General features: G+C 39.0%; 10 protein-coding genes across 17 annotated transcripts; 2 read left to right on the top strand and 8 right to left on the bottom strand.

The window, feature by feature from the left end:
- Positions 1-53,778: 53,778 nt before the first annotated feature.
- On the top strand, positions 53,779-60,490 carry LOC149924968 (snake venom 5'-nucleotidase-like). 2 transcript variants are annotated; one of them, XM_090161327.1, is made up of 9 exons: positions 53,779-54,192; positions 56,310-56,447; positions 56,566-56,788; positions 57,395-57,583; positions 58,065-58,262; positions 58,319-58,585; positions 58,647-58,808; positions 59,242-59,445; positions 59,513-60,490. In XM_090161327.1, the coding sequence occupies exons 1-9, from the start codon at positions 53,995-53,997 to the stop codon at positions 59,695-59,697; spliced, it is 1,764 nt and encodes a 587-aa protein (XP_090017453.1). In that variant the 5' UTR covers positions 53,779-53,994; the 3' UTR covers positions 59,698-60,490. The 2 variants fall into 2 exon arrangements, with proteins under 2 accessions (XP_090017453.1, XP_090017454.1); XM_090161328.1 differs by lacking the exon at positions 53,779-54,192 and adding an exon at positions 56,107-56,126 and having other exon boundaries at positions 59,513-60,483.
- A 238-nt stretch (positions 60,491-60,728) lies between these two features.
- LOC149924967 (beta-hexosaminidase subunit beta-like) lies at positions 60,729-69,698 on the bottom strand. Of its 4 annotated transcripts, none has more exons than XM_090161326.1 (14): positions 69,608-69,698; positions 66,269-66,559; positions 65,879-66,179; positions 65,741-65,812; positions 65,621-65,670; positions 65,449-65,559; positions 65,288-65,389; positions 65,069-65,207; positions 64,814-65,006; positions 64,598-64,754; positions 64,113-64,287; positions 63,955-64,045; positions 63,788-63,892; positions 60,729-61,058 (listed from the first exon to the last, which is right to left on the bottom strand). In XM_090161326.1, exons 2-14 carry the CDS (start codon positions 66,371-66,373, stop codon positions 60,788-60,790), a joined length of 1,872 nt encoding a protein of 623 aa, XP_090017452.1. In that variant the 5' UTR covers positions 66,374-66,559; positions 69,608-69,698; the 3' UTR covers positions 60,729-60,787. The 4 variants fall into 4 exon arrangements, with proteins under 4 accessions (XP_090017452.1, XP_090017451.1, XP_090017449.1 ...); XM_090161325.1 differs by lacking the exon at positions 69,608-69,698 and adding an exon at positions 66,864-66,995; XM_090161323.1 differs by lacking the exon at positions 69,608-69,698 and having other exon boundaries at positions 66,269-66,995.
- A 26,262-nt stretch (positions 69,699-95,960) lies between these two features.
- Positions 95,961-110,286, bottom strand: LOC149924966 (neprilysin-1-like). Its single transcript, XM_090160358.1, has 24 exons — positions 110,227-110,286; positions 109,157-109,219; positions 108,951-109,096; positions 108,748-108,882; positions 108,555-108,605; positions 108,332-108,493; positions 108,166-108,252; positions 107,175-107,354; positions 106,260-106,327; positions 105,986-106,195; positions 102,996-103,082; positions 102,803-102,933; positions 101,966-102,191; positions 101,799-101,897; positions 101,655-101,729; positions 101,476-101,585; positions 101,346-101,404; positions 99,536-99,587; positions 99,434-99,468; positions 98,228-98,391; positions 96,577-96,642; positions 96,412-96,501; positions 96,267-96,343; positions 95,961-96,192 (listed from the first exon to the last, which is right to left on the bottom strand). Exons 2-24 carry the CDS (start codon positions 109,201-109,203, stop codon positions 96,093-96,095), a joined length of 2,457 nt encoding a protein of 818 aa, XP_090016484.1. The 5' UTR covers positions 109,204-109,219; positions 110,227-110,286; the 3' UTR covers positions 95,961-96,092.
- Positions 110,287-114,796: 4,510 nt separating this feature from the next.
- On the bottom strand, positions 114,797-123,530 carry IntS11 (integrator complex subunit 11). The gene is made up of 14 exons (XM_090160494.1): positions 123,424-123,530; positions 123,333-123,344; positions 123,177-123,262; positions 123,037-123,110; positions 122,856-122,967; positions 122,582-122,797; positions 122,339-122,512; positions 122,157-122,276; positions 118,045-118,140; positions 117,858-117,980; positions 117,359-117,778; positions 115,172-115,317; positions 114,970-115,093; positions 114,797-114,889 (listed from the first exon to the last, which is right to left on the bottom strand). The coding sequence occupies exons 1-14, from the start codon at positions 123,449-123,451 to the stop codon at positions 114,827-114,829; spliced, it is 1,794 nt and encodes a 597-aa protein (XP_090016620.1). The 5' UTR covers positions 123,452-123,530; the 3' UTR covers positions 114,797-114,826.
- A 1,508-nt stretch (positions 123,531-125,038) lies between these two features.
- On the bottom strand, positions 125,039-126,703 carry LOC149924964 (zinc finger MYM-type protein 1-like). Its single transcript, XM_090161682.1, has one exon. The coding sequence runs from the start codon at positions 126,701-126,703 to the stop codon at positions 125,039-125,041; it is 1,665 nt and encodes a 554-aa protein (XP_090017808.1).
- A 15,333-nt stretch (positions 126,704-142,036) lies between these two features.
- LOC149924963 (uncharacterized) lies at positions 142,037-143,324 on the bottom strand. The gene is made up of 2 exons (XM_090161009.1): positions 143,272-143,324; positions 142,037-143,209 (listed from the first exon to the last, which is right to left on the bottom strand). The coding sequence occupies exons 1-2, from the start codon at positions 143,312-143,314 to the stop codon at positions 142,326-142,328; spliced, it is 927 nt and encodes a 308-aa protein (XP_090017135.1). The 5' UTR covers positions 143,315-143,324; the 3' UTR covers positions 142,037-142,325.
- Positions 143,325-150,091: 6,767 nt separating this feature from the next.
- LOC149924962 (uncharacterized) lies at positions 150,092-153,138 on the bottom strand. Its single transcript, XM_090161681.1, has 6 exons — positions 152,987-153,138; positions 150,759-150,826; positions 150,590-150,700; positions 150,299-150,340; positions 150,191-150,229; positions 150,092-150,109 (listed from the first exon to the last, which is right to left on the bottom strand). The coding sequence occupies exons 1-6, from the start codon at positions 153,096-153,098 to the stop codon at positions 150,092-150,094; spliced, it is 390 nt and encodes a 129-aa protein (XP_090017807.1). The 5' UTR covers positions 153,099-153,138.
- Positions 153,139-157,059: 3,921 nt separating this feature from the next.
- Positions 157,060-188,235, bottom strand: LOC149924961 (centrosomal protein of 104 kDa). The gene is made up of 21 exons (XM_090161680.1): positions 188,182-188,235; positions 185,929-186,010; positions 179,200-179,338; positions 177,374-177,433; positions 177,282-177,301; positions 174,350-174,459; positions 174,189-174,244; positions 172,060-172,215; positions 167,669-167,702; positions 167,442-167,607; positions 166,277-166,511; positions 165,809-165,976; positions 165,335-165,396; positions 164,686-164,758; positions 164,139-164,204; positions 163,687-163,811; positions 163,421-163,622; positions 162,112-162,194; positions 160,423-160,670; positions 159,282-159,413; positions 157,060-157,148 (listed from the first exon to the last, which is right to left on the bottom strand). The coding sequence occupies exons 2-21, from the start codon at positions 185,988-185,990 to the stop codon at positions 157,060-157,062; spliced, it is 2,286 nt and encodes a 761-aa protein (XP_090017806.1). The 5' UTR covers positions 185,991-186,010; positions 188,182-188,235.
- Positions 188,236-198,833: 10,598 nt separating this feature from the next.
- Positions 198,834-241,244, top strand: Hsepi (D-glucuronyl C5-epimerase). Of its 4 annotated transcripts, none has more exons than XM_090161254.1 (6): positions 198,834-198,987; positions 217,844-217,920; positions 217,990-218,218; positions 218,906-219,343; positions 236,683-236,937; positions 240,108-241,244. In XM_090161254.1, exons 3-6 carry the CDS (start codon positions 217,993-217,995, stop codon positions 241,136-241,138), a joined length of 1,950 nt encoding a protein of 649 aa, XP_090017380.1. In that variant the 5' UTR covers positions 198,834-198,987; positions 217,844-217,920; positions 217,990-217,992; the 3' UTR covers positions 241,139-241,244. The 4 variants fall into 4 exon arrangements, with proteins under 4 accessions (XP_090017380.1, XP_090017377.1, XP_090017381.1 ...); XM_090161251.1 differs by having other exon boundaries at positions 218,903-219,343; XM_090161252.1 differs by lacking the exon at positions 198,834-198,987 and adding an exon at positions 208,971-209,041 and having other exon boundaries at positions 218,903-219,343.
- Positions 207,678-208,971, bottom strand: LOC149924960 (uncharacterized). Its single transcript, XM_090161679.1, has 2 exons — positions 208,797-208,971; positions 207,678-208,204 (listed from the first exon to the last, which is right to left on the bottom strand). Exons 1-2 carry the CDS (start codon positions 208,969-208,971, stop codon positions 207,678-207,680), a joined length of 702 nt encoding a protein of 233 aa, XP_090017805.1.
- Positions 241,245-244,841: the final 3,597 nt, after the last annotated feature.

The raw sequence follows: 244,841 nt of genomic DNA, 5'->3' as shown, positions 1-244,841 counted from the left end.
TATATTTTAGTTATGTTAAAATAATCAGCTAGTCTAATACCAAGACATCACCTTAGACCCGAGTCATCGAGCGACATTTATTGCCTTTAATTTAGGTGGTCTGGTTACAATTTCGTAGCCAACAGCTCCCAACACTTACAAGGAAACTACCCGAGGTGTAACACACCGATTTTGTTCAAACTCGGGGGTTAAGTAGGCCTTAATTAATCATGAAAATGCCTAAAAGGAAAAGTTTCAACGGGCATTAGTTTTGCCATGGCAACCGAAAATGTTTTTGACAACACAAAATGGAAAATTACTTACCGAAAATAACAAGGGATTCTATTTTGCTAATGACGGTTTAAATTTTAATCGATTCATCTAAATTATCTAATATTATTATTTAAAACATTTTGTAAAAGAAAGGTGCAAGTTCATTAGCTGTCTGCAGTATTTGGAAGGAATAAATTTTTCTGTACCGTCGCACGGCCAACTATGAGCACAAGTTACCGAATCGAAGTTGGCTGTGAAATGGTAGTCACGTGATTTTGTTTACCTATTTTAACAAGTTTGGTTAAGACCATATTTACTTTATAGTTTCGCCCTAAAAAGTCAGGGAAAGGTGTTGCACTCGTACTATTGAAACCAGTAGCGTAGCCAGGATTTTGTTTCGGGGGGGGGGGGGGGGGGGGGCACACCATTGAAAAAAAAAGTAAAAAAATAAAAATATTTGTACGTACGACCATACGTTTCGGGGAGGGCTTGTGCCCCCTGTGCCCCCCCCTGGATACACCACTGATTGGAACATAATAACGAAGTTTATTTAAAGGGAGTATTAGGGTCTACCAAGCTTTAAAAAAAATCCACCCAAGGCGCTGCAGTCCAAGAGTAGAATGATTTCCTAATAAAACCGCGACTTTCGCCCCTATTGGGGTCGTATTTTTGGGGACACAGTTGGGATTCGACCGCCCGGCTGCAAGATTTTAAAATGGCGTCTCAGTGTAACGGCGTTCCTGATCGGAAACGGCGATCGGAAAATACTAATCTTACGCAATACCAAGCTGAGAAACTAAAGCGCGATGACCGCTTTGGATGAATTTGACTCTCAGAAAAAGGTTTGGATTAGAGAAGAGATGGTTAGGCCTTATCGTTCCATGAATTTGCAAGCCAAAAATTTACCCGTGAACTCTTTATTTATTGAACACCTTTTATACTTCCACCAAGGTTGTCAATTACGTTTTAAAGGAGAGAGTGACCTCTCTTCAGAGTCTCAGTCCAAACTTGACCCAAGCCTCGAGAAAGGTTCCCTAAACTTCCCTTTTTAGAGGCCCGGGTAAAAACTACAACAATTTCCAAAACTGGGTTTTACCGAGCAAAGAGTGGTTTTCCCCGGCTACAGGTATACAACAATTTGCAGTGGGGCTTGACAGCTCTGGGGTAAAACGATTATCTCCATTGAAGGGCGTGAAGAGTTAGGAGTTCCTCGAGTTAGTGGGGGTCAGTAGGCGGAACCGCTATGGTCCGGAGTTGCTCATCACAAAGGTCAAGGAATTTTAAAAATTTGTAAAAGGTCAGGGAAATGTCAGGGTCTCAGGGAATTAGATTCTTTTATTATCATTTATTTCCTTGGAAGTTTTGCTAATATATTCAACATTGCAATAACCATTTTACTGAAATATAAGTCCATTTAAATTAATTAATTTCTGATAAAAGTGAAATATAAAATAAATATTTTGACCTCAAAAAGTCAGGGAAAATCTCTTAAAATGGTCAGGGAAAACAGGGAATTTTAATCTGAAAATTTTGTGGCAAGGTGAAGTTATTTTAAACCAAAAAATCTTTGATTAAGACTGCAATAAAGAATAAAAAATGAAAAAATGATGTTACATAAAGAAACCTCTTTCCAACGCAAAAACCATTTGGCCGAAGCTTTGTCGTAAGGGTTACTTCCGTCACGTCACCTATTTTCCATCCATCTCTCCCGATCTTCGCGTCTACTTCCGTTTTGTTCGAGAGATTATGGAAATGTCTCTACAATGATAATGCGTGTTTCTTTCCATACGTCGACGTAATCAGAAAAAAAAACTTACCAATACCATTTCCGTGTAGATTCCTTCGCAAAACAAACAGAAGCAAATCGGAACTTAAAGGTAGTCGTCGGAGCATCCGGCGGAAGGCGGCGTATCCCCCTGACGTCTAGGAGTTGAACTACATTAAGGGTAAGGGCAAATAAATATAAATATGAATGGTTTGTTCCACTATAAAACGGCGCGAGAGAGTGGCTTCGTGTTACTAGGGAACTAGGGCAATATTGTAAATGGTTCTTAGTGGTCTTGTAGATCGATTTGACTACAGCAGGCAGACTAACTCTTACGCGTGTCTTGGCAAAGAGGAGAGTCGTCTACGGAGTATCGGGAATATACTAAACTTTATAAAATACACGACAAATAATATAGAATAAACTAATGTTTCCGTTCTATCGATTTTTTCCTCGTATTGTCGTAGAAAAGTAGAAGAAATATCGACAATAGCTGAACCTGGAAACTTTTCCACTAGTAGTGGGACAAACTAGATCATACGTCGAACAACAGAAATATGTATGAAGTCTATAGCTGCTGCAAAATAGATCCACACACATTTATAGAGGGAAAAGATAATTTCGCGGCCGTAACGCCATTATGGGTCGATTTTTAAATACCCGAATTCTAAACAGATGGCGCCAGCAGGATGAAACTTAGGAATTTTAAATTAGTTTAAAACTGTTAAAAATGTTTCTTTTAATGGCGCATTTTTCCTGATTTGAACTTTTGGTTAAATCTTTTTACGTAAAAAATCACGTAATAAATCGGTAAAAATCGTAAATTTGCGCCCTCTAGTTATGAATAAAAGCGTGAAAATCGAACCTCTAATGGCTTCGCTATAAATGTATGTTTTCCTGTAGGCAAATTGTGAACCGGTGTCTATAGAAATAGAAGTGGATTTCGTGTTACTGGGAACTAGGTGAAAAGGAGGTCCCTTCTGTTTACTTGTTTGTGGCCATAGAAATCGCCAGGTGGCGGAGTGGTTATTTTGCTATTCCCTTAGTTTCCAAAGGGAGTGGCCACCCAAAATTACTATGTGGAACGCGAAATCAGATACACGAGGGATTCGGAAACAAAATAACAGTCCGGAGACCATAGTTACGCTAATGCTCAAAATACAAACTTTTAAAAAATATATTTATTCATTTTGATTTTAATAGAAGGTTAAGCAGAGCACTCTAGAAGTTTGAACAACAACGTCGGAATTCACGTGAACATTTTAGACGTTTTACTTTTCCCGTTTGTACTTCGGGAGTTGAATATTTAACAACTGCAAGATGACGCCATTTTTCTGTCGAGCTTACGTGACACGTCGTCATATATTTATAACTTTTAAATAAAAATACTGTGAATTATAATTTTCCAACTCAACAAATCGAGACAGAGTTATGACAACTTATAATTTATCTAGCAGCGTACTTGTTAAAAAGCGTAAATACTTGTTTCAACTTAAAAACGCCTAGGCCTTGTACAATTAAGACGAATTTGGCGAAATACATACTAGTATACTAGTACACCCGGGCACCACAATCATACCCTTACATACCTCCTGTTTTAGTATTGCTCAAACGACGTTTTAAATTTGTGAAAATTCGATTGCAAACGTACTTGATCGCGAGCTGAAAGCGCGCCTAATCGATTTAAAAGAATGTTTATCCTCAAACGTCGAAGTACTCCCGACGTTGTTGTTAAAACTTCTAGAGCGCTTTGCTTAACCTCTCTAATATCATAAAAATACCGGCATAAAAGGCAAAATATTTTGGCTCGGGGAAATAAAATTTGCATATAAATTATTCTCAATTTTATTAGCAAGTGAAAAACTTTTTAATCTTTCATTTTCGAAACTAGATAGAAAACTTGAAAAGGAGTGCGAGATAATTCAATTTTCATGTATAGAGAATAAAATTGGTCTAAAATGGGACCATGGTAAATTTTGTTTCCACGGCATGAGCTTCAATCGCATCGGCAGACCATGAGCTGGATTATAAGTAGAACCAAAAGTAGCATAAGACCCAAAAGTGTGTCAGCTGTACCTTCGCGCCTATTACAATTTCTAGTGAGACCTAGTCACACTAAGGACTACATAACCTGCTAGTTGGAATAGTACTAGCAACTTTATATTTAGTCTATAGTCTGGCGCGTTTTTCTCTTTTCGATTTACTCGCCCGGAGACATACGTTCTAAAACGCCTCACTCGGCGGCGCTGGAGTAACTCGATTTTGATGACGTATTTTCCGACCCCCCTCGTTTCCCCTTTTTACTTTGCGACAAACTCTCAGAGTGCCAGCAGCTTGAAACCCTACGACGTTTTCAATGTTAAACGTCTATTGAGAAAAAACGCGAGTTTTCATGACAACCACTACGGAAGCTACGGCTGTGACGTCACTAACGTTTAAAAACGCATCAACTGCTAGCACTCTATACCGTTCTGACACACTTTTGTGTCTTATGCTACTTTTGGTAGAACCAAGAACCGATCGACGCGACTGAGAACGACCAAACGGGTATTTTACGTTTCCAAGACGTACTCTTTCTCAAATTTTGTAGGCGGAGCTAATTTTATAGAGAATTCTTAGTCGCCATCTGTGGGTCATTAACGTAATGATTTTTAAAAAAAGTCATAGGTCGTTTCGTGCGCTGCCTTTCTATGAGTCGGGAAAATATCGACTGGGGAAAAAACTACTAAATCACCAGATAAAATAAAGTTAAATGTGAAATATTTGAACGGAATTAGTAAAGATGTCGTAATTAGTCGTGTAACTGAAATTTTAGACGATAAAATATATTTAATGAACGGATTGAATAGTGTTTTACTGAAATCCTGGAAAGAAACGACAAGGCTTAATGACTCATCTGCTAAAACCGGTAGTTGTTCCTATTTTGAAAACCTGGGTTATTGAATTTTTCTCAACTCCAAATATTTAAAAACTAGCCCCGAGACATGACCCTAGAATGACAATTCGAAATGGGTCAAAGGTCACATTCAGTTCCAATATTTCTGTGGTAGCTTGGTCCTTTTCGGTATCGAAAGTGTAGCAATGATCATGCCCAATTGTATATCCTTTAAATATAAATACTTAGCAATTAGTGTGCTATGATAATGCGTATTTTAGAATTATTTACCCGCAGAATCAGTTGACAACTTCTTCGGTGATGCTGCCCTTGTAATTATTAATGAATAACTACCAGTTTTTCTCGCGTTATGCACTAACTTTACATTCAGATCTGTTAATCCTGCATTAATAATTGCGCTCCTAATAATCATTTCTACTAAACTTGGAGCCAAGCTGAAGTTTGAAAAATCTGTACTTCCTTCTACACCCGCCATTTTGATGTAAAAACCACGTGAAAATTAGTCCCGATATCAGTCAATAGAGGTCGACACAAAAGTTGAAGTAGGCGAGGTTTTCAAAATAAGTAGTCGATCTCGACACTAAGGCCCAAAGCTATGTTTGGTCGTTCTCAGATCGGTTCTTGGTAGAACAGATAAATTAACGACCAAAATTTCGATTATTTATAAAAATTTCGGTTAACAGTTTATTTATGGATATTATTAATAAATATGCAAAAAAATAAGTTTTAATTCGAATAATTTTTGTTTATGGATAAAAACAAATAAAACTCCGAGCTCTAATTGGAAGAAACGCTAAAGATCCTTTCTCCAAAAGTATCAGACTATAAATAATTAAATTCTTGGAAAGCTAGAGTGCTGCAGTTTATGGAGTGATTAGGATTAAATTATTTTAAATAATTAAAATCCTCCCAGCGGCCATATAGACACGATCCGGTATTTTAAACTCACGCAGTCATTATAGAGAAATTTCGACAGTATATTTTCCTTTGAAAGGGAGTATAAACTTTTCAGGAACTTGGGGCAATAATAATAATTCTCTTCCCTCATTTTTCTAACCACATGTTATACATAGTGTGAAATACAGTGGTTTTTGAGGAATCATCCCACTAAAAGTATACCCGCTTTGGTAGCGCTTTAATGTCTCATGTCTACTAGAACCCATTTCGTGAATCTAAAACCACGTACCTCATTATTAAGAAATTATATTTGAATAAATATCCAAACTATAATGAAAATAATTAATTTATAGCTCGGATATTGTTGTTTATATGTTAAATAAGGGTGCATTTAAAAAATAAACACTAAATATGAAACAATAAAGGTTGCAAGTGAGAAAACCTCTTCAGGGCGGGCACGCTTCCTCTAATATAAGAATTGGGTGTTTCTGCTATCGTTCTAGACTAGCGCCATGAGCGAGAAAAGAGAGAAGCTATGTCGCACCCTACCAAACAAGGAGGGTTTTACTCCCTTTAAAGAAACACCAGTTTCGGACGTTAATGTAGACGAATCACAAAGGAGGATTAAAGAAAGGGGGCTGGGAAAAAGGGGCTGGGAAAAGGATACGTCAATAAAATGCAGACTTCCCAGTTAAACTCCGCTTAACTCTTTATACCCTAATGGTTCTTCAATTTAAATAAAAGGCGAATTTATGATGCCCCTACAACGCGAAAGGCAAAAAAGCGCACCGAAAATAACGGCTGTCCGAAAGAAATCAATTGACAATATATCTAAGAGCCCTTACACTTACCAGAAAATCCAGATTCCTAACACGTGAAAGTGTTATATCGTAGACTAATCGATAGATCAATGTTAACAACAACCAAAGTAACTCTCTTTTACAAGCTATCGGCTTTTTTTCCCCGACCAAACTAATAATTATTTTTTTATTTTATCTATTGTTCCGAACTTAACCTATATATTTACCATTTCGCTTACGAATTTAACTATAGTTCGTAACGCCAATAATACCTCTTCAAAATTGAGTACAGCTAATCAATACACGGATTTACAAATTGCTTACAAGGAAACAAACATTTTGAGTGAAGCCACTAGAGGTTCGATTTTATTGCTAGAATTTAATACTAGATGGCGGCAGTTTGCACTTTATTCGGGAAGGCAATAAATTTTCATTGATTTATTACGAAAAAAAAAACACTTTCGACACCATTTTGAGCGATGATTCGTTTAAAGGGAATATCACCTGTAAAGCAATCTTTATCGAAGACCCCTTCAATTTTTAAAATTTATCTGTACAGTGGCGCCAAACATTTTTAAGCCAAAGGCAAAAGCGGCCACAGCTGCAAACGTTGGTGTTCCACACCAAATACCTGAGGTTATATTCCCTTTAAATACTATAAAAGAAACAAATCGGTGAAAATATTTCTATTCTTAGGGGTTTTTAGCTAATTTGCGACCGAAACGAGTCTAGATGGCGCTGACACGCCTCGCTCTTTCGAAGTAGCGTCTGTTATTAACAAATTAGAGAAAAATGCTAAAATTATAGCTCCCTGTTACTATGGAGGAAATACAAAACAGTTTAAAAATATAATAAAATAATTAATTAATAGTAATTCCGTTAAAGACTTAATACGCTACCTTCTATTGTAACCGAAAGAGGGCGTAACGATAGCTTTCGGTCGCTAATTTCAAATTTCCACGTTTCAGACTTCTGGCGCCATCTGGTAAGACTTCGGGTATTTAAAAAAGGAGTTACTCAGGACTGTTAAATGATCTTTTCCCTTGTCCAACTAGTTGAGTGTACGAGATTCGAAAACGTTCGAAAAGAATATATTTTACGCGAACGAACTGGAGAAGTCGGAAAGATTGCGCGGAGTATCTTTTGGGGAGTGCGAAATTAATTCTGGGGCGTTGGGGAAAATTAATAATTAAACCTTTTTCTAGTTAGTGCCCAATTTCAAAATTTATTCCCTCTTGCAAATGCATTCGTATTTGAGCTGTACACATTGTAAATAACTTTATTATTAATCCTACTCATCTTTTTGTTTTATTTTTCTAAATTTCTTTTGCCAAACTTATTTCATCGAAATTATTGTACATAAAATGTTTTTGACGATGGCAAATATATGTTAGAGTATGTAACTCGTGAATAGATATTTATGGTTTCCTCCTTGTTATAAAAGGGATTTGTTAGGGCTGTGCGGGTAGTGCTTTTTCGGGTTCGGGTCGGGTACGGGTAAATCAGAAATATTTCTTTAGGGTATCGGGTCGGGTAGCCAATTTTTATCGGGTATTCGGGTATTTAAGCCTAAGCAAAATAACTATTCGGATACTAAAAATAACGGGTAATTATCGGGTAGTTACATTATTTAAGGGAATTAAATAATTACACTTTTATTTATCCAAAATTCAAAAACAATCCTTTTATTTTAGTATTTTAGTACAGTTTCATTAGAGACATATGTTGCAATATGGACAGAAAGGTGCGGGATTCGCGTTATGCGCATACTTTTGGTTTCAGTTTCAGTTTCAGTTTGCTTATACCTCACAGTAATTGGCGCAAAAATTTGAATACCCGAATATTTGGCGGGAAATTTGAATACCTGAATATTTGGCGGGAAAATTTTAATACCCGAATATTTGGCGGTAAAAAATTTAATACCCGATCACTTTCGGGTATTTAAAAATTTAAATTTCGGGTATCGGGTCGCACAGCCCTAGATTTGTTCTTTTACAAAGAGTAAATAAATATCCATTCATCCATTCAACCGATTATTGTAAAAGGGATTTGTACATTTTTCAAAATATTCATTAATTTATCGGTATCTATTAGATCTACGCCTGTAAAAGTGTTTCAACAACAACGTTCCAGTGTATTTAGGCGAAATGAGAAGCTAGCCGTTAAGGGGGCAATGGGCGAACGTAGAACCAATTTGATTTTTTGGAAGCGAGGAGCACTCCAAGGTCTGGTTTTCGGGCCTAATAAAATGGGAGCTTTATATTCTCTAATGAAAACTGACGACGTCCGCTTCTTCACGAGTCCTTGCGTTTAAACAAAGCGACGCGATTGAAAAATGGTCCTCCACTTTGTTTTCACGAGAAATTAATACGCGCCACCAAATAATACGAGACAGGAAGCTGCAGACTCGACGGGTTCGCAACTTCCGGTTTTATTTGCCGAATAAATCCCATTAAAAGTCCTTCAAACGTAAAAAGTGTGTTGAAAACCACTTGATTCAAGGATAATGTACGCGTTTACCCAAGTCAAATACTAACTCAATATAAGCCTAGGTCATATGTAACATAATTACTCATAAGTATGCCTCTGTATAATATTTCCATTGAAAAAAATTCAATGAGACCTTGTTTCACGCGGAACATACATTGAGCGGACCCAAAATTGCAAAAATGCTTATAATCCTTGCCCTATTGAAAAGGTTACCATGGAAATGAAATCATGTGATCGCGAGGCACGAGCTAAACTTGACATGGACAAAGCCAGAAATGCGCGAGGAATTCTCACTAACTTCCGTTTCCCATCAGTAAAGTTGATGACGCGTATTTCGTCACGGAGTTGTAAGTGACGTAATTTACGTCATATCCCGTGAACAAGGTGTCATTAATGAAAATGCTTTTATGGCATACTTATGAGTGATTATGTTACATATGCCTAGGTTTATAATTATATTTAGCCGAAGTGTGTCACCTTCCCTATCTTCCTTGTGTAATGTAATATTTAACGGAGAGGGGTTAAGGGTTATGGATCAAGGGGAGGAGGTCCACAGTTTACCACTCATTTTTTGGCGAACTTTATACGAAGTCATTATACCTTGTAACACCCAATTTTATTTTAATATTAATTTAGTAGAATATTTTTACTTTCCTATATTTCGAACATCACATTTAATTTTTATTATAAGCCCCTAAAACTGCCGCTCGGGTGTCCAAGCCTAAATGTTTTTCATTAGTTTGATATATTTTGGTGGTTTGCGGAAACGTTTAATTACCGTACCACGTGGGGAAAAAGCCTCGTCTAGGGCTGTGCGAGTACTGGTTTTAGGCAATCGAGTCGGTTATCGAGTATCAATTTTTTTGTCATCAAGTATTCGAGTCGCTTATCGAGTGTCAATTTTTTGTCATCCAGTATTCGAGTCTCTTATCGAGTATCAATTTTTTGTCATCCAGTATTCGAGTCGCTTATCGAGTATCATTTTTTTTGTCATCAAGTATTCGAGTCGCTTATCGAGTATCATTTTTTTTGTCATCAAGTATTCGAGTCGCTTATCGAGTATCAATTTTTTGTCATCAAGTATTCGAGTCGCTTATCGAGTATCAATTTTTTGTTATCAAGTATTCGAGTCGCTTATCGAGTATCAATTTTTTGTCATCAAGTATTCGAGTCGCTTATCGAGTATCATTTTTTTGTCATCAAGTATTCGAGTCGCTTATCGAGTATCATTTTTTTGTCATCAAGTATTCGAGTCGCTTATCGAGTATCAATTTTTTTGTCATCAAGTATTCGAGTCGCTTATCGAGTATCAATTTTTTGTCATCAAGTATTCGAGTCGCTTATCGAGTATCAATTTTTTTGTCATCAAGTATTCGAGTCGCTTATCGAGTATCAATTTTTTGTCATCAAGTATTCGAGTCGCTTATCGAGTATCAATTTTTTGTCATCAAGTATTCGAGTCGCTTATCGAGTATCAATTTTTTGTCATCAAGTATTCGAGTCGCTTATCGAGTATCATTTTTTTCATCGAATATTCGAGTCGCTTATCGAGTATCAATTTTTTGTCACAAGTATTTGAGTCGCTTATCGAGTATCAATTTTTTGTCATCAAGTATTCGAGTCGCTTATCGAGTATCAATTTTTTGTAATCAAGTATTCGAGTCGCTTATCGAGTATCAATTTTTGTCATCAAGTATTCGAGTCGCTTATCAAGTATCATTTTTTTTGTCATCAAGTATTCGAGTCGCTTATCGAGTATCATTTTTTTGTCATCAAGTATTCTAGTCGCTTATCGAGTATCAATTTTTTGTCATCAAGTATTCGAGTCGCTTATCGAATATCAATTTTTTGTCATCAAGTATTCGAGTCGCTTATCGAGTATCAATTTTTTTGGTCATCAAGTATTCGAGTCGCTTATCGAGTGTCAATTATTTGTCATCCAGTATTCGAGTCGATTATCGAGTATCAATTTTTTGTCATCAAGTATTCAAGTCGCTTATCGAGTATCAAATTTTTTGTCATAAAGTATTCGAGTCGCTTATCGAGTATCAATTTTTTGTCATCAAGTATTCGAGTCGCTTATCGAGTATCAATTTTTTGTCATCAAGTATTCGAGTCGCTTATCGAGTATCAATTTTTGTAATCAAGTATTCGAGTCGCTTATCGAGTATCAATTTTTTTTTCATCGAATATTTGAGTTGGGTAATATTGAAGTCGAGTCGAGTAATCGAGTACTGGATTAAGGGGAAAATTTTTCTTATTCGAGTCGAGTAACTAAACAAACCTCGAGTAATATTTTTAACGAATCGGGTTATCGAGTACTTTATTAGGAGCTGGTTTTGTTCAATTAATTATGAAATTAAGTTTAAAAGGAGTAATATACATTCAGAGTGCCCTATATTTACTAATATATATTAGTTTTACTGATATCGGCAGATTTCTGAGGATAGCCAGAGTTCCTACACAGTACTGATGAGTCCCAACAGGGCGAAACCGGTCTACTGTTGGAATCTCTGGCCTAAATTTTGACTTTTGATTTAAAAGGAGTATTAAGTAACTTTAAATGCTGAAAAATATTGCTATAATTTAAATTAACCACAGTTTCCACAACTTTGCAGGTACCGTTTATTGCCCCCCAACTCGACAGGTTTAGAGAGCAGCTTATTCGAGTAATTGGGTACCCGAATATGCAATTTTTTGGTACTCGGTAATCGACGAGTATTCTCCAATTACTTAGGTGGAGTTCGAGTACTTGACCTCAAAAAAGGCTGAGTACTCGTTGATGTTTTTCGAGTACTCGCACTAGCCAGTGTTTTGTGCGCGGTACAAATCTTGACTCCATTGTGCGTGCTAGAAACCCTCTCTCCAGTACCGGATTTACTGAAGGTGGGGCCCTAGGCAGATTTTGGTGGGGGCCTATGTAAGGAAAGTATAAAAACGAAAAACCAGCGTGTCCCGAAGCTGAGCTTATGCCACGAGCATAATGATTTTTCAAATAATAAAGCCCGATTGGTTTTCTCTTAAACCGTATCAGTGAAAAATCCATTGATTTCATCAGTGATGGGGCCTTCGGTTGGTGGGGGCCCATAGGCCAATGTCTAGTAGGCCTAGTCCTTAATATGGCACTGCCTATCTCTCTCCATTCTTCGGAACTCGACTTTACAAAAGAAAATTATTAAAGGCGTTTGACAAGTGCTTCCACGCGCGGACATGTTGCAATGTCATGGTTCTTTCACGTCCCTCAACAACCAATAATTATTAATCGATACGCCCAAGAAGTGAACCTGAGCTAGGGTGAGTAAAGACCCCAAGAGGTGAACCCGAGCTAGGGTGAGTAAAGACCCCAAGAAGTGAACCCGAGCTAGGGTGAGTAGAGAACCCAAGAAGTGAACCCAATCTAGGGTGAGTAGAGAACCCAAGAAGTGAACCCGAGCTAGGGTGAGTAGAGAACCCAAGAAGTGAACCCGAGCTAGGGTGAGTAGAGAACCCAAGAAGTGAACCCGAGCTAGGGTGAGTAGAGAACCCAAGAAGTGAACCCGAGCTAGGGTGAGTAGAGAACCCAAGAAGTGAACCCGAGCTAGGGTGAGTAGAGAACCCAAGAAGTGAACCCAATCTAGGGTGAGTAGAGAACCCAAGAAGTGAACCCGAGCTAGGGTGAGTAGAGAACCCAAGAAGTGAACCCAATCTAGGGTGAGTAGAGAACCCAAGAAGTGAACCCGAGCTAGGGTGAGTAGAGAACCCAAGAAGTGAACCCGAGCTAGGGTGAGTAGAGAACCCAAGAAGTGAACCCAATCTAGGGTGAGTAGAGAACCCAAGAAGTGAACCCGAGCTAGGGTGAGTAGAGAACCCAAGAAGTGAACCCAATCTAGGGTGAGTAGAGAACCCAAGAAGTGAACCCGAGCTAGGGTGAGTAGAGAACCCAAGAAGTGAACCCAATCTAGGGTGAGTAGAGAACCCAAGAAGTGAACCCGAGCTAGGGTGAGTAGAGAACCCAAGAAGTGAACCCGAGCTAGGGTGAGTAGAGAACCCAAGAAGTGAACCCGAGCTAGGGTGAGTAGAAAACCCAAGAAGTGAACCCAATCTAGGGTGAGTAGAGAACCCAAGAAGTGAACCCGAGCTAGGGTGAGTAGAGAACCCAAGAAGTGAACCCAATCTAGGGTGAGTAGAGAACCCAAGAAGTGAACCCAATCTAGGGTGAGTAGAGAACCCAAGAAGTGAACCCGAGCTAGGGTGAGTAGAGAACCCAAGAAGTGAACCCAATCTAGGGTGAGTAGAGAACCCAAGAAGTGAACCCGAGCTAGGGTGAGTAGAGAACCCAAGAAGTGAACCCAATCTAGGGTGAGTAGAGAACCCAAGAAGTGAACCCGAGCTAGGGTGAGTAGAGAACCCAAGAAGTGAACCCGAGCTAGGGTGAGTAGAGAACCCAAGAAGTGAACCCGAGCTAGGGTGAGTAGAGAACCCAAGAAGTGAACCCAATCTAGGGTGAGTAGAGAACCCAAGAAGTGAACCCGAGCTAGGGTGAGTAGAGAACCCAAGAAGTGAACCCAATCTAGGGTGAGTAGAGAACCCAAGAAGTGAACCCGAGCTAGGGTGAGTAGAGAACCCAAGAAGTGAACCCAATCTAGGGTGAGTAGAGAACCCAAGAAGTGAACCCGAGCTAGGGTGAGTAGAGAACCCAAGAAGTGAACCCAATCTAGGGTGAGTAGAGAACCCAAGAAGTGAACCCGAGCTAGGGTGAGTAGAGAACCCAAGAAGTGAACCCGAGCTAGGGTGAGTAGAGAACCCAAGAAGTGAACCAAATCTAGGGTGAGTAGAGAACCCAAGAAGTGAACCCGAGCTAGGGTGAGTAGAGAACCCAAGAAGTGAACCCGAGCTAGGGTGAGTAGAGAACCCAAGAAGTGAACCCGAGCTAGGGTGAGTAGAGAACCCAAGAAGTGAACCCAATCTAGGGTGAGTAGAGAACCCAAGAAGTGAACCCGAGCTAGGGTGAGTAGAGAACCCAAGAAGTGAACGCAATCTAGGGTGAGTAGAGAACCCAAGAAGTGAACCCAATCTAGGGTGAGTAGAGAACCCAAGAAGTGAACCCGAGCTAGGGTGAGTAGAGAACCCAAGAAGTGAACCCGAGCTAGGGTGAGTAGAGAACCCAAGAAGTGAACGCAATCTAGGGTGAGTAGAGAACCCAAGAAGTGAACCCGAGCTAGGGTGAGTAGAGAACCCAAGAAGTGAACCCGAGCTAGGGTGAGTAGAGGACCCAAGAAGTGAACCCAATCTAGGGTGAGTAGAGAACCCAAGAAGTGAACCCGAGCTAAGGTGAGTAGAGAACCCAAGAAGTGAACCCAATCTAGGGTGAGTAGAGAACCCAAGAAGTGAACCCGAGCTAGGGTGAGTAGAGAACCCAAGAAGTGAACCCAATCTAGGGTGAGTAGAGAACCCAAGAAGTGAACCCGAGCTAGGGTGAGTAGAGAACCCAAGAAGTGAACCCGAGCTAGGGTGAGTAGAGAACCCAAGAAGTGAACCCGAGCTAGGGTGAGTAGAGAACCCAAGAAGTGAACCCAATCTAGGGTGAGTAGAGAACCCAAGAAGTGAACCCGAGCTAGGGTGAGTAGAGAACCCAAGAAGTGAACCCAATCTAGGGTGAGTAGAGAACCCAAGAAGTGAACCCGAGCTAGGGTGAGTAGAGAACCCAAGAAGTGAACCCAATCTAGGGTGAGTAGAGAACCCAAGAAGTGAACCCGAGCTAGGGTGAGTAGAGAACCCAAGAAGTGAACCCGAGCTAGGGTGAGTAGAGAACCCAAGAAGTGAACCCAATCTAGGGTGAGTAGAGAACCCAAGAAGTGAACCCAAGCTAGGGTGAGTAGAGAACCCAAGAAGTGAACCCAATCTAGGGTGAGTAGAGAACCCAAGAAGTGAACCCGAGCTAGGGTGAGTAGAGAACCCAAGAAGTGAACCCGAGCTAGGGTGAGTAGAGAACCCAAGAAGTGAACCCAATCTAGGGTGAGTAGAGAACCCAAGAAGTGAACCCGAGCTAGGGTGAGTAGAGAACCCAAGAAGTGAACCCGAGCTAGGGTGAGTAGAGAACCCAAGAAGTGAACCCGAGCTAGGGTGAGTAGAAAACCCAAGAAGTGAACCCAATCTAGGGTGAGTAGAGAACCCAAGAAGTGAACCCGAGCTAGGGTGAGTAGAGAACCCAAGAAGTGAACCCGAGCTAGGGTGAGTAAAGAACCCCAGAAGTGAACCAGAGCTAGGGTGAGTAAAGAACCCAAGAAGTGAACCCGAGCTAGGGTGAGTAAAGAACCCAAGAAGTGAACCCGAGCTAGGGTGAGTAAAGACCCCAAGAAGTGAACCCGAGCTAGGGTGAGTAGAGAACCCAAGAAGTGAACCCAATCTAGGGTGAGTAGAGAACCCAAGAAGTGAACCCGAGCTAGGGTGAGTAGAGAACCCAAGCAGTGAACCCGAGCTAGGGTGAGTAGAGAACCCAAGAAGTGAACGCAATCTAGGGTGAGTAGAGAACCCAAGAAGTGAACCCGAGCTAGGGTGAGTAGAGAACCCAAGAAGTGAACCCAATCTAGGGTGAGTAGAGAACCAAAGAAGTGAACCCGAGCTAGGGTGAGTAGAGAACCCAAGAAGTGAACCCAATCTAGGGTGAGTAGAGAACCCAAGAAGTGAACCCGAGCTAGGGTGAGTAGAGAACCCAAGAAGTGAACCCGAGCTAGGGTGAGTAGAGAACCCAAGAAGTGAACCCAATCTAGGGTGAGTAGAGAACCCAAGAAGTGAACCCGAGCTAGGGTGAGTAGAGAACCCAAGAAGTGAACCCAATCTAGGGTGAGTAGAGAACCCAAGAAGTGAACCCGAGCTAGGGTGAGTAGAGAACCCAAGAAATGAACCCAATCTAGGGTGAGTAGAGAACCCAAGAAGTGAACCCGAGCTAGGGTGAGTAGAGAACCCAAGAAGTGAACCCGAGCTAGGGTGAGTAGAGAACCCAAGAAGTGAACCCAATCTAGGGTGAGTAGAGAACCCAAGAAGTGAACCCGAGCTAGGGTGAGTAGAGAACCAGAGAAGTGAACCCGAGCTAGGGTGAGTAGAGAACCCAAGAAGTGAACCCGAGCTAGGGTGAGTAGAGAACCCAAGAAGTGAACCTGAGCTAGGGTGAGTAGAGAACCCAAGAAGTGAACCCAATCTAGGGTGAGTAGAGAACCCAAGAAGTGAACCCGAGCTAGGGTGAGTAGAGAACCCAAGAAGTGAACCCGAGCTAGGGTGAGTAAAGAACCCAGGAAGTGAACCCGAGCTAGGGTGAGTAAAGAACCCCAGAAGTGAACCCGAGCTAGGGTGAGTAAAGAACCCAAGAAGTGAACCCGAGCTAGGGTGAGTAAAGACCCCAAGAAGTGAACCCGAGCTAGGGTGAGTAAAGACCCCAAGAAGTGAACCCGAGCTAGGGTGAGTAAAGAACCCAAGAAGTGAACCCAATCTAGGGTGAGTAGAGAACCCAAGAAGTGAACCCGAGCTAGGGTGAGTAGAGAACCCAAGAAGTGAACCCGAGCTAGGGTGAGTAAAGAACCCAAGAAGTGAACCCAATCTAGGGTGAGTAGAGAACCCAAGAAGTGAACCCGAGCTAGGGTGAGTAGAGAACCCAAGAAGTGAACCCGAGCTAGGGTGAGTAGAGAACCCAAGAAGTGAACCCAATCTAGGGTGAGTAGAGAACCCAAGAAGTGAACCCGAGCTAGGGTGAGTAGAGAACCCAAGAAGTGAACCCAATCTATGGTGAGTAGAGAACCCAAGAAGTGAACCCGAGCTAGGGTGAGTAGAGAACCCAAGAAGTGAACCCAATCTAGGGTGAGTAGAGAACCCAAGACGTGAACCCGAGCTAGGGTGAGTAGAGAACCCAAGAAGTGAACCCGAGCTAGGGTGAGTAGAGAACCCAAGAAGTGAACCCAATCTAGGGTGAGTAGAGAACCCAAGAAGTGAACCCGAGCTAGGGTGAGTAGAGAACCCAAGAAGTGAACCCGAGCTAGGGTGAGTAGAGAACCCAAGAAGTGAACCCGAGCTAGGGTGAGTAGAGAACCCAAGAAGTGAACCCGAGCTAGGGTGAGTAGAGAACCCAAGAAGTGAACCCAATCTAGGGTGAGTAAAGAACCCAAGAAGTGAACCCGAGCTAGGGTGAGTAGAGAACCCAAGAAGTGAACCCGAGCTAGGGTGAGTAGAGAACCCAAGAAGTGAACCCGAGCTAGGGTGAGTAGAGAACCCAAGAAGTGAACCCAATCTAGGGTGAGTAGAGAACCCAAGAAGTGAACCCGAGCTAGGGTGAGTAGAGAACCCAAGAAGTGAACCCGAGCTAGGGTGAGTAGAGAACCCAAGAAGTGAACCCAATCTAGGGTGAGTAGAGAACCCAAGAAGTGAACCCGAGCTAGGGTGAGTAGAGAACCCAAGAAGTGAACCCGAGCTAGGGTGAGTAGAGAACCCAAGAAGTGAACCCGAGCTAGGGTGAGTTGAGAACCCAAGAAGTGAACCCGAGCTAGGGTGAGTAGAGAACCCAAGAAGTGAACCCAATCTAGGGTGAGTAGAGAACCCAAGAAGTGAACCCGAGCTAGGGTGAGTAGAGAACCCAAGAAGTGAACCCGAGCTAGGGTGAGTAGAGAACCCAAGAAGTGAACCCAATCTAGGGTGAGTAGAGAACCCAAGAAGTGAACCCGAGCTAGGGTGAGTAGAGAACCCAAGAAGTGAACCCGAGCTAGGGTGAGTAGAGAACCCAAGAAGTGAACCCGAGCTAGGGTGAGTAGAGAACCCAAGAAGTGAACCCGAGCTAGGGTGAGTAGAGAACCCAAGAAGTGAACCCAATCTAGGGTGAGTAAAGAACCCAAGAAGTGAACCCGAGCTAGGGTGAGTAGAGAACCCAAGAAGTGAACCCGAGCTAGGGTGAGTAGAGAACCCAAGAAGTGAACCCGAGCTAGGGTGAGTAGAGAACCCAAGAAGTGAACCCGAGCTAGGGTGAGTAGAGAACCCAAGAAGTGAACCCAATCTAGGGTGAGTAAAGAACCCAAGAAGTGAACCCGAGCTAGGGTGAGTAGAGAACCCAAGAAGTGAACCCGAGCTAGGGTGAGTAGAGAACCCAAGAAGTGAACCCGAGCTAGGGTGAGTAGAGAACCCAAGAAGTGAACCCAATCTAGGGTGAGTAGAGAACCCAAGAAGTGAACCCGAGCTAGGGTGAGTAGAGAACCCAAGAAGTGAACCCGAGCTTGGGTGAGTAGAGAACCCAAGAAGTGAACCCAATCTAGGGTGAGTAGAGAACCCAAGAAGTGAACCCGAGCTAGGGTGAGTAGAGAACCCAAGAAGTGAACCCGAGCTAGGGTGAGTAGAGAACCCAAGAAGTGAACCCGAGCTAGGGTGAGTAGAGAACCCAAGAAGTGAACCCGAGCTAGGGTGAGTAGATAACCCAAGAAGTGAACCCAATCTAGGGTGAGTAGAGAACCCAAGAAGTGAACCCGAGCTAGGGTGAGTAGAGAACCCAAGAAGTGAACCCGAGCTAGGGTGAGTAGAGAACCCAAGAAGTGAACCCAATCTAGGGTGAGTAGAGAACCCAAGAAGTGAACCCGAGCTAGGGTGAGTAGAGAACCCAAGAAGTGAACCCGAGCTAGGGTGAGTAGAGAACCCAAGAAGTGAACCCGAGCTAGGGTGAGTAGAGAACCCAAGAAGTGAACCCGAGCTAGGGTGAGTAGAGAACCCAAGAAGTGAACCCAATCTAGGGTGAGTAGAGAACCCAAGAAGTGAACCCGAGCTAGGGTGAGTAGAGAACCCAAGAAGTGAACCCAATCTAGGGTGAGTAGAGAACCCAAGAAGTGAACCCGAGCTAGGGTGAGTAGAGAACCCAAGAAGTGAACCCGAGCTAGGGTGAGTAGAGAACCCAAAGAAGTGAACCCGAGCTAGGGTGAGTAGAGAACCCAAGAAGTGAACCCGAGCTAGGGTGAGTAGAGAACCCAAGAAGTGAACCCAATCTAGGGTGAGTAGAGAACCCAAGAAGTGAACCCGAGCTAGGGTGAGTAGAGAACCCAAGAAGTGAACCCAATCTAGGGTGAGTAGAGAACCCAAGAAGTGAACCCGAGCTAGGGTGAGTAAAGAACCCCAGAAGTGAACCCGAGCTAGGGTGAGTAAAGAACCCAAGAAGTGAACCCGAGCTAGGGTGAGTAAAGACCCCAAGAAGTGAACCCGAGCTAGGGTGAGTAAAGACCCCAAGAAGTGAACCCGAGCTAGGGTGAGTAAAGAACCCAGGAAGTGAACCCGAGCTAGGGTGAGTAAAGAACCCCAGAAGTGAACCCGAGCTAGGGTGAGTAAAGAACCCAAGAAGTGAACCCGAGCTAGGGTGAGTAAAGACCCCAAGAAGTGAACCCGAGCTAGGGTGAGTAGAGAACCCAAGAAGTGAACCCAATCTAGGGTGAGTAGAGAACCCAAGAAGTGAACCCGAGCTAGGGTGAGTAAAGAACCCAGGAAGTGAACCCGAGCTAGGGTGAGTAAAGACCCCAAGAAGTGAACCCGAGCTAGGGTGAGTAAAGAACCCAAGAAGTGAACCCGAGCTAGGGTGAGTAAAGAACCCAGGAAGTGAACCCGAGCTAGGGTGAGTAGAGAACCCAAGAAGTGAACCCAATCTAGGGTGAGTAGAGAACCCAAGAAGTGAACCCGAGCTAGGGTGAGTAGAGAACCCAAGAAGTGAACCCGAGCTAGGGTGAGTAGAGAACCCAAGAAGTGAACCCGAGCTAGGGTGAGTAGAGAACCCAAGAAGTGAACCCGAGCTAGGGTGAGTAGAGAACCCAAGAAGTGAACCCAATCTAGGGTGAGTAGAGAACCCAAGAAGTGAACCCGAGCTAGGGTGAGTAGAGAACCCAAGAAGTGAACCCGAGCTAGGGTGAGTAGAGAACCCAAGAAGTGAACCCGAGCTAGGGTGAGTAGAGAACCCAAGAAGTGAACCCGAGCTAGGGTGAGTAGAGAACCCAAGAAGTGAACCCAATCTAGGGTGAGTAGAGAACCCAAGAAGTGAACCCGAGCTAGGGTGAGTAGAGAACCCAAGAAGTGAACCCGAGCTAGGGTGAGTAGAGAACCCAAGAAGTGAACCAAATCTAGGGTGAGTAGAGAACCCAAGAAGTGAACCCGAGCTAGGGTGAGTAGAGAACCCAAGAAGTGAACCCGAGCTAGGGTGAGTAGAGAACCCAAGAAGTGAACCCGAGCTAGGGTGAGTAGAGAACCCAAGAAGTGAACCCAATCTAGGGTGAGTAGAGAACCCAAGAAGTGAACCCGAGCTAGGGTGAGTAGAGAACCCAAGAAGTGAACGCAATCTAGGGTGAGTAGAGAACCCAAGAAGTGAACCCAATCTAGGGTGAGTAGAGAACCCAAGAAGTGAACCCGAGCTAGGGTGAGTAGAGAACCCAAGAAGTGAACCCGAGCTAGGGTGAGTAGAGAACCCAAGAAGTGAACGCAATCTAGGGTGAGTAGAGAACCCAAGAAGTGAACCCGAGCTAGGGTGAGTAGAGAACCCAAGAAGTGAACCCGAGCTAGGGTGAGTAGAGGACCCAAGAAGTGAACCCAATCTAGGGTGAGTAGAGAACCCAAGAAGTGAACCCGAGCTAAGGTGAGTAGAGAACCCAAGAAGTGAACCCAATCTAGGGTGAGTAGAGAACCCAAGAAGTGAACCCGAGCTAGGGTGAGTAGAGAACCCAAGAAGTGAACCCAATCTAGGGTGAGTAGAGAACCCAAGAAGTGAACCCGAGCTAGGGTGAGTAGAGAACCCAAGAAGTGAACCCGAGCTAGGGTGAGTAGAGAACCCAAGAAGTGAACCCGAGCTAGGGTGAGTAGAGAACCCAAGAAGTGAACCCAATCTAGGGTGAGTAGAGAACCCAAGAAGTGAACCCGAGCTAGGGTGAGTAGAGAACCCAAGAAGTGAACCCAATCTAGGGTGAGTAGAGAACCCAAGAAGTGAACCCGAGCTAGGGTGAGTAGAGAACCCAAGAAGTGAACCCAATCTAGGGTGAGTAGAGAACCCAAGAAGTGAACCCGAGCTAGGGTGAGTAGAGAACCCAAGAAGTGAACCCGAGCTAGGGTGAGTAGAGAACCCAAGAAGTGAACCCAATCTAGGGTGAGTAGAGAACCCAAGAAGTGAACCCAAGCTAGGGTGAGTAGAGAACCCAAGAAGTGAACCCAATCTAGGGTGAGTAGAGAACCCAAGAAGTGAACCCGAGCTAGGGTGAGTAGAGAACCCAAGAAGTGAACCCGAGCTAGGGTGAGTAGAGAACCCAAGAAGTGAACCCAATCTAGGGTGAGTAGAGAACCCAAGAAGTGAACCCGAGCTAGGGTGAGTAGAGAACCCAAGAAGTGAACCCGAGCTAGGGTGAGTAGAGAACCCAAGAAGTGAACCCGAGCTAGGGTGAGTAGAAAACCCAAGAAGTGAACCCAATCTAGGGTGAGTAGAGAACCCAAGAAGTGAACCCGAGCTAGGGTGAGTAGAGAACCCAAGAAGTGAACCCGAGCTAGGGTGAGTAAAGAACCCCAGAAGTGAACCAGAGCTAGGGTGAGTAAAGAACCCAAGAAGTGAACCCGAGCTAGGGTGAGTAAAGAACCCAAGAAGTGAACCCGAGCTAGGGTGAGTAAAGACCCCAAGAAGTGAACCCGAGCTAGGGTGAGTAGAGAACCCAAGAAGTGAACCCAATCTAGGGTGAGTAGAGAACCCAAGAAGTGAACCCGAGCTAGGGTGAGTAGAGAACCCAAGCAGTGAACCCGAGCTAGGGTGAGTAGAGAACCCAAGAAGTGAACGCAATCTAGGGTGAGTAGAGAACCCAAGAAGTGAACCCGAGCTAGGGTGAGTAGAGAACCCAAGAAGTGAACCCAATCTAGGGTGAGTAGAGAACCAAAGAAGTGAACCCGAGCTAGGGTGAGTAGAGAACCCAAGAAGTGAACCCAATCTAGGGTGAGTAGAGAACCCAAGAAGTGAACCCGAGCTAGGGTGAGTAGAGAACCCAAGAAGTGAACCCGAGCTAGGGTGAGTAGAGAACCCAAGAAGTGAACCCAATCTAGGGTGAGTAGAGAACCCAAGAAGTGAACCCGAGCTAGGGTGAGTAGAGAACCCAAGAAGTGAACCCAATCTAGGGTGAGTAGAGAACCCAAGAAGTGAACCCGAGCTAGGGTGAGTAGAGAACCCAAGAAATGAACCCAATCTAGGGTGAGTAGAGAACCCAAGAAGTGAACCCGAGCTAGGGTGAGTAGAGAACCCAAGAAGTGAACCCGAGCTAGGGTGAGTAGAGAACCCAAGAAGTGAACCCAATCTAGGGTGAGTAGAGAACCCAAGAAGTGAACCCGAGCTAGGGTGAGTAGAGAACCAGAGAAGTGAACCCGAGCTAGGGTGAGTAGAGAACCCAAGAAGTGAACCCGAGCTAGGGTGAGTAGAGAACCCAAGAAGTGAACCTGAGCTAGGGTGAGTAGAGAACCCAAGAAGTGAACCCAATCTAGGGTGAGTAGAGAACCCAAGAAGTGAACCCGAGCTAGGGTGAGTAGAGAACCCAAGAAGTGAACCCGAGCTAGGGTGAGTAAAGAACCCAGGAAGTGAACCCGAGCTAGGGTGAGTAAAGAACCCCAGAAGTGAACCCGAGCTAGGGTGAGTAAAGAACCCAAGAAGTGAACCCGAGCTAGGGTGAGTAAAGACCCCAAGAAGTGAACCCGAGCTAGGGTGAGTAAAGACCCCAAGAAGTGAACCCGAGCTAGGGTGAGTAAAGAACCCAAGAAGTGAACCCAATCTAGGGTGAGTAGAGAACCCAAGAAGTGAACCCGAGCTAGGGTGAGTAGAGAACCCAAGAAGTGAACCCGAGCTAGGGTGAGTAAAGAACCCAAGAAGTGAACCCAATCTAGGGTGAGTAGAGAACCCAAGAAGTGAACCCGAGCTAGGGTGAGTAGAGAACCCAAGAAGTGAACCCGAGCTAGGGTGAGTAGAGAACCCAAGAAGTGAACCCAATCTAGGGTGAGTAGAGAACCCAAGAAGTGAACCCGAGCTAGGGTGAGTAGAGAACCCAAGAAGTGAACCCAATCTATGGTGAGTAGAGAACCCAAGAAGTGAACCCGAGCTAGGGTGAGTAGAGAACCCAAGAAGTGAACCCAATCTAGGGTGAGTAGAGAACCCAAGACGTGAACCCGAGCTAGGGTGAGTAGAGAACCCAAGAAGTGAACCCGAGCTAGGGTGAGTAGAGAACCCAAGAAGTGAACCCAATCTAGGGTGAGTAGAGAACCCAAGAAGTGAACCCGAGCTAGGGTGAGTAGAGAACCCAAGAAGTGAACCCGAGCTAGGGTGAGTAGAGAACCCAAGAAGTGAACCCGAGCTAGGGTGAGTAGAGAACCCAAGAAGTGAACCCGAGCTAGGGTGAGTAGAGAACCCAAGAAGTGAACCCAATCTAGGGTGAGTAAAGAACCCAAGAAGTGAACCCGAGCTAGGGTGAGTAGAGAACCCAAGAAGTGAACCCGAGCTAGGGTGAGTAGAGAACCCAAGAAGTGAACCCGAGCTAGGGTGAGTAGAGAACCCAAGAAGTGAACCCAATCTAGGGTGAGTAGAGAACCCAAGAAGTGAACCCGAGCTAGGGTGAGTAGAGAACCCAAGAAGTGAACCCGAGCTAGGGTGAGTAGAGAACCCAAGAAGTGAACCCAATCTAGGGTGAGTAGAGAACCCAAGAAGTGAACCCGAGCTAGGGTGAGTAGAGAACCCAAGAAGTGAACCCGAGCTAGGGTGAGTAGAGAACCCAAGAAGTGAACCCGAGCTAGGGTGAGTTGAGAACCCAAGAAGTGAACCCGAGCTAGGGTGAGTAGAGAACCCAAGAAGTGAACCCAATCTAGGGTGAGTAGAGAACCCAAGAAGTGAACCCGAGCTAGGGTGAGTAGAGAACCCAAGAAGTGAACCCGAGCTAGGGTGAGTAGAGAACCCAAGAAGTGAACCCAATCTAGGGTGAGTAGAGAACCCAAGAAGTGAACCCGAGCTAGGGTGAGTAGAGAACCCAAGAAGTGAACCCGAGCTAGGGTGAGTAGAGAACCCAAGAAGTGAACCCGAGCTAGGGTGAGTAGAGAACCCAAGAAGTGAACCCGAGCTAGGGTGAGTAGAGAACCCAAGAAGTGAACCCAATCTAGGGTGAGTAAAGAACCCAAGAAGTGAACCCGAGCTAGGGTGAGTAGAGAACCCAAGAAGTGAACCCGAGCTAGGGTGAGTAGAGAACCCAAGAAGTGAACCCGAGCTAGGGTGAGTAGAGAACCCAAGAAGTGAACCCGAGCTAGGGTGAGTAGAGAACCCAAGAAGTGAACCCAATCTAGGGTGAGTAAAGAACCCAAGAAGTGAACCCGAGCTAGGGTGAGTAGAGAACCCAAGAAGTGAACCCGAGCTAGGGTGAGTAGAGAACCCAAGAAGTGAACCCGAGCTAGGGTGAGTAGAGAACCCAAGAAGTGAACCCAATCTAGGGTGAGTAGAGAACCCAAGAAGTGAACCCGAGCTAGGGTGAGTAGAGAACCCAAGAAGTGAACCCGAGCTTGGGTGAGTAGAGAACCCAAGAAGTGAACCCAATCTAGGGTGAGTAGAGAACCCAAGAAGTGAACCCGAGCTAGGGTGAGTAGAGAACCCAAGAAGTGAACCCGAGCTAGGGTGAGTAGAGAACCCAAGAAGTGAACCCGAGCTAGGGTGAGTAGAGAACCCAAGAAGTGAACCCGAGCTAGGGTGAGTAGATAACCCAAGAAGTGAACCCAATCTAGGGTGAGTAGAGAACCCAAGAAGTGAACCCGAGCTAGGGTGAGTAGAGAACCCAAGAAGTGAACCCGAGCTAGGGTGAGTAGAGAACCCAAGAAGTGAACCCAATCTAGGGTGAGTAGAGAACCCAAGAAGTGAACCCGAGCTAGGGTGAGTAGAGAACCCAAGAAGTGAACCCGAGCTAGGGTGAGTAGAGAACCCAAGAAGTGAACCCGAGCTAGGGTGAGTAGAGAACCCAAGAAGTGAACCCGAGCTAGGGTGAGTAGAGAACCCAAGAAGTGAACCCAATCTAGGGTGAGTAGAGAACCCAAGAAGTGAACCCGAGCTAGGGTGAGTAGAGAACCCAAGAAGTGAACCCAATCTAGGGTGAGTAGAGAACCCAAGAAGTGAACCCGAGCTAGGGTGAGTAGAGAACCCAAGAAGTGAACCCGAGCTAGGGTGAGTAGAGAACCCAAAGAAGTGAACCCGAGCTAGGGTGAGTAGAGAACCCAAGAAGTGAACCCGAGCTAGGGTGAGTAGAGAACCCAAGAAGTGAACCCAATCTAGGGTGAGTAGAGAACCCAAGAAGTGAACCCGAGCTAGGGTGAGTAGAGAACCCAAGAAGTGAACCCAATCTAGGGTGAGTAGAGAACCCAAGAAGTGAACCCGAGCTAGGGTGAGTAAAGAACCCCAGAAGTGAACCCGAGCTAGGGTGAGTAAAGAACCCAAGAAGTGAACCCGAGCTAGGGTGAGTAAAGACCCCAAGAAGTGAACCCGAGCTAGGGTGAGTAAAGACCCCAAGAAGTGAACCCGAGCTAGGGTGAGTAAAGAACCCAGGAAGTGAACCCGAGCTAGGGTGAGTAAAGAACCCCAGAAGTGAACCCGAGCTAGGGTGAGTAAAGAACCCAAGAAGTGAACCCGAGCTAGGGTGAGTAAAGACCCCAAGAAGTGAACCCGAGCTAGGGTGAGTAGAGAACCCAAGAAGTGAACCCAATCTAGGGTGAGTAGAGAACCCAAGAAGTGAACCCGAGCTAGGGTGAGTAAAGAACCCAGGAAGTGAACCCGAGCTAGGGTGAGTAAAGACCCCAAGAAGTGAACCCGAGCTAGGGTGAGTAAAGAACCCAAGAAGTGAACCCGAGCTAGGGTGAGTAAAGAACCCAGGAAGTGAACCCGAGCTAGGGTGAGTAGAGAACCCAAGAAGTGAACCCAATCTAGGGTGAGTAGAGAACCCAAGAAGTGAACCCGAGCTAGGGTGAGTAGAGAACCCAAGAAGTGAACCCGAGCTAGGGTGAGTAGAGAACCCAAGAAGTGAACCCGAGCTAGGGTGAGTAGAGAACCCAAGAAGTGAACCCGAGCTAGGGTGAGTAGAGAACCCAAGAAGTGAACCCAATCTAGGGTGAGTAGAGAACCCAAGAAGTGAACCCGAGCTAGGGTGAGTAGAGAACCCAAGAAGTGAACCCGAGCTAGGGTGAGTAGAGAACCCAAGAAGTGAACCCGAGCTAGGGTGAGTAGAGAACCCAAGAAGTGAACCCGAGCTAGGGTGAGTAGAGAACCCAAGAAGTGAACCCAATCTAGGGTGAGTAGAGAACCCAAGAAGTGAACCCGAGCTAGGGTGAGTAGAGAACCCAAGAAGTGAACCCAATCTAGGGTGAGTAGAGAACCCAAGAAGTGAACCCGAGCTAGGGTGAGTAGAGAACCCAAGAAGTGAACCCGAGCTAGGGTGAGTAGAGAACCCAAGAAGTGAACCCGAGCTAGGGTGAGTAGAGAACCCAAGAAGTGAACCCGAGCTAGGGTGAGTAGAGAACCCAAGAAGTGAACCCAATCTAGGGTGAGTAGAGAACCCAAGAAGTGAACCCGAGCTAGGGTGAGTAGAGAACCCAAGAAGTGAACCCAATCTAGGGTGAGTAGAGAACCCAAGAAGTGAACCCGAGCTAGGGTGAGTAAAGAACCCAGGAAGTGAACCCGAGCTAGGGTGAGTAAAGAACCCCAGAAGTGAACCCGAGCTAGGGTGAGTAAAGAACCCAAGAAGTGAACCCGAGCTAGGGTGAGTAAAGAACCCAAGAAGTGAACCCGAGCTAGGGTGAGTAAAGACCCCAAGAAGTGAACCCGAGCTAGGGTGAGTAAAGAACCCAGGAAGTGAACCCGAGCTAGGGTGAGTAAAGAACCCCAGAAGTGAACCCGAGCTAGGGTGAGTAAAGAACCCAAGAAGTGAACCCGAGCTAGGGTGAGTAAAGACCCCAAGAAGTGAACCCGAGCTAGGGTGAGTAAAGAACCCAAGAAGTGAACCCGAGCTAGGGTGAGTAGAGAACCCAAGAAGTGAACCCGAGCTAGGGTGAGTAGAGAACCCAAGAAGTGAACCCAATCTAGGGTGAGTAGAGAACCCAAGAAGTGAACCCGAGCTAGGGTGAGTAGAGAACCCAAGAAGTGAACCCGAGCTAGGGTGAGTAGAGAACCCAAGAAGTGAACCCGAGCTAGGGTGAGTAGAGAACCCAAGAAGTGAACCCGAGCTAGGGTGAGTAGAGAACCCAAGAAGTGAACCCAATCTAGGGTGAGTAGAGAACCCAAGAAGTGAACCCTAGCTAGGGTGAGTAGAGAACCCAAGAAGTGAACCCGAGCTAGGGTGAGTAAAGAACCCAGGAAGTGAACCCGAGCTAGGGTGAGTAAAGAACCCCAGAAGTGAACCCGAGCTAGGGTGAGTAAAGAACCCAAGAAGTGAACCCGAGCTAGGGTGAGTAAAGACCCCAAGAAGTGAACCCGAGCTAGGGTGAGTAAAGACCCCAAGAAGTGAACCCGAGCTAGGGTGAGTAAAGAACCCAGGAAGTGAACCCGAGCTAGGGTGAGTAAAGAACCCCAGAAGTGAACCCGAGCTAGGGTGAGTAAAGAACCCAAGAAGTGAACCCGAGCTAGGGTGAGTAAAGACCCCAAGAAGTGAACCCGAGCTAGGGTGAGTAGAGAACCCAAGAAGTGAACCCAATCTAGGGTGAGTAGAGAACCCAAGAAGTGAACCCGAGCTAGGGTGAGTAGAGAACCCAAGAAGTGAACCCGAGCTAGGGTGAGTAAAGAACCCAGGAAGTGAACCCGAGCTAGGGTGAGTAAAGAACCCCAGAAGTGAACCCGAGCTAGGGTGAGTAAAGAACCCAAGAAGTGAACCCGAGCTAGGGTGAGTAAAGACCCCAAGAAGTGAACCCGAGCTAGGGTGAGTAAAGACCCCAAGAAGTGAACCCGAGCTAGGGTGAGTAAAGAACCCAGGAATTGAACCCGAGCTAGGGTGAGTAAAGAACCCCAGAAGTGAACCCGAGATAGGGTGAGTAAAGAACCCAAGAAGTGAACCCGAGCTAGGGTGAGTAAAGACCCCAAGAAGTGAACCCGAGCTAGGGTGAGTAAAGACCCCAAGAAGTGAACCCGAGCTAGGGTGAGTAAAGACCCCAAGAAGTGAACCCGAGCTAGGGTGAGTAAAGACCCCAAGAAGTGAACCCGAGCTAGGGTGAGTAAAGAACCCAGGAAGTGAACCCGAGCTAGGGTGAGTAAAGAACCCCAGAAGTGAACCCGAGCTAGGGTGAGTAAAGAACCCAAGAAGTGAACCCGAGCTAGGGTGAGTAAAGACCCCAAGAAGTGAACCCGAGCTAGGGTGAGTAAAGAACCCAAGAAGTGAACCCGAGCTAGGGTGAGTAGAGAACCCAAGAAGTGAACCCGAGCTAGGGTGAGTAGAGAACCCAAGAAGTGAACCCAATCTAGGGTGAGTAGAGAACCCAAGAAGTGAACCCGAGCTAGGGTGAGTAGAGAACCCAAGAAGTGAACCCGAGCTAGGGTGAGTAGAGAACCCAAGAAGTGAACCCGAGCTAGGGTGAGTAGAGAACCCAAGAAGTGAACCCGAGCTAGGGTGAGTAGAGAACCCAAGAAGTGAACCCAATCTAGGGTGAGTAGAGAACCCAAGAAGTGAACCCTAGCTAGGGTGAGTAGAGAACCCAAGAAGTGAACCCGAGCTAGGGTGAGTAAAGAACCCAGGAAGTGAACCCGAGCTAGGGTGAGTAAAGAACCCCAGAAGTGAACCCGAGCTAGGGTGAGTAAAGAACCCAAGAAGTGAACCCGAGCTAGGGTGAGTAAAGACCCCAAGAAGTGAACCCGAGCTAGGGTGAGTAAAGACCCCAAGAAGTGAACCCGAGCTAGGGTGAGTAAAGAACCCAGGAAGTGAACCCAATCTAGGGTGAGTAGAGAACCCAAGAAGTGAACCCGAGCTAGGGTGAGTAGAGAACCCAAGAAGTGAACCCGAGCTAGGGTGAGTAGAGAACCCAAGAAGTGAACCCGAGCTAGGGTGAGTTGAGAACCCAAGAAGTGAACCCGAGCTAGGGTGAGTAGAGAACCCAAGAAGTGAACCCAATCTAGGGTGAGTAGAGAACCCAAGAAGTGAACCCGAGCTAGGGTGAGTAGAGAACCCAAGAAGTGAACCCGAGCTAGGGTGAGTAGAGAACCCAAGAAGTGAACCCAATCTAGGGTGAGTAGAGAACCCAAGAAGTGAACCCGAGCTAGGGTGAGTAGAGAACCCAAGAAGTGAACCCGAGCTAGGGTGAGTAGAGAACCCAAGAAGTGAACCCGAGCTAGGGTGAGTAGAGAACCCAAGAAGTGAACCCGAGCTAGGGTGAGTAGAGAACCCAAGAAGTGAACCCAATCTAGGGTGAGTAAAGAACCCAAGAAGTGAACCCGAGCTAGGGTGAGTAGAGAACCCAAGAAGTGAACCCGAGCTAGGGTGAGTAGAGAACCCAAGAAGTGAACCCGAGCTAGGGTGAGTAGAGAACCCAAGAAGTGAACCCGAGCTAGGGTGAGTAGAGAACCCAAGAAGTGAACCCAATCTAGGGTGAGTAAAGAACCCAAGAAGTGAACCCGAGCTAGGGTGAGTAGAGAACCCAAGAAGTGAACCCGAGCTAGGGTGAGTAGAGAACCCAAGAAGTGAACCCGAGCTAGGGTGAGTAGAGAACCCAAGAAGTGAACCCAATCTAGGGTGAGTAGAGAACCCAAGAAGTGAACCCGAGCTAGGGTGAGTAGAGAACCCAAGAAGTGAACCCGAGCTTGGGTGAGTAGAGAACCCAAGAAGTGAACCCAATCTAGGGTGAGTAGAGAACCCAAGAAGTGAACCCGAGCTAGGGTGAGTAGAGAACCCAAGAAGTGAACCCGAGCTAGGGTGAGTAGAGAACCCAAGAAGTGAACCCGAGCTAGGGTGAGTAGAGAACCCAAGAAGTTAACCCGAGCTAGGGTGAGTAGAGAACCCAAGAAGTGAACCCAATCTAGGGTGAGTAGAGAACCCAAGAAGTGAACCCGAGCTAGGGTGAGTAGAGAACCCAAGAAGTGAACCCGAGCTAGGGTGAGTAGAGAACCCAAGAACTGAACCCAATCTAGGGTGAGTAGAGAACCCAAGAAGTGAACCCGAGCTAGGGTGAGTAGAGAACCCAAGAAGTGAACCCGAGCTAGGGTGAGTAGAGAACCCAAGAAGTGAACCCGAGCTAGGGTGAGTAGAGAACCCAAGAAGTGAACCCGAGCTAGGGTGAGTAGAGAACCCAAGAAGTGAACCCAATCTAGGGTGAGTAGAGAACCCAAGAAGTGAACCCGAGCTAGGGTGAGTAGAGAACCCAAGAAGTGAACCCAATCTAGGGTGAGTAGAGAACCCAAGAAGTGAACCCGAGCTAGGGTGAGTAGAGAACCCAAGAAGTGAACCCGAGCTAGGGTGAGTAGAGAACCCAAAGAAGTGAACCCGAGCTAGGGTGAGTAGAGAACCCAAGAAGTGAACCCGAGCTAGGGTGAGTAGAGAACCCAAGAAGTGAACCCAATCTAGGGTGAGTAGAGAACCCAAGAAGTGAACCCGAGCTAGGGTGATTAGAGAACCCAAGAAGTGAACCCAATCTAGGGTGAGTAGAGAACCCAAGAAGTGAACCCGAGCTAGGGTGAGTAAAGAACCCAGGAAGTGAACCCGAGCTAGGGTGAGTAAAGAACCCCAGAAGTGAACCCGAGCTAGGGTGAGTAAAGAACCCAAGAAGTGAACCCGAGCTAGGGTGAGTAAAGACCCCAAGAAGTGAACCCGAGCTAGGGTGAGTAAAGACCCCAAGAAGTGAACCCGAGCTAGGGTGAGTAAAGAACCCAGGAAGTGAACCCGAGCTAGGGTGAGTAAAGAACCCCAGAAGTGAACCCGAGCTAGGGTGAGTAAAGAACCCAAGAAGTGAACCCGAGCTAGGGTGAGTAAAGACCCCAAGAAGTGAACCCGAGCTAGGGTGAGTAGAGAACCCAAGAAGTGAACCCAATCTAGGGTGAGTAGAGAACCCAAGAAGTGAACCCGAGCTAGGGTGAGTAAAGAACCCAGGAAGTGAACCCGAGCTAGGGTGAGTAAAGACCCCAAGAAGTGAACCCGAGCTAGGGTGAGTAAAGAACCCAAGAAGTGAACCCGAGCTAGGGTGAGTAAAGAACCCAGGAAGTGAACCCGAGCTAGGGTGAGTAGAGAACCCAAGAAGTGAACCCAATCTAGGGTGAGTAGAGAACCCAAGAAGTGAACCCGAGCTAGGGTGAGTAGAGAACCCAAGAAGTGAACCCGAGCTAGGGTGAGTAGAGAACCCAAGAAGTGAACCCGAGCTAGGGTGAGTAGAGAACCCAAGAAGTGAACCCGAGCTAGGGTGAGTAGAGAACCCAAGAAGTGAACACAATCTAGGGTGAGTAGAGAACCCAAGAAGTGAACCCGAGCTAGGGTGAGTAGAGAACCCAAGAAGTGAACCCGAGCTAGGGTTAGTAGAGAACCCAAGAAGTGAACCCGAGCTAGGGTGAGTAGAGAACCCAAGAAGTGAACCCGAGCTAGGGTGAGTAGAGAACCCAAGAAGTGAACCCAATCTAGGGTGAGTAGAGAACCCAAGAAGTGAACCCGAGCTAGGGTGAGTAGAGAACCCAAGAAGTGAACCCAATCTAGGGTGAGTAGAGAACCCAAGAAGTGAACCCGAGCTAGGGTGAGTAGAGAACCCAAGAAGTGAACCCGAGCTAGGGTGAGTAGAGAACCCAAGAAGTGAACCCGAGCTAGGGTGAGTAGAGAACCCAAGAAGTGAACCCGAGCTAGGGTGAGTAGAGAACCCAAGAAGTGAACCCAATCTAGGGTGAGTAGAGAACCCAAGAAGTGAACCCGAGCTAGGGTGAGTAGAGAACCCAAGAAGTGAACCCAATCTAGGGTGAGTAGAGAACCCAAGAAGTGAACCCGAGCTAGGGTGAGTAAAGAACCCCAGAAGTGAACCCGAGCTAGGGTGAGTAAAGAACCCAAGAAGTGAACCCAATCTAGGGTGAGTAGAGAACCCAAGAAGTGAACCCGAGCTAGGGTGAGTAAAGAACCCAGGAAGTGAACCCGAGCTAGGGTGAGTAAAGAACCCCAGAAGTGAACCCGAGCTAGGGTGAGTAAAGAACCCAAGAAGTGAACCCGAGCTAGGGTGAGTAAAGAACCCAAGAAGTGAACCCGAGCTAGGGTGAGTAAAGACCCCAAGAAGTGAACCCGAGCTAGGGTGAGTAAAGAACCCAGGAAGTGAACCCGAGCTAGGGTGAGTAAAGAACCCCAGAAGTGAACCCGAGCTAGGGTGAGTAAAGAACCCAAGAAGTGAACCCGAGCTAGGGTGAGTAGAGAACCCAAGAAGTGAACCCGAGCTAGGGTGAGTAGAGAACCCAAGAAGTGAACCCAATCTAGGGTGAGTAGAGAACCCAAGAAGTGAACCCGAGCTAGGGTGAGTAGAGAACCCAAGAAGTGAACCCAATCTAGGGTGAGTAGAGAACCCAAGAAGTGAACCCGAGCTAGGGTGAGTAGAGAACCCAAGAAGTGAACCCAATCTAGGGTGAGTAGAGAACCCAAGAAGTGAACCCGAGCTAGGGTGAGTAGAGAACCCAAGAAGTGAACCCAATCTAGGGTGAGTAGAGAACCCAAGAAGTGAACCCGAGCTAGGGTGAGTAGAGAACCCAAGAAGTGAACCCGAGCTAGGGTGAGTAGAGAACCCAAGAAGTGAACCCGAGCTAGGGTGAGTAGAGAACCCAAGAAGTGAACCCAATCTAGGGTGAGTAGAGAACCCAAGAAGTGAACCCGAGCTAGGGTGAGTAGAGAACCCAAGAAGTGAACCCAATCTAGGGTGAGTAGAGAACCCAAGAAGTGAACCCGAGCTAGGGTGAGTAGAGAACCCAAGAAGTGAACCCAATCTAGGGTGAGTAGAGAACCCAAGAAGTGAACCCGAGCTAGGGTGAGTAGAGAACCCAAGAAGTGAACCCAATCTAGGGTGAGTAGAGAACCCAAGAAGTGAACCCGAGCTAGGGTGAGTAGAGAACCCAAGAAGTGAACCCGAGCTAGGGTGAGTAGAGAACCCAAGAAGTGAACCAAATCTAGGGTGAGTAGAGAACCCAAGAAGTGAACCCGAGCTAGGGTGAGTAGAGAACCCAAGAAGTGAACCCGAGCTAGGGTGAGTAGAGAACCCAAGAAGTGAACCCGAGCTAGGGTGAGTAGAGAACCCAAGAAGTGAACCCAATCTAGGGTGAGTAGAGAACCCAAGAAGTGAACCCGAGCTAGGGTGAGTAGAGAACCCAAGAAGTGAACGCAATCTAGGGTGAGTAGAGAACCCAAGAAGTGAACCCAATCTAGGGTGAGTAGAGAACCCAAGAAGTGAACCCGAGCTAGGGTGAGTAGAGAACCCAAGAAGTGAACCCGAGCTAGGGTGAGTAGAGAACCCAAGAAGTGAACGCAATCTAGGGTGAGTAGAGAACCCAAGAAGTGAACCCGAGCTAGGGTGAGTAGAGAACCCAAGAAGTGAACCCGAGCTAGGGTGAGTAGAGGACCCAAGAAGTGAACCCAATCTAGGGTGAGTAGAGAACCCAAGAAGTGAACCCGAGCTAAGGTGAGTAGAGAACCCAAGAAGTGAACCCAATCTAGGGTGAGTAGAGAACCCAAGAAGTGAACCCGAGCTAGGGTGAGTAGAGAACCCAAGAAGTGAACCCAATCTAGGGTGAGTAGAGAACCCAAGAAGTGAACCCGAGCTAGGGTGAGTAGAGAACCCAAGAAGTGAACCCGAGCTAGGGTGAGTAGAGAACCCAAGAAGTGAACCCGAGCTAGGGTGAGTAGAGAACCCAAGAAGTGAACCCAATCTAGGGTGAGTAGAGAACCCAAGAAGTGAACCCGAGCTAGGGTGAGTAGAGAACCCAAGAAGTGAACCCAATCTAGGGTGAGTAGAGAACCCAAGAAGTGAACCCGAGCTAGGGTGAGTAGAGAACCCAAGAAGTGAACCCAATCTAGGGTGAGTAGAGAACCCAAGAAGTGAACCCGAGCTAGGGTGAGTAGAGAACCCAAGAAGTGAACCCGAGCTAGGGTGAGTAGAGAACCCAAGAAGTGAACCCAATCTAGGGTGAGTAGAGAACCCAAGAAGTGAACCCAAGCTAGGGTGAGTAGAGAACCCAAGAAGTGAACCCAATCTAGGGTGAGTAGAGAACCCAAGAAGTGAACCCGAGCTAGGGTGAGTAGAGAACCCAAGAAGTGAACCCGAGCTAGGGTGAGTAGAGAACCCAAGAAGTGAACCCAATCTAGGGTGAGTAGAGAACCCAAGAAGTGAACCCGAGCTAGGGTGAGTAGAGAACCCAAGAAGTGAACCCGAGCTAGGGTGAGTAGAGAACCCAAGAAGTGAACCCGAGCTAGGGTGAGTAGAAAACCCAAGAAGTGAACCCAATCTAGGGTGAGTAGAGAACCCAAGAAGTGAACCCGAGCTAGGGTGAGTAGAGAACCCAAGAAGTGAACCCGAGCTAGGGTGAGTAAAGAACCCCAGAAGTGAACCAGAGCTAGGGTGAGTAAAGAACCCAAGAAGTGAACCCGAGCTAGGGTGAGTAAAGAACCCAAGAAGTGAACCCGAGCTAGGGTGAGTAAAGACCCCAAGAAGTGAACCCGAGCTAGGGTGAGTAGAGAACCCAAGAAGTGAACCCAATCTAGGGTGAGTAGAGAACCCAAGAAGTGAACCCGAGCTAGGGTGAGTAGAGAACCCAAGCAGTGAACCCGAGCTAGGGTGAGTAGAGAACCCAAGAAGTGAACGCAATCTAGGGTGAGTAGAGAACCCAAGAAGTGAACCCGAGCTAGGGTGAGTAGAGAACCCAAGAAGTGAACCCAATCTAGGGTGAGTAGAGAACCAAAGAAGTGAACCCGAGCTAGGGTGAGTAGAGAACCCAAGAAGTGAACCCAATCTAGGGTGAGTAGAGAACCCAAGAAGTGAACCCGAGCTAGGGTGAGTAGAGAACCCAAGAAGTGAACCCGAGCTAGGGTGAGTAGAGAACCCAAGAAGTGAACCCAATCTAGGGTGAGTAGAGAACCCAAGAAGTGAACCCGAGCTAGGGTGAGTAGAGAACCCAAGAAGTGAACCCAATCTAGGGTGAGTAGAGAACCCAAGAAGTGAACCCGAGCTAGGGTGAGTAGAGAACCCAAGAAGTGAACCCAATCTAGGGTGAGTAGAGAACCCAAGAAGTGAACCCGAGCTAGGGTGAGTAGAGAACCCAAGAAGTGAACCCGAGCTAGGGTGAGTAGAGAACCCAAGAAGTGAACCCAATCTAGGGTGAGTAGAGAACCCAAGAAGTGAACCCGAGCTAGGGTGAGTAGAGAACCAGAGAAGTGAACCCGAGCTAGGGTGAGTAGAGAACCCAAGAAGTGAACCCGAGCTAGGGTGAGTAGAGAACCCAAGAAGTGAACCTGAGCTAGGGTGAGTAGAGAACCCAAGAAGTGAACCCAATCTAGGGTGAGTAGAGAACCCAAGAAGTGAACCCGAGCTAGGGTGAGTAGAGAACCCAAGAAGTGAACCCGAGCTAGGGTGAGTAAAGAACCCAGGAAGTGAACCCGAGCTAGGGTGAGTAAAGAACCCCAGAAGTGAACCCGAGCTAGGGTGAGTAAAGAACCCAAGAAGTGAACCCGAGCTAGGGTGAGTAAAGACCCCAAGAAGTGAACCCGAGCTAGGGTGAGTAAAGACCCCAAGAAGTGAACCCGAGCTAGGGTGAGTAAAGAACCCAAGAAGTGAACCCAATCTAGGGTGAGTAGAGAACCCAAGAAGTGAACCCGAGCTAGGGTGAGTAGAGAACCCAAGAAGTGAACCCGAGCTAGGGTGAGTAAAGAACCCAAGAAGTGAACCCAATCTAGGGTGAGTAGAGAACCCAAGAAGTGAACCCGAGCTAGGGTGAGTAGAGAACCCAAGAAGTGAACCCGAGCTAGGGTGAGTAGAGAACCCAAGAAGTGAACCCAATCTAGGGTGAGTAGAGAACCCAAGAAGTGAACCCGAGCTAGGGTGAGTAGAGAACCCAAGAAGTGAACCCAATCTATGGTGAGTAGAGAACCCAAGAAGTGAACCCGAGCTAGGGTGAGTAGAGAACCCAAGAAGTGAACCCAATCTAGGGTGAGTAGAGAACCCAAGACGTGAACCCGAGCTAGGGTGAGTAGAGAACCCAAGAAGTGAACCCGAGCTAGGGTGAGTAGAGAACCCAAGAAGTGAACCCAATCTAGGGTGAGTAGAGAACCCAAGAAGTGAACCCGAGCTAGGGTGAGTAGAGAACCCAAGAAGTGAACCCGAGCTAGGGTGAGTAGAGAACCCAAGAAGTGAACCCGAGCTAGGGTGAGTAGAGAACCCAAGAAGTGAACCCGAGCTAGGGTGAGTAGAGAACCCAAGAAGTGAACCCAATCTAGGGTGAGTAAAGAACCCAAGAAGTGAACCCGAGCTAGGGTGAGTAGAGAACCCAAGAAGTGAACCCGAGCTAGGGTGAGTAGAGAACCCAAGAAGTGAACCCGAGCTAGGGTGAGTAGAGAACCCAAGAAGTGAACCCAATCTAGGGTGAGTAGAGAACCCAAGAAGTGAACCCGAGCTAGGGTGAGTAGAGAACCCAAGAAGTGAACCCGAGCTAGGGTGAGTAGAGAACCCAAGAAGTGAACCCAATCTAGGGTGAGTAGAGAACCCAAGAAGTGAACCCGAGCTAGGGTGAGTAGAGAACCCAAGAAGTGAACCCGAGCTAGGGTGAGTAGAGAACCCAAGAAGTGAACCCGAGCTAGGGTGAGTTGAGAACCCAAGAAGTGAACCCGAGCTAGGGTGAGTAGAGAACCCAAGAAGTGAACCCAATCTAGGGTGAGTAGAGAACCCAAGAAGTGAACCCGAGCTAGGGTGAGTAGAGAACCCAAGAAGTGAACCCGAGCTAGGGTGAGTAGAGAACCCAAGAAGTGAACCCAATCTAGGGTGAGTAGAGAACCCAAGAAGTGAACCCGAGCTAGGGTGAGTAGAGAACCCAAGAAGTGAACCCGAGCTAGGGTGAGTAGAGAACCCAAGAAGTGAACCCGAGCTAGGGTGAGTAGAGAACCCAAGAAGTGAACCCGAGCTAGGGTGAGTAGAGAACCCAAGAAGTGAACCCAATCTAGGGTGAGTAAAGAACCCAAGAAGTGAACCCGAGCTAGGGTGAGTAGAGAACCCAAGAAGTGAACCCGAGCTAGGGTGAGTAGAGAACCCAAGAAGTGAACCCGAGCTAGGGTGAGTAGAGAACCCAAGAAGTGAACCCGAGCTAGGGTGAGTAGAGAACCCAAGAAGTGAACCCAATCTAGGGTGAGTAAAGAACCCAAGAAGTGAACCCGAGCTAGGGTGAGTAGAGAACCCAAGAAGTGAACCCGAGCTAGGGTGAGTAGAGAACCCAAGAAGTGAACCCGAGCTAGGGTGAGTAGAGAACCCAAGAAGTGAACCCAATCTAGGGTGAGTAGAGAACCCAAGAAGTGAACCCGAGCTAGGGTGAGTAGAGAACCCAAGAAGTGAACCCGAGCTTGGGTGAGTAGAGAACCCAAGAAGTGAACCCAATCTAGGGTGAGTAGAGAACCCAAGAAGTGAACCCGAGCTAGGGTGAGTAGAGAACCCAAGAAGTGAACCCGAGCTAGGGTGAGTAGAGAACCCAAGAAGTGAACCCGAGCTAGGGTGAGTAGAGAACCCAAGAAGTGAACCCGAGCTAGGGTGAGTAGATAACCCAAGAAGTGAACCCAATCTAGGGTGAGTAGAGAACCCAAGAAGTGAACCCGAGCTAGGGTGAGTAGAGAACCCAAGAAGTGAACCCGAGCTAGGGTGAGTAGAGAACCCAAGAAGTGAACCCAATCTAGGGTGAGTAGAGAACCCAAGAAGTGAACCCGAGCTAGGGTGAGTAGAGAACCCAAGAAGTGAACCCGAGCTAGGGTGAGTAGAGAACCCAAGAAGTGAACCCGAGCTAGGGTGAGTAGAGAACCCAAGAAGTGAACCCGAGCTAGGGTGAGTAGAGAACCCAAGAAGTGAACCCAATCTAGGGTGAGTAGAGAACCCAAGAAGTGAACCCGAGCTAGGGTGAGTAGAGAACCCAAGAAGTGAACCCAATCTAGGGTGAGTAGAGAACCCAAGAAGTGAACCCGAGCTAGGGTGAGTAGAGAACCCAAGAAGTGAACCCGAGCTAGGGTGAGTAGAGAACCCAAAGAAGTGAACCCGAGCTAGGGTGAGTAGAGAACCCAAGAAGTGAACCCGAGCTAGGGTGAGTAGAGAACCCAAGAAGTGAACCCAATCTAGGGTGAGTAGAGAACCCAAGAAGTGAACCCGAGCTAGGGTGAGTAGAGAACCCAAGAAGTGAACCCAATCTAGGGTGAGTAGAGAACCCAAGAAGTGAACCCGAGCTAGGGTGAGTAAAGAACCCAGGAAGTGAACCCGAGCTAGGGTGAGTAAAGAACCCCAGAAGTGAACCCGAGCTAGGGTGAGTAAAGAACCCAAGAAGTGAACCCGAGCTAGGGTGAGTAAAGACCCCAAGAAGTGAACCCGAGCTAGGGTGAGTAAAGACCCCAAGAAGTGAACCCGAGCTAGGGTGAGTAAAGAACCCAGGAAGTGAACCCGAGCTAGGGTGAGTAAAGAACCCCAGAAGTGAACCCGAGCTAGGGTGAGTAAAGAACCCAAGAAGTGAACCCGAGCTAGGGTGAGTAAAGACCCCAAGAAGTGAACCCGAGCTAGGGTGAGTAGAGAACCCAAGAAGTGAACCCAATCTAGGGTGAGTAGAGAACCCAAGAAGTGAACCCGAGCTAGGGTGAGTAAAGAACCCAGGAAGTGAACCCGAGCTAGGGTGAGTAAAGACCCCAAGAAGTGAACCCGAGCTAGGGTGAGTAAAGAACCCAAGAAGTGAACCCGAGCTAGGGTGAGTAAAGAACCCAGGAAGTGAACCCGAGCTAGGGTGAGTAGAGAACCCAAGAAGTGAACCCAATCTAGGGTGAGTAGAGAACCCAAGAAGTGAACCCGAGCTAGGGTGAGTAGAGAACCCAAGAAGTGAACCCGAGCTAGGGTGAGTAGAGAACCCAAGAAGTGAACCCGAGCTAGGGTGAGTAGAGAACCCAAGAAGTGAACCCGAGCTAGGGTGAGTAGAGAACCCAAGAAGTGAACCCAATCTAGGGTGAGTAGAGAACCCAAGAAGTGAACCCGAGCTAGGGTGAGTAGAGAACCCAAGAAGTGAACCCGAGCTAGGGTGAGTAGAGAACCCAAGAAGTGAACCCGAGCTAGGGTGAGTAGAGAACCCAAGAAGTGAACCCGAGCTAGGGTGAGTAGAGAACCCAAGAAGTGAACCCAATCTAGGGTGAGTAGAGAACCCAAGAAGTGAACCCGAGCTAGGGTGAGTAGAGAACCCAAGAAGTGAACCCAATCTAGGGTGAGTAGAGAACCCAAGAAGTGAACCCGAGCTAGGGTGAGTAGAGAACCCAAGAAGTGAACCCGAGCTAGGGTGAGTAGAGAACCCAAGAAGTGAACCCGAGCTAGGGTGAGTAGAGAACCCAAGAAGTGAACCCGAGCTAGGGTGAGTAGAGAACCCAAGAAGTGAACCCAATCTAGGGTGAGTAGAGAACCCAAGAAGTGAACCCGAGCTAGGGTGAGTAGAGAACCCAAGAAGTGAACCCAATCTAGGGTGAGTAGAGAACCCAAGAAGTGAACCCGAGCTAGGGTGAGTAAAGAACCCAGGAAGTGAACCCGAGCTAGGGTGAGTAAAGAACCCCAGAAGTGAACCCGAGCTAGGGTGAGTAAAGAACCCAAGAAGTGAACCCGAGCTAGGGTGAGTAAAGAACCCAAGAAGTGAACCCGAGCTAGGGTGAGTAAAGACCCCAAGAAGTGAACCCGAGCTAGGGTGAGTAAAGAACCCAGGAAGTGAACCCGAGCTAGGGTGAGTAAAGAACCCCAGAAGTGAACCCGAGCTAGGGTGAGTAAAGAACCCAAGAAGTGAACCCGAGCTAGGGTGAGTAAAGACCCCAAGAAGTGAACCCGAGCTAGGGTGAGTAAAGAACCCAAGAAGTGAACCCGAGCTAGGGTGAGTAGAGAACCCAAGAAGTGAACCCGAGCTAGGGTGAGTAGAGAACCCAAGAAGTGAACCCAATCTAGGGTGAGTAGAGAACCCAAGAAGTGAACCCGAGCTAGGGTGAGTAGAGAACCCAAGAAGTGAACCCGAGCTAGGGTGAGTAGAGAACCCAAGAAGTGAACCCGAGCTAGGGTGAGTAGAGAACCCAAGAAGTGAACCCGAGCTAGGGTGAGTAGAGAACCCAAGAAGTGAACCCAATCTAGGGTGAGTAGAGAACCCAAGAAGTGAACCCTAGCTAGGGTGAGTAGAGAACCCAAGAAGTGAACCCGAGCTAGGGTGAGTAAAGAACCCAGGAAGTGAACCCGAGCTAGGGTGAGTAAAGAACCCCAGAAGTGAACCCGAGCTAGGGTGAGTAAAGAACCCAAGAAGTGAACCCGAGCTAGGGTGAGTAAAGACCCCAAGAAGTGAACCCGAGCTAGGGTGAGTAAAGACCCCAAGAAGTGAACCCGAGCTAGGGTGAGTAAAGAACCCAGGAAGTGAACCCGAGCTAGGGTGAGTAAAGAACCCCAGAAGTGAACCCGAGCTAGGGTGAGTAAAGAACCCAAGAAGTGAACCCGAGCTAGGGTGAGTAAAGACCCCAAGAAGTGAACCCGAGCTAGGGTGAGTAGAGAACCCAAGAAGTGAACCCAATCTAGGGTGAGTAGAGAACCCAAGAAGTGAACCCGAGCTAGGGTGAGTAGAGAACCCAAGAAGTGAACCCGAGCTAGGGTGAGTAAAGAACCCAGGAAGTGAACCCGAGCTAGGGTGAGTAAAGAACCCCAGAAGTGAACCCGAGCTAGGGTGAGTAAAGAACCCAAGAAGTGAACCCGAGCTAGGGTGAGTAAAGACCCCAAGAAGTGAACCCAAGCTAGGGTGAGTAAAGACCCCAAGAAGTGAACCCGAGCTAGGGTGAGTAAAGAACCCAGGAATTGAACCCGAGCTAGGGTGAGTAAAGAACCCCAGAAGTGAACCCGAGATAGGGTGAGTAAAGAACCCAAGAAGTGAACCCGAGCTAGGGTGAGTAAAGACCCCAAGAAGTGAACCCGAGCTAGGGTGAGTAAAGACCCCAAGAAGTGAACCCGAGCTAGGGTGAGTAAAGACCCCAAGAAGTGAACCCGAGCTAGGGTGAGTAAAGACCCCAAGAAGTGAACCCGAGCTAGGGTGAGTAAAGAACCCAGGAAGTGAACCCGAGCTAGGGTGAGTAAAGAACCCCAGAAGTGAACCCGAGCTAGGGTGAGTAAAGAACCCAAGAAGTGAACCCGAGCTAGGGTGAGTAAAGACCCCAAGAAGTGAACCCGAGCTAGGGTGAGTAAAGAACCCAAGAAGTGAACCCGAGCTAGGGTGAGTAGAGAACCCAAGAAGTGAACCCGAGCTAGGGTGAGTAGAGAACCCAAGAAGTGAACCCAATCTAGGGTGAGTAGAGAACCCAAGAAGTGAACCCGAGCTAGGGTGAGTAGAGAACCCAAGAAGTGAACCCGAGCTAGGGTGAGTAGAGAACCCAAGAAGTGAACCCGAGCTAGGGTGAGTAGAGAACCCAAGAAGTGAACCCGAGCTAGGGTGAGTAGAGAACCCAAGAAGTGAACCCAATCTAGGGTGAGTAGAGAACCCAAGAAGTGAACCCTAGCTAGGGTGAGTAGAGAACCCAAGAAGTGAACCCGAGCTAGGGTGAGTAAAGAACCCAGGAAGTGAACCCGAGCTAGGGTGAGTAAAGAACCCCAGAAGTGAACCCGAGCTAGGGTGAGTAAAGAACCCAAGAAGTGAACCCGAGCTAGGGTGAGTAAAGACCCCAAGAAGTGAACCCGAGCTAGGGTGAGTAAAGACCCCAAGAAGTGAACCCGAGCTAGGGTGAGTAAAGAACCCAGGAAGTGAACCCAATCTAGGGTGAGTAGAGAACCCAAGAAGTGAACCCGAGCTAGGGTGAGTAGAGAACCCAAGAAGTGAACCCGAGCTAGGGTGAGTAGAGAACCCAAGAAGTGAACCCGAGCTAGGGTGAGTTGAGAACCCAAGAAGTGAACCCGAGCTAGGGTGAGTAGAGAACCCAAGAAGTGAACCCAATCTAGGGTGAGTAGAGAACCCAAGAAGTGAACCCGAGCTAGGGTGAGTAGAGAACCCAAGAAGTGAACCCGAGCTAGGGTGAGTAGAGAACCCAAGAAGTGAACCCAATCTAGGGTGAGTAGAGAACCCAAGAAGTGAACCCGAGCTAGGGTGAGTAGAGAACCCAAGAAGTGAACCCGAGCTAGGGTGAGTAGAGAACCCAAGAAGTGAACCCGAGCTAGGGTGAGTAGAGAACCCAAGAAGTGAACCCGAGCTAGGGTGAGTAGAGAACCCAAGAAGTGAACCCAATCTAGGGTGAGTAAAGAACCCAAGAAGTGAACCCGAGCTAGGGTGAGTAGAGAACCCAAGAAGTGAACCCGAGCTAGGGTGAGTAGAGAACCCAAGAAGTGAACCCGAGCTAGGGTGAGTAGAGAACCCAAGAAGTGAACCCGAGCTAGGGTGAGTAGAGAACCCAAGAAGTGAACCCAATCTAGGGTGAGTAAAGAACCCAAGAAGTGAACCCGAGCTAGGGTGAGTAGAGAACCCAAGAAGTGAACCCGAGCTAGGGTGAGTAGAGAACCCAAGAAGTGAACCCGAGCTAGGGTGAGTAGAGAACCCAAGAAGTGAACCCAATCTAGGGTGAGTAGAGAACCCAAGAAGTGAACCCGAGCTAGGGTGAGTAGAGAACCCAAGAAGTGAACCCGAGCTTGGGTGAGTAGAGAACCCAAGAAGTGAACCCAATCTAGGGTGAGTAGAGAACCCAAGAAGTGAACCCGAGCTAGGGTGAGTAGAGAACCCAAGAAGTGAACCCGAGCTAGGGTGAGTAGAGAACCCAAGAAGTGAACCCGAGCTAGGGTGAGTAGAGAACCCAAGAAGTTAACCCGAGCTAGGGTGAGTAGAGAACCCAAGAAGTGAACCCAATCTAGGGTGAGTAGAGAACCCAAGAAGTGAACCCGAGCTAGGGTGAGTAGAGAACCCAAGAAGTGAACCCGAGCTAGGGTGAGTAGAGAACCCAAGAACTGAACCCAATCTAGGGTGAGTAGAGAACCCAAGAAGTGAACCCGAGCTAGGGTGAGTAGAGAACCCAAGAAGTGAACCCGAGCTAGGGTGAGTAGAGAACCCAAGAAGTGAACCCGAGCTAGGGTGAGTAGAGAACCCAAGAAGTGAACCCGAGCTAGGGTGAGTAGAGAACCCAAGAAGTGAACCCAATCTAGGGTGAGTAGAGAACCCAAGAAGTGAACCCGAGCTAGGGTGAGTAGAGAACCCAAGAAGTGAACCCAATCTAGGGTGAGTAGAGAACCCAAGAAGTGAACCCGAGCTAGGGTGAGTAGAGAACCCAAGAAGTGAACCCGAGCTAGGGTGAGTAGAGAACCCAAAGAAGTGAACCCGAGCTAGGGTGAGTAGAGAACCCAAGAAGTGAACCCGAGCTAGGGTGAGTAGAGAACCCAAGAAGTGAACCCAATCTAGGGTGAGTAGAGAACCCAAGAAGTGAACCCGAGCTAGGGTGAGTAGAGAACCCAAGAAGTGAACCCAATCTAGGGTGAGTAGAGAACCCAAGAAGTGAACCCGAGCTAGGGTGAGTAAAGAACCCAGGAAGTGAACCCGAGCTAGGGTGAGTAAAGAACCCCAGAAGTGAACCCGAGCTAGGGTGAGTAAAGAACCCAAGAAGTGAACCCGAGCTAGGGTGAGTAAAGACCCCAAGAAGTGAACCCGAGCTAGGGTGAGTAAAGACCCCAAGAAGTGAACCCGAGCTAGGGTGAGTAAAGAACCCCAGAAGTGAACCCGAGCTAGGGTGAGTAAAGAACCCAAGAAGTGAACCCGAGCTAGGGTGAGTAAAGACCCCAAGAAGTGAACCCGAGCTAGGGTGAGTAGAGAACCCAAGAAGTGAACCCAATCTAGGGTGAGTAGAGAACCCAAGAAGTGAACCCGAGCTAGGGTGAGTAAAGAACCCAGGAAGTGAACCCGAGCTAGGGTGAGTAAAGACCCCAAGAAGTGAACCCGAGCTAGGGTGAGTAAAGAACCCAAGAAGTGAACCCGAGCTAGGGTGAGTAAAGAACCCAGGAAGTGAACCCGAGCTAGGGTGAGTAGAGAACCCAAGAAGTGAACCCAATCTAGGGTGAGTAGAGAACCCAAGAAGTGAACCCGAGCTAGGGTGAGTAGAGAACCCAAGAAGTGAACCCGAGCTAGGGTGAGTAGAGAACCCAAGAAGTGAACCCGAGCTAGGGTGAGTAGAGAACCCAAGAAGTGAACCCGAGCTAGGGTGAGTAGAGAACCCAAGAAGTGAACCCAATCTAGGGTGAGTAGAGAACCCAAGAAGTGAACCCGAGCTAGGGTGAGTAGAGAACCCAAGAAGTGAACCCGAGCTAGGGTGAGTAGAGAACCCAAGAAGTGAACCCGAGCTAGGGTGAGTAGAGAACCCAAGAAGTGAACCCGAGCTAGGGTGAGTAGAGAACCCAAGAAGTGAACCCAATCTAGGGTGAGTAGAGAACCCAAGAAGTGAACCCGAGCTAGGGTGAGTAGAGAACCCAAGAAGTGAACCCAATCTAGGGTGAGTAGAGAACCCAAGAAGTGAACCCGAGCTAGGGTGAGTAGAGAACCCAAGAAGTGAACCCGAGCTAGGGTGAGTAGAGAACCCAAGAAGTGAACCCGAGCTAGGGTGAGTAGAGAACCCAAGAAGTGAACCCGAGCTAGGGTGAGTAGAGAACCCAAGAAGTGAACCCAATCTAGGGTGAGTAGAGAACCCAAGAAGTGAACCCGAGCTAGGGTGAGTAGAGAACCCAAGAAGTGAACCCAATCTAGGGTGAGTAGAGAACCCAAGAAGTGAACCCGAGCTAGGGTGAGTAAAGAACCCAGGAAGTGAACCCGAGCTAGGGTGAGTAAAGAACCCCAGAAGTGAACCCGAGCTAGGGTGAGTAAAGAACCCAAGAAGTGAACCCGAGCTAGGGTGAGTAAAGAACCCAAGAAGTGAACCCGAGCTAGGGTGAGTAAAGACCCCAAGAAGTGAACCCGAGCTAGGGTGAGTAAAGAACCCAGGAAGTGAACCCGAGCTAGGGTGAGTAAAGAACCCCAGAAGTGAACCCGAGCTAGGGTGAGTAAAGAACCCAAGAAGTGAACCCGAGCTAGGGTGAGTAAAGACCCCAAGAAGTGAACCCGAGCTAGGGTGAGTAAAGAACCCAAGAAGTGAACCCGAGCTAGGGTGAGTAGAGAACCCAAGAAGTGAACCCGAGCTAGGGTGAGTAGAGAACCCAAGAAGTGAACCCAATCTAGGGTGAGTAGAGAACCCAAGAAGTGAACCCGAGCTAGGGTGAGTAGAGAACCCAAGAAGTGAACCCGAGCTAGGGTGAGTAGAGAACCCAAGAAGTGAACCCGAGCTAGGGTGAGTAGAGAACCCAAGAAGTGAACCCGAGCTAGGGTGAGTAGAGAACCCAAGAAGTGAACCCAATCTAGGGTGAGTAGAGAACCCAAGAAGTGAACCCTAGCTAGGGTGAGTAGAGAACCCAAGAAGTGAACCCGAGCTAGGGTGAGTAAAGAACCCAGGAAGTGAACCCGAGCTAGGGTGAGTAAAGAACCCCAGAAGTGAACCCGAGCTAGGGTGAGTAAAGAACCCAAGAAGTGAACCCGAGCTAGGGTGAGTAAAGACCCCAAGAAGTGAACCCGAGCTAGGGTGAGTAAAGACCCCAAGAAGTGAACCCGAGCTAGGGTGAGTAAAGAACCCAGGAAGTGAACCCGAGCTAGGGTGAGTAAAGAACCCCAGAAGTGAACCCGAGCTAGGGTGAGTAAAGAACCCAAGAAGTGAACCCGAGCTAGGGTGAGTAAAGACCCCAAGAAGTGAACCCGAGCTAGGGTGAGTAGAGAACCCAAGAAGTGAACCCAATCTAGGGTGAGTAGAGAACCCAAGAAGTGAACCCGAGCTAGGGTGAGTAGAGAACCCAAGAAGTGAACCCGAGCTAGGGTGAGTAAAGAACCCAGGAAGTGAACCCGAGCTAGGGTGAGTAAAGAACCCCAGAAGTGAACCCGAGCTAGGGTGAGTAAAGAACCCAAGAAGTGAACCCGAGCTAGGGTGAGTAAAGACCCCAAGAAGTGAACCCGAGCTAGGGTGAGTAAAGACCCCAAGAAGTGAACCCGAGCTAGGGTGAGTAAAGAACCCAGGAATTGAACCCGAGCTAGGGTGAGTAAAGAACCCCAGAAGTGAACCCGAGATAGGGTGAGTAAAGAACCCAAGAAGTGAACCCGAGCTAGGGTGAGTAAAGACCCCAAGAAGTGAACCCGAGCTAGGGTGAGTAAAGACCCCAAGAAGTGAACCCGAGCTAGGGTGAGTAAAGACCCCAAGAAGTGAACCCGAGCTAGGGTGAGTAAAGACCCCAAGAAGTGAACCCGAGCTAGGGTGAGTAAAGAACCCAGGAAGTGAACCCGAGCTAGGGTGAGTAAAGAACCCCAGAAGTGAACCCGAGCTAGGGTGAGTAAAGAACCCAAGAAGTGAACCCGAGCTAGGGTGAGTAAAGACCCCAAGAAGTGAACCCGAGCTAGGGTGAGTAAAGAACCCAAGAAGTGAACCCGAGCTAGGGTGAGTAGAGAACCCAAGAAGTGAACCCGAGCTAGGGTGAGTAGAGAACCCAAGAAGTGAACCCAATCTAGGGTGAGTAGAGAACCCAAGAAGTGAACCCGAGCTAGGGTGAGTAGAGAACCCAAGAAGTGAACCCGAGCTAGGGTGAGTAGAGAACCCAAGAAGTGAACCCGAGCTAGGGTGAGTAGAGAACCCAAGAAGTGAACCCGAGCTAGGGTGAGTAGAGAACCCAAGAAGTGAACCCAATCTAGGGTGAGTAGAGAACCCAAGAAGTGAACCCTAGCTAGGGTGAGTAGAGAACCCAAGAAGTGAACCCGAGCTAGGGTGAGTAAAGAACCCAGGAAGTGAACCCGAGCTAGGGTGAGTAAAGAACCCCAGAAGTGAACCCGAGCTAGGGTGAGTAAAGAACCCAAGAAGTGAACCCGAGCTAGGGTGAGTAAAGACCCCAAGAAGTGAACCCGAGCTAGGGTGAGTAAAGACCCCAAGAAGTGAACCCGAGCTAGGGTGAGTAAAGAACCCAGGAAGTGAACCCGAGCTAGGGTGAGTAAAGAACCCCAGAAGTGAACCCGAGCTAGGGTGAGTAAAGAACCCAAGAAGTGAACCCGAGCTAGGGTGAGTAAAGACCCCAAGAAGTGAACCCGAGCTAGGGTGAGTAGAGAACCCAAGAAGTGAACCCAATCTAGGGTGAGTAGAGAACCCAAGAAGTGAACCCGAGCTAGGGTGAGTAGAGAACCCAAGAAGTGAACCCGAGCTAGGGTGAGTAAAGAACCCAGGAAGTGAACCCGAGCTAGGGTGAGTAAAGAACCCCAGAAGTGAACCCGAGCTAGGGTGAGTAAAGAACCCAAGAAGTGAACCCGAGCTAGGGTGAGTAAAGACCCCAAGAAGTGAACCCGAGCTAGGGTGAGTAAAGACCCCAAGAAGTGAACCCGAGCTAGGGTGAGTAAAGAACCCAGGAAGTGAACCCGAGCTAGGGTGAGTAAAGAACACCAGAAGTGAACCCGCGCTAGGGTGAGTAAAGAACCCAAGAAGTGAACCCGAGCTAGGGTGAGTAAAGACCCCAAGAAGTGAACCCGAGCTAGGGTGAGTAAAGACCCCAAGAAGTGAACCCGAGCTAGGGTGAGTAAAGACCCCAAGAAGTGAACCCGAGCTAGGGTGAGTAAAGACCCCAAGAAGTGAACCCGAGCTAGGGTGATGAGAGTCAGAGGAGCCAAGACAGAGTCTGGAGACGATATAGCTCCGGGGTTTTGTAGGCGATTCCAGCCAAGTCTAGAAACGAGCGATTTCTCCGAGACTGCCTTAGTCAATTGGACCAGCAACCGTGTCAGGCGTTTTAGAGGTCACCCTCAACTTTGGTGAGCGGAAGCCAAATTGACTACAAGTTATTTAGTGGGGAGAGAGAATCCCCCCTTATTATTATTTTTTTTAAAGTTTGCATGCCTATTTTAGTATTTTGTATTTTTCAGCAAAACAAGAAGGTTATAAACAAAAATAAACATTTATTTAAATTAAGCCTAAATTAGGTCGGTGGAAATCAATTACGATCTAAAAAGTGACGGCGCACACTTTTCGAATTGGAACCGACCGTCCAAACCTAACGGTTTTTGAGATACATTTTGTATGACCTTGAAGACATTGTTCAAGGTCAACCGAATTTTAATAGCCTATGATAACGTACCCGAGTGAGTTTGTCCTGAAAATGTCGACCCGTAGCACAAGTACTTTCTAAATTATTAACACCTAAGTATGATCTCTTGGACATTTTTATTTATGACCTCCGGTTATTGGTGTTTAAATTCTTGGCTTCCTATTGGCCAATTTACATCGGTTCAGAGTCTCTAAGCCCAACGGTTCTCGAGATAATGTTTAATGACCTTGAGGACATTTTTCAAGATCATTGAGTTTCGTATCAATCATGGACCTCCTGCGCGTGCTATGCGATCTGAAAATATCCAATACTTAGGAAAAATAGCTTTTCGATTATTAATGCTCTGAATTGTTTTTTAGTGGACACCCTGTATATATAACTTGAACACCCGACATTTGCGTAATTAATTAAAAATCTTGTTTCCTTATATTTTCACGTAAAGCGATTAATATATGCATATTCATATGTTAACTCATCCGTAAAAATAAAGTTAATGGATATTAAAATATACGCCAGCAGATGGCGACATTAAACTATAAACATATTTATATGTTATCTAACGAATTAATTAAACTTTGTCTAATTAAAAAATTCTAAGGATAGTAATTGTAATCACTCACTAGTAAATTCAAATTAATGATTTAGTGGAAATTTATTAAAATATTCCCGTTAATAGGGTAGATGGCGCGAAAAACGGTTCTCGGTTTTTGCCTTCGATTTCCTTTTTGGAGCGCATTTTAAATTGGGTAAATATGTTTCGTTACGACAGACCATTTCAAAATGATACTTAAAAGTGTTTAAATTGTTAAAATTATTATAATGCTAATCCATTAAACATTTATATTTTTGAAATGGTATCAAGAATGTATTTATTTCTACCATAAGTGACATAATAACCATAAGTATGACAATTGCTATTGTTTCAATGCTAATTGTCTAACGGAACCTATTTTCAACCCTGACCCAGCTCCGATTTGGATTTAAAACTGAGCTAACAATTGTAAGTAGTATATTATCGTCCTTGGAATTAGTATATTTGTATTTGGGCATATTTTAGACATTAGGGGGCTTTGTGCTAAACGAAACCTGACTTGCGCATTAACTGTTCGGTGTTAATCTAGGCTATTTGTCATACCATAAGTAACATAATACCTCTAAGTATGACACTTGTAGCCTTGTTCGTGCATTTTGTTTTACCACATCCTTTCCTCACCAAAGATAAATCAGTAAAACGACTAGCAACTCTGTAACCCGGAAGTTTAACCCTCTTTTTGATTTGAATTTTTCTATTGCTCATCCAAAAGGAGTCAGCATTCAAATACAGCCAATCATATAGTACTCCAAAAAATTTCGACTGTTGCATAACCGTAGTGCGGCTAAATACGCATTAAGCCTAAAAATGGTGGTATTCAAAATCGCGCCAAATTCTCGTAATATCACGTTACCGGAAGTTGGGTTAGACTAGTTCATGGTGCCGCTACCGAGTGGTACTATTAAAAATTATAGCGTCACTGTGAAGAAAGTATGTAATAAAAAATATTCCCATGGATATTAAGTTACTTATGGTCATACCTATAGTTACCATGTTACTTATGGTCATACCTATAGTTATTATGTTACTTATGGTCATACTTATAGTTATTATGTTACTTATGGTCATACCTATAGTTATTATGTTACTTATGGTCATACTTATAGTTATTTTGTTACTTAAGGTCATACTTATAGTTATTATGTTACTTAAGGTCATACTTATAGTTATTATGTTACTTATGGTCATACTTATAGTTATTATGTTACTTATGGTCATACTTATAGTTATTATGTTACTTATGGTCATACTTAATGTGTTACGTTACTTATGGTCATACTTATAGTGGTATGTTACTTATGGTCATACTTATAGTGGTTTGTTACTTATGGTCATACTTATATTGGTATGTTACTTGTGGTCATACTTATTGTGGTATGTTACTTATGGTCATACTTATAGTGGTTTGTTACTTATGGTCATACTTATATTGGTATGTTACTTGTGGTCATACTTATTGTGGTATGTTACTTATGGTCATACTTATAGTGGTATGCTACTTATGGTCATACTTATAGTGGTATGTTACTTATGGTCATACTTATAGTGGTATGTTACTTATGGTCATACTTATAGTGGTATGTTACTTATGGTCATATTTATAGTGGTATGTTACTTGTGGTCATACTTATTGTGGTATGTTACTTATGGTCATACTTATAGTGGTTTGTTACTTATGGTCATACTTATATTGGTATGTTACTTGTGGTCATACTTATTGTGGTATGTTACTTATGGTCATACTTATAGTGGTATGTTACTTATGGTCATACTTATAGTGGTTTGTTACTTATGGTCATACTTATATTGGTATGTTACTTGTGGTCATACTTATTGTGGTATGTTACTTATGGTCATACTTATAGTGGTATGTTACTTATGGTCATACTTATAGTGGTATGTTACTTGTGGTCATACTTATTGTGGTATGTTACTTATGGTCATACTTATAGTGGTATGTTACGTACGGTCATACTTATAGTGTTATGTTAGTTATGTTTCTACTTCTGGTGGATGATTATGTGGAGAAGATTTTTAGCATAGCTTCTAATCCAGAATCATGCTCTGGTCAACAGTAAGGTCCTCCCCCCTAAACAAAACAAACAAATCATTGTTTCCCTAGAACGGCCGTCATCCGATTGAAGTACACTTCGGTGACGTTTTTCTCCCCTGCCCCCCCCCCCCCCCCCCCCCCCCCCACCAAACTCATCCAGGGAAAACTCAACCATGATTTCCGCGGGATGTCCCAACACAATTATTTTCCCGAAGGTATAACCAAAAACAAACAAACTTGATAATATTAAATTTGAAAAATAATTCTTGCCTGTCCAAACAATGAACTCTCCCAAAATGGGAAGCTGAAAATGAAATGACGCGGAGGGGGTAGATAATCCCGAGAGTCTTGTTCTTATAAATCCGTTGATATGTCAACCGTTAAATTTTTTTATTACCCATTCAAAGTACATAAAGAGAAACGATAAGGAGAAATATTAGTTAAATATTTTATGACATTCTCATAAAAAGGACCTTGAGTGGTACAAATCCAAAAGTCGTACTATTTTGCGACGTCAGTAACAATTTACAAAACACCGACAAGGTGTTTTTGTATCGATAGAACCCTATACATTTTAGTGTTGTGTTCAAAATACTTAGTAAAAACACGTGTTCCTGAAAATGATTGAATCTAACGAAATGAAATAAGGGAATTATCGCTGTGATATTAAAATATAGTTGTATTGTTTTCCAGGGTTGTTCCAAATGCTTTTTTTCTTAAAAATGCAAAATTCAAAAAGCAAAATACTTTCTCCATAACTCAAAACGAAAAATGTAAAATGCAAAATACTTTCTCCTTAACTCAAAATGCAAAATACGAAAAAAAAATTAATTTTGAAAATTAGTTATTCTAAATGCAAAATGTAAAATGGTTTTTGCAGGCCAAAATAAAAATACAAAATGCATTTTGAAAGATGTTTTACAAATATACTCTGTTTATTTTTACTACTAACTGTGGTAACTAATTATTCATTAGATACCACAGTTAGTTTGTAATGTTTAATAATTAATTACTAATTAATTATTATGAATAATTAGTAATTAATAATAATTACATAGAGATTTCAAAATCATCCTCGTAGCCAGCGTGATAAATAAAGCGGTGGCATTGTACTGTACGAATGTTCGTCTGCTTCTGAGTAAGTGAGTAACTAGTATCGCCATCTATGGTAGTAAATAGCAGACGAACTTTCTCTACAAGAGCTGCGATGCTGTTACCAGAGTAAAAACATTTTGAAAAGGTTTTTCAATATATCAAACCCACAAAATGCAAAACTTTAAATGCGAAATACTTTAACAACACTGATGTTTTCTAACTCTTGAACAATTTAGAGCTAAAATTATTTTGAAGTCACTTTTCTTTTTACCCCTCCAAAATTAGTTAGCCGTAAAATATTGGACACTCTAGCCTCGAGAGTACAAATGGTATTCCAATATAGCCTCGAGAGTACAAAGTCTAATCCAATCTAGCCTCGGCAGTACAAAGGTTATTCCAATATAATCAACAAGTACATTTTTACAAGTATTTAAAATTTATCGAAATAAAATTAAAAAAATTCGATGTAAATAGACTTATAAGAGTGTAGGCTTAGCTTTTTTTGGGTACAACCAGAAGTAAATGAACCGAAGGTATCGAAATAGCGCTCAGAATCGGAGGGCGTTTTCTTTATGAAAATAATGAGAAATAAAAGTTAATGTCCATCCCCGTCTTTTGACGCGATAAATTGCACTTGGGAATTGTGGGTATAGTTATTTCTATGTATAAAAAATTGTTTCATAAAAACAAAAACGTTAGGAGCGCTCAAAATTTTAAATTCGAGGTCAAAATGTAACTTCAACAGGAAAACGCCTCCAACATGGGGAATATAGCAATCTGATAACTTTGGTTCATTTACTTTTGGTACAACCTAATCTCTTTAATCTGTCAATTTAATAAAACATAGTATCGCAACATTTGAAATTCTCAAAACGGACCACAGTGTCGAATTATTAGTAAAAATGGGTTATCTATTCTCAGTGAAAGCTATGAGCAACAAACACAGGAACCAACACAAGGAGAACGCAACCCGTCAAAAGTCATGCATTTTCTTGCGTACATTTTTCATTGGCTAGACGCTTTAGCGCCTGCTGCCGTCGGAAGGGGAAAATTCGGAAATTGTCTTCCCCCCGCCCGTAAAACGCTCAGCGTAAACGTTCGTCCAATGAAATTTGTACTCAACACTACGTTAGCGTATTTAAAAGCTAGCTGCGTTCTCCTTGCGTTTGTTGCTCCTAGGTGAAAGGTCATAGATGACCCAATTATCATCCACGCTCCCTAGCAATAATTCTAGTAGAGAAATTGGACGAGGTTGACGGTTCTACTTATTATTAGAATGGAAAACATAAAGGGGGTTATTAAGAGCCCCCAAACGACTCAGTCGGATTATAACGTAACGGCGGAGAAACGTGCCAAATCTGTCACCGCGACCTCACCCTTAAAACCCCGAAAGAACTGAAATTCATTGTGATGAATATACTTCAAAACGGAACTAATTAACAGCTCGATCGAAGGCGGCAGTAACGTGAAGTCTACGTCGCCCACGCTATAACGGCAAACCTAACCGTACTTTACTCTCGAAATTCGCGAAAAGCGGGATTTCGAAAAAGTGGATCAGCATTTCGTCCATACCCTCGCCGCATCTTCCGTAATTTATCTCGTTTTCTAGTTTGGTTTGTCCCTCGGCGAAAGTACGCGAAAATACTTCCAATATTATTTTCGTTAAATTAGGAGAATATTTTCCTATCGGCACGCGCGCGAAACTCTCACTCTCAGTCAGATCTAGGTTAGAGCAGACGCGGATGATCATGCGACCGCCTTTGACTTAAATTTAACGCAATTTAGTCGCCGGCCGTTTAAACTATTGATTCGATTCGGCTGATTTAAGAGATGGTTTGTACAGGTTTTTTACTATCAGTATTGTTGAGCGCGGTAGCAACGCGATGTTCCGGTTTCGAATTGACTTTAATTCATACCAACGACGTTCACGCGCATTACGAACAATCAAACAAATACGGGGGCAGATGCCCACCCAGCGAAGCGCAGAAAGGAGCTTGCTTCGGAGGTACTGCCCGATTGCAAACTGAGGTAAAGTTATTTCTTTAAATACATGGATGGATAAAGTAAAGTTAGGGCTGTGCGGGTACTCGAACATCATCGAGTACTCCGTCTTTTTTAAGGTCGAGTACTCGAACTCGACCTCGAATAAGTAATTGGAGAATACTCGTCTATAGTCTTAGTCGATAATTAAAAAAAACGGTCAAAAACGCCGTCGATCAGTTTAGTAAAATATTTTCGGCGGCGTAGTCGTAGGCCATTTTCGGTATGGAGATACAGGCCGGAAGGCAGGCAAGGCTGCAAGATTTCGATAGACCGAAAACAGCCAACTCTCTCAAATTTATGTTTTCGTTTTCAAAACGAAAATTTTGCGGCGTAGCTATAGAGTAGTATCGCTCTGTAGCTTTGGACTATGGCCGCCATTTTGAGGGCAGTTTTTTATCTATAGGAAAAAGCATGGCTGACGTTGACATACGTCACGCCGATATTACTCTATCGACTAAGACTATTATAGAGTACCAAAAAATTACATATTCGTGAACCCGATTACTCGAAAACGCTGCTCTCTAAACTCGTCGAGTATTTGTTTTTTTTCTATCCTCGTTGCTTCAAAGTTCAAAGAGGGGTTTTTACAACTTTTTGGGGGCAATAAACGGTACCTACAAAGTTGGGGAAACTGTGGTTCATTTAAATTAAAGGAATAGTTTTCAGCATTGAAATTTACTTTATACTCCTTTTAAATTTAATTTCATCATTACTTAAATAAAACCAGCTCCTAATCAAGTACTCGATAACCAAATTCGTTAATAATATTACTCGAGGTTTTATTTTAGTTACTGGACTCGAATAAGAGAAAGTTTCCCTTAATCAAGTACTAGATTACTCGACTCGACTTCAATATTACTAGACTCGAATACTCGATGGAAACAAATTGGTACTCGATACTCGACTCGATTGCCTAAAACCACTACTCGCACAGCCCTAATAAATTTCATTATCGCAAACCAGAGTTATTGCTTACATTATTTTAAAATATACAAGGATTTATCTGGGTAGCCCAACCTTCTACCGGGTCCCCTAGCTAGCTGAGTTGATAGTGTAATTCTACCCGAGTTACGTTGTAAGACACAAATCAAAGTCGCGAGACAGTTGAGTTACAGTTTTAAAAAGCAATAAAATTCCCCAAGATTAAGACAATACAAATTCAAAGTAAGGGGAGTTAAAAGTTTAATAGTGGGGGGGGGGGGGGGGTTAAAAGGAACCACCTATGGACTGCATTTTATTAAATTTAGTTTTTCACTCGAAGATCTATTTGGTCCGAGTTTCGCGTCTTTTGTTCGCTCGAAAACCTATCGGTACGAGCTATTAGTAAGTTTTTTAATTTCTTCAAATTTGTTTAGGGTTTAGCTTTATTATCCCTTTTCATAATGGACTCATCCTTTTAAACGTTTAATACACTAATACACAATTCGCATTTTTAAACAATTAAAATCCAATTTAACTCGTTTAATTTTGTATTTTATATTGCCTATTCACGAAAAACACGAAAATATATAAAAGGACCTCAGGTTGGGGACGTTGTCATAAATATCGCGATTGAGAATAATTACGCGCTTTAAGGAAAATGGTACGGGCGCTTATAGCGAACAAAGAGACAGGCATATTTGTATTACAGTTGTAAAAAAGTACGGGAAATTCGACGCTAGCTGAATACAGGTGTTAGATTAAACAGCTTCGAAGTCATACTTCTACTTTAAATAAGTTTCGACTTGGCTTAAAAACTGGGTTCAGAGCTAGACTAAAAATTATACTGAAATATAAAAAATAAACTTTGCCACATTGAACCCGATTTAACAACTTTCGTCTCGAAAATGAACAAAAAACACGTACAAACGTTAAAAAGCGGTTCAAATTAAAGATTAAACCGTTTAGAAATTCGAATTTAACAAATATTCGCGACAATCGTAAAGTCAATAACATATAATAGACGAGTTAAGTTATCCCCCGAAAACGTGAACGGCAGAGCTTGTAGCCGAGTGTAAACTGCTTCTACAATATCCTACCAGTTTCCCCGTTCACGTTTTTGAGGGGGGCTTACCTCGTCTAATGACGAAATCGACGGTCCTTATCGTTTACAATATTTCCAGGTGGATCGTATCAGGAAGAAAGAAAAAAATGTCCTGTTCTTGAACGCGGGAGATTATTACCAAGGGACTTTATATTTTAATCTACAAACGTGGAATATAACGTCGGTGTTCATGAACCTACTCGGCTACCAGGCTATGGTAATATGATACTACCATTGCAGATAATAAGTTATCGTTTCCAAATTAAAAATGCCCGTAATCGGAACTCGTAAAAGAGTTTAATCTAAATTGAAACTCAAATGGTTTTTGATAACAGTGTTTAGGCAACCACGAATTCGACGACGGGGTAGAGGAACTAGCTCCGTTGTTGGACCTCGTTCGCTTTCCCGTCTTGGCTTGTAATTTGAACGTCACCAACGAGCCGAGATTGTCCAAAGTCAAATGCGTTCACACTTTCAACTATACCGATAGGGGGAAAACGGAACGCATCGCCGTTGTTGGATATGTCACTCCCGAAACTGAAACTTTAGCCAGACCCGGTAATAAATTTTAGGCTGAACTACCACATAGGAGCAACAGACACAAGGAGAACGCAACTAGCCTTTAAACACGCTAACGCGGTGTTGCGTACAAATTTCATTGGACGAGCCTTCACGCTGAACGTTTTACGGAAAGGGGGAAGACAATTTCTTAATTTTCCCCTTCCGACGGCAGCAGGAACATACATTAAGCGGACCCTAAAATGCAAAAATGCTTATAATCCTTACCCTATTGACAAGGTTACCATGGAAATGAAATCATGTGATCGCGAGGCACGATCTAAACTTGACATGGACAAAGCCAGAAACGCGCGAGGAATTCTCACTAACTTCCGTTTCCCATCAGTAAAGTTGATGACGCGTATTTCGTCACGGAGTTGTAAGTGACGTAATTTACGTCATATCCCGTGAACAAGGTGTCATTAACGAAAATGCTTTTATGGCATACTTATGAGTGATTATGTTACATATGGTCTAACCACTGAAAATTGTACGCATGGAAATGCACGACTATTGGCGGGTTGCGTACTCCTTGTGTGGGCAGTGCTGTGTTTGTTGCTTCTAATTGCCACCTAATGGTGAAACTTAATTAATACGATTTCCAAGGGCTATCTGTTAAATTCTTGGACGAAATTGAAAGTCTAACACCAGTTGTGAAGAAGCTAAAAGACTCTGGTTTCAATAAGATAATCGCTCTGGGACATTCGGGAGTACTTAGAGATCAAGAAATCGCAGCGAAGGTTCCCGGTATCGACATCATTGTCGGCGGACATTCTCACACTTTCCTTTACTCTGGTAGGCAATTACTAAGGGTTCGAAAACTAAAAAAAAACGACCCTAAAACCCCCGTGCGTTTTTTTGGACCCACCCAACACAAAAAACCCACTTAAAAACGCACTTTCAAATCTCACATTTTAAATGAAAAACCAACTTGTTCAATGGGCAATGACCACTTTAATATATATCTTAAGCTGAATTGTAATGTGAATGTGATACAAACTTTACAAAGTTAACTGGCTTGTTAACTTCTACCAGTCCTTTGGTTCAGCTTTGCAGTATCTGTATACTTTTACATATCGTATAATAATACTTGCAGGGGCTAGTAGGCCACACTTTGAAGCTCTCTGGCGCTCTTTTAACTCATCGTAGAAAAATGAGAAAAAAACAGGCATACTTCTCAACCCATCCCCTACAACTCCTTCAAATTTTTGCGTAACCTTTTGAAACACCCGGTATAATTAATGATGATATTTATAACGAATTAACAATTTCAAAGGGGTTCCACCTTCGACTGAAGTGCCATTGGGGCCATACCCCATAGTCGTCAACCGGTCTGATGGCTCAAAAGCTCTAGTGGTCCAAGCGTACGCGTTTGGCAAATACTTGGGTTATATCAAGTTGAACTTCAGCGACAATGGAGACATTGAAAGCTGGAGTGGTCAACCCATCCTTTTGGACAGTAGTATTCCGGAAGGTAAGACTCCAACTCAAAGTGGATATTATCAATTCTTAAAACATCGTAATTCGTAGATGTGAAAGCGCTAGAAATCCTGAAACCCTACAAAGAGCAAGTAGACGAACAAGCGTCCGTGGTGGTGGGCACAACTGGAGTTCTTCTTAAGGGAGATAGACTGGCTTGCCGCATGTACGAATGCAATTTAGGCAATCTACTCGCGGACGCCATGGTCTCGTACTACCGCTTGAAGAACTTCGGCGAAACCAAGAAGAAACAATTGAGTATAGCTATTTGGAACTCGGGGGGTATACGCGCTTCCATTGACGAACAAATAAACAAAGGTAGCTAAGAAAGTCTACTACGAAGAATGAAATCTTTGACCTTGAACCTGATTTTCCTTAGGAAATATAACTTTGGAGGACGTCAACACCGTAGCTCCTTTCGGTAACACAATAGACGTGGTGGACATAATGGGAAATGGTGTCTGGAACATCATGGAGCATTCGGTTGAAAAATACGATGTTTCGGGAATGGATCCACCTGGAGCATTCCTACAAGTCTCTGGTACGATATTTCGTACTAGAACCAGAAGTTTATATATCTCTAACGAGAGAAGCATCTATCTAAACCATTAAAATGAAACGTGTACCTCCGCCGGCTCAACGCGGATTCCGTTGGGAGCTAATTTCCGGCATCATGCTTTAAAATATACCGCGTCTGTTACTTTGCTTAAAAGTGTTAAATGTAAAATTACACTGCTAATTAACAAACTATATTTTCCCGATGAAATAGTATAAGAAAATCAATATATGACTATCTTCACAGCGCACTATTTTATCTTCCCAAACGTGTTTTAAAAAATTCAACGGAGCTTGCGAAGGTACACGTTTCAAGTGAATCACATTAGCCTATTAGATATATATAATATATATTTCTGGCTCGAACTAAATTTTGGTGACCGAGGTTGAAAACATTTATTAATTATTTTAACGCGTAGGAATACACGTTGTGTATGACGTCAGCCGTCCGCCCAAACAAAGAGTCGTCAACCTGAAACTTCTGTGCAACGAATGCAGAGTTCCCAAATATATTCCCGTCAACGATTCCCAAGTGTACACCTTGGCCATTCCCACGTACTTAGTCGGAGGAGGTGACGGCTTCAGTAGTATCGGGGTGGACAAAGTGGCCATCCACCAAACAGGTTTGCGTGACCTTTCAATCATTACTGTACCCGAAACTAAATACGACCTCTGTTTTGACCTTGGCAGGAGATTTGGACACGGACATTATAGTAGCGTACTTAGCCCGCAACCAGCCAGTCTTCACTGCGGTCGAAGAACGAGTGACTTTCGTGACTAATAGCGGAGTCAAAATGGCGTCAATTAATTTGCGTCAAATTATAATCTCAATTTTAAATATTTTAATTTTTAAAAGTTTTTATTCGTATTGGTAAGAGAGAACGGTGTTAAACGTTGCTCGTTAAATATTTCGATATGGTCCTCTTGGGTATACGGAACATTTTTGGACATGGAAACAGTCCTAACTTTCCTACTAATATTTAAATAAAATATTAAGGTCATTTTTAGCCACATCCACAAAAATTGGAACTCATTCTCTTTAATATTTTACAAAACAGAGTTATTAAACAATAAAGATTAATAAATTCCTGCTTTCGGGCAATGTACCAAAACAAGAAAGTGAGTGCTGCAATTTGGGCCAGTGACGTAGTGAGGGTGTTTGGGGCCCAGGGAAAAACATCCAAATTTGCGCCCCCCCAATTAAAATAATTCTTATATATCTGGAAAACAACATGGTTTGTTTGGTTTAAAATATGTGTACTTTTCACGTTTCAAACAATAATGAGTTTACTATACAGGGTGTTTCAAAAGGTTATACATAAATTTTAAGGAGTTGGATACTAGGGGGTGAGTTTAGAAGTGTGCTTGTTTTTTTTCCTATTTTCCTACGATGAGTTAAAAGAGCGCCAGAGAGTGTCAAAGTGTGGCCTACTAGCCCTTGGAAGTGGGCTGTAATCAGCGCAAAACCAAGCAGCAAGGACTTTATATACTGTTTAATAATAACCGGAATTTGAAGATTCCCTGTTTAATAATAACCGGAACTTGAAGATTCCCTGTTTAATAATAACCGGAACTTGAAGATTCCCTGTTTAATAATAACCGGAATTTGAAGATTCCCTGTTTAATAATAACCGGAATTTGAAGATTCCCTGTTTAATAATAACCGGAATTTGAAGATTCCCTGTTTAATAATAACCGGAATTTGAAGATTCCATGACTAATAATAATATAAATTTGAATCTGTTTAATAATAACCGGAATATGAAGATTCCCTGTTTAATAACGATCTTTAAACCCAAAAGTCTGTACAAAATATTCCAAAGACTTACCATAAACGGGGAACTATAGATTTGATTTTGAAACTCTGCGCTCCTAATGTATTATGTTTTTCTATTTATAAATAAAATTTTTAAAAGATAAAATTTGTTTTATTTACAAGAAGTGGTAAGACGAAGTGGGGCGACATTAGACGGTAGAGCGCTGACTGCGCCTCCATTTTGGTAGAGCTGAAAAAACCTTAGTGCGGAATGTCCTCGACATAAATTTAAAAATTAAAAACACAACTAAAAAGATTCCCAAAAAGGAAATGATGTAGTGTTGGTACAAATTTGGTGTTTTCGCCACTAATGTTTCCCGATTTAGGAATTCAACGTTTTGGTTCTCTGAAAAATCGTCTTTTTCTACTTCGAACTCGCCGCAAAACCCGTTGAGAAGTGGCTTGGTCGGAATTCCCCGCCTGGAAACGGAAATCACGGGTTAGAATCGCCACTTTCATCAAACCAAACATGGGTCGCTTACCAGATTTAATAGCAACAGCAGTGGCGTAGGATAAACTAAGTGGCAGAACCTGGTTCAGCTGCACCGTGACACTGAAGCTAGTATTTTTAGTTATTATTATTATTATTATTATTATTATTTTGAGCAGATTCTGCCACTTAGTTTTCCACACGCCAATTTTGCTGCTTTTAATCTGGCTAATCAAAGAATCCAACTACGATTTACGTAACTGTGAAGTAGCGCCACTAAGCGATATCTACGTAACCGTGAAGTAGCGCCACTGAGCGGGATCTACGTAACCGTGAAGTAGCGCCACTGAGCGAGATCTACGTAACCGTGAAGTAGCGCCACTGAGCGAGATCTACGTAACCGTGAAGTAGCGCCACTGAGCGAGATCTACGTAACCGTGAAGTAGTGCCACTGAGCGGGATCTACGTAACTGTGAAGTAGCGCCACTGAGCGGGATCTACGTAACTGTGAAGTAGCGCCACTGAGCGGGATCTACGTAACTGTGAAGTAGCGCCACTATGCGGTATTTAATTAATTGTTAAAAAGCGCCGCCAAGCGGTATTTAACTGTGAAAAAGGACCTTCAAGAGGTATATACCTAACTGTGAAATAGGGCCACTAAGCGGGATATACATAAATGAGAAGTTATAACAATAATAATCAGCTAGACTAATACCAAAGGAACCACCTTAGGTCCAAGTCATCTAGCTACTTTTAATTCCTTTAAATAGGTGGCCGGTTTACAATGCGTAGGAGGGTGGTGGGGGTATAAACGTAACTGCGCAGTAGCGCCACCAAGCGATATATACTTCAGTGGCGTAGCTAGCATGGGTGACACCCGGGGCGGAGATCATGGTGTGCTACTTACTAGTCTTTAGTTCGTGTAAGTTTAAATTTTTGTTTACGGTCGGGTGTCACCTCCAAATCACGCCCAAACGGGTGGCACTCAGGGCGGACCCCCCCCCCCCCCCCGGTTACGTCACTGATGTAGGTAACTGTGAAGTAGGGCTAACGGGCGATATTAAGTAACTGTGCAGTAGCTCACCGGTAGAAAAAACCTATATAATTGGCACCTAAAGGGGCTCGCTTCGCTCTCGTGTTGGGGGGGGCTTAAATAAGCAATTTAACAAAACATTAAGAATCAAAAAATAGATGGCACCACGCTCTCCAGTAAAGTCGTTTTTTAGAAGAACCGTCTCGAGGGGTAAGTGACAGTCACTCTTGGATGCCCTGTACACCGTGTTCGCGTACTTATTACTGTTAAAGGTACGGATTTAAAGAGTTCACGAACTCTTATTAGTACAGTCAGAGGTACGACAGTGTACACCGAGTTCCCGGAGTAACCTACCGCTCGAATCGTCTATATTCATGGCCATCTCTAATTACAAGGGCCTTATCATTATACAGGTGGCAATGATAGAGCCGACAGTTGCTTTAACGTCTTGTTGAACGCTTTTTACGATTGCTATAAATTTAGTAAAATATCATCTGCCACGTCGTCCGCAGCTAGCCTTCCCGAAAGCTGTGACATCAATAAACCGTTGATCAACAAAAGTTACTTCGTTGACTCTCCGTTTGAAAACGTGGCGGCAAAACTGGAAATGACAAAAGTCGTACAGTAGCGAATGCGCATTCAACGGCCCAACCGTTTATCGTTACTGAACGCAGCCTGGGACTCTTTTCGAGCGGGTATTGAGTGAGGAGCTTTTTAACTTTCAAACTCAGGGGTAGTTAAGATACACTATTTTGTAAACAAGACCTAAATTTCCCAAGTCTGAGCAGCTTGGGAAGGAGGGGGTGCGGTGTTGTGCGGACTTCACCAGGCCCGGACAGGCCCGGGCGGCTAATTCAAATTGGGGGCCAAAGAGGAAATATTTTGCATTTATGGGAAATGGGGCCCTTACGATTGCATAGCCGGTGGGGCCAACTACTAGCCAGTCCAGCCCTGGACTTCACAGCTCAAAGGTAAGTTACACTTCAGAGGGGGGGGGGGTCATTGTGTGTGTGTGGGAGAGGTACTTTGCACTCCAAAGCTTTTTTTAAATAATCAGCTCGATAATCAGCTAGGCTAATACCGTTGGCACCACCCTAAGCCCAAGACATCGAGCGACTTTTAATGCCATTAAACAGTTGGTCGGGTTGTTTGTTAAGTTAACATTGTGAAGTCAAAAAAACCGTCAGCCACATCGAATCGAGACGAAAATCTGCCGCGATAAGCATTCCAAGTAGAGGTATAATGAATTTTTTCGAATCGGTTGCATAAATGTTTCCCTCGTTTTGACATTGGAAGTTATTAAATCGTTCTTCTCAGTTCATTTTCAATAACATATCATTTCCAAGACAAATTCATTAAATTTTAAGATTTTGTTACGCTAATTATGTTACACTAATTATTAGCTGGGGCTCGGTGGGTATATATAGAAATCTCACCTACTGAAATCATACCTACTGACAGTCTTAACAAACATCAACGTCTTAATCAAATCTACTACACTTCATTTATATATTTTTATATTCACTGAAGTCCAATTAACTGAATCCTATTCCATGAGTACCACTGTAGTGAGGACCTATAGTCTAAATGATCGCTTTCTTGGTAATCACGAGACCGGAAAAATTGCGAGTGTATTATTTTTACGTGTTCCATTCTGAATTTTCATAAATTGTGATAGCAACGAACCTCAACATCCGGCATCTGTGTCTATCCAATCGAAGTACTACTTCGGCGGGGGATAAAGTAGTCGTGTTGTACCACAACCTTTCGGCGACAGCGGATGCTCTGGGCCTGTTTGCCAGGAAAAATGAATGAAATACGAATGAAACTAGTAGACGGTTGTAGATATTTACCACAGCGTCGAAAGCAAGTTATTTTGATCGATGAATTCGGCCCACATACAAGCTTCCCCTCCGATAACCATCTCCTTCAATTTAGGGTCGTCTGTAAAGGATATCAAACCTTGAATCGCTCCTTCTCGAATTTCAAAATAAAACAATTATTTTTTTACTGGTAAAACTTCTCGGGTCGCAATTGTAGTAATTATACCAATCGGATCCGTACGAAATTAGATTTAGATACCAGCAAGCCGACAAAATTATTTTATGTCCATTCCTGACGACTTCCAACGCCCTGTATTCCCAACCTCCCATTTTCCATACTTCGATTACCGTCTCGTCCTCAACCTAAATATCACATTTTAGGTGCTTGAGTTACTCTTGACTTTCAGAATATCGTTAGGCCTAAGAACTGCTTTTCACTTGAACAAAACGACGAACACTGAGAGCGTCGGCAACTAAACGTAAAAAATCTATGTTATCCCTAATAATTACTCTGCATCGACACTCGCCATCGTGGCGTACTGGCGTTCTGGCTTTAGTGAAGACCAGCCCTTAGGCCTAATACACCATCTTTGCATCGGCACTCGTCGTCGTGGTATTTTTGTCAGAGTGAAAACCAGATTTAAGTATAAGCTAAAATTACAACGAGTATTACCTTCACACCCCATTCCAGAGGGTCTTCCCAGATGATGTATTTGTAGCCAATAGATTTGGTTATGTCGATGACTTTCTGCGAATAGTACTCCAACAATTGGGTGGGTGAATTCATCTGGTTACTAGCCATAAAAGCATTAATCTCCGGATTGGATTTCCTAGTAGGGGTAAAATTGATTAGCAACAAGTTCAGTTGCCTTTGGCCACTGATACTTGCCAGCATTCCACGTTCGTCTCGTCCATTCCCAAGTGCACGTACTCATCTTTGAATATTCCTTTTAATTCTGTTAAAATGGACCTCATGAATTGATACGTTTCGTCCAGAATAGGATTCAGCACTTCGTCCTCGGAGTAGTCAGTACCGTAAGAACTGTGCGCCTCACCATTAGAGTAACAGGGGGTTATAATATCTAAACAAATACCCCCTATTAGCTATAATACAAGTCAAATTAAATTATTTACAGTATCTTACGGGGAAAAGCGTTGCCAATACTATGAGTATGGCTTGGACTGTCAAATTCGGGAATAACTCGAATGCCTCTCAACCTGGCGTAATCGATCAAGTCTCTAATGTTGTCGTGGGTGTAAATATGGCGTTGGGTATATGCTCCCTGCCAAACCGTCAAAACAACAAAGTTACATACCATTCCAACAGATTCAAAAGATAATTTAAAATATCCGTTGCTCTCACCAAAAGACTTAGATTTGGGAAAGTTCGACTTTGAAATGGAAACGACTGATCGTCAACGATGTGCCAGTGAAAGACGTTCAATTTGTTGTACGCCATAGCGTCCTGCGCGGGGAAAGGAGTTAGTTCTCCAAATACCCCTCGGTTAGACTTACAATACTTACTAAGTTAGCTTTAAGTACTCGCAAAGGGATGTAATGTCGACTAGTGTCCAAAAGCATTCCTCGGTGAGAGTAAGCCGGACGATCCGTGATGGACGTATCGTTTAAGTAGAACTAACGCAAATTCTTATTAAAGCAAGTACTCGTCAACCTTGTTTAAAACTTATTCATTTACCAATTGCGCTTCCGCATCGTAGTAGACGAGCTGCGAAAAGGTTTCGATTCCTGGAAAGACATAACCCGTAGTTGACGCTTTTCCAAAAAATAGAACATGAACGTAACACGAACGACATACCTCTCAAAGCCCCCCACACAGTATGACACGTCAACGTAGCGACGTTAAAACCAGGCAATACATGGAGACTATCTGAATAGGGCTAACAAATGTTAGTATTGTCGAGAGGAAATTGTCGAAATATTATTTTGAACTTACAGCTTTCATCGTCGCCGAGTTTAGGATAGCCACACGTCTTTTGTTCGACTAGAATCCTCAAGCCTTGAAGACGTTCAGGGTAGTTGCTTTGAGGAGAGACAACAGGCGCGTGGTCTGGTCCGTCGAGGAATACGTACTTCAAGTACCGTTGAGCGGCCTCGGATACAATGTCGCACTCCGGAAAATCACTAGTAATCGTGAAATTTCCGGGCTTCAAGTACTTCTGGGTCCAGAAGGTCGTCCCTTGGTTGGCTAACGGCCATATTGACCCGGGATGGTCTGGGCTAACGTCGTAATTCTCCTATCGAGAAAACGTTAGCCAATTGCGACCTTGACTTAACCTTGAACCAGTCAAGGTTCTCTACGGAATTGTAATCTATAGTTTCTTACCACAATGGAAAAACGAGGCTCGATGGGAAAAAGTTTGGCCAACGTTAAAGTTCGCAACCACAGAAGGCCAAATACCGCGCACAAGCATCCGGTACTCTTAACCATTCCGGTAACGTTTAATCGAAACGAAATAGAAGTGTTGATTTTCACAGCGAAAGTTCAAATACCGGTATCACTGGCGTCGTTGTATATAACAAGCGGCAAAACACCCGCGCAGAAGCGCGAGGAAAAACGTTTTTAAAACATGTACTTCTGCCTCGCGTGGACGGAAAATCGTACCATCTGTGTCACCTGCTCAGCAATACGAAAATACATAAAAAGTTTTACTCTACTTTACATTTGTTTAATGAAATAACTGCCAAGCAACTAAAACAAATCATTTCAAACCGCGAAAACAGAAGAGTACGTATCGCACATACAAATCATTTTTTATCAAGGTCAAACCCGAAAACAAAAACCGCGATTACAGGCGGGAAATTAAGTGACGAATTCCGACGGGACCCCGAAAGGGATGAAACAAAATGACGCGAGAGGTCAAAAAGGTCACATTCCCGTTTCCTCCCCAACCCGAAGATCTAAATCAATTGGAACCTACCTGTAAACGCGCCAGAAAAGGTCTCCAATTTTTCATCTCAGTAAACTTTGTCTGCACGCGAAACAATCATAAAATACAATTTACGGCCGGTTTTAAATTTCTTTTTCAACAATTGTTTGTTAAAAGCGTATGTGCAAATAGAAACCAAAATACGTAGAAAGAGTTGAGAAATACAGAATCTCCGATAATATCACTTACGCGTAAAAAACCTTAATTTGTATAAATTATTTAAAAGTAGTCACCCGGTAAAACTCGCAAACATACGATTGACGTTCGCCGCGTTGTGTTAGATCAAGGTTACTAGAGACTTTCACAAGCTCAGGAAGAAAATCCTGGTCTCGGTTCTTGTAACGTTTCAAACTTGGCAATCTTTCATCGTCGTTAAGTCGAGACACCGCTTATCTCCCCCCCGCTGCCGCCGCCGCCATAAACCTACGCTAAAAGTTCGTTCAATTAGGTAGTCAGAACTGTTATTTAAGCAAAATAGTTTCCCGAGTTCTATTCGAAAACTAAATAGAGTATAGCGCTTGTGAAAAATTCAATGGATGCAAGAAATTCACGTTAAAGCAAGTGTCAGTTCAACTTGAAGTAGCTCTTTTTTTCAACAGATGTCGCTATCGTCGTAATCAAAACAAGAGAGTCTTACAGTACTTATAGGTACCCCTCGCGTTGATTGGATTGTTTGTAAATTGGCCAACAACATAAATTAAAGAAATTTTAAACAAAATTTTATCATGGGATATATCATTTAGGTTAAAGCCCACTAAATAGAGTATCAGTTATCTAAATATAATACTCTACAGTGGCTCTCTGAGACTCTGACGACGTTATCATTTGAAAATTTTGAATTGTAGGGTCCTCTGCCACACTCTCCACTAAAGTCGCTTTTTTTCGAATAATCGAATAGATTCATGGCCATCTCTAATAGTCTTAGTCTGGGGCCTTTTCATAGTACAGGTGGCAATGATATAGCCGACAGTTGCTTTAAGCCGAGAGGCAGGTTACTTCCTTGATTAACGACGCACACCTCAAAAGATTAAATCCGATTTAATCGTGATTATTTTGATTAAATTCATCACGTTTAATCATGATTAGAATGTTCAAATCTGATTAAATCTGATTAAAATGATTAAATCGTGATTAAAAAAATTATATCGTGATTAGTATGATTAAATCGTACTTTAGTTTTGATTTTAATAATAAATTCTCGATTCGACCGATTATATTGATTAAATCGTGATTAAAATGATTAAATCGTGATTAAAATGATTAAATCGTGATTAAAATGATTAAATCTAATTAAAATGATTAAATCTAATTAAAAGGATTAAATCTAATTAAAATGATTAAATCTAATTAAAATGATTAAATCGTGATTAAAATGATTAAATCGTGATTAAAATGATTAAATCGTGATTAAAATGATTAAATCGTGATTAAAATGATTAAATCTAATTAAAATGATTAAACCTAATTAAAATGATTAAACCTAATTAAAATGATTAAACCTAATTAAAAGGATTAAACCTAATTAAAAGGATTAAACCTAATTAAAAGGATTAAACCTAATTAAAAGGATTAAACCTAATTAAAATGATTAAACCTAATTAAAATGATTAAATCTAATTAAAATGATTAAATATAATGAAAAATATTAGATTATGATTAGAATTATTAAATATCGTTTAAATGATTAAATCTAATGAAAAATATTAGATTATGATTAGAATTATTAAATATCGTTTAAATGATTAAATCCTGATTAAAATGATTAAATCTCGTTTAAAGCCATCACCTTAACTTTAGAATCTCCAAATACCTTGGTTGAGAACTAAACAGTTAAAAGGGCAGTGCAGTTTCGTGATTCTTGGGAGGCGACATAAAATGCTTCCCATGGATACCGAAATGGCGCTGCGGTAGTTTCTTTGAGAGTTGATTATTGAATAGGTGTTTTTATATAATAACGTGGCCTTATTGTTTGAATATAGCTACTACGTCACAACTTTAACTTTACTACAATTACGGGCGCGCGAGAAACCTCGGATTTTCACGTGCACGTGCAAACCGCGCGTGTCAAAACTAGTGTTGTAAGTATTGACGGATTTTGAAATGACGTTTTAGCGCGCGACACTACAGGTACATGTCTTGGGCACACAGCCTTCTTTGCGTGCTTTTTTGACCATAACACGTAGAGCTATTTTCACGCGCAAAATGAATTTTCCGCCAAAAATGACCGAGGCCTTTTTTTTCTAAAAAATTTCGGTATTTTTCCGAAAACAATTTTCATTCCATGATTAGTCTAATATATTGTTTGCAAAATTAAATAAAGCGGCATTTTCGCCTCATTTTTTCGAATCTAAAAGTAAAACTAAACCTCTAGACTAGTTTAAACTGATTAACAATGTAACACTATTAATGTTTTGTAGTATGTTTACTGATATTAGACATTTTATATCGATAAAAAGATAAAAACATTAAAGACCCTTAAAAAGTAATTTATGTTTCGATTTTTCATTTTCAGGAAATTTTTACGCATTTTATTTTTCCGGAAAATTAACAACTCTAGTCAAAAATATTCTAATAAAGCTATGACATCGTGACGTAAGAGTAACATAAAAACAAGTAACAACTCTAGTCAAAACTATTCTAATACAGCTATGACGTATATCGTGACGTAAGAGCAACATAAAAACAAGTTCGGCAACCGTAGCTGTATTTATAAAAAGAACTATTGATTTACTCACCCGCGAAGACAAAATTCAAACTATAAGCAAATTGTTTATATAAACTCGAGCCAAGTTCGGGTATATTATAGGCTTTGACGTAGGAGTCGGGTAGTCGTTCGAGCTTAGATACTTTAAAAAAATTCCCGCTACGCAATTACATCTTGATAAAAATATACATTTACGAGTCGAATCCGCTCAAAGTGTCGTTGACGATTCAACTGTTAAGCGAAACAAAGTTTTCGATACGAAGTTAAGCAACGATTCCTACTTTTCCCTGAAACGACTCTCAAGTTTATGGAATTTGTGCCCAGACCATCTGTCGAAACTTTTACCTGAGTGTCGATTCTGTACTATGAACTTTATACGATTATTAACGCGATAGTGTTATCAATATCGTTTTTTATATGAACCCCTGTTGTCGAATGGTTCCTTATCTGGCGGCCTAACAGAAATAGTTCTTTTTATAAACTAACGTGGCCTTCTTGTTGAAACGTTGCTCTTACGTCACAGTCTCTTACTTTGACAAGCCTACGAGCGCGCGCTACAGTCGCGAGGAATATAGCTTTTTCAAGAGCGCGTGCAAATCGCTCGTGCGAGGAATACACTAATAAAGCTGGGTCTTGTGACGTAAGAGCAACATTTTAACAAGCTGGGCAAGACCACTTTTTATTTTATAAAATCAACTATTCCAAGCTCAAATTAATATGAATAAAAAAGTAGATGTAAACGATGCTCCTACGTCACAAGCCAGAGCTTCATTATTATTGCGCTCGTGAACTGAATAATACGAAGCATCTCGGGATTTCTAGCACGCCCTCGTAGATTTGTGAGAGACAGTGACGTAATAGATACGTAACAAACAACAAGGCCACGTTACTTTAATACAGAAAAACCCATTCCGAAAGTAAATAGCGTATTTTGCCTTTATAAATTACACGGGCTTATGAAGGATAACTCGCAGTCCGTCCGTCAAGTTCCTGCGTCTGTTATTGGAAAAAAGAGCGCATCAATTTTCGCCGCCAGGGTTGAAAACTTCCAAGGTTAATTTAATTTAAACATGTTTGTTGTAAACAAGTTGCTGTTGAGGTTAACGGTAATAGTTAGTGTAGGGAGCTGTTGGCTTGCAGGGCTTGCCACCACCCTCCTACGCATTGTAACCCAACCACCTGAATAGTTGATTTTTTAAAATAAAAAGGGGCCTTGCCCAACTTGTTAAAATGTTGCTCTTACGTCACAAGACACAGCTTTATTAGTATATTTAGCGCACGAGGGATTTGCACGCGCGCTAAAAAAACTATATTCCTCGCGACTGTTGCGCGCGCTCGTAGGCTTGTGAAAGTAAAAGCCACATCAAAACAAGAAGGCCACGTTAGTTTTTAAAAAGAACTATTAAAGGCTTTAAAAGTCGCTCGATGACTTAGGCCTAGGGTGGTGCCTTGGGTATTAGCGTAGCTTATTATTATTGTTATTAAGCTACAAAGACTATTTAAATGTGTATTAAAGTGTTGGTTGCACGAAAAATCGATAGCAATAAAAACGAATAAATGCGGGCTTGTTTTGAAGCCCAGGACGTTCTCTTTCCAAAAATGGCATTGTCGAAACAAATTTCCAAGCCTAAGTGTACTAATTTTGAGTCCGAAACTGACCTTTTTCGCTCCCCAAAATCCTGAAATTTGGGGCAAATCAAAGCTGTAGTTTTATTCCTAAAATAGAAGGAACTGAAGTGGAGGGATTCTGTTTACTTGTAGAAGTTTTCAAACCAGAGGTTTTTAATCATAATATTAGGCTTATTATCGAAATAAAAAATATTGTTTTACGCGCGCGTGACCCGACGTTTTAAGAAGAATTTACAAGGAGCCTTCGGTTTCATATCGTTTTTCTACTACGTAGGCTTGTGTATGCCTATTTCAATTACTACTGCGTAGGACTTTTTCCTGGGTGTTAAATCAACCTGCTTTTAATCCCAGATGTAAAGAAATGTATTACAGACAATAATAGCTCTTTATATAAAATACTAGAGGTCACGTGATTACGTTAGATTCATCGTGCAGTTAAAGTTAAAGTGCGTGCGCCTATTTTTGTTTTTGTTAGGCAGCGCGCGCTCCAAAAAATAACATTTTTTATACATGTATATTATTTAATAGAAAGAATTATTAGCCAATGATACACTTCGCATTTTCTGACGTCATGGGTGCCGAGAAGTCTGGAAATTCGCCGAAAAACTCGATTTCCACCATTTCGACTTCTTTTTATAATAATTCAAAGACCACTTAACCGATTTTGATGACATTTTCTGTACTTGCTATAAAATGTTTGCTCTTTCTAATGAATCATTAATTAGCCATAGCTAAAATTTCGTGCAACCAACACTTTAAGATCCTTTAAATTATTTTTCTTATATTCTGGGAATATATATTAAATAAACTTAAATTTAAGTAAATTGCATCCCAAATTTGTTGCAATTCAACAGTTCACACTTCGGAACGCCATATTGTTTGGTGGGTCTTAAACTTTTGAAAGTTGAAACCTTACTATTGCCTAGGCAACCTGGCAACGGGGTCCAGTTACGAGATAACTGAATAGCCATAATTTTCGAACTAAAATTCCAGAAATTAATTGACGATACTTTCTTATAATAACGTAGGCAACGCTTTGATATATTGCCGGTTCCGGCAGGATGAGACACGGCATTTTCGGTCACAACCGATAACCCTAATTTGTCTCTATATAAAGTAAAATTACCAAACGGTCCGCGGGCCGATTAAAATTTAGATAATTCTATCCAGCGGCGTAGTAACCAAGGGGACAATGTCCCCTGCTAAATTTTCTACTAGGGGACAACACCTGTGTTTGCCCCCCCCCCCCCAGAAATATTGTTAATTTGTTTTTACAACCATTATGAAAAACATAAATTTGTCGTTTAAAACTGTTAACCACAAATTAGACGAATTCACATATTGCTTATAGGGAAATATGCAAAAAGGGGCGAAATCCACTGAGGGGTAAGACACTCTGCGAACTCGGTGTACACTGCCGTACCTTTGACAGTGCTAAATGGAACTCGCGAACTCTTGAAAATATGTACCTTTAACAGTGCTAAATGCACGAACTCGGTGTACAGATAATCTGATACGGTCTTACCCCTCGAAATCCACCCGAGGTACCTTCCTATTTAATAATATTTGAGGTAGATGGCGACACTATAACGTTTATGAAAAATAAACCTTTTTAAAAAGTTATTAATTAATTACTAAATTATAGTACTTTAAATTCTTATTAAAAATATATAATTTTTGTAATTTAAATTAACAACTAATTTTAATAGTAGTTAACACTCTCCGCCATAGATGGCACTATAATACAATTTTAAACTATCCATCAGGGAAGATAATTTTGTATTTTAAATCTCTTTTCAACCAATCGTTGAAAATCAAAATTATGACGTCATGTTGCTATCAGAGCGCCATCTACTAACAAATAACGACATCACCACGTTACCTCGGATGAATTTTACCCCTTTAAAGTCGTCTATTTCCCGTTAAAAATTGTTAATCGATCTATTCAAATTGGTTTTGCGCTTGTTGCAGCCTACTTCCAGGGGGTAGTAGGCCACACTTTTACGCTCTCTGGCGCTCTTTTCACTCATCGTAGGAAAATGGGGGAAAAACCGGCATACTTCTCAACTCACCCCCTACAACTCCTTAAATTTTTTGCATAACCTTTTGAAACACCCTGTATATATATAATCTATCACTAAAGCCTATATTTTCCTGGTTCAATTAAATATTATCATGATAGCATAAAATATATAAAAATATTATCAGAATTCAAATTCCGACCAGCGTTTCATTGGCGAAATAATGAAATCTGGTTAAAATGTCTCTGGAACGCATTTTCCTAATTCTAGTCTACAGGGTCTCGTTCTCTCCCCACTGGTTTAAGGGGTTTTCCCCCGAGATCTTCGGTTTCCCCTTCCATAAAAACTTGTCGAGGTTAACGGTAATAGTTAGTGTAGGGAGCTGTTGGCTCGCGTGGCTTGCAGGGCTTGCCACCACCCTCCTACGCATTGTAACCCGGCCACCTGAATTAAAGGCTTTAAAAGTCGCTCGATGTCTTAGGCCTAGGGTGGTGCCCTGGGTATTAGCTGAGCTGATTATTATTATTATTATTATTATTAAATTACGAGTCTGAGACTTTTGAAAATGTTTCTGGAACGGGCCCTAAGTTTAGCAAGACGTTTAGCGCGAGGCCAATGTCGAATTCGGTAGGGAATTCGAGAAGCTCTAACCTGAACATCATCAAGCCGTTTAATATCCTGAGCCTTAAAAGGTTCCAGATTTGATAAGCAAATTCGCAAAGAGGATGAACGTAACAATCATAAAGTCTAATCAGCATGGATAGGTTAGTTCCTGAAAAAATGGCTTTGATAGTAGCTAACAGACCATTGGCACGACCACACTCCTTGGAGATGTTGTCATACCTAACTCTACAGTCTTGTCACGCATTCCAGACTTATTTGGGCTATAAAATCTTTTAAGCCCTATAAGTCTCCAGGGCCGGATGGGATTATTCTTATGCTGCAGTGGTCTGGTGGCCTAGAGTCCGAATTAAGACTGTGCAGAGTGATCTGCGCACCCTACAAAGGCTAGCTTGTGTCAGCATCACAAGAGCTATGAGAACAGCCTTAAGTGCTTCTCTAGAAATTCTCTTGAACATTCTTCGTGTTCATCTTTTCGTAGAGGAAGCTGCTGCGATAGGAGCTTATAGGCTCAACCAGAATGGTTGGTGGAGGGAAAATATTTGGGATAATAGCCACACCAAGATTTACCGGGAAATTTCAAGTAAGTTGCCTGTCTTCCTACACTCTTAAAAACGTTGGGTTAAATGATTTTGGTTATTTCATTTTTAACTACTTTTTAAGTCAAAAACAACCCAAATGTAGTTGAAAATCTTGAAACGCAAAATTTGGGTTAAACAAAATTAGGTTGTTTTTAAGATAATATAATAGCAACCCCAAATTGGGTCATACTATCAAATTTAAAGTTCCCGCGCGCCAAAGACGATATGAGCATCGAAAATGTGTCCATCGAACTTGTAGTCTTTGGAAAACTGGAAATTAAAAAGTTTGCGCCATTCTTGCATCGTTTCCATGAGTGCTTGAAAGGATTCTTAATTTTTGATTCTAAAGGTATACAGAATATTTTTAATTTAATTTACTATTTATAACTCAAATTTTGCCAATATTTTAAATGTATTTTTTTATGTTGTGTTGATATTTCAGCGGAAGAACGTAATGAGCTCCCATGTTTAAATTTATTGCAAATTGCCAAGGCCCTACGATATTCTTTCCAGTGTGATCAAATTTATAAATCAAATTAATTGTTAATTTATAACCCAAAATTGAGTCATATATTAACCGTATTTTGGGTAACTTATAAATTTATAACCCAAAATATCGTTTTTAAAATAACCCATTTTGGGTGAAAACGAAAACGACCCAATATTTTGTTTGGTTAAATACTGACCCAACAATGGGTAAAAAAAACAACCCAATTAATTGTTAAATTATAACCCAAAATTCAGTCATATATTAACCATATATTGGGCTAATGATCAACCCATATTTGACTAGATTATAAATTTAACCCAAAATAGCGTTATGAAAATAACCCTTTTGGGTGAAAACTAAAACAACCAAATGTTTTGTTTGGTTAAATACTGACCCAACAATGGGTAAACAAACAACCCATTTTGGGTCAAAAACAACCCAATATTTTTAAGAGTGTAATGGGTTCTGATATTATGGCTACTAAATTACATTTTAGTAAGCCTTTCAATACCTATTTTCCAAGCCATACGGAGTGGTCTAATCACAAAACCCTCGGGGCCAGAGGAGAAATCGTCTGGTTTACCGATGGGTCTAAGACCCACTCTGGCTCAGGTTCGGGAATGTATTTGAAAGCCTTGGTGTTTATGCTAGTGTTTTTCAGGCGGAAATTGCCGCTATCTGCTTCTCTGTTGACTTTTGTCTTAAAAAGAAGCTTCATGGCAATTAAAGTTGTCCAAATTTATTCGTATAGTCAAGCGGCCCTCAAAGCACTCAACCAGTTTCAGATCTCTTCAAAACTGTTTTATAGCTGTTTGAATCTCTTCTCGGAGCTAGGCACCAACAATAAAGTTCAGCTCTATTGGGTTCCTGGCCATCGGAGGTTCGATGCTAATGAGAAGGGAGCAGAGGCTGGGTTCTTTGGTCCTGAACTGCCGTTCCTATCCCCTCTAGCATAGTGCGCGGCCTTTTCTCTAATTCTATGACTGACCGTCAACTCAAGCTTTGGCTACTAACAGACATCTTAACAGACATTTTTACTTGATTGGAATCAATGAGGTTCCAATCTGTAGGGCATGTCCAGTAGCGGCACTAAGGGTGGGCTGAAGAGGGCTTTAGCCCCCCTGCATTTCTGAGTGGGGCCACGTATTTATAATTAAGAGGCCACATATTTAAATTTATCAATTTTCTTTATCTCTAGAAATTTGTTTTATTGCCAAGAAACGTTTTTCTGAAAAAAAATCTATTCGTTTACTCAAGAAGATAGTAGACCATAAACAGATAGATTCGGCAGGAAGGGAGCAGAAATTGGGATAAAGTTGAATTGATAATAGAAACAAAAGAAAGGGGTTTAAGGGAATTTAGGGAAATACCGCGGGCATGCATGTGTCCCCTCAAGGTCGGATACAAGGTCAGTAGGGGTCCAGGAAACGCAACAATAAAACGAGCTTGCTCTTCTCGCTTCCTGGAAAATTTATAAGGGGTCACTAAAGTTGTAAGGGCCACAAAATTCTTAGGGGCCACAAAATAAGTAGCCCACCTGTGAAAAAACCTTAGCGCCGCTACTGGGCATGTCAGGTTGAGGAGGAAACCGCCTCTCATGTGCTTTGTAGGTGCGATTATTACGTGGAAACCGCTGATTTCCATAACATGCCGGCCAATAGGATTCTTCGTTTTGTGTCGGATATCGGATTTTTTAAGTCATAAGGTCTGGGGTTGCACAATGGACCACTGGTCGAAGTGCGCGAACCGGCATGTCTTTAGCCCTTCTCCCCTTTCATTAATAATAATAATAATAATTATAAATTTCAACGATATCTAGTTCGACGCTACATTTACCGGCCTCGATATCCCAATATATATTTTTTTTAATCTGAGCCCAAAAGGTTAATCATATTTCCATTTAATTGGTTTAATTAAATTGTTTAAATTAAGACCAACCTGGTTGAAAATTATATTTTTAGTTAGACCTGATCATTTGTGAACTACGTTTCATTAATAAATTTTAATTTGAAGTGAGATTTCTAGTCAATTCGCGGGACCTCATAGCCCGCGTACACACTACAGGGGCGTAGGAACCAGGGGGGCAGGGGGGGCTTATGTTATTGCCCCCTCCGACCTTTTGGTCAGTTGAAATCTTCAAAAGGCTCAAATTCTCATTTTAAACTCATATAAATCGTATAGAACCTCAACTGTGTTTTAATTTCAGTCTTTTCCCGTCAATTTACACAGTAGTAAAAAGTACACATGCATTCGAAGAAGGTACACTCCATTAAAAATTCAAAACCATTCTCCAGACCATTTTTCGTTTCTCTTTGCCCCCTCCAACTTCTAGAACGTTCCTACGCCCCTGACACACTATTGTGATATTTTAATTTCGTACCTATTGATACAGGCGCCATCTAACTCCAAAAAACATACCTGCCTTATTTCCAAAACCAGGTAGCTCGAAAAACTCGGTTTGTCTAAACATAAATTGAAATTAACGCTTTCGCGTTTCGCTACCTTATTTCCAAAACCAGGTAACTCGAAATATTCGGTTTGTCTAAACATAAATTGAAATTAACGCTATCGCGTTTCGTTACTTTATTTCGAAAACCAGGTAATTCGAAAAATTCATTTTCGATAAAATCTCTCTTTGGTTTATTAAGCTAATGTACAAGATTATTGAAAATTTGTTCAAATTTAAATTTAATAGTTAAAATATAGATATAACATCTGGGGGATTGTGTATAATTAAATGTCCGTGACATCTTATTTATTTAGTTAAGAATTTAAGATCAGATTGTAATCTACGAATATCATCACGGTTCGAAATATTTTGAGGTCATCAGCTAAAAGAATAAGGTTAGTTACAACATTCTCAGGGCTATCATTGACATACAGCGCAAAAGAAATGGGGTTATGGCACTCCTTGATAATTGCAAATTACTAACTAAACTTAATAAAACTTTGGGTCCCATGATTGAAAAAAGCATTACACAACGCGAAAATGCTTCCAATTCCCACTTTAAAATGATGTTCGCGGATGGGTCCCCTAAATCGAAATCGTTCCTAGAAAAAAGGGCAACCTGTTGATATCATTGTAATTTTACCTTTCGTGACGATAGTTAAAAAGTCTTCCAAAATATTCACTTCATGACTAAAATTTAAGCCAACAAATCCACGGTTACTCCAACAATTCAATAAACCTGTGTCAGGTAAATGCAGTTTAGGTAAAGGTTGCGGTTGACAATTTTCCTGTAGGATGTTTCCTTAATTGAGCACTTGAGTATAGGTAGAGGCCTGCGCCGATCTGATATGGGTCGGCGGCGGCGTTTGGCCCAAAATATACCGGCGGCGGCGGCGTCTTCGGCGTGGCCAAAATGATCGGCGTCGGCGGCGTACGCTGGCGTTTGTATAAATTTTAGAGCTATTTTTTGTAGCGACAGTTTAAAAAACACGCGACCAGAAGGGCAAATACCAACTCGTACTAGTCCTTCCATGGACTAATTAATGTACTTCACACAGGGACGCCCCATTTCCGAATATTTGCTTCGGGCGATTGTTAAATGTGCGCTCTGGCGGGGGAGTTAGGAACTAACGGAAAACTAGGGTTAACCGGGGAAGAATAAAAAAGCAACATTTAAATTTAAAGAGAATTAAAATGTGGATAAGCCTTGGTTATATTAGTGACTCTCTCTATAGCCAAGATAGCAATGCTGGAATCTATTGACGCTAAGTGAAAATGCTATTACTTGCGTCGACCGAAATCCGAAAACCAAAATTTGACGTTCGACGTCGTGTTCAAATGTCGTTATTTTCGCGTAAATGAAAACCAAGCTTAATATACCAAAAAAAAAGTGTATAAAGAAAAAAAAGAAACGGCGGCGCGCCGTTCTTTGTATCGGCGGCGGCGGCGTGCGCCGATTTTCGAACAATCGGCGGCGGCGCGATCGGTGCGTTCAAAATTATCGGGGGCGGCGGCGTTTAGCGGCGGCGCAAGCCTCTAAGTATAGGTATACGGAAGAACTCAAAGCGGTATTTTCATCTCCGTTGCTATATTCGAAGCCGTTTTGTTGCAGTATGGTCTAATTTAAACATCTTTAAGGCTGGTTTTCACTAAGGCAAAAACGCCACGACGGTGAACGTCGACGCTTAAAATTTCCGTTAGGCCTAATACAATATTCTTACGTTGACGCTCACCGCTGTGGCGTTTTTGCCCTAGTGAAAATCAGCCTTAACTCCTGTTATAAGGTTCATTGAGCCGTTAGCGGAGCTGCGAGTTGAAGGCCGCTAAACAACCATCTCTCCGAGAGGCTAGGCACTCGTAACGTGACCATTTTGTAACTTGATTATCTGTAACTTGAATATTTATTTTTGACGCTGTGATTAGAGCCGTTGGAATTTCTGGCTATTTCATTTTATTTAATTTAGTTTTTCACTCGAAGACCTATTTGGTCCGAGATTCGTGTCTTTATGATTGCACGAAGGCCTATTGGTACGAGCTATTTGTAAGTTTTTAATTTCTTATCACGCTTATTAAGGACCCGGTACGATAGGGCCCGGGGTCCATAGCCTTAGCATGGTTCTTCACCAGATAAAAGGGTCCGCGAGGACATAATTTGCCCCAGGGCCCAAAAGGTCTGTGCACGGTCCTGACTATGCCCAATATTTTAGTGATTTCCATCGATTTTCTTATGTAAACCGTCGTGTTTACTTACGATTTCTACACCAAGAAAATTAACTACTGCCTCTGGCACTTTTGATTTCGGAAGCTTACAATCTCCAGCCAGCCAGTGAGGTTCATAGAATGAGTTTCAGACTACGTTTCCCAGTTCTTAAATTTGTTTAAGCCTTGGTGTATTGGATACGTTAAACAAACTAACTCTGACCAAAAAATAAATACAACTTGAAAAACCATCCAGAGAAACTACACTTTGGCTTAACCAAAATGATTAAGAACCAAAAACCATAATAGTAGGGAGGGTAAAGGATCCGACAACTTGTGGGGCGACAGTCGTGAAAGTAGTAGAAAATTCCAATTTCCCATCCTACTGCGAAGTGTACAGAACTATCGTTAGCAGATTAAATTTACGCATAATTTTCTTCTACGTCCTAAACTGTTGATGGAAGCTTGCTTGTCCATGTTAGGGTTATACTGCCTTCAAAGTTTTCAAAATACGTTTGGGAAGAAAAAATAGTGATTTAGAGATAAAACTATTGCAATAAAGAAACATCCCTACGAATTGTAATTTTGATATACAAATATAAAAATATATATTTAAACTGTAAAAGGTATAAAAATGATAAGGTATAAAAATGATAAGATAGAAAAATGATAAGGTATAAAAATGATAAGATATAAAAATGATAAGGTATAAAAATGATAAGGCATAAAAATGATAACGTATAAAAGTGATAAGGTATAAAATTATTTATCAAGTATAAAATCACAATAGATAAATCATTTTGGCGAGTCAGTCTCAAAATATAATATTTTTTTTCGCCATAGGCATAAAATATTAAATTTTGATTTATACATAAACTTAATGTCCATCTTGATAACACGGAAATTACCAACGAACTAATGGCGGAAGTGGAAGAAATTCATCTTGACGATCCCAAGAATGTTTCAACTATTTACTATTCATGTAGCGATTTTATATACTTCTAATAAAAGTCATGTTTTTCAAAAACTTATCACTTAGTATGCGTACTTTTTACATATTTAAAATAAAAATTAAAAAATTTTCCACCAAAGTTATTTTATACTTTGGGTAAATTGAAACAATAGCCCCGTTACTCCCTTTGCTCCCCTTTCTCGACCCCCCCCCCTTAAAGTACTTTTTAAGGAGATTCCAATGGTGCAAAAATTATTCCCCGCAAAGCATTATTTAAAAAGTTAATTAAAAATTGCCCAAAGACTGTTGCATTGGCGCCTGACGGCGCCGCGCACTCACCTCGCTCGAGCGCTGGGGGGCCGGACCGGTGCCCCCCCAGCCCCGTTCTTATAATCATCATGGGTGCATATATAAACCCCATTAAATATATCTCCTTAAGTATTAATTCCCGAAAAATAATGTTTCGCATTAAAAAACAAAAGTATTACAATAATGCAAAAAGTTTTAACCGCAATTTATTATTTAGAAAGATATGATAAATGTAACATTGTTACTTGCCATAAATTTTTACCACGGAAAATACGACATATTTCGAGATTTTTGTACGTGTAAACTAAAAGTAAAACCATAGCAACTACCACAGGAATAGAAGGTCCGGCCTTTGTACGTGCTTTACTAAGATGACACGGGCAAAAGGTTCTCCCTTCATTTCCGGTTATCTCTGGTCCAATCAAAAAAAGCTTTGGAAATGACAGCCAATCAGTAGAAGCGCCAGCAATAGGCCGGGGTAGGCCTGGGCCTACTTGAAATTTTGGTAGGGGCCTCCAAAAGTCGTCTTAAGGGGCCTCCAAATTTTAATATATGGGCCTCCAAATTATTTAATTTAAAAAAGTTCTGTAATTTGTTTGCGAAATAATTTATTTATTTATTAATTTTCCAATATTCAATGCGAGTGATTCGCTGTTTTTATTCCTTTCAAAGGTACGAGTAACTTTTCTTTGACAGTAGTTTATTTTTTAGTTTGAATTTTTCGCGAGCGCTACTATATCGAAATTGTATCTTTAATTTTATCTTTACAAATTAATGGTTCTTAAACTTACTTTACTTACAAGGAGACTACCCGAGGTGTAACTCATTGATTTAGTTTAAATTCAGGAATTAAGTAGACCTTCATGTAACTTAAAAAACCGCAAAGGGAAAAAATGCGATGGGCTTTAGTTTTACTATGGCAACCGAAAACGTTTTTGACAACTAATATTTTATATTTCTCTATGTAAATTAACATGGCAAAATCGAATTATTCAAAATTTCAAAGATTTTTTTAAACAAAGGTGGTTAAATTTGGGTAAATATCACATTTTGGGTAAATGACCAATTTTGGGTAAATGACCAATTTTGGGTAAATGACCAATTTTGGGTAAATGACCAATTTTGGGTAAATGACCAATTTTGGGTAAATGTCCAATTTTGGGTAAATGAACAATTTTGGGTAAATGAACAATTTTGGGTAAATGTCTCATTTTGGGTAAATGACCAATTTTGGGTAAATGACCAATTTTGGGTAAATGACCAATTTTGGGTAAAAGATCAATTTTGGGTAAATGACCAATTTTGGGTAAATGTCCAATTTTGGGTAAATGACCAATTTTGGGTAAATGACCGATCTTGGGTAAATGACCAATTTTGGATAAATGACCAATTTTGGGTGAATGAACAATTTTCGGTAAATGTCAAAATTTGGGTAAATATCTAAATTTGGGGTAATTCCACGACAAATCGACCAAATGTTTTGGAATTTTCCACCCTACCTTTTTAGACAAGGTGGATTAAAATTAGTCATAAGGGTTATACTGGGCGATAAAGCCAAATAAATTTGGGTAAAAATCTAAATTAAAATGGGTAAATTGGGTAATTTTACTATTAATATCTAAATTCAGGTAAATTGGGTAAATTCATATCAAATATCTAAATTTGGGTAGATTTATCAGGTTCTGTAAATTGGATAAAATTTTATCATGTTATTTAATTCGAAACGCTTTATTAAGTACGTGTAAAATATTTAATTTAGGGTAAATATCTAATTTAGAAATTAGATATGAATTTACCCAATTTACAGTACCTGATCAATCTACCCAAATTTAGACATCTCATATGAATTTACCCAATTTACCTGAATTTAGATATGTATAGTAAATTTACCCAATTTACCCATTTTAATTTAGACTTTTACCCAAATTTATTCGTCTTTATCGACCAGAATAACCCTAAGACTAATTTGTATCCAAATTTAAAAAGGTAGGGTGGGAAATTCCAAAACATTTGGTCGATTTGTCGTGGAATGACCCCAAATTTAGATATTTACCCAAATTTAAATACCCACCCGAATTCTTACCTAAATTCAATTTAAGTATTTACCTGAATTAAAATATTTATCTGAATTAAAATATTTACCTGAATTAAAGTATTTACCTGAATTAAAATATTTTCCAAAATTTAAATATTTTCCAAAATTTAAATATTTTCCAAAATTTACATACTTACCTGAATCAAAATAGTAACACAAATTTACCTACTTACCCAAATTATTACTCAAATTTAAATAATTATCCCAATTTAAATACGCTAATTTAGATATTTACCCAAAATTGGACATTTACCCAAAATGGGACATTTACCCAAAATGGGACATTTACCCAAAATTGGTCATTTACCCAAAATTGGTCATTTACCCAAAATTGGTCATTTACCCAAAATTAGATATTTACCCAAAATGTGATATTTACCCAAATTTAACCACCTTTGTTTAAAAAAAATCTTTGAAATTTTGAATAATTTCGATTTTGCCATGTTAATTTACATAGAGAAATATAATATTTTAGTTGTCAAAAACGTTTTCGGTTGCCATGGTAAAACTAAAGCCCATCGCATTTTTTCCCTTTGGGGTTTTTTAAGTTACATGAAGGTCTACTTAATCCCTGAATTTAAACAAAATCGATGAGTTACACCTCGGGTAGTCTCCTTGTTAGTGTAGCTACGTACATTCATTTTCGTAAAGTTGTAAGTTCTGATGTAAGGGATGTACATGCGAAGTACCGAAGGAATGAATGTAAATTTATAGACTGGAATTCAGGGGTAGAAATAAGGAAATAGCCACTCATTTGTTAAGTGTTATCGGTACACAAAAAAGGATCAACACACACTCAGTATTTAGTATTGTTTAAATTCATAATTAACTAGAATTTTTCGTCGCGTACCCATTTTACCCAAAAATTTCACCACTTGCTTCAAAAAAATTAAAAAAGTGGACGGATTTGAAAAAAATTGTGGTGGGGAGGGGGCTCCATAATTTTGGTGGGACCTCCAAATGGTTGGCCTACCTCCCCAAAAATCCTGGCGCCGCTACTGCAGCCAATTAGATTGAAGCCGAGCCCGTAACACTTTTCATCAACTCTTGCTATTCCTCTTGTAGTTTCTATGGTAAAACTGGACTCGTAAACGAAGTATTGGCGCCTTACGGCGCCACGCACTCACTTCGCTCGAGCGCTGGGGGCGCGCGGCGCCACCGCAGCCCCATTCTTGCTAATCAAGCTGTGCCATCTATAACGGGACCTAGAGGACAGTATCTAGTATAGTCTCTTGTGGTGCGAATTAAACAAGGGAGAGTGACTGAGAGATGAATCGATCCCACACGAAGGAGTTTTCCCACCTCCTGGATGCATATATTAAACCCACCTACGGACATCATTTCCAGTAAAATCGTACCTAGTATCTAGCGAATTGAATTCGCCGTAAAAAAAACATTTTCGGTTTGGACACTTTTTAAAAATTTAGTAATATGCGACAGCTTTTTAATGGTATTAACAATAAACGGGGGATAAAATAATTAATACGTTGTCTAGGGAATATTTAATTAGCATTATAGCTTAGTGTAATGAAAGCGTCGACATTAAGATATAATAAAAGGTTTATTTGCACACTCATAATAAAACATATTCAAACATTAAAAACCCGACTTAAAACTAATTTAACCAAAACAGTCAGCTAACTTATAAACTAACTTAAAACTAAAATCATGATATTGGCTGGTTCCCCAAGTTACGTAAATGTTTATACGGTACCGTATTTTAGTTCAGCGATCTGGCGAATCTGGATTCCAGCGAAATAATTCGGTCCTTGGCAGAACGACACATCAGCGTCTCTTGGTTGTTACACTTTTCAGCGTACCACGTTTCACTCGCGCATTTCTTTTTCACGAGGACTTCGCTTAATTTTTTTTTAAGAGATAACCTAGCTCGACTAAGTTAGTTGGTGACCAGCTCTGCACTCCCTGACCCTCTCTTCTTTTTCTGGGCCTTTCCTATTTTTTTTCTTCCCGACCTCCTATGGTGCTCCGAGGATGACCATCCCCTCGCCAGGAACACATTTTCGGGGGAAATTCCATGACGTAGGTCGGGCGTTCGAATTCCATCTCCAGGTGGATGCGATGTGCCACTTGTCACCACTGGCTCGTGTAAATATATTTTTTGAACGTTTAAAGGGAACCAGCTTTTAGGGGTGAACCAGCCATTTTATGAATAAAAACCGTTACAAATATCTTGCCGTTAAATGTAATTCGTCATCAGTCCTACCTTATCCAACACGTACAAAAATCTCGTATTTCCCGAGAAAATCTCAAAATATGTCGTATTTTACGAGGTAAAAATTGCTGGCAAAGTAACAATTTTATATTCATCACATCTTTCTAAATAATAAATTGCGGTTAAAACTTTTTGGACTACTGTAATCCTTGACAAATAATGCACCTTAAAAAATAAACAAAAACCAAAAGTACCTATTGTTTAAAATAGCCTTAGAATCTTCCGAACTTGCGGAACTACGCGAAGACCCGGTATCGGGCATGGTTAGCGGAAAATGAATACGGTTTGTGAAATGTTTCTTTCCTATGTAGCCCACTATGGCACGCCATCCAGGTCAAAATTAAATAATAAAAAAAATATTGACTTTTATGTGACGAAAATAAAAAAATTACACATTTTCCTATATTTTTCATAAAAGTTACAGATTACGACGCCATTCAGGTCATATTTAAAATATAAAAATATTTTTCATATGAAAAAAAAAAATTCGTGAAAAAAAATATTTTTCGTGAAAAAAAATATTTTTCGTGAAAAAAAATATTTTTCGTGAAAAAAAATATTTTTCGTGAAAAAAATATTTTTCGTGAAAAAAATATTTTTCATATGAAAAAAAATATTTTGCATATGAAAAAAAATATTTTTCGTGAAAAAATATTTTTGTGTAAAAAAAAAATTTCGTAAAAAAATATTTTTCGTGAAAATAAATAAAAAATAAATTCGTGCAGTAAATTTTTATTTTAAAAATGAACTAAATGACAACGTAAAAATATACTACAATTTTTTTTATCTATTTGTAATTTTGACCTGGTTGGCTTCGTGTAAAAATATTTTTGCGATTTTCATTTTATATTTCGAATTTTGACCTGTTCGTTTTGTGTAAAAAAATTCAATGAAAAGTACTTAAATTATGACAGATGGCGTTAGTGGGAAGGAAAAGTAATCATGGATCACTTATTCTATAAAAGGACTAAATATCGTAAGACCAGGTATAACCACAACCCTCCCACGCGGTTCAATTACCCTGTACAGCTGTTAAAAGGGCCTTAGGCCTGTTACGAGACAGGATATAAATAGTAGATTATTATTATTATCAACAAGCGTATATTTTCATTTTATAATAATACGATAAGTTTATTTACTTCCGATTTCTAACCTTACTGCGCAAAATATTGTAGTTCCGCCGGTCTAATAACCTCTTGATCGAGAAGTGATGACAGGCTGACTGATGTCTATCCTAAAATATACCTTATCAACTACATGAAAAACATTTACAAGAAATGTTTCTAAGATCGAGTTGATTAGAAAATCCGAAAACGACAGTGTGAGAAAAAATGGCTGACCACATTTTCTTAAAAAAATACACTTAAATGAGCTCAATCCGTTTGGGAATTTTACATTTATGGCCGTCCGAAAATAGTGAATTTGAGGAAAAAGAAAATTTATAATTTTCATTACTTTGGGAATTATTGCTTAAAGGGGCTGGCAACCTCATTCGCTCTATAAAACATAATCGCCCTATTTACGTAATTCATACATAATGCCGCAAACACAAATGGCGCTGTCACAGCTCGGTAACTTCTTCCAGATAACCTAGACGAAGAATCTCGTTCACGAGCTAGAAGCCAAGGCCCAGTGAAAATTAAAACGTTTCTAAAAGCGAAAACAACGCTTACTTTGACCAAATGAAAATTATTAAATCGGAAACTAAAATGGGTTATCGTAAATACTTGTTTACTGAAAGACTGCTATTCAATTTGAAATTTCGAACAAAAATGCGTTTCCAATCGTATTTATCCCCATCAGTATAACCTGGCAGTCATAGCTCTGGTGAAACACAGCTTGTCCTTAAAATATTAAAGGGGAATTGCCATCCAATCCTAAATTTACGAGGTTTTTTAAAGAAAGATAGAAAATATATCAATGATTATATCCGTGAAATTTTATAGTTATTGGAAAAGTATTCAAAAATCGCGGTTGAACCTCAGTGCAGCGCCAAATGAGTGAAGCGGACACAATTTGAGAACGGACACGATACTTCATGACTGTGATTAAAATTGTTTATTTACAAAAATTTACGGCTCCTTTTCGAGCCAAGTCTTAATATTAAAATTAAAATAAAGTAAAATATCAACCGAAACCTTTCTACAAATCTTATCACGTGACAAATCTTTTTTTTTTTCGGTTTTTTTGGCACTTTAAAATCTCCCCAAAGTTTTATGTCCATCGGGCCGTTATCTTGGTTAGGTTTTCTTAATTTTATATAGGGGAGTGAGGATTTTATTTTCACTGCTGAAAAGGCGAATGCTTTTCAACGACGCGTGATAAAACTTTTTGATACGTCGTTCGATCGGTTTTAGTCTCCTCTACTTAACGCTGCCAGTGCCGCGCCGCTCTTCTTAATCAAAGGGGGTCGAAGAAGTATTTGCATCCCCCAAATGGAAAAGATACTGTTAAGACCCCCCGCGAAAAGGCGATGTATAGTCAACGGCGCGTGATAAAAATTTAATTCATACGAAATTGGATTAGTCTTTACCTCCTCTACTTAACAAAGCCAGTGCCGTACCGCCAGTGGATCATAGAGGTATTTTGGTCCCCCAAATGGAAAATTTACGGTTAAGGTCTCCGCGACAACGCAATTTCTCGTCAATGTGCATGATGGTTAATAGCATTTCCAGAATTGTTAGATGAAACTAAATAAGGACAACAATTCGGTTCCCAAACTTTATTTGAACTTTGCTACTTTCTCAAAAATAAGTTACAGCTTGTAACTTACAAAACGAGAAAAGTCAAAAACTATCAACTATGCAACTTTTTTTTAAAAAAAGTTACTATTAACTTAAAATCTGAGAAAAAGAATAATAAACTTTGACCGTTGCGTTTTCCAAAATCAGTTAAAACTTGTAACTGAGAAAACTTAAAAAAAAACTAAACTTATAAAACTGTTAAGAAAACTATCTGACAAATAATACTGAAGAATGAAATTGACTAAATTTAAGCTTGTCCAAAACCCTGGGAATTTTGGATCGAAAACTCTGCTTCTCCATGGATTCGCCCCTCCGCTTAACTAAAAATCGGAGGTTGTATCTTACGGCACTGTAAGGGCAGAGACGTTTCCAATGTGAAGCGCTGGCGAAGTAAAGGACTCGAAATCTTGCCAAAACCTACGACTTCTGCACCTCATTATTCAGCATATTAGAAGTATCGTAGGAATCTGGCACCATTAAGCAGCGATTCATGCTTTCGAATGGCAGTATCCTAGTTAACTATAAATTTAATTATAATCAGCTAGACTAGTACCCAAAGTACCACCCTAGGTCCACGCCATCTAGCGACTTTTATTGGCTTTAATTCAGAGGGCCGGGTTACAATGCGTAGGGGGTTGGTGGCAAGCCCTTCAAGCCACGGGAACCAACAGCTCCCTACACTCACTATTACCGTTAACCTCTACAAGTTTTTATGGAAGGGGAAACCGAAGAACTCAGGAGCAAACCCCTTTAACCAGTGAGGAGATAACTGGTAGTCATTTACATAACGCGTTATGTATAATTATACTAACGTCAAAAGTAAATTAGTAATTAATTAGTTTTCAATTATTTATGTCTAAAATGAATAACGTTAACAATTATAAACAGTTACTTCAATTTCAAAAAAATTACAATATGCGAATTAACTTACTCATATATTTCACATGTTATTCAATTGTAGATATTTCCAAATCGGCATTAAAACTTTGAAATAATTTCGTAAATTTATTTATTTATTTAATTTACTTTTTGCCATTGTAAACATTTTGGCTTTTGCGAAGTTATTTCTTAAAACTATTAATATATAAAAATAATTCGAATATTTTATTTCATAATTATAAATACAGCGAGTATTTAATGTAATTTAATAATTAACCCCAATATATGCCCTAAGCAATTTAAGAATTTTTGTGCCCCCCCCCCCTCATTAGTTAGTAGACGCTGGACTCAGGAAAACAAAATTCATATTTGGAATCTTGGATAATACTAATACAGATGCATTTATATTTTATTTATATTTTACTCGGTAACTTAATTTTTTAACGTGCATGAGATACATTTTGTAGGATAAATTTTTATATTTTTTAAATTAAATTTTATGGTAAATCCGCCACTGAAATAAGGCAAAGCGTCTACCGCTGACACCGGCAATTCGCTAAAACGACTACCTCAGGGGAGAGTTTCGTTTGGCCGACTGCTCGTTTGGCCGACTGCTCGTTTGGCCGACTACTCATTTCGCCGACTGATCATTTGGCCGACTGCTTATTTGGCATTTGGACGATACTAGGTGCGTTTGGCTAGGTACTGTCCTCTAGGTCACGTTTTAGAAGGCCCAGCTTGGTTATAAAGAACGGGGCTGAGGGGGCGCGGGTCGGGCCCCCAGCGCTCGAGCGAAGTAAGTTCGCGGCGCCGTCAGGCACCAATACTTAGAATACATTGCCCGTTCTATAAGTCAACCTAACACTAAAGACATAGAGAAGGACAGGCAATAAGAGTCGGTGAAATGAGCAGTCGTTCAAAAGAGCAGTTGGTCAAATGAGTGGTCGGCCAAACGAGCAGTCGGTCAAACGAGCAGTCGGCCAAACGAGCAGTCGGCCAAACGAGCAGTCGGTCAAACGAGCAGTCGGCCAAACGAGCAGTCGGCCAAACGAGCCGTAGGTCAAATGGGCTGCTCATTTGGCCGACCAAAATTTCGGCTAAAAGAGTAGTCGGCCAAATGAGTAGTCGGCCATATGGTCTGCTCATTTGGCCGACCGAAAAGTCGACAAAATGAGCTGTCGGCCAAATGGGCATTCGGACATATGAGCAGTCGGCCAAATTAAAAGTCGGTCAAATGAGGAGTCGGCCAAATGCACCCCACCCTACCTCAGTACCTCTATAAAAATATTGGATACCGCAAAACTGGTGGCGATAACAAAATGGTAACACGAAATGTTTTGACTATACTAAAGTATAATAGATGATGCCAGACTACCATTTTTTCAAAATGTTTTCCGAGTTAAATGTATTTACTGAACTGTGAGTTTTAATAAATAAAAATTTTACCAAAATACGTGACTTTAGTATATTTAGTATAGTCAAAACATTTCATGTAGCCTTTTTGTTCCCGCCACCAGGCCTGCGGTATTCAATATATTTAGGGAGGTAATCGTTTTGGCGAATTGCCGATGTCAGTAGACGCTTCAAAGGAGTATATTACCAAGAATGTATTTATTTATTCTCAGGGAGAATGAATATGTCGAGACGATCGACGGACACGTTGAGGCCCTAACGCCGTCACGCTAAGGGGGGGGGGAGGGAAAAAGGAGGCGGTCTTATTTTTTGCGTCCTCGCAGCAGCGTTAATCGCGTCGGAAAACGTAATTTTTAAGAACCAATGAGATTGCAGTATTATTTGATTTTATTAAAGCGGAGGAGCATACCGGGGGGCCCAACGGGTGGAATTGGAGAAACGCTAAAAATAATCTTAACATATTCATTCTCCCTGAGAATAAATAAATACATTCTTGATATTACTATAAATATTATATATTGATACTGATATAGTTATTTTTTATTTAGTTTTAGTTCCATTGTATCATTATCACATTTTTTAGTTTTTCCTAATGAATAAAATTTCGATGGTGCCCCTAATTTCTATATTTCTTGATGCCCTAAGCAATTGCTTTTTTTGCCTAATGGTTAATCCAGGGCTGGCCACGATGGTGATAATTAAAGTATGTGTCTTTGTGGTGCGGACAATTCCCAACATTCGTAGACTTGCTGGCACCTAGGAGCAACAAACACAGCGCCCCACACAAGGAGAACGCAACTCGCCAAAAGTGGTGGATTGTCTTGCGTACATTTTTCATTGGCTAGACGCTTTAGCGCCTGCTGCTGTCGGAAGGGAAAAATTCGGAAATTGTCTCCCCCCCCCCGCCCGTAAAACGTTCATCGTAAAGGCTCGTGACGCTCGTCCAATGAAATTCGTACACAAACCTTCGTTAGCGTGTTTAAAGACTAGCTGCGTTCTCCTTGTGTTTGTTAATCCTAGCTGGCACGGAAGCATAAAAGCCCCGAAATCACGAGATTTACCGGGACAGTTCTCAGCTTACCGCGATCCCATGTAGACATTGCCGATCGCGCCCGTGGCGTAGCGTGGGCCATTGTCGCCCGGGGCGGAATCATAATTTGCCGCCCATTTGACGTCATAAAAATAATGATGTTGGTGTTGGTGAGAAAAAGTAATCATATGAAAGAACTGAGCGAAAAATATTTATTTCAAAACCATATAATATAGTACGTCTGTGTTCAAAACGTATTACACTATAAAAGTAACATCTAAAATTCAACTTTTCGGGCCTTACGCGCAGCAAAATCATTTATAACTTCGTCAAAGTTAATTTCGTTCGTCACACTTTGTTCTATTGACAAAATGGCCAAATTACTCAATCTTATGGAGTTCATGGTAGACCTCAAGTAATTTTTTCTTAATTTCAGCTTTGAGAAGTTACGTTCACATGAAGCAACACTGATAGCTATAGTTAAGAAAATTCGAAGCATAATTACGAATTTACGATATTAGGTACGCAAATGCCATAGTTGCATTGCTGAATAAATTCTAAAAGCTCGAGCGATCTTTTTATGAATTTTAGAATTTTATTGCCCTGCCCATGTTTCCTAAAAATTACTTGTAGTGTAAAAATCATAAACTGGCATATTCAATGTTTCATTTTGGGGCAGCCGCCTTCGTTTTGTTCATATTTTCCGTGAGACTTTAAACTAAAACTTACTATTAAAACGGCAGCGCGGCGGGAAACAAAACTGCAAAATACTGTCACAAAATTCTCATTAAAAAGTCTCCAAACTGGCACTGTCGAGTCGAGACTGGAGTGCCTTTGTTAACTGTATGAACTGAACTGAACGAAACGAACGAAGTCGAGCGAAGGACGCGGCAAAAGGAAATGGAGAAGTTCAAGTTCAACAAGTTGAAATAATTATATTTTGAATATTCGTCTGATGATGAGTCTTCAATTATTCAATTGAAGAGTCCCTTTTGAGTCGTAAGATATACAGCAATAAACACAGTTTTTTCAGTTCAAAGAACTGACAACTGACCAAACTCGAGTATTTACCCAGAAACAACTATCGGTTTACTTAATTTTAGTATTACACACAAACAACTATTCATCGTATTGTGTCCGGTTTTATCTCGTTTTGGAAATTTTTCCCCAACGAAAAAGACTGTTCTCTAACCAAGGCTTAAAGTTTCATAGCCACTGTTCCACTTGTTGGAAATTGGTGAATACGGTAATCACAATTCAAGTATTCACAATAAATAATTCATTTTAAAATAAAAATTTATAACTTAGATTGTTGTTGATGTTAAATTAAATTTTTAATCAGTCTGTATTAACAATAATAAATTTTGGAACTAGTATGTACTAACAACAATAATAAAAAATGGAACTATAACCAAGGAGGATAGGAAGAGAGGCGAAGAAGAAGGGATGAACGCGCCAAAATCATCCAAATTGTAAAAAGGGGCAATTTTGCCGCCCTCCTACTGGTGGCGCCCAGGGCGGTCCGCCCCTCCGCCCCCCTCGCTACGCCACTAGATCGCGCCCCCCTCTATGCAATTTTTGGCTGGCCTATTTACAAATAAAGTTGCCTGAAATGGTTAAATTTCAGTTGTTTTCAATCTAAATCTCAATTTTAATCCTTTTGTAGAATAGTTGAACGCCTTTTCTCCTTCTCGCGCTTGGGGCCAGACAAAAAGGTCACCGGGGTTTGATTTCATTGCGTCGGGTGTTCAACTATCACTAAGAAACCAGTCACTTTCAAAGTTCTTACGATATTTAGTCCTTTTATAGAATAAGTGATCCATGATTACTTTCCCTTCCCACTAACGCCATCTATGGTAATTTAAGTACTTTTCATTGAAAAATTTTTATACTACGTCGTGCAGGTCAAAATTCGAAATATAAAAATATATTGGTATAAATATTTTTTTTCACAAAGCGAACAGGTCAAAATTCAAAATATAAAAATGTATTGGTAGAAATATTTTTTTTTTCACAAAGCGAACAGGTCAAAATTAGAAATATAAAATAAAATTCCCAAAAATTTTGTGTGAGATAAAATATTACAAGGAATATGTTTTTTCGTGAAATTTTTTTTCACGAAAATATTTTTCACGAAAATTTTTTTTCACTAAATTTTTTTTACGAAAATTACTTTCACGAAAAAAGTTTTCACGAAAATTTTTTATTCCTGAAACGTTTTTTATTCTCGAAACGTTTTTCACGACAATTTTTTTTCACGAAAACTTTTTTCACGACAATTTTTTTTCACGAAAACTTTTTTCACGACAATTGTTTTTCACTAAAATTATTTTTGCATACCAAAATATTTTTTTGCATACCAAAATATTTTTTTTGCATACCAAAATATTTTTTTGCATACCAAAATATTTTTTTGCATACCAAAATATTTTTTTTTGCATACCAAAATATTTTTTTTGCATACCAAAATATTTTTTTGCATACCAAAATATTTTTTGCATACCAAAATATTTTTTGCATACCAAAATATTTTTTTGCATACCAAAATATTTTTTTGCATACCAAAATATTTTTTTAACAGGAACGCAAATATTTCTACCACAATTTTTTTTATCACAACAAATTATTTTTATTTCATTTTCTAATTTTGACCTGGATGGCGTGCCATAGCCCACCGTCATTTTAATCCTTTAATAAAAGCTTTGTTTCGGTCACCGTCATTTTAATCCTTAGACCCCACGTCTACTACAGCAGCATATTTCGCGAATATTGTGGTCCTACTGGAGGCATTACCACTCCCAACAAATAAAGAAAGGCCGATTTCCGAAAGGGCAAAAACGGCGAGACGGCAAGCTCTCTTCGCCGCGCGCGGAGTGAATTCTACGCCCCGAACCGTTCGGTTCGTACATCTTTAAAATTAGTATAACTTTAAAATTAATTATTTGCGGCTAATAATTTTTGCACCATTAGGTTCCCCTTAATAAGTACATTGGTAAGGTGCAACTAAAAAGTGGAAAACATGTGGCGGGCTATTGTTCCAAATAGCCATACTGGGAAACTGAATACTTAGAAAAGTTTATACTTTATACAAAAAATGGTTATAATAATTTATACCTTATGACTGAAAGCGCAAAAACCTTTATAACTTATGACTTTTATTAAAATTATTTTTATATTTTATGAATTTCTTATTTGTGATTGTTATACAACGGCCGCCATTACATTAATTTAACAGCACAGATCACGAGGCAAAACGCCACACGATCCTGCGGAATAATCACGTGACCTCCATGGGCGTCTTATTCTCATGGCCGACTTATACGCGTTACCATGGCAACGAACATAAACTACACCCACGAGCAAGCTACGAATAGTAAATTATATTTTTAATTAACTAAGTGTTATACTATTTTATTTAACAATATGAACTTGAAGACCGGGTTCAAGGTCAACCAAATTTTCATAGCCTTAGAAATCTTAGCTGAAATTTTCGATGCCGTAGTACTTTCTAAATTATTAACACCTAAGCGTGATATGTTGAGCCTTAATAGGCCGATAAAAATATTTCGCCTAAGTTGTTCTCTTTCCCTAACTACTAGAGGATTTCGGAAAGGGGGTAGGAAGGGGAAGTAAGTCTGTGACGTATGTTCAACAGCACCGCCATCTATGTACAGATATTAAAACTATAAATAACGTTTATAACAAATTTCGTCTGCTGCAGTATTTTGGTGGGAAACATAAGCCTTAGCAAGAATCGTGGCCTTACGCGAACGTTTCTTATGATTAACACGTAAATTATACGTTAAAAATATAAAATGAATCGTCTAATTGGAATGGAGGATCTGTTTGCTGTTTTATTTAAATGCTATTTAATTTACATTTATCAAAAACATTAACAAACCTTTTCTTTGGAGAATCCATCGCTTCAAACTTGCCGATTCGCGAATTTCGAATAGGCGATTTGAATTATTATCCCTGGATTAATTTTAAGTGTATATTAGACACTAGTCATAAGTAGAACCATTCAAAGAAATATCATATCAAACGGATCGGCTTTTTGAAAACCCAAGCAACTGCCAACCTTCCCAAGAATTTAACACATTAGGTGGTTTTTTTTTCGCCTGTTCTGGGTTTTTTGAGCAGGTTAAAAAGTGTAGCCCGATGACGTCATTTTACTTCAATTCTGTCTTGGCGAAAAAGACGAGTTGGAGTAAGAAGGGAGTAGTTAAAGGTTAAAGGTTATTTACAAAAACCTTGCCTCGTGTGAAGAGGTCTAAACGAGTTAAGTTTTCGTTTAAGCAGACGACAAAGCTAGATTACTCGTTCTACACCTCCTTTCGACGAGGAGTAAAAAGTGTAACCTTAGAGCTCTGGAACAAGCGAACCAGTGGCGGATTAAGAAGGCTGGGTCCCCTGGGCGGCGGCAGTGTTTTGTGACACCCCCAGGACCGTGCAGAAGTTTTCACGGGTCCGTCTTCTTCAAGTTTAATCGTTCTGATTTGCACCCCCCCTCGAGCTTCTCTGGTGGCACCCCCTGCTGCCCTGGTACCCGGGGCGGACCGCCCCCCCCGCCCCCCCCCTTAGGCCGCCACTGAAGCGAACAAAATTCGGGACAGGGTAAATCTTACCCCGAGAACAGGCGAATAAAACATTTTAGGGTAAAAAGTTTACACTTTTTGTCCTCGGACAAGCGAAAAAAAAACACCTACTAAAAGTGTGAGCATGTACGCAAAATAAGATATAAGTTAATCTATATAATTTATTAAAAGATATACAAGGTGCATAACTAATGAAATGTAGCGTGAATTACGCTAAAATCATCAATGGCTGTATTATATACAAAACGTAGTCGTGTAGTTTAAGTGACCTCGTCACCAAATAGTGCATCGTTCAACAGGGTTCATTTTGGATCCCACAGGACAGTTGAAGGCCTCGGCGAAGCGTTTAGTGTTTTGCAAAGGTACCGTCGCTCTAAAGAGACAGACAGGAAGATACCCTGGATTAATAACCAAAGAACGATGCCATCAAAGAAGGTTTACTTATACCTGTAGCGACCAGGACTGTGGACTCCGTACAATATTTGCTCGGAAAGCGATTCTTTGCGATATTCGGTACACCAAAGCTATAGACAGAGTTTCAACTTGAGACAATCTTAACAGCTATAGAGTCACAGCGAAATCGAGTTCTTACCGATCCCGCAGCAATGAAAAATAATTTCTTATCGTCTATATCTTCCATTCCTGGCAATTTAACTTCTTCCGGGCTTAATTTGATGTAAGCCTAATCGGATAGGATCATATACAAAGTTAGAACGATTATTAACTTTCAATAATTAAATTAAATTAAATTAATTACCTCGTAAGCTTCTCTAATACCACCGTTATCGGCTATGTTTTCGCCAATTACTTGATCTCCTTTCAACTATACGCGAAATAGCGATAAAAATTTGTTTTATGTTAAGGTTTAATTGCGAAATTATATACCTACAGGATGTTTCAAAATGTTATGCAAACATTTTAAAGAGTTGTAGAGGGTGAGTTGAGAAGTATGCCTGTTTTATTTTCAATTTTTCCTACGATGAGTGAAAAGAGCGCCAGAGAGCTTCAAAGTGTGGCCTACTAGCCCCTGCAAGTAGGCTGCAACAAACGCCAAACCAAGCAGCAGGGAAACGCGAACATTAAGGTTTGGGTTCGTGTGATAGGTGAAAAAGGACTTTGTAAACAAATCGAGGTAACCAGCGTAAAACAGTAAACTTAAACAGTATTTAAAGTCCCTGCCGCTTGGTTTTGCGCTTGTTGCGGCCTACTTCCAGGAGCTATTAGGCCACACTTTGAAGCTCTCTGGCGCTCTTTTCACTCATCGTAGGAAAATGGGGAACAACAGGCATACTTCTCAACTCACCCCTACGACTCCTTTTGAATAACCCTTTGAAACACCCTGTATACACTAGAAATGTCTTTGGCTCTATTGTTGCCGTGCCGCGAATGTATCTGGTGAAACGGGCGTGGCTTAAACTACGTCGAATATAATACGTAACGAGTATTTCTATTGTCTGGCCGTCGTCACTAAACCGTCGCCGCGAAAAAACTAGTCAGTCCAGTTGTAATATTAGTTCCCCATCGACATTGAAATATACGTAATGATCAAATATCTGGGCCCATATTTGGCAAATGCCTGCCCAAATGTATGGACCATCGATAGAGACTTTCATTTCCTATCTATGAAAGCAGGAATACATAGATCCACTTGGAATGCTTTTCCTGCCGTATCACGTATGGTAAGATCACTCTGACGGTTTTGGTCCCGCCTACGAGAGAAAAAATCCCCTCTGAGCGCGCTCCCCTCTCGCGTTGTTGTTTGTAAAGGCAGCCACATCGAGACGAAAATCTGCCGCGATAAGCATTCCAAGTAGAGGTATGGGTTCCTGATGAACGCGAAATAACATTTATCGCATTAAGGGTTGAAACGGGTACGGCGATCAAAATTTCATTTAAAAACAGACGCCAGAAAATATTAGCGATTTCACTGTTGTAGGGGACCTATATGCATCCCAAAAACGCAGCAATATTTTTAGCCATTTTATGGCAATTTACAGCAAGCCCACAAACCATACTTAAAGGCCTAGGCTTTCTTCTGCCTGTCACCCTTTAAATTTACTCTCCCTGGTGTCCTGCTGTTGGCCTACCACCAGGGTATTTGTTTGGAGGGAAAGTAAATTTAAAGGGTGACAGGCAGAAGAAAACCTAGGCCTTTAACTACTCGAACTACAATTCGGGTAAAAAAAGAGTTCCGAGTTGTTCTCTCATGGATAATTTAAAGATTTGATCTAGTTACGCGTAATTTCACGTATTAAGATGGTTAAAATAAGAGGCAAGGCTTGACTCTACGCGAGCTAAAATTTCGCTAAAATCTCGGTTGTAGGCCCCACCCGCAATCATCAAGATCGTCACAGTCCTCCTTAAGCTTTTTAAACATTCCCAGTGTTTTTTTTTCTAGTTTAACTAACGTTTAATCCAGTCTGTTCGTCTACGATTTTAGAGTACTGTTCGATGAAGCATTTTTTCTTATCGTTGAAATTCTCCAAAGTATCGTTACTCCACCAATTTTGCAAGTTACCATTTTCGTCGTACTGACTTCCAGAATCGTCGTAGCCGTGAGTAATTTCGTGCCCTGAGAAGGGACATTAAGATGGCGGCCACTGTTCGAAGGCGTCGACGAAAAAAGAAAGGAGAAGAAAATGGTACGTGGGCCCGGGCGAATCAATAAATTCGGTCCCCAAGATAGCTGTTATTACTGTAGATAGTTATAGCTTTTTTTGTATAAATATGGGGGACGTTGGTTGGTTGGGGAGGCTTAAGGATTCGAAAATTAACCCCAAACAAAAACACCCAACACTTCTTTTATAGTTTTGTATCAAATTATAATTCAAATTTACTAAGATCTACAGCATTTGTGGTAAATATCACCTTAAATTCACCACATAAATTTGAAAAGGGAAAAATTACTTAATCTTGGCCGTTTCCAGAGCACCCCGACCCTAATTATAGTCAATAACAATCAGCTAAGCTAATACCCAAGGAACCATACAGGTCTAAGTCAACTAGTGACTTGTGAATCCCTAGGAGCAACAAACACAGCACCCCCACACAAGAAGAGCGCAACCCGTCAAAAGTCGTGCATTTTCTTGTGTAAATTTTTCATTGGATAGACGCTTTAGCGCCTGCGGCCGTCGGAAGGGGAAAATTCGGAAATTGTCTTCCCCCTCTCCGTAAAACGTTCAGATTAAAGGCTCCAATGAAATTTGTACGCAACACTGCGTTAGCTTGTTTAAAGGCTAGCTGCGTTCTCCTTGTGTTTGCTGCTCCTAGGTGGATCCAATTACCAGTGAACGGATAAAAATGTGTAGGAGGGTACGCGAACCAACAGCCCCCTACTACTACCGTTAACCTCAACAAATTTTTATGAAAAGGGGAAACCGAAGAGCTCTAACTAGCAGAGAGAACTTACAAACTTAGTTCACACAAGATTCCTCTTGCTGGGAGGCGAGAGTGCTAACCAATTCGCCATCCCACCTTGGTTTCAATTGCCTTATCTCAAAGGTTCCAACGCCCATGACGTGAGTACCAACATGCCCCAGGGCTTCGGGAACAATGAATTCTTCTCCTTACTTTTCCCAGTGCCAACAGCGAAGTATGGACTTAGGGTACCGTACCTATGACGTATCCGATACCGCCGTAGTTCAACGCCCTGTTTACATAAAAGGATTCATTTTATTTTAGATCTTCCAAACCTAATTTAAATTATGAGTAATTACTTTAATCGCTTTTCCTGGTAAAAGGGTACCTGCAAGATGCCAGCTGGGAAGGCTAGATCGAAAAAACATGGCATTTTAGAAAAACGAATAACGGAACTATATCTAAATAAGACTGCAGGCTTTTCACTAGGGCCAAAACTCCGCTACAACGATTGTCGAAGCGAAACTGTCTGTAATGCTTGGTTTCCACAACCTCTGTCCCAAAGTTGAGAATCGTGTGTTACTCACGCTAGTAGAAATTTAAACTTAATGCTGGTTCACCAGGGCCGGACTTAGAGATCCTGGGCTCATAGGCAGATAAGGAGTCTGGGCCCCCTTTTCACGCGCTGCATTTACTTTTATCCCTGGAACTAGGCTGTGCCTGAATTTCCCTGATTCAACGTAGAAGTCTGAGCTCTACGGTTATATTACTAAATAAAAGCTCTTAACAATCGTCGACTAAATATGCGATAACTATTCAACATTTTGATTTAAGGCTGCGTCCGTAAACTGCCAGGCAGAAATTTTGGTAATTTTAAAACAAAATCTTCTCCCTAGGAATTTCTCCAATATAAATTACGATTGATATTATAGATTTATGCCTTCGAATACAGTAATTACGGTCACTGGAGGGCCCCTTCCAAGGATGGGCCCCTAGGCCACGGCCTAGGTTGGCCTAGGCCGAAATACGGCACTGTGGTTCACACAGGCAGTGCTTTCCTGGTTTTCTCTATTTTCCCGTTGTTCTGGCGCACGGGATAACGACTGTACACACGGACAAAATTTGCCCGATTTTTCCGCCGCGAGCGCTGCCGGTACACGAGAAAACGGATAAATTTTTTTTTAAATAACTCTACTATATTTCCCGGTTTTTTTAAGCACTTTGAGCTCGACCAATCAGCGAGCGTTATGTCGTCACTTGATATAAGGAGCGATTTAGAAAGAAGACTGAGGAATATTTGCGTCTATCACGTGACGGCATAAGGCTCGCTGATTGGTCTAACCCAACGCGCATCCAAATTTGCAGCGAGTGCTGCCGGAGCACGAGAAAATGGAGGACTTTTTTTTGAGGTGCATTGGGTTTGACCAATCAGCGAGCGTTATGCCGTCATGTGATAGACGCAAAAATTACTCAGCCTACTTTCAAAATCGCTCCTTATATCACGTGATAGCGGAATGCTCACTGATTGGTCGAGCTCAAAGTGCTTAAAAAAACCGGGAAATATAGTAGATATATTTAAAAAATATTTTATCCGTTTTCTCGTGTACCGGCAGTGCTCGTGGCGGAAAAATCGGGCAAATTTTGTCCGTGTGAGAGAAAATAGAGAAAATCAGGAAGTCACCAGTGCCGTCTTTCCCATTGGGCAAAAAGGGTACTGCCCTAGGGCCCCAAGATTCTGGAGGGCCCCATTTTTCAAATAGTGAAACGCAAAAGAAATTTTAATCACAAAAATGTTTTTAAAATTGCTCGAAAGTCCTAAACTCCGTATTTAGTCGCGTCTATAGACAGGGTAAATCTAAAACGAATAAAGACTTTTGGTTGTTAGTATTTTTAAATTCAGAATAAGCTTCTTGTTTAGTAACCTTTAGTAGGACAAGTGAAACTATTTGAACTGATAGTAGTAGATTAGAGCGACGATGGACTTCGCACTGGAGGTTAGAAACTTGGGTGGAGTTACAAGGGATCGCCCATTGCTTTGCCCAGGGGCCTCCAATTAGGTAAAGACGGCCCTGGAAGTCACTGCCCGTGTGAACCAGCCTTTAGGCCTAATACAATTTTTTTTTCGCGTCGAGGCATTTTGACCCTTGTGAAATCAGCCTTAAAGCTTACTAATTCCATTTCCACTGGGACTGTAGAATGCGTTCACGATGGAAGCTGACGATACCCAACTGCGGAATCAAAATCACGTAATATTAAACAAAAATACAGTGTTTTAGGTAAAATTCGAGAAATACTGTACTCTTCGGTCCTGTTGTTTTGTTTGGATAATTTCGTCAAACGTTGATCGACAGTGAAACGTAAAACTTCTTGGAGGTTCGAATAGAATTCTTTAGCCATTGGAATATTTAGCTAATTAAAATTATTTCAACACGTTTAAGTTACGGAATATGAATGTGTCAAGTGTTAAGTAAAAAATACCTTATAATATTCGGTTAATTTGTCGTTATCCATTGTCCAATCGGGATAGCCGATTTTGTCATCCATAACAGTTAACTAAACAAGAATACGCAATATAAAATTGGCGCCGTTTTTTGGAACTAGCATCGGCGTTTAGTCTTTTACTTTATCCATAGTGGCATTCTTGGTAGCTTCGTCCATCCAGTCGTTTTCGTCGACCAACTCCCTGAACGAATCGGCGATTTTGGTGACCATGTCCTCCATCTGAAGATAACATCAAAGTTTTTAAATTTATCCGTAGGGTCAGGGTCTTCATTTCTTAACTATCGTACGTCATTTTTAGTATCAGTAGTAAACCCGACAGCGTCGACGTAGAGCCGTCCAACAACGTGTCCGAAATAACCGTTGACCAAATCGAAACATCGTTCTTTGATGGCAACCTGTTTCTTAACCCCGCTGACCACTTTGTCGAACTCAAACTGCTTGTCACGGAACTCTTTGTACAGATTTGGCGCTATCGACTGTATAGCTCTGGTTCGAATGTAGTTGTTAACGACCCTGAAACAAAAACCCCTCGTTTCATAGGGACGTAATTAGCTTTCAGGCCCCCCTGGGTTAATATTTTTTTTTAAATATTTGATTATGATAGTAGATTTTTTTTTAATTATAGAAAAAATATAATATAAGCGCGCTACATCAGGCTTCGTACAAAATTTCCGGAATGAAATTCCCTGACATTTCTAATTTTTCCCTAATAAAATTTGAAATTGCCAAATTTGTCCTGACTAGAATAAATGAATGGTTTAAGGTAAAATCTTGAAAAATATTTATTTTACTGATTTTTTTGCGGTCATTTTAAAATTCCCCAACTTTTTTGGACCATTTTAAAATTCCTTGACTTTTTCCTGACCCTAATTTTGGAATCATTTTCAAATTCCCTGACTTTTCCCTGACCTTTTCGAAACATTTTCAAATTCCCTGACTTTTTCCTGACCTTTTTGAATCATTTTCAAATTCCCTGACTTTTCCCTGACCTTTTGGAAACATTTTCAAATTCCCTGACTTTTCTCTGACCTTTTGGAAAAAATTTCAAATTCCCTGACTTTTCTATGACCTTTTGGAAACATTTTCCAATTCCCTGACTTTTCCAGGTTTTCCCCTGTACATACCCTTTGTATGTATAAGCGATTTCCACCAGGTTTCTCAGAAAATCTGGTTCTCTAACAATGACGGTCGTGTTCTCGTCGATAGTTTCTCCGGATCCTTCAAAGATGTCTTGAATGAATGGCAGCCATTGGATCTGTGTCAAAGCTACGATTACCATTTCCGAAATCATTATCTTCGATATAGCCGAGGACTTACGTCGGTGATATTATTTTGCAACTCGGCAATTGTCATTTTGTTGTACATCGAATCGGCGTTGCGTCTTTCAACTGGGCTTCTCGTTTTCTATTCACAAATGTCCAATAATTACTCATGTATGTCTCTGTACAACATTTCTATCATGCAGATAAATATTGCTAAGTCCGCGTAATTTTATTTTATCATCAGAATCAGGAATCCATAGATCTACTTGGAATGCTTATCTTGCGGTGACGCGTATGGTAAGATCACTCTGACGGCTTTGGCCCCGCCTACGATAGAAAAAAATCCCCTTTGCGCGCGCTCCCCTCTCACGTTGTTGTTTGTTAAAGCACGGCCAACTTTGATATCTCGCGCAACAGCGGCCAACCCATTCGTCGAAATTCCATGAGCAAAACATTTCCCCCTATAAACTGTACTATAACCTGTAGGATTTAAGCACCACACTCGTTTTTATATTGGCTTCAATGCAAAAACTATTAAAAAAATAATATTCCGCTAGGGGCGCTCAAACCATACACATATCATTTGCTCATAGGTTAACATAGAAACTTCAACGAATGGGTTGGCCGCTGTAGCGCGAACAGCGCGTGATCAAAGTTGGCCGTGGTTAAAGCAACTGTCGGCTCTATCATTGCCACCTGTATTAAGATAAGGCCCCAGTTATTAGAGATGGCCATGAATCTATCCGATTCTTCGAAAAAAAGCGACTTTAGTGGAGAGCGTAGTGCCATCTATTTATGGCAAAGGAAGCTAAAATTAAAAATTTTCAAATGATAACGTCGCCAGAGAGCCACTGTAGAGTATTATATTTAGATAACTGATGCTCTGTTTAGTGGGCTTTAACCTAAATGATATATCCCATGATAAAATTTTGTTTAAAATTGCTGTAATTTATGTTGTTGGCCAATTTACAAACGATCCAATCAACGCGAGGGATACCTATAAGTACCCGCCATTTGGCTCTAAATGTAGCTTAAGTATCTTGTTTTGATTGGGACGACAGTGACATCTGTTGAAAAAAAGAGCTACTTCACGTCGAGCCTACACTTGCTTTAAGTTAACATAGTGACGTCAAAAAAACCGTCAGCCACATCGAGACGAAAATCTGCCGTGATAAGCATTAAAAGTTGAGGTATGGATTCCTGTCAGATTGAATAATTGGCGGATCTTAAAATTAATTTGGTGCGTGAAAATACACCGCCATGTTAGGGCATAAAACCAGGGAAATATGCCTGTTATACCTCACAATATAAAGGTACTGTCACGAGCAAAAACGTGATTTTGAAATCTGTCAATTACGCTTGCAAAAGAAAAAATGCCCAAAATTACCGAGATTCACGCGTTTTGAATTTAAAAATCCTTCCTTTTGACGGGTTTTACACACAATCCTCGCGGTACGTTAGATATTAATTGCAAATATCATGCCCTCGACGGCACTGTTAACATTTGTGAGATCGGGGCACCGGAAGTGGGGCACTTGCCAATTTTAGTTATTTTTTGTGATTTTCTAATTTAAATGTATATAATTTTTTACATTAAGGGGGGAGAATACAGTAAAAGCCTCTTTTTCGTTCAAGCTGAACGTTTCTGTGTGAACAATTACATAACTGAATTATATTTTTCTTATTAGACTGAGCTTTCCTCTAGTGCTTAAAATAATTTTGATAATTATAATATTAATAGTTAACGAGATATAAGGTCCTAACTAAAGGGTAGTTTGGGTGCTTGCCCAACTTGTTTAGCTCCGGGGGTTAAAATTAAAACGTAATAACTTAATTATTTTTTATTTAAAATTGTCAAAATTATTTTAAGCACTAAACAAGAGGCTGTTCTTCACTTAAATATTAATTTTATAAGTTAAAATACAAAATTAAAAGAGCTCAGCTTAAAATAGAGCGAAAGTGGACAATGGCCACTGTAGTCTTCCCCCTTAAGAGCGACTTGGTTGAAATTTATATTTTTGGATATTTCTGATCATTTCCGCACTATTACGCGCTATTGTGATATTTGAATTTCGTACCAATTGATACGAGCGCCATCTAACTCCAAAAACCAAATTCGTTCGCGTGTCGCTACCTCATTTTCAAAACCATGTAACTCGAAGGTTTATCAAAAATTAATTTAAATTAACGTGTTCACGTTTCGCTACCTTATTTCCAAAACCAGGTAACTCGAATAATTCGTTTTGCTAAAAATTAATTTAAATGAAAGTGTTCGCGTTTCGTTACCTTATTTCCAAAACCAGGTAACTCGAAGGTTTGTCTAAAAATTAATTTAAATTAACGTGTTCGCTTTAAATTTAATATTTAAAATACATTTAATACATCTGGGGGCTTGTGTGTACTTAAATGTTCGAAACATCTTGATATTTTCACGCGAATAATTTCATTTAGTGTCTTTTAGTGGACTATAAATGAAAAATTATTATATTCATTGTACCGTTAAAAAGGTCACCATGGCAACGCTCGAGCTAAACTATATAAACTGTCAATATCAGAAACGCAACAATCACTTCCGTTTCGAATCTGTAAAGTCGACGGCGCGTTTTTCATTGGGCAGTTGGAAGTGACGTAGTTTACGTCTTAATCTCGTGAACAAGGTTGCATTGATCAGTTGGAAGTGACGTAGTTTACGTCATATCTCGTGAAAAAGGTTTCATTGGGCAGTTGGAAGTGACGTTGTTTACGTCATATCTCGTGAACAAGGTTTCATTGGGCAGTTGGAAGTGACGTAGTTTACGTCATAATCTCGTGAACAAGGTTTCATATGAGTGGTTATGTTACAAAAGATTATACAATTTTAGCCGTGTTCACACTAGACACTTTGGAACCGTTTTAAAACGGTTTCGAAAGATAATATTGAACATTTTCGGTGTTAACTGTATTAATACCCATACGATAAATACATTAGAAAGCTAAATTTTACAAATTAATCGTTCGAAACCGTTTTAAAACGGTTCTAAAGTGCCTAGTGTGAACGTGGCTTACCTTAGCGACTTCCGATTCGAATTGGATAATACTTTGCACGGCTTCGAGTTGCGGAGTTTCGAGAGTATCGCCGCAAAACGACTCGTCCAAGACGCAAGCCGTTTGACCGATGTATTTCCGGTAGGCGACTATTTTGGGATCGTCCCAGATCAAAGTGTCGTTCTGTAAAAGCGACAGTCTTCCCGCGGGAAAAGAAGACGGTTGGTCAATCTGTTGAAGAACAAAACGTTCGGTTGAAGTACAAACGTCAGAGGAATTAGAACGAAAGACGTACGTAAATGACATTTTCGACCGTGTTTTTGACGTTGGCTCCGACGTAGACGTTCATCAGAAAACTCAAACCTACCAAATAAGGAAACAAATATTATAGTAACACGCGCATACAAACGCACATACAGGATGTTTCAAAAGGTTATGCAAAACTTTTAAGGAGTTATAGGGGGTGAGTTGAGAAGTATGCCTGTTTTTCCCATTGAGTTGCGAATATTAATCTAGAGGTCCAATGAAAACGTCGGATTTCAGTATTTCGCGAAACAAGTTTATTAAAAATAAGAATACTGCCAAATGACGAGAAAACTTTATCATTCTACCCGTGGCGCCGTCTATCTCAATGGTTCGTTCAAATAAGACGCGTTTTCCGGCAAAAAGATATTTTTTTTTCAAAAATAATGGATGGATATGATAACATTTTCTCGTCATTTTAGAGGAGACGGCACATTCGTAATGTTCAAAAACTTGTTTCGCGGGGAGCAGATTTGATTGGATCTCTAGATTAATATTCCCAACTCAATGGTTTTTCCCCCATTTTCCTACGATGAGTTAAAAGAGCGCCAGAGAGCTTCAAAATGTGGCCTACTAGCCCCTTTAAGTAGGCTGCAACAAGCTCAAAACCAAGCAGCCGGGAAACGCGAACACTAAGGTTCGTGTGATAGATAAAAAAGGACTTTGTAAACAAATCGAGGTAACCAGCGTAAGATAGTAAACTTAAACAATATTTAAAGTCCCTGCTGCTTGGTTTCGCGACTGTTGCAGCCTACTTCTAGAGGCTAGAAGACAACATTTTTGAAGCTCTCTGGCGCTCTTTTCACTCATCGTAGGAAAATGGGGAAAAAACAGGCAAACTTCTCAACTCCCCCCTACAACTCCTTCAAATGTTTGCATAACCTTTTGAAACCCCCTGTATATATACCATATTTATTGGAAACAGTCGATAGCAGAGTCAGCCAAATATCATCATTGGAAAGCGATTCCTCGCCAGTTGAGGCGTAATACGCTTGGCTCTCTTCGATGGATATAATATTGTTGGACGAGTTCAGAAACGAAAGTATTTCTCGGATTTGTGGCTTGGCATCCTCTTCCGTAATTTCATCTTAAAATTAAAGGTAGGGTTATCGGTCATTCATAGAGTTCTTAAATTACCGTAATTTAGGAAAACAGTAAATTACGCGGTAATTTACCGCGTAATTTACCGTGTTGCGGTAAATTACCATAATTTTATTTTTATACAAAGAAGAAACGCTTTTGTTGGGTATTGTACATTTTATAAATTACCACAATAGGTTATAAATGCCCAAAAATGTTCAATTATCTTCATTTTGAGATGCATTATCAGTATCATCATATTCCTCAGGGTACTCACTATCGTTTTCATCCTCGTCAGATTCATCGATAGTTAATTGAACCGGTATAAACAGGGCTAGACATAAGTATTCTTCCTATTAAACGTATCAAACTATTCTAACACGGCCTTCAACTCCTTGGAAATTCGCAACCAAAACGAATCTAGGTGGCGCAGCGGTGCCTAGCTATTCGAGTTAGTGCGTTACGCGGTTTACGCCTATGTCTAGTGTTTGCTGTAGTGAAATTAAATTATTAAACGATGCCAAAATACACTAAAACGCGAATAACGTTAGGTTTTGAGTTTTGTAATCTTGTGCGACGTATTTTTAGTACATTTTAGCACGAAAGATCAAAGAAAATTGAGAAACAGTGAAACACGAATACGATGGTAAATTACCATGGTAATTTACCACAGTAAATTACCCTGGTAATTACCAGGGTATTTACCATTTTCGTAATTTACCTGAGAAAATTGTAAATTACTGTTACCAGGGTAATTTACCGATTCGTATCTCTAGCCATTCATTCCTACACTAGATTTCCGATTACAAAATACGTACCAGTAGCGACGCAGCTGTGAAAAAGTTGTCTGGCATTATAAAATGCGTCTTTGGGGTCATCATCGCTTACAATTTGATCGAGTTGATCTAAAATAAGCGAGATTGAAAATGAAGTTAATCCACAGCGCAATTTCGGAGGCTCAAACCAAATATTAAGCGAGGTTACCTATAGATACGTTGGCTAATTTGTCCCTGAGCTCGTCGAAGACACCCCACCTGCCCTTGTGATCGGGAATTTCGTTACGCTCTTCCCATTTACCACAAACATATTGGTAAAAATCATCGCAAGGTTCCGCTCGAATATCCATGTTGGACGAGTAATACATAGCTAAATGCAATAGCGTCAACGTAAGTCTGAACTAAGTTTAAGATTTATGGAATTAACGTACCCGCGCTGAAACATTCCTCGCTCGTACATACATCAGGAGGGAACGTAGTTACTATCAATGGAATTAAAAAGCCATAAATACAAGGTTTAATCACTTGTAATGGCTTCTAGTTTTTAAACTTTTGAATAAAGAGGTCGATAAATATGCTGACGAATTAAAGTCGTCATGGTAACAAAAAATTACAATACACTACCTGGTGTAGTTTCTGTTGCGGTGGTGTCCCTTGTCCCAGTTCCAGTGGTGTCCTTTGTCCCAGTTCCAGTAGGAACAGGTGATGTACCGGGAGGTGATGTACCGACCGGCGATGTGGGTATGGGTGTTGGAGCAACTACAGACGTTCGAATTAATAATTTAGCAGCACCTATAAAAACGCTTGACATTTCTGGCGTATTTTACCTGTGGTAGTATCACTGTCCTTATTTTTATTAACAACTACAACTAAGCCAATAATGAGACCCAAACAAACGACCCCGAGTACTCCAGAGAACAGAATCAACTTTTGTTCCAAGCCTGATTTCCTGTTCCAGCAACCTCCCTTCTCCCTAAATGTTTACCCAGAATTAACGTCAAATTTTAAAGATTCGAGTAGTTATAACACTTACGCGTCATTGGTGAGGTAGGATTGACTGTCCGCTACTCGCATAGTCATGTTGGACTGTTGAAACCTGTTAGGAAGAGAATGAACAAAGACTTAACCCTGGATAGGATGACATACGCGACGGATCAATTCCGAGCTAACTACTTGGAATAGGACGCCGTTCACCAAAGTATGGATCGTGAAACTGTGTCGGAGCAGAATTTCTTAACGAGCCACCGCGTCACGGGCCAATCAAATTTAATCTGATTAGACCACGAAGCCTTGACTCTAGTATAATTAAAAGGTTGGATACTGGAATATTTATGACAATCGGCGAAGATTATAAGAAAAAGTAGTTTAAATTTATTGTCAGCCGATGGTCGTTATCTAAGGTAATCTCGCGCGTGAGATTTTGAGACAATGGCCGGGCACTGTGAGACTGGGCGTACGAAGACGATTGTTATAATTTTTTCTATTATCTGAACATCCCGTGATTTTTAGGGTCGCTTTTTAGCGCCGAATGAACGAAATCACGTTCGTCATTGAAATATTTATCTTCGAGGTACCGACAATGATTAGTCAATAATTACAATTAAAGATAAATTCGACAAAGGTTTAAGAGCAATGGCACTGTACCCAGTGTTAATGACTTTCATTTTAATTTGATTCCGATTGGATACCTTTGGAAGTTGCGACTACGTATAAAATGACGTAAAAAATGACGAACGTTAACGTATACGTAACTTGGGATACGCAACTAATAATGTTCTTATTTTGGAAATTAATGGGTTTAAAGTGACCGCAAATCGTTTTAAAATTCCCGGCAAACATCAGTAACACACGTTGTAAAGTTTACAACTTAAACTACCTATTTGGAAATAAAATGCTTTCCTTATCTAGAGTACTGATATAAACTTACAGAAAGACGAGATCTCAAAAAAGAGCTTTTAAAATATAACGACCAAACTTTGATTTAACAGTGCAAGTTGTAAATTTTACCAGTACGAGTTGTAAATTTTACCACACGCTCAAATTTACAATCTCCATTTACAATTATTACCTTTGCCCAGATCCTCCGAAAGGAGCGTTTGTTACCTGAGTAAGGGTGTTTTTTCCGAAGGAAACTCTCGCGAATGACTAAACGACTTATTTTCCATGGCTAACTTATTTATGATCGATAGTATCTTATCAGCTATTGTACTTTGGCCTATCCCGTGTAGGTAAATTCTCTCCCAACCAAAAAAAGCCCTAAGTGCAAAATCATCAAAGAAATATAGCATTTTATGAGAGTTCGCATCGAAAGAATTGACACATCTTTATACAGGGTGTTTCAGAAGTCAGTACAGTAACTTTGAGGTGTTATATGGGTTGGGTAAAGATGTATGACTGTCTTTGTCGCGATCCTCCGCGACGAATAGGAAAAGCGCTAGAGAGAGTTAAAGTTTGGCCTAAAACGAACGTAAGAACCCAGATAGAAAACCGGTTTTAAAGCAGGGTTGGCATAGAACCAGCCATACCGGTTATAGCCACCTGGTTAAATCAGGTTATAGCCACTTGAAAAAATCCAGATTTTTGTGGATTTTAAAAAAAAAATTACAATATGATTATTTTAGTAAATTAATAGTTTTTATTTAGAAATTTAGTTTATTTTTGGTTTCATATTTAGAAACCGGTTTACTTTTACCAGTTTTTCGTTAGGTTTAAAGTTCCAAAGTTCGTTGCCTCGCTTCTGTCATACACAAAAACTAGGGGGAATTTCCCGAGGAAATCAAAAGAATTCAGTTATTTTATATAATTGTTTCGCTTTATTTGTTTAGTTTCTTATTTACGACAATAACTGCAGACAATTTCTACTTACATAAGTAAAGGGTACTGTTTATATTTTAGCCGGTTATAACCGAAAAAAAACAGGTTATAGCCAATTAAAACCACTGGTCTGGAATTTTTCAACAAAAGCCGGCTTTTTTCCAACCCTGTTTTAAAGGGGTAGTAGGAAATTTTACTACAACAAAAAACACCAAATTGTCGAGTGCGAAACAGTTTTATTTTTTAAAGTAAATGTTCAAAATGTCGTCCTCCAGCTTCTCAACAAAATCGGCAGCGACGATGAAAGGATGTACGTACGGACTGAAACACTCCAGGTGTGGTACGAATCTTTTCCGAAGCTGCGTGAATTCTTGCTACCAAATCCACTTCCGTCTCCACTCTGTTTAGGACATTTTGAACATTTGCTTTAAAAAATAAAACGCTTTCGCACTCGACAATTTGTTGTTTTTTTTTAGTAAAATTTCCTACTACCCCTTTAAAACCGGTTTTCTATTTGGGTTTTTATGTTCGTTGGAAGCTTACATTTAGGCGTTTTTAGACCAAACTTTAACGCGTGTTTTTATAGTTTCAATATTTCGCACCTTAAAACTCATTCGAATTTAAGAATTTTATAAACGGGCTGAATTTTGGTCGTGGATTATGAGGGTTAAAGTTTGGCTCTAAAATTACTTCACCGCTTTTTAAAAATCTCCCATAATGGGAATAAAATTCAGCTACCTTGTTTAGGTTCTACGTAATAAAGTACCGAATATTTTACGGGCGATGGTGAGTCCTAAACTATGACCAGTGTGTAATGTCAACTGGTCCAGGTTTTAAAAAATTTAATGAAATGAGATGTTTAAAATTGCACATTTTACACTTAAAGAGACACATTTAGGGTTTTGTGATTTAGGGTACATTCAATGATAGAATTTTATGTCCACAATTCTAAAATATGTATGTTATGACACTTAAAACAAATATTTAGCTATAAAAATTAACGGAGGGAAAGAAATGTAGAAAATTTCTTACCTAATTCCTACCGTGCTAGTTTTCGTTAGGATTAAAAATGTGTTGATTCTTTGGGCACACTTTCCTAATATTTGAGAGGAGTGCGGCTCACGTGATTTTGACCTTCAAAAATCAAAAATAAAAACTTGCGCGCTCAAAAACTTGAACAGTGCATCGGAAAACAGCGAAAACAATCAATATTTTTCGAAAGCTTATTACATTATTGTTTGTTTTGAAAATAAGCTATTGATTTCTGTTTATTGATAATTAAATTCCTTATACGTAAAACCAAAATTGTTTTTATAAAATCAAAAGTGGTCTTACACAACTTGTTGAAATGTTGCTCTTACGTCAGAAGATGCAGCTTTTTAGCATATTTTTCGCAAACGTGATTTACATGTGCGCTAGAAAAACATATATTCATCTGGCGACATCGCGTACTCCTTGTAAAAGTAAGAGACTGTGACGTAAGAGCCATATTAAAATTTGAAGGCCCCGTTACTTTATATAAAGAACCATTCTATGATTTTTATTAAAGGTAGAATTTCGATTTCGATGTCGTATTAGTGTTCACCATAAGAGTTAAAATGATTTTGGAAAATCCCCAAGTTAGGCTTACTATTTTCTCTAAAGAATCTCCCTCGGCTCGCTCTAGTAGCAACCAATACAGGGTCAATAACTCAAAATGTGTTTTAGCTAGCAATTTGACACATAGAACGTGCCGGGGGTCACTTGACAACGGAAATTTCCCTGACCTTAAACTATGTCTTCAAGGTTATTTAAAATTTTACTCGGGAACCATTAGAGATACAAAGTTGGTTTCAAATAGACAAGTGTTACCCGTCACAATTTAGGTCTAGTTTTAATACCACTTAATTTGACCAATAACAAGTCTAGGGAATTTAGAGGAAGGTTGTTATGAAAATAATGTACCAGAGACCAGGTTGAAGTACTCATGCTAGAGTATCAATATTTGCTAGACATACTCATCTAGTAGGAAGTCGTTAGAATTAGCAAACTCGGATGACATGCAGCTCATGGTTGAAGGTCATTCAAAGTTTATCTCGAGAACTAATGGATTTAGAGAAATGCTTCCAATTTAAAAAGTGTGTAAATTGTAATTTTAAGTCTTTAACCCGATGCAAAATACCATGATGAAAACCTTTCAAATTGGAACCATTTCTCTAAATCCATTGGTTTTCGAGATAAACTTTGAAGTTAACTATCGGCCGAAGTACCGCGTATCGGTTTTAAATAAATAAATTTAATTGTCCCCAAACGTGGTTGGTCTTTTTTCCTTTTCGGCGTTGTTTAACATTATTTTCAACACGACCTTCATGTTTCTGTCTAAATTCTTTCCGACTTGTTATTGTTCAAATAAGGAAGGATCATAGTTAGTTAGTTAGTTACTTACTGTAATTTACACCTATAATGTGAAGGGGAACACTTTTCTAATTGAAACCAACTATGTATCTCTAATGGTTCTCGAGATAAATTTTAAATGACCTTGAAGACATGGTTCAAGGTCATGGAAATTTACGTTGTCAAGTGACCCCTTGCACGTTCTATGTGTCCTGAAAGTTTCAAATTCCTAGGTAAAATACATTTGGAGTTATTGGCCTTGTATCGCTTTTAGTTAACACCATGTATAACTTTAATTGTTTGTTTAAAGTCGATAAAAGGTTAATTTTAAAAATGGCATTTATCAAAAACTAAACATGAATTTGGATATTCGCAAAAATACAAAAATATATTTTTTTAAAAGATGGACCACTTGACTTTATCATTTGGGATAAATATTCAATACTTTATTACTTAATTCTAGGCCTATCAACAAATTCTTAGCACTTTACAAAGTGGGAGATTTTCATGATAATCAATTAAAAAGCGGTTTTTTTTATTTTCTCTTGGAGCTCTGACTATTTGCCCAAACCGCGATAAGTTACCGGTTATAGGTCTGAAAACACAAAGGTTTTTCCAAAATCAGATTAACCCGTTTTTTAAACCATCTGCATTCAACAGTTAGCTGAATTAAGTCTTTAATTTTGAGTAAATCAAAATGATGTGTACGAAATTATAAGGTTGAAATATTAGGAGCTTAACTTAGAAAAAAAAAACACGGTCGTTCTTTAAAACTTGGTCAACAAAACCGTTTAAGCGGTCAACACCCTGCGGAAATTATTTTTCCATTCACACGAATCAACTCTGGTTGCGACCTGTGTTGACCAACAATGTTTTGTAAAAATGTTGGTTCGTGTAAATAGATTCTTTTACCGAGAATATTCGTGGGGGAATTCATAGTGGAGGCATAGGTAGTACGGCCGTGGCGGCCGCCACATGGGAGATTGAAAAGGGGGTTGGGGGATATGCTAGCAAAAGAGTGTACAGGCCTTTAGTTTTATAAGCATAGAAAGAAGTGTGGAAAAAGTGGTATGCCTATGTGAATCCATACGAAAAGACTCAAGCATAGCTTCTTGTTTGGCCAATCAAACCAATATTTTAAATAATTAAATAGAACTGGCTTGCCACAAAAATTTTGAGATTCCAATTGCTTGTCTATTCCCGGTTTTGCCTGACCTTTTAAGGTTAAAATTTTTATTTTATATTTCACTTTCATCAGAAGTCAATAAATTTAAATGGACTTATATTTCAGTAAAAAGGTTATTGCAATGTTGAAAAAAATAGCCAAATTTTCAAGGAAATAATGATTATCATAGAATTTGTCATAGATCTAGAGTAAAATTACCTTAAAAAATTGTCGATTAAAATTCCGACTTTTTAGGTACATTTTTTAATTCCCTGCCGTTCTTGAAAAGTGAATTTTTTATAAATAAATAAAAACAAAGAATGATATTAAAAAGTTTTATTGAAGTGAATTTTAAGATATCGTTGCACGCAATCCTTGAACCAATGACAAAAGATAACTGCCGAGTTCTTCATCCTAATTGAAGTATAATATCATTTTTAGAACTCGATTATATGAAATTGGGGCACTAGAGAGGATTTTCGCAAGGTCATCACCTGATAAGCCCACGAAACGTAAACGCTTTTGGCATCGTCGTCCGCCGTATCAACCTTGATCAGGACTGACATGACAGATACGGAACCATCAGGAAGCATTTGAATCTTTTTATCCTTTAGTTTGCTTTGTAAATAATTTCCCAGAGATAAGTTGTATTGTTGTTTCGCGTTTTAAATCGTAATCAATCGCGGTAAAACAAACCTCTGAATTTTTTGATAGATAATATCAGATATTTTGGCCGCCCCCGCCAAAGTATCTTCTAGCCGGACTGTGCACGTAAATCGGATCTGATGGCCTACAATTCCAGCTTCGTCCATGGCTTTCTCTGGTTCCACTAGTTTGACGGACTTCAAACATTTATAAATTAGTTGTGAATTTTGAATTTAAAACGTATTTAAGAACTTCATAAATTTTTAAGATTTGCTACGCAGAAATATCAATTATAATTTTAACGACAGTCTCCTCGCTAAAATGAACTGCGATTGGTTCGTGTACCTATTTACGTACACCAATCGTAGATAAAAAAAATCCCACAAAAGCCATCCTGTACCTACGCAGGTTTCCCTGACCATCTCCGGAGAGTTTCCTTGACTTATTTTGTGCCAAGAATTTGAATTTTTTAACCTATATTTTAGTAAGTTTCCTATTTGCAACCGTACTTAAATTCCCTGACATTTCCCTGATTTTTGTACTATTTTTTAAAATTCCCTGATTTTTGTACTATTTTTTAAAATTCCCTGACATTTCCCTGATTTTTGTACTATTTTTTAAAATTCCCTCACTTTTCCGTAATTTTTATACACATATTCACATCCCCTAACTTTTCCAGGAATTTCAGGTTTTCCAGATACCGTGGCAACCCTGCTACGTTTCTTCTACGTAAGGCTATTTATTTTGGGGGGAAAGGGGGGTGAACCGGAATGGATACAGCTTCCGGTTCAGTTCGTCAGTTTAGAGCGACATTCTGGCCTTGTATGTTAAGGGGTTCGTCAGCTTTGAGCGACATTCTGGCCTTGTATGTTAAGGGGTTTGTCAGCTTCGAGCGACATTCTGGCCTTGTATGTTAAGGGGTTTGTCAGCTTCGAGCGACATTCCAGCCGGATATCTTAAAGGGTTCGTCAGCTTCGAGCGACATTCTGACCTTGTATGTTAAGGGGTTCGTCAACTTCGAGCACATTCTGGCCTTGTATGTTAAGGGGTTTGTCAGCTTCGAGCGACATTCTGGCCGGATATCTTAAAGGGTTCGTCAGCTTCGAGCGACATTCTGACCTTGTATGTTAAGGGGTTCGTCAGCTTTGGGCGACATTCTGGCCTTGTATGTTAAGGGGTTTGTCAGCTTCAAGCGACATTCTGGCCGGATATCTTAAAGGGTTCGTCAGCTTCGAGCGACATTCTGGCCTTGTATGTTAAGGGGTTTGTCAGCTTCGAGCGACATTCTGGCCTTGTAAGTTAAGGGGTTTGTCAGCTTCGAGCGACATTCCAGCCGGATATCTTAAAGGGTTCGTCAGCTTCGAGCGACATTCTGACCTTGTATGTTAAGGGGTTCGTCAACTTCGAGCACATTCTGGCCTTGTATGTTAAGGGGTTTGTCAGCTTCGAGCGACATTCTGGCCGGATATCTTAAAGGGTTCGTCAGCTTCGAGCGACATTCTGACCTTGTATGTTAAGGGGTTCGTCAGCTTTGGGCGACATACTGGCCTTGTATGTTAAGAGGTTCGTCAGCTTCGTGCGACATTCTGACCTTGTATGTTAAGGGGTTCGTCAGCTTTGGGCGACATACTGGCCTTGTATGTTAAGAGGTTCGTCAACTTCGAGCGACAATCTGGCCTTGTATGTTAAGGGGTTCGTCAACTTCGAGCGACATACTGGCCTTGTATGTTAAGAGGTTCGTCAACTTCGAGCACATTCTGGCCTTGTATGTTAAGGGGTTTGTCAGCTTCGAGGGACATTCTGGCCGGATATCTTAAAGGGTTCGTCAGCTTCGAGCGACATTCTGACCTTGTATGCTAAGGGGTTCGTCAGCTTCGAGCGACATTCTGACCTTGTATGTTAAGGGGTTCGTCAGCTTTGGGCGACATACTGGCCTTGTATGTTAAGAGGTTCGTCAACTTCGAGCGACTTTCTGGCCTTGTATGTTAAGGGGTTTGTCAGCTTCGAGCGACATTCTGGCTTTGTATCTTACAGGGTTCTTCCAGCCACGATAGCAGATAAACATGCGTCCCTGCTCAGCCAAGTTAGTTTCGGTTTTTCCCGCCAATGGATAATGGCACTGGAGACCCTTGGCCCTACCTAATCTATTTTCCCTGCATTCTCCCGCGGCTTATACGACCCTTAAGTAATTTTCCACCTCATTTGGATATTTAAAGCTGAGTGGTAATAGGGTCTTACATTATCTTCCATGACCAAAGCTCCGTGTAATGTCTTAGGCCTTTTGGCATCAGGCTCGGCATTAATCATCTGACGTTTCAGCAAACTTAAGGCTATATCAATATTAATCTCCACATTGGTTTTTATGGTCGTTGTCTCTCCATTAGCGGGCATATAGCACTCAACTCCAAATTCTTTTTCAATTTTCTTCTTCAAGAAGCCCATTTTAATACCTTCTCCGTGAACCAGCAAAACATTTCTCGGTTCGCAGTGTTGAATTAGCTGCATGATGCCCTTCGCATCAGCGTGGGCACTGAATGACATGTATTGAACGGACATTTTGACTTCCACCGTTTGCCTGTTTTCAAATTCAATTTTACGAGCTCCGCTCAATACTTTGTGACCAATTGTACCCGCTACGCAGTAGCCAGGCATAATTACCTATAAATACCACGTACACAACTGAGCAATTTATAACACATTATAGACTTATGGTGGTAGAAATATCAATCAATCAAACCATGTTATTCTCATTTGGAGCCCATTTTCGAAATATTTGTAACGAAAGGCCAGCATGAAGCATTCCAGGAGTGGCAAATACGACCATTGCTCCAGGATTTTCTATAAATGCTCTATCAAATGGCTATAAAGTGAAATAAATTATAGATAAGAACATTACCTTAAGCGTAAATATTACGTAAACATACTTTGATGTGTTTGAAGTCGAACATATTACGTTGGACAAACGTTTTTCTTATCTTCTGATTGGTCCACGTTATGAACATCTTATAATAATTCGTGGCCTAATGAAAGTACAAAATATATTGCTTATGTGGTCGAAGGTGGTGCCTTGGGTATTAGCTCTATTTTAACAAAAAAAAAAGGTACTTCAAAGTGAATAGTAAATATCAGGGCTCCCAGCTATTTTTAATTTTAAATTATAGGAACTTAACAGAGAAAATAAATGAATTTATAGGTAAAAATCTCTTGAAAAAATAGGATTATTTAGAAACATATTCCCCATAAAAACCCTTGTAATAAATGCTTAAACAGGGTTTGGCAAAAAAATCAATACAATAATTATCCAAATTTTCAAAAATAACAAATCGGCGCCTTTTTAACCCAATGTGAGCCGTCAAATTTCAATGTGGAGGAAAACGATACTTTTGATTCTACCTATAGAGTAGTATCATTTCGTAGCTTTGGCCATGGCCGCCATTTTAGGCGCGTTTGTTTCTATATAGGAAAAAGCATGGGTGACGTTGCGTGATGTAGCGCTGATACTACTCTATAAATAAATTTGACACTTTGAACTCTTGTCCCTAACTCTGAAATTAAACATAGCAAACAACTTAAAATTTTATAAAATTCAATTTGGATAATTGTAAATATAAATACTGCTGTATATACTGCTTACAATCTGTAAACTCAACATGTGTCGCAAACTTCATTTAATTTAAAAAAAAATTATATCGATAATTTGATAATTATCATGATATTTTCGTAGGATAATTATCATAACAATAGAGTAGTATCACCTCGTAGCTTTGGCCATGGCCGCCATTTTAGGCGCGTTTTTTTCTATATAGGAAAAAGCATGGGTGACGTTGCGTGATGTAGCGCTGATACTACTCTATAATTAATTTTATTCTATCACATTTAATATTGCTTCAATATTTACTTAAAACGTGTTTCAAATTTAAAATAGGAAACAAATATTAGAGTTTTGGTTTTTTTCAAAATCATATTCCATAACGCTGCTTACAGACGCCAGGTAAATAAGTGCTAACTCCAGCCCTAGAGGTAATATACTATACACCATTATTTTTATTATAAAGTGATTTTTTAAGATTTCCCATCAGCGTTTCAGCTATCTAATGACAATTTAAAATTATAGGGATTTATAGGTACAATATTTTTTATATAGGAATTTATAGTAATTATAGGTATTCTGGGAGCCCTGAAATACATAGTTGTTTTCAGTGTACAAACTATACCCTACTTAAATTGAGTAAAAACCAAATCGAAAAATGTGCGCTATGTTTTTAAAGTATCTGGCGCTAAACAACTTTAGTTTACAGTGGCGTAAGCCGCGTAAATAGGGCACCAACGCTTCAAGGTGCCACTAAATTCCTATCGATCTATCAAAGAGATACCAGGTAAAAACTTTGTAAGAGTTTCTCTGGAGATCTTAGCTACGCTACTGCTAGCTACTGTTAAATCGGTTAGAATAAATGAGAGGAGCAACAAACACAGCACTGCCCACACAAGGAGAACGCAACCCGTCAAAAGTCGTGCATTTTCTTGTGTCATTTTTCATTGGTTAGACGCTTTAGCGCCTGTTGCCATCGGAAGGGGAAAATACGGAAATTGTTTCCCCCGCCCGTAAAACGTGCAGCGTAAAGTTTCGTCCAATGAAATTTGTACACAACACCGCGTTAGCGTGTTTAAAGGCTAGTTGCGTTCTCCTTGTGTTTGCTACTCCTAGAATCCATAATGTTCATTGTGTACTATATAATGCAGCTGTATATTAGTTTGTTATATATTGTATAGATGGCGCCTCATTCTACAATCAGGGTCATTGACCTCCCAACAAAAGCGAGATTGGCATTTCTTTTAGGGTATCAGATTTAACCTTTTATTTAATACTTATTTGTGAAATCACATTCTTACCTTCCCCACAAATACAACAGGAACATAATAAGAATAAGTAACGCACTTCCTTTTGTTTTATACAAATTTTCTTAACGAAATTTTTTAAGACATTAACACTCTCGCCCTGTAAATTTTACAGTCCGTGATTCAACCAAGTAGTCCTTGGTGCTAATATATTTCACCTTGGCCATATTCAGTGGCGTAGCCACTCGTTTACGTGTGATTTGGGGGTGACACCCGACCGTGAAAAATATAAAAACTTACACAAACTAGAGACTAGTAAGTAGCACACCATGATATCCGCCCCGGGTGTCACCCACGCTAACTACGCCACTGGGCATATTTAGACAATAGGGGGCTCTGTGGTGAACTAAACCTTGATAACCAATAACTCTGAAAATCAGGTTGGTCTTGCAAGTCTTTGAGTTCAATTTTTCAATACTCATTAGAGTCTTCGAGTCCATAAGAATTGGATTTTAACTCTATCTAGGCCAATCAGAGTCAAAATTCTAATTCGAGCCCTAAATTGTATCCCTCGAAACCGTCATTTTCGGATTTGTCAGAGTTAATTATTTCTTCACATGAAATTGGAGAATCATGCTTATCTGGTGGTAAAATTGCCTCTTGAATTTTTTTCTTTTATTCGTTTACTCATTTTTCAGAAATTTTTTTGAGAAAATGACCGGTAAAACTAGTAAAAACTAAAAAGCAATTAATTAACGGCCGCAACACGCCTTGATTATAACTTTGAAAGTAAAAGTAAAACCAAAGGCAGCAGGGGATTTGACGATCAAACAAAGAGGCCAAAAAAAACTCGAGTCCATTTTGAATCATTTTTAAGCCTTGGCAGGGGACATGGGTACCCAAGCTAGTCCTAGAAAACGATTTTAGAAATTTAGAGCCTCAAGTCCGAGTACTCGCGATTTTCAAGTACTAGCACAGCCCTACTTATGATACTCCCTTTAAGATTTAATCGAGTACTCGGCTCGAAACTCGATAAGAATTGTCCAGAAACTCGTTAAATATGTCCAAGGTTAAACTCAATAAAAACTCGTTAGGCAGTTTTCGTGTTTCAGCGATTACTCGGATCAAACATGGAAAAACTCGTGGAGCCTCTGTTATTCTTATCGAGTTTTAAAAATATTACATCATAACTCTCCACCAATCAGGGATCACAAAGAATATTTGACGTCATACCTTATCTGCTACTAGTTTTTCATTGGATCATGTGATAGATTTCAAACTTTGAACTGTCATGTGATGTTTAAAACAGCTATCATTGGCTGTGTCGTTTTAAGTTTTACTTTTGGTTTCAAAAATAAAATACTACGCAAACTCCGCCGATTGCAGCGTTGCCAGACGTACGATAATTATCGCACAGTGCGATAATTTCATTTTTAGATTTTTTTGAATAACTTACGAAAGATTTAAAATTAATTTTAATATTAATTTATATAACTTCTACTTAATAATGAATGATATACATTTTCTGCTGTGTGTGAGTTTATTACTCCTAGCTGTTACCGCATTTTTTATACATTTTTTAAACATATTAAGTAGTTAATAATGATAATAGGCATTCTGTTTATTTCCCTGAAATAAAACTCCTGAAGTGCTTTCAAAAAATCATCTATATTCAATCCATTTACGTATGAATTCCAATTTTGCGCCAAAACGAAATGTGCGATGATTTTCCAGGAAAATCGACAATTTTTTGGCCTAGATAGATAATTTCAGATTTTCGATCTGGCAACGCTGGCCGATTGATATTTCCGATAAATTTCGTTACCAAATAAAAGTTAATATTTCTTCCAACTTGTCAACTTTAACTTCATTATTAGTATTACAAGTTACAAGTAAAAAATCATGGTTGAAAGTGACGAAGTGATTTAACTTAATTAAATGGAAACTCGTTAAAAGCCTAAAACTTGTTAAGGGCTCGAAGCTTAGAAAAGGGGTTATTTTAAAACTCGTAAACTCGAACTCTATAAGAAAATTTTTCAAAACTCTTAACTCGACTCCGTAGTCAAAAATTGAAACTCTCACACCCCTAGCTATAAGGTTTAAGAACTCGTCTATAAAAATCTGATAATTTTAAAGTTTGTAGCTTATGCAATTGTAAATATCGTACGTAGATCCCCGTTAAGAAAATATGATTCCATACTTTTTCCGTCAATCCAACAGCAAAATATATAGGAACTTTTAAATTCATTCTTTCCCAGTATGTTTCAAGTAGAATACAAAGTTCTTGCGCTCTTCCAAGAGCAAAAACAGGAATGAGAACCTATATAAAAATTTTGTGAGTTCTTAATTTTCAAAAAAGTAGAAAAGTTATTTCATCATTACTTTTCCCCCTCTTTCAATACAATCGTGAACTTTTGTAAGAAAATCTCTTTCTCTACAACGTTTAGAGTCACGAATAGTCGTTGCATAGGTAGATTCGGTTATAAGAAGATCAGGCCTGCACCTGTCTATCCAGGCTGAGCCTAAATGCCTATCCGGAGTCATGTTATAATCTCCCTTTGATTTATAAAAATAATTTAAAATTGAAGATCTTATTAAGTATAGCTTGTGGGAAGTAGAGCTTACGGTATAAACTACAGATTGAGATCCAACTTTCACATGGAACATCGCAGCACCTAAAACGTGCCCAGCGTAATAGGCTTTTATTTCTAGTTCATCATCGACTTGAACTGTTTGATGCAAATTTACAGCTATGACTTTCTTCATACAATCTTTTATCATTTGTGATGTGAAGAAATTTGTTTCTCCTTTCCTGTCTACCGTAATTTTTCTATAATCTTCCTTAAAATAAAATTATATAGACTTGATATTTCATTAAAATAATTTCATAAAAACATACTAATAAAATCGGACAAATGGCTTTGGTTGGATGAGTCATATATATTGGACCATCAAAACCCACCATTTCAGACATGTATGGTAAAGCGCCACAATGATCCAAGTGAAAGTGACTGAGATAGTAAATAAATTAAGACCGTTTCAAATGTATAGCAAAAATATTTTTAAATTCAAATACATACGTAATAATGACACAATCAAGGTGTTCACTAAGACCACCTTCTTGGGCAATATATGAAAAATCGGGAAATCGTCTCTGTAATTACAATATAGTTTAAATAACCATAGCTAAAGAAATGAAGGTTATGACACTCATACTGACATCATCATTGAAACCCATATGCATTCCGCAGTCAAACATGACATTTTTTCCCCCGATTGTAAGAAGAATGCAGCTTCTACCGACATCTAAATACAACAAAAGTCTTACCATTACTACAATATTCATGACCATACCAAAAATCATTTGGCTTCATACCTTGACCCGCTCCTTTCGATTTGTATTGTTGCAGATTGAAATAAAACCATGAGATTTTAAATAATTTTGAATATAAAGAAAATATAATTACCCAATGGAGTAACTTTAATTTCAGGCATAAGGATCTTTTTGTGGTTCAAACCTAGAAACACTTCATGGACACACTTTTAGAATTATGCCAAATTTTAAAATCCATACGAAAACGTAGTAGTTCCATTGAGTTGGGAATATATAACTAGAGATACAATTACGGCTTCAGAAATAGGGGTTTCGCGGGAAAAATTCTTCATTGACTGTAAACTTTATCATTCGGCGGTGGCGCCTTCTATCTTTTCCAAAAAACTATATTTTGAAAATATCGTCTGCTTATATACTTTTTTGCACTTGTTCACGTGTATCTTAGTGGTAATTTGTATTTAGATATTTAAATTACCGGGAAGAAACTGAAAATAACGTTTAATATTCTGATTATAATAAAAAGTAAATATTTTATTATTCTCACATAACTTCAAACATAACTTTTGGCCTTTGAACAATATCAATTTAGTATTTTCCTAATGCAATCCATTTTCACCTTCTCATTAATATTATTCGCTATTTTACTGGGTCTTAAGTCGGTGTAAAAGTTAATTACTTTAGGGGTGGGGAAATTTAAATGACATAGTTCAAACCCACCTCTTGGTCAAACATGTGATCATTCAAATCTGAGAGAAGTGTTTCATCATGGTCAAATATGATCATGGTTAAGGCACGTTCGAACCAGCAACTCAATTTTTAAGGTAAGGCGTTTATTTGAGGCTCCTTGATTTCCAGTTTAATGCTTCTTATTCATTTTTCCTTTATTTGAAGAATATTCACAATTATCAGATGGATAAATTAACCCTTCATGATTCCGTAGGATTTTTAAGCCTTTCCATGTTAAAGGGGCTCCAAAGTTCGGTGGCAAAAAAAAGAAAATTGAGCATGCTTTGTCATTCCCCCCAACCCCTCACTCGGCCTTGGCAGAGGCGAGCAGAGTCAACCGAAAATTTCGCACTTTACCAGTCGCGTCGCCAGGGTTTCAATTGGGGGGGGGGGGGGGGGGCATTCTGGGCCAACGTAATTATAATATCCAAATCCTTTATTCCTTAAATAATTATATGCGGTGACAGATGGTAATAAACTTCTTCAACTACTTACGATTTTTATGTGAAATGATTTACATTTAAATGAAAAACAATTTTATTTTTTTTATTAAAATATGCATTTTGTATATCAATTAGTTTAAATTATATTTAGATGTTTGCACTTCGTCCATCGTCAATAGAATTTTTTTATTTGTAAACATATTTAATGAGAGTGAGAAATTTGTGAGTGGAGGAATTTAACCCGTCTAGAGTGCTCGGATGCGGAATTCGTCAATTACGCAGTCGATGCAAATATTACAAGATTCCTCTTTTTCGATTGTTTGAGAGCTAAAGATGAAAGTCGAACTTGACCCATAGTGTTTCTTAAGTAACGTTTAACCCGTTTCAAAAGTGAAAATTTGCGTTCACAGACAACAGATGTCACGGGAAGTTATAGAGAAATTTGTAACATTCTACCAATAAATCTCCGTTCCATTTCATTTATTATTCTATCCAATGAAGCGTAGTAGATTCCAATTCTTAAAGTTTGGTTTGATTCCTCCGTCCGTTGTCTAGTTAGTTCCGTTATCACAAAACTACTCATCGACTTGGGTAAAGTTTTTTCCGCTTTGGTCGACCCCTCGTTAAAGAACTTGCTGTTGCCACAGGAACTACCTCCGATTCGAAATCCACCTCGATATCGATATCCTCTGCTAGCTTTTTCGCTTCGTGAAGAAGATTTTTATACGCATCCTCATTTCGAAATCCTCTTAGAGTATCTATCACTGCTTGCACCGCCATAATAGCTTGGGATAGGTCAAAATTGGTTGATTGAAGTTGACTATTTAAAAGTTCAGTGTTAGAGAGTATTTTCTCAAAAACAAGCAAAGTAATTATAGTGGAAAACTTTCGAAGAAAAGTGTATAATCCGAGAGCCTTACATCGCTCGGAGCCATCCTTTGGATCCTCCAAATACTGCAACAAAGCCAGGTACGTTTTCTTAACTGCCTTTATCGACCTAATTTGGCATGCCCAGCGTGTATTGCTAAGAGCTTGAAGTTCAGTACAACCTAATTGTAATTCTTGCTGGATTTCTCGAAATTTCCTATGTGCTATGCCTGAAATTGAGAAATAAGAATGTACGCTGTTTAAAAGATCAAAAAAATCCTTGGCTTCTTGAATGTCGTTGCACGTGTCAACCAAAACCAAGTTGAGTCGATGCGCGTAACAATGGACGTAAATCGCCATTGGGTGGTCTTCTTTAAATTGCGTTTGTACCCCTTTACAATTACCGCTCATGACGCTAGTACCATAGTATCCTTGGCCCACGCAAATGGCGGAATCAAAGCCGTACTTTGATATTCTATCACAAATGGATTTTTTAATTCCAGCCGCTGGTAAGTCTTGGACTTCTTGAAAGCACAGAAATAGTTCGACAATTTTACCATTTGAAAAATAACGAACGCAGAAGCTCATTTGTTCGAGTTTACTAATATCCCGTGTGTCATCACACATAATTGAATAAAATTGAGCTTCTTTAATTTCCGCAACAATTTTGTTAGATATAATACTAGCAGAAACTTCAATTAAGTCGTTTTGACTCAGAGAGTCAAGAGATTCATCGTGTCCACGTTGAGCTATTCCTTGTCTAGCAGTTAAAAGTATTATTTCAATGACTCTTCGAAGGTACGAACGGTTCTTCAATATTTGCTGCAAATTTGCGGTAACCGTTTGTGTGACTACCGATCCCGACTTACGAGTTTCCTGGAATCCTGTCCATCTCTCCAGCGCAATCAAATGCGTCTGTGCAGTTTCGTGCTCTTTGAATTTTTCTATGGCTCGTTTCCAGTTTCTCATTCCATTTGACTGAAATGTTTCCTCCTGTTTACCGAAATTAGTTTTAAAATGCCTGTACGCGAAACAAAATGCTGCATCTTGGCTTTTGCTATATTCCAACCATTTAAAATTTTTATACCAGGAACCGTTAAAAGATCTTTTTCGCTTGCCGAATTCACTGGAGGGAAACAGAAATGGAATTGGTTGTCGACGATCCTCATACGGAGATTTACTTAAATCTTTCAATTCACTCGCTGCCTTGCACTGTCCCGAAACACTGGTGTCCGTTTCGGTAACACAATCATTACCATCCTCGAATATTTCACCGTTACCAATTTCCCCAACAGAACCCACCTCATCATTCTCATTCTGATTATTAATAGGGTTAAACGATTCACCTTTCGGTTTTCGAACTACGAACTTATCCATGACTTCCTAATTAATAAATTTGTTCGGGTTAGGGTTTTTTCCATTTTCGAAAAAACTAGTGTCACCGTCACCGTACAGTGTCATATTAAATTATTTTGTCTAGAAATGCGAAGGATTACCTGGAATTTTAGTAGATATTAAGATTATTTCATGAAGCGAGTTACGCGAATCCCAAATGTGTATTTGGACTAAACTAAATGGTTCAGAATTTAGTAACACCATGAATGAATATATTAAAATAGAGTCAGTGATTATTTATTTTGATATACGATCAGGGCCCCACTCAAATTGTTTTTTTTTATTGGAAAAATATTATATTTCTAAAAATATAGGACTTTATAGGACTATTTTTCAAAATTATAGGATTTTATAGGACTATATATGCCATGTTATTTACGAACATTTTGCATTTAAAAACAAAATATATATTTAGTGAAATAAATATTTTATTCCCACTTAAAAATAGAAACAATTTAACCATTTTATCACAAAAGTCAGAAATGGTCGGTCGCGAGTTGTCGGTAAAAAAACCCATCGTTTTCCACCTTTACTTTAGTCACAGCTGACAGTCGGACTTCCTATAAGATATATTTATGCGACATCGTACCTATGGCCAAATTAATAATTAATTAATTAATAGCCTATTAAACAATTACAATAGCTTATTAAACAATTATAATAGCTTATTAAACAATTACAATAGCTTATTAAACAATTACAATAGCTTATTAAACAATTACAATAGCTTATTAAACTTTTACAATAGCCTATTAAAATAATCTTTTTACATTAATTTACTTTTGTCTAATAAATCACTGTAACTTGGAGACGCGTTTAGTTTGCTAAGCCTAATTCTCCGTTTAAAATTTTGCGTCAATTTCGCGCGAAACAACATCACCTGAAAGTAAAATCCACGTAACTAAATTCACAAATCAGAATGATATACGTGGATTTTGCTTTCAGGCTTTAATGATTCCCACAGCTAGAGATAGATGGCAACATCGTCGAGTGATAACGTTTCAGATTTGAAGCTAAATTTTTGTCCCGCGACTTCCAGATTTCAATTGTACCCATAGATATAGGAAACGTATAAAAAGGTCTAGATAAAATATTTCAACGGAGGTGACAGCAAGCAGAAACGCGTAATTTCTGCAGGTTATCCTTATAAGGCGCTATCAATCGGTAAGAAAGCTCGTGCTATCGTCGCGAAAGCCATTGCCTCGTGCTTAAAAATTATACTAAAAGTCACCAACAGAATGGTGTCTAAAGACTACGGCCTGCGAAAGGTCAAGCACGTAGTACTAAAATGCTAAGAGAGCTCGTGCTTTTGGTCACGTGCCTTCCTCGGTGTCTGCTAGGTGTCAATTCCGTCGGGTCAGTCCATGTCAAATCGAGAGGTTGGGAGGTACTACCTCACCGATTTGTACATCAAATTTTGGTGCGTAAGTAGCCTTGAAATAATGACCATTTCCAAAATTTTGGCCCTCTATCGATAAAATTGGCCATTTTATGAACAATTGAAATTTTCCCACACCAAAGGCTCCGCCGACCCAAAAATCAACATTGTTGGCCATATCTTTCAGCGAAATACCTTTAAACTATCGCAAATTTGTTTTCTATGTGTATTTTGGACAAGGAATCGTATTCTCGCTTCAAAAATTACCTGCAGATATTGGTTTGGAAGATATTAACGTTTTCGGGGGTCTAAGAAACCCCCAAAAAAACGGAAATGACGTCACCTTCGATTTTTTTAATTTTTTTATATTTTTTAGCTATTGACCAAAGAAGCACACATTTAATGTTTCAACAATGAGAAATGTTTGGTTAAAAATTTATAAGAAAAATTCTAGTTCGAATTGAATTTTTGATTCTGTTGATAATAGAGATAATTTGTGAATGACCTTGAAAAAGGTGTTCAAGGTCATCAAAATTAACTTTATCGATAGGCCATTTAAATGGTAAATGTGCCCTGAAAGTTTGAATTATATGGCACTTTTAGTTTCAGACTTATTATACCTGAAGTGTTTGGTCATAGACATTATTCATTTAGAGTTAATATAATTTCGAAATAAACTCTTTACATTGAACATAGTTCAGTTTATGTTAAACAGACATGGTCCAAGTGGACGCACTTAAGGGTCAATAATTCTAAAGCTAATAATGTCAAGTAAATGAAACTTTCAGGGCACATTAACCATTTAAAAGCCTCAGCGATAATGTAAATTTTGGTGACCTTCAACACCTTTTTCAAGGTCATTCACATATTATCTCTATTATCAATAGCTAAAAAATATAAAAAAATGAAAAAAATCGAAGGTGACGTCATTTCCGTTTTTTGGGGGTTTCTTAGACCCCCCGAAAACGTTAATATCTTCCAAACCAATATCTGCAGGTAATTTTTGAAGCGAAAATACGATTCCTTGTCCAAAATACACCTAGAAAACAAATTTGCGATAGTTTAAAGGTATTTCGCTGGAAGATATGGCCAAAAATGTTAATTTTTGGGTCGGCGGAGCCTTTGGTGTGGGAAAATTTCAATTGTTCATAAAATGGACAATTTTATCGATAGAGGGCCAAAATTTTGGAAATGGTCAATATTTCAAGGCTACTTAAGCACCAAAATTTGATGTACAAATCGGTGAGGTAGTGCCTCCCAACCTCTCGATTTGACATGGACTGACCCCGTATTTTATGTTAGGCTTAGACGCCCCGTAATTTATTTAGACCTTTGTATACATTTCTTATATCTATGATTGTACCGTGGAGGATGGAAATGATACGCAGTATTGTATTCCTAGATTGTACCTCTATTTATTCCCAACTCAATGAGTAGTTCAAGCTCTCTCTGGCACACGAGACCTTCTTAAGCATATCTTCAAATCATCAAATGCGTTACTCACCCACGGCCAACTTCGATCGTGGCATCGCGTGATCGAAGTTGGCCTTGACACTTCTAGGTTTTAGTAACGATAATTCGTCTCCGATAATTCTGATCTTCCTTATAACTAAATATTATTTAGTTTTGGTTTTAGTAACGATAATTCTGATCTTCCTATGGTTAAATATATTCTGACATTCTGGAAAAGAAGAGACGGATAGAAAACGTCGGGAGTATCGCCAGAACTAGTTAATTAGAAATAGAAAAGTCTGCTTGTCATCTATATCTCATGCTTCTATCCACTTAATTGTTTCGCCTCCACCATCATAGCCAGATCTATGCCTAATCACAAATGTCTCTAACCTTTTCAAACTATTAGACCTAAAGAAAAGTTATTATTTCTTGTGTTTTTTTATTTATTTATTAATTTTTATTTTTATTAAATTATTGTTTATTACTTAAGTATTACTTATTATCATATGCTACTGTTGTGCTCCCACATTACTGTCGGTGATGCTGCTCCGATTCAAAGGAGTGCACGTTTGTACGGTCAATAAATAAACCTTTAACCTTTAACCTTTAATAAACTAAGTAACATAAAATTGAAACAACTGACAAGTGAGTATATTCAACACAGTGTATTGAATAGGCGCTTAAATCAAAGATTATCTATACTACGTATAAATAAAACATATTCAAGGAAATCGCCAAGAAGTAATATATCAAAGAGCCAGGACCTGCAAGTTACTATTTATATAGTGCTTAAGAAAATAATGGAAAGTTTTCACCTATAAACAGAACGTCGAGATTTTGCTCAGCCCTAAAGCCCCTAATACGTCAAAAAAAGCTACCTGATTAAAAATAAACACTTGTAGCATAACGTACAGGTGAAAAGTTTCCATTATTTAATCAAGCACTATATAAACAGTAACTTGCAGGTCTTGGCTCTCGGAAAAATTACTTCTTGGAGATTTCCGTGAAGAAGTTTTATTGAAGCGTCTATTGTAGTGAAAGCGCATGGTGATAAATTGTTCGTAATTGATATACAGCCCTGAAACTTGAATACACGTGCCTTGAACTACCTAAATTATATTTAAGAAAAAAATATACTGAAAAAAGTTTATAAGCAAAACTCCCGCTAGTTTCCTAGGACGGGGCATCATTGTTTGTGTGTTTTTAAAATTATTTATTCTAAGTTGCATCGCATCTCCGCAACTTTACAAATAAATCATTGTAAATCGCGTGTAGCTCGGGTGGTAAAGGTGGTAATGTTATGAATTTTTTTATGGTGATACGTGTCATAGAACCACTTACAACCTGGTATGGAACCACATTGAGATATTTGTTTTACTTGACGTTTTTTACGATTTTAATTTTTTCTCTATAGGGAAAAATCGTAAATCGCGTGTAGCTCGGGTGGTAAAGTTGATAAAGTTATATTTTTTTTATGGTGATACGTGTCATAGTACTATACTTAAAACCTGATATGAAACCACTTTGGGATATTTTTTACTTCACTTTTTTCTTAAATTTCTAGTTTTTTTTTAAATATTTGAGTATTACGTCTAACTAATAAATAACAAAATTTTCAAATTCAACTTAAATTGTCTACGTTTATTACATACTTAAAGGGGCTCCAAAGTTCGGTGGTAAAAAAAAATGGGTATGCTTTTCATACCCCCCAACCCCTCACTCGGCCTTGGCAGAGTCAACCGTAAATTTCGCACTTTACTAACTTTACACACATTTTGCCACCGAACTTTGGAGCCCCTTTAATATGTTTTTTTTTAAAAACAATTACAATTATTATAAATTTATAATTATAAAACATTACTGCATTACTTGAATATATTCTACGGGTAAGACCTAGGATGCGAAATTTTCTTAACTATCACAATTTCCTTCACAAGTGCACATAACCATGTGTTTGGTAAATCAGGAGAAAGCGGGAAAAATTAAAATTTTAAATATATCGATGTGGTTCCATATCAGGTTTTAAGTACTATGACACGTATCACCATAAAAAAATTCATAACTTTACGACCTTTACCACCCGAGCAACACGCGATTTACCAATTTTATTTGTAAAGTTGAAATGTGGTGCAAACACAAATAAACCAAGATGCCCCCGTCCTCGGAAAAAGCGGGGTTTTGCTAATAAACGTTTTTCGAGTAGGTTTTTTTCTTAAAATAAAAATTAGGTAGTAGGGAGTATAGTTCAAGGCACGTCTATAACAATTTTCAGAGCTGTATATCAATTCCGAGCAATTCGGGTGTTTTTGTAACCAGGCGCTCTTAGCGTAGCGTTTTAGGAACCTTGCAATACGCCCAAGGTCCGACGAGAAAATTACACAATTGTGTATTCTCACAAATAATATAAAACTATGTTACTGTATTATAAATGAAATGGCAATTTACGATAGTTTACCAACAAATAAGTCTGAAATTCAATTAAATACCAGACGAATTTACCAGACAGCAAAAGCAGGGCCGTAGCCAGGTCTTCGAGGTAGAGCGGGTAAGCCGTTTCATAGGAGGGGCGAATAGTAAAAACCCAAGGTCCGTAGAGAAAAATACACTATTAAAATCAAATATTGCTTCAGATATCCAGGGACTATTTTAAAATGTTAGATCGTAAATATTTCCATAGTATTAGCTTTCGTTTAATGGATAAAATTCTTACTTTTCAGAATAACCAGCAACCGGAATCCATATACCTCCAATTGGAATGAATATCCTGCAGTATCGCGTATGGTAAGATCACTCTGACGGCTTTGGCCCGCCTACGAGATAAACAAGACGTACGACGGTCAGAATACACACAATCCTTCTAATGTGTTAAGTTTGTTTGAGTTATTCACAGCAACCTGCAACGCCGGTATCACATCACAACCAAAATATATCCACGGTCACACATATATACATATTTACTATTATTTGTTACTTCTAGTCATGCTTTGAAAGCATCGAAGATTCCCTCGATCAGTGTCACTCTTATTTTTTACTTCTGATCAAACTTATTTGTTACTACTAGTATGCCGTTGAGTATCACACTTATTTCTTCTGGTTATACGACAAAGACTAGTTAGATCAGTTTCATACATATTTGTTACTTCTGATCACACTTATTTGTTATGTTGAGTGTCACACGTATTACTTCTGGTCATTTGTTACTTCCGGTCATACGTTGTAAGCATCGCGTATTACTACGATAAGTGTCACACTTATTTGTTACTTCAGGTCATACGTTGTAAGCATCGCGTAATACTCCGATAAGTGTCACACTTATTTGTTACTTTTGGTCATATTAGAACGGCCTCCGATAAGGGGCACACGTATTTGTTACTTCAGGTCATACGTTGTAAGCATCGCGTATTACTCCGATAAGTGTCACACTTATTTGTAACTTCTGGTCATAAGTTGCAAGCATCGCGTACTGCTCCGATAAGTGTCACACTTATTTGTGACTTTTGGTCATACGTTGCAAGCATCGCGTACTGCTCCGATAAGTGACACACTTATTTATTAATTTTGGTCATATTAGAACGGCCTCCGATAAGTGTCACACTTATTTGTAACGTCACACTTATTTGTTACTTCAGGTCATATTAGAACGGCCTTGGAAAATGCCAGAGATAAATTCGCGTATAGTCTATATAACCACGCGTAATTCCAATGTTTTAAGTTGAGGTGGGTACGTATACGCTATCCAAAAAAACTTACTTAGAATTAAAGTTAAGCAACATAATTGCAATTCTAGGTTATATGGAAACCTCAGCTATTCAAAAATATAACTTTCATGAAAATCGGACTTAAATTAAGGAACGTTATGTCGACTTTCAGGCGGAAAAATAAAACCACGAAAATTGGGGTCCGGTAAATTACCCTGAAAACTGTACTTAAATTTAATATTTACTGATATAACCGAAGTTGTAGTTCAACTGAATCCTAACCTATCCAATAATATATTTTTTAACGTTATCGGACTTAATTTTAAACAAAATATCTACCACATAAAGCGAAACCACCGAAAATAGTAAATTGGGCAAATGCCCAACTTCTAGGGCTCCGATTTGAAAACTTTATGGGAGGCTATCAATGGCGATGCATGTACACTCGAACGAAATATCAATGACTTTTCTAGCCCTAACCGTTGAAGAGATATGCGCGACACGGCGGCATCGGCATCGGCAACACTGTACGTGAGACTAATAATACACACAAATCCGTAGGATTGTGTGTAAAAACCCGTCGGCACGCGCTCCCCCTTCACTTAGTTGTTTGTTAAGTTAACATAGTGACGTCAAAAAAACCGTCAGCCACATCGAGACGAAAATCTGCCGCGATAAGCATTCCAAGTAGAGGTATGGATTCCTGCCAGAAATATATACAGGAGTCGTGGTACTGTTGTAGGATCTGACGTGTAGCGTCTTCCTGTTGCCCCTGGAGAAGTTCTGCGAGTTCAATCTTTGAAGTCTTAAGACGGATGCACACATAGCCTTCGCGCGCGAAATTTCGCTGGAAAATCGCGTCGCGTCGCGTGACTTAAATAGAATGGAAGTCATGGCGCATGGGCGCGTGCGTGAAAATTCGCAGGCGAAATCGCTTGCGAACCGTATGTGTGTTTGGGCCTTTAAGTGGAAGATCATACAACTGTTTTGAAGTGAAGATGGTCTGTTTCCAACATAAACGTTGTTCCGATGACGAAGTCTTCAAAACGTTTACACGCCCAGGTCAATGCATAAGCTTCTTTATCAATTTGAGCTCTGTCGGTGACAAAGATTTTGAAGCGTACCATCAAGTTGTTCTTGTTTAATGAATGCTCCAATTCCATAGCTTGAGGCGGCTGCAGATACTGTCGTAAGTTTCTTTGGATCGTAGACACCCAAGACCGGTTTACTCGTCAATGTATCTTTCAGAAATTTAAGGGCTTCTTCTTGGCTTGGACCTCATATCCAGCCATTCTTTTTATTTAGTAAACTGTTCAATGGTTGTAGTCACTCGGCCACGCATGGAATGAACGTCCCCAGATAGTTCGTCATTCCCATCAATCGTCGTAATTCTGGAACGTCAGGTGCTGGTTTCATCTCGGGAATAGTTCGAACCTTCTCTTCGTCAGGTCGGATATTGGAACCATCTATGATGTGACCCAGAAACTTGACTCTTTGACGTTATTCCTTGCTAGTCTCTCGAGAACTGTTTTCAAACTATTGTCATGCCCCAGACTAGGATATCGTCTTGTAGACAGATTGTGGTGCTGATTCCTTCGATGTAAGTAGACATTTCACTTTGGTAATGTTCAGACGCTGACGTTAGACCAAATGAAAGGCAGTTGCAGCAGTATCTTTCAAATGGGGTGATAAAAGTCGTTAGTGGTATTGACTCAGGATTTAAGTGTACTTGCCAATATCCTGAGTTGCAATAGAAAAGATCTGAGCTCCGGCCAATCGTCCAAGCGTATGATCAACCGCTGGTATCTGATAGATCTCTCGTTGAACGTGATTGTTAAGTGCCGTAAAGTTCATAAAGATCCACAATTCTCCAGAATCTTTCATCACCACCACCATCGGAGCGCAGCAATCTGTGGCTTCTTCTATTTGTCTGTACTTAGTCCTGTGAACAGTTTCGGGTACTCCTCCACTGGCTTGATATTTCACAGTTCGGTTAGTTGTACCTCTCCGATACGTTGGATGACGCGAAGACCTTCACTGCAGCAGTGGAACATGTAATCGTAAAGCTTGTCATAAATGACGGTGTTTTGGTTTGATAGTTTCACTTCAACCACGCTTTTGCAGTTGAGAATAGCCTTTCCAGGTCCAAATATCGGTCAGATTTCTCAAGTGGTATATCTTGAAAGAAATTATCATATAGTTTGCATGATATAACACATACTTCGGCATCTGTATCTAACTTGAATCGAACTGGTACATCGTTGACTCCAATATCGATCAAACACTGTTTAACAATAATAATCAGCTAAGCTAATACCCAATGCACCACCTTAGGCCCTTTGTATCCGTGACTTCGCTCAAAAACGCCTGATGTCAACGTTCCAGCTGTACTGGATATAGCTTCCGTGGTAACCTCACGGGCTGCAGATCCCAAGCATACTCGCTCGTAGTGGCCAACCTTTTTGCATTTTCTGCAAACTGACTTGTGTGCTGGACAATTTTTTCGGCTATGTTTCTCGAGTCTTCCGCATTTCTTGCAAGGTAGTAAGGACAGCGGCGGCGATCGCAAAAATTATGGTGGTGGCTCGGCTGATTTTTCATATAAAATTTATTTACATCAAACTAAAATAATATTAATGTTTAATTTCTAAAAAAGTGTTTTTCTGATATCTGAAACGTCAATGAATTCATTTATAGTTAATTCAAAGTCGTTGTCTTCGGATAATTAACATATTTTGGTAAAGCTGTGTACGCGACGGATAAATTTCGGGTTAAACATTTTATAGGACTCAAACTTATGCTTATTTTTTATGTATCCTTCCTTAGTAATATAAAATATTACATTTTAATACATTAAAAACAATAATTTAAAATTGGTCTTGGGGCTTTCTGCACAAATATTTTTCAGTGGGGGCTCTGCGCCTACTTTTTTCTCTTTGGGGACACTGGCCCCGGAGCCCCCACGGGATCGCCGTCCCTGAGTAAGGATGAATTATACAGGGTGTTTTGAATTGCTCTGACTGAGCATTGTTTTTCAGAAACTGCAAGAGATAGAGTTGCGAAATTTTCAGGGTATTATTTCTAGAGTGGGATTGCTTTAAATCCTAATGTCCGAAAAATTGGAAATAATTTCGAAAAGAGAAACTAAGCCTAAACATGAAAAATTTCAAAACGAGTTGCGTAGCAACTGAAAACCGAATAGGGGGATAGTGGTGAAGATTAGTATATACGCTGTGTAAAGTTAAAAGGAACCACCTATGGACTGCATTGCAATTTTCAGGGTATTATTTCTAGAGTGGGATTGCTTTAAATCCTAATGTCCGAAAAATTGGAAATAATTTCGGGTTTTTTTTTAAATATTTTATCACCGGTAGGTGTTAGAAAAAAACGTTTCAATGAGAAAGTTGTAGAGTGCTGTCGAAAATGTTCAAAGAAATTGGTTTCATTGGAAAAGAACACTTTTTCACGACAATATGAGCTGATGAAAAAAAAACAAGCTGTCCATAGGGGCCAATAGCCTTCGCATTTTTGTACGTAAATGAAAGAAATGTCTGAAAGATTTAATTGAACATTTTATTCGAATAAACATAAGAATTTTACAAGCGAGGTTCTATGATACCTCCGTTTGCCGCGATACATGTTTTGGCACGATGAAGCTTGTTTTGAAACAAGCGTCTGATCATATCAGGAGGACAAGTTCGAAGGCTGCAATGATTCGGTGACGCAAATCTTCGATGTTCTCAACGGGCGTCACGTAAACTTGTGCTTTGATGAACCAGAACCCCCACAAGAAAAAGTCCATCGGAGTTAGGTCCGGAGACCTCGCAGGCCATCAAACTTGACCGTTCCTGCCAACAAAACTCTGAGGGAACTCGTTGTTAAGATGCTCCACTAGACATCTATGTACGTGGGGTGGTGCGCCGTCATGTTGGTACCACATCTATCTGTAAACTTCCAGCGGAATATCTTCTAAAGCGTCTGCTATTTCGTTCTGCAAAAGTGCCAAGTAGCGTTGTCCATTAAGACGAGCTGGGAGGAAAAATGGGCCAATACCTCGATCCCGGAGCAAACCCGCCCAAACATTCAGTCGAAGTTGTTGTTGATGATGGTGAGGAAAACCCCGGTGAAGATTTTCGTCACACCACCTGAGGGTGTTTTGATGGTTGAACGGCCCATCTCTCCCTAAGAAACACTCGTCGGTAACCAGCATTTGATTGATGCAATTTTGGTTCTATCGGACATGGTTATTAGTCAGTTGCAGAAATCAAATCTACGTTCCATATCTCCTTCGTGCAGAGCTTGGTGGAGGGTCGCTCAATTCATTTACAAATGAAAGAAATCACGTTAAAAGATTAAATTCCTTAAAAAAAAGTACATGTAATTTACCAACACGCCAATTTAGGTCTACAGTAGGCCTAAAAACGTATCAGCCGGCCAACTACGCACAAAGGTCAAGTTTTCAATTAGTATTTAATGTGAAATCTTTTTGTCTTCAACCATTCTCGAATGTTTATTGAGTCCAATCAACATGCCATTAAATTATTCTCGTGATCAGCGTGCTTTTATGGTCGAGTTATTTTATGGTAAAGTCAATCGTAACGCGCATAGGGTTAGTGAATTGTTCACCGTTCGATATCCAGATAGAAGACCAAGCCACAACACCGTTCTTGGAGCTGTTCGTGACTTTCGGAAACGTCAATCCCAGATTTCGTGGACCAGGTCGTCAAAACATCAACATGGAAGACACCCGTTCCAGCCTATTTTGTTGCGTATCCTCGAGCAAGCGTCAGAGGTGCAAGCGACGATTTCGGATTATCGATGAACTACGTGTGTACCACTCTTCACAATCACAACTTCCATCCAGCGACCCTCCACCAAGCTCTGCACGAAGGAGATATGGAACGTAGATTTGATTTCTGCAACTGGCTAATAACCATGTCTGATGAAAACCCAAATTTCATCAATCAAACGCGAAGGCTATTGGCCCCTATGGACAGCTTGTTTTTGTCATCAGCTCATATCTTCGTGAAAAAGTGTTCTTTTCCAATGAAACCAATTTCTTTGAACATTTTCGACAGCACTCTACAACTTTCTCATTGAAACGTTTTTTTCTAGCACCTACCAGTGATAAAATATTTAAAAAAAAACCCGAAATTATTTCCAATTTTTCGGACATTAGGATTTAAAGCAATCCCACTCTAGAAATAACACCCTGAAAATTTCGCAACTCTATCTCTTGCAGTTTCTGAAAAACAATGCTCAGTCAGAGCAATTCAAAACACCCTGTATAATTCATCCTTACTACCTTGCAAGAAATGCGGAAGACTCGAGAAACATAGCCGAAAAAATTGTCCAGCAGAAAATGCAAAAAGGTTGGCCACTACGAGCGAGTATGCTTGGGTTCTGCAGCCCGTGAGGTTAACACGGAAGCTATATCCAGTACAGCCGGGGTGTTGACATCAGGCGTTTCTGAGCGAAGTCACGGTTACAAAGGGCCTAAGGTGGTGCCTTGGTTATTAGCCTAGCTGATTATTATTATTAAACAGTGCATGATCTCCTACTATAACATGAATTAGATAAGCCACCCGCAAGGCCAACGTCCGAACACCGCACAACCATCCATTATGTGATATTACTAATAAATAAACACAGGTGGCATACGTGTAACATATTATTTAAAAATTACAATCACACCGTTGCCTATTGCAGTTGCGGGTTAATTGGCGTTGAGCGATACGATCAAAAAACGTGTTCTTAGTGGATTCTTGATGCTTTGTAAGGTTCGATAAAATGTATTAGTTCCTACTGGATCTGTAAGAGGTTAGTTTTCGAGATGATTCGTCCTTCAATTTCATATTTGCTGAGTTCAGACCATGATATATTTTTATTTTGCTGAGTCCAGGTGTACAACGAAAATGCATCGTTGAAAAGGCTGGCTGGAATTCCAGAAGCTTTTTCTACATACCAGGTCTTTAAAGGGAATATAACCTCAGGTTTTAGGTGTGGAACACCAACCTTCGACCTTTTCCCGCTCCCTCCTATGACTTTAGATATTTTTGGCGCTGTTTAGTGACTTCCCGCCAAAATTGCTTACATAAAAAAGCATAAAAAAAATAAAAAACGACTTGAGGTTATATTCCCTTTAACGCGTTGTTTTTTCTATATGGCTTGCCGATTGACCCGATTCTTATTTAAATATCATTGTATAGGGTTTGATTATACAAGTTAAGTTTTCATATCGGGTTTATTGAGGATTTGATCAATTTCTTTATCCAAAGTAGGTAATTCAACCTTTTTTTCTTCCGTATTTCCGCTTTCCAGCTGAAAATAGCGATGCTAAAAAAAATGGGAGAAAACCTCCTTTTTGAACCAATATATATCTTCTTTAAAAAAGGGTAACATAATTATTGTTAAGTTAAAAGTAACTACCTATGGACTGCATTGCAATGCAGTCCATAGGTGGTTCCTTTTAACTTTACACAGCGTATATACTAATCTCCACCACTATCCCCCTATTCGGTTTTCAGTTAATGTTTAGGCTTAGTTTCTCTTTTCGGTGTTATAGTCGCGAGCCAGATTTCCCGCACGGTACTAACGAGTCCCAAATAGGACGAAACCGGTCTACCGTTGGAATTCCTGGCTTTTTTATTTAATTTAATTTAATTTAGTTTTTCACTTGAAGACCTATTTGGTCCGAGTTTCGCGTCTTTTTGTTTGCTCGAAGACCTATCGGTACGAGCTATTAGTAAGTTTTTTTTAATTTCTTCAAATTTGTTTAGGGTTTAGCTTTATTATCCCTTTTTTAATAGACTAATCTACTTATTCGCTAATTATAATTAATGTTAACCGACGCAAAGTAGCCAATGAGCAAATATCGTCAACCCAAATAACTAAATCAAATTACACTGAACAACAAAGAAAATGTTTCGGGCTCAAAATTAGCTGATATTAATGTATTTTTGTCTGCTGAACACGAATATGACAATAAAAAATGTTGGTTAGCTCTCTCAAAAACTAGAGCTAACCGATTGTTTTGAGCCCGAAACATTTTCTTTAATATTCAGTGAATTTATTTAATTAATTTAATCAAGATTGTTAAAAGCAAGCGAAACCACCAAGGGGGATTTCGGTTAAGAACTAAGGAACCCTTTATATGCAGTCGAATGCTCTACTACTGACCAATTTCCCCTTGCGTGCGGCTGCTTCGTTACGATTATCATTTTACTTCGAAACATTAGAAACAGCCCATAATATATTAATTGCTATCTATTATGTATTAATGTCTATGTATTATGTATTAATGTCTATGTATTATGTATTAATGTCTATGTATTATGTATTAATGTCTATGTATTATGTATTAATGTCTATGTATTATGTATTAATGTCTATGTATTATGTATTAATGTCTATGTATTATGTATTAATGTCTATGTATTATGTATTAATGTCTATGTATTATGTATTAATGTCTATGTATTATGTATTAATGTCTATGTATTATGTATTAATGTCTATGTATTATGTATTAATGTCTATGTATTATGTATTAATGTCTATGTATTATGTATTAATGTCTATGTATTATGTATTAATGTCTATGTATTATGTATTAATGTCTATGTATTATGTATTAATGTCTATGTATTATGTATTAATGTCTATGTATTATGTATTAATGTCTATGTATTATGTATTAATGTCTATGTATTATGTATTAATGTCTATGTATTATGTATTAATGTCTATGTATTATGTATCTTGGAAACGGTAGTTAATAAAAAAAATTCATTGCCATATTCGTTTTTCTTGACCCAAAAATAGTCAGAAATAGTTCAATTGGGTTAGGAAACATTCCAAAACATTTTTTTTTGTTGTTCAGTGTTATTTACTAGAAATTAGTTTTTCCACAAGAGATTTAAAGAAGAGTACTAAGGCTATCCCAGAAGCATCGAGGTCAGTGGAGGATTTCACGTATTACACGAGGAGCTAATTCCATACTTAAAGTTAGTTGTTAATATTGTAGGTGTTTCGTACCTAAGATTTTGTAAAATAGAAGAAGCCAGTGTGATAAAAATAAACAATTTTCCAGCCATTATTATGGTAGTAATAATATAATTTATTTATAACCTTCTTACAATAAATTCGTTTTTATACTTTCTAGAGATACGTATGATACGTAGAACAAGGAATACTCTTCATTTATTAAATTCGGATTGATAGTTTTTACAAAAATTGCGGCCATTTTTCAAGATGTCGGACGGTATAAAACGAATGAGGTCGAATTACTAATTTGTTCCAATTATTGTAAACGTTCTTTCAATATTCCAAAACGGACACCGAAGGGATATCGAAATATTTATGGTTCTATAACTAGCGGTAATTACCTATCTTCCGTCCGCCATCTTGGATTAAAAATGGCGGGGTTGATTATTTTATCCCTGATATGTGTCAAGTGTATTGATCAAGTTTCAGAACTTTAATACATAAAGCCGGGCACAATTTTAAACTTTTCACCTCCCATTTTAAGAACAATTGTATATTGTAATTTGTGACCAGTTTTGACCAATTTCCCACGAGGGGATTTGAAGAGTCATTTAGGACTATTTTTCAAAAGAAATAAATTATATTTAATTTAATTTAATTATTTTTAATTTTTAATCGACTGGACTAATTATACAATTTATACTTCTGTTTATATACCATAAAATGCGAAAGCTTAAGTGATTAATCGAACGATAATATTCATAGTTAATATAATTTACAATTAATTTAGTTATTCACAATATAAATATATTTAGTCACTAGTATACTAATTAAAAAGACAAAGACAACGATATTAAAAAATGCACAATAAAAGTTTATTTAAAACAAATAAATATTAGTTTCGAACACGGTATTTAAAAGGCGCATTTAACGTGTCCTAAACTAGTCGGGTCTAATATTTATTTGTTTTAAGTAAACTTTTATTGTGCACTTTTTAACATCGTTGTCTTTGTCTTTTTAATTAGTGTGTAACACAAGTACCTAATATTATTTTAATTAGTCACTAGTTCAAAATTGTTCCCAAATCTTATTTCTTCAGTTGGTTCAAAATATTTCTAACCTCTTTTATCCAAACTTGAGGCAAACCCTGGAACCAATTTAGGTCGATGTCCCAGATTTTCTCACTGAATTTCCCTCCCATATCTTTCTGGAGCCTCCGAGATAATTTATCGCACACCATTTCACGAATGGCATTCCGCAAGATGGCACTCCTGTCTGCTGTGGGAGGCAACCAATTCGGATCGGTCCAGCCGGGATAGGCTTCGTGGTGCGGGTTGGTAGTGGTATGGCGCTGAACGGTGCGATTCCAGAGACCGGTGTCCAGTCCGTCCTCGAATTTATCGGCGTAGGAGACTAACATGACCGGATCTAGCTTGTCTATGTCGTGAACCTTACTTTCCCTTTGACCTTGAACCACGAAGGGCATACCTTTCGTGGCCATGACATTAGAAACGATTTGAAAATAGTAGGAATGGGTGACGAAATCTTCGAAGGGGTTCAAAAGGTGGTTTTCCTCCAGGTCTTTAACCGCGCTGGTGGCGGATTCGGTGGATGGATGTTTGGATTGAATCAGTCCACTAATAATCTTCAACGTTCCTTCCAGCGCTGTTCTTGTCCATCGCGTCAAGTTCCTCTTGAAGTCCGCGGCACGGTGGCGTCTCTTAAGTAGCTTCTCCTTGATTTCCGCGGGATAATGACTTAAGTCTTCGGAAAACAACGTTTCGATTGCTAAATCGGGGCAATCGTATAGTTTGTGAATGACATCATTGACGTATGTTTTCCAAAACGACTCGAAGCCGGGTACGCTATTGTCAATGGATCCCGACTTTCCTACTTTGATCAAATCCCTTGGAAAAACTTCCAATTTTTCCTTGTTTAAACTTTCATATTCGTTAGACGCGAAACAACATTCTGAAATGTGTGGTCAATGGTATTAAGGACGTGTTTACCATTCAAATAATGCATATACTTACCATAAATAACTATTATAAACGTTACTCGAAGCAAAAGCGACATTTTAAACTTACGTTAGTTCGAAAATACCTTAGTAGCGATTCGATACTTCAACCACACAATAATAAAATAGAGTTTTTAATCTGTACAGATAACCCTTATCTACCTGTATTGAAGGTTTCACGTACCTTTTAGTTCAATTATTAAATACAAGATATATTCGTCGATAGACTTTGTTTCTTTCTACATCCGCCATTGACCCTCACTACATCCGCCATAGACCATCAGTACATCCGTAATTGACCCTCACTAAATCTGCTATTGACCCTCACTAAATCAACATTGACTCACAGTACATCCGCCATTGACCCTCACTACATCCGCCATTATCGCCACCATTTCCAGAAACTTTTCTAAATTTAAAATACGTAGATTATCTTTTCATCTATTTTAGTTATCTTTTCTAAAACAAACCATTGTTTGTAGAGAAATTACGAAACGTCAATGTTGCTTTACTATACCATTTATAATAGGGTAATGACAATTTGTAGCTTTAATTGTGGCTGCCATCTAGGAGCAACAAACACAGCACCCCACACAAGGAGAGCGCAACCCGTCAAAAGTCGTGCATTTTCTTGCGTACATTTTTCATTGGTTAGACGCTTTAGCGCCTGCTGCCGTCGGAAGGGGAAAATTCGGAAATTGTCTTCCCCCTTTCCGTAAAACGTGCAGTGTAAAGGTTCGTCCAATGAAATTTGTACACAACACTGCGTTAGCGTGCTTAAAGGCTAGCTGCGTACTCCTTGTGTTTGTTGCTCCTAGCTGGCATGATGGTATACATTTTTTTATCTACAGGTAAAAGCATTGGTGACGTTAATAATAATAATAATAATCAGCTAGGCTAATATCCAACGTTCTAGGATGTCATACAGCCAAGTCCGTATAGACCGGTTAAGCCACCACTTGAAACCGTGTAGGTGAAACTTGTAGCTGAGTGTAGACGTAGCTTTATTGTCTACATCACGTTTTCGAGGGATGGCTTAAAGTGTCTATTATTGGTACCACTCTCACCATGGAGTGAAAGAGGTAGTGTTCAGACAGAGTTTCAGTTGAGGTGTATTTTATTTGACTTACAAATTCGTTACAAGATACTTTAATTTATAAATGGCATTAGTGAGAAATTATTTAAAAACAAAAAATAACTAGCCTTTTCTAATTATAAATTACTACATTATGGATATGATAGCTAAGTGGTGGATTTGTCTAATAGAAGACGGTGTTGAGAGTTTTATAGGACTAAATTACCTAAAGCGATCTTTAACTGTATCTACTTGCGAGCCTACTTTCTTATTTTGTTTAAGATAATTTGAGACTTCTTTTTGGTTTTAAAAGGGTTAAGTTTTATTTTGAACTAAAAATTCCTCCTTTAGGAGGGTTGACTCTTTAGAGTCCGAGCGAGCTTTTTTTCTCACCTAGTTTTTACGACGTTTCTGGTCATTCTGGTTTTATAAAGGATGGGGTATTTCCCCTAAATACTAGGACGGTCCCATTGAGCCGCCCCCCGTTGCCTCCAATATCCGGTCTTCGTCTTTCGGGTTTGCAAGGCAGGGATGGCTCAACGTTTTCGCCACGGAAAAACCCAGATTGGCACTTTCGCGTTTATACATTTTACAAAAGAAAATTATTACAAAAGAAAATTCTCGAATTAATTTTCCATGGATATTGCCATTTTTAAAAACAAATAATACACTAAAAAAAATACAACATTTTACAAATTAAAAATAAACACATTTCAATTAAACAATAATACACAATTTTAAACTAATTACACAAATACAAAGATATTTAACAGACGGTTTGTAGGTTGTTAAAGATAGTATTTTTTTAAGGTAATTTAAATATACACACCATTTAAATATTGTGTACAATCTAATCTGTTACAAGTTTCTAAAAATGTTCTGTTCAGATAAATGTCACCTTAGTTATTTGATTTTAAAATTTATTTTATCCAAAGATAATCGATAAAATATTTTAATTAATTTATGTAATTTAATTACTAGTCTAAAACTTTAATGATATCAGTTTCTTAAACTACTATATTTGTAGGAAAAATATTCAAATTAAAAATTAGGTATTCTCGAATTTGTTCAGAACAATTTTTCCATTACCTCTTCAGTTATTGTTTAATAAATCTTGTCAAAACAAACCAAAACAATAAATATTGATAATTTTTAAGTGATTTTTATGAGAATGGCCTAATATTAATAAATGGGGTTAGTTTTAATTGGTAATAGCATAAAATCTGTTCAGAACACATTTCCTATAAGCGAGTTTCAATAATGCAGGGTGACCAGGGAAATTAATCGGAAAAGACTCAAAGAGCATAGCGGGATAAGCATGTAAAAAGTGCCCTCTCCTGAAATCTGTTGTTGTTGGTGTCATTCAGTTCCCTATCGAGCATGGCCAAATTTTGGAAATTTTTGTATTCCTATCTCAACACCAGGGGGCGCAATCTCAAAAAATGGGTTTTTTAGTTTTTCGCGATTTTCTCAACATCTACGCGGCTGATTTGAATAATTAGGGTATCATTCGAAAGAGTTTTTCACACGCACAAAATAAACAAAGTTTCAAAACATTTAGTGATAAATTGTAATTTTTAGATAACTTTTAAAATTTTAATATTTTTTTTTAAATATTTTTAATTGAGACACCACTGAATTAAAAATTGTTTTTAGTAAACTTTTTACCACTCTTTAGAAATCCACAATAATTTTTTTTTAAATATGGGGTCAACCTTAAAAAAATTATTGAAATTTTTAAACAAAAATTAAAAAAATTGTTTCGTGCAAAATTGATACCAAACATGTTTCATATACTTTTACCACTCTTTATATGTATTTTTAAAAAATTTAGTGATAAATTGTAATTTTTAGTTAAATTTTAAATTTTTCAAAAAAATCAAAAAATATTTATAAATGAGACACCACTGAATAAAAAATTGTTTTAGTAACCTTTTTACCACTCTTTAGAAATCCTCAATATTTTTTTTAATATGGGGTCAACCTTAAAAAAATTATTGAAATTTTTAAACAAAAATTAAAAAAATTGTTTCGTGCAAAATTGATACCAAACATGTTTCATATACTTTTACCACTCTTTATATGTATTTTTAAAAAATTTAGTGATAAATTGTAATTTTTAGTTAAATTTTAAATTTTTCAAAAAAATCAAAAAATATTTATAAATGAGACACCACTGAATAAAAAATTGTTTTAGTAACCTTTTTACCACTCTTTAGAAATCCTCAATATTTTTTTAATATGGGGTCAACCTTAAAAAAATTATTGAAATTTTTAAACAAAAATTAAAAAAATTGTTTCGTGCAAAATTGATACCAAACATGTTTCATATACTTTTACCACTCTTTATATGTATTTTTAAAAAATTTAGTGATAAATTGTAATTTTTAGTTAAATTTTAAATTTTTCAAAAAAATCAAAAAATATTTATAAATGAGACACCACTGAATAAAAAATTGTTTTAGTAACCTTTTTACCACTCTTTAGAAATCCTCAATATTTTTTTTAATATGGGGTCAACCTTAAAAAAATTATTGAAATTTTTAAACAAAAATTAAAAAAATTGTTTCGTGCAAAATTGATACCAAACATGTTTCATATACTTTTACCACTCTTTATATGTATTTTTAAAAAATTTAGTGATAAATTGTAATTTTTAGTTAAATTTTAAATTTTTCAAAAAAATCAAAAAATATTTATAAATGAGACACCACTGAATAAAAAATTGTTTTAGTAACCTTTTTACCACTCTTTAGAAATCCTCAATATTTTTTTTAATATGGGGTCAACCTTAAAAAAATTATTGAAATTTTTAAACAAAAATTAAAAAAATTGTTTCGTGCAAAATGGATACCAAACATGTTTTATATACTTTTATCACTCTTTATATGTATGTATAAAAATGTTAGTTATAAATTGTAATTTGTAGTTAAATTTTAAATTTTTCAAAAAAATTTAAGTATTTATAAATGAGACACCACTGAATTAAAAATATTTTTAGCATCTTTTTTACCACTATAAATTTTATAAAAAAATATGGGGTCACCCTTAAAAAAACAAATTATTGAAATAAAAAAAATAAAAAAATAAATTTCGGGCGAAATTGATACCCAACATGTTTCATATACGTTTACCACTCTAACTTTAGCAGGGACCGATGAAAGTGAAAAAAATATTTATAAATAAAATAATTTATTTTTCATTTATTTTCTGGCTAAAATAATGACCAATACATTTTATAATCTTTTTCACTAGTTTTTCTACATCTATGACTTGATATTACATAATACGTTCAGCGGGAGCCGAATACAGCTAAAACATGATTCATGATTTCAAATTCTTTAAAAAAAAACGTTAATTTTTCTATTTTGAGATAACACCAAATAAATAATTTTTTTGTCACATTTTTATCACTCTTATGAAAACCATTAATATTTTAAAATGTGCTTACAATTTCACCGTCGTGTATCTTGCCTTATAGCAAAATATTTAATGATGCCATTCTTATGAATACTTTTTCTCAATAGACTACCTAGATTATTTTGATTTTAAGAATAGTTTGAGCTAATAGAAATACTTTAAAATAACTCGCTTACTAATTAACTATTAACCGATATTAGTCAAAGTAGTAGCAACTTAAGAAATTTTAGTTCCTAATTGTTTACTTTTCACTGGTTTAGTAGCAATGAAGTAGCATTAACTATCGTAAAATAAAGCGAACTCGTCAAATGACCGTTTCTCTACCTAAAGTTGGATACACGACGAAAGCAAAATTGGACATTTTAAATCTAGGCTTTTTAACGAATGCGTGATTAGTCTAGTAAATATTTATTTCCTTACAAGTTCGAGGTTGTGACAATGCAATGCAAAAGAATTTAGCTACATTTTGGTAGGAAAATAAAAAAAAATATATATTTTTTTAATTTTATCGAGTGAAAAGAGTGAAACTAAAAATTATAAAATCGCCTTAGTTATTTTAAAGGGTTATATTTTAGAAGAAAAACATTAATGGTTTTCATAAGAGTGATAAAAATGTGACAAAAAATTATTTATTTGGTGTTATCTCTAAATTGAAAAATTAACTTTTTTTTAAAGAATTTGAAATCATGAAACATTTTTTAGCTGAATTCGGCTCCCGCTGAACGTATTATGTAATATAAAGTCACAGATGTAGAAAAACTAGTGAAAAAGATTATAAAATGTATTGGTCATTATTTTAGGCAGAAAATAAATGAAAAATAAATTATTTTAATTATAAATATTTTTTTCACTTTCATCGGTCCCTGCTAAAGTTAGAGTGGTAAACGTATATGAAACATGTTTGGTATCAATTTCGCCCGAAATTAATTTTTTAACTTTTTTTTATTTTTTAAATTTCAATATTTTTTTTTTAAGGGTGACCCCATATTTTTTTTATAAAATTTATAGTGGATATCTATAGAGTGGTAAAAAAGATGCTAAAAATATTTTTAATTCAGTGGTGTCTCATTTATAAATATTTACATTTTTTTGAAAAATTTAAAATTTAACTAAAAATTACAATTTATCACTAAAATTTTTATACATACATATAAAGAGTGGTAAAAGTATATGAAACATGTTTGGTATCAATTTTGCACGAAACAGTTTTTTTTAATTTTTGTTTAAAAATTTCAATAATTTTTTTAAGGTTGACCCCATATTTAAAAAAAAAATTATTGTGGATTTCTAAAGAGTGGTAAAAAGTTTACTAAAAACAATTTTTAATTCAGTGGTGTCTCAATTAAAAATATTTAAAAAAAAATATTAAAATTTTAAAAGTTATCTAAAAGTTACAATTTATCACTAAATGTTTTGAAACTTTGTTTATTTTGTGCGTGTGAAAAACACTTTCGAATGATACCCTAATTATTCAAATCAGCCGCGTAGATGTTGAGAAAATCGCAAAAAACTAAAAAACCCATTTTTTGAGATTGCGCCCCCTGGTGTTGAGATAGGAATACAAAAATTTCCAAAATTTGGCCATGCTCGATAGGGAACTGAATGACACCAACAACAACAGATTTCAGGAGAGGGCACTTTTTACATGCTTATCCCGCTATGCTCTTTATAGGAAAAATAGGAAATGTCAACGCGAATTATAAGAAAATATAGGATACTAAATAGGTAAAATAAAGGAAAATATAGGAAACACCATATGCAAAATAAAGGAAGATATAAAAAATTGGTCAAATTAAGTAAGATATAGGCTACATGTGGGTACACGACGGCAAAATGGTTTTTGGGCTATACTACACGGAAAAACCAACGTTATTATTCTCGTTATTTATGATAACTCCAGAATACTATTTTCCCGTTGTTTAGTGGAAATTCCAGATAAAATAGAAAATCAAAATAAGTACAACCAGTACATGAGTGCAACTGGTGAAATTATAGGAGAATAAAGAAAATAAGGTAAAATTAAAGGCACAGACCGTGTGGTTATCAAAACTCACTTATTTAGACCCATTTATTTTTTTGGCGTTTTTTTCTTCATTATCGAAACTTATTTCGCCACATATATTGTTTCTGTATTATTTATTACACTTCTAAGGACGTAAAAATTGTTATTTCTTCATTTGCTTATTTCGCGGTCGAGGTCAGGTGGCAGAAAACGTTAAGAACTGTCAGTATCGACTAAATTAACAAGTCATCAGAAAATATGAATTCTAAACAAGTATCTTTAATTTGTTTTCAAAAATACATTCTAACATTTTGTATTTACGTTATCAGGATATCATTTTCAAGGCATCACGCAAGTCTGTATTAAATAATTAATATTAATTAAATAAATGGTTCATGATAGCAAATTTCGCGCGAAACAAAAATCGAAAGCGCTTACCAAAAAATTTCCCATTTTATCCAAACAATTAGGATCTTTCTAAAATTTAAAATTGAATAATTTGAATAACGGCGTTTGTTTTAAAATACTGAGATCTTAAGACCATACCTCGATTGCTTTGTTGAATTCCATTTTCATACATAAGTTGATCTAAAATGTAAATGACTTAGTTACAAAATTTGGATATAAATAATAATCAGCTAAGCTAATTCCCAAGGCACCACCTTAGTGTGGAGAGAACTTGCTAACTCAACGCGGAAGGAGTTGTTCCGAGTTTCCACCCAGTGCCACAAGCTGGAATCGAACCACGCTCCTCTTACTTCGAGGCGAAAGTGCTAAAAACTCGACTACCCCTCCTTGTATATTTGACCACTGGCTAAAAGACCCTTTTCGACTTACCTTGTTGGCCATTTCCCGTTGCTCAACCATGCACGTTTTTTCCCAATACTCGGACATAGAAGTGGCCGATTCCCCGACTTGGTTCTTGCAAGTCTGCCCCATGTCCTTCATCTTAACAAAGAAATTCAAATGTAGTTCAATTTCTTCAATTATTGTTTTAAAAGCTCACGTATTGGGGGGCGTTGTCATCGTAACATTTCTTAAATTTGTCATGTCCTTCCTTGGTGCTAATGGAATCTAGATGCGATATTGAGAGATCGTCAAATTCAAATTTTCCAAAAGTTCATAATAGAAGTATCTATCTAAGCCATTAAAATGAAACGTCAGGGCCCCCAGTAAGTTTTGGGGCTCCGGAAAGGACAGCCTCTACTCTAGGGATAAGGGTTTAGTTGATGAAATATTATTTATGCTCATTTAATATTACGTATCTTTTAGTTACGTCTAAAGTAATTTGACTCATCGCCACATCGCGTATCATACGGTACCTAAAATTTTTAAAACCTTACCACGAGTCACTGTCAGTAAAAATCCTATTTTCAGTAGGCCTATGTTATACCAAGAATGTTTTTACCTCTCCGAGGGGACTTTGTACCCTATGAGGGGTTATACAACCACCGTGTCTGTCTGTCTGTCGGGCCTGCGAACGCGTTCGCATTTTCGGGGCAAAGCGTAATCACTGCGTACCCAGTTTCTTAGAATCAGGGAAAAGGTTTTTCCAAAATCACCCTCTTTTTGTCATAGGGTGTAGTATAATATTTTAATCGTCCGGGATTCGAACCCGAGCCCTTTTGCGCGACAGGTGAGCGTTCTACCGCAGAACCACGGATACAGTTACACCTCACTGAAAATTAAAAACTCTTCCGAGGAGAGGTATATTTTGGCTTGCCAACTTGTTATTTATACTCAGGGAGAATGAATATGTCGAGACTATCGACGGACACGTTGAGGCCCTAACCCCGTCCCGTTAAGGGGGGGGGGGTCTTATTTTTTGCGTCCTCGCAGCAGCGTTATTCGCGTCGAAAAACGTAATTTTTAAGAACCAATGAGATTGCAGTATTATTGGATTTTATTAAAGCGGAGAAGCATACCGGGGGCCCCAACGGGTGGAATTGGAGAAACGGTAAAAATAATCTCAACATATTCATTCTCCCTGAGTATAAATAAATACATTCTTGGTTATACTATTGAAATTAAAAGTTTTGGTTGATTATTGTGTAGTTGAATTTAGAGAACGGACATACAAAGGCTGACCGTTGGGGATCGCAAATGTCTTAAGAAATAATTTAACCTAGGGCACCAAAACGTCTTAAGAAGGGCCTGCGTTAGGCACGAATTTCCCGGCAAATTGCTGATGTTTACACCGCATCCCGGCCCAAAACTCACCGAGCTTTTTACTTTACTTAAAGGTGTAATATTTTAAAATTACACCGCGTACGGATATTAACCAATCGATAAACATATTTTCCCGGTGATATAGTACTAGAAAATCAGGATATGACGGTCTTCGCCCCCAAATATTTTTGCGTCACGAAATATTTTTGAAAAATAAAATCTACGAAAGGCGGCGAATGGTACACGTATTTGTCAAGCTAATAACATTAGCAGGATAGGGAGATATAGTTCTCTCGTAAGATATATCTTATATACTTCTGGTTTTACCCGTTCACGTTTGGGTCTATACTCGGTTGCATGTTAAGAAAGGCAAAATATCTAGTACATTTGGCGAAAAGATACTAGCACTAATTTACTGTAAATCGGCAGGGGGAATTTCGAATTTGGCCTGTTTACGGTTGAATTTCTAAGTATACCCGCGCGTTGTATAATTTTGGAAAATGCGGTCTATTGCGTTAGATAATATATATATATATATATATATATATAGCTTAAAAATAATAATCTATATTAAATATTTACGTGATAGACATTTCTAAAATGGATGAATATAACACGTGTAGGAACCCTTAGGAATTCAACAGAAATTAGGTGAAATTCAAACCCATACATTTTGACCATTTAGAATTGTTTGGTTTTGTGTAATAACTTAAAATCTGTGCATCGCGCATATTCAATTTAGACTGTTAAATATTTTATAAAAAATATTTCATTATGATATTAATTATTAAATATTTATTTAAGTCACAGTTCTCCATATTATTAGCGCCTAATAAATTCCGTTCTTATATCATTTATTACAGTTTCAAAACTTCAAATGTTTCGAAGTGTGCAAGTTCTTACTCTCCCTGGCTCAGTAATTATTTATTTGAGCCTAACACTAGTCAACACCGCGCCATGCCGAGGGAGTTTTTACGAAATCAGTAGGCAATAAACGTGATTAAACATTTGTAGGGTTTCACCTCAAAATCGAAGCGAATCTTATAGAGATTTGAAATTTCTTACCGCAAAATCTTTTCTGAAATGGACACTGCTCCACATCGTCGCCACTAAATACTTGGTCGACTACTACGAACAGCAACAACGAACATTGAATCACTGACCACACTTTATTCATTTTGAAATGTCGAAATTAGAGGTTAGAGCTTGGCTTTCAAAACGTCGTGGAAATTGTTTTGGAAAATTATCGTTTAACAGCTTCCTATTTATACCCGAGTCCCACTGAATCTAATTTAGCCATTTCCGAAACAATTTCATTGTTATAAATCGGACTTTTATAGGATAAATACATCCGATAATTTAGTGCTATTTGTTCACCTTGGATTTCCCATTTGACAAAGTATCGGAATTTTCCGGACCAATTTCGTTCAATGAAATTATTTAATGGACAATAGTTCATTTTAAATTAATATTTGAGCTCCAATAACTTTCAATAAGTTGTAGGAAGAAATACGTTAAACGCGTATTACTCGAAGTATATAAGATACCCTCTAAGAGTTAAGTAACCGTCCAAAACTATAAAAACACTTAAAAATATTTACTTATTGAGATGTCATAATTTTTCACCGTGCCCTGTTTTCAATTTTGAAACGTATTTTGAAAAAGGAGTGGGAACCTGTGGAGGTACATGTTTCAAGAAAATGACATTAGTAGTTCAGGGACAGAGGTACTGCTCTCAAAGCGTGTATTATATTATTGTGTCAATAACAATACGATAAAGATATTACCAAGGGAGTATTTCTACTTATAAATAATAATTTTTTTTTATAAATAATAATATATATTTTTTTTTTTATAAATAAAAAAAAATTGAAATCTGAGGCGCTCTGGTTTTAAAAAATTGTTTATCCAAACGTTGGGGGTTTGCTCACCGACACCTGGAAATTATTTAATTCCCAAAATTTCAGGGGTTCCGGCGATTTTGTTTCTGATAGCGAAGTGCTAGGCGGAAAATTAAGGTTGAAAACCACTGGAATAGACGTTTCTGGATTCGATGGAAACCTCTGCCGTCGTTTTGGCGTATAAACAAAATACTAAAGGTCAGCAAACAAAAATAATCTTTCAAATGATATAAAATTGTAAAACCACTTGCTCACATAGCTAATGGCATTTCTATGGAAATTAATTGGTAAATGTATTAATAATAATTTAAAATAATAATAGACTGAATAAAGCTCAAGCCTAGGCACCTGGTGGAAAACTAATCTGGCATTGATTTATTAACTACGATTTTATTTGCATCAGCTATATTTGTAAATTGACGAACATCGGAACATAGGAAAATAGCACGATTATCATTTGAAAGCTGTTTTCCACGTGAGTAAAGTTCAATTTCTTGAGTTTTTACATAAAGTTCTTGAGATTAACTGTACCCGAGATTGACTATCCTTGAGAAAACCTTTTATCGGTATTAACATAAGTTGATGATACCTCTAAGTAGACAAATGGCTATGCTGCCTATGGCGGATATGCTTGTCCAAATCGACCTATGTCTCTCCGTACTGCGTATCAAAGTAGCCTTGACATAGACTTGGAACTGCCGAAGCTGACGTTTCTTTAATCCCGTTTGGTGCAAGGCTAGCTTGAACTTCCAGAAAAGAGATAAATTTCGGTATTCCCTTAGAAAATTCTTTCCCCACACAGAGGCAAAAGAAAGTTTTTTTGCTATTGGTTTATTTCTTTCAGCCCAATATAGTTTCATTCTCGACCGCACAGCGGCGCTGAGTTCGAGATATTTTTCAAGTCTTTCATTTTCGCGGGAATCGGAGAGACAAGATTTGACATCACATTTTCTGGACAAAGATTCCACCTTGAAAGGGCTTATTTGTCTACTTAGAGGTATCATTAACTTATGGTATTAACTTTCCCAGTGACCAGTGGTCACCGAGGATATTGATCTAATGTCCAAATAATTGGATCGTACTGTTATAAAGACAAATCCATTTTAAATTCAATTCAAATATTTGATCAAATTGGAATAATGTTTCATACAATAATTTTTAATCTACACAATTTTTGGATATTAATTAAATAATTAATATGTTTAATATATTAAATTGTTAACTTAACCCATTTCTTGTAAGAAATCTTGTCCACTTGACCTACACTAAATCCATAATTTTCCATGAGAAAATTAATCTACGAAACTACTGAACTCAGAGCGTGTTCATTCTCGAGCAATTCTCGATTCATTAATTATTCCCAAGCTGAAGCAAACTATAGTCGATAAAAACATTCCCCGAGTCTGAAAAAAATATTCCCTGAAACTGACATTCCTAGAGTATAAATATTCTAAATATCCCTAAGAAAAAAAATTCACGAAACTATTTATCCCCGAGTCTAAATATTGATAAAACTAAATATTGAAAGCAATATACAAGTGGTTCTAAATTAGTATTACGAATTATACGAGTACGATTTACCAGGAGACATGACTACTGAATATACCAGTTCAATAATTAATTAAGCAGATCGAAACTGAGTAAGACAAGGCTTAGTGCCTTTTTAATTAAAAATCTCATATATGCAAATTTAACGAAGTTTTTTATTCACAACAAATTTTATAGCCTAATAGATTAAATGGTGTTCAAAATACTCAAATTAACTTTGAATTTCTCTCCAAACCAATCTACACAGGCTCTGAAAAACCCGCCCTTTCTTGAGCGCTGTGAAATGATGCACGGTTAGCTATATATTACCTTTTACCATAAGTAACATAATGAGAATAAGTATGAAACTTCCTATTCACCCAATGCAAATTTTTCAATGATAGTCAGTTTCGCCAATGACAACGTAAGCCATTACGTACCGACGGACTGACAACTTTCCGCGAACTGCTCTTAGTATTTGGAGGATGCGCAGAAAATCGACGACGGTCCGCCGGCTGCCTTTTCGAAGGAACCAGCCAAGACCTATTGAAAATTGAAATGCTTTCAAAAGTGTAAATCACGTTTACTTTGGAAAATAATGATGAATTATTGAATCGGAAGTGAAACACTGTCTCCATTTCAGAAATGTTTTTTATACGAATTCAAACCTAAACGCGTTTAAGCTCGTATTTCTCGCCATCAATCTAACCAACTATTTTGCCAACGGAAAGAGTAGGAAGGGATGATATTTCGCTATCACTCCACGACCGACTATCATTAACCGAATTCGTTCTGTGCCGTTCTTATGTTTATTATGTTACTTATGCTTTTACTTATAATTATGAATTTAACGCGCGCTAACTGGGGGTTTTTAAGAGAGGGAATTTGAAATTTAATTTAATTTCCAATCTCCATTTCACAATCCGGTGAATCAAGGAAAAAACATTTCTGAACAGTTGTTCTTAACAGCAATATGATTCGATTCCTGCCCGAGGTGATATGATTTTTCTCAGCCACTCTGGTATGCGCAGAAATATTCCTTGGTTTAAAAGAAACTTCTATAATAGTCTTAGTTGATAGCTACGCCGCAAAATTTTCGTTTTGAAAACGAAAACATTTGAGAGAGTTGGATGTTTTCGGTCTATCGAAATCTGGCAGCTTTACCTACCTTCCGTCCTGTATCTCCATACCGAAAATGGCCGACGATTACGCCGCCGAAAATATTTTACTAAACTGGACGGCGGCGTTTTTGACCGTTATTTTGAATCGTATACACATTTCACCGAGACTACAACACCAATGTTGCTGCGAGATTTCTTCAAGTGTACGCAGTCAGTTGTTTAGCAGATTCTTTGAAGGAACGAGGGAACTCAACGTGAAGATTCTAGAAAAATAATGCTCCCGTAACCGAAGAATTCCATCCTATTAGCTCTTCAAGAGCTCGATTTTGATGTGGAGGGGTACCATAATGTTAAAACTATATGCATCTGAAGTTGGCCCATTCGTTACTAGGTGTGTTTAACTTTTGCAGAAGACGGTAAGAATAAATGCTCCTACAGACTTTCCACCCTAAAAGTCAACCCCAGTATGAACAACGTGAAATTTTCTGATAAACCTCACTATCTTTAAAATATAAAAGGTCCGAAATATCGTAAGGATAAATAAAGAGAGGCAACATATTATACTAAAATAATTTATTGTTTTTAACTGCTATGGCTTCAATGCAGTTCTTCGCGATGGTACTCTCGTGGAGGGAGACGGCCCTATTTGATGATTTCGAACCCCGAAACTCGATTTACCTGAAAATAAAGGTTCCCAGTTGATCAACTGGAATGTGTTGTAGTCAACAGAGCTGCATTTGAAGCAAAAACGTTACCATTCCCGTTAGAAGAAAATCCAATCCCGTGGAAACAATATCCATTCCCGTGGAAACAATATCCATTCCCGTGGAAACAATATTCATTCCCGTGGAAACAATATTCATTCCCGTGGAAACAATATTCATTCCCGTGGAAACAATATCCATTCCCCTGGAAACAATATCCATTCCCCTGGAAACAATGTTCATTCCCGTTCCCCGTGGAAAAATATCCATTCCCGTAGAAACAGTATCAATTCCCGTTGAAACAGTATCCATTCCCGTTGAAACCGTATCCATTCCCGTTGAAACCGTATCCATTCCCGTTGAAACAGTATCCATCCCCGTTGAAACAATATCCATTCCCGTTGAAACAATATCCATTCCCGTTGAAACAGTATCCATCCCCGTTGAAACAGTATCCATCCCCGTTGAAAGAATATCCATTCCCGTTGAAAGAATATCCATTCCCGTTGAAATAATATCCATTCCCGTTGAAAGAATATAAATTCCCGTTGAAACAGTATCCATCCCCGTTGAAAGAATATCCATTCCCGTTGAAAGAATATCCATTCCCGTTGAAACAGTATCCATCCCCGTTGAAAGAATATCCATTCCAGTTGAAACAGTATCCATCCCCGTTGAAAGAATATCCATTCCCGTTGAAACAGTATCCATCCCCGTTGAAAGAATATCCATTCCCGTTGAAACAGTATCCATTCCCGTTGAAACAGTATCCATCCCCGTTGAAACCGTATCCATTCCCGTTGAAACCGTATCCATTCCCGTTGAAACAGTATCCATCCCCGTTGAAACAATATCCATTCCCGTTGAAACAATATCCATTCCCGTTGAAACAGTATCCATCCCCGTTGAAACAGTATCCATCCCCGTTGAAAGAATATCCATTCCCGTTGAAAGAATATCCATTCCCGTTGAAATAATATCCATTCCCGTTGAAAGAATATCCATTCCCGTTGAAATAATATCCATTCCCGTTGAAAGAATATAAATTCCCGTTGAAACAGTATCCATCCCCGTTGAAAGAATATCCATTCCCGTTGAAACAGTATCCATCCCCGTTGAAAGAATATCCATTCCAGTTGAAACAGTATCCATCCCCGTTGAAAGAATATCCATTCCCGTTGAAACAGTATCCATCCCCGTTGAAAGAATATCCATTCCCGTTGAAACAGTATCCATTCCCGTTGAAACAGTATCCATCCCCGTTGAAAGAATATCCATTCCCGTTGAAACAATATCCATTCCCGTTGAAACAATATCCATTCCCGTTGAAACAATATCTATTCCCGTTGAAACAATATCCATTCCCGTTGAAACAATATCTATACCCGTTAAACAATATCCATTCCCGTTTAAAAAATATCAGTTCCCGTTGAAACAAATATCCATTGCCGTTGAAACCATATCCGTTCCCGTTGAAACAAATATCCGTTCCCGTTGAAACAAATATCCATTCCCGTTGAAACAATATCCATTCTCGTTGAAACAGTATCCATTCCCGTTGAAACAATATATATTCCCGTTGAAACAATATCCGATCCCGTTGAAACAAATATCCACTCCCGTTGAAACAGTATCCATCCCCGTTGAAAGAATATCCATTCCAGTTGAAACAGTATCCATCCCCGTTGAAAGAATATCCATTCCCGTTGAACCAATATCCGTTCCCGTTGAAACAAATATCCGTTCCCGTTGAAACAAATATCCGTCCCCGTTGAAACAAATATCCATTCTCGTTGAAACAGTATCCATTCCCGTTGAAACAATATATATTCCCGTTGAAACAATATCCGTTAACGTTGAAACAAATATCCACTCCCGTTGAAACAATATCCGTTCCCGTTGAAACAAATATCCACTCCCGTTGAAACCATATCCGTTCCCGTTGAAACAAATATCCACTCCCGTTGAAACCATATCCGTTCCCGTTGAAACAATATCCATTCCCATCAAATATCCTTTCAAATATTTGTTACGGGTTACCGTTGTAAATGGTAAAAACCGCTTCCAAGCAGCACTCTAGTCTCCAAGTATCAAAGAAAGCGCTTACGCAAATGATGGTTTCTGGGATTAGCAGGGCATCCCGGCTTTTCCATTATATGTTGTCGCCAACCATCATCCCAGGGCGGGATGTCTTCGTGGCACAGCGGACATCTGTTGGCTATGTACTCCGGTTTGGCAGCTGAGTTAGTAAAACAAATCGCTTTTAAATTTTGTTAGAAATAGGAAGTACCAGAAGTCTATAGTAACCACCTTTTGGGGGAGTATGAAAGCTCAAATTGGATAACAATAGAGTTCCACCGTGGAACTATATATTTGTCGCGGATTAGTCAATTGGAAGATATCGAGCTCAATTCGTTTGTTTAAAAGTTCATGAAATCTTCTTGATTATAATTATTATTCTGTACATTATAACGTGTTCAAAGTTCTCTGTTCAGATTTTCTATATTTAGAATCGGTATTTCTGTAAAAACATTTTCAGTCTGAATCCGGGATTCGAACCCACATCATTATTTTAGTTAAAAGCTAACCTGGCGACTACAATGTGCCAGGTCACATATCGTCCAAAGATAGGCTCTGATTTAATAGTTCATTATGAAATAGAGCTTTCTATAAAAACAGTGTGGTGTGCTTTCCCCCTTATGAGTTCGGAGGAGGTGAAGGTTTGGCTGGTTTTTCATGTGAGAGAAAAAAATTTATCTGGCAAACCCATAAGAAATTGAGAGCAGTCGATTTTTAGGAGTAGCGTAGTTGCTAATTTCCGGCTTTCCGCGCTGTTTTTCTTATTTTAAATGATTTTTGTAATAAATGTTTGATGACAAATAAGCAAAATACTAGTCCCAAATCCACGGATTTAAAAAGAAACTTAGATCATGAAAATATTCTTAACCCCAAACATACTTCAACACCTAGGGTCCCTCCTACAACTCCTAAAAAGTACGTCTCTAAAATATTCATATAAAGACAGGACATAGCCGAATTCTCTTAAACCAAAGAATAACAAAAGTTGTTAGTCCTGCTGAACTAGCTCTATAGTCTGTATGAAATGTTTGGCCGCTTTTGGGCCGATTTTATAGAACGCTCTATTCTGTTGTTCGCGATTTTTAACATAGCAGTTGTTGAAGCTTTCATACTTCAACCCGAAGGGTATTAAAGATTTCTGGAAGTATTGATAGGTGTCGACTATTTACGTATGCACTGCTTAGAAGCATAATGCTGGTTGAGATGCGTGCGGAGAATGGCCTCCATGCAACGGGGACACTGGCGTAGTTGTTCTCGAAAGGCGCACTCGCCCAGGAGGTGCTCCGTCAAGAAGGATATCTCCACGATCATTTTGCAGTTTTGGCACCGGTTTAGCATGGGACAGTCCCGCCAGAAATGAGCGTCCAGACCTTCCGAGATAATTTTCGCGCTTCTCGTCTTGCAGAAAATGCAAAAACTGTCCGGACGACGGATATCCCATTAATTCAATTTACATCGGAAATTTGCTGAAAAGTATCTTTGGCGGTTTGTTAAAGGAGCTTTAAACTTCGTATACAAAGACGAAGCAATATACTTCAGCTTCAAAGGACAAACTACCAATTCATCTATTTTTGTTGGTAGAACCTATAGGAGCAACAAACACAACACCCCACACAAGGATCACGCAACCCGTCAAAAGTCGGGCATTTTCTTGTGTACAATTTTCATTGGTTAGACGCTTTAGCACCTGCTGCCGTCGGACGGGGAAAATTCGGAAATTATCTTCCCCCTTTTCGTAAAACGTTCAGCGTAAAGGTTCGTCCAATGAAATTTGTACTGTACAAATTTCATTGGACGAACCTTTACGCTGAAGTTCAAATAAGAACTATAAACGCTCTTGTTTGGAAAAACAAGACCAAAGCCAACGAATTTTGGAAAGAAGTCCTCGCTTTCCAAGATTTTTTACTGAAAGATATCGCTAACGGAGCAATTAAGCTCTTATGTTTACCACTATCTAATGCTCATGTGGAGCGAGTCTTTTCCCATGTTAGTTTAACTAAAACTAATTTAAGAAATAAAATGCGGCCAGATATGCTTCGAAGCATACTGTACATAAAATTTGGTTTGTTACGTTTAAACTTAAAATCATCTCAGTTTGTACCTCCCGCTGAGTTGTTGTACTCCATCAATAGCGCCATTTCCGATGAGTAAATCTTTAACCTCAATAAAAGTGCTTTTAAAAATAGTATTTTTTCCTTATTTTTTTTGACGGAAATTGGGCTTGTTTTAGAAAAATTATTTTATTTGGGCGGGAAATTGGGTGGTTTGTATATATTTTTTGGGTGGGTCATGAAATTTTTATCTGGTAACCCTGTTTGTACACAACACTGTGTTAGCGTGTTTAAAGGCTAGCTGCATTCTCCTTGTGTTTGTTGCTCCTAGGTAGAACGACCTACCAGGTAAGGTTTAACGAAAATGATGGATCAAATTTCACTCAAAAATTATATTCAAAATTGGGCAGTCGACTTTGATTGAAATTTTGATAGCTTATATTCGATCCAATAACAATGCATAAATCCGAATTTGGGCATTGGATAAAGATATTTCCATTAGTTAATGTCAATTAAAGAACGTTTATGATCTCAAATTTCTAAATACGTATCTTCCAGTAACGAAGCGAGCGTTTCTAAAAGTCAGTTTTACATTCCAATTCAATAATTTGCCGAACTAAGCGTCAATTTTCATGGTCATTAAAAAAATTTTGTTGTAGAAGATTACTCACCTTCGTTACCCGGAAGTTACATTCAGCGCCAAGTTCAATCGTAACTCGTGACGTATGTTTGAGCTTCATAATCATTACGATAAGCTTTTTAGGTGTAAATGAGGTTTAAAGGGCCTTTAAATTTAAGGTAGCCTACTTGTCAAGTTCGTCGGTTTCATAATTGAAACTTTCCACCTTCGACGACGGTCCAGCAGTCGCTAGTCGAGATCGTGACTTTCCCTAGTGTTCAGTGAGATATATTTGAGAGTTCAAGAAAAATGTTATTTTGTTTTCTTGGTAGAGAGCGGCATGATAACGTTTTTTAACCATTTACCAGGGCAATCGTGGAATGGAGTAGTATATACCTTATTCTCGGTAAGGAAATAGATGGAAAAGGCAAGGGAATGGTTGAGAATGGATATTTTATCTAGTCGCAATACCTTGAATCGGGAATGGGAATTTCCGGAAGGGTCGGGAATGGATTTTAAATTTGGTCGCAATATTTTTAATCGGGACTGGAATTTCGGAAATGGGCAGAGATAAAGAAACTTTATTAAATAGAATGAGAAAACTATATCAAATAGAAAGAAAAATCTATATCAAATAGAAGGAGAAAACTATATCAAATAGAAGGAGAAAACTATATCAAATGGTATGTGAATTAACAATATCAAATGGTATGTGAATTAACAATATCAAATGGAATGAGGAAACAATATCAAATGGAATGATGAAACTATATCAAATGTAACGATTAAACTATATCAAATGGAATGACGAAACTATATCAAATGGAACGATGAAACTATATCAAATGGAACGATGAAACTATATCAAATGGAATGAGGATACTATGTCAAATGTAACGATGAAACTATATCAAATGTAATGAGGAGACTATATCAAATGGAATGAGGAAACTATATCAAATGGAACGATGAAACTATATCAAATGTAACGAGGAAACTATATCAAATGGAATGAGGAAACTATATCAAATGGAATGAGGAAACTATATCAAATGGAATGATGAAACTATATCAAATGGAATGAGGATACAATATCAAATGGAATGATGAATCTATATCAAATGAAATGAGGAAACAATATCAAATGAAATGAGGAAACTATCAAAAGGAATGAGGAAACTATATCAAATGGTATGATGAAACTATATCAAATGGAATGAAAAACTATATCAAATGGAACGATGAAACTATATCAAATGTAACTAGGAAACTATATCAAATGGAATGAGAAATCTATATCAAATAGAATGAGGAAACTATATCAAATGAAATGAGGAAACAATATCAAATGGAATGAGGAAACTATATCAAATGGAATGAAAATGGTCAAATATTTGTCGAAAATGGGATGAGGATAAATATTGTTTCTACGGGAAAGGGTGGGAATGGCAACGTTTCTGCATCAAATGCAGCTCTCTATTTCGCGAACATTTTTACTTGATCATCGAGTCTTTCGAGTTCCTTGAGCAGGTGGACGTAGGGTGGTCTCCCTCCGTGTTCGGGTATTAAGGGAAGTATCGAGTCGCCAACTTGTATGTACAAGGTCAGGATGACCCTTTCGGCGGCTTCTCTAACGGGGGACGCGTTGTGTTCCAAAGCTCTCAAGGCGAATGTCATGATGCTGCTTGTAGATAACCATCTGCAAACGAGAGCGGTTTTTCCGTTACACTAATTATCTCCGATATATGTTTTAATGGACGTACGGCGTGCTTCGAACGTGAAACCGGTGAAGTAACTTCTCAACCAGCACGCATCGCCCTTCGCTTTCGTTCGCGTTTACGTGAGCGTCAAATGGTCTCAGTAATATCATCGGTATCAAATTCGTATCCTGTAAATTCACCCTGTCTTAGAATCTATACACGTTTCAACAATGGACAAATAAATTGATGAACCCTTAATGTAATTAAAAACTCCAATTCTTCAAATTACATAGTTCGCCAAGCGCTCCTACCGAGAGAATCGCGTTTAATTCATTAGGATAACGCGTTAAAGATATAAAGTCTAAATTCGTTTAATATTCGGGGGATTTATTTCCAATATCGGACACCGGGGCGCTAAAATCGACGCTGCTTGAAAAGAATCAACTACCGTATCAAGATTAGGGTGCAGTTGTTTATTTGTCCAAGGTATGAAGTTATTATTCTTCTAAACGTACTTGAATGATTCGGTTTGAACTCGTGATAATCAAGCAGCTTATAGCAGTTTGCTTTATTCTCGGATTCTATGTTAAAGGACAACGTTATTCTAGGATCTTTTTAAGGAGAGATCAGCACACGGGCGTAGTCTGCTCTTGGTGGTAGGATGGGATAATATTCCCGTACTTCATGCCATCTAACGACCGTTAGTAGAATTAATGCGGTTTCAACGCATACATTATGGTAGACTGGATAAAGACTATATAGTATACTACGATACGCCATCTATTGAATCTTAAAATGTTCATGTATTACATAACTTATGTTAAAACATAAGGATATTATTAGAAATGATGGCAATATCATTACATTGGTACCATAAAATAATTTGTTTTATATATTTTGTTAAATGTAGTTTGGATGAGCAGTATAGATGGCGCAAAACAGCACAGTAAGATCTTTCCGAATATGAATCTGACAAACGAGCTGCACAAAAGAGCAGAGAGTGCACTGACCTCCCTCTAAACTGATACTGGTTGTACAAAAGTGACTACGAATTATACGTACCGAATCTCCGACTCTCAATAGTACCCATTCAATGGCCTTGTGAGCCGATTCAACCAGCTCCTCTCTTGTCACCCTTTTTTAGATAAGTTGGATTAACTTAACCTTAACAAGTTAAGTCCATTACCAAGAATGTAACTATTTAGTATTAGGGATAATTACTATGTGGAATCTAGGAGCAACAAACACAGCACCCCACACAAGGAGAACGCAACCCGTCAAAAGTCGTGCATTTTTCATTGGTTAGAGATGCTTTAGTGCCTCATTGGTGCCTGCTGCCGTCGGAAGGGGAAAATAGCTAAATTGTCTTCCCCCCACTCGTAAAACGTTCAGGGTAAAGGTTCGTCCAATGAAATTTGTACACAACACTGCGTTAGCGAGTTTAAATGCTAGTTGCGTTCTCATTGTGTTTGTTGCTCCTACGTGGAAACGTACCGCGGACACTATGGTCTAGTTTTTCAAATGGAAGGGAAAATTCCAGTTTTAGGGAATCAATGAAATATAGGTTGCATCTGCTTGATTTAAAAGGAGAGGTGCATACTGGCAGACCATCAAGTAGATCGAAGAAAATCGTCTCCAAATAGTCATTCTACCCAAGTATAAATAAATACATTCTTGCATATATACTTGTATAAAAAGTTTGTTCATTTACCTATTGACGAGAAGAAATTTGGAAAACATATAGTCCACTATTTCGGTTGTCATTGCGAATACCTTTGGAAAGTCGCGTAAAATATTAATTTTATTTTTGCGTCATTTTTATTTTATTCGCAGGGCGGCTCATTCCCCGTGGCGCACCGGTTGTTTACTAGAATAAAGAGAAGAAAAACTCGAGCTGCGCAGGTGCATTCCACGTCATTAGATGTCGAGTTGTATCCCCCCCCCCCCCTTTACTCGTAGCTAGTGAAGGGGGTATCCTATTATCCCCTTCTCTTTCGGTAATTTGCGACGTCACTAGCTCGTTTCATACTCAACTTTTTAACTCTCGGTAGCTTATGACGTCAAGAGAGCGTTCCATCCCACCACAAAGGTGTTCCCCCAAAACCCGGAAGCCGACGCGTCCCCTCGAGCCAAGCTTTTAGCAATGTAACCATTTTTTTATGAACCTTGAACCAGTGGTACTCACCGAATGTACTTTATCGTACAATAGTCTTTGCATGATGGGTTCGGTGGCTTTTAGCACTTCACTGGGGTCGTGTTTGGCTTGCTTTTCCTTGTACTGTTTCAGAAACTGGAGAAGTCCTCTTAGACCCAATTCGCGTTGAGCAAAACTTTTGGCTTGTAGCTTTTCAATCTGCAAATTGGTTTCCAAAGTCGGGTTAGATCGATACGCCTTATATGCGAAAGAATTACCAACAAATACCAACGGTACACTCAGTGTTAAACCCGCGTTTCCAAATGGCAAAGCATCGCTCGCGTTTTCTGATGGTCAATGTTTGAAATATATCTACTACCTTAATCACGTTGGAGTCGATAATTTTCCAAACGTTTCCACCACAGCGCTGGTATCAGGCGTTTCTATAAGCTAAAATTGCTCCTTATTGAGTGTACCGTCCCTTATTTGTTGGTCTAAGGTGAAAGACATTTGAGGTACCAATGGAAGACCGTAGACTTTTTTGGATAATTCGGGTATGGAAGGTATATTCGGCAGAGTCATTTTCTTTCCACCAGCAGTCGGAGGCGATTCCTTGGGCGGCATGGGTAACGCCGTCGACGTCTGAGCTGAAGGAACGTGGTTCGTTGAAGTTGAGCGTTTGACATTTTGTCTCGTTGTCGGAAGAGGAATCGGCACGGGTGCCAAACTTGGCGGAGACGTCGTAATTTTTTTGCTGCAACAGTAGTACGACAATCAACGTTTCAAAAATTTTGTCGCGTCAGAATCACCATTTTAGGTTACGTTCAGACTATGCAATTTTATAGGTTCCAATTAGTTTTTAACGTCCGATTCACCACCCAAATAGGCGAAACTATAAAGTCCAGGGGAGCTGACAAGATGGTAGTCACGTGACTTTGTGGAGAACTGCGGTGCCATCTGTCCTAAGAAATACGAACTTTTATTCATTTTATTTTGCTAATGGCGGTTTAAATTTTGATCGATTCATCTAAATTATCTAATTATTATAATTAAAAATAATTTTTAATAGAAAAGTGGAAGTTAAATAGCTGTCTGCAATATCTGGAAGGGATAATTTTTTGATTTACCGTCGCACGGCCTACTATGGACACGAGTTACCGAATCGAAGTTGGCTGTAAAATCGTAGTCACGTGATTTTGTTTTCCCATTTTAACAAGCTGGCTAAGACCAAATTTACTTTATAGTTTCGCCTATTGGTGACCCTAAGCTGTTCACATCTTTCCATCACGTTTTTGGTCCTCAATAGGATTATTCATGTTTTTATTACCATCCGCTTTTTTCTGTACTATTCTTTGTGTGAAATTTAGAAATTAGGTTTAGCCTGTCATTTTGTTAATTGCGATATTAAATTCTAAGCAGACGAAGTGTCAAAAGGTTTCGAAGTTCGTGCATCAGTGAAGTCACTCAAAAATTCATTTTCCTTGGTTGAATTTCAAATAGTTGGATATCTAAAAACATTTACACCCAAAACTCGTAATCAAACCTGTGCTGGTCCCTCCAAAAACTATTGAGCTGTTAACACTGCTTATTTCATTCTAAATTAGCTGGGCAAACTTGCTGGAAAAACTAATTGGCCTTTCAAAGCTGTAGAGTCTGAACTCTCCTGAACTTTATCGAAACCAACTTTCGTAAGGCGGGGATCACCATTTCGTCGTAATTCTGATACGACGTTTTTGCGTCTTGGGTGGATTTTCTGAAAACTGGTGGTGTGGGTGACTTAACCGGTAGAGATACCAACGGGGACGCCTTCTTCGGTGGTGGCGTTGACAGTCTCTTCGGCTTTGAGTGTTCTACGAGTTGAGATATTGTATAGTGTCCCTAGTAGTAACTTATGTTCGTGTTCTCGTATACCTGTGATGGGAGATTCCACTTTGGGCGAAAATTCCTGAAATATCAATCAACAATGAGTTTGTTCCACCTCTTAAGAGTAACGTCATAACTGTACAGAATCATGTCAGTTTGCTATCTTTTGCGTGTTAATGAGAGTTATTTCTAGAAAGACTACACACTTCATTAGGCCTTTAATTAGTCGCGTATTTTCTCGCTAAAGCCACTTTTATTTGCGGGTATGACCTCAATTTTACGTCACTGAGGATTTTTCACCCTGACTCTAAACATAGCAGTCAATAATGATATCCACTAAATGACACATTTATGGATATTACCAAAAACGACGTAAGTGTGCCAGATCACATTTTTTTTCCATTGAGAGCTCGTTTCGAAGTAAAAACAGAGTGTAGGAGAGGGGGTAAAGAATACGTCATCAAAATTTAAAATTTTCGCTACTCCAGCGCTACCAATTGTGGCGTTTTAGAACGTATATCTACGCGCCACTAAAGATGAGATAAAATAGCGCCTTAACAAATTAGCCCACAGACCAAACAGAATGCCTCCAATACATAGCCATCTAGTTGACTTTGGAGTCGATGGCAGCGTTGCCAACCGTTCTTTAATTATAGTACATTTCGATAATATTACCTTACGATTTGCTGTACTATAATTTTAATTATAATTAATTTAAGTTCCCTACTGTTAACTTAAGAACGCCGTTTCCAGTCGGTTATATTACTCCTAGTCAGAGGTGGGCGCGCTCTAAGCTCCAAAGAGTGCGAGAGCTATTTTTGAGCGTCAGCTGCACTCTCCTGCAAAAAAGAGAAGAGCGCGAGTGCGAGTTCCCCTCTCCAGCAAAAAAGAGAAGAGCGCGAGTGCGAGTTCCCCTCTCCAGCAAAAAAGAGAAGAGCGCGAGTGCGAGTTCCCCTCTCCAGCAAAAAAGAGAAGAGCGCGAGTGCGAGTTCCCCTCTCCAGCAAAAAAGAGAAGAGCGCGAGTGCGAGCTGCACTCTCCTGAAAAAAAGAGAAGAGCGCGAGTGCGAGCTGCACTCTCCTGAAAAAAAGAGAAGAGCGCGAGTGCGAGCTGCACTCTCCTGCAAAAAAAGAGAAGAGCGCGAGTGCGAGCTGCACTCTCCTGAAAAAAAGAGAAGAGCGCGAGTGCGAGCTGCACTCTCCTGAAAAAAAGAGAAGAGCGCGAGTGCGAGCTGCACTCTCCTGAAAAAAAGAGAAGAGCGCGAGTGCGAGCTGCACTCTCCTGCAAAAAAAGAGAAGAGCGCGAGTGCGAGCTGCACTCTCCTGAAAAAAAGAGAAGAGCGCGAGTGCGAGCTGCACTCTCCTGAAAAAAAGAGAAGAGCGCGAGTGCGAGCTGCACTCTCCTGCAAAAAAAGAGAAGAGCGCGAGTGCGAGCTGCACTCTCCTGAAAAAAAGAGAAGAGCGCGAGTGCGAGCTGCACTCTCCTGAAAAAAAGAGAAGAGCGCGAGTGCGAGCTGCACTCTCCTGAAAAAAAGAGAAGAGCGCGAGTGCGAGCTGCACTCTCCTGCAAAAAAAGAGAAGAGCGCGAGTGCGAGCTGCACTCTCCTGAAAAAAAGAGAAGAGCGCGAGTGCGAGCTGCACTCTCCTGAAAAAAAGAGAAGAGCGCGAGTGCGAGCTGCACTCTCCTGAAAAAAAGAGAAGAGCGCGAGTGCGAGCTGCACTCTCCTGCAAAAAAAGAGAAGAGCGCGAGTGCGAGCTGCACTCTCCTGCAAAAAAGAGAAGAGCGCGAGTGCGAGCTGCACTCTCCTGCAAAAAAGAGAAGAGCGCGAGTGCGAGCTGCACTCTCCTGCAAAAAAGAGAAGAGCGCGAGTGCGAGCTGCACTCTCCTGCAAAAAAGAGAAGAGCGCGAGTGCGAGCTGCACTCTCCTGCAAAAAAGAGAAGAGCGCGAGTGCGAGCTGCACTCTCCTGCAAAAAGAGAAGAGCGCGAGTGCGAGCTGCACTCTCCTGCAAAAAGAGAAGAGCGCGAGTGCGAGCTGCACTCTCCTGCAAAAAAGAGAAGAGCGCGAGTGCGAGCTGCACTCTCCTGCAAAAAAGAGAAGAGCGCGAGTGCGAGCTGCACTCTCCTGCAAAAAAGAGAAGAGCGCGAGTGCGAGCTGCACTCTCCTGCAAAAAAGAGAAGAGCGCGAGTGCGAGCTGCACTCTCCAACAAAAAAGAGAAGAGCGCGAGTGCGAGCTGCACTCTCCTGCAAAAAAAGAGAAAGCGCGAGTGCGAGCTGCACTCTCCTGCAAAAAAGAGAAGAGCGCGAGTGCGAGCTGCACTCTCCTGCAAAAAAGAGAAGAGCGCAAGTGCGAGCTGCACTCTCCTGCAAAAAGAGAAGAGCGCGAGTGCAAGCTGCACTCTCCTGCAAAAAAGAGAAGAGCGCGAGTGCGAGCTGCACTCTCCTGCAAAAAAGAGAAGAGCGCGAGTGCGAGTTCCCCTCTCCAGCAAAAAAGAGAAGAGCACGAGTGCGAGCTGCACTCTCCTGCCAAAAAGAGAAGAGCGCGAGTGCGAATTCCCCTCTCCAGCAAAAAAGAGAAGAGCGCGAGTGCGAGCTGCACTCTCCTGCAAAAAAGAGAAGAGCGCGAGTGCGAGCTGCACTCTCCTGCAAAAAAGAGAAGAGCGCGAGTGCGAGCTGCACTCTCCTGCAAAAAAGAGAAGAGCGCGAGTGCGAGTTCCCCTCTCCAGCAAAAAAGAGAAGAGCACGAGTGCGAGCTGCACTCTCCTGCAAAAAAGAGAAGAGCACGAGTGCGAGCTGCACTCTCCTGCAAAAAAGAGAAGAGCGCGAGTGTGAATTCCCCTCTCCAGCAAAAAAGAGAAGAGCGCGAGTGCGAGCTGCACTCTCCTGCAAAAAAGAGAAGAGCACGAGTGCGAGCTGCACTCTCCTGCAAAAAAGAGAAGAGCGCGAGTGTGAATTCCCCTCTCCAGCAAAAAAGAGAAGAGCGCGAGTGCGAGCTGCACTCTCCTGCAAAAAAGAGAAGAGCACGAGTGCGAGCTGCACTCTCCTGCAAAAAAGAGAAGAGCACGAGTGCGAGCTGCACTCTCCTGCAAAAAAGAGAAGAGCACGAGTGCGAGCTGCACTCTCCTGCAAAAAAGAGAAGAGCGCGAGTGTGAATTCCCCTCTCCAGCAAAAAAGAGAAGAGCGCGAGTGCGAGCTGCACTCTCCTGCAAAAAAGAGAAGAGCACGAGTGCGAGCTGCACTCTCCTGCAAAAAAGAGAAGAGCACGAGTGCGAGCTGCACTCTCCTGCAAAAAAGAGAAGAGCGCGAGTGCGAGCTGCACTCTCCTGCAAAAAAGAGAAGAGCGCGAGTGCGAGCTGCACTCTCCTGCAAAAAAGAGAAGAGCGCGAGTGCGAGTTCCCCTCTCCAGCAAAAAAGAGAAGAGCACGAGTGCGAGCTGCACTCTCCTGCCAAAAAGAGAAGAGCGCGAGTGCGAATTCCCCTCTCCAGCAAAAAAGAGAAGAGCGCGAGTGCGAGCTGCACTCTCCTGCAAAAAAGAGAAGAGCACGAGTGCGAGCTGCACTCTCCTGCCAAAAAGAGAAGAGCGCGAGTGTGAATTCCCCTCTCCAGCAAAAAAGAGAAGAGCGCGAGTGCGAGCTGCACTCTCCTGCAAAAAAGAGAAGAGCACGAGTGCGAGCTGCACTCTCCTGCAAAAAAGAGAAGAGCACGAGTGCGAGCTGCACTCTCCTGCAAAAAAGAGAAGAGCGCGAGTGCGAGCTGCACTCTCCTGCAAAAAAGAGAAGAGCGCGAGTGCGAATTCCCCTCTCCAGCAAAAAAGAGAAGAGTGCGAGTGCGAGCTCCACTCTCGGGGAAAAAAAGAAGAGAAGAGCGCGAGCGCTGCCATCTAGCTCAATATTAAAGAGCGTGAGCTCGGAAAATTGGGTTTTTGCCCATCTCTGCTCCTAGTTGGCCAAGAATGGAAATATTACACTCCTTGGAGTGTTTGGTTTGTACTTTCTTAGGCTGTCTCACTGGCCGAACGTTGTTTCGCTAGCGCACTTTCTGTCCCGTCCTGTTTAGTCTCATAGGCCGCCGTAGTGCTAATGCGGAACGGCGGGGTACAAATACATATAATAACTCTGCAAATACGGCCGACTAATCAAGAGTATTGTAGGAACGAAATAGGCCGTGGAACTTGGAAGTCACTGTCGGTGACACAGTAAATATGTGAGTCACGGCCAACTATAATCAAGTGCTACCACGCTATAGCGAGTAATCAAAGTTGGCCGTAATATAATTTTCTAGAAAACTCAATAGTTTTTGTGCTTCGATACTATAATTTCAGTTTCGGGACCTGGCAACGCTGGTCGATGGTGAGAGTAGTTAATTCTCAGTAGATATTTCAAAAGGCGCATCGGTAGGTCTGGCACTTTTTTGACGTATGTTAATGTAATCTAATAAGCACCTTCTGAATTCCAAGTAGCTCGATGACGTTTAACGATTTATAAGACTTGACTCTCAGTTTATCCATTTGCTCCTTTTTCAAGCGGGCTTTGTCGTAGTTCTCGGCGTCCACCGCCAGTTGCTTCTCAATCTCCAGCTTACCCAATCGCTCGCCAACCTGTAACACCATAAATAGTTACCAATCAATGTCAAATCGATCAACAGTACCGTCTACTATGTACGTACAATACGCACCTACGAAGAACCTATTTAGGTTACTGAGAATGTACAAGTTGACTCGTTTACAAAAGCAAGAAGTACAATATACTCTAGGCATGGACAGTAAATTAAGGGGACAGGTTTTCGATACCCTTCCACAGTGCATTTTATTTCTCCCCGCGTATCAATCAGCTCGAGAGACTCCGAGGGAGTCTTGCAAGGTCATTTATACCACGTGATCTTAAAATTTCAAAATGGCAATCTAACGCGGTTGATATTGTTACGTCATTTTTTGCGCTTTATATTTTAGTTTATTTAATTTTGGTTTTTTAATTCAATAAAAACTATCAACTGATATTTAGTATATCATATTTAATCTATAAAAACTTGAAAAAATCCCTTTTGGCGTAAAAATGTACTTCGTGTTTATCTTTTTTCTTTTTTCGAACAGTATCGTCCACTCTTAGCGATACTTGTTTTTTCAAATAACCTTGGCCGACTCCCTTAGTGTGATTGGTTTACGGGGGCTAAAAACCAGGCTTTTTACCGATCCTCTAAAATCTACTATCCATGCTCTAGGCCATAATTAACGAGATTTACAACCAAACTGACTTTCATAGCTATTGCGTAATCAAAATGTTTTCTCAGCACAGAGCCCTCTAGTGTCTAAAATATGCGAGACTTCCGCTAAGCTGAAATATCTGGTTTCCGATAGATAGGCGGAATATTAGGCTAAAATGATAAAAATTAAAAACATTTTTCTCGGCGCCACGAGCTCATGTTTTTTTATCACGCGGGTTTCAAAACAAAGCCAAAGTCCCTCGCGACTCCAGAACGTGCTCTCCGATATTAGGCTTACATTTTTATCAAAAAGTCGCGAGTGCAAGTCACAGCTTGAAGAGAGTATCAGTGCCGAAAAAAGGTTTGGCTAGAAAATTAGCATTAAAACAATAGGAAGTGTCATACTTATTGTTATTATGTTACTTATGTCCAGGCTAAAAATCCCAAATCGAATGGTAACCCTAACGCCAACTGCCGGTGATTAGTTTTCTTAACACAATTATAAAACAATTTTTATAATTATTATGAATTAGAAAAAACCCTTAACTTCAGCTTGAAATAAAGTTCCACGAAATTAAATAGATTTTTAAATGAATACATTCTTACGACTGATACTAAATGGCACTTTGGGGAAAGAGAAGAGTTTCCGTTTGAAAGTAGCATGAATTTATTAATTTCTATCATGAATATCAAACTGCATTAGGATGGGAAGGGCTTCGTTATCATGACGTTTGTTGATAGACACGGTTGCCACACCTCAGGGAAAACAGGGAAATTAGGGAAAAGTCAGGGAATTTAAAAATGGGCCTTAAAAGTCAGGGAAAACAGGGAAATTAGGGAAAAGTCAGGGAATTTAAAAATGGGCCTTAAAAGTCAGGGAAAGGTCAGGGAATTTTAAGAATTTGTAAAAATTCAGGGAAAAGTCAGGGAATTCAATTTTATCTGGGCACTTTTGGAAGGTATATTTACTCTAGATCTATGACAAATTCTATAATTACCATTTATTACCTTGAAAGTTTGGATAATATTTTCAACATTGCAATAACCTTTTTACTGAAATACAATTCCGTTTAAATTAATTAACTCCTGATAAAAGTAAAATAACATAAAACATTTTGGCCTTAAAAAGTCAGGGAAAATCTCTTAAAGTGGTCAGGGAATAGTCAGGGAATTTTAATCGGCAATTTTGTGGCAACCCTGATAGATTCAAAGACAAAACCCGGATTAGCTTAACTGATTACCACCCATTCTAACCCTAGGCGGTAGAAAGGGTAATGTTATAGTTCGACATTCGGGGTAGTTAGCCACGCTAGCGTGCCTTAAAGGAAGATTGGTACGTTCTCAGTAACCTCAACGCATTCTCGCTCGTACCAATTGCAACTGAACCATGCTATCCTTTACTTTAGTGGCCACGTCAAAGTTCTCGTCTGTTAAGTAAACAAGTGTTTGTTGAGATGGGTATTTTTAGAAGGAAAATGACCTCGATGTGTTTGCGAGCGTCACGCGTCGAGGACTAGGCATTGTACACTCACCAGCGATGGCTCCCACTTTCTTATCTTCCAATTTCCTAATCAATAGTCGAACTTCTTTGTCAAGGTACATTTCGAAAGCGATGTCGTCAAAGACGGAAGGTTTTTCTTTCCTGAGGAAACCCCGCCGAAAACAAGCAAAATCAATACGAAGCTTCGAAGATTTTTATCGGGCCCTTTTATTCGTATTGCCACATTTACAACACACCTAATTAATAGCTAAAGAGAGTATTGACGCTCGCACGTATAAGTAGGAAATTATACTCTTTGAGTGTCTAAGGCTCCGTTGTCACCGTCCTGGACAAAAGGGTGGGGCTTAACTACTATTCTCCACCACTCTCCCCCTATTCGACTTTCCGTTGCTACGCAACTCGTTTTGAAATTTTTAATATTTAGGCTTAGTTTCTCTTTTTAGTGTAATTGACGGCTTTTAAATTTCATTTTGCACGTGAAAATACCTGTTATGGCCAAAAAAGCACACAAAGAAGGCTGTGTGCCCAAGACACGTACCTGTAGTGTCGCGCGCTAAAACGTAATTTCAAAATTCGTCATAGATTTCCCGCACGGTACTGATGAGTCCCAAATAGGACGAAATCGGTCTACCGTTGGAATTTGTCTATTTTATTTAACTTTATTTAGTTTTTAACTCGAAGATCTATTTGGTCCGAGTTTCGCGTCTTTATGTTTGCTCGAAGACCTATTGGTACGAGCTATTAGTAAGTTTTTCAATTTCTTCAAATTTGTTTAGGGTTTAGCTTTTTTATCCCTTTTCATTGTGAACTAATCTACTTATTCGCTAATTTTGTCATCCTTAACTACGTGGATTGTAAGACGTCACTCGTATTTTCAAAATGTATTGACTTAAGGCTGGTTTACACTGGCAGTGTTTTCCTGATTTTCACTTTACCGCCATTCAGTGATTCCAAGTTTTGAAAGTAAGATTTCCCTCTCAGAACGTAAAAATTTCCCTTTTTTGGGTCAAAAATTCCCTCAATAACCACAACCCCCTTGCATTCGTGAAAACTCCTCGGAAAACAGGCACAATATTTCGGGAGCGACCAAATATTTAATATTTTTAATGAAATTATATAAATATTTAAAAAAACATATCATCCGCTATGCCTCCTTTCAGAGGTAATCAGAATCATCTAGAGGGTACAAATACGTAATGCAGTTACGATGGCAGAAGGGTTAGCAGATAATTGATACACGGTGGGATCTTGTCCCCTCAAAATTCCCGCAAAATATGAGTATTTCGACAAAAATTCCCTTTTTCCCTCCCTGATAATTTAACAACGAAAATTCCCGCAAAAAGGGAAATTTCCCGCACTATGGCAACACTGCCGCCATTACCCGTTGTTCTGGCGTACGGAAAAACTACTGTACACACCGACCAAATTTGCCGGATTTTACCGCCGCCAGCGCTGCCGGTAAACGAGAAAACGGAGAAAAAAATGTTGAAATATCTAGTGTTGTAAGTCGGAAAATTTCCCGCTCGGAAAATTTTCCGTAAAATTACCGAGGCCTTTTTTCCGGAAACTTTTCCGTATTTTTCCGAAAAATATTAAAAACGTTTTCATTCCATGATTTGTCTAATATATTGTTTGCAAATTTAAATAAAGCGGCATTTTCACCACATTTTTTCTAATCTAAAAGTAAAACTAAACCTATAGACTAGTTTAATCTGATTAACAATGTAACACTATTAATGTTTTGTAGTATGTTTACTGATATTAGTCATTTTAAATCGATAGAAAGTTTAAAACATTAAAAACCCTTGAAAAGTAGTTTATGTTTTAATTTTTTATTTTTCCGATTTGCGGAAAATTTTCCGCAATTCGGAAAATTTTCCGGAAAATTTTCTGGAAATTTTTCCGCATTTTATTTTTCCGGAAAATTAACAACCCTAGAAATATTTCTACTTTATTTTCCCGGTTTTTTTAAGCACATTGAGCTCGACCAATCAGCGAGCGTTACGCTGTCACGTGATATAAAGAGCGATTTTGAAAGTCTTTAAAAGTAGGCTTACGAATTTTGGCGTCTATCACGTGACGGCCTAACGCTAGCTGATTGATCGAGCCCAACGCGCCTCAAAAAAGGTCCTCCGTTTTCTCGTTTACCGGCAGCGCTCGCGGCGGTAAAATCCGGCAAATTATGTCCGTGTGTACAGTCGTGTTCCTGCGCACCAGAACAATGGGAAAAGGTGGTAAAACGAGAAAATATCGAAAACCAGGAAAACACTGCCCGTGTGAACCAGCCTTTAAAGTCAAATAAATATGCGCCGAGCTTATCGTTCTATATTGTAGATAAATATCTCAGCATTAAACAAAGCCCATTTCTATGGAAATCATTAGGGCCACCATAGTCTTCTTTAATCATTCTAACAAGGAGACATCCCGAAGTGTAACCCACCGATTTTGTTCAAACTCGAGGGATTGGTAGACCTTCATGTATCATGAACAATCCTAATGGGAATTTATTCAATGGGCAACCATTTTGCCATGGCAACGAAAAATGTTTTTGACAACACAAAATATAAAATTTTCCCATTGAAAATAACATGGGATTTTGACCTTAAATTGATCAAAAGTTGGTCAATTTTGATGTTTTTTTTGGTCAATTTTTATCTATTTTTTATATTTTTGGCATTTTCGAAATTTTGAAATTTGTTCAAATTTTCACAGGGGGGTCCTAGGAATCGGTCAGAATCCCATGTTATTTTCAATGGGAAAATTCCATTTGTTGTTGTCAAAAACATTTTTCGTTGCCATGGCAAAACGGTTGCCCATTGAATAAATTCCCTTTAGGATTTTTCATTATACACGAAGGTCTACCAATCCCTCGAGTTTGAACAAAATCGGTGGGTTACACTTCGGGATGTCTCCTTGTAAGTGTATAAGTATATAATTTCTCGTTAGAGCTGTTAAGGACTCACCTCCAAGATCTTACTTCCAACTACAAAACAAAGAACAAAATTTTTAAGTTTAATTTATATAGTTTTTTACGATAACGTTGTTTTAATCTTACGTCAGAGAAATCGTCTTTGGAAGATTTGCTGCCTATTACGCTAATTCCTATTAGACCCACCTGAAAGAAACCGGTAACCTTTAGTTCAAATAATTGAAGCGTAGCGAGCGAAGCTTGCTATTAACCCATAACGATTGTTATTTAAAGGGAATATAACCTCAGGTATTTGGTGTGAAACCGAGGGGCAGGTCACTTCCTTGATTAACCACGCACCCCTCAAAAGATTAAATCCGATTTAATAGTGATTATTTTGATTGAATTCAATTTAATCATGATTAAATTATTAAATCTGATTAAAATTGATTAAATCTGTTTAAAATGATTAAATCCTGATTAAAAGAATTATATCGTGATTAGTATGATTAAATCGTACTTCAGTTTTGATTTTAATGATAAATTCTCGATTCGACCGATTATATTGATTAAATCGTGATTAAAATGATTAAATCTAATTAAAATGATTAAATCTAATTAAAATGATTAAATCTAATTAAAATGATTAAATCTAATTAAAATGATTAAATCTAATTAAAATGATTAAATCTAATTAAAATGATTAAATCTAATTAAAATGATTAAATCTAATTAAAATGATTAAATCTAATTAAAATGATTAAATCTAATTATATGATTAAACCTAATTAAAATGATTAAATCTAATTAAAATGATTAAATCTAATTAAAAAGATTAGATCTAATTAAAAAGATTAGATCCTGATTAGAATGATTAAATCTCGTTTAAATGATTAAATCCTGATTAAAAAGATTAGATCATGATTAGAATGATTAAATCTCGTTTAAATCGTGATTAGATTTTCTAATCTTGATTAGATTTTTTAATCTTGATTACCCTGATTTAATCATTTTACTATGATTATTAGACGCACCCAAAATGGAAGTGACCTGCCCCTCGTGTGAAACACCATTGTTTGCAGCTTTGGCCGCTCTTGCCTTTGGCTTTAGAAATGTTGGGAATATAACCTGCAAAGCAATCTTTCTGGAAGACCCGTAAGAATTTGTGCAAGAATTCACTAACTAGCACACGAAATATCTAAAGCCACACAATGCCGCGGCCAATATTGGAAGTGTTTGTGTTCCTAAGGTTCTATTTCCTTTAAGTCCGATAGTATACAGGGTGTTTCAAGGGGTTAAGCAAAAATTTGAAGGAGTTGTAGGGGTGAGTTAAGAAGTATGCCTGTTCTTTCCCCATTTTCCTACGATGAGTGAAAAGAGCGCCAGAGAGCTTCAAAGTGTGGCCTACTAGCCCCTGGAAGTAGGCTGCAACAAGCGCAAAACCAAGCAGCAGGGAAACGGGAACATTAAGGTTTGGGTTCGTGTGACAGGTGAAAAAGGACTTTGTAAACAAATCGAGGTAACCAGCGTCAAAAAGTAAACTTAAACAGTATTTTAAGTCCCTGCTGCTTAGTTTTGCGCTTGTTACAGCCTACTTCTAGAGGCTAGTAGGCCACACTTTGAAGCTCTCTGGCGCTCTTTTAACTCATCGTAGGAAAATGGGGAAAGAACAGGCATACTTCTTAACTCACCCACCTACATATCCTTAAAATTGTTGCTTAACTTTTGAAGCACCCTGTATATAGTGTTATTAATTCTAAGGGGAAATATATTGACTCTTAAGTTTCGATTAGTGTTGGGTCACTAAATCTACAAGATAATTATAAATTTAAACTATGAAACTTAAACTTATAAACATAAACTTAATGACGATCAAAAGCTAATCCATAATAACATAATAGCATAATAACATTATTAAGATAGGTGGTATATTATAGAAGTTTGGTTATTGTTTAAAATGTCAGCGTAGCTACCTGATTGCATAGATTCAGTCTGTTGATGTAATTTTGGTGCAAGACCATCCGTAGAAACGAGCCAATGGCGTCCGTTAAAATGGACTTCAGCTCTCTGGCTTTGTAGTCTGTCACTGAATTGTCGCATAAACTGAATTCTCTGAAATTTAAAAAAAAAAGAAATTGTAACCAGACCACCTAAATTAAAGTCGCTCGATGACTTGGGTCTAAGGTGATGTCTTGGTATTAGACTAGCTGATTATTTTAACATAACTAAAATATATAGTTAAACACCTTACGCTAATGGATTCAAATAGAATCTGTTCCATTGCGCCGAATCCCATTCGACCGAACCCAATCCCATTCGACCGAAAAAGCCGCACTTTGGCGGATTTGGGATTCGGTCTAATGGGATTGTCCCATTCGACTGAAAAACCCGCACTTCTCCGGGTTTAGAATTAGTTTTTATGCGTTTCAGCATCAGTCAGAACAGCTTGCAGTGTTACCTAACCTAACCTAATCTAACCTAACCTAACCTAACCTAACCTAACCTAATCTAACCTAACCTAATCTAACCTAACCTAACCTAACAGACTTACAAATATATTAAAACGCTTCCATAAAAAAATCAAAAGTAGAAAGAAAAACTATTTTTTTTTGCGGTCGCTCAATTGTGAATATTGCGACGGTCGATTAGAAAAATACAAAACCTGCCTTTGGGCTAATTTCATCAAAAACATTGGCGGAATTTGGTCTAATGGGAATTCGGTCGAATGGGATTCGGCACAATGGGAAGATACCAGTTTTTCTTCTGTTAGGATTTAAAAAAGGATTTTCTAATTCCAATAGAACGTCTAACATTTACATCACAACTATTTTTCTATAGATTCGCGATTTCTCGTCGGATTTCTCGATTTTTCGCTTGATTTCTAGTTTTCACGTCGGATTTCGAGATTTCTTGTTAATTTCGCGATTCTGCAATTACTCGATTTCTCATCGGATTTCGGCATTTCTTGCCGGATTTCGAGATTTACCGTCTGATTTCTGGATTTTTGTTGGATTTCGGAATTTACCGTCGGATTTCTGTATTTCTTGCCGGGTTTCGGAATTTACCGTCGGATTTCTGTATTTCTTGCCGGATTTCGGAATTTACCGTCAGATTTCTGTATTTCTTGCCGGATTTCTGAAATTACCGATGAATTTCTGTATTTCTTGCCGGATTTCGGAATTTACCGTCGGATTTCTGGATTACTTGCCGGATTTCGAGATAAATATCCGGATTTTGAAGAAATCCAGGCTTGATTTCGGATTTCTTGGAAAGTGTATGGAATTTCTATGAATGTCCGACCCCTCGGATCAAACATGGGACGAATAATTTGGCTGGGCCCGCATTTACATTACGGGCCTGGTTCTATCACCCTAATATGAAACACGAGACGTAAGAAGCGAGAGGAGGGGCGTGGCTTATCTTCCCGGAGTCATGACGCGAGATAGCGGCATCCACTTGGTGTTTAAAATAGTTTGATAATTTTTCTCCCGACACTGCTAATGCTATTCGATCGAGTCGTGTACCTTTGCAGGTTTCTACTCATTTTTCGGTAGGAAATATAGTATGGGGATAAATATATAAAATGTTAACTTTCCAAAACTATTACAGGAGAAACTGGCATTAAAAATAAGGGGGTAGGTACATTTGTTCGAATTTCAATCGTCCGAACGGTAGAACGCTTTGGTCCCATTCGACCGAAATCCCATTCGTTCGAAAGCGATTTGACATTGAGTCCCAATCGATCGAAAATACCCCAATTGTGCGGTTTACAGCCCAATTTTGCACGTTTATATTATTTTTTATAGTACATCAAATTTCGTTTTTATGAGACGTTTTTTAAATAGGTTTACTTCTTATATAAATAAGTGTTGATAGTCTTATTGGAGCCAGTTAGCTAAAATGGAGAAAATAGCTCACAAACGAGGGTTCGAATGAAGAAGTCGCGTTAGCCTTACTCGACGCAATTGCTACAAACTTCACCATTCACATTAAAAAATTAAATTGTTCGAATTATTGTATTCTTGATATAAATAAAAAGTTCAAAGCATAAATATATTTATAAAAGCGCGCCACCCTAGGGAAGTGAGAGACTAACCTAACCTAACCTAACCTTACCGTTAGTACACCTGTAGCAATTTTGTTTAGGTATAACGTTTTTTGCGTACCCTGCTATATCTCGGGGCAGAAGTAAAAAACAAAACAAAAGGTCCCAATGAACCGAATCCGCCTTTTGGGCTATATTTCGGAAACATATTGAATTCGGTCGAATGGGATTTCGATCGAATGGGAATATACCGGTGCAACAAATGTTCGAATTTCATTCGTCCGAACCGCCGAAATAACAAATATTTCAATTGTTCGAATTGGACAACTTGTTTGTTTCATTCGTCCGAATCGGTAGCATCACTTGTCCGAATTCTGTCGCTAAATTAGTATTTCTTATTGCTGTTTTTTTTGTCCGGATTTTTTTAGTGCAAGAATTAAAATTTTTTCCTTTGGCCGATATAGTAAGTGGGAATTGCGTTGAATGTTGTGGATATTTTAGGTTAGGTTAGGTTAGGTTCACGTTAATGTTACTATTTTCTTATATCAACAATGTTTAAAAAAAACAACCAATTCCTAATGTTCGAAAAAACGGACAAACGATTATTCGAACAAATGAAATTCGCCAGTAAAGTTAACATTAATTGAACGACTAAATCACCAACAAAAGTTGTGATAAATGTTTCGGGCAAATGAAATACGTTTTCGGACATACGATCCTGTTTTCCGGCATTCGGACAAATGATCATTCGGACATTTGTACCACCATTCGGACGAATGAAATTCGAACAAAAGTACCCAAATCAAAATAAGTAGTGTTGTTAATTATCCGGAAAAATAAAATAAAAATTGAAACAAAAATTACTTTTTAATGGTTTTTAATTTTTTTTAACTTTTTATCGATATAAAATGTCTAATAACATTAATAATGTTACATTGTTAATCAGTTTAAACTACTCTAGAAGTTTAGTTTTACTTTTAGATTCGAAAAAACGATATGAAAATACCGCTTTAATTAAATTCGCAAACAGTATATTAGACTAATCATGGAATAATTTTTTTTTATATTTTCGGAAAAATACGGAAAATTTTCCGACTTACAACACTAAAAATAAGTAAGTAGCCCTACGCTGATTGTTTTTCACATTTTAAAGGGGAACGGTCAAGCTTTAACCAGTTAAATAGCCCTATAGCACATTAAAAACTAAAATTTATGGTGAAAACCGCACCAAAAAAATTAAGTGGTTAATTTTTAATAAAATAAAGAAATTTCGAGAAATTGAAAAGCGCGTGTCCGCCGCGACACCTGGTGAGAAACCGGTGAGGCACTCCCGGCTCCATTAAAATTGATAATGTAGAGGCAAAAGATTTTTTTAATTTGCACGCGCGGCGCTTTCCAGTTATAAGAGACCTAAGCCTAAATTGAGCGATTTCAAAAGTTACGCTAGTTCGCAAATTGCTCATACGGGGTTAGGGGCGCTGACGGCAGCCCCTAAGATGGCGGCGAAAATTCAAACCCTGGCGTTATTTTGCGTTTCAACTTTTTGGGCCAAAAGCAATTTTTTCAAGACAAAAAAAGGTACGTGTTAGCAAGAACGTATATATGTATAAGAACATTGAACGATCAAATTGGCGTCTGGTGCCATGATTCAATCGGTTACAGAATAACTCCGCGCTAAAAACCGCGTGCGGCGCGTGCTGAAAGTTAAAACCGTTTCTAGTTCAAGCGCGCGCTGCACGCGGGTTTTAGGGCGGAGTTATTCTGAAACCGATTAAATCATGGCCCAAGCGATGTCTTTTGTTCAACGTTCTTATACATATATAAGTTCTTGGTGTTAGTATATTGAACGTCTTGTTGATCTTTTGATACGGAAATAAGGCAATATTTGGAAAAGCTTGGCCGTTCCCCTTTAAACGTTATTTGGTGTAATACCGCCGGTAAATGTTAAGGCTGGTTCACACGGGCAGTATTTTCCTGATTTTATCTATTTTCTCGTTTTACATCCCTTTTCCCGTTGTTCTGGCGCACAAAGACATGACTGTACACACCAAGGTTGGTATAATACTGCGTACACACGGACAAAATTTGATTTTACCGCAGAGAGCGCTGCTGGTACACCTTTTTTTGAGGCGCGTTTGACGGATTTTACCGCAGAGAGCGCTGCTGGTACACCTTTTTTTGAGGCGCGTTTAACGGATTTTACCGCAGAGAGCGCTGCTGGTACACCTTTTTTTGAGGCGCGTTTGACGGATTTTACCGCAGAGAGCGCTGCTGGTACACCTTTTTTTGAGGCGCGTTGAGCTCGATCAATCAGCGAGCGTTATGCCGTCACGTGATAGACGCAAAAATTCGTAAGCCTACTTTTAAAGACTTTCAGAATCGGTCCTTATATCACGTGACAGCGTAACGCTCGCTGTTTGGTCGAGTTCAAAGGGCTTAAAAAAACTGGAAAAATGAAGTAGAGATGTTTCAATATTTTTTTATCCGTTTTCCCTTTTACCGGCAGCGCTGGCGGCGGTACTATCATTGGTATGACGTAGTTAGATACTTCTCCCATAAGAAATTATTCAATATCATCTTTTATAACGGAAATTGTTATTAGAGATGTCAACGAATCTATACGAGTCTTCGAAAAAAAACCTATTTTACTGGAGAGCGTAGTGCCATCTATTAATAGCAAAGGAAGCTAAAATTCTAAATAGCCAAATGATAACGTCGTCAGAGAACCATTGTATAAACCACGCCCCCTCCGTCTTCCCTCGATGGAAGTCACTCTGGTTTAAAGCAAGTGTCGGCTCGACGTGAAGTAACAGATGTCGCTAGCGTCGAAATCCAAACAAGATGCTTTCGCTACATTTCAACCCAAAAGGCGGGACGTAAAATTACCCCTCGCGTTGACTGGCTCGTTTTTAAATTTGTCAATAACTTAAATTATAGTAATTTTTAACAATATATTTTAAATGGGATATATAATTTAGGTTAAAGTCCACTAACAATTGTAAATAGAATATAAGCAAGAACTAATTTATGTATAAGAACGATCTACTGTAGCTTTGAAGCCTGCTGCACTCATGTACGTTGTAGCTCCACCCTTTTTTTAATTTTAAGTACAGACCGCCATCTGCCGAGCCACTGTGAAACTATTAAACAAGATTTAACATGGAGGTATCCGTTACATCCGTAGATCCTTTATTCCGTTAACTTCGGCTTTATCGTTTCTTTTCATAAAAGGTGATATACATATATGTAATGTTGAGTTAATTCTTATTAGTGAAATTCCAAACAGTTCCGGGATATTAATAAAAACTCGGTGTCATTTTCACTTCCCTATGGAAATCAGAATATCGTGGGTTCGCGCCCGGCTCCCGACCGAACAGTTTTTAGTGTAGAGTTTTATTAATTCAAATTTTATAAAACAAATTTAACATTGTTAAACATAATATATTTTAGAGAATTATAATTATGAATTATTTAGAAGAGTTAAATTTCAGTTTTGTAAAATTTAATTTTAAAAACTCTATAGTAAAAACCGTTCCGTCCGGAGCCGGGCGCGAACTCACGATCTTCTGATTGCCAGAAGCACGTGCTCAGTAAAGAATGCCTGTGTGGAAGGCGGCCATAATTCCTCAGTAGATGGCGATGTCGAAAGTCCAAATACGAAACTCCGCCCATAAAATAAAAACAACAAGTACTTGACGCCTAGAAAATATGGCTCCTTGTTCGTTCTTATACATAAATTAGTTCTTGGTATAAGTTGTCTAATTATAATAATGATAAATGTTTCGCTATTTTAAATTTTAGGAAGCCCTTTGCCATTAATAGATGGCACCACCCTCTCCAGTAAAGTCGTTTTTTCGAAGAATCGGATTGATTCATTGCCATCTCTAATAACAAGGGCTCTATCATAATACAGATGGCAAAAAAAAGTAAAAAAGGTTTCCACAAATGTTTCTAAAAGCGCTTGTAGGTGGCAGCACCTTCCGGGAACTTAAAGTGAAAAGCTAGTTGTCTGCCATCTATTGGCTTCCAGAAACCACGGGTTTAATAGGTGGTTTCTTTTCGCCTGTTCTCGGACTAAAAGTGTACTCTTTTTACCCTAAAACGTTTTATTCGCCTGTTCCGGGGATGATAATTATTCCGGCCCATAAACTATTTGCTTGTTCCGGAGTATTAAGGCTACTATTTTTACTCCTTCTGAAAAGAAGGTGTATAGGAGTATATCGGATTTGGTCGTCTGCTAGCTAGAATGTATCTGCTAAAAAGGCCACAGGCAGCCATTTTGGAAAAACATTTTTACTCTGACTCAAACTATTCGCCACCACATAATCGGAGTAAAATGACGTCATAGCCTTACTCTTCTTACCCTACTCCGAAATCCCGCAACAAGCGAAAAGACAAAACCAAATAACTTAATAATCACGTGATTTCGAAAAGCCAATCAACGCGAGAAGCTCCCAATTTCCCACACCTTTTAGGCTAGATTTTGTTGGTTACTCAACTTGATTATTACACTAACGACCTCTAGTGACAGCGAATGCAACTAGATCCCAGCCGTCACTTGCTACCGCCCTCGCTTGCTACAAACGCGTTCTACTGAAACTTGCAATAAAGAAATTAAAGCCGTAATAGCCATTTAAATTATAATTTCGGAACTTACCCCAAGCGTAACCATTTTATATTTCTGGCAGTAGTGGAGGAGCCTTTGGGCACGTCTCCCATGTACAATTCGATTTTCGTGGCTAAATTATTTAAAAAAAATTCATTTCGATTCAATAATGAAAAGCCTTATTTTCTGAATATGTAAAATCAGAAGTATATGATATATATTTTATATGAGAAGTTTCCATCGAGTGAAACGTTTACCTTTTAAAGTGTTGGTTGCACGAAATTTTAGCTATGGATAATTAATGATTCATTAGAAAGAGCAAACATTTTATAGCAAGTACAGAAAATTTCATCCAAATCGGTTAAGTGGTCTTTGAATTATTATAAAAAGAAGTCAAAATGGTGGAAATCGAGTTTTCCAGCGAATTTCCAGACTTCCAAAATTCTTCTCGGCACCCATGACGTCAGAAAATGCGAAGCGTATCATTGGCTAATTGTCTGTAATACATTTCTTTACATCTGGGATTAAAAGCGGGTTGATTTAACACCCAGGAAAAAGTCCTACTCAGTAGTAATTGAAATAGGCATATACAAGGTTACGTAGTAGAAAAACGATATGAAACCGAAGGCTCCTTGTAAGACTTATTATTTTATTCTTCTTAAAACGTCGTATCGCGCGCGTAAAAAAAAAATATTTCGATAATAAGCCTAAAGTTATGATTAAAAATCTCTGGTTTGAAAACTTCTACAAGTAAACAGAATCCCTTCACTTCAGTTCCTTCTATTTTAGGAATAAAACTACAGCTTCGATTTGCTCCAAAGTTATCGTGCTACCGAGGAGAAAAATTCGCGGAATATTTCAGGATTTTGGGGAGCGAAAAAGGTCAGTTTCGGACTCAAAGTTAATACACTTAGGCTTGGAAACTTGTTTCGACAATGACATTTTTGGAAAGAGAACGTCCAGGGTTTTAAAACAAGCCCGCATTCATTCGTTTTTATTGCTATCGATTTTTCGTGCAACCAATAGGGCTGTGCGAGTAGTTGTTTTACGCAATTGAGTCGGTTATCGAGTATCAAATATTTTTTCATCGAGTATTCGAGTCGAGTAATATTGAAGTCGAGTCGAGTAATCGAGTACTTGATTAAGGGGAAACTTTCTTTTTCGAGACGAGTTTACTAAAAAAACCTCGAGTAATATTTTTAATGAGTGGGGTTATCGAGTACTTGATTAGGAGCTGGTTTTATTCAAGTAATTATGAAATTAAATTTAAAGGAGTATAAAGTAACTTTCAATGCTGAAAAATATTCCTTTAATTTAAATTAACCACAGTTTCCACAACTTCGTAGTTACCGTTTATTGCCCCCCAAAAAGTTGTAAAAACCCCTCTTTGAGCTTTGAAGTAACGAGGATAAAAAAAAACAAATACTCGACGAGTTTAGAGAGCAGCTTATTCGAGTAATCGGGTACCCGAATTTGCAATTTTTTGGTACTCGGTAATTGACGAGTATTCTCCAATTACTTATTCGAGGTCGAGTTCGAGTAATCGACCTAAAAAAACCTCGAGTAATATTTTTAATGAGTGAGGTTATCGAGTACTTGATTAGGAGCTGGTTTTATTCAAGTAATTAGGAAATTAAATTTAAAGGAGCATACAGTAAATTTCAATGCTGAAAAATATTCCTTTAATTTAAATTAACCACAGTTTCCACAACTTCGTAGGTACCGTTTATTGCCCCCCAAAAAGCGGTAAAAACCCCTCTTTGAGCTTTGAAGTAACGAGGATAAAAAAAAAACAAATACTCGACGAGTTTAGAGAGCAGCTTATTCGAGTAATCGGGTACCCGAATTTGCAATTTTTTGGTACTCGGTAATTGACGAGTATTCTCCAATTACTTATTCGAGGTCGAGTTCGAGTACTCGACCTCAAAAAATGGCGAGTAATCGATGATGTTTGAGTACTCGACCTCAAAAAATGGCGAGTAATCGATGATGTTCGAGTACTCGACCTCAAAAAATGGCGAGTAATCGATGATGTTCGAATACTCGACCTCGAAAAATGGCGAGTAATCGATGATGTTCGAGTACTCGCACAGCCCTAGCAACCAACACTTTAAATGAACGCTAATTTCCCGTCAAACCGCGAACGCTGATGGGTCCGACATTTCAAAAATTTTCCCCGTACGGGAAATAGATACTTCTCTAAAATATATCTTATATACTTTTGATAAAATGAATTTATCTCGTTGAGGTAGTGATGTTATTTATGTCGTTTGTTTTGTTTGAAGATAAGAAAATCTTTTATACCTATTAAATATTGATGAGATAATATTTGAATTTTTGATATTCTGCATCTAGCTTCTAGTTGAAAGACAATCTCTTGTGGGTAATGACAGAACCTGGCGGAAAGAGCAAAACCAAACAAAAACGGAAAATAGGTTATTCGGGCAATATATGAGTTTGTTTGTCACGCGCCTCGAATTGATAATTAGAAGGCCCGGTGCTTTTTTTGGATTTATATCTACGCGTCGCGTCGTTAGGGACCGTACACCAATTACGTAACGCACTAAGGAGGGTTCGTACTAACGGGGTCACTAAATGTTACAGGGGGCGAGGACTGGGGTCACGGATGGTCATTCTGTACCGGAACCTAAATTATAAATTATTTTAAGATATACTAGCCATTTTATTCTTGTTTTTCTACCAAATGTAATAGTTTTCTGGATTGTAAAACAATAAAAATAGACAAAATATTGAATGCCTTACGGTGATATTTCCGAGGGGCAGGTCACTTCCATTTTGGGTGCGTCTTAATCATAGTAAAATGGTTAAATCAGGGTAATCGTGATTAAATCAGGGTAATCAAGATTAAAAAATCTAATCACGATTTAATCACTCTAATCACGATTTAAACGAGATTTAATTATTCTAATCATGATCTAATCTTTTTAATCAGGATTTAATCATTTTAATCAGATTTAATCATTTTAATCAGATTTAAACATTTTAATTAGATTTAATCATTTTAATCACAATTTAATCATTTTAATCACGATTTAATCAATATAATCGGTCGAATCGAGATTTTATCGAGCGCGGTAATTACGAAATAATAATTCTAATCACAAATTAAATTATTCTAATCAGCTCGTTCTATTATAATCATTCCAATCAACAATATAATCATTCTGATTCTCGTTCTAATTTCTAATCACGATTTAATCATACTAATCACGATTTAATCGTTTCAATCAGGATTTAATCATTTAAATCAAAATTAATCATTTAGTCATGATTAAATCAGATTTAAACATTCTATTAATTGATTAAACATGATTTAATCAACATAATCGTGATTAAATTGAATTTAATCAAAATAATCACGATTAAATCGGATTTAATATTTCGAGGGGTGCGTCGTTAATCAAGGAAGTGACCTGCCCCTCGGATATTTCACGTAATTTATCATCATTTTATTCCGGAAACAACTTATCAATTATTATAAGGCACTCTAGCAATTCAATATTTGCTTTTATCATTTATGTAAGTGCTTCTCAACATCTAAATATTTTAACTGTGCCAAATTAGCAGAATTGATTTCACAATCTACAGATAACAGTTATCTAGTTCACGCTAAACTGAATAAAAATCCATTTTCAACCGAATTTCCAATCTTTTTTTATTCGATAAATTTATTCACGTTTACTTGACGAGATGCAACATGCTTTTTGAATAAGTCGTTTTAGCATAAAATAGAAAAATCAGCTTTCTACAAATGTTTTTATTATTTACTATTAAGAAAACATACTTTTATTCTAAAATATGCAGTACGGATAACTGTTTGAATAAAGTATTTTCAAATTTAAAATCTGATCAGCTAACATATTCAGATAAGGCTAACAGATTTTATTCTTATTTGCTAACATATTCAGATTTTATGATCAGATAAGGCTAACAGATTTTTATGATCAGGTAAGGCTAACAGATTTTTATGATCAGGTAAGGTTAACATATTTTATCCGATCAGGTAAGGTTAACAAATTTTATCTGATCAGGTAAGGCTAACAGATTTTATCCGATCAGGTAAGGCTAACATATTTTATCCGATCAGGTAAGGTTAACAGAATTTAAAGGTTCAGATAAGGCTAACAGATTTTATATGATCAGATAAGGCTAAAATATTTTATATGATCAGATAAGGCTAACAGATTTTATCTGATCAGATAAGGCTAACAGATTATGAAACAAGCGTATGAGAAACAGATACCAGATTATAGTTACAATAGAGAACCTAGATTAGGTGTAAAACATTAAAAATAAAATTAATTTTGAATGTAGCAGACGACATTGTGACGTAGGGGAAGTGAGTCTTCACAAGAAAGGGGGAAATTTTAGCGCAATTTCGGAATCGACCTATTGACAGGAGGAATGTTCTTGATTTAATTTAGGGTTTTGGGATAGATTATTTTTGCAGTACGTGATTCGGTAACGACCCCCCGAATTCGCAGTCGCCACGCTAAATAAATTATTCCATAATTCATTTTTAGGCGTGTATTTAAGTAGTTTCACGTACTTTATTTCGATGCAAAATTATTTTCCTTATTTGGCTCGAGTGTTTTCGAGATAAGGCTTCAGGGGGAATCGAGGCCAAGCGTTTTCTAAAATAGTCGCTCCTAACATTTCGCCCCTCAAAAGGGGGAAAGGTTTTGGGGACATAGTTCGTAATGTTGGCTTTTCCCCCAGCACTGAAACGCGACGGTTAAAACACTTATACAGGCACTACGGCTATTTTTCACCTATATATTTTAAAGAGGAAATAAATGAGAATGTTTAGTAAGGTTTTTTGTCACCAGATGGGGTAAGAATTCCATCGGCATCACGCTCAAATAAATAGTCCGTAACCAGAGGCGAGTAACTAATATTCATATCTCGGACGCAAAATAAGCAAATTAATAATAAAAGTTGTTTCGTTTATAAACTGTAATAAATTATAAAAAAAAACTTAATCTATCATATCTCGACTTCCAAATTTAATTATGGCTTCGAGGGGCTAACCACTCTTAGAAAGTCTGTACACCGGACTACGCTTTGATTAGCACTGCCAAAGGCAGGGGCTTCGAAGATTACGCGTAATCCCATTAGTACAGTCAAAGGTACGGCTCTGTACACCGAATACGCGGAGTGATCAGCCCCTCGTATGGCTTAAATGTGACATTTTTTAAATAAATTTACACTAATTTGGAATCTAAATACGCTTCGAATCGAGGGGTCGGACACTTGCCATTATTTTGTACGGGATTTCGGGATTCGGTAGAGATGTTGACGATTTTATCATTACTTTTGGAAGTGATTTTGGGATTTCAATGTTAATTTACCATAGAGAGAGTTAAAATATTTTGCGATTTTAGACAAAGTGTACGGGATTTTGGTAAATGTCCGACCCCTCGCTTCGAATAATTTTAAAGTTATTACTTATGTAACAAAATAAAAAAATAAAAAAATAAATATGAGATCAAATTATAATATGTATTATCGAATTTCGTCAGTAAATTGCTATAATAAATTTTAAATTTGACGTACCAACTCAAAACCATACATTTTCACATTTTTTAAACCCACTTTATATGATTATATAAAGGTAAGGGTTTGGTTTTGTATGGCTAAATAAGTAGTAAATTTCAATCTGTTCACAGCGCATTCCCAAGTTAGACCCTTAATTATTTTTTTAAAAATTATAAATTATAAATCAATCAATCAAGTTTATAATAATATTTAACATCTTTTTACATAATTGTTAATACGTTTTTTAAGTCACACTTTAACTATCGTTCTTGATACTTATAGCGGCTTATAGGATCTGTTTTGATATGATATATTACGGTTTACCTCCATTTCGCCCAAAATAGTTCTCCCAATTCCAATTTCTCCCAATCCCATTTCTCCCAATTCCCATTTCTCCCAATCCCATTTCCCCCAATCCTATTCGTCCCAATCCCATTTGTCCCAAAATAGTTATCCCAAATCCCATTTGTCCCAAAATTACACTTGGTATTGTAGCGTTAAAAATATTAGGGAGTTTGTTATGTGCTGCTACATATTAACTTGCCCGGGTACTCGCGTAACTGCTATGATTGGGTTAGCGAGGGTCCAAAATTAACGTTATAGTGTCTAGGGGATTTAAACTGCATAAATGAATATTAAGGGTTGTTGTCTAGGGGTAAATTTTAAAGATACTAAGAAATTCAAACTAATTTGAGGATTGCCAAAGAATTACAGTTATTTAATACCATACTAAGTTTTAAAGATAAACAAACATTACACTTGATCCTGACAACTAGGCCTAGTAAAAAAAACTAACTTATAAACTAAAATCGGTAATATACAAATCAAATATTCGCGGGGGAATTATTTCTTGGGGCACAGAAGTTATATAGTCGATATATATCAAAATTAATAAAATAATAAAAGGACAAACATTGGTTCACAGTTCGTAAACAGTTTGCAACATTTTACGAGCGGTTCTTTTAAAATACCGTAATGATACTTAAGCGTTGCTGGTGATGAGAATCCATCGCTGCCGAGAACGAGAGTCCGTCGTACTGGTCAAGCGGTCCAACGTGGGGTGGCGGCGGGTGTCCGACGTAAGTTCGTCGTAGTCAGGTCTTGGTGTGGCGATCAAACTGGTGTCGGGCCTTTGAGGCTGACCCATAAGGTCGTAACACTGCGCGTACAGTTTTTGTTGTTGTTGTTTTAGCACGAAGCCTTCATTACTTAGGACTGTTCAAAAATTAAACTTCCGACTTTAAATTATTTTAAAAAAAATTATTAGTTCGCACCGGAGACTTAAATTTTCATCTCGCTCCTCTGGAACTCCGACCTGGTCTCCTCTCCTTTCTTTTCTTCTTTTTCTTTTCCGCTCCCACTTTTTGGGGAATCTCGCTGACGTCCCAGGGACTGACTATTTTCTGGAATTTTATACACACACGGGACACGTGCTTCTTGTTCTCCCGAAGTGGAAAAACACACCACCCGGGCTTTTATCGTTTACAATGGGGAAACTACACGGTAAAAATATTTTGGGCAATCCTCTTTGAGTCTTTCTTAATATAAGGAAGGAAATGAGAGGGGGAAAAGTATAACGCCAATAATAGAATCTCACACCCCCAAAGCGCAGTAAACTTTAAAACCCCCAAAAGGGGAAACAACCTTGAACTGATGGCGACGAAGGGGCCCTGATCACTGACGTCCTTTGCCTACCTTACAATACAAATCCCTCTATTATATTCGGCCGGCGACTAAAATATTGGGAAATGGCTGATAATTTTGGAAAAATAAAGCTAAGGCGATATGGACTAACATTTCGCATTACAGTATAAACATGAATCTAAGTTTTATTTTAATATGCAAGTACATCAAATTTTGCCCATATGAATATGGTAAACCTAACCTAACCTAACCTAACCTAACCTTACCTAACCTAACCTAACGCCAAGTCAATTCACATATGGGCCCCTTCCTATTTTATTACACAATGTCGTCAAAAAATATAATGCCGTCAAAATGTTACGCTGTATTTTTCTCGACATATCGACTCGTACCGATGAGATCTAAAACCGCGCAATTACCATATATTTTGAAAATAATGATTGGGAGAAAGGGGAATCCATATTTTTGGGAATATTGATCGTTGGGAAAAATGGGAATCAATTTTTTTGGGAAACTTGATCGTTGGGAAAAATGGGAATACATATTTTTGGGTTAAATGAACTCCGGTTCGGAGAAATGGAATTGGGACAAATGGGACACCATGTTTTTGGGAGAACTGATAATTTTGGGAGAAGGTAAAATTGGGATAAATGGGAACATACCTATATTACAGTTTCAACACTTCTAAACAAATAACAACTTCAATTTACTTATTTTGCCGCCGAGATACGAATTATTTAAAATATGAAGCTTAGAGCCATGCGTGTTCTTACTCTGGTTAGATACAATTTATTTGCGACTTACTCTACTCAATACAGCGTGATGCTGTGGGAGTCCTTACCCCATCTGGTGGCAGAAAACGTAGGGTTCCACCTTAACTAGGCACGCTAAAATCTGGTTTTATTTATTATAAATTATATTATAAATTATTACACCATCGAATTTTTATAGAAATTTAAAATAATTTAGTTTAATTTAAATTTAAAATATTAACCTAATTTATTATATATTTTTTAATAATTATGCATTGTTTGAAGAATTTGATTGATGTAGATCGAGGGGTTGGACATTTACCAAAATCACGCACACTTTGTCTAAAATCGCAAAATATTTTAACTCTCTCTATGGTAAATTAACATTGAAATCCCAAAATTACTTTAAAAAGTAATGATGAAATCGCCAAAATCTCTACGAAATCCCGAAATCCCGTACAAAATAATGGCAAGTGTCCGACCCCTCGATGTAGATGTAACTGTAATGAAACTGTTTACCTTGCTTCACATTTCCACGAAAAAGAGTAATCGTAAAAAAGTAATTACAATATCAATATTTTCTTGAATAATTAATACCTCTACTTGTATGGGGCTCGGTTTTTTTATAAAAATATTTATGAATCAAAGAATTAAAGTTTTTTTTGTTATTTATTAATCTAAATCTTCTTTAAATATATTTTTCTTTGACGGAATGCTCATTTTCTATTCAGTGTTACCACAGGTCAAGGAAAAGTCGGATAATTTAAAAATAGGGAAAACACATGGAAAAATAGGAAAATGTAGGGAATATAAATTTATCGTGGAAATTTTTATGAAAGTGATCTAAAAAATTTAAGGTTTGTGAACGTTCCAATTATTTAAGGTAAAAATTGAGCAATTATCTCACTTAAAGTCATACAACCAATTTCTTTCAACACTCACAAAATAGTAGAAGTGTTATTTATGATAAATGTTATACAAAATTCAATAATTCATGACTTATTCGCCATTTAAGGTTTATTTTCCATTTAAAAAGAGTTTTAAGCTCCTATATGCAAACAAACGAGTATAGTTCTCGAAATCGCTACGAGGTGGCGCTACTTTAATAATATTTGACGTTACTGTGAAGGAAGGATGCGGTAAAAAAATAACACTAGTGTCATACTTATTATCGTTACATTCCTTATGGTTACGTAAATGAGCTCTTATAACCAAAACAGTATCTATCTAGTTGAGGTTTTTAATTAATTTATTTCCTACATTTTTCATTTAGAAAAAGGACGTATGTAATTTGATAGGAATTGAGCGAAGGTCAATGGTCCAGTGAAGGAATGTCCAGCTAAATTGGCTGTCATTGAGGAGCTATAGTTAACCCTTTCTATCCCCCGTCGTTAACGCGTCTCGATCGGCTGACCGCAAACTCGCGGGCGTTGGTCCGTGGTTTCCCCCTCAAAGCAGCCGGCTTACCTGGGAGATTGCCATCCTTTGACCGCTGGTCCGTGGACGTTCAATTCGGATGCGGCGTAGTCTTCATCTTCTCCGGTGACTTGGACCACGCAGAAATTAATCTTCCCCACCGCGTGCATTGCTGTCTGCCGAGTCGCGAACGCTCCGCGAGTAACCTTTTTCGCCGACAGAGTCCGAGAGAATCCGGCGTGACGGAAATTGGTTGCCATAGCGACCGAATAGAACTTTGCGCGTGACGCTAAAGGCTTCGTGCTAACGCAACAATAACAATTACCCTCCCCAGCCGGGCAACTTATTCCCTCCCCACAACAAGTACTTCGGATATCCTGAGGGCTGGACACGCTGTTCTTAGTGCTTAAGTCCAAATGGTGTTTTATCTTAAGGGGCGTTTGGATCAAAAGATACTAAACTAAGAAAGAATTTATGCATACTTAGGAAAACTGACTATTCGAGACCAAAAACCTTTGGTTCGCCATTGAAACCTAGATTGGTAGCGGCTAAAAACGGACGCTATTAGTTTTTCCTAGTGTTGTAAGTCGGAAAATTTTCCGTATTTTTCCGAAAAAAAATAAAAAAGTTTTCATTCCATGATTAGTCCAATGTTTCCAAATTTAAATAAAGCGGCATTTTCACCTCATTTTTTCGAATTTTAAAGTAAAACTAGACTAGTTTAAACTGATTAACAATGTAACACTATTAATGTTTTGTAGTACGTTTACTGATATTAGACATTTTATATCGATAAAAACCTTAAAAAGTAATTTATGTTTCAATTTTTTATTTTTCCCATTTGCGAAATATTTTCCGGAATTCGGAAAATTTTCTGTAAATTTTTCCGCATTTTATTTTTCCGGAAAGTTAACAACACTAGTTTTTCCTCATCGTTATTCGTAAATTTGACTTTATGAATAATGATACTTTAATATAATTTTGGCATCGTTTGCATATAATTTGGTAAGATTATTTAAGAAAAAACGTTCTTATGAGATTTTAATTGGTCTGTAGCAGACGCTAGATCACAGGCGCTACCTCGGAGAAGCTAGCGCCGTTACGCCACCTAGACTTGTTTCGGTCGCGAATCACTCTGTATGCTACAATGGCGATGGAAGACCTCAGTTGTAGGGAACCAATGGGATACCAGAACGATTTGATTGACACTTAAGGGGAGGAGCTTACTGCTAGAACGTGAGATGGATTGTGAGCAACGCTAAAAATGGACTTAAAGTAGTTATGCTCCCTAGAGTATAATTTAACACATTCATGAATGTATTAATTTCAACCATGAATATCGAACTGCATTAGGTAATCTGACCTCAGTCGCTTAGCTATCATGACGTCGGTCACGCGCCGCCGCTCAAAAATTGTATTGAAGGGCAACGTTTTGAAACTTGACTAACTTTCAGTGCCAAGGCTTAGCGTTAAATTTTGTTTCTAAAATTTTAATACACATCTTTTTGATTGAACGAAAATATGTAAGAATATGAATAACAAATTCCTTTATTTATGATTATCAATTGATTTAATAGTAGTAGAGGAATTTTTCTAAGAATCACTAGTCATTTTCTTCGCCGGTTAAATCACGCAATCCCGGAAACTTTTTGTGAATCGAGTCAATGACAAATGTCTGTCTCCTGATTGGCTCAAGTGATGACGTAAAACGCCGAAAGGCACCGCCCATCCCAACCCCAGAAGGTAGAACCAAACAAGATGCTTAAGCTACATTTTGACCCAAAAAGCGGGACATAAAAGTAACCCCACGCGTTGATTAGCTCGTTTGTAAATTTGTCAATAACTTAAATTATAGTAATTTTTAATAATATATTTTATATGGGATATATAATTTAGGCTAAAGTCCATTAAGTAGAGTATAAGTTGTCTATTTATAATAATTGTAAATGGTTCTCTGACGACGTTATTGTGGGTGGGGTGCATTTGGCCGACTCCTCATTTGGCCGAATGCCCATTTGGCCGACTCCTCATTTGGCCGAATGCCCATTTGGCCGACAGCTCATTTGGTCAATTTTTCAGTCGGCCAAATGAGCAGACCATATGGCCGACTACTCATTAGTACGACTACTCATTTGGCCGACTACCCTTTTAGCTGAAATTCGGGTCGGCCAACTGAGCAACCCATTTTACCGACTACTCATTGGGCCGACTACTCATCTGGCCAACTACTCATTGGGCCGACTGCTCATTGGGTCGACTGCTCATTGGGTCGACTGCTCATTGGGCCGACTGCTCATTGGTCTGACTGCTCATTTGACCGACTGCTAATTTGGCCGATAGCTCAGTCGGTAAGATGAACAGCTCATTTGACAGACTGTTATACTATAGCCTGTCCTATACTATGTCTTTAGTGTTAGGTTGACTTATAGAACGGGCAATATATTCTAAGTATTGGCGCCTGACGGCGTCGCGCACTCGCTTCACACGAGCGTTGGGGGGCCGGACCTGCGCCCACTCAGACCCGTTCTTTATAACCAAGCTGGGCCTTCTAAAACGCGATCTAGAGGACAGTACCTAGCCAAACGCAACTAGTATCGTTCAACCACCAAATGAGCAGTCGGCCAAATGAGTAGTCGTTCAAATGAGCAGTCGTTCAAATGAGCAGTCGTTCAAATGAGCAGTCGTTCAAATGAGCAGTTGGCTAAATGAGCAGTCGGTCAAATGCACTGTCCATTTGGCCAACTTCCCATTTGTCCGACTGTGAAGACGGCCAAATGAGCAGTCGGCCCAATGGACAGTCGGCGTAACGTGTATTTTGTGGTCGGCCAAACGAAACTCTCCCGTTATTGTTTCCCTATATTGAATTTTAGTTTCATTTGCCATTAATAGATGGCACCACGCTCTTCAGTAAAGTCGTTTTTTTCTAAGAATTGGATATTCATTTCCATCTCTAATAACAAGGGCCTTATCATAATACAGGTGGAAATGATAGAGCCGACAATTGCTTTAAACTACAATACCCAAATCAGATTTGGCTTATAAAACCGCTTTTAGACTCCATTTTAATAAGGTAGTTTTTTATACTGTAAAAAAAATTTGGTTTACTTAAGCCGTTCTTATAGACCGCGTCTGAAAATATATCAAGATTTGCTTCGAACTTAACTTTCATTAACCCTTTAGTTCTGTTTAAAATAAAACCCAATGTAGAGTGAAATTTTTGAACTAATTTTTAAACTAGTAGAGTGAAAACCTCGAAATAGCAATTCTTTCTACTAGAAAAAGATCAGCCTTTGAATTTCCCGCTGTAACATCAACGAGCAGTCAATGCTACTTACTTAGCGACCTCTTTTATGTTGACCGACATTTCATTAAAATCTTAAAAAAATAATGACTATCCATTTTCTTTGATAAATGTTTTATTTGTAATTTATTCTATATACTTATTGTTGTAAGGTCTTCAATAATTATCGTTTTAATTTCTGGCCCTAGATGGAGAGACAGCTCTCCTCAATTAAAATGTGTTGCCAGATTTTCTGTTGGTGTGCAAAAAATAAACAAAAAGTAAAATCAAAATGGCGACTTCTAACGTTTGATGCGCGGTCGGTCAAGTTGTTATGAGTGACTTAAAATAGTTTTTGGTTAGTTTGGTTTTTAATTAAGTTTTCCCAAATGTAGTTAATTATAAGTTCGATAAAGACCCGGTAATAATTTTGCGCGTTACTTGGGTTAAACACGAACAGTAAGTATCTTTTAAATTCGTTATGGGATAGCGCCCCAGTACTTATAAATAATACCTGTATGTCTAGTGTTGGGCCTAGGCTTCAGCTTTCTTTGAAAGATGGTTACCGGTATTTTTGCATTACAAAAATGAGTCATTAGAATTAATAGTAATCTTGAATTTTTGTCTAACCGTTCCTGTTAAAATGGTAAACTGTGATAACATTGCTCCTATTACTTTATTGATAATAATTCCAGTGTTATCATACTGGCATGATTCTTACTGCGGGTTTAATCTATTAATCTATAGCTTTATGAGCATTTCCGGTTCTCTTCAAATGTCAATTTTTACTGAGAACTCTTTACAACATAAATTGTACAGCTAGCTTTTTTTGCCATTTTGTCTCCATTGATATCTTGTCTAACACAGCTGTTGACAGCGTATTGAAAGTTTTCTTTCAGAATAATAATATAACTTAGAATAGCTAGCCGTCTGTAAAATATTTGCTATGGAATAGTAATATAGACTTACAAAAAATACACTATTAACAATGTTAAATCTATTGGACTATCAGTGGCATTATATAAAAAAAATGCTCTTATCCAAATTATCAATACTCGCTAAAGTATCTCTACCAATTTTTTGTAGAACGCGTATGGCAAACATTTGTACCACTTCTCTAGATGTACCTATTGTGACATTTGTGTATCTTAGAATGTAGAAAATAGTAAAAGAAAAATATCATTAGATACCTAATGGCATCATATTTGTGCAGATACGGAAGGACTTCTAAAAATCTTGGCAATTTTAAAAACATTTTTTTTCATTTCCATTGCACATTTTTGAAATATTCATAAAATAATAATGTTTAATGAAATTTCCATACCAAAATTCCAGCAATAACTTTTCTGGACTTTACCCAAGTAACAGACATTTTATAAAATATGAATGTGGATAATTATTTATTAACAAATATTTCTGTAACATATTCTCCATCATTGATTAGGTTAGATATAACTGTTACGCACATTTAAGAATAAATGTAAGTGGGATTGGTATGTAGGCGAGAAAATGGAATTCAGTGGGATGTGAATTTAGTCATCATGTAAGCTCCCACTGTAGTAACTCAGTGTGGAGTGATGGAGGCAACCTGATGTTTTATCAAAAGATAATTCAAATATTCCAACTAAGCAGAAATACACAATAAATATTGATAAAGATGGGGAATATTTTGGGAGAAATTACTGGAAATATTTTGGGAGAAATTACTGGAAATATTTTGGGAGAAATTACTGGAAATATTTTGGGAGAAATTACTGGAAATATTTTGGGAGAAATTACTGGAAATATTTTGGGATAAATTACTGGAAATATTTTGGGAGAAATTACTGGAAATATTTTGGGAGAAATTACTGGAAATATTTTGGGAGAAATTACTGGAAATATTTTGGGAGAAATTACTGGAAATATTTTGGGATAAATTACTGGAAATATTTTGGGATAAATTACTGGAAATATTTTGGGATAAATTACTGGAAATATTTTGGGATAAATTACTGGAAATATTTTGGGATAAATTACTGGAAATTATTTGGGATAAATTACTGGAAATTATTTGGGATAAATTACTGGAAATTATTTGGGATAAATTACTGGAAATTATTTGGGATAAATTACTGGAAATTATTTGGGATAAATTACTGGAAATTATTTGGGATAAATTACTGGAAATTATTTGGGATAAATTACTGGAAATTATTTGGGATAAATGACTGGAAATTATTTGGGATAAATTACTGGAAATTATTTGGGATAAATTACTGGAAATTATTTGGGATAAATTACTGGAAATTATTTGGGATAAATTACTGGAAATTATTTGGGATAAATTACTGGAAATTATTTGGGATAAATTACTGGAAATATTTTGGGATAAATAAGGGAAACATTTTGGGATAAATATGGGAAACATTTTGGGATAAATATGGGAAACATTTTGGGATAAATATGGGAAACATTTTGGGATAAATATGGGAAACATTTGGGATAAATATGGGAAACATTTTGTGATAAATATTGGAAACATTTTATGATAAATATTGGAAACTATTTAAGTATAAACATTGGAACTATTTAAGTATAAACATTGGAACTATTTAAGTATAAACATTGGAACTATTTAAGTATAAACATTGGAACTATTTAAGTATAAACATTGGAACTATTTAAGTATAAACATTGGAACTATTTAAGTGTAAACATTGGAACTATTTAAGTGTAAACATTGGAACTATTTAAGTATTTTGGGATAAATAAATTAGAAACATTTTAAACTACAGCCGAATCGACTCTGATTTATTAGTGTGAAAAAGGCATCTTTATCTCTGTTCTGTTCCTCTGTCAAGAGTCGCACAATCGTGGCTTGTTGTTGGGGGGAGAATGGACGGGGGGACCTGTTGAATGGGGGGAACTACAATTTCCGATTGGCTTAAAGCTTATTCCTTATGAGGACTCCCTATTTTTAGCTTTGCTCGTCGAAAGGTCATCCCCACCGTGACACCGTCAGTCGAACGCTCCTTTTGAAATGATTTAGGAGAAAGGTCTGCTCTTTCTAAAACATTACAGAGTTGTCACTAGTCAAGGAAAATTAGCCTTAAAAATCGGGGAATTTTACGATATTGTATAAAGTCGGGGAATTTTACGATATTGTAAAAAGTCGGGGATTTTACGATATTGTAAAAAGTCGGGGAATTTTACGATATTGTAAAAAGGCGGGGAATTTTACGATATTGTAAAAAGTCGGGGAATTTTACGATATTGTAAAAAGTCGAGGAATTTTACGATATTGTAAAAAGTCGGGGAATTTTACGATATTGTAAAAAGTCGGGGAATTTTACGATATTGTAAAAAGGGCGGGAAATTTACGATATTGTAAGTCGGGGAATTATACGATATTGTGAAAAGAACGCGGAATTTTACGATATTGTAAGATTCGGGGAATTTTACGATATTGTAAGATTAAGGGAATTTTAGCATATTGTGAAAAGACCGCGGAATTTTACGATATTGTAAGATTCGGGGAATTTTACGATATTGTAAGATTCGGGGAATTTTACGATACTGTATAAAGACCGCGGAATTTTACGATATTGTAAAAAGGCCGGGGAAATTAACGATATTGTAAAAAGTCGGGGAATTTTACGATATTGTAAAAAGGGCGGGAAATTTACGATATTGTAAGTCGGGGAATTATACGATATTGTGAAAAGACCGCGGAATTTTACGATATTGTAAAAAGGCCGGGGAAATTTACGATATTGCAAAAAGTCGGGAAATTGTAAGAAAATTTATAAACACTAAAAAAGTCGGGGAATTTTAGTAACTTTTAAAATGTGGGAGAATTTGTTAGACGTGAAATGTCTCGAAATTTTATGTTAGGCAATTTTAAAAGATTATAAAATATCTCGAAATTTTATGATCTTGTAAAACGTAGGGCAATTTTAAGAGATTATAAAATGTCTCGAAAATTTATGAACTTGTAAAATGTCGGACAATTTTAAGTGATTATATAATGTGTTGAAATTTTATTAAATTATCAAATGTCGAGGAAATTTATGAAATTCGCAAAATGTCGGGGAATTTTAAGAAATTATAAAAAATTATTTAAATTTATCTGGAAATTTTAAGAAGGTAAAATTTTTAGTGTTGATGATTTAAATAGTTTTTTAACCTATTTCAAATCGAATATTATATTCTAATGTATTTATGAAAATGTAAAAAACTAGGCTCTCTAACAATGTCAATTCAGACAAACTCGATTAAATTTAGTTTTTAACTAATAATTATATTTAAGATTAATTTAAATTAATTCTGCGTTCAAGTTATTAATCAATTTGACAAGGCATTAATTGTTTAAAACAGTATATGCCTAATTAAAAAATATTAAAATCAATAAAAATCGATTAAATTCCAATTTAAAAAAAAATCAATCAAATCAAGAACCTTGATTTTACTATAATTCTGATTATTACATTGTTCCTTAAAGGGAGTGTGAATTTACATTTTTACGGTAGACCAACGAATATTACATTTATATACCACCAGGTTTAACATAAGCCAGAAATGATTGATTCGAGTAAAATAATAAGTAAAAAACTTGTTTAATATCAGGTAAACGACAGGCAATTGGAATCGGTAAATATTGTGGCTACCTTGCATTAGACTTATTTAGAAAATTGTTCAAAAGATTCTCCAAAATAATAATAATAATAATAATAATATCCATAAACAAGATGTCCCGGACATTTGAGTACACACAATCAGGGTTGGCTGATTTAAATCAACTTGATTTAAATCGCGATTTTAATCAATGATTTGTTTAAAAAAATCGTTGTTTTTATCAATTTTTATATATTATTTTTGAAAAAGAAAAAACCCCGCCTATTGCTATAATTAAGGTTTAAATATAATCTTTCTTGTACTCCCCCCCCCCTAATTTTGCATTGGATTCTACCTGTGGGTGGAGATTCTGCCGATTTTTTTGTAAAGTACCAAAATAGGTTTTAAAAAATAAAAACTTCTATATGATTATTAGCTTAAATTTAATAAATTCGTTATACATATATATAGATTAAGTCTTTAAAAATTATGATACTAAATTAAAATCAAAAAATCAATAAAAATCTGATTTAAATAAAAAAAATCGATTTATTTTATTTTAAAAAAATCAAAATGAAGTACATTTTGCATATAAAAATTAAAACCCAAGAAAAGAACTCTCTCTCTCACCCTGTTCTAAAACTAACTTAATGAGTAATTTGACCATAAAGAGAAACGTTTTATCAAACACCTTGTCCATTAATTAGGAGCAATATTTCAATCACCCTTTACGTTTTATGTAAGTAAGCAAACAAAAATAAAAATATACGTCACTCTCACTGTTAACCCTCTAAAATTTTATTGTTTTATAATATTAAAAAAAAGAACAATAATCAGGATAATATTTAAAGCCGAACAATTGTTTTAAGTAACTAGGCTGAATGACGAGCCGCGGTGACGGTGATTATAGGTAATAACAGGGTTGCCACACGTCAGGGAATTTAAAAATAGGCCTAATAAGTTCGGCATGGTTGGCACAATTTTGCCAAGGGTGGAAAAAACCGCGATTTTTTTCTAGGAAAAAACCGGGTGGAAAAAACTACATTTTTCCGCGGTTTTTTCCACCTATTGTTTTCCTGTTAAAAACCGTGTGAAAAATCGTACTTCCATGGTTTTTTCCACCTCTCTCCTATTTGCAATGACCAAATTAGTCACTTAATAGATATACCAATGATTAATTTTGCACGAAAAGAGTTTTTTTCCGGTTTTTACCAGTTTTTCCCACATGTCCCGGCAAAAACCTGTTTTTGCCGGGTTTTTGCCAACCCTAAAGTCAGGAATTTTTAAGAATTTGTAAAAGGTCAGGGAATTCGATTTTCTCTTGACACTTTTTGAAGGTAATTTTACTCTAGATTTATGACCAATTCTATGATTATCATCAGGAATCCATACTTCTACTTGGAATGCTTATCGCGGCAGATTTTCGTCTCGATGTGGCTGACGGTTTTTTTGACGTCACTATGTTAAATTAACAAACAACAACGTGAGCGGGGGCGCGCAGAGGGGATTTTTTATCTCTTAGGCTGGGCCAAACCCGTCAGAGTGATCTTACCATACGCGATACGGCAGGATAAGCATTCCAAGTAGAGAAATATAAGTAAAGTTAAATTTATTCACTTCAGATAAAAGTAAAATATAAAATAAAAATTTTGTCCTTAAAAAGTCAGGGAAAATCTCTTAAAATGGTCAGGGAATTTTAGTCGGAAAATTTGGTGGCAACCCTGAATAAAGAATTTAAACTTAATTTTTATTAAATGACGGTCTTTCCTTCTATATTAACTCTACATTTACTGTGACATTAGTGTATATGGATTTATTTACCCTGTACATTCATTGATAAGCCCAAAATAACAACCTAAGAAAATTTTTAAGAACAATATCACATTCTGCGTGTTACTCACCACGTTAAAAATAAACATGAGCCTGGGAACTTGGGAAGTTGTCACTCGTCAGTTTTAGGGAATCAAAACAAGCCATGAGAGAACGAACTGATTTGATATTTATTGAGGGAAGGAGCTTAAAAATTTCAGTTTAGAAAATCTTATAAAATCCTATATTTTCAAAAATGTCCAATAACATCCTATATTTTTAGCAAAATCCTAAAAAAAGTCCTATAATTTTGATATTTTGCCCATTTCAAATCTCGCCACTTACAATTAGTTAAATTGCTTGATTTATCTATACTCTATAGGATGAATTCTTATACAAAGTCATTCTAGTCTATACTTGTGTTATTGTTAACATAGTTAGCTACTAGTATATTTTTGTGATCAAATGGTTAAATAGTTTCTATTTTTTTAAGTGAAAATCAAAGATTTCACTTAATATAGATTTGGTTTTTAAATGCATAAAGTTAGTAAATAAAATAGCATATATAATGCTATAAAGTCCTATAATTTTGAAAAAATAGAGCTATAAAGTCCTATATTTTTAGAAATATGATCAATGGAGATGGTGTGATCACCCCCTATTACTTCCACAATTATTATTATACTAAAATATTTGATGAATGGATATTGAAATATACTTAATTATACACATTTTAAATATTTTCAATATTAATTTAAATTAAATTTAGTTTTTATAACTTTTAGTTATACTCTTCAACTTATGTTTAGAGATTTTATGCCCAAAAGAAAAGTTATGTAACTTTTTTCCTAACTGGCAAACCGGTTTCATATTTTGTAGTCTGCTTATCATTTACCTGCTTGGAAAATTTGGTATTTTTGCTAATAATTTGAGGTTTTCAAAATTATATCTCGAAAAACTCCTTCTAAATTAGCAGTGTGGGGTAAGTGTGATCAGTTAAAGGAAAAGTCCAGGTTGGGTAAAACTTGGGTCTATTTGAAAGATCATGTTTAAATATACTCAAAAATATCCGTCGTAAAATTGTATCTTTTTTTAATGACGAGAAATTAATTTTTAAAAGAGCCAAATTTACCCGCCAAGCGAGCTGCCATTTTCTTTCGCCATCCCTCCGCAGACGGCACGCGGAGCAAGCGCGCGCAGGGAACAACAAGATGGCAGATCGCTTGGCGGGTAAATTTGGCTCTTTTAAAAATTAATTTCTCGTCATTAAAAAAAGATACAATCCAAATCTTACACAACCTGAACTTTTCGTTTAATCAATGTAAAATTTTGGTAAAATAATTTATGGTTTATAAGACAACTTTTTATAATTTTCTGGATGTAAACTTCCTAAAACGGAAAGTTTAAGCTTTAGCTAGCTATATAAGCATCTGGGTACTTAAGTTTAAAAATATATTATTTTAGAGCTACGAAAACAATATAGCTTTATTGGGACACCATATTTAACTTCTGTAAGTAATTTCATTGTGATTGGTCAAGGACTTCACGTGATCACAATTACCCCAGTGATCAGTAAATTAAATAATTAATATTTAAATAACTATTTATTTGATATTAAAGGGGAACGGTCAAGCCTAAATTGCGCAAGTTTAAAAGTTCGCAAATCGGTCATACGGGGTTAGGGGCGCTGGCGGCAGCCCCTAAGATGGCGGCGAAAATTCAAACCCAAACACCTGGCGTTATTTTTCGTTTCAACCTTTTGGGCCAAAAGCTATTTTTTCAAGACCAAAAAAGGTACGTGTTAGTATATTGAACGTCTTGTTAATCTTTTGATACGGAAATAAGGCCATATTTGGAAAAGCTTGGCCGTTCCCCTTTAAATTTGATTGCGTAGTTGTGTAGGATAAACTTTAAAGTGGCCATATTAATGGTACCAATTTTTAGAGGGTGCAATTTTTAGTTGAGTAGTAATTTCAAGTAAACTCCCAAAAAAAAAATATTTTGACCTATTATCATATTTTTCCTATTAAGAAATTGAAGATTTGAGTGGTATAAAACAAAGGTGGGCATTTCATGAACTTTTGATGTTCATTCACTCACTAGTTGGAGCAATACCACCTTAAGTCGGCAGCTAACGAAATTAAATAAGAAAAAACTTTTATCATCCTCCAAAATCTTTGTATGAGTACATAGTCCAAGTCGTAATACCTATTTAAGTAAGAACGATCGCGCTCTTTTGGTAGGAATGGAAAAAGAACAGTTCGTTTCGGGATCTTAAACCGAATTCCCGGCGTGAACGGTCACGTGATACCTTTATCACTACAAACCTTAGGCGATGTGGGTTCATTTTAGTATTTTAGACCAAATATCTCAAATATGTTAATATTTATGCGAAATATGTCAAATGGAAAAACTCTTAGCCAATATTATAAGTTGATACGGGAGATAACACTAGGAAGAATTTTTCTGGTCAAAAGATTTATCCTTTTTTTCGTTAACAGTGATATTTCGTAGCTTGAACGAATATCGTTTAAGTCCCAATCGATATTTGTGAGATCATTTTTCTGGTCACTAATTTTTTTCGAAGCGTGAAATATATTGCGACTAAATTCAGAGTAAAAATGTTCAAAATTTAGGTTTGCAAGACGACCCATTTCCAACCAAACAATTTCCAGTTGTAACTTTATTTTTGTGAGCAATATTACAATTATTGTATTACATCTATTAATAACAATAAATAATTTTTATGCCTCATTTTCGGTTTTGTTGTCTTTCGTTTGCGCTAAGAATTTTTCCAAATGTGGTTTTCGATATTCCTGATATAACAAACAATCTTCTACGATCTCAATAGAAAGCCTAGCGCGTCTTGGTCGTTTAAGCGATCCTCCTACAGAAAACATTCTTTCGCAAGCAGCCGACGTTGCGGGGGCGGACAAATGTCTTTTCGCGAGTGCAGCGATAGCTGGGTATTTATGTTGGTTCTCTCGCCAATACATTAATGGACATGAGAAATCGGGACTTGCTGGTGTATCATTTAAGTAGGAATTAATCATGTCTTTAAGGGAGCCTGGCTCCAACCTTTGCCGCTTTTTGTGCATTAACGCGAAATGACTTGAGGTTGGTTTATTGTTGCAAGCCGTTTCATGGCTACTAGGGACAGCTGGCACGAAAAACTCTGAGGCGTAGTTCGTAAGCATTTCTATGGCGTCGTTTTCCGATGGAGTCTTGAATTGCGGATACATTTGCGCCCATGGTGGTTCGCTAAAGTCACCTGAAAATACATCAGAAGTTTCAAATATATTTCTTAGGTCGAAGGATCCAAATGTTATTTGCTAGTAGTATAATTTTGGCCACAGCAAATTTTCTATGGTAGAAGCTCTTTCACTGTACAACGAAATGGTCGCCTGGAGAACTGCCTCAAAGTATTGGAAATTATTCCGCTAGCCTACTTCAATAACTTTTTAGACCCGTGGCCATAAATTAATTATTTTCTACTCCTTTATTAAGTGTTCTTTACGATGGCAAGGTCCCCAGGTCCCCAGTAGCACAGGCCTTACGGGTCAACGTCGCCCCAACGGTTGGCAAACTCGCATCAAATGTCCGGGTAGCGCGACGTGGCGACAATTTCTGCTGACTGCATAACCGCTAAACAACCAACGGTATTACGACGTCGTTTTGACGTTGGTTGCTTAGCGGTTTTGCAGTCGGCAGCAACTGGTGCCACGTCGCACCACCCGGACATTTGATGCAAGTTTGCCAACCGTTGGGGCGACGTTGACCCGTAAGGCCTGTGCTACTGGCGGTTTTACAACCTTGCCTTCAAGAATTGAAAGAACTGTAAAGTGTACTTCGACGATAATTACCTTTAAAAATAAATAATTTTTGCCTTGGGTCGACCATGGCTGGTAGTATGTAAAATGGATCGGAGAGGTGACCACTAAAACGAGATTCCATATCTTTTAGGATGTTGTTTCGAAGCGCTGGAAATTTCGTAGTGCTGTTGTTATATATTGCGTCGAAAGCATCCAATAACTTCATCATCACGACTGCGATCTGCGGGCCATCTCCTTGAAGACAGTCTGTGGCGTCTTTCAGTGGTAGTAGCAAAGTATATAAATCTTTTATTTTGGTAAACTTGCTAGGAGAAGGTGCTTCGGTTATTCCATGAGTCGTCAAAGAAGGTACTTTATCATTTAATGCTTGCGTGACAATTCTCGTCACTGCAGTCCTCATTACAGGCTTAAAGATAAAGAAACCCAATATATAAAATATACACTCGAAATATAAGTAAACAAAAACGTTTGGCCCTTGGTGTTTTAGTATGGTTTCACTAATACAGCTGATAGGGGAGAACGGTACCAGGGCGAGTTACTTATTTGACCAGACACGTCACGAAGGCGCACGACATTAAACTGTAATGTTCAAATTAAAAAACAAAACAAACCTATCAAGTAGATGACAATATTTTAATTTAAAACGGGAAGCTCTCTAACACCCCGCCCCTGGGTCTTAGCAGTTGAACGGGTGAGCAACCGTTGGAGTTTAACTTTAGGAAGGACGCGCAGATAATAACGCCAATTACATTACAGGTGATAAGTAAGGTTTGTTTATTTCTGGTTAGTGGTAAACCATATAGATCAAACGTTCTTGTACTTCACAAAAGTTAAAATAACTCTACCATTAACAATCGCTCTATTGAAAGGCATAAGTAACTCCATCGCGTTTTGGCTGGGCAAACTAAGTCAAGCCCGTTTGTGTTGGCTTTTAGTTTCTCAGTCCATTGCGTTGATCGCCGAAAAAACATAATCACCCCGTTGACATAATCGCACACCGGCTTTGACGTGGTGTCACCTTGAAGATTATTGACCACAACGAGTTGTAAGGTATGTGCAATACAGCCTAATCGAGTCCATTTGGCTTTTTGAATAGTGTTTTCGACCAGAATCCAACTAGTATCGCTCCAGGCTAAAAACACATTTAATTAGTTAAAAATGAAATTGGACTACCTTTAAAATTTCACAATGGTCATTGCGCGAAAAGGTCATTGAAAAGAACTCCGGTCTATTTCCTCTAGTTTTCGACTTGGAACCACTCTTATTACTAATATTACCATAGGTAACATAATACTCGTAACTATGCCACTCTCCCTTTGCTCCATACAAAATTCTTAAATGAAGGTCTGTTTCACCTGGGACTTGTTAAAACGCGGACTGTAAACCTTTTCCGCTGCATTATTAGTTCTAGTGATCCATTTTCGACGCGCCTCATTGGCTAGCGACAGGGATTTCAGTTTCCTGATGACGTCATAAATACGCAATCTTTTTAAAACAGACCTTCATTACACGATTGTACCCAGTGGCATACTTATGAGTGTTATGTTACTTATGATATTACCATCGTCTAACTCATCAGCGTTGTCATCATCGGAATCGTCAACATCAAAGGGTTCCGCATACATTTCTTGTAGATTAAAAGCTTAAAGCTGGTTTCACACTCGACGGAAAATTAGCAGCGTAAAGTTGAACGTTAGCGGTATTTCGAATGGGAACCAATTTTCAGCTCGGCGTTTATTATCGTCTTTCCGCCATATTTTTCTTCGAGTGTGAAACCAGCTGTAATCATGTTACTGGCGTTGTCGGCGGAAACTGTAACAACCTATTTTTTGAGGGACAATTAAAGGTCTTTCCACAGCCAATTAGACGGATTCAAGTTTGGATTTAGGGCCTGATTAGGAAAGATTGTTAAAGGGCACACCAACAAAATTTACCACCACTTTCGGACAGCGCTTCTTTTTAGCCCTACAACCGACGTTGCTTATTTGAACTCAGAACTGACCACAGCGCGTACCGTGAACATTCACTAGGGCTAGTGAAATAAGCTGTCATGAGGCCTCATGGCCCGTCGAATATAAAATGTGGCCTCACCTTGCCCGATTCTTAATCTGCGGTGCCTCACATAATTCTCAAATCTTTTGGTCTAAACAAGCCTTAATTCAAACCTCAGTAAGACTTAAGTATGTTTTCGCCAGTGTGTTTTGAATCGAAATGCGTAAAAGCCAAAGTGCGATGTTCCAGTTGGAATGTTTCATTGATGTACTGCCCAATGACCCCCAAGACTCCTTCCCTCGAGCTTGAAGACCAGATGTCCAGCGTAAGATGTAAGAAAGAAACTCCACTCAGCGACTCCATTAGCTTTGGTGTAATCTCTTCGGTTATTACTGTTCTTAAATCTCTCCTGAGCGTCCGACGACTTTGCAGGTTAATTTGGGGTAAAAACATGTTTATGAACGCTTTGAAGGCCTTCCCTTCAACGAAGCTTAGTGGGAGTCCGTCAACCCCCACCAAGTCAATCAAGCATTGCTTAAAGCATAATTGCTGCTGGGAGGTCAGTGGAGTCTTAACCACAGCGCTTTTCAAGGGTAAAGCGTGCGACTGCAAAACGGCTAAGTTATTTTCCGATAGGGCGGTATTTTCAGCGACTGCGACGTCTTTGTGTTTTCTCTGTAATTATAAATATATCAATGGCGAGCAGATCGAGGTTCGACAATTGTGGTAATACTATAGCGTAAATAGTAAAAGGTCCGTTCCAGAAACGTTCCTAGTCGAGCAGAAAGTTCTATAACTATGGCAATTCGCGTTGTGATATGGCGCGCGCAACATATAAGTAACGCTGGCAAAAAGCAAACAAGGTGGTCGGAATGCCATAGTTCTACTACGTTCTGCAAGACTCGAAGCGTTTGTGGGACGGGTCTTTAGTCAACACACCTGTAAGTGACGTTCAAAATTTGCTGCTCTTTCACCTTTTTTCGTTTCGTGACAAATTTTACAGGTCATTACCTTATTTGGACCCGGTATGTTAGAGCCAACTTGAGAGACTGATCCATTATAATCGAAATATTTATTAATGTTGTTTTTACCAAATTTCCCGGCGGTAAATTTGGAAAGAAAGTTTGGACAAATAATCAAATTTTCCGTTTGCGATTGCAAACCCGACGCGCAAGCGATTACGTTATTCATTTCTCACGCGTATCACTGCCTAATGCGGTACTAAAATGTATCCCACACTCAAATGATATTTTAAATCTTGCAGCCGTGACGTGTCTATAATATTTTTAGAAGACGATAACAAATGCAGTTAGAAGTAATATTTTATCGCAGTTGTAAATTTTAAACCTGATCGTCGACAATTTGCTCTTTCTCAATTGACATTTAAAAAATCATTTAACATTCATTCTTATCTCGATTTTTGACTAACAACCTCTAAACGTTTTTTTTTCTCTAAAAATAACGTTAATTCGATACAGTAGGGATCGCGGTTTCGGAAGAACAAAAAAATATTGATATTTCCTGTTCAGATACTGGTTTTTCCACGTGAGTGAGCAAAAAGTGCCCACCTTTGGTATAAAAACGTTAGCTGTCGTTTGTTAAATTCGTTTTAATAAGCCTCGGTCTGTAAAAGGTATTAATAGTTTTTAATTCTTAACTTGTATAAAAAATTGATAATTGTTAATATTCGTAGTTGACCTGGGGGTTCGATCGATAATGTCGGCTAACTAGAAACATTTATTTTGGCATTATAATTGCAATCGTTAGCTGAAGACCATTAAGTAGTATTTACTGAATATACGAGCTAATGAACTTTGGTGGTACCGGTACAACACTACCGATGGATTCCAGGAAACTATTTCCGAAAACAATTGATTCGTTGTAGCATAAGTAAAGTATTAACGATGTGTATGACACTAGGGCACGCGTTTTCATCACAGTTACGTCGAAAAACTATCGAAATACCACCACACGATTACAACTACGTACATCTTACTAAAGAATGTGACAACGCTATCAAAATGAAAACTAACGCTTACTTGGCCAAATCTATTCATTTCGCATCTGAAGTACAGCGAGTGTCTTACTTATTGAAAATGATATTATAGACTTATGGTTCTAATGGACGGGGACATGGACCACAACACGACCGAATAAAGGTCCCGCTTGTAGTATTTTTTACGCCTAACGACCTAAAATATAAAAAAGTGTTGTAAGTCGGAAAATGACCGAGGCCTTTTTCCGAAAAAAAATAAAAAAAGTTTTAATTCCATGATTAGTCTAATATATTGTTTGCAAATTTAAATAAAGCGGCATTTTCGCCTCATTTTTTCGAATCTAAAAGTAAATCTAAACATCTAGACTAGTTTAAATTGATTAACAATGTAACACTATTAATGTTTTTTAGTATGTTTACTGTTACTAGGAATTTTTATCGATAAAAAGTTAAAAATATTAAAAACCCTTAAAAAGTAATTTGTTTCAATTTTTATTTTTGCAATAGACGCATTCACATATTGCATACAGGGAAATATGCAAAAAGGGGGCGAAATCCACCCGAGGTACCTTCCCATTTAATAATGTTTGAGGTAGATGGCGACACTATAAAGTATATGAAAAATAAACTTTTTTAAAAAGTTGTTAATTAATTATTAAATTATGGTACTTTAAATTCTTGTTAAAAATATATAATTTTTGTAATTTAAATTAACAATTAATTTTAACAGTAGTTAACACTCCGCCATAGATGGCACTATAATACAGTTTTAAACTATGCAATCAGGGAAGATAATTTTGTATTTTAAATCTCGACAAAACCGTTCTCCACTAAAAACTGAAAACTTTCAACCAATCGTTGAAAATCAAATTTATGACGTCATGTTGCTATCAGAGCGCCATCTGCTTACAAATAACGTCATCACCTCGTTACCTCGGATGAATTTTACCCCTTTAAAGTCGTCTTTGTCTGTGAAAAATTGTAAATCGGTCATTTCGGAAAATTTCTGGAAATTTTACTTTTCCGGAAAATTAACTACACTAAAAAAGAATAAAATTTCGTAGAAATATTTACCATTTACTCACACGAAATCGGGGTAAAGCGAATTTCAAGGAAGGTGTGAGGGATCGGAAGTTGATTCAAAAAACGTCACTGAAACGTTATCAGAGTGTAACTTTGTAAATGCGACCAACGGCGACCGAATGACTTATTTTAAATAGCACCACAGCTCTCCGTTGAAAGTACCTTTAAAACGTCTTGAATCGGCTTAAAAAGATTTAACCTGGTTCACACAACTCCCTCGTAACTATTTGAATCGATTTCAAGGCAAAGTGTGAACGCGGCTTTATTTGCAATATTTGCTCTGTGAATATACGTTTTAACAAATCACTATTTAAAGCGACTGTCGTCTCTATCATTGCCACCTGTATTATGATAAGTCATAAAACCCTTGTTATTAGAGATGGAAATGATTCTATCCGATTCTTCGAAAACACGACTTTACTGGAGATCGTGGTGCCATCTATTAATGGCAAAGGAAGCTAAAATTCAAAATTTTTAAATGATAACGTCGTCAGAGAAACATTTATAATTATTATAATTAAACAACGTATACTCTACTTAATGGACTTTGGGCCCGGTGCAGAGACATTTTTAAGAATCGCCAAATTGCGATTCATCGCCAAATTAACAGAAAACGCGCGTGCTATCGAACTTCGCGCCGAATCGGTGTGCAGAGACACTCGCTCGCAAAAATAACAGGAAGTCGCTCTGTTTATTTTGCGAGTGGTCTTGGGCAGTCGCTAGCCGCCGAAAAGCTCGCAAAAATAATGGCAGATTGTGTTACATAAAGAGCTCGGGAAATAAATTGAGAAGTAAACGCTTTTTACCTACTTTAATAAGATAAATTTTACAACACGATAGGTCAGAATCTTTTAAATTATTAAAATTTGAGTTTCTAGCTCATTATCGCTTCCCGAAAAATGTTTTTGTCGAATTATTGTCTGAGCCAAGGCCTAACCACAATCACGATTTACGAAACACTAAAATAAGCCAGCCACTCTTACAAATTTTACAGGTAAGAATAAATTATAATAGGGAATCTTATACACTACTACTTTGGGTGTATTCAAAGTCTTGGTTTATTTATAGATCCTTATTTGCTGGTACTGTATGCAGTGGGTTTTAACTAATGAGTCGGTAATGACATGGTGAATTGGTTCAGTGTATCAAGGATCTTAAGCTATCAACCAGCGTTTATACCAATTCATCTACCGAGAAGAAACCTTTCCTCAGGTAGACTAGGGAGTTGCGATAAAAGATGTATTGGAATATTCAAGTTTATTTGGCATGCATCAAGAGCTTACCGAGCCAATAATTTGATGTATTACCTTAAAAGTGTTCGTCAGTTAATTCTACACGCTTATATCATTTGTTACAATTTATACCTGGATTAGGCTATGTAAATGCCAGATAATTAGGTAGAACAACAACTTTTATCAAATACTAGGACCATTTGTTTTACGTGTGATCAATATAGGATATTTCGCTAGAAATTGCTTTAGACAATTACCATTTTTTGTAACCTCGTGAAATTGCTGTTTTTTTATTTATTGATTTATGTTATAACTAGTTTTATTTTAATTGCTATCAGCTAAGTTTTTAAATAAATATTTTCCTAAAAACCAAATGATACGGCTCATTTTCTAACAGAGAATCATTTTCGGAAAATGTTGGCTTATAATAGTAATGAATCTTTTTTTTAATTCGTTATTTTATTGATGTACCAACCATATTATAAAAATATATCTTTAAAATAACAAAACCATTAAACTGTGTAATAAATGCAACCAATCTAATAAATAATAAGAGTAAGAAAATGATATAATCAGAAGAAACTAATTTTCATGCACTATTTAAGGCTTTAAAAAAAATTTTGGATAACCTCTCATTCTTCAGAAACTGTTTTGCTTTCCCTTCGTGGCTATATTATATAAATTTATTTTAATAAAATAACGGATTTAACTATAAAAATTATAAAACCTAATAATATAATTAGAGTTAGGAAATTATTAATTAGAAGAGCCAGGATTTCATCGTCAAAATACAAACCAAACATAACCACGTGATAGCTTTTTGCGTCAGAAATGGAGCTCTCCCATTGGTCCGTTACTTGGTTAAAAAAATTTGGAAAAATAACAGCGTCGCCGATTAACAGGAATCGCTAAAACGTCTCTGCACCGCGATTTCGATTGCGAGGATCGCCAAATAAACAGCTCGCCAAATCTGAATCGCTAAATTGCGATCGTGTTAAAATTAACAGGAATCGCAAAACGTCTCTGCACCAGGCCCTTAAACCTAAAATATATAGGCTAAAAAAATATTTGGTTAAAATTACTATAATTTAAGTTATTGTCAAATTTACAAACGAGCCAATCAACGTGAGGGGTACTTTTATGTCCCGCCTTTTGGGTGAAAATGTAGCTCAAGCATCTGGTTTTGATTTCGACGCTAGCGACATCTGTTGAAAAAATACCTGCTTCACCTCGAGCCGACACTTGCTTTAATGTATTTCGTCCCCACAATTTTTCTTTCGAAATGAATTATGAAAAGTCAGCTAGCAAATAACGATATTAGCCGATATCATAAGAAAAATAATAAAACCCTATAAGTTAAACACCGCCATAGTCGTTATAAAAACGGCCATTTCTTCCGCCAGAGTTTATAGCCGTTTGTGGCGTCATCTATTTCCGGTACAAAGTGTTATAATGAAATCTTTAAAGATCTAAAAATAAATGATATGACATTTAAAATTAATTTAATGCAAGTTAATAATGCCACTACAGGTTATATTTGGATGACCCTTAAATATTAACCTTTGCAAGGTTCGTACACGACCTGGAAGAGTCGGGGAATTTGAAAATGATTATAAACGGTCATCGAAAAGTCGGGGAATTTGAAAATTATTCCAAAATGTCAGGGAAAATTAACTCCGTAAATTTGGTACGAACCCTGCTTTCGGCTGTGTTGCGATTGTCTCCGAATACAGCTATCGCGGTAAGTTTGTAGGCTTGGTTCCCTTAGAACCGAAATAAATATTATTTTTCTTATGTTTCATCTAATTATCGAAACCGAAGTAGGGATAATGTTTTACTTGTAAACTTAGTTTTTAATACTGACTAGTTTATATTTTGAAAAACGTTTACATTTAACTATGTAACCCGGCCACCTGCTTAAGGCGTTAAAAGTCGCTAGATGACTTGGGCCTAAGAGGAGCCAGGTTCGAACCCGCTTTGAGTTTGTGAGTTCCCTCCCCGCTGGTTTAAGGGGTTTTCCCTCTCGAGTTCTTAGATTTCTCCTTTCCATTAACGGAAATAGTGAGTGTAGGTTCCTACGCAATTTTTCTCGCGCGCGTTGTATAATTTTGTAAAATACTGACTATTGCTTTATATTTCAAAGTGATAATTAATTAATTAACATAGATTAGATTTAAAAAAACAGTTGTAATAATTTATTTTTATTACTGCAAGTGAGGCATACCTTAAAAAAATCCGTTTGGCGAGTCCAGGGTAATTATAGAACGGGTAATGCCGAGATTACCACGTTGACGTACATGAACGTGCGATTTGATGATTGTTCAGGAGCATAATACTATAAATACGCTATAATGAAGCTTAAAAATAATAATCAACCTTAAAGGAAAAGTCCAGGTTCGGTAAAACTTGGGTCTATTTGAAAGATCATGTTTAAATATACTCAAAAATATCAGTCGTAAAATTGTATCTTTTTTTAATGACGATAAATTAATTTTTAAACGAGCCAAATTGTGTATTTTTTGACGGCTTAAATATTTCCCAGTAGGTGTGCAATTCACGTAATCAAATCTTGTACGCTCTAGAGAAAAATGATTTTAGAAATCTTAAAATGAACTTACAGATCCCGAAAATCGTGCTCTGAAATATCAATATCTGATTTCTGAAATAACTAAATGAATTTACTGCAAAATTTTCAAAATTGAGACTTATTAGGTTTTGCATTCTTGACGTGACTTATGAAATTCCCTGAACGTTTCAATTGGTTTTCGTTGCAGTCAGCGCGATGTCGTTACTTTCCAGAAAACGCCTCTAACAAGCCGTCATCATTTCTCTCCGAACCGATCTGAACTCTGTAAGTAGACCAATCGAATCAGACCTGGAGGAATGCCCGATTAAAGTTTGGTCGCGCGTTCTCCCGCAGGACATGCGTCTTCGGATAGGTCTGAAGCTTCTGCTGCTGATCTTCCTGACGTTGGCCGCCTTGACGACTCTCTCCTTCTGGACCAAATGCGGCGGACACGAACCCGGCGCCTCTTCGCAGGCCGCCCGGGTTGAGCGCTGGCGACACCTCCAGTCATCGGTCAATTTGCACGACCCTCAGGCCAACAAGAGACGAACGGCTGCCGCTTACGGGATGCAACTCGCTGCCGGTAAACCCTACTTGTACACGGTTCTCACCAGCTCCCTAGAATACCCCGCCGTCCCTAGAATACCCCGCCGTCCCTGGAATACCCCGCCGTCCCTGGAATACCCCGCCGTCCCTGGAATACCCCGCCGTCCCTGGAATACCCCGCCGTCCCTGGAATACCCCGCCGTCCCTGGAATACCCCGCCGTCCCTGGAATACCCCGCCGTCCCTGGAATACCCCGCCGTCCCTGGAATACCCCGCCGTCCCTGGAATACCCCGCCGTCCTTGGAATACCCCGCCGTCCTTGGAATACCCCGCCGTCCTTGGAATACCCCGCCGTCCTTGGAATACCCCGCCGTCCCTGGAATACCCCGCCGTCCCTGGAATACCCCGCCGTCCCTGGAATACCCCGCCGTCCCTGGAATACCCCGCCGTCCCTGGAATACCCCGCCGTCCCTGGAATACCCCGCCGTCCCTGGAATACCCCGCCGTCCCTGGAATACCCCGCCGGCCCTGGAATACCCCGCCGGCCCTGGAATACCCCGCCGGCCATGAGAATTATGAAGTCATTAAAGGAAAACTAAGGCAAAGTGTTTTAGGAGCTGCTAACTACAAAGCCGTCTTCATTTGGTGTTACTTCAATTCCCATTTAATTTCTTTTTTCCGCAATCGGTGGTAGCTAAATCATTTGTTTCGCGCCTCTCAGCAGGGAGCCCGACGCCCGTGGCGGGCTTGTCCGACTTCATGGACGAGATGATGGCCGATTTCGATTCCGCCGATTTGGCCGAGAACCGGTTGGGAGACAATCCATCGTCTTCCAACAAGCCCCCGGCCGCGTCTCAAGGACTGCGCCAGAAGCAGTCCGCGGCGGAGATCGACTGTCTGGTCAACGACGAGTACGTGGTGCCCTGCCAGAAAACCAGCTCCGAAGTCTACGTCCCATTCTTCGGCTTCCTCAGCAAATATTACGAGGTCTACGGCAAGTTGACCAAGTCCCGGGACGGACAGGAGCGCTTCGAGTGGCAGCACAGCTATTCCAAAGTCTACTATCCGCGCCAGAAGTACGACCCGCGAGGCAGTTTCCTCTGGTTCGAGAACTACAACGTCGAAGTCAGGGACAGAGTCAAGTGCATCAGCGCTTTGGACGGTGAGCTCACCCAATGTTTCGTCTTAAATTAGGGGCGGTGTATTCAATAAAAAACCTTGTGGAGGTTAACGGTAATAGTTAGTGTAGGGAGCTGTTGGCTCGCGTGGCACGAAGGGCTTGTCACCACCCTCCTACCCATGGTAACCCGGCCACCTGTTTAAAGGCATTAACACTCTTCGGTTTCCATCAAATCTTGTGGAGGTTAACGGTAATAGTTAGTGTAGGGAATTAATTAACTAATAATATAGAACCAAATCGTAAACCACAACGGTTCTTGAGATAGTTTTTGAATGACCTCGAAGATATGGTTCAAGGTCATTCAATGTTACACTAGTAAATGTTGCACGAGGAATGTTCCATAGAAATTTTTAATTTAAAAAAAACTTTTGCAGTTATTTATCATTTTTTGTTTATTAGTGGACACCATGTAGAAGTTAAATTATTAATATTAAATTTATGGACTATCCCAGTTTTGTTTGAGTAGAGAAGTTGCCTAGAGGCACCACAGCAGCGCTTTCGTCCCGTATTTGTTGGTGTTGGTTTCATTGACGTTTGACCATTTGAGGCACACACGAATGAAAATTGAGATAAAATATTTCCGTTCAACAATGGTCGGTTGTTCAGAACCGAGACAAATATTTAAATATAATAATTTTCGTACATATCCTTTTTATTGAACCAAACCAAATGAAAATGTGAATATTTTCCATGTTTATTAATGTAAATTGACATATTTCGACCTAATTTCGTCCAGGGGCGTAGGAACGTTCTAGAAGTTGGAGGGGGCAAAGAGAAACAAAAAGGGGTCTGGAGAATGGTTTTGAATTTTTAATCGAGTGTAGCTTCTCCGAATGCATGTGTACTTTTTACTACTATGCAAATTGGCGGGAAAAGACTGAAATTTAAACACAGTTGTGGTTCTATAAGCTTTTTATGCTTTTAAAATGATAATTTGAGAATTGTGAAGATTTCAACTGACCAAAAAGTTGGAGGGGGCAATAACGTTAGTTGCGCCTCCCAGCCAATTTCTAGGGAGGGGCATTGCCCCCCTTGCCCCCCCTGGTTCCTACGCCCCTGATTTCGTCGCCGGTTAACAAATCTCGACAAAGTTTGCTCAAGAATGTATTTATTTATACTCAGGGAGAATGAATATGTCGAGATTATTTTTAGCGTTTCTCCAATTTCACCCGTTGGGGCCCCCGGTATGCTCCTCCGCTTTAATAAAATCAAATAATACTGCAATCTCATTGGTTCTTTAAAATTACGTTTTTCGACGCGATTTAACGCTGCTGCGAGGACGCAAAAAATAAGACCGCCTCCTTTTTTCCTCCCCCCCCCTTAGCGTGCGGGGTTAGGGCCCCAACGTGTCCGTCGATAGTCTCGACATATTCATTCTCCCTGAGTATAAATAAATACATTCTTGGTTTGCTGGAACGTGTAAACGAAAATGCAACGTACCTGTCAGTCTCCAATTTTTGGGGAAAACGTTTAGAGTGATATGAATCGCGCTTTTAACGTCACAAGCTGCCGAGAGGCTGTACAATAGAGGATTTGACATCTTGTGACGTGGTTCGCACCTGCGCAGTTCGGCTCTTACCTCTCTTCATCAAAATAAGCTAATAGTTATTTTTATAAAATAACCTTGGCCATCTTGTTGAAATGTTGCCTCCCCGCTTCAGCTGTGGATCCGTTTTCTCTCCCACTAAAGAGCTTATGAACTCATTCTTAGGGTTCCAGGGCAACATTTAAACAAGTTGGGCAAGCGTAAAGACATTTTATAAAATCAACTATTCTGTAAAAATCAAAAATGACAAAAAAAATCATGACCCGTCAAAAATGACAACGCGCATGTGGAGAAGGATCGTTTATCGAAATATCAAACTATCGATTGTGTAAGTTCAATTTTAAGTAGTGGCAGCTAAGCGCAACAAACACAAGGAGAACGCAGCTAGCCTTTAAACACGCTAACGCAGTGTTGCGTACAAGCCTTTACGCTGAACGTTTTACGGGCGGGGGGAAGACAATTTCCGAATTTTCCCCTTCCGACGGCAGCAGGAGCTAAAGCGTCTAGCCAATGAAAAACGTACGCAAGAAAATCCACGACTTTTGACGGGTGGCGTTCTCCTTGTGTGGGGTGTTGTGTTTGTTGCTCCTAGGTGGCTGTATGTTGCGCTATATCCGGTATTTGAGTCAAATTATAAACTAAATGCTTAATACCTGTTTATTTTTGGTGCCCAAGACTTAAATTGGCACCATCGACTGTATGTCGAAACATTTCATTGAAATGACTTGCAGACCACTGACCACCACGATTTTGAATTTGACCAATACTATCGATACTTTGATATATCGATAGCAGCCTCTTCCGCGCGTTGTCATTTTTGACGGATCATGATTTTTTGGTCATTTTTTATTTTTACATAATAGCCTCCCATGTCAGAATAGGTTATTGAACACTTTGCTTCGTGGAATGGATGATTTCAAAACCGTAGATTCATATTCACAGCAGCTAATTTAAATTGATTAAACCTACGTAATTTTTTTACTTAAGGGGGAACGGTCAAGCTTTAACCAGTTAGATAGCCCTATAGCCCATTAAAAACTAAAATTTATGGCGAAAACCGCGTCAAAAAATATTGAGAAGTCGGTGAGACAGTAAAACAACGGAAAAGCGGACGCGAAAAATTTGTTTTGCACGCGCGGCGCGTTCCAGTTATAAAAGACCTAAGCCTAAATTGCGCGATTTTAAAAGTTATGAAATCGCTCATACGGGGTTAGGGGCGCTGACGGCAGCCCCTAAGATGGCGGCGAAAATTCAAATCCAAACACCTGGCGTTATTTTTCGTTTCAACTGTTTGGGCCAAATTTTTTTTTCAAGACCAAAAAAGGTACGTGTTAGTATATTGCACGTCTTGTTAATCTTTTGATACGGAAATAAGGCCATATTTGGAAAAGCTTGGCCGTTCCCCTTTAAAGAGTAAGTTGCAAATAAATTTTCGGAATATAAACTTATATTTTTCTCGTTCATTTGATCATGGGCTTTCCGAAAATGTAACTCGCATGATTAAGTTTATTTAATATGAAAATGAAATTTACGTGCAGCGCCCAGCTGCGGCTATGGTTCTGTCTGAATTTTCCCCACAGCATCTGGTAGATTATATAGTCCCCACTATCCTACCAAGATCATTATTGTAATGTCCTTGCTAGATAATATGGCGATGCCAATTTAGCGTGCGCTCTAAAGGATAAGCGTGAGCGCGTGTTCTTAAAACCGTGTAAGCACCCGCGTACCAAATTCGGTAGTAGGATCCCATAACTCTATAGGAGATTTTTCGGATTTGGCCACGGAATCAGTAGCATCTACATTTCGTATGTTGGGGATAGCGGCCAATGAGAAATAACGGGTAGTCAATGACGTCAATCACCACGCTAAAATTCAAATGGTTTTGGCGTTCTATTAATTATTTCTAGTGTTGTTAATTTTCCGGAAAAATAAAATGCGGAAAATTTTCCAGAAAACTTCCCGGAAAATTTTCCGCAAATCGGAAAAATAAAAAATTGAAACATAAATTACTTTTTCAGGGTTTTTAATGTTTTTAACTTTTTATCGATGTAAAATGTGTAAACATACTAAAAAACATTATAGTGTTACATTGTTAATCAGTTTAAACTAGTCTAGTGGTTTAGTTTTACTTTTAGATTAGAAAAAATGAGGCGAAAATTCCGCTTTATTTAAATTTGCAAACAATATATTAGACTAATCATGGAATGAAAACTTTTTTTTATTTTTTTCGGAAAAATACGGAAAATTTTCCGGAAAAAAGGCCTCGGTCATTTTCCGCGGAAAAGTTTCCGACTTACAACACTAATTATTTCTAATTTAACTACGAAACAGGAAATCATCGAAACTTTATATTTGGGTACAAACGTAAGCGCTTCGTTTAATAACAAAATTAAGGCGGCAACGAATAATTTGCAACTTAATCTTTAATTATTTCAATTTATTTGAATGTTAAAAAGAAATAATTTAAAGTCGACACTATAAAAGCGAAACATATACCTTTATTTATTCGCACGCAAATTTCTATACAATAATCTAAAGCCCGATTGATATTTATTAGAACCCTTCTTTCTATAAAATTTTCTAAGCCCCAAAGCTATTTATTATTCAAGCCCCAATTTGTATAAACCGTACTAAACCCAGAGAGCTATTTAGATGAACATCAATTTAAAATAAAACGTTCTAAACCCGAGAGGTATTCATTCGAACCCCAATTTATACAAAAGTTCTATTAATAATATACCTATTAGAAACCCAATTTATATAAAACGTTATAAACCTCTAGTGCTGCTTATTTGAACTAAAATTTATAGTAAAAAGTTCTAAACCTAGAGAGCTATTTATTAGAAGCCCAATTTATATAAAACGTTCTAAACCCCGAGAGCTATTTACTACAAGCTCATTTTATATAAAACGTTCTAAACCCCGAGAGCTATTTACTACAAGCTCAATTTAAATAAAACGTTCTAAACCCCGAGAGCTATTTACTACAAGCTCAATTTATATAAAACGTTCTAAACCCCGAGAGCTGCTTATTTGAACTAACATTTATAGTAAAAAGTTCTAAACCTAGAGAACTATTTATTAAAAGCCGAATTTATAATAAAAAGTTCTAAACCCCGAGAGCTATTTATTAGAAGCCCAATTTATATAAAACGTTCTAAACCTCTAGTGCTGCTTATTTGAACTAAAATTTATAGTAAAAAGTTCTAAACCTAGAGAGCTATTTATTAGAAGCCCAATTTATATAAAACGTTCTAAACCCCGAGAGCTATTTACTACAAGCTCAATTTATATAAAACGTTCTAAACCTCTAGAGCTGCTTATTTGAACTAAAATTTATAGTAAAAAGTTCTAAACCTAGAGAACTATTTATTAGAAGCCCAATTAATATAAAACGTTCTAAACCTCTAGAGCTGCTTTTTTGAACTAAAATTTATAATAAAACGTTCTAAACCCCGACCGAGAGCTATTTATTTAGAATAGAACTTTGTAAGCCCCGAAAGCTATTGAACTCTGATTTGAAACTGGACTTTTATAGAAGCCCAGTCTATTAACCGTAGCTTGAAACCACGGGGGGGTAGGTAGGTAACCTGGGCAATATGAAGCCCCCTAAAATAGACTTAAATATTTTGAACGAAGAAGAACTCTACAACGAATGCTTTTAGCTCGTCCAGATTTCGAGATAGTTACGTGCATTAGGGTAACGCTATAAATGAACTGGTCGGCCGTCGTTGCCAGTGGCAACCGGATCGCTTCCCCCCTCCCCCCTCTTCCTCGGAGACAAAGTCGATAAAAAGTCGGGGAACGTCACACGAACCGATGACAACCCCGCCACCATTCGAAACTTTTTTTCTTCTCTGGGTCGTTATCATCCGTTTTTTTTGTCACCACTTCCGGACCTCTATCGCTCAGTTTTCCTCCTATTTTTAGAGGATCTTTAACGGGATACTTCGATACAATATAGCGTAAGTAAAGTAATCGGAATAAGTATGACACTTGCATATTATAGCGCGCAGTATTTCATAGTTCGTACACGACCTGGATAACCTGGAAAAGTCAGGGAATTTGAAATTGTTTCCAAAAGGTCGGGGAAAAGTCACGGAATTTTGAAAGGTTTCCAAAGGGCGGGGAAAAGTCACGGAATTTTGAAAGGTTTCCAAAGGGCGGGGAAAAGTCACGGAATTTTGAAAGGTTTCCAAAAGGTCGGGGAAAAGTCACGGAATTTTGAAAGGTTTCCAAAAGGTCGGGGAAAAGTCACGGAATTTTTAAAGGTTTCCAAAAGGTCGGGGAAAAGTCACGGAATTTTGAAAGGTTTCCAAAAGGTCGGGGAAAAGTCACGGAATTTTGAAAGGTTTCCAAAGGGCGGGGAAAAGTCACGGAATTTTGAAAGGTTTCCAAAAGGTCGGGGAAAAGTCACGGAATTTTGAAAGGTTTCCAAAAGGTCGGGGAAAAGTCACGGAATTTTGAAAGGTTTCCGAAAGGTCGGGGAAAAGTCACGGAATTTTGAAAGGTTTCCGAAAGGTCGGGGAAAAGTCACGGAATTTTGAAAGGTTTCCAAAAGGTCGGGGAAAAGTTACGTAATTTTAAAAGGTTTCCAAAAGGTCGGGGGAAAGTTACGTAATTTTAAAAGGTTTCCAAAAGGTCGGGGAAAAGTCAAGGAATTTTAAAGGGTTTCCAAAAGGTCGGGGAAAAGTCAAGGAATTTTAAAGGTTTCCAAAAGGTCAGGGAAAAGTCAAGGAATTTTAAAAGATTTCCAAAAGGTCGGGGGAAAGTTACGTAATTTTAAAAGGTTTCCAAAAGGTCGGGGAAAAGTCAAGGAATTTTAAAGGGTTTCCAAAAGGTCGGGGAAAAGTCAAGGAATTTTAAAGGTTTCCAAAAGGTCAGGGAAAAGTCAAGGAATTTTAAAAGATTTCCAAAAGGTCGGGGAAAAGTCACGGAATTTTAAAAGGTTTCCAAAAGGTCAGGGAAAAGTCAAGGAATTTTAAAAGGTTTCCAAAATGTCAGGGAAAAGTCAAGGAATTTTAAAAGGTTTCCAAAAGGTCGGGGAAAAGTCACGGAATTTTGAAAGGTTTCCAAAGGGCGGGGAAAAGTCACGGAATTTTGAAAGGTTTCCAAAAGGTCGGGGAAAAGTCACGGAATTTTGAAAGGTTTCCAAAAGGTCGGGGAAAAGTCACGGAATTTTGAAAGGTTTCCAAAAGGTCGGGGAAAAGTCACGGAATTTTGAAAGGTTTCCAAAGGGCGGGGAAAAGTCACGGAATTTTGAAAGGTTTCCAAAAGGTCGGGGAAAAGTCACGGAATTTTGAAAGGTTTCCAAAAGGTCGGGGAAAAGTCACGGAATTTTGAAAGGTTTCCAAAAGGTCGGGGAAAAGTCACGGAATTTTGAAAGGTTTCCAAAAGGTCGGGGAAAAGTCACGGAATTTTGAAAGGTTTCCAAAAGGTCGGGGAAAAGTCACGGAATTTTGAAAGGTTTCCAAAGGGCGGGGAAAAGTCACGGAATTTTGAAAGGTTTCCAAAAGGTCGGGGAAAAGTCACGGAATTTTGAAAGGTTTCCAAAAGGTCGGGGAAAAGTCACGGAATTTTGAAAGGTTTCCGAAAGGTCGGGGAAAAGTCACGGAATTTTGAAAGGTTTCCAAAAGGTCGGGGAAAAGTTACGTAATTTTAAAAGGTTTCCAAAAGGTCGGGGAAAAGTCAAGGAATTTTAAAGGGTTTCCAAAAGGTCGGGGAAAAGTCAAGGAATTTTAAAGGTTTCCAAAAGGTCAGGGAAAAGTCAAGGAATTTTAAAAGATTTCCAAAAGGTCGGGGAAAAGTCACGGAATTTTAAAAGGTTTCCAAAAGGTCAGGGAAAAGTCAAGGAATTTTAAAAGGTTTCCAAAATGTCAGGGAAAAGTCAAGGAATTTGAAAATGGTCCCAAAAAGTAAGGGAATTTTAAAATGAACCCGAAAATCAGGCAAATTAATTTTTGAAAGGAAAGGTAAATTTGTACGAACCCTTTCCTGTATTTACACTTTTGTAATAAGGAAATAATGGATAGTAACACAGCACCAAAGGTTTTTAGCTGCGACCCCTAGCGGTGAAGTTTTCTTAGATCTTAGCTAATTTAGAACGTAGAAAAAAATTCACAGTCAGAAGTTATTTCAAACAATAAGTACAACTAGTACAACCGAAAATGTTTTTGACCTCTCCATTTAAAAAACATGGGATTTTCTCGGTTACCCAAATTTTGTTAAAATATATCCGAAATTGATCAATTTTACCGAAAATGCTTGATCAATTTTACCCAAAATAGGTCAAATTCATCTTTTTGGGTAAGTTTTGAAAATTTAATTTTTTCAATTTTTTTTAAGTAAGTAAGGAAAATGGAGATTTTTTATTTTGAGAGATCAAAAACATTTTCGGTTGTCATGGGAAAACTAAAGCCTATTTTTCCCTTTGGAAATTTTCGTACTATCATAAGGTCTACCTAATACCCGAGTTTCAACAAAATCGGTGATAACCACCTCGGGTAGTCTCCTTGTAAGTAGGGATAAATTGCTCACTGAAATACAATTTTTAAAATTTCCTATTTTAATTATGTTATAATTCTAAAATTTGTATCCTTTAATTATCGTATAATTTTGAAATATTCATCCTATAATTATCGTATAATTTTTTAAAATTTATCGTATATTTATCCTATAATTCTGAAATATTTGTCCTATAATTCTGAAATATTTGTCCTATAATTCTGAAATATTTGTCCTATAATTTTGAAATATTTGTCCTATAATTTTGAAATTTTTATCCAATAATTTCGAAATTTTTAATAATAATAATAATAATAATAATAATAATCAGCTAGGCTAATACCCAAGGCACCACCTTAGGCCTAAGTCATCAAGCGACTTATAATTATTGTATAATTTTGGGAAAAAATCGCCTTAATTATCCTAGCATTTTGAAATTTGTTTTCTTAAAATTATCCTATAATTTTGAAATTTTTTTTCCAATAATTATCGTATAATTTTGAAAAAATTCCCCCAAAATTATCCTAGCATTTCGAAATTTTTAATCTATGATAATCGTATAATTCTGAAACTTTTATCCTATAATTCATATTATATTTTGGAGCTCTATTGGCCCTGCTATAAATTAATCAATCTTTAGTCATACTTCTATAACGTTACTTATGATTCCAAGCTGACGAGTTATTGGATTTAGGGGCTGGGAGTAAGATATTCCGTTGTAACCACTTTCAATCGGGGTTATTATTCGATTCCGAAGATAAGCTGGTAATGTAGTCCACATTGCTGACTCAATTATCGTAATTACTGAAACCGGATTCTGGGAAGATTTGGATCTTCGCTTCCGAGCGCGTCTGTGTATCAATATCCTAAAGAGCTTTTAGTTTCGTCTTGGGCCCAACAATATCTCTCCGCGTAATGCCAGCTCATTCGCAAATCTTCATATTGGAAACGTTACCCTGGAAACAATCTTCCGATCGCCAGACACGAGCTATGATTGGGGTCCATTAGTTTATTCGCCTAAGTTTAAGCTATAGCTTGCCCAGAAATGTTTCGCTGTTCTCTCGGTAGGGGCGCTGGTGGGCGTTTCCATTTAGAAAAGGGGGGTTTATCCTATGAATGGGGTCCATTAGTTTATTCGCCTAAGTCTAAGCTATAGATTGCTCAGAAATGTTTCGCTGTTCTCTCGGTAGGGGCGCTGGTGGGCGTTTCCATTTAGAAAAGGGGGGTTTATCCTATGAATGGGGTCCATTAGTTTATTCGCCTAAGTCTAAGCTATAGCTTGCTCAGAAATGTTTCGCTGTTCTCTCGGTAGGGGCGCTGGTGGGCGTTTCCATTTAGAAAAGGGGGGTTTATCCTATGAATGGGGTCCATTAGTTTATTCGCCTTAGTCTAAGCTATAGCTTGCCCAGAAATGTTTCGCTGTTCTCTCGGTAGGGGCGCTGGTGGGCGTTTCCATTTAGAAAAGGGGGGTTTATCCTATGAATGGGGTCCAGCAGTTTATTCGTCTAAGTCTAAGCTATACACTCTTTTACGAAGTCGGCCATTTCATTACAGGCCTAATTTTAAATAGTGCAGGCAAGGGCGCCTGCACGTGCTCATCAGCTCGAGACGTCGCGTGCACTTGACCGCGTGAAGCAGCCTTGCATGCACTATTTGAAATCAGACCTGTAATAAAATGGCAGCTCTCACAAATAAGGATATAAAAGAGTGTTTAGCTTGTTCAGAATTGTTTCGCTGTTCTCTCGGTAGGGGCGCTGGTGGTTGATTCCATTTAGAAGGGGGGGGGGTTATCCTATGATTGTTAGATAGTTGCCAATATTTTTGCTATTGAACGCTAATTTATGAATCCAACTATTTTTTTTATTTATCTTAAAAGACTAATATTTAGTCTTATAAAATCCTATGATTTTGAACTATAATCCTATTATTCTTATAAAAAAAATTCAAGATTTGATTGGGCTGTCGTGACGTCAAAACCGGAAACCCGAAATAGCGTACGCTTGGAAACCGGTGTCATCGGTGAGAGTTACCGAACGCTTAGAAACTAGTTTCTACGCTGAACGGTAACCCTAGCATTGAATCTTTTTAGCGAAGCTCAAGTTTAGTCGAAAATGTGTTAGTGACGCGAATAAGCTTCGAAGTCGTTAGTTTGTGGAGCAACTTTTCTTCCTAGTTGATCAAATCAGTAGTGACACCACGCCGAACCAAATGAAAGCTTTGTCGGGCGGAGTAGATTGGGGTAAATTGCGAGTCACGCTTTGAATCGTAATCAACCCTAAAGGCGTTGAGTTCCTTCGGCGGGGTTCGTTTCCGAGTCATTTATCTCGGCTCGTTGTTCCGGCGTCCGAGTCGGGAACACCTATTTTCCGGGAAAGGTATTATTGATCACCCATTAAGACTGGCCCCTGTCCGAGAAGAAGCGCTAATGATCAAAGCGCGCGCCCATATTAAGGTCAACTCTTGGACAAAGTCATTTTCCCCTTCGTTTCAGTCTTTGTACCGCTACTGCCCAGCGTCAAAGAGATTTGGGGGTGGAAGGATAAGTACTTTTACTATTGCGGACTAATATTTCTGTCTAAAAGGCTCTAAGCCTAGATGAAGAATGTATTCGTGGTAGACTTTGACGCCGCGAAATTTTGATCGGCGTGCGGCGACTTTTTGTCGGCGGCGGCGCGGCGTTTATATGAAATTTCGTTTTCATTGTAGGACGTTTTAGCAATCCCTTTTCTAAGTCCTGATTACGAAACACGAAGCCACAGACGTGATCAAGAAAGTGTTACATCTTTGTTTAAAGCAAGTGTCGGCTCCTAACAAGATGCTTTCGCTACATTTCGACCCAAAAGGCGGGACGTAAAATTACCCCTCGCGTTGACTGGCGCGTTTTTAAATTTGTCAATAACTTAAATTATAGTAATTTTTAACAATATATTTTAAATGGGATATATAATTTAGGTTAAAGTCCACTAACGAGGAGTGTACCCGAGGTGTAAATCACCGATTTTGATGAAACTCGGGGGGGTATGTAGATCTTGCGGTAATATGAATTTTCACCAAGGGAAAAGTTACGCTGGGCTTCCGTTTTGCTATGGCAACCAAAAATGTTTTTGACAACCCAAAAAAATTTAAAATTTCAATTTCAATTTTAACAATTTTGGGTGAAATTCATCAAGTACCCTGTGAAACCGAAAAAATCCCATGCTTTTTTAAATGTAGATTTTTTTCATTTTATGTTGTCAAAAACATTTTCGGTTGCCATAGCAAAACGGAAGCCCAGCGTAACTTTTCCCTTAGTAAAAATTCATATTACCCCAAGGTCTACATACTCCCCGAGTTTCATCAAAATCGGTGATTTACACCGAGGGTACACTCTTCGTAAGTAGAGTATAAGTTGTCTAATTATAATAATTATAAATGTTTCTCTGACGACGTTATCGTTTCGCTATTTTGAATTTTAGCTTCCTTTGCCATAAATAGATGGCACCACGCTCTCCAGTAAAGTCGTTTTTTAGAAGAATCGGATAGATTCATAGCCATCTCTAATAACAAGGGCCTTATCCCTATACAGGTCACAGGTGGCAATGATAGAGCCGACAGTTGCTTTAAGCCAATTAAGGTTGCTTTCTCAGTGACGTGGCTATGGGTTCGGGGTCCTCCCGCGAAACTGTTTTTGGGGTCCCTTATAATCATTAAGGCCGAGTCGCGATTATCGCCATCTAGAGTTAGGGCTAACATGTATCGCTTTCTACAATTAGATTTAACACGTACTTGCATGTTTAATATATAAAACGGTTAAAAATGGCTTTAAGCCCTAAGTGAAATGATTAAGATAAATCACGGCAATCAGCGCCTGGAGCATTAAAAACAAAGGTTCTGGTAGAACTCGGAAGTCTGGAGTTCAGACTCCCAAGTCCGACCAGAATCGCGATCTAGATGACTTAATGTAAAATAATTAAAAAAATATTGCTTCTTTTCTCTCGTAGGGAACTCACGTAAGCGCGTTATTTGTTTATTCAATAAAGTAGGGTAAAAATGATATCTTCTGTTGGAAAATTCTCACGGTTTCATCGTTTCAAGATGGAGGGGGGGGGTTGAATTACTTTCAAGTTTTGGGAGACATTGCCTTCCCTTCCGCTCTTCATTTCAGGGGCGTAGTGACGTTTTATAAGTTGGAGGGGGCAAAGAGAAACGAAACGGGGGTCTAGGAACTTAGCCCCCGATGTAGAGTGAGTAATCGGTCGCGAATGTCATAAAGGCATTAACAGTAACAACCGTTATCATACGAAGTGTATTTTAGTCTTTAGAGTCGTTTATGAATTTAAGATACCCAAATCCACAATAATAATATGAGAATGGTTTTGAATTTTTAAAGGAGTGTAGCTTCACCGAATGCATGTGTTACTGTTTGACTACTATGTAAATTGGCGGGAAAAGACACAGTTGAGCTTCTATAAGATTTATAAGCTTTTAAATTGAAAATTTGAGCTTTTAAAGTTTTCAACTGACCAAAAAATTGAAGGGGCAATAACATTAGTTGCTCCTCCCAGCAAAATTCTAGGGAGGGGCATTGCCCCCCCCCCCCCCTGGTTCCTACGCCCCTGCCTCGTTTCATTGAAAAATATAAAGACTCGTTTTGATTTCAGTTGAGTATATCGTTCTAAATGGAGTCCATATTATTTCGTTCAAAAAGCATTGTCATTTGTGAAATGTAAGAAAATGCATAAGTTAAAATTTCAGATTTTCTAGACCAAATCTACCCAGGCCAGCGATTATATTATGCAAACGAATTAGCCTTACCTTCAAAACTTTAGATTCTGAAACACAACTTAGTTATTAATTTACAAGGTTTAACGATCTGCTATAAAACACGTGTCTCGATACTTTTCAAACTTCAGTGTGTTACTTTCATTATGTACGTTGTTTGGATATTTAGGCGACGGTTATTGTGGTTGTATTTATAAAGTTTTAGGCGCGCCTGTTGAAACATAAAGAAATATTTTAAGGAAGTAAACCATTAACCTGCCGCGCTAAATAATTGCTCGGCAGGCACACTAGTAGCAGTAGACGACAAATTGTTTTTGTGGTATTTGCTAAATTTGTGAAATTGTGTCGAGTTTTCCGACTTAAGAAAATAAAACTAAAACTATCGCGGATTTCCGGATTATGCCAGTTTTTAAAGCAAACATTTGGAGGACGAGCCCATTTTCAATTGAGAATACGTAGAGTTATCACATAGAGTTATCTGAGATAGGATAAAGATGAGTTTATATGAAGAACTAATAGTAAATTAGGAACTTTAATTACTAAATTTCAACATGCGCTAAATGTTGGTAAATAAAGTTATGAAAAACTCGGTTCCGGTGTCGGTTATCATTTTTTTACAAATATCGGTTCCGGTTCCGGATACGGTTATCAAATTTTTATATTATCGTTCCGGTTTCGGTTCCGGCTCCTAGAAGTTAATCGGTTCTTCTCGGTTTCGGTTCCGGTTCCGGTTATCCGTTGCATCTCTACTGCCCACCCTGACACTGGCGAGACACTTCGAACTCACTGCACCTCTTTCACTTAGAAACAACCTATAAATCAGTAGCATTCGAATGTTTAATCTATTTCCCTAGGACAAGATCTGTAATTATATTCCCATAAACGTCATAAACTGGACTTCTTTATCGACAAGCCCTATGGCAGACAACCACCACCCTGACACTCGCAAGACTATTGTTGACGAACTCAGCGCCCCTTTTTTCCTACAATCCACCTATAAATATGTTGCATACATAGTTTTCAAGTATATCCGTCATAGCGGGCATTTTAACCTTTAAGACTATTTTTTGAAACACAGCGCCACGATTTCACCTAGAATCAACCCTCAAACCTTTTGCATTAATTTTTTTAAATCGCTGGTCGCTCCGATTTAGTACTTCGTTACCGACTCGCTAAAATGTACATTTGTCGCCGTAGCTCAAGAACTATACCAGATATGAACTTCTCCTTTAGAAGGACACAATTGGAGCTTAATTTGAAACTGTATACCAAATTGCATTTAAATCGGTTCAGTAGTTTTTGCTGTAGAGTGGTCTGCGAGGAGAAGATGGAAGAAGAAGAATAAGAATAAGAAGAAGAAAAATTAAGCCTAACTTTGCCCCATTACTTCGAAACGTCGCCTCAACCATGTTCGATGGAATTCGTATATGTTTGTCGCGTTCTTGTTACCTTTCAAACGATACATCACTTGTTTTGATACGACCTATAGTTTTTGAGATACGAGGCGGTAAAATCGGCTTCATTCTGACTCGAGATAATATAGCAAGTGCTCGGGTAGGTGCTCTACTCTGTACCCGGACCTTGCATTGGGACTACCGTCCCTTTTGATACCAAGTTATTTTAGTCTATACTTTTGTTATTGTTAATATGGTTAGCTACTAGTATATTTTTGTGATAAAATGGTTAAATAGTTTCTATTTTTTAAGTGAAAATCAAAGATTTATTTATCTAAATATAGATTTTGTTTTTAAATGCATAAAGTTAGTAAATTAAATAGCATATATAGTCCTATAAAATCCTATAATTTTGTAAAAAATAGTCGTATAAAGTCCTATATTTTTAAAAATATAATCCTATTTTTCCTATAAAAAAATTTAAGATTTGAGTGGGGCCCCTGAATTCAGGGTAGCTGAGCATATATGCAACCGTGTTATCTGCTCACCCGAATAAAAAAATTGATTTTAATGGTAGTATGTTTCATAAATGCCCGTATAAATCATAACTATCTCTTAACTGGTTATACCACCAAAATCTGCAATAAACACTGTTTGTCCAAAATGAAATAGACGCTTAAGTAAAACCTGTTCAGCAATTTATCTAGAAGTAGTAATAAAGAGAGCCAGGACATACTTTTAAAAGCGTGCTATTTTAAAGCGCTCTGCTTAATGTTTCAATATAGGGCTCGTTCAATTTCGCACGCGCCCTCTGAAAGAAAAACAAATGTCACTGACATTTTAAGTACACACAATCTACCCGATGTATTAAATATGTTTTAAATATTAAATTTAAATTGGAACAAATTTTCAATAATCTTGTACATTAACTTAACAAACCCAAGAGGAATTTTATGGAAAAATAATTTTTCGAGTTACCTGGTTCTGGAAATAAGGTAGCGAAACGCGAACATTTTAATTTAAATTTATTTTGAGGCAAATCGAAATTTTCGAGTTACCTAGTTTTGGAAATAACAGGGTTGCCACACGTGAGGGAAAACAGGGAAAAGTCAGGGAATTTTAAGAATTGATAAAAATTCAGGGAAAAGTCAGGGAATTCAATTTTATCTTGGCACTTTTTGAAGGTAATTTAAATCTAGATCTATAACAAATTCCGCGATTATCATTTATTTCCTTGAATGTTTGGTTAATTTTTTCAACATTGCAATAACCTTTTTACTGAAATATAAGTCCCATCTAAATTTATTATCTTCTGATAAAAGTGAAATATAAAAGAAAAATTTTGGCCTTAATAAGTCAGGGAAAATCTCTTAAAATGGTCAGGGAATTTGAATCTGAAAATTTTGTGGCAACCCTGAATAAGGTAGCGAAAGGCAAACGCCTTAATTTAAATTAATTTTGAGGCAAATCGAAATTTTCGAGTTACCTGGTTTTGGAAATAAGGTAGCGAACCGTATTTTCCGAGATACCTGGTTTTGAAAATGAGGTAGTGACGCGCGAACGATTTGAGTTTGAGTTAGCTGGCGCTTGTATCAATTGGTACGAAAATCAAATATCACAATAGCGCGTACGCGACTCGGTTGGATCCCGCGAATTGGCCAGAAATCTCAATTAAAATTAAAATTTGCTTACGCAACCGAAGTCGAAAAACGCTTGAAATTAATACTCCAACAATTACTAAAATGGGCAAATGCCCCACTTCCGATGATCTCACAAATGTTAACAATGATATTTGCAATTTATTGACGTATCGTGTCTTTGTACCTCTAACGTACCGCGAGAAATCGTGCGAACATAACTTGAACCTTGCAAATAAGACACGTGACTATTTTATTCAGTGACTCGCAAATGCACGTAGAGGAGTAAGGGTGAAGAGAGCGTCATTTATTGAAACGTCTATTAAAACTGGAAAACCTTTAAATCAATGTCAATGTATATACAGGGTTTTAACTCAAAAATTATACAATGCCAATAACTGCAAATGTATTTTAGCTAAGAACTTGAAACTTTCAGGACACATAGAACGTGCAATAGAAATTTCCATGACCTTGAACCGTTTTATCTAAATCCATTGGTTCTCGAGATAAACTTTGTATGACCTTGAACTATGAGTTGAAGGTCATCCGAGTTTGCAAATTCTAAAGACGCCCTACCAGATGAGTATGTCTAGCAAATTTTGATACTCTAGCATGAGTATTTTGCGAGTTCTTAGCCCTTCAACCTGGTCTTTGGTACAATATTTTCATCACGACCTTCCTGTTTTTGTCTAATTAGATCTAAAATGTGACGGGGAACACTTTTCTAATTGAAACCAACTTTGTATCTCTAAGGGTTCTCGAGATAAATTTTAAATGACCTTGAAGACGGTTCTGGGTCCGTTGTCAAGTTCTATGTGTCCTGAAAGTTTCAAGTTCCTAGCTAAAATACATTTGGGGTTATTGGCCTTGTATCGTTTTTGAGTTAGTACCCTGTATTTTGAAAACCTTAATTTTGAGCCTTGAAACTTTAATAGTCTCTTGAAAAATTCAAGAAGTCTATCATTAAATTCCATATTTATGGAATGCTGTTAAAGCGCTTAATCGCTTGGGTCAATCGTATCAACGTATGTACTGAGATGTACCACAACCCTCCTTGGCACAATTTGGCCAAGGGTGGAAAAAACTAGATTTTTCCGTGGTTTTTTCCACCTATTGTTTTCCTCTTAAAAACCGTGTGGAAAATCGTACTTCCATGGTTTTTTCCACCTCTAGTGACAAAATTCAATAAAAAATAAATATTGACTTCTTCTGGCCTTTTTTCATCTCTCCTATTTGCAATGACCAAATTAGTCACTTAATAGATATATCAATGATTAATTTAGCATGAAAAGAGTTTTTTCCGGTTTTTACCAATTTTTGCCACATGTCCCGGCAAAAACCTGTTTTTGCCGGGTAATTGCCAACCTTGCTCCTACGCAAGTTAACACCTGAATTAATGGCTTTAAAAGTCGCTCGATGACTTGGGCCTAAGGTGGTGCCTTGGGTATTAGCCTAGCTGATTATTTATTTCGTCGGTAGGAGTTCCCGTGTCGACTCAGTGGAACGCCCAAGGTCACATCTACCCCATTCAAGTGGCGCAGTTCGGCCTCAGTCACTTCAGCAAGAACCTGACGGAGAAGCGGCCGACAGTCGTGGTTTTGGACGACGGCTACACGACCAACAAATCCAAGTGGATCATAACGTCCGCCGACACCGGCGACGAAGTCCAACCCGACAAGAAGACCAAAGCCCGCAAACGCAGAAACGACGGTCTTTTGCACTTCGAAACTGAAGGTGAGCTCACCAAGATCTTTTTGCGCACTAGCTTAGCTGTTCGGCCTAATCTATTCTGGTACCCAATAATAGGTGGTTTATTTTCGCTTGTTCGGTGATTTCGGAGTAGGCAGGAATCCATACCTCTACTTGGAATGCTTATCCTGGCGTATCGCTTATGGTAAGATCACTCTGACGGCTTTGGCCCCGCCTACGAGAGAAAAAATCCCGTCTGCGCGCGCTCCCCTCTCACGTTGTTGTTTGTTAAGTACATAGTGACGTCAAAAAAACCATCAGCCACATCGAGGCGAAAATCTGCCGCGATAAGCATTCCCAGTAGAGGTATGGATTCCTGGAATAGGGTAAGAAGAGTACCGCTATGACGTCATTTTACTCCGATTCTGTGGTGGCGAATAGTTTGAGTCGGAGTAAAAACGTTTTTCCAAAATGGCTGCCTTTGGCCTTTTTAAAAAGCAGATAAATTCTGGATAGCAGACGACAAAATTCGATTTTCTCCTTGACACCTCCTTTTCAGAAGGAATAAAAAGAGTAGCCCTAATACTCCGGAACAAGCGAATAGTTTATGGGCCGGAGTAATTCTCATCCCCGGAACAGGTGAATAAAACGTTTTAGGGTAAAAAGAGTACACTTTTAGTCCAAGAACAGGGGTAAAGAAACCACCTACTATATATAAAATTCTTAGACAGATAAATGATTTTATATAGTAACAATATAATTATTATATCTTCTTAATTCTAATAAAATTATAATATTTCATCATAAATGAAATGTTAAGATTCAATAGATTGCAGCACGTAGTGATCAATCTTTATTCTGTAAAAACCAAAAATGACAAAAAAATCATGATCCGTCAAAAATGACAATGTCAGGGTTCGTACACGCAGGGCCCCAGAGGCCCTATAATTCCTATAAAATCCTATATTTTCAAAAATGTCCTATAACATCCTATATTTTTAGTAAAATCCCTAAAAAGTCCTATAAAATCCTATAATTTAGATATTTTGCCCATTTCAAATCCTGCCACTCTTAAATTTCTAGATTTAGCTATAGGATAAATTCCTATACAAAGTCACTCTATAGTTTATACTTTTGTTATTGTTAACATGGTTAGTTGCTAGTATATTTTTGTCAGGAAATGGTTCAATAGTTTCTATTTTTCAAGTGAAAATCAAAGATTTATTTCACTAAATATAGATTTTGTTTTTTAAATGCATAAAGTTAGTAAATGAAATAGCATATTTAGTCCTATAAAGTCCTATATTTTTAGAAATATAATCCTATTTTTCCTATAAAAATTTTTAAGATTTGAGTGGGGGCCCTGTACACGACCTGGGAAACCTGGAAAAGTCAGGGAATTTGAAAATGTTCCCAAAAGGTCAGGGAAAAGTCAGGGAATTTAAAAATGATTCCAAAATGTCAGGGAAAAATCAAGGAATTTGAAAATGGTCCCAAAAGGTAAGGTAATTTTAAAATGACCCCAAAAAATCAGGCAAATAAATTTTTGAAAGGAAATCTTTTTCAAGATTTTTACCTCAAACCATTCTTTTATTCTACAAAAATGGTCAGGGAAAACCTGGATATGTCAGGGAATTTAATTCTGGAAATTTTGTACGAACCCTGAATGCGCATGTCAAATCCAAAATCGTGGCGGATATGAGTTTTTAGACAAAAAAACTAATGGACCAGAATCATAATCATAATCAAAAACCATTCGCGCCCCTAGGCGAGAATCGCGAAACGTTTCCACTCAAATACAAAGCACGTGCGTTTAAAACGTCAATCTCGTGCCATGTAATATATTGCACACAGGCCACAGATGGAATATAAAAGTTGGGCAAGGTGCCTCGCTAGATCTATTTAGATTCGAAATTTCGTTCAAATCGGTGGCAAACATTTAGACATTTGAGGCGATGATAAGGAAGTTTAGCTTCAATGGGGACCTAAGAAGAAACTTTTGACGCTAGTTGCGTGACCGAGCTGGAGGCCCTCAAAACAAACGATTCGGTAGTCCCGAGTATTTCCATTTGTAGTTTTAACCAGAAGTATTTATTCCATTTGTAGTTTTGACCAGAAGTATTTATTCCATTTGTAGTTTTGACCAGAAGTATTTATTCCATTTGTAGTTTTGACCAGAAGTATTTATTCCATTTGTAGTTTTGACCAGAAGTATTTATTCCATTTGTAGTTTTGACCAGAAGTATTTATTCCATTTGTAGTTTTGACCAGAAGTATTTATTCCATTTGTAGTTTTGACCAGAAGTATTTATTCCATTTGTAGTTTTGACCAGAAGTATTTATTCCATTTGTAGTTTTGACCAGAAGTATTTATTCCATTTGTAGTTTTGACCAGAAGTATTTATTCCATTTGTAGTTTTGACCAGAAGTATTTATTCCATTTGTAGTTTTGACCAGAAGTATTTATTCCATTTGTAGTTTTGACCAGAAGTATTTAATCCATTTGTAGTTTTGACCAGAAGTATTTAATCCATTTGTAGTTTTGACCAGAAGTATTTAATCCATTTGTAGTTTTGACCAGAAGTATTTAATCCATTTGTAGTTTTGACCAGAAGTATTTAATCCATTTGTAGTTTTGACCAGAAGTATTTATTCCATTTGTAGTTTTGACCAGAAGTATTTATTCCATTTGTAGTTTTGACCAGAAGTATTTATTCCATTTGTAGTTTTGACCAGAAGTATTTATTCCATTTGTAGTTTTGACCAGAAGTATTTATTCCATTTGTAGTTTTGACCAGAAGTATTTATTCCATTTGTAGTTTTGACCAGAAGTATTTATTCCATTTGTAGTTTTGACCAGAAGTATTTAATCCATTTGTAGTTTTGACCAGAAGTATTTAATCCATTTGTAGTTTTGACCAGAAGTATTTAATCCATTTGTAGTTTTGACCAGAAGTATTTAATCCATTTGTAGTTTTGACCAGAAGTATTTAATCCATTTGTAGTTTTGACCAGAAGTATTTATTCCATTTGTAGTTTTGACCAGAAGTATTTATTCCATTGATAGTTTTAGCGACGAATGCTTTTGAAACGAAAAACAAGCCCCTTCCTCTTAGAGGACCTCTAGCACGGTCACGCCACTCGCGGCGAAAGTTCTTTCTTACATCCTCACCATTATAATGCCAGCAGTACAATCTTGCGTATTTTCCCAACAGGGCCAACGAGCGATCTGAGCGTGACGTTGTTTTTGGAGAAAGAAGTGCCGGAGAATTTCTTGAGCGTGGACGTTATGTTCGTATCGAACGGTAGCGTGTCTTGCGTCTTGGGCGAGATGGGCAAGTCCAAGTCGTACGTCGTGCGGTACGTCACGTCCGACGTCCTGGTAGACGTTCGCGACGGAGACATCGTGTACGGCATCGGCGGCGGGAAGACTTTCAGAACTTTGAGACGGGACTTGCGCATCGATCTGTTGAAGGGGTTGGCCTCGCTTCAGAACAAGAAGAAGGTGGCCAAACTGCGGAACGTGACGCTGCGCTCCTTGGAATTTCGCGGCGAGGGGGCCGTGACTAACGTCTCCTTGTCGTCGTCCGCTCACGAAGCCAGTTTCTTCGCGGCGTCCGACTGGCTGGTCAAGAACCAGGATGACAAAGGTGGCTGGCCCATTATGGTCACCCGAAAACTTTCCAACGGCATCCTGGAACTGAAACCGGGGTGGTATTCGGCCATGGCTCAGGGACAAGCCATGTCCTTACTCACCAGGGCCTTCGGGGTCACCAAGAATCTCGCGTACTTAGAAACGGCCTTGAAGGCCACCAAACTCTTCAGCGTGCGGTCGGAACACCACGGGGTCATGACGACCTTCCTGGGCAAGTACGTGTGGTACGAAGAGTACCCGACCACGCCGAGTTCCTACGTTCTGAACGGTTTCATCTACTCGCTAATCGGCTTGTACGATCTCAAAAGCTCGTGTACTCACGTGGCTTGCAAAGAAGCCTCGAGACTTTTCGACGAAGGCGTCATCTCCTTGAAGAAGATGCTGACCTTGTTCGACACGGGTTCCGGGTCCATCTACGACTTGAGACACTTTTCGCTGGGGATCGCTCCCAATTTGGCTCGCTGGGATTACCATTCGACGCACATCAACCAGTTACTCCTGCTAAGTACGATAGACAGTGACCCTATCCTTTCGACCACCGCGCTCAGATGGATCGGTTACATGAATGGCAAGCGAGCTTCTCACAATTAAATTTTTCGAAAGTGCTCTTTGTTTTTTACATAATAATTCCGGGAATCCGAAAATGTGTTCGAGTACTTTTTTCTCGGAATAAGTTAGTTCCGTCGTTATTTTGAAATTGCTATACGGGGTTCAATTTAAATTGTAAGGTCTATTTCAAAACTTGAATGTCCACGACTTATATATTTTTTTTCGAGTTGAAATCTCCATTACGTAAGCGTAATATTGAAGTTTTTGAGATTATTTTACATCATCCTATAAATTCCTACGCGTAAAGATTATATAAAGCTACCTCTGTTGGACTCGTATTTGTGATAATTTATTTGGTTTTAAAAATTAGGCTTATTTAAGTCCATTTTGGTTGATAATCACCAAAACGTTAGACATAAGGTCGTTTTCTTTTATATAGCTAGAGTAACCTACGTGAAGTTAATATATTTCAAAATATAGAAATATTATAAATGGAATATTGACGCAATCAATGAGATATCGTTATTTCATCGTATTCAATGGTTTGTTTAAAACATTAACCAATAAACGAGTAAAGATTCGCGATAGTATCTACATAATGAAGTAGATATGCAGGTTTGCCAAATATCTCTCTTTCTGAGCCGCCCTGGTTCCAAGAAATATTTGGCCAAACTCTCGTCCATTTATACTTAAAAGGGAAGCAAAGCTTGCGGAGGAATTTATAGAATGGTCAATTAATACTTTGGGCTACGACGTAAAATGGTTTTCCCCGCCCATAGATGTAATGTATTTTCGCTAAAATCTGGCACAAAATGTTTTTTTTGTTAAAATTTTAGTAACATAAAGGTTACTTTTTAAACCACTCTAAAATTTAATTAAATTTATTTTATTCGTATTGTAATAACTTTGATCTTTTGATCATTGTGTGAATGTTTAATAAAAAAGGGGTATTTTAGCCACTAAAATATCTGTGATAGAAAAAAATAAACCATTGAAACTAAGGAATTGAGGCATTTCAAATATCATGTAGTAATATTTTGTTTTCCCAAGTTTTAATATTTTTTAAATGTTTGGATAGTTTAAAAAGTTCGTAAAAAATATTTTTATGGATAACATGTTTTTACGAATTAAATATAATTCTATTCATTTTTATAATTAAGCATGAGAAAAAAAACGTGGTATGGTGGTTTTGTGCATTTTTCAACATACCATACTAAATCTATCTTTTAAGCCATATCATATCTCCAAAATATCATTGTCAGTTAAACCTTGATAATTTAATCAAATGTTGATAAAGATTAATATCATTTTCTGGATTTTGATGGAAACCTTCAGTGGTCATTTATCACTGATATCAAAGTTTCATATTTTTTTAAGAAAATTAAAAAAATCCATTTTGTTTAATTTAAAACTGATTTTTAGTTTTCATTGATTTAAAAATATTTAATTTATCTTTTTCTTAACTTGTAACTTATTATAATTTCCGTTCAGCGGTACGGTAAACTAAAATTTAAATTAGTTTTAATTAAGTTTAATTACTAAATGGAATTAAGTTTGAACGGAATAGGCAATACTACAGAAACTAGTTTTGCTCATTGAAGTATAATATTCGATTTACAACAATTATTTAAAATTAAATTGATTTAAATCAAACAGCTCTGCCTGATATGGCTAAAATTATAAATAGATTCAAATACGTTTTAAAAATACCAATAAACAGACGGCTTTAATCTATTTAATTAATATTAATTGTAATTAAAATAAATATTTTTAGCGGATTAAAAACCCATGTCAATTACATTACGTTTGAGGTCTAAAGAATCCAAAAAAGTTAATTATAGATTGAATCTAAATTAGCTTCATTTTTATCTAATGATGTCTCCACTAACTTAATTAATTTTAATTTAACAGCGCTAATATTTGCACAACAAAATTGTTTTAACTCCAATTTCTACCAGAAAGTAATTGTTTGATATAAAGCGGTGTAGATTGACATATCCTAGTTACAAAAAGCTACAAAAAATTCGAAACTATCTATTTTTGTATAAGGAAACAGCCTGTATTATTTTACTTTTGTCTTCAGCACCGAAAACCAATGTGTACATATGAATACATTTAACAAAAACATGTTCGTTAAGTACTTTGTAAATAACTCAGCGATGTATTTGTAAAATAATGAAGTAAAGATGGTTTTCTTAAGGTAATAACTGCACTTATTCGGACGCTAACATTTGTAGCCGTGTCCGGCCCTTGTTTTGTACCACGTACAGTCTGGCAGCACTGCCCCTGGGTGTTGTTATCAGCTGCTCATAGAGTGTCTACCCCCCTCTTTTTCCGTTTGCTACGCCAGCGCCTCAGTGGCAGCTAGGAGCAACAAACACAGCACCCTACCCAAGGAGAAAGCAACCCGTCAAAAGTCGTGCATTTCCTTGCGTACAGTTTTCATTGGTTAGACGCTTTAGCGCCTGCTGCCGTCGGAAGGGAAAAATTCGGAAATTTTCTTCCCCCTCTCCGTAAAACGTTCAGATTAAAGGCTCGTCCAATGAAATTTGTACACAACACTGCGTTAGCGTGTTTAAAGGTTAGCTGCGTTCTCCTTGTGTTTGTTGCTCCTAGGTGGCAGCTAGGAGCAACAAACACAAGGAGAACGCAGCCAGCCTTTAAACACACTAACGAAGGGTTGTGTACGAATTTCATTGGACGAGCGTCACGAGCCTTTACGCTGAACGTTTTACGGGCAGGGGGGGAGACAATTTCAGAATTTTCCCCTTCCGACGGCAGCAGGCGCTAAAGCCAATGAAAAACGTACACAAGAAAATCCACGACTTTTGACGCGTTGCGTTCTCCTTGTGTGGGGTGTTGTGTTTGTTGCTCCTAGGTGGCAGGGAGTAAAAACATTTCTCAAACATTATCACGCGTGTTTTTGGTTAGTTTTACTCAATTCCACTTGATGGCGCCACGATACGGGTGTACGGCCTCCCGAAAAACTTGCGTAATCTCCCTTAGCGTAGCTATATATGATCTCTGGTTCTAAGGCCTCCGAAGGCACGTTACCCATCCTTCCAGGGTAAAGAACGGCTACAATCTACGATTTGATATTAGCAGAAGTTTATAAGATCTCTTACGAGATAAGTATCCATCGTCGCAGGCTCGGGGCAGATTCAATTGACTGCTAAATTGGTGTAATACCGCTTCATGAGACAATTTTCATCAGATTTATCGCATTTTATTTTATAAAGTGGGAGACGTTCGTGAGATTTGTTGAAACAGCCGGTAAGTTATTTTAAATTTTCTTTATGGTCCCGAATATTTGTCTTAACAATTTATTTAAATATTTTAACCTAAAAATCTACCAATCCCACCTCTAAAAGCATGGCAACAAGTTAGGAAAAGTCGGGGATTTTAAAAATGGACGTAAAAAGTCAGGGAAAGGTCCGGTAATTTTAAGAATTTGTGGAAAGTCAGCGAATTCGATTTTTTATTGATCCTTATTTAAGGTAATTTTACTCTAGTTTTATGACAAATTCTGTGATTACTATTTAGTTCCTTGAACGTTTCGCTAATTTTTTTAACGTTGCATTAACTTTTGTACTGGAATATAAGTGGATTTTAATTCATTCACTTCTGATAAAAGTCAAATATAAAGTTAAAAATTGTCTAATTTTGGTCTTAAAGGAGATGTGTCACCAAAACCAAAATTTACGAGGTTTGTTTACAGAAAGATAGAAAATATATTAATAATTAT

The sequence above is a fragment of the Leiobunum rupestre genome, chromosome 10, assembly GCF_980474605.1.
Source record: "Leiobunum rupestre chromosome 10, qqLeiRupe1.1.hap1, whole genome shotgun sequence".
Classification (NCBI taxonomy): domain Eukaryota; kingdom Metazoa; phylum Arthropoda; class Arachnida; order Opiliones; family Sclerosomatidae; genus Leiobunum; species Leiobunum rupestre.
Note: the sequence above shows the minus strand (reverse complement) of the source record. Positions and strands in the feature narration are given on the sequence as shown.

What these genes read in the sequence shown, in the direction of transcription:
- LOC149924961 (XM_090161680.1), bottom strand. Translation starts at nt 185,990, where the DNA reads ATGGGAGACGTGCCCAAAGGCTCCTCCACTACTGCCAGAAATATAAAA. An exon ending in ATAAAATGGTTACGCTTGGG is followed by an intron (nt 179,339 to 185,928) that starts GTAAGTTCCGAA and finishes TTTAAATTTCAG; the next exon opens with AGAATTCAGTTTATGCGACA. An exon ending in AGCTACTTGGAATTCAGAAG is followed by an intron (nt 167,703 to 172,059) that starts GTGCTTATTAGA and finishes TTGATATTTCAG; the next exon opens with GAATTTTCGCCCAAAGTGGA.
- LOC149924964 (XM_090161682.1), bottom strand. Translation starts at nt 126,703, where the DNA reads ATGGATAAGTTCGTAGTTCGAAAACCGAAAGGTGAATCGTTTAACCCT.
- LOC149924960 (XM_090161679.1), bottom strand. Translation starts at nt 208,971, where the DNA reads ATGAAGTTATTGGATGCTTTCGACGCAATATATAACAACAGCACTACG. An exon ending in AAAATTATTTATTTTTAAAG is followed by an intron (nt 208,205 to 208,796) that starts GTAATTATCGTC and finishes ATGTATTTTCAG; the next exon opens with GTGACTTTAGCGAACCACCA.
- LOC149924966 (XM_090160358.1), bottom strand. Translation starts at nt 109,203, where the DNA reads ATGACTATGCGAGTAGCGGACAGTCAATCCTACCTCACCAATGACGC. An exon ending in GGACAGTGATACTACCACAG is followed by an intron (nt 108,883 to 108,950) that starts GTAAAATACGCC and finishes GAACGTCTGTAG; the next exon opens with TTGCTCCAACACCCATACCC. An exon ending in CGAGGAATGTTTCAGCGCGG is followed by an intron (nt 108,494 to 108,554) that starts GTACGTTAATTC and finishes TATTGCATTTAG; the next exon opens with CTATGTATTACTCGTCCAAC.
- LOC149924963 (XM_090161009.1), bottom strand. Translation starts at nt 143,314, where the DNA reads ATGTCGCTTTTGCTTCGAGTAACGTTTATAATAGTTATTTATG. An exon ending in GTTTATAATAGTTATTTATG is followed by an intron (nt 143,210 to 143,271) that starts GTAAGTATATGC and finishes CACACATTTCAG; the next exon opens with AATGTTGTTTCGCGTCTAAC.
- IntS11 (XM_090160494.1), bottom strand. Translation starts at nt 123,451, where the DNA reads ATGCCTGAAATTAAAGTTACTCCATTGG. An exon ending in CTGTTGGATTGACGGAAAAA is followed by an intron (nt 118,141 to 122,156) that starts GTATGGAATCAT and finishes TACTTTCATTAG; the next exon opens with GCCACGAATTATTATAAGAT. An exon ending in TCGACTTCAAACACATCAAA is followed by an intron (nt 117,981 to 118,044) that starts GTATGTTTACGT and finishes TTCACTTTATAG; the next exon opens with CCATTTGATAGAGCATTTAT.
- Hsepi (XM_090161251.1), top strand. Translation starts at nt 217,993, where the DNA reads ATGCGTCTTCGGATAGGTCTGAAGCTTCTGCTGCTGATCTTCCTGACG. An exon ending in CGGGATGCAACTCGCTGCCG is followed by an intron (nt 218,219 to 218,902) that starts GTAAACCCTACT and finishes CGCGCCTCTCAG; the next exon opens with CAGGGAGCCCGACGCCCGTG. An exon ending in TTTGCACTTCGAAACTGAAG is followed by an intron (nt 236,938 to 240,107) that starts GTGAGCTCACCA and finishes TTTTCCCAACAG; the next exon opens with GGCCAACGAGCGATCTGAGC.
- LOC149924962 (XM_090161681.1), bottom strand. Translation starts at nt 153,098, where the DNA reads ATGAATAAAGTGTGGTCAGTGATTCAATGTTCGTTGTTGCTGTTCGTA. An exon ending in ATTTCAGAAAAGATTTTGCG is followed by an intron (nt 150,827 to 152,986) that starts GTAAGAAATTTC and finishes TATCGCATCTAG; the next exon opens with ATTCCATTAGCACCAAGGAA. An exon ending in ATGACAACGCCCCCCAATAC is followed by an intron (nt 150,701 to 150,758) that starts GTGAGCTTTTAA and finishes TTCTTTGTTAAG; the next exon opens with ATGAAGGACATGGGGCAGAC.
- LOC149924967 (XM_090161326.1), bottom strand. Translation starts at nt 66,373, where the DNA reads ATGGTTAAGAGTACCGGATGCTTGTGCGCGGTATTTGGCCTTCTGTGG. An exon ending in TGTGTGGGGGGCTTTGAGAG is followed by an intron (nt 65,671 to 65,740) that starts GTATGTCGTTCG and finishes ATGTCTTTCCAG; the next exon opens with GAATCGAAACCTTTTCGCAG. An exon ending in CTCTGGAATGGGGTGTGAAG is followed by an intron (nt 64,288 to 64,597) that starts GTAATACTCGTT and finishes TGTGATATTTAG; the next exon opens with GTTGAGGACGAGACGGTAAT.
- LOC149924968 (XM_090161327.1), top strand. Translation starts at nt 53,995, where the DNA reads ATGGTTTGTACAGGTTTTTTACTATCAGTATTGTTGAGCGCGGTAGCA. An exon ending in TGAAACTTTAGCCAGACCCG is followed by an intron (nt 56,789 to 57,394) that starts GTAATAAATTTT and finishes ACGATTTCCAAG; the next exon opens with GGCTATCTGTTAAATTCTTG. An exon ending in TGACGAACAAATAAACAAAG is followed by an intron (nt 58,586 to 58,646) that starts GTAGCTAAGAAA and finishes GATTTTCCTTAG; the next exon opens with GAAATATAACTTTGGAGGAC.